This window comes from Heterocephalus glaber, unplaced genomic scaffold, assembly GCF_053883595.1.
Source record: "Heterocephalus glaber isolate CG9 unplaced genomic scaffold, H.glaber_assembly_v1.0 deba00000122, whole genome shotgun sequence".
In the NCBI taxonomy this organism is placed as follows: domain Eukaryota; kingdom Metazoa; phylum Chordata; class Mammalia; order Rodentia; family Bathyergidae; genus Heterocephalus; species Heterocephalus glaber.
The window spans coordinates 78,892,164-79,172,818 of NW_028258138.1; the positions used below are offsets into that span (position 1 = coordinate 78,892,164).

At 43.4% G+C, this 280,655-nt stretch overlaps 8 protein-coding genes, 1 non-coding gene and 3 pseudogenes across 30 annotated transcripts; 6 read left to right on the top strand and 6 right to left on the bottom strand.

The window, feature by feature from the left end:
* Positions 1 to 481: 481 nt before the first annotated feature.
* Il17re (interleukin 17 receptor E) lies at positions 482 to 11,891 on the top strand. 2 transcript variants are annotated; one of them, XM_004835306.3, is made up of 15 exons: positions 482 to 613; positions 923 to 938; positions 2,489 to 2,586; positions 2,827 to 2,962; positions 3,095 to 3,234; positions 4,055 to 4,123; positions 5,510 to 5,576; positions 6,525 to 6,700; positions 6,781 to 6,828; positions 6,911 to 6,956; positions 7,091 to 7,245; positions 9,221 to 9,289; positions 10,110 to 10,161; positions 10,239 to 10,337; positions 10,778 to 11,891. In XM_004835306.3, exons 1-15 carry the CDS (start codon positions 482 to 484, stop codon positions 11,413 to 11,415), a joined length of 1,941 nt encoding a protein of 646 aa, XP_004835363.2. In that variant the 3' UTR covers positions 11,416 to 11,891. The 2 variants fall into 2 exon arrangements, with proteins under 2 accessions (XP_004835363.2, XP_021116117.2); XM_021260458.2 differs by lacking the exons at positions 482 to 613; positions 923 to 938 and having other exon boundaries at positions 2,664 to 2,962.
* An 815-nt stretch (positions 11,892 to 12,706) lies between these two features.
* Positions 12,707 to 24,837, top strand: Il17rc (interleukin 17 receptor C). Of its 7 annotated transcripts, none has more exons than XM_004835310.4 (18): positions 12,721 to 13,018; positions 13,298 to 13,319; positions 13,516 to 13,668; positions 13,863 to 13,937; positions 14,020 to 14,129; positions 15,715 to 15,826; positions 16,148 to 16,192; positions 17,980 to 18,119; positions 18,325 to 18,384; positions 20,193 to 20,247; positions 20,327 to 20,508; positions 20,599 to 20,649; positions 21,487 to 21,532; positions 21,686 to 21,807; positions 22,074 to 22,133; positions 22,798 to 22,846; positions 23,971 to 24,066; positions 24,202 to 24,837. In XM_004835310.4, the coding sequence occupies exons 1-18, from the start codon at positions 12,914 to 12,916 to the stop codon at positions 24,816 to 24,818; spliced, it is 2,100 nt and encodes a 699-aa protein (XP_004835367.1). In that variant the 5' UTR covers positions 12,721 to 12,913; the 3' UTR covers positions 24,819 to 24,837. The 7 variants fall into 7 exon arrangements, with proteins under 7 accessions (XP_012929561.1, XP_004835367.1, XP_012929560.1 ...); XM_013074106.3 differs by having other exon boundaries at positions 12,731 to 13,018; positions 20,599 to 20,658; XM_013074107.3 differs by lacking the exon at positions 16,148 to 16,192 and having other exon boundaries at positions 12,707 to 13,018.
* A 199-nt stretch (positions 24,838 to 25,036) lies between these two features.
* Creld1 (CRELD disulfide isomerase 1) lies at positions 25,037 to 32,219 on the top strand. 5 transcript variants are annotated; one of them, XM_087217011.1, is made up of 11 exons: positions 25,065 to 25,428; positions 25,602 to 25,794; positions 25,984 to 26,066; positions 27,817 to 27,927; positions 28,238 to 28,329; positions 29,310 to 29,486; positions 29,568 to 29,663; positions 30,228 to 30,311; positions 30,433 to 30,528; positions 30,651 to 30,785; positions 31,557 to 32,219. In XM_087217011.1, the coding sequence occupies exons 2-11, from the start codon at positions 25,621 to 25,623 to the stop codon at positions 31,769 to 31,771; spliced, it is 1,263 nt and encodes a 420-aa protein (XP_087073137.1). In that variant the 5' UTR covers positions 25,065 to 25,428; positions 25,602 to 25,620; the 3' UTR covers positions 31,772 to 32,219. The 5 variants fall into 5 exon arrangements, with proteins under 5 accessions (XP_087073140.1, XP_087073137.1, XP_004835370.1 ...); XM_004835314.3 differs by having other exon boundaries at positions 25,248 to 25,428; positions 25,602 to 25,845; XM_004835313.3 differs by having other exon boundaries at positions 25,067 to 25,845.
* A 404-nt stretch (positions 32,220 to 32,623) lies between these two features.
* Prrt3 (proline rich transmembrane protein 3) lies at positions 32,624 to 39,276 on the bottom strand. Of its 6 annotated transcripts, none has more exons than XM_004835320.4 (5): positions 38,921 to 39,012; positions 35,560 to 36,642; positions 35,274 to 35,429; positions 32,896 to 34,654; positions 32,624 to 32,779 (listed from the first exon to the last, which is right to left on the bottom strand). In XM_004835320.4, the coding sequence occupies exons 2-4, from the start codon at positions 36,539 to 36,541 to the stop codon at positions 32,907 to 32,909; spliced, it is 2,886 nt and encodes a 961-aa protein (XP_004835377.2). In that variant the 5' UTR covers positions 36,542 to 36,642; positions 38,921 to 39,012; the 3' UTR covers positions 32,624 to 32,779; positions 32,896 to 32,906. The 6 variants fall into 6 exon arrangements, with proteins under 6 accessions (XP_004835377.2, XP_004835378.2, XP_004835374.2 ...); XM_004835321.4 differs by having other exon boundaries at positions 32,624 to 32,782; XM_004835317.4 differs by lacking the exon at positions 38,921 to 39,012 and adding an exon at positions 39,197 to 39,276 and having other exon boundaries at positions 32,624 to 34,654.
* Positions 39,277 to 45,362: 6,086 nt separating this feature from the next.
* Positions 45,363 to 65,494, bottom strand: Emc3 (ER membrane protein complex subunit 3). Of its 2 annotated transcripts, XM_004835322.4 has the most exons (8): positions 65,195 to 65,494; positions 57,567 to 57,624; positions 57,136 to 57,229; positions 54,663 to 54,767; positions 53,272 to 53,353; positions 50,680 to 50,759; positions 49,877 to 49,959; positions 45,363 to 46,725 (listed from the first exon to the last, which is right to left on the bottom strand). In XM_004835322.4, exons 1-8 carry the CDS (start codon positions 65,347 to 65,349, stop codon positions 46,597 to 46,599), a joined length of 786 nt encoding a protein of 261 aa, XP_004835379.1. In that variant the 5' UTR covers positions 65,350 to 65,494; the 3' UTR covers positions 45,363 to 46,596. The 2 variants fall into 2 exon arrangements, with proteins under 2 accessions (XP_004835379.1, XP_004835380.1); XM_004835323.4 differs by lacking the exon at positions 54,663 to 54,767 and having other exon boundaries at positions 65,195 to 65,489.
* On the bottom strand, positions 58,346 to 58,452 carry LOC147830511 (U6 spliceosomal RNA). Its single transcript, XR_015439434.1, has one exon. It is a non-coding gene; the product is annotated as a U6 spliceosomal RNA (small nuclear RNA).
* Positions 65,495 to 65,512: 18 nt separating the features above from the next.
* Positions 65,513 to 159,126, top strand: Fancd2 (FA complementation group D2). Of its 5 annotated transcripts, none has more exons than XM_087216970.1 (45): positions 65,645 to 65,733; positions 69,163 to 69,259; positions 86,157 to 86,287; positions 86,369 to 86,506; positions 89,000 to 89,067; positions 89,224 to 89,327; positions 90,248 to 90,308; positions 91,346 to 91,398; positions 94,131 to 94,209; positions 96,144 to 96,268; positions 98,629 to 98,716; positions 99,845 to 99,949; positions 101,044 to 101,144; positions 101,517 to 101,625; positions 101,978 to 102,013; positions 103,746 to 103,889; positions 107,189 to 107,323; positions 108,754 to 108,885; positions 112,798 to 112,908; positions 116,239 to 116,348; positions 120,545 to 120,605; positions 121,808 to 121,927; positions 122,431 to 122,504; positions 122,781 to 122,927; positions 123,616 to 123,716; positions 124,670 to 124,785; positions 125,623 to 125,731; positions 126,791 to 126,898; positions 127,155 to 127,267; positions 130,161 to 130,304; positions 133,234 to 133,350; positions 135,237 to 135,365; positions 135,503 to 135,621; positions 139,246 to 139,356; positions 140,213 to 140,343; positions 142,177 to 142,270; positions 142,755 to 142,877; positions 144,508 to 144,601; positions 145,164 to 145,235; positions 145,962 to 146,000; positions 147,545 to 147,619; positions 148,521 to 148,595; positions 150,100 to 150,246; positions 151,222 to 151,317; positions 158,614 to 159,126. In XM_087216970.1, the coding sequence occupies exons 3-45, from the start codon at positions 86,182 to 86,184 to the stop codon at positions 158,686 to 158,688; spliced, it is 4,395 nt and encodes a 1,464-aa protein (XP_087073096.1). In that variant the 5' UTR covers positions 65,645 to 65,733; positions 69,163 to 69,259; positions 86,157 to 86,181; the 3' UTR covers positions 158,689 to 159,126. The 5 variants fall into 5 exon arrangements, with proteins under 5 accessions (XP_004835381.2, XP_087073096.1, XP_087073098.1 ...); XM_087216972.1 differs by having other exon boundaries at positions 127,158 to 127,267; XM_087216974.1 differs by having other exon boundaries at positions 120,548 to 120,605.
* On the bottom strand, positions 83,586 to 86,102 carry LOC147830512 (uncharacterized; annotated as a pseudogene).
* On the top strand, positions 152,189 to 152,939 carry LOC106009538 (U3 small nucleolar RNA-associated protein NOL7 pseudogene; annotated as a pseudogene).
* A 1,247-nt stretch (positions 159,127 to 160,373) lies between the features above and the next one.
* Fancd2os (FANCD2 opposite strand) lies at positions 160,374 to 163,132 on the bottom strand. The gene is made up of 2 exons (XM_021264740.2): positions 162,979 to 163,132; positions 160,374 to 160,995 (listed from the first exon to the last, which is right to left on the bottom strand). Exons 1-2 carry the CDS (start codon positions 163,130 to 163,132, stop codon positions 160,451 to 160,453), a joined length of 699 nt encoding a protein of 232 aa, XP_021120399.1. The 3' UTR covers positions 160,374 to 160,450.
* A 10,667-nt stretch (positions 163,133 to 173,799) lies between these two features.
* On the top strand, positions 173,800 to 180,633 carry Brk1 (BRICK1 subunit of SCAR/WAVE actin nucleating complex). The gene is made up of 3 exons (XM_004835327.2): positions 173,800 to 174,000; positions 179,776 to 179,858; positions 180,043 to 180,633. The coding sequence occupies exons 1-3, from the start codon at positions 173,883 to 173,885 to the stop codon at positions 180,067 to 180,069; spliced, it is 228 nt and encodes a 75-aa protein (XP_004835384.1). The 5' UTR covers positions 173,800 to 173,882; the 3' UTR covers positions 180,070 to 180,633.
* Positions 180,634 to 263,607: 82,974 nt separating this feature from the next.
* Positions 263,608 to 264,984, bottom strand: LOC147830513 (melanoma-associated antigen 10-like; annotated as a pseudogene).
* Positions 264,985 to 280,655: the final 15,671 nt, after the last annotated feature.

Below are 280,655 nucleotides of genomic sequence, written 5' to 3' on the forward strand. Positions count from 1 at the left end.
AGCACCCAGGGAAGTGCAGTGCCTAGTAGGTCTGTTAACTCTAAGTGAGGGAATGAAGCAGTGTCTTTAGGGGACACTCAGGTTTAAGAGCATGTTAATGGGCAGGTCATATCTGCAGGGTGTTTCAGTTAAGAAATGGGTACACCACCCCCCAACCCAGTGCTGGGCCCTTTCTTGTTATTTCTCTGCCATAGCAAGAACCCTTTATCTTTCAGGTGGGAATAGTAGGGTTTTCTAGCGAACAAGGTACATCTGTCCATCTTTCCATTGGTCCCTGGGTTCCTTAGTTTTTCTCCTTGGAGAAGGAATGTGGCCAGGCCTGCTGGTTGGGGTTGAGGAGGAGCTTGGGGTAGGGCGGGGCCGGGGCGGGATAAAGCCAGGGCTTCGGGTGGTACTGTGCTTCCAGCAGCTGCACTGAGGCGTGTTGCCTACCTTCAGGCCACAAAGCCATGCTTTTGGTGCCCTGATTCCACAGAAGTCCATGGGAAGCCCTAGACTGGCAGCCTCACTCCTGGATATCCTCCTGCTGCTCTCAGGCCTCTCTGCCTCTGCTGATATTGGCTGTGGCTACCTGCCGCGCAGGATCACCCGCTGTCTACTGGCTTCTTACGTGGTAAGGTCCCGCTGCTGCTGGATGGGACGCCTGTCTGGCACAGGCCAAAAGCTTCCCACTCCCTTGCCAGGCCTTTCTGGCCTCCCCTTTCCCTGTGCTCTGATGGCAGCCTCAGTGTGTTGCCTACAAAGTTGTGGATGGATTGCCAAGGTCGTGGTGTGCTGAGGGCCTGGGCAGGGTAGAACTGGGAGGAAAAGGGCAGGAGTACATGGCTACTAGTTGGGCCTCAGAGTTGGATGCTTTGAAGCAAATGGGAGTCCTAATAATAACTCTCTCCTTTCTTTTCCCTACTGGACCCCTTGCCTTCAGGATAAGAGTTTTGCTGGTGAGTCATTTCCTGCCCCACTCTCCCCTCACTCCCTTTTGTTCCAGATCCCCAGTAAGCTCTCATTTGTAACTCTTGGTTCCCAATACGGGAGTAGAATAGTATCATTTTTAAAAAGTACAGGGGCTGGGGATTTAGCTCAGTGGTTCCACTGCCTGCCCCGCAAGTGGAAGGACCCGAGTTCGATCCCCAGTACCAAAAAAATAAATAAAAATAAAAATAAAAAGTGCAGAACAAGTCTGGATTTTTACTGCAGTCCTGCTCCAGACTCCATGAGCAGCCTCAGAGAATATACTTCTCCACCTGACCCTCACTTCTGAGGAGTTTAATAGTGGAGGACTGATTGTACCATAAAGCCAATGTCTCTTCTGACCTAGAGGAGGACCAGCTGAGGGACGTGGGGACTCTATACATAAGTTTGTTTCTCCCCTTAACTGGCCCCTCACTCCTATCAGTAATACAACAATGATTCTTCATATTTTGCAGTCTACTGGTAAAATTGTACCTTACCAGGCATGTCCCCATACATTATCTTACTTGACCCTTACAAGAGCCCATCTTTGTTAGTGAAGAACTTGATACTTAGAGATGTTCCATAATTTGTCCAAGGTCATACCTCCAGGATGTGTTAAACCTCAGCCTTAAATTCTATTGGTCTGAGGTAGGAGGGACCTCCTTAGACTCTTGTCACTCTATTTCCTTTCCATCTTACACAAGAAGTTGTCCCCATATCCCTTGTCATACCCAGTTGATCCTCCTCATCTTCACAAAGCACTGGCATGCTCAGGTCTGGCACTGGCCCTGATCTTTGTGGCTGCATATGGTATCAGGTCCTTCTGATGTGAAAAACAGCCTTTAGGGCCATTCTCCGTGGAGGTGTGAATTAAGGGCTATTTGGGGACCAAGGCTATTTGTTTCACCAAGGCTGAGACAAGTGGGACTTGTTATAGGACAGATTTTTGTCCTATTGTCAACCTCAACAGGGACTTAAAACATCCTAAAAGAGCACTCTATGACTGATACGGGAACAACTGTATGGCACTGTGAAGGTGTTAATCTTTTCAGTGGTACCAATTCTGAAATATTTGATTTTTATGAACTTATTTTTATTACTTTTTTTTTTGGTACCAGGGATCAAAGATCAAATTCAGGACTATGAGCTTGCCAGGCAGGCATGGCACCACTGAGCTACATCCCTGGTCCTATTACTTCTATTTGTAAAGCAGGATCTTCTTTCTTATTCAAGTCTTATTTTCATTGCCTTGCCTGCCATATTAAATATCCATATACTGCTTAAGAATTAGCAGTTTCTAAATCTTCACTGTTAGAAATAATGAATACCCTTGTATATGCACAAATATATATAGCTTTTTCTCTGTTTAAGATATTTATTAATTCTTTTTTATTGCATCATAATTTTCAGGACTCAGTTCACTTGATGTCATTACTGTCTTTGACTTAAAATGGCTTTCTATCCAACATTAAGCCACATCCCCAGGCAAGGGAGGGGCCACAAAGGGCAGAATGCTAAGTGTGTCCTCCCTGCACAGGCCTTCAGTGGGGCTGGTTCCACCTCCTGGTGCAGAAATCCGAAAAATCTTACAAGTTCAAGTTCTGTCAGAGCCACAAGATGCCAGCATCTTCTCAGGTACTTTCCCTGCCAGTTCCAGCCCTACCCTATGTTTCTTAGTCCTTTTCTTTCTAGCCTGTCATTTTATTCTCCAGACACATGAAGGAGGTTGAACATGTGACCACTACACAGTAAAGGAAACTGAGGCCAAAAGAGGTTGAACAACTTGTCTGTGGTTCCTCAGGTTCTAGAGGTAGAAATAGAAGCCAGATTAATTCCTGGCCTAAAGCCAGTCTTGTTCTCTGATTATACATGAAGCTGCTAGGTAGCCATTCCCTGTCTGAGAAGGGCCATCACATTTCCATGCCCGGCCCAGACATCGCACACAAGGGTCTACGCTACAGAAGGACCCAACCTCCAGATCCAGGAGCAGTGAGCTCACAAAGGCTTGCAGGTAGGCATGGGATGGGACAAGAGATGGTTTCAGCTGAGTGGTGCTATGTATGAGTAGTACTAAGCATGAGTAGTAAGTATTAGTAGTACTAAAGCCAGGAGGTAAAGCTACTGAGTGTCCATACCTCTGCAGGACCTGAGTTCACCTTTGAGTTGCTGCCTGAGGCCCAGGTTATTCGGGTGACCATTCCTCCAGGTCCAGAGGTCAGTGTGCGTCTTTGTCATCAGTGGGCACTCGAGTGTGAAGAGCTGAGGAGTCCCTTTGACACCCAGGTATGGAGTGTCGCCCCTGTATGAAGCCAGCACACACTGCTGAAGCACATGGAGACACCCATGTTTAGGACCTCTTACCAGATGAGATGTCTGGCATGAAGGCTTCTTCACACTAGACAGGAAAGAAAAGGGTCTTGTTGCTTGGGAGGAGAGGAAGGGGAAGGGCAGGCAGAATTCCCGAGGAACAATGAGCGACAAGTAAAGAAACAAGTATGGCAGATACACCAAAGGAGAGGCCCCTCAGTGTGAGTCAGTTTGCGTTAAAGCCTTTTCAGCTTGCCCAAAGATTGTTCCCCTGAGAACATAACAAAGTAGTCAAATATATGTTTTGGTACCCTTCCCTCACTCATACTTTGTTCTGCCCCTCAGAGAGTAAAATAGCCCCCGATCTCTTGCTCAGACCCCAACAGCCCTCCTCAGCTTCCAGTCGTCATAGATGCCACTGTATACAATTGGTTTGAGACGATACTGTGCCCCAGAGGCCCTCAGCTCCCTTCATTTTTAGCCTTGTGATTACTCACAACTTCACCATGATGAGTTAATGCTTCTAACACCCTGTGGACGTAGAGTTGCAGCTGAATAAATACAAATTCCTTTTGGTGTCTCCTTCACCACCAGTCCATTTAGAGCACCTAAACCAAATGGCCAGCATGCAGAGCAGAGACACTGTGAGAGGAGATTTTTCAGTGGAAGAAAAAAGTTCCATATAAGGAAAAACAGACTGAGTGGGCCAAGGTCCTGGTGTCTTCCTCTCCTTGTCCATAGTGCCCATTTTCTTTCTCACATGTCTTCTTCTCTCCCTTTGTTGCTTCTTTAACAGAAAACTGTGGCTGGGGGCCACACTTCAGACCTGCCTTATGAATTCTTTCTGCCCTGTCTGTGCATAGAGGTGAGCAGAGGATAATGTGTAGGTTGTCCCTGGGTCTTTGGTCAACCCTATTTCCAATGTCAGGTTTGTTGTTTGGGTTTTTTTGGTACCAGGGATCGAACTCAGGTCCTGTGCTTGCGAGGCAGGCAGCAGAACCACTGAGCTAAATCTCTGGCCCATTACAATGTCAGGTTTTAAAGAGATGAGGTGGATCTGGGGGTATAGCTCAGGGGTAGAGCACTTTCCTAACACACATGAAGTCTGGGTTTGATCCCCAGCCCCACAAAATAAAAACAAAAAAAGACTAGTTGGTTGTGGTGGCACATGCTTGTAATGCCAGCACCATGGGAGGCTGAGACAGGAAGATCACAAGCTCAAGCCCAGCCAACTTAGCGAGACCCTGTCTGAAAACAAAAAGTTTTAAAAAAAAACAAAGGCTAGGAATGAAAAAAAGAATAGAAAAGAAAGCTGTCCAAAAAAAACAAAGAAAGCTGGGGATGTGGTGCATGTCTGAAATCCCAGCACTCTTGGGAGACTGAAGCAGGAGGATCACCATGAATACAAGGCCAGCCTGGAGTATATATCGAGACTCTGTCTCAGAAAGGGTGAGTGAAACTGGGGATGTAGCTGAGTGCAAGAGCCCTGGGTTTAATCTCCGGTACAAAAAGAAAAAAGAAAAAAGGCTGAGTGTCACTGAGATGCTTAGAAAGACTGGTATCAGCTTGGCTACAGCCACACATGGTCAGAGGCAGAAAGGTCCTGCTGAATAGACCTGTTAGTGAGACCTCAGCCTCAGCCTCACTCAGCCCCAGCTCTCGGTGGTCCAGACTTGGCCTCAGTCCACAAAAGCAGAATGGACACACATCACTGTGTGTTCCATATGACTCCAAAAGTCCTGGCCCCACTAGCCCTCTATTGCAGTCCTCCTTGTTTTACAAGTCTGATGTGTCTAGCAGAAAAACTGCTTTGGACTAGTTAGAAAACAACAGGGCCAAGGAGAGGATACAGCAGAGACCTGGTGCATCAAGCAACTGACGGTGGACAATAGCCGGCTTTTGGGCAGTCCAGAGTGGGAGCCAATACAGGCCCTGGGTGCTTGAGAATGGCCAAAGTAGAGGCCAGGGAAGGCTGAATTGAGGAGTATGGACCTCATGATCTCCTTCCTGCTGAGATTGTCTCCAGGGAGCAGAGGAGTCAGCCCCTCACTTGGCCACCTCTCTCCTTGCTCTGAAGGTCCTCCCTACCCTTCTCCACATTCCACCTTGCTTCCCTCCTCAGTCCCTTCTAGCTCAGTCTGCATCTCAGTAAAAGATGAGCCAGGATGAATGCTAGGTCTGAGTGCTATAGGAAAGGCCCTTCCTTCTGACTCTCCTTGCCTGCTCTCCTACCCCCATGCCCCCACCCCAGGCATCCTACCTGCAAGAGGACGCTGTGAGACGCAAAAATTGTCCCTTCCAGAGCTGGCCTAAAGCCTGTGAGTATGGCTTGTATGCACTCCTGTGCACACACAACCTCTCTGTTTATGTCTCTCTGTCTCTGTTTCTGTCACACACACACACACACACACACACACACACACACACACACACACACCACACTTCATACCCGTGTTGGAAGAACCCCCCGGTAGGCACCTTCCCTGGAATCACTGGGGTGAAAGCGATAGTATGTCTACCAACCGCCTGCCAATAAGCTGAGAGTACTGAGCATTGTAGTTGAGAGGGTCACAAAGATAAGACCCAGGAAGTGATGTCCCAAGAGGATGGGCCAGAGAACTGGGTTCACCTCACAGCTCTCCCATTTATTCTCTTCAGAGCCCCTCTTTCTTCATCTGTAAAATCATGAGTTTTCCCCTGCCTGGTTTTCAAACTGTGTGGGGGCTTGAATTAAATATTCCAAGTGCAAGTGATAGGTAAGTCTAAAGTGCTGTATATATGTTGTTGTCTTCAGGGAGAGACAGGCTGTTCAGACACACGTGAGCAGCATCAAGCAGACTCCAGGGCACATGGGGCAGGGTGATAGTTAAGCACTAGGCTGCAAGGCATGAGCTCAAAAAGGGGAAAACCCCATGAAGGCTGTTGTGAGCAGAGAAGGCCTCTCCTGGGAGCTAGAACAAGAGTGGGGCTCAGAAAATGGGCAGGATTTAGAAGAGGGAGACAGGAGGGGAAGGTATTCCAGGTTTTGAAAAGAGCCTAAGTAGATTTGGAATAGGGACATAGCAAGGGCCTGGCCAGAATGGAAAGGAGACTGCTGGGTATAGAGATAATAAAGGATACCAAAGTGGGGATGCTTACTGACTGTACCTATTTGAGCCAGGAACTGTGAACTTTCAACATCATCCCCTGGTGCCCTGGGGATGGGAGAAGCAAAATGAGGCTGGAGCAGGGCTGAGGCCTCACCCTCTGACCTTGCTGCTTTCCAGATGCTTCAGACCTCTGGAAGTCAGCGCACTTCACCGACTACAGCCAGCACAGTCAGATGGTCATGGCCCTGACACTCCGCTGCCCACTGAAGCTGGAGGCCTCCCTCTGCCAGAGGCAAGACCAGCACAGCCCCTGTGAAGACCTCCCCAATGCCATGGCCCAAGAGTCAGAAGGAGTAAGGACATTCCCCCATCCCCTGAAACCGAGGTGGGCAGAGCTGGAACCCAGACTCCCTGACTGCCCTCTCCTTCACAGTGGTATGTTTTAGAGAAGGTGGACTTGCACCCCCAGCTTTGCTTCAAGGTACAACCATGAACAAGAGGGGCGGGCAGAGGGAATGGCCAGTGCCTGGGTCATGCTAACTTGCTATTCCTATATTACCCAGTTCTATTCAGAAAACAGCAGTCATGTTGAATGTCCCCACCAGAGTGGTAAGCCAGTAAGCAACCTCAGCTCAAACCCCTCCCCACATTTCACCCTCACCCTGCTGTAATGAACCAAACCCTAGCCCAGCCCTGACATCTCTGTCTGCTATAGCCCAGTTCTGATCCACTTCTACAAACAGGGTCTCTCATGTCCTGGAATGTGAGCATGGCCACTCATGCTCAGCAGCTGATCCTTCACTTTTCCTCGAGGATGCATGCCACCTTCAGTGCTGCGTGGAGCCACCCAGGCTTGGGGCTAGACACATCCGTGTCACCGGTGTATAGCATCAGCCAGGTATGGCCTAGCCAGGACCCCTATGAGGTCCTTTTGCTCAGAGCACAGTCCCAGTATCTTCATTACCTAAGTGAGACAGACCTTGGGTGGGTGGAGGGAGCAAAGCCCTGACTTGTATCATCTGGTTAATTTATCTACTTGATCGGCTTTGTCCTGCTGGTTTGCTGTCAGTCAGTGGCGATCCCTTATGGGACAGTTGCTAGGGCTTCCACTTCCTGAACTTGCAGGGATGACAGAGGCAAGGGAGTGGCCCTCCCACACCCAGCTGTCCTCTAGCCTCCCTGAACCACTGCCTGATTTGATACTTATTCCTCCTTGGACCCAGCTGTCCTCTACCCACTCTCCTGCCTCCACAGAGCACCCATACAGAAGTTCTTTGATGCTCTCAAAAGGGAGCACCTAAGGTTGGTGATGTAGAGTACTTGTCTAGCATGCCTGAAGTCCTGGGTTCAATTCTCAACATTGAGAAAAGAAATAGAGAGTCCTTAGAAGCAGAAATGCTCTCAGTACAATACTGTAAAGATGTTTAACTGGATTATGTGGACTAAGAACAGCTGACTAGCAGACTGTCTTCTGTGCATCTGAGATTAAAAAAAACAAACTCATAATCAAAGCCTGGTATGGTGGCACACATTTATAATCTTAGCACTCAGGAGGCTGAGGCAAGAGGATGGCTGGGAGTTTGTGGCCAGCCTGGGCTACATAGTAAAACCCTATCTCAAAAGAAGAAGAAAAAAAGGCTGGGGATTTAGCTCAGTGGTTCCGCCGCCTACCTCGAAAGCTCAAGGTCCCGAGTTTGATCCCCGGTACCAAAAAAAAAGAAGAAAAAAACCCCAAAATAATCAAATACACCCACAAAACTATAGCACCACGTTTAGAAGAAACATCAGTATTTTCAAAAACAACAACAACAACTGTAGCACCAAGTTAAGGATGACTAGCTTTTTCCAGTTCTTTCTTAAATGCTCACATGCAGCTTGGTTGTTTTGTATCCTAAAGGGCTGCCAAGCAGACTGGTGGTAGCCAATACTTAAGATTTAAGACGTAGTCATGTGCAGTACTCTAAAACTGAGGCCCACATCTATTGACTCATCTGCTTCTATGATCTGGGAAAAGACTAGCTCCATCGAGCTCAGTCATGATTTGTGAGCCACTATACCAGTGTCTGGTCATGGCTGGCTGGAGAGCGAGGTCTGAGACAGGCATCGAGTGTGGGGTAGGTGTGGAGGGTGGTCCTGAAGGGTGGAGACCGGTCCACGCCCCCCTTGAGCATCCAGAACACAGGGTGGAGCCACATTCTGCCTATGGACAGAGAACAATCCTGTCCCATTTGGGATACTTTTACTGAGTCCCTACTCTGAGCCTACCCTGTGTTGGCCCTGGGAGAGAAAAGAATAGTATGTGATACAGTCCCTGCCCCGAGTGGTCCACAGTCTAATGATAGCTACTACTAACAAATGCACATACACTGCAGTTTACTCCCAGTTGCTGTTCCTACTAGCCCTCCAAAATACAGATTATTGTCCCCAACATATGAATGAAGAAGAAGTGAGCCTCAGAGAGAGGTAACCCATCCCTGCACAAAGACCATGCAGCTAGGAACTTTGAGGCAGTAGTCAAGCCTGGACTATGTCACCCCTCTCCACAGCTCCCCTACTTCCCAGTGGACAGGATGTCCCCCTGGTTTGTGAGCTGCTGAAGACAGTGTCTTTGCTCACCTTCCACAGGTCCTGGCACAGCAGGCATTCAGCATGTGTGTTGTGTGTTGTCTCAGTTGTAGTGCAAGCTGAGATCTGTGAAAGATCAATGGAGGCTGAAGTGCTGGGGAACTCTTGTCTTGGTGGGGTGTAGCTCTCAGCCTCGGTGGCTTGGGGGTGGGCAGAGGGCAGGATGGTGAGGAGCAGCATGACAGACTCAGGCTGGACACAGCCAGATTTGCCTCTGTGAGGAATCATTCAGCTCTTCGTTTCCACAGACCCAGGGCTCAGGCCCAGTGACGGTGGACCTCATCATTCCCTTCCCGAGGACAGGGAGCTGTGTCTTGGTAAGGAACCCCACCCTCCCTCTGTACCCTCTCCTGGTGTCTATGCTATAGACAGCACATATAGAAAATGGACTCTGTAGAAAGTCTGGTTGGCCAGTATAGTGTTGTATTTATTTAGTTTTGTAGTACTGGAGATTTCACTAATCCTCGGCCCTTATTTTATTTTATTTATTTATTTTTTGGTACCGGGGATCAAACTTGGGTCCTTGCACTTGTGAGGCAGGCGGCAGAACCACTGAGCTAAATCCCCAGCCCTTTATTTTATTTTTTAAAATTTTGAGACAAGGTCTTGCTGAGTCACTAAGTTGCTCGGGCTGGGCTCAAACATTTTTTGTTTTGTTTTTTGGGGGTTTTTTGCTATATAATCCAGGCTGGCCTCAAATTTGTGGTGATCCTCCTGCCTCTACTTCCCAAGTGCTGGTATTATAGGTGTGCTCCATGACCAGCATATTTTTTTAAAACTACATTTCTGGCTACTCCTGAGAAATCAGAAAACCTAGTGCTCTGTGTCCACATGGGGGCATGGAGACAGTGGCCTCGAGCCCAGTGGTATCTGACTTTTTCAGTTGGCCTGTTCTCTCCAGGTCCTCCCGGCCACCTTGGTCAACTTTGTGAGTTTACTTTTTGTGTTTGGCCCCATCATGCTTCCATTTGCCGCCCTTGACATGTTCTGTGCCAACCCTGGAAGTGGACCAGAGACAGCCTGAGCTAGAGAAATTCCCTAACCTGTGGGGACCCTCTCCTCACCCCAAGCCTCCTTCAAGGGACCCTGGAAGGAAGGGATGCTATGCTCACTGGGGTAGGGGCTCTGTGCCCTCAGGTGTGGAGGTCTGACGTCCAGTTTGCCAGGAAGCGCCTCTTGTGTCCGGATGGTGAGTTCCTGGGCAAGGGGTTAAGAGGGATGTTGGCCACTGAAGAGTGGGGTTTGGATTCATGTTGCTTGTTTCAGCCTCTCACAGGCACCTAGGGCTCTTGACCCTGGTGCTGCTGGGCCTCTCCATACTCCTGGGTGTTGTTGTGGTCCTCACCTGCCGGCGCCTGCTGTCAAGTAAGCTCACCTGGGGGTAGCCAGGGACTCAGACTTGTCCAGTCCTAGTCTAAATGCCCTCCCTCCTCCCCCCACTCCCCATGCGGCTGCCCCCAGTCTCTGCCATGCGAGGGGGTGGGCCTCAGCCCCCCAGTGGGCAGGGATGGTTATGGCAGTCCCAAGGACCCTCTGCAGGTAGTCTGCACCTTGACGTCGGTCAAGTACACAGGTCAGTAGTGCAGAAGTCCGGCCTGCGCTGCACTGGCAAGCCTGGAGCCCTGACTCTTGCTCGCTGGGGAAGAGGCGCCTTTATCTAATTAGCTTCCAAACACCGAATAGGCTCAGGCTGCTTTGATACTGACTCCTCAGCGCCGACAGGAACGGGGAGAGGCTGAGAGGACAGGGCTGGGTCCTTCCTGCTCCCCCAGCCAACCCTGTTCAGGTGTTGCTCCCGCCCCTAGGCCCAGACAGAGCGAGGCCCGTGCTGCTCCTGCACGCCGCAGACTCAGAAGCACAGCGGCGCCTGGTAGGAGCGCTGGCTGAACTGCTGCGGACCGCGCTGGGTGGCGGTCGGGACGTGATTGTGGACCTTTGGGAGGGGACGCATGTGGCGCGCATGGGCCCACTGCCCTGGCTCTGGGCAGCGCGGGCGCGCATGGCCCGGGAGCGCGGCACCGTGCTGCTGCTGTGGAGCGGCGTGGACCACAGCCAGGTCAGCGACCCAGACCCCCGCTCCACGCCACTAAGCGCCTTCCTCTGCGCCGCCCCGCGCCCGCTGCTGCTGCTGGCTTACTTTAGTCGCCTCTGTACCAAGGGCGACATCCCCCGGCCTCTGCGCGCCCTGCCGCGCTACCGTCTGCTTCGTGACTGGCCGCGCCTGCTGCGGGCGCTGGGCGCGCGACCTTCCCCCCAGGCCGCCCTCTGGGGCCACCTCTGGGCTCCGCGGCATTTGCGGAGCCGCCTGGAACTGTGCCGCCGGCTGGAACTCGAGGCCGCCCAACTCGCCCACCGACGCCAGGCAGAGCTCCACTGCGGTCCCAGATGTCTGCGACCACCGCCAGGCGCTGGCTGGAGCCCCGCCATGGGCCCTCTAGCCTGAATTCCCAGACGCGCCTCTGAGAACTGCTGGCTGAAAAGCCTTCTTGTCTGCTTCCCGGTCCTGGAGGCCCAGCCCAAGCCTTGGTGTACAGTTTCCTCATACTTGCCTGCCTGCAAGAATCCCAGTTCTCAGAGAGACAGAGAGACAGACACAGAGAGCTGTCTCCCTACTTCCTCTCTTCACAGCTCCTGAAGGAGAGCAGCTTGCATCGCTCTAGTCTAGAGGCAGGGCAGGGTTGGGAAGGCAGCAGCTAGGTCAGTCCCGAAAGAGGCTGGGTACGGGTGCGGGGTTGGGGGGAAAACCTCTTTGGAGGCCAGGGTTCTGCCTTTCCAGACCCAGGTCCTGCCCATAAAGAGAAAGAGGAAGGTTGACTCGAGATTGGCCCCTGGTGGCCCAGACAAAGGGGGCCACACGGGGTGGGTGGGGGTATACAGATCCAGAAAGACCAATAAAGGCAAGCATGGTGGATAAATGAAGGAACACAGTGTGCTTCTCTGGTGTGGCCCTGATGCTGCAGTAGTCTGGGGAGAGTGCATAGGCCTGCCTGGGCGCTGTTTGTGTCAGCTTGTGAGCCCAAATCCTCCACATGGGCACCTGCCTGGTGTCCCTTGCTCACCCACGAAATGCCTGGGAAATGCAAAGGAGGCCTCCTGAATCCTCATCGTGATTCTTCCAAAAGGAGAGAGGAAAAACAGGCTCACAGGCCAGGGATTTAGCTCAGTGATTCTGCCACCTGCTTCGAAAGTGCAAGGACTGGAGTTCCATCCCTGGTACCAAAAAAGAAAAGAAAAAGAAAAACAGGCTCACTAGGCGGGGTGTCCATTGTCATTCACCTAGCTGTGGCAGCTGCAGAAGGGAACCTCTGGGTCCTGGGTTCTTCCCCCATACCACACTTGAGTCTAGGCCAGGCAGTGGTGAAAAGCTCACTCACGTGCCGGTGCCCTTTGGCCCTGCTTTTAGAATTCCTGTGCCACAAAAGGTCATTGAGGCCAGGAAAGTGTGTCATGGGACTCTGGGTGTACACTGAGAGGGCACTGGGTGGGCTCCTGGGTAAGGGTCACATGAGAAGTGGAAATGTCGCTGGATGGCCCAGGCCCTGGAGTACACTCAGCACTCTCTTCCGCAGCCATGATGCTGTGCGGCCTTCCCCAGGGCCCCTCCCAGCCAGGTGTCAGCAGTAGGGAGAAGACACCACCCCAGTCCTTGGCTGCTGGCTTCCAGGCCTGGATTGGTGGGAGGGACAGGGTGGGGCGGGAACAGCCAGCTGCCTGCTGGGAGCCAAACCGAAAGCACTCTGCTGGAACTGGACGGGCAGTCAGGGCTCTGGGAGTGAGAGTGCTGAGCTGTCCATCGCAGGGACCCTGAAGGCTGGGGAGGAATTCCAGCCCCCGCCACCCACAGACCCTGGGCTAAGTGAGGGAAGGCAAGAGGTGTCTGCCCCCCCCCATTGGGGGGGCAGGACAGGGCCTCAGGCTTGGTGTTGCCTGGCATCTGGAAGATGCCTGTGCCCTGGTTCCTGCTGTCCTTGGCACTGGGCCGAAACCCCGCGGTCATCTCTCTGGAGAGGATTGTGGGGCCTCAGGATGCTGCCCGCTGCTCTCCAGTGAGTCTGGGGCCTTGGGAGGGCTGGGGAGGGCTCAAGGCTCCGAATGGGCCCGTCAGAGCCCCAGCCTGGTTTCTTCACTCCTGTCACCACCAGAACTGCCCTGGCTGGTCTGTCTGGTGTTGGGCAAAGGTAAAATAGGGGAAGGGGCAAGAGCTGATCCTGTCTGCTGTGGGAGGAGCTTGCAATAGCCAATCCCAGCAAGAGATAGGCAGAGGTCTTGGGCAGAGGAAGGTGCTTAAACTTGGCATAAACTGATTATCCTTTCCTTCTTCCCAGGGCCTCTCCTGCCACCTCTGGGGTAGGTATCACTACTTTCACAGAAAAGAGAACTTCCCAGCTTGGGGAAGGGAGAGGAGCCATCCCAGCCCCATCCCCACCTGCCCACCTCTGCAGCTGAGGAAAACCCAGGCTCCTTGGCTGTCTGGGGTATCAGCTGCAATCAAACTGGGTTCTGAACAGCTTCAGTTCCCACCCCACCCTTCATCCATCCACAGATGGTGACATGCTCTGCCTGCTTGGGAGCATCGAGGCCGCGCCAGGCCCTGTGCTGGTGCCCACACACCTGCAGGCGGAGCTGGTGCTGCGGTGCCACCAGGAGACCAGCTGTGATCTCTGTGTGCGTGTGACTGTCCAGCTGGCTGTGCATGGTGAGCGAGTCATCCTGTGACTGTGCATGTGCACATGGCAGTGTGTCAGGAGCACAGGCCGAAATACCCGCACTCCAGTGGGTATCTGCAGGTTGGGCCCTGCTTCCCAACATTGGGCTTTCTGGAAGAAAGCCAAGCTCTAAGCCAGGCCAGAGCAAGGGCGTGACCTGGGTCTCACTCTCCGGTCCTTTCAGGGCACTGGGAAGAGCCTGAAGATGAGGAAAAGTCTGGGGAAGCAGCTGAGCCGGAGCTCAAGGAGCTGAGGAACGGTGAGAGGAGCCAGCGGGCCCAACTGCTCTGCACCAGGGCTGCCCCACAGCCATTGGTTCTAACTCCTGCCTATGCTCCCAGCCTCTCTCCAGGCCCAAGTCGTGCTCTCCTTCCAGGCCTATTCCACTGCCCGCTGTGTCCTGCTGGAGGTACAAGTGCCTGCTGCCCGGGTGCAGTCTGGTCAGGCTGTGGTATGTGAAAAAAAACACCACCTTCTAGACATGAGATTTATACATCACTTTAACATGTGTTATCTCTAAGTTCTGGTTCGAATCACAGTAGCAGGAAAGACCTTTCAGCCCTTTGTTCCTCAGTTCTTCTGTCTGTAAAATGGAACTAAGAATTAGTTCTCCTTCATATGTTTGACTTTGTGAGAAACTATCAAACAATTTTTTTTCAGGGACATTTCTACTATTTTACACTCCCACTAGCACTGGAGTTCTAGTTGCTTCCCATCTTTGCCAAAACTTTGTATTATAATTTTAAAGTTTAGCCATTCTGTTTTATATGGAGTGGTATGTCACTATGTGGGTTTATTTGTTTGTTTGTTTTTTATGGTGCTGGGGATGGAATCAAGGGTCTCCTGCCTGCTGAACAAGTGCTCTACCCCTGAGCTAAACCCCCATCCAGTATCGTGATCCTGATTTGTACATTCCTTATGACTGAGGAAGTCAAGCACCTTTTCACATGCTTATTACTGTGGAGGTCATCTATCCCATGTGAAGCTATTATTTTTCCGAATCTTATTGTTTCTGTATTTGAGTTCTCTACCACTCATTTCTCAGCTGATACAGATATGCTTGCCAGATTGTCATTGGGGGTTATACTTTAATAAAAGGTGCTAAGGGGAAGAAAGAGGCAGGGTTGCTGGCACATACCTGTAATCCCATTTACCACATGCCTGTAACCCCATCTACTCTGGAGGCTAAAGCAAGAGAATTGAAATTCTAGGCCAGCCTGGGCAATTTTAGCTAGTAAGACCTGGTCTCAAAAACTAAGAAGCTCAGTGGTAGAGCACCCCTGGGTTGAATTCCCAGTACCACAAAAGAAACAAGGAGTCCTACTACCCTATCTGTAACACACTTGGTGAAATGCCTATCACTGAAGAGTCTCAATAAATTTAGTTTCTTCTTTCTTTTGTAACCCTGAAAATGACCCCCATAAACTATGCATTATTATTGCCCTCCCTTTCCAGATAAAGAAACTGAGGCTTGAAAGGTGGTTTGTGGGGCTCTCTGACTAAGAAGACAAATCCCATCATACCATGGTGCAGACCTCGGTATAGGGAGGCCTGTGTAGTCAGAAGTTCTGACTCCATTGGAGCCAGATGACTCAGAGCCTTGATGTCCCCTCCCGCCCCACCTCTGCTCCAAGTTAGCAAACTGACCTGTGGAAGAACTGCTTGGCCACCTCCCAAAGCAGTCCTGAGGACCACTGAGGCACTGAGCTAGGGACTTCTATCGGGAGGGGCTCCTACATTTGTGTTGGGGTGTCTTATCAGCTCGGTCTTGGCCAGGGCATCCCAAACAGCAGGGCTGAGGCAAGGACCCAAACAGCTAAGGACTGACTGTGCCTGCTTTGCAGGGACTCTTTACAGAGGATGTGTGCTGCGGACCTGGGGTGCTCCAGGGGGAGGGAGTCTAATGGTGTAGATGGGAGGCTCTCCAGTATACACAGTCGTTGGTTGGAGGAGGGGCAGTGAGCAGAATGGTCCATGCAGGGAGCCCAAGCCCTGGCTGGATTCTGAGGCTGACACCACCCTCTCTCTCCTTATAGGGCTCTCTGGTGTTTGATTGCTTCGAGGCTGCTCTGGGGGCCGAGGTTCGAATCTGGTCCTACACTCAGCCTAGGTACCAAAAGGAACTCAACCTCATGCAGCAGCTGCCTGGTAAGTGCCCCAGAGCCTCAGAGGTCCCAGGCATGGCCTCCACAGGCTCTGTCCCCGTGCCCACTCCCCTCCTGCTTTCAACTTATTTCTATCCTGTCCACTTAGGCAGGGGCCTGAGCTGGCCTCCTCCTGAGTCAGTCCCTTGGGCCTCTCTCTCCAGGTGACATGGCCTCCCCAGCCCTTGGTGTTTTGTGCACTGAATAGATGTGGGTGGCCTCTAGGGGACAAGGAGCCCTTCCCAGCACCCCCATGTGTTGGATTGCCCCCCTTCTTTCTCTGGGGCCCAGACCCACTGGATACATTTCTGTGATCTCTCCCCAGACTGCAGGGGGCTCGAAGTCCGGGACAGCATCCAGAGCTGCTGGGGTAGGGGCTAGGGCCAGTGGGCTGGGGGGAGGGAGGGCATGTCTAAAGTTAGGGTTAGGGTTAGGACAGAATTAGATTCAGATCTGGGCTGCCACACCCTGGAAACTCACAGAGCACATTCATTCATTCATTCGTTTGTCCATGCATTCATAATATATGAAGTGCTGTAGCTGCTATTCTGTGCCTGGCACTGGAAATAAAAAGATGAATCTCTCACTTATAACAAATATTTATTTATACCAGGGACATATAGAGGGCCAAAGCATTCTCAACATTGTGGTGCCCCCTTCCATATGTCAAAATAAAATTAAACCTGAAATAAGGGCTAGGCTAAGAAAGTCAAGGTTCTGGTTTTTCTTCTATTTTACTTTGGACTTTACTTTTGTTTTTTATTTATTCTATGTGTATAACGTACATGCAGAAAGTACATGAGTGCATTGATCTTAATGTCTGGTTCAGTTAGTTTTCACATACATGAATACACATGCATCACTAATATCAAGATATAAACACTGATTATTAAATTCTTTCAACTCCATTTTCTTTTTGATCTCTTTAACTTAGATTTAGGCTGCTTCTTTGTTAACCCACTAAATACTACTCAGAGCCAGGTGTGGTACAAGCCTGTAATCCTAGTACTGGGAGGCTGAGACGGATCACAAATTTGAGCTCAGCTTGGGCAACTTAGCAAGACCCTATCTCAAAAAAAAATTAAAAAGGATTGGGAATATAGCTCAGTACGAAGGCCCTGGGTTCCATCTTCACTGCCAGGGGTAGGATGGGGTGGGGTGGGGACTGCTCAGCACCAGAGCTTTGAAAACATAGATACACTATGTATTTCATTTCTTCCTTCATTCAGGGGACACTGCTTTACTTATTCAATAGATATGTACTGAGCAGTTATGCTGCACCAGGCATTGCCCTAGCACTGAAGTAAATCAATAAAGAACACTGACAAGACTCCTTGTCCTTATGGAGCTAGGAGTCAGGGTCAAATTTAGGCTGAGGGAGGACAGGATAAATGCACGGAGATTGATGCACACAATAAATTGGATGGTGATTAGAGATATGGAGAAAATTTAAGGAAGAGGGATGGCAAGGTTGGGCACTGCAGCAGTGGGATGACCTCACTTTACTAGAGGAGGTGAGGGAGGGCCTGTGCCAGTATTGAGAAGGATTCTCTGTGGAGAAAAGAGCCATCACAAAGGTCCTGGGGCAGGACTGTGACATGGTGGTCAAGGACCAGCAAGAAACCCAGTGTGTCTGCAGCAGAGTAATGAAGGCCACTAATTACTAAGAGTAATTAAGGGTGCTAAGAGATGAGGTTAGAGAGATCACAGTGTTAGATTGGTTGAGGCCTTGCAAGGTGCTGTAAGGACTATACCTTTTTTTTCATACTGGGGATCGAACTCGGATCTTTGTGCTTTCGAGGCAGGTGGCGGAACCACTGAGCTAAATCCCTGGCCCAGGACTAGACCTTTTACTGGGACAACTGGGGGGCTGGATGAGAGGGTTCTAGAACTAGAGAGTGATTTGTTTACTAAGCACTGCCTGCTGAGGGAGACCAGGGAGAAGAGCTATCCCAACACCAAATACCTCCATGGGCCTGGTTCCGGGCCAGTGGCTAGGACAGGCTTGTCTGAGATAGGGACACCGCCTCTGCCCCCAAGGGCTCCTAGTCTAAGGGTATGAATGAGACTCCAGAGGACCAGTTTATGAGTACAGCCCAGGTGTGGGTGTGCAGAAAGGTGGGGTGTAAGCTGTCCCCTTTGTGCCTCCCCCATCAGTCCTGCCCTGGCTCAACGTGTCTACAGATGGTGACAGTGTGCACCTGGTACTCAACGTCTCTGAGGAGCAGCATTTTGGCCTCTTGCTATACTGGAATCAAGTCCAGGGTTCCCTAAAACCCTGGTGGCACAGAAATCTGGTGAGGCTTCTCCCGTCTATCCCCAGATCCATTTCCATTCTAGGGTGATGCCCTTCTAAGGGTGTGAATACATGATTGAAGGGGACCCTTGAAATGTTCACACCCAGAACAAGGGAACCTTGGTGGGGACTTCTGCTTGCCTGTTCCTCAGCCTCCCCCCTTCCTCTTCCTTACCTTCAACTTCCCTCCTCTGCTTGTCCCCCAGACTGGGCCACAGACCATTACCTTGAACCAAACAGACCTGGTTCCCTGCCTCTGTATTCAGGTAGGAGCAGAGTACAGCTGGGAGCCAGGGGGAGAGGACTGGGAGGTGGTGAGGGGCGGCCTCACTTCTCAGCGGGCGGCTCCCTGGGGTGGCTGGTGTCCCTCCCTCTCCTTTTGCCTTCCACCTGTCCTGAGCCCTTCCACCTGAGTGCCCTTGCTAACCCTCCACCCACAGTGTCCCACTTCCACTTCATGCCCCCTCCTGTGCTGCTGTGGAGGTCAGAGCTAAAGCCGTGGGCCAGGCTCTTTGGTATCATTTTCGCTTTTGCCATTTGCTGGGTGGGTCACTACCTCTCTGAGCTTATTTCCTATCTGTAAACTAGGAATAGGGTACCCTGCCTCACAGCACTGCTGTAAGGAAGTGTGCCACCTCCAGGGTTAAAAATGTTGCTCTTTCCTCTCCCTCTGCACATCTAATTGGTCATCAGATCCCAGTCACTGAACTCTGAGTGGCTTTCATTCTCTCTCGTTCCATCTGGGGCCAGCTTGGGCCTCTGTCATCTCTCCTTTATTCTTTTCAATAACCTCTGGCTCCACGTCCCTTCCCACGGCTTCTCTGGCATGTCAGGCCCCATACTCTGTCCCCAGCTGAACCTTTCCCACTATCTTTCCCCCAAGATGCCCCTTTACTGGGACTCTGTCATATCTGAGGGAGGTGCCTATCAGGATACACCCACCGCTGTGCCTCAGGCAGTTTTGGTCAGGCAATTCTCACTACCTGAAACATCCTCACCCCTTTTCCAGACAACCAGATCCTCCCAGATCATAGGCTGCCTCTTCCCCAAGGCTTTCCCCCAGTCAGCTGTCTCCTAGCTGCCCCTTGTACGTCTCCATGTACTCTTCTTTCATCCTTCCTTGTCTATGTATACTTCCTTTCACATCTGACCATCTAATTATTTCTTCTTTCCCCATCCCCCTCCTCTTCCTCCTCCTCCTCTGCATTGATTGAACCTGGAGCCTTCACACTGAGGTATATCTTCCAGGCCCTCTTGTTGTTTTTTTTTAAATTTGACATAGGGTCTCACTAAGTGACTAAGTTGCTGAGTCTGGACTTGAACCTGTGATTCTCCTGTCTCGGCTTCCCACATGCTAGGATTACAGGTGAAAAGATAGCCTTAAAAAGTCTGTTGAGGGCCGGGGATTTAGCTCAGTGGTGCTGCTGCCTGCCTCGAAAACGCAAGGTCCTGAGTATGATCCCTGGTACCAAAAAAAAAAAATGTCTGTTGAGCTAGGTGTGGTGGTACAGGAGCCCAGCTTGGGTAATTTAATAACTAAAGGAAAAAAAATTTTTGAAGGGACTCTCGATGTAGCTCAGTGTGAAGGCCCTGGGTTCAATCCCTTGCACCACACATACATATACATGGACATACAAAGTTTGTTGAAAGAATAAATGAGTGGGTCCTTAGCACCTACACAAACAACATGCTCATAAAGCGATCATGGATGAAGTGTCACCCATCACTGAACACCCCGGTGCCCAGTGCTGCCAAGCACAGTAAACACTCATTAAAAGTCCACTGAAGGGCTGGGGATTTAGCTCAGTGGCACCGCACCTGCCTCCCAAGTGCAAGGTCCTGAGTTCAATTCCAAAAAAAAAAAAAAAGTCCACTGAAGATGTTGCTTGCACTGGGCATTGTGTTTGCTGAAAGAATACATTTTTGCAGCCAAGCTTTGTAAAGAGCCAGAAGACTGCAAGCACCCGTGCACTGAGCTGAACATGTGTGTCCTGGGTGCCTATTGGAGGCCTGGCGCTTGCTCATGGAGGGAGGGCTGGCTGTGTTGAAGTGACCTGAGCCTTCTTCTTTCCAGATGTGGCCCTTGGAGCCCGACCCGGTCAGGACCAGCATCTGCCCCTTCAAGGAAGGTGAGAAGATTGCCAAGAGCGGCTGGGGATTGTGTGGGTGGGGGACGGGCAGCTGCTCGTGACCCTGTGTCTGCCACAGATCCTCAAGCGCACAGGAACGTGTGGCGCGCAGCCCGGGTGCAGCTGCTGTCCACAAAGAGCTGGCGGCTGGACATGCCCTGCTCACTGCCCGCAGAAGTGATGCTGTGCTGGCAGTCACCGGGCGGGGACCCCTGCCAGCCGCTAATGCCACCGCTGTCCCCGGAGAATGTCACTGTGAATGTAAGCGAGGCGGAGGGTGGCGCCCAGAGCAAGAGAGGGAGGGGCCCAGGGTGTCTCTGTCTGCCCTCACTCACTCCCTGGTTTCCACAGAAGGCGAGCGAGTTTCCTGTGGTGGAAGGCCACCCCAACCTCTGTGTGCAGGTCAGAAAGGTGCTTCGGGGTGCTGGACCGGGGTGGAGACCCCCACACAAGCTGCAGCTTTGCACCCCTTTATTCTTGGGCTCTAGGGCATAGTGCTTAGCAGCAGCCTCTTGAGAGTTTCACTGATTTTAGCAGTTTGCAGGACCAGAGCAAGTCACATCAGGCTCCTCAGGTGTCTCAAGCAGATGGTAATAGGTGCTCCTGGGAGAGGCTATGAAGAGGAAGGAGAGAAGTGCCTGCCTTCAGGACTGCAGACTAAACTGCAAATGTTAGCTGCTCCAATCATTGCTATCACGATCCTATTTTCCCACCTGTAGAACAGCTTGCTAACATCCAAGGATTATTATAAAATAATGCTCAAGATTTACTGAGCACCTACTCTGCCAGGCACTATCTTAGGCACTGTGATCTGTAGGTGAACAAATGTCTCTGTCTTCAGAGAACCAATGTTCTAATGGAGAGTGGGAAACAATATTCCATAGCAAAATAGAGTCAGCTTCCATCGTGTACAAACACCACGGTAAAGGTGGGGGGCAAGGGAGGACCGAGGTTGTGACTTTAAGTGGGGTCTCTTTGGGAAGGTGGCTGATAAGAAGGAAATGCTGTACTTTGTTAAGGCCTCAGAACACCTGTGAGCACAGAGGCACTCACGGCTAGGATGGAGGATGATGGAGTGGCTCATCATCATGCAGCCCTGGGCCAGGTTTGCCTAAACCCAGGTCCAGAGTGCAAATTCCTACCCGACAGTCTTCCCCTTGGCCTGCCCCTTCTTTTCTGGCCTTTCAAGTATAGCTCTTGCTTTTCCTCATGGCCCTAACTCTGCCCCCTTCCGGACAGGTGCGCAGCTGGGAGAAGGTACAGCTGCAGGAGTGCTTGTGGTCTGGTGAGTGGGGCCCCTGCATGGCTGGGGCAGGGCTGCTGTAGTCAGGGTGCACCTGGAGGGCCGGCTTGGGGGATGAGTTAGGGGACGGGAAGGGGCTGTGGCAGCTCCCAGCAAGGCTGGGTCATGCTCAGAGTGCCCTCTCACTCCTCCCAGACTCCCTGGGGCCCCTCAAGGATGATGTGCTGCTGGTGGAGACCCAGGGCTCCCAGCACAACCGATCACTCTGTGCCTTGGAACCCACGGGTTGTACACCACTGCCCAGCAGGGCCACCACGGTGAGGGCCAGGGGACTTTCTCCCACAGACCTCACCAGGTCCATCTCAAACCTGGCCTCTCATTTTCACTCCATCCACAGTTCCCCTACTCTGTGCTAGACCTTGTGCTGATCTCTGGGGATGGGGTGTGTGTGTAACTCAGACCTGGGCTCTGTTCAGTAGCCACTCAAGTCTTCCAGCTCTTCTCCCAGTTTTCCCAGCTGCAGTCTGGCAGTCTCCTCAGGGTGCTCCCCCAGGTGACAGCCTCTAATCCCTTGGCTTGGCAGAGGGCAGCTCACCTTGGAGAGCAGTTGCTGGAAGACCTACAGTCAGGGCAGTGTCTGAAGGTGAGTAGCTAGGAGGAGGGCCCCGCCCCACTGCCAAGAACAATACCCCTAAAACTAGCACTCACCTACTTACTATCTATGCTTTTTTATGTCCAGCCCTGAGGAAATTAAAGGAAGCACAGTTCTTGTGCCCACGGAACTCATGCTGGCTAGACCAGTACACAGATAACCACACTCATAGGTGCTAAGTAGTTCCAGAGAGAGCTTCAAGGCAGCATGCAATTCCAGCAGTTGAGATGCTGAGGCAGGCGGTCACTGCCAGTGCAAGTCCAGTCTGGGCTACATAGTGAGTTCAAGCCAGCCTGAATCACATAGAGAGACCGTCTCAAAATACAAAACCAAACTTAAAACAAAACAACAACAAAAAAAGGAAAGATCTCTTCTTGTGAGCCAGATTTGCTTCTGGGGTCAGGGTTTGAACCCAGGACCTGGAACATGCTAAGCCTGTGCTCTTCCACTGAATTAAATCCCTGCTCGTTGTGGGCACAGAAGTTGGCCTGTAGGCAGTAGACATGACTTAATCAAAGGCAGAGCAGCTTCCAGTAACGCGCTGTGGTGTGGGAGCTATTCATAACTGGGGCTAAGAATCTGGAGTCAGCTGCCTCAGAAATTGGTGGGTGTTGAACACCAGGCTGGGAACTTGGGGCATGTTTGTGTCTTACAGTTGTGGAATGGTGACCTGGGAGCACTGTGGGCCTGCCCTGTGGACAAGTGTGAGTATTATGAAAACTCCCCTTCCCATGCAATAGCTTTGTTCTTCCTTGGGCTCCAATGACTCAGAGGGTTGGTCATTCCTTTATTCATTCAAAACACATGAGAGCTTGCTGGGACCCCAGGAACACAGAAAAGACAGAATCCTGCTCCACCAATAGAAGGCTAAAAGCACATAAGCCAGATTAACCAGTTACTCTTAGGGGGACCTGACAGGTGGGATGTGCACTCAGGGCAAAGTTTCTAGCTGCACTCTGAAGGCTGAGATAGGTGAAAGGAGCAGAGATGCCTTTTTTATTTTGATGCTTCTGGGGATTGAATGCAGGGCCTCTTGCACACTAAGAGGTTCTCTATCACTGAGTTACGTCCCCAGCTCTTTTTGAAAAAGATAGGGTCTTAAGTTGTCTAAACTGACCTTGAGCTTTTGACCACCCTCCTCGGGCTCCTGAATAGCTGAAATTAGGGGCATGTGCCACCATACCCTGTCATAGTTGCATTTTGGTGAAGGTACTATTTTGTGGGTTGTTTTTTTTTTTTGATACCGGGGATCGAACTCGGGACCTTGTGCTTTTGAGGCAGGTGGTGGAAATCACTGAACTAAATCGCTGGCTGTGGGTTTTTGAGAAATTCAAAGGCTTCAATATCTACTGACTCCCCTGAGGGTCTTGGGCAGGCAGGGCTCTGTTAGGAAGATACGCCACAGGAGGGAATTTGGGCTTAATGTTTAGACCAGCAGAACAGAAGCTTGCTGAAAGGTTATAATAAAACTTTTAAGATCTTTCCAGCTGCCAGAATTGTGAATAGACTGGAGGAAAAAAAGAAAAAAAAGAAAAATAGCCATCAGTTCGGAGGCTACTGCAGTCATCTGAGGCAGCAACGTCAAGGCCCCAGCAGCCTGGGGCTTAGGGAACAATAATACTAGCTGGCAATTGAACCCCCTGGCAGTACTGCGTTCAGGGCTTTGTTAGTAGTAGTGGTACTCCACTTTTACAGATGTGAAAACCAAGGCAGAAGTCACTTATCTGGCCAAATCACTCGTGTCCCAGAGCCTTAGCGTTTCTCCTCTGCGAAACGGGGTGAAGTTCGAGGGTTCTAACAGCCTGTCTTCCTCCTCCGGGTTTCGCAGACGTCCACCGGCGCTGGGCACTGGTGTGGCTGGCCTGCCTGCTCCTTGCTGCTGTGCTTCTCTTCCTGCTCCTCCTCCGTAAGGACCGCGGGAAAGGTGAGCACCCACCTGTCCCGTGTAGGCCTGGAGACGTCGGCTCACAGCTGTCCGCCCTCTCCCGACAGTGTGGCTGAGGCCCCTGGAGCAGGGGATCCGCCCCACTCCCACCCTCTGCTCTGCTCTCTCCTACAGCTGCCGCCGGGGTCCGTGCGGCCCTGCTGCTCTACTCGGCGGACAACACGGCCTTTGAGAGCCTGGTGGGCTCGCTGGCGACGGCGCTGAGTCGGCTGCCGCTGCGCGTGGCCGTGGACCTGTGGAGCCGGCGCGAGCTGAGCGCGCAGGGCCCGCTGGCTTGGCTGCACGCGCAGCGGCGGCAGACCCTGCAGGAGCGCGGCGTGGTGGTGCTGCTTTTCTCGCCTGGCGCCGTGGCGCTGTGCCGAGAGTGGCTGCAGGATGGACCGCCGGCGCCGAGAGCGCACGGCCCGCACGACGCTTTTGCTGCTTCGCTCAGCTGCGTGCTGCCCGACTTCCTGCAAGGCCGGGCGTCTGGCCGCTACGTGGGCGCCTGCTTCGACGGCCTGCTGGCCCTGGACGCCGTGCCCTCGCTCTTCCGCGCCGCGCCGCTCTTCTCCCTGCCCTCCCAGCTGCGCGGCTTTTTGAGCGCCCTGCAGGGGCCCTGCGCGGCACGCTTCGGGCGCCTAGAAGACAGCGCCGAGCAGGTGGCCCGCGCCCTTCAGCCAGTCCTGGACAGCTGCTTCCGGCCCCCGCCACGCGGGTTGGGCCCGGAGTTGGAGGCAGGACTTGAATAAAAGCACAACTGGTTTTCTACACCCGTCTCCGCCTCTGACCTCTCTGACCTCTGCGGCGCGGCGGCTACCCAGGCAGCCGTTTCCCTGCCTGCCCACGGCCCTTTAAAGTCTGGACAGGTGCAACTCGGCGCTGCCTCTGATTGGGTGGTGTGGGGTGACGCCCTGGCACATGGCCCTCTTTCATTGGCTGGGAGGCAGCCCCGCCCCCAGAACGCGGCGCTGTGGGAGGTTGTACGTTTTGCGCAAGAGGTGGTGGCAGCGGCGTTGAGGAGACGGCAGACTGCGCCCGGGGCTTGGGGCGGGCCTGTTTTCCTCCCCCTTGGTCTGAGTGGGTCTGGACACTCCCCTCCCGGCTCCTGGGCCTTGCCTTTGTTGTCTGTGAGGCTCGGAATTTGACCCCTTCTCTTCACATCCGGATCCGCGCTTCTCCTACACCGTGTTTCCGGACTCCTCCCCCGAGAACGCCCATCCGGTCTCTACGCTCCTAATTTTTGGAATCTGATCCCCTCTCCCAAATTCTGCTGATCTAGCTCCTGATAACTTACTGAGACTCTAAAACAATGGGCTGACTCTTGCCCCATTGCCAAGGATCCAGGCCACCTCCCCCACGGTAACGGGGATAACTTCTTTTCTTGTAGAAAAGGATTGTAGATCCTTTTCCCACCTGATGCCGCCCTTCCAGTGACCCCGTTTTCCTCCTTTACTGGTACAAACGCGGGTCTGGGCTCCCCTTTCTTATCTAGAGCCTGGCTCCAGTGAGCCCTGCCCACACACTATCTGCAGGTCCCCAGCCTGGGAAAAGATGGCCCCACAACCCCCGAGGGTCCTGGTTTCAGCCTTGCTCTGGGCCTTGAACCTCTTCCTCAGCCTCCCAGGCCCTGTGTGTCTCCAGGCCTTTCCACCGCCCCATTCTCCTCCTCCACCCGAGCCCCATCCTTGCCATACGTGCCGGGCGCTGGTGGACAGCTTCTACAAGGTGGGTGCATCGGCGCCTCGAGGGAGGGGCCCGGCTGAGCGTCTGCTTGAGGTCCGTCTTGGCTGCTCACAGGCTGTGTAGATGTGGGCTGGTTGCCTGTCTACCCCAGTTTCCTGGTCAGTAGCATAGTGAAGTGCTACAGTGTGTCAGGCTCTGTACTCAGCTATTGCTAATTTACTCCATGCACAGGGCCTGGAGAGAACCATCCGGGACAACTTTGGAGGTGGAAATACTGCTTGGGAGGAAGAGAAATTATCCAAATATAAAGACAGGTAAGGTAAAGGTAGAGAGGAAACCCATTTTCGGGTTTCTGCCCAAGTGGTGGGGGGCTGGGACTCTTGGGGAGCACTTATTCAGCAGCTGTCCCTGGACATCTGTAGTACATCAGCGAACAAATCGAGATCTATGTGGCACTCAGTCGTAGTGTAGAGATAACAGTGAATGCATAAATAATGCTATGTCAGGTGAAGAACAGTAAAGTAAGGAAGAATCCAGAAGGGCAGGAAACAAGGTGTGCTGGGTGTGACATTTGAACAGAGACCTGAGGTGAAGACACAAGTGGTGTGGTGATGGGAAAGGATTTGGGAGAGGGATGGCTGGAGCTTGGTAGATCTCAGAAGTGGCTGGAGTCGTGAGTAAAGTGTGTTTGGTGGTGTGAGGGATCCAACAAGGAGTTTTGAATTTGTTCTGTGTGATGGAAAGCCCTTGGGAGGTGTTTTGTTTTTTGAGACAGAGTCTCCCTGTATAGTTTTATTTTGTTTTTGCAGTACTGGGGATTGTGCCCAGGCCTTGGCACACAATAGGCGAGCATTCTGCTACTGAGCCACATCTCTAGCCCCCTTTTTTTTTTTATTTTGAGATAGGGTCTCAGTAAGTTGCTCAGGTCGGTTTTGAACTTGCAGTCCTTCTGCCTCAGATTCCTCAATAGCTGGGATTACCAGCATGCACTACTGTGCCCAACTACTTCTTTCCTTTTTATGGGTAAATAATATCCTGTTGAATGGATCTATCACATTTTATTTAAATATTCACCAATTGATGGACATTGGGGTTGTTTCTCCCTTTTGGCTTTATGAATATGGTTGCTTTGCACATCTGTGTGCAAGTTTCTGTTGGGGAACTTCTTTCCCATTCTTTTGGGCATATGCCTGGGGGTGGAGGTGCTGAGTCATAGTTCCTTGGTCCACGTACTGAGAAGCTGTTTTTCCACAGTGCTTGCCCCATTTTGCATTCCACCTGCAGTGTAGATGTAAGGCTTCATAAGGTTCCAGTTTTTCTGCCTCCTTGCCAGCACTTGTTTTATGATATATGTGCATGCATGCATGTGCGTGCGTGTGTGTGTGTGTGTGTGTGTGTGCGCGCGCGTGTGTGATGGTGCTGGGGATTGAACCCAGGGCCTCATACATGTCAGGAAAACAATACAGCCAAGCTGTGCCCTGAGCTCTTTGAGATATTTGTAATCGTACTTACCCAGTGAGGGTGAATTCTTATTCAGATCCAGGGATGACAGTATCTTTTTTTTTTTTGTATGGGACTCAAACTCAGGACATTGCACTTTTGAGGCAGGTGCTGGAACCACTGAGCTAAATCCCCAGCCCATCTTTTTTTTTTTTCTTTTCCTTTGAGACAGGGTTTTGCTACGTAGTTAAGGCTGGCCTTGAACTCACTATGTAGCCTAGGGTGGGTTTGAACTCAGTGATCCTCTTGCTTCAGCCTCCCAGTGCTGAGATTATAGGCTTGCACCACCACGCCCAGCTGAAACTGCAGTAGCTTTCAACAAATTTGCACAGGATGTCTTGTCCCCATTTTACAGATGAGAAAATGGGTTTCAGAGAGGTGTAGTGGCTTGCCCAAGGTTGTACAGCTAGATTTGAACACAGATATGAGTCCCAGAACCAGTACCTCTTTCCTCTTGTGTCATGGCTTCTCCATGCTATTGTCACAGGCCTGAGGAAGGGTGGAGAGAGATCTGGGGAGAAAGGGTGGGTGGGGTGCATTCCCACCAGCCCTGCCGTTTGTCAGTGAGACTCGCCTGGTAGAGGTGCTGGAAGGCGTGTGCAGCAAGTCGGACTTCGAGTGCCACCGCCTGCTGGAGCTGAGTGAGGAACTGGTGGAGAGCTGGTGGTTTCACAAGTGAGTGGCAAGGGGCCTCCCCGGGAGCAGACCTCAGCCTCAGCTTGGCAAGAAGCAGGGGTTGCACATGGGGCCAGGGCCTTGTTGGGTGCTTTCCAAACCCAGATCTTCTGAGGACTTTCTAAGGCACCTAAGCTCCCACTCTGAGCCTGTTTACCTGTCCGCCAGATGGGCAGAGGGCCTTGGTGAAGTGGCCCAGTGGGACTTACGCTCAAGATGGGCCACGTGGCAGATTCTGTGGGAGGTATAGGGCAGCCTCGCTGATCTGGCTCAGTGCCTCTCTGTTTGACCTGGCCTCCCCCTGCCTCAGGCAGCAGGAAGCACCAGACCTTTTCCAGTGGCTCTGCTCAGACTCTCTGAAGCTCTGCTGCCCTGCTGGCACCTTCGGACCCTCCTGCCTTCGTGAGTTTTTCCAGTGCCTCTTGGGGGAAGGGAGGGATGCTGAGACCAGGGTTCTGCCTGGCTGGCTGATAAGCTTGGACCGTTCAGATACCTTCTCCGGCCCTCAGCTCTTAACTGCCTCCTGGGGCCAGTAAGGGGCAAAAGGCTTTGAAAATGGTACAGGGTGGGACAGGACTGAGTCCAAAGCAGGTGTGATTATTATCATCTATCAGGGAGGTGCCGGCCTCCCAGGGTACCTCATTCCCAGGCCATTAACTTCCTGCAGAGGGGCAGGTACTGCCTGAAGCCCTCATGGTTGCAACCCCCTACTCTTGCAATCCTGACACAGGAGCTGGACTTGCTCCTTTTAGGAAAGTCTCTCCTGTTAGCTGCTTAGTATTCAATTCAGTCTATGAAAGAAAGACTTGGGGCTGGGGTTATAACTCAGTAATGAAGTGCTTGCTAAGGCCCTGGGTTCAATCCCCAGCAACACACACACAATTGCTAAACAACAATTGGATCCACAATAGGATATTGATTAAGTGACAAAATATGCTTTGTTTGTGTGTTTCTGTTGTTTTTGGTGATGTTGGGAGTAGAACACAATGCCTTGAGCTATGTCCCCAGACTTTATGAGATATTGATTGATGGTCGATTGGTTTCTGTATTGGGGATTGAACCCAGGGCCTTCACATTGAGCTACATCTCCAGGCCTTTATTTTATTTATTTATTATTTTTTTTAATTTTTAAAAGAGTGTTTTGCTAAGTTGCCTAGGCTAGGTGAGAACTCATGATCCTCCTGCCTTAGCCTCCCAGAATGCTAGAATTATAGCATGCCCAGCACCACCATCCCCAGATTTATGTGATCTTTAAAATTAATTTTTCTAAAACAAAAAAATTAATTTTCCTCTGCAGATATAATTTAACAATACGTAGAACATGTTCTGTTGTTTGTCAGCGTTGAATACATGAACTCACCTAGTTTGGTGTCTGCCTGCAGCCTGTCCGGGGGGCATGGAGAGACCCTGCGGTGGCTACGGGCAGTGCCAAGGGGAAGGTACTCGAGGGGGCAGTGGGCACTGTGACTGCCAAGACGGCTACGGGGGCGAGGCCTGTGGCCAGTGTGGCCTTGGTTACTTTGAGGCGGAGCGCAACACCAGCCATCTGGTATGTTCGGGTAGGTAGCGGCAGATATGGTGCTGGGTGACGTGGAAAGGGCACCTACTGCCCATCCTTATACTGTCCTCATCCCACACAGCCTGTTTTGGCCCCTGTGCCCGCTGCTCAGGACCTGAGGAGTCACAGTGTTTGCAGTGCAAGAAGGGCTGGGCCCTCCATCACCTCAAGTGTGTGGGTGAGTAGGGCCTCATTGCTGGAGCACACACACCTGTGTGGAGACCCAGCCTGCTGGAAAGCAGGCACAGGACAGATGCTATCTGCAGCTCACAGACAGAGAGAGGAACAGGGGTCTGGAGTTGGGGGTCCCTGTCTCCACTTCTGTAGACTAGGGTGAAGGATAGGCTGCTGTGACAGAGACATCCCTAAAGACTGTGGTTTAAAGAGCAGAAGTTTATTTTTTCCTCAGATCACAGTCTAGTGGGGGCTCTGCTTGTCACAGCTGTTCAGGGACCAGGATCCTTCTGTCTTCCTGCACAGTCATCCCCTTAGGCACTATCTACATGATTGGTCCTGAGTCACGGGCACCTTTGGTCAGGACTCAAGGAGGGGAAGATTGGGTCAAGGCCAAGCTACAAGCAGACCAGCTACTTCTGTTCATGCTGTGGGCCAAGCTCAGCCAGACCACACTCAGCTGCAAGGCAGCTGGAGAATGTGGTCCTTGGCTGCCTGCAGTCTCCTGGACTCAGCTTCCTTGCTAGTTCAGTAGGGACTGAAATTCCCGCCCTGCCCTCCTCTGCAGACATCGATGAGTGTGGGACAGAGCGAGCCAACTGCAGAGCCAACCAGTTCTGTGTGAACATGGAAGGCGCCTATGAGTGCCGAGGTCAGTGTCTGTTTCTGCAGAGGGGATGCGGCTGCCCTCAGCTCTGGAGTCCTGGGCCTGCTCTCTGGAGCATGGCTTCCCTGGCCTGTGGGCAGCTCCAGCTCATCTCTCCATTCCCTAGACTGCGCCAGGGCCTGTCTGGGCTGTATGGGGGCAGGGCCAGGCCGCTGCAAGAAGTGCAGCCCTGGCTACCAGCAGGTGGGCTCCAAGTGTCTTGGTGAGTCTCTGCTTGTGGGCTGAGGGCAGGGGCAGGGCAGGGCATGAAGAGTAAAAGGTGGAGCTGGGCAGGATGCACTGAGAGTTGGGGTGCTGACCTTGACCAGTCCCACCCTCCCTCAGATGTGGATGAGTGTGAGACGGTGGTGTGTCCAGGAGAGAACGAGAAGTGTGAGAACACCGAGGGTGGCTACCGCTGCATCTGCACCCAGGGCTACAAGCAGGTAGAGGGCATCTGTGTGAAGGAGCAGATCCCAGGTGAGGGGGTTGAGAGGGGTGTGTCCTCATGGGGCGGGGGGAGTGTGGTCCAGCCCCTTCTCTAGGTGGCAGCATCAGTGACAGACCCCCAGCCCCCAGGAGGTTGTCGAGGCCCATACCCTGTGTCTGCTCTCCAGCTCAGCTGTCAGCAGCCTCACTCTAAGAAAGAGACCACTCTGGGCTGGGGATTTAGCTCAGTGGTTCCAGCGCCTGCCTCGCAAGCGCAAGGTCCCAAGTTCGATCCCCGGTACCAAAAAAAAAAAAAAAAACAAAAACCACTGTGCCTCCTAGGCCTGTTGTTGCCTCTTCTCTCTAGTGGGCACCATCCTTGCTCTGGTCCCTGAGAGCCTTTTGTAGGCCCTGGCTGGTGAGATGAAGGGAATCACAGTGATGAGCAGAGACCAAATCCACGACTCTTACTGTGTCACATTCTGTTCCAAGCACATTCCACCTGTAACCTGTTTAGCACCCTGAAGCCACCCAGCCCCATAGTGTCTCTCATCCCTGTTTTTCATATGTGGAAACTTAAGACGCAGAGAGACGAAGGCACTTCCCAGGGTCACATGGCAGCAGGGTGCAGAGCTGGCATTCATAGTGGGGCTTTCTGGCTTTGGAGCTGGCCCACAGGTCACACGGACTCACCCGACCTGCCCACCACACGGTCTTGGGCCTGGTTCACCTCTCATAGGCTGAGTGCCTGGTGTATCAGGCTGGCAGGCGTCAGGTGTATGGGAACAGCTGGGAGTGACAGGCCTGGCCTTCTCTTCACAGAGTCAGCAGGTTTCTTCTCGGAGATGACGGAGGATGAGCTGGTGGTACTGCAGCAGATGTTCTTCGGTGTCATCATCTGTGCTTTGGCCACACTTGCTGCAAAGGGCGACCTGGTGTTCACTGCCATCTTCATTGGAGCGGTGGCAGCCATGACTGGCTACTGGTTGTCAGAGCGCAGTGACCGTGTGCTAGAGGGATTCATCAAGGGCAAATAATCCCTGCTGCCATGCGTGGGATCTCCCACTCAGGCCACCCTGAGGTTGGTGTCTCTCCTACTGGATGGTCAGAGCCATTTGGTTTGCTTTTGAGAGTGGGGCAACATGTCCTGCCCACCTTACAGAGCAGCCCAGCACCCAGGCCTGGGCGTGTGTTGCCCCTGGGGGTGAAAAAGTATTCTCGAAGCTGGATGCCACCAGGTCTTTGCCTGGGGCGACTGGATGGGCCACATGGTGTGTGAATTTTGAGAGCAATGTTTCTCCTTTTGGTGGCTTCGAGTGATCCTTGGCCCCTGCCCAGGATGAGAGGGGTCCCTGTGGGGCAGGGCTACCACAGCCCTCTCCTGCCAGCTGCATGCTGTCACCTCCTGTTCTGTATTCACCCCTTTCCCTCAGCCATTCATTTATTTATTCATCTCAGGAAATAAAGACCTTGGAAAATGGAGAAGCTTCTGTCTTACTACCCCTCACCCCCACTCCATCACTACCACTTTGGGGAAGTTTTCTAAAACCCTGGGAAAATGATGGCTGCCTGAGAAGGAGGAAGGATGGTCCCTGAAGCAGTGTTCAAAGGGGCACAGAGGGACAGTTCAGGAGTGGAAGTTCCTGCAGTCAGCCCCACTTGTCATTTGTAGGCGGACCATGGGCAGATGACCTCCACCATGACTCCTGACATGGGTGAGGGGATACTGCACTCCAGTCTGTGAGAATTAAAGGAGAGGTGGTCCGGGAAACACTGGTAGGGGTAATCACCAAAGCCTGGAGCACTTTCCTCTGCCAGGCCTCCCTCCCCACACACAGGCTTTGAATCCCGAGGGCTGGGTCTCCCAGCCACGGGAGGGAGGCGAGAGCCAAACGTTATGGGTTTATTTCTTTGGCACAAAGAGGACAGTCTGGACGAGCTGGCACCTCTCCATACCCGGTAGTCTCGTGGTCCCTGTTCCCCATGCCCAAATCCATGCCCTTCACCCTGTGTTCCGTGTAAATCACGGCCTCTGAGTACAATACCTGCTGAAAAAAATAGAGATATTTAAAAAAGAAAAGCTGGATTGTGGGTTCCCGCCTGGCTGTTTCGGGGCTGTAGTGGGCCAGTGTGTAAAGCTCGGCTGTCCTGCGGGCCTTACCCCAAGCCGGCTCAGAGCTCTATGGTGTCGCTGGAGGCGCTGCGGGAGTCCCCGGCTTTGCTGCGTGGTGGGACCTCGGACCGGGGATCCCCGTGCCGGGCCAGGGCCAGGGTGAGCAGGAGCTGCACCGTGCTGGGCAGCTCCTCCAGGGGCAGACTGTCCACGGACGATAGCCCGTGCCGCCACGGGTTCCAGCTGATCTTGAGCGAGCCCCGGGAGAAGCTGTCCAGGGAGCTCCCGGAAGGCCCCGCCTGGTCAGTCTTGCCCGCAGCGCGCTGTGGCCCCGGGCCGCGAAGGTCGCTGAGCGAGCGGCAGCGTGTGTGGTGCAGCACCGACCCCGCTTCCGTCTGGGCATCCGGCTGGCTGCCCCGGCGGGCCCGCAGCGCGCCCCCGGGCGGTGGGGAGGCCAGGCCGCGCAGCCCGCAGCGCCGGAACACGCTGTCCCGTACCAGGTGCTCTCGGAAGAGCGCGGCGTCGATGCTCCGACTCAGGTTGATGGGCGACGGCGGCTGAAGGTCCAGCTCGCTCAGGGACAGCGACGGCACCGGCCCCACGCTGCTGCGGGACCGTCCCGGGCCACCTGGTGGGCCGCGTCCGAGCGACACAGCTGAGCCCCAAGCTCCCGAGCTACGAGTGGCCGGCGGCCCCCCTTCTGCCGAGTTGCGGATGAGGCTCTTGCTGATGTTCAGGCCGCCCTGGCCGAGGCCACTGGGGCCAGCATAGCAGTTGTTGGGGCGGTCTGGCACCTCGGTCTTGCCCGGCGGCGCAGGGCACGCCAGGCGCAGCAGCTTCGCCCAGCAGGCGTGCTCGGTGGGCGGCCGGGGGCGCGCGGCGGCTACAGCGGACAGCGCCAGCGCCAGCGCCCAGGTCAGCTCCAGCAGGCGCAGCCAGAAGTGCACGCCCCACCAGGCCCACGAGAAGCGGCCCACCCGGCTGGGGCCGGGGTACAGCCAGAGCGCAGCCGCCAGCTGCAGGCCGCTGGCCAACAGCCCCAGCGAGCCTGCCACCGCCAGTAGGCGCGGGCCTGGGCTGGTGTCCCAGACGCGTGGCGGATCCAGCAGGCGACGCCGGCACAGGCAGAGCGTGCCCAAGGCCAGGGACGCGCCCCAGGCGCATGACAGGCCCTGCACCAGGAGGTTGAGCACAGGCCGCGAAGACAACAGGTCTGCAGCGAGCAGCCCCGCGACGTGCACCAGCGCCAAGGCCCCTAGCAGCGGGGGCTTCTGAAGCGGGAGCGGCAGCCCCGAGCCCAGACCAAGTAGGGTCAGGGCTCCCAGGGCCGTGAGCAGCAAGGGGAAGGGCAGGTTGTAGAGCACCAGGCCAGCGCGCACGCCCAGCCGCGCTTTCGAGCCGTAAGGGTCGGTGAGCATGTACGTCGAGCGCAGCCCCGAGGCCAGGAGCACCAGCGCAGCGGCCACTAGCGCCAGCCGGGGCCCGGCCATGGCTGCGGCCAGCGTGACGAGGGCTAATAACGCGGGCAGCAAGAAGAGCACCCCCACTCCGTAGACGTGCAGCTCCCAGGAAAAGCTCAGCACCCGCCGCAGGGCCCCCCAGCGCAGGGGGGGTGCGGTGGCGTTGGCTGGGGGGCTGGAAGCTGGGGCAGAGGCGGTGGAGCTGGCCGAAGGCTCCGGAGCTAGTGGCTGGCCCAGGGCTCGCTGGGTAGTGACGCGAATGAGGCCTCGGCGAGATGTTGAGGGGGCCTGGACTGGGGGTGCTGGGGGATGGCTTTGGGGCCGCCGGGGCCACTCCTCGGCTTCATCTGCAATAAGAACAGTATTAAAATAGCCTCTGCTAAGTGCTGTTGATTCTTCAGCTTTCTCTAGTGTGGACTGTGTGTTCTTTAACGTTTCCAGGCACACCTGTCAAATGGAGATAGCACCTACCTCATGGAGTCACTTTAGCACAGTGCCTACTGTCAGCATCCTGTTAGGGCTCAGCTTTTTTTTTTTTTTTTTTTTTTTTTTTGAGACAGGGTCTCACTATGTAGAGGCTGGCCTTGAACTTACTATGTGGTCCAAGTTGGCCTCAAACTCACAGTGATCCACCTGGCTCAGCCTCCCAAGTGCTGGGATTACAGGTGTGTGCCACCTGAAATTTTTAAAAGTGATTTGCCAGAGGTAGAGAATCTCTGCACCAGGCATAGCTGTGTTACATACAACACTCTGGCCCCCAAAGGATATATACCTGCTTCCAGAGCACCAGGTGACTCTGTTGGTTCTTCTCGGTGACCTAGAGGTCCTGGCCAGTTCCTTTAAGCAGGTGCTTGTCTTCATTTACTCCCGGGGCCTGTTCCCCTCACAGACTTCACACAGGTTCCTGGGCATTGGACACAGGCCTCCCTCCCCTGAAAGAGGCTCCCCGAGGAGCCGTGCCCTCACCTGGCTGCAGGACCCTCACAGGGCTCTCTGTTCCGTTTGTGTCTGGGCCAGGGTCTGAGAGGCCAGGGACGAGGGACTTGGGGGTTCCTGGGGCTCCCACCGCTCCTCTCACCCGCTGCGGGGAGATGGGTTCTGCTCCATTCATCACTGCTGTCTCTGAAATGACAAAAGCTGTCGCTACTTTGCCTGACCCCAAATTCACTCCCTCAGGAGGGAGGCGGAATCACCCTCATTTGTCAGAATGAGGGCACCCAGCTGCCCAGCTCAGTACCCCACTGATGCCCACCTGGCTTCACCTGCCCATCCAGAGTATCTGAGGCTGTAGCATTTGTGGAATGGGGTCCTTGGGAACCCTTGATATCAGGAGGGTCCATCTGCTTGGGCTGGGGGGCTGGGGAGCTGATGTCCCAGGTGTCTCCAGCACCGGCCTTAGGGGGTTCAGGTGGCAGCTCCTCTGTGAGAGGAAGGCTTCCAGCCAGTGCCAGGTCTGGCTGGGCCCTGGGGTCAGCGGGCCCAGGGCTAGCATCAGGGACCTCTGGGTCCTCCTGGGTGGAAGGGCGGCCTTTGGCAGCCTCCTGGGAGTCACCCTTATGCCTGCCCTGTCTTCCCATCACTGGCTCTCTGACTGTGCTTGCCTGGGGCAGGAGAGTGTGGTGAGGGTCCTGCAGTGTGGTGAGTGTGTGGTGAGGGTCTGAGGGAGAAGCCTGAGGGGTCCCAGTCTTAGGTTTGGCCTTGGGATCCCCATCTCTAGGTGGGTGCTGCCCCACTGGGGCTTGGGGCTCCCAGGGGGCAGGAGGGACTGTGGGTGGCCTAACTTGGAGGCTGGGAGGTGTGGGGGTAACCTTAAGGTGGGGGGCACCCACTGGGAGGGGGATAGGTGTGTCTTGCTCCCAAGGCTCCTGAGTGTTGGGGGATCCCATCCAGCCCGGAGAATTAGGCTCTCGAGCCAGCTGGAGGTTGTCAGTCATGGGGAGCTGCACTCCCTGAGCCCCAGGGGCTGCATGGGGTCCAGGCAGGGCTGGGCCCAGGGGAGAGTCTGCAGGCCTCTGGGGACCTGCAGCATGGACCTGGGGGCTACCAGAGTGTCTAGAGTTCTGCCACAGGAAGTCAGAGGTTTGGGGCTCAGAGTCCTTGGTGTGGGCTTCTGGGATGAGTTGGGGTTCTGTGTCTTTGAGGGGCCTGGAAAGACCCCTGCCCAGGGTGGAGCTGGTCCCGAGGAATGGCAGCAGCAACAGCAGCAGGAGGTGGCCCCATGGATGGGGTGCCATGGTTTATTTCAGTGTCTGGTGCAGGGCCTGCAAATGCCAGTCCTCACTGGATGAACCTAAAGACAGGTGAGGGCTGGGGTTCCTGTGAGCTCCCTCAGGGGCTGGGGGAAAGAAAGGAGAAAACACAATCAGCATCTTCTCTGTTTTTAAAGCCTCAAAACCTGCATCACTGGTCATGCCACTTGCCCTGCTTCAGAACCTTCCACTGCTCCCCTCTGCCCCCGAGAGAGCTTCTTGCTTGATGGCCCAGTTCTAGCAGGAGAGGTAGAGAGAAAGCAGGGTGGGCACCTGTCTCAGAAAAGAGGCCTGCACAGGAATCCCAGAGGGGCCATTTCTTGGGTGAGTCACTTCACTTCTCTGTGTCATGGCTTTGTCATTTCGCAAAATGAGCCCCTACCAACAAGGGGCTTCTGGTGGGGCTTAACCAACAAAACACAAAAGGCCCCGGCCTAACTGGAGCTTAGGAAGCACGACAGCCCCTCACTCTGCACTCCGTCCAGAGAGCTTTCCATCTCTGTGGTCACTGCTGCAACAAGGAAGTTGCACATATACCATGTGAAAGGGCAGGGGTTAGCAGTGGACAGGAGGGGCAGGATTGTCTTCGGGGAGCTGGCGTTCTAGTAATTTTAGATAAGGTAAACTATAAAGAAAATAAAACAAGGTGAAGAGATGGAAGGCCTGAGAGCCTGTTTACACAGGACATACCAGGAAGCCCTCACAGGGGGACATTTCAGCTAAATGCCCAATGAGAACGAGCCAGGAGTATGAAGAGCTGGGGGAAAAGCATTTGGCAGCAGGACAAGCAATTGCAAAACCCCTAAAGCGAGAATGAGCTAAGAGGATTTAAGAAATAGGAACAGAAGCTGCAAGTAGTGCTGCACACTTGTACTTCCAGCACTCTGGGGGGCTGAGGCAGGGGGGTCCTAAGTTTGAGCTCAGCTGGGCAATTGAGCAACTTAGTGAGACCTTGTCTCAAAAACTAAAAGGCTGGGATGTAGCTCAGTGAGAAGGCCTTGCATTTAATCACCAGTACTGTAAAAAACAAAAAAAAGCAAAAGAAGAACACTTTGGGGACAGTGGCAAACACCTGTAATCCCAGTCCTCAAGAGGCTGGCACAGGAGGATCACAAGTTCAAGGCCAGCTTGGAGAACCTAGTGAGACCTTGTCTCAAAAAATAAAAAAGGGTTGGAGGTGTAGCTCACCATGCCCTGGGCTCAATCCCCATTACTGCTGGAGGGAGGCCAGCAAGCAAAGGACAAAATAGCAGAAGCTAAAATCAAGAATGCAGGGCTTGACCGAAAAGGGGTTTGTCAGGCAACATAAGGCACCTGGATTTCATTGCAAGTGCCCCTAGAAGTCACTGGAGATAGACACACAGGTGCGACCTGGTCTGACTAGTGTTTTGGAGGGGAGGGAGGCCAGTGCACCTGGTTCAGGTAAGTCAAGGCGCCTCTTCCTCCAGGAAGGTTCCCTCTCCTGACCCTCCTGGGCACTGCTCATCTCCTGTCCTGCCCCCGCCCCACCTGGGACTCCTGTCTCTCTCAGACTCCAGTCTCTTGGTATCTGAGGCCCCAGGCAGATGTGCCCTAAAGGTTCCTGTCCCTAAGAGGGCAGGGAGAAGGCCCCACCCAGGCCAGGGCACAGGCTGTGTGGAGGCTGCTGTGGTCCCCAGAGCTCCTGCTTCCCGACCCTTGCTGGGTCACAGACACCTTGGGAAACTGCAGGAACCTGCAGACTCCACTCCCAGGAAAGCACCAGGATCGCCAAAGCTTGTGGACAATTTCGTGGAGTTTAAAGACCTCTTAAGGCTCCAAACCTGGATTCAGGCTCTGCCTTTGAGCCCAATTTATTTCTCAAGCATTCCCCAAGCCCATGCTTTGCTCCACCCCTGGAGAGGCCTAGGCTCCAATGTTGGGCCTGGGGGTGAGTGGCAGGGAGAGGGCTGAGAGATCTAACACGGACTGCACCCATTTCGAGGGCAGGAAACTGAGGTTCAGAGGGGTTGATCCATTCGCCCAAGGTCACCAAGCGGGCTGGGTGACCACACTCCGGCCCTGGAGCCCACAGCGGCTCCTCCTGCACAGGGGAACCAGGGAGCTTTGCGGAGAGGCGATGCTGCGCTGGGCCTTCGGTGATAAGCATGCCATTCCCCACACCCGTTTCCGACCATCTGGGCACTGCGGGTCAGCCGGGGTCCCCAGGCCGGGCTGGGCCGCTGCTGAAGCCCGAGTGCGGTGGTTGTGAGGGGGCGCGGCGGTCTCGGGTTACCTCTGCTACCTCCCTGGCCCGGGCCGGCCCGCAATGTCCCGGGCGGTGGGCGCCGTGCAGGACCAGCCGCCCACGCGATGTGCCCGGCGCCCCCCGCGCCGCCGTCTCACCTGGGCGCGCGCAGCCCGGCTTCACCTTGCGGTCCCTGCGCCGCCCGCATCCTCCGAGATGCTCAGGCGCGGCCAGCAGAGCCCGGCGCTGCCGATCGCGAGCCCGCCCACCACCGGCCGCTTAACCCTTTCCCAGGGCGGACGCTGCTCCCAGCCTGGGCTCCTCTCTGCCCGACCCGCGGGGTTCAGAGCAAGACCAACCTCATCACAGAGGGCTTCGGGGAAACCTTCTGCTGTGTCCCTGAAAATGGGGCAACCTAACCTCTGCTTGCATACCTCATGTGACGAGGAGCTCACTCCTATGTATATGCATCCTCACAGGGGGACACGCGCGCGCGCGCGCGCGCACCCGTGGGCACATCCCGCCTACAGCTTCACGTGTGTCCTTCGGATGTCTTTCAGTGCAGTTATATGGAAAATTATGTTTCCATGTGTTATATGGAAATTAGAGTATGCTGTATTTGCAGTTTTTATAGCTTGCCTTTTCTCTCCGCACTTCACAATATATCCTGGCCCATTTCCTCTGCAAATACCCACAGATGTACTTTCTTTCCTGCATATGTTGTTGAGAATTCCAGAGTAGGGTCAGCTAGTAGTTTTCACTATCCCTTCTTCTTGGCTGAGACTTAGGTTGTCTCCAGCTTTTTGCAGAGAGGAACTATCTCGCAGGCCCCTCTGGCGTCTGTGCTGATGCACAGGCCGCCCAGCGGATCAAGCCTTGGCTGAGCTGTGGCTGGAGCTATGGTTCTCATCCTCAGGTCAGACGCCGGGTCCCTGTTCAGGCAGTTTCTAACCTGCGGAATCCATCACTAAGCTCAGCCTACTCAGGGGCATGAGCAGGAGCAATGGATGTGCCACCAAAGCCTTCACTCAGTGGCCTGGAGAAAGGTAGATTGTTCCAGGGTAGATTGTTATTCAAGCTTTAGTTGTTAGCTGGTGTGTTGGTGCACACCTGCAATCCCAGCATTTGGGAGGCTGAGGTAGGAGGATTGCTATGAGTTCAAGGCCAGCCTAAACTACATAATGAGACACTGTCTCAAAAAACAGAAAACAAAGAGCTTTAGTCATATGAATTGTAAAAATGACATATGCTGATTGTCTTAATTCATGTAGCACACACAAAAAAATTCACGCAGCACAGAAATGTTCAGGAAGAAAGCTGTCTTACTGGTGGCCTCTCCAACTCTGCCCTCCCAGATGTACCAACTGTGATCACTGCCTTATTCCCTTTGCTTGCAAAAACACACGTGAATATGTTCTTTCACACAAGTGTGATCACACTATGTGTGCTATTCTGGATCAATGCTTTGCTTTATAGGATACATGATGGGAACAGTGGAAGGCAAAACCTACTAGCTCCATCCTCTTTAAACCAGCACATGGTATCTCTTCCTGACAGCGTCCTCCTCCCCTGTGTGGGCAGTTGCTGTGGGTGGGAGAGTCCCAGCCACCTCTCTCCTGTCCCAGGACACTGGTGAGCCCTCTTTGGGATGTAAGTCCCCTGGAGCTCAGAGTTGACCTGGTCCCTTCCCAGTTGCTCAAGGAGGGCGGGTGCCAGGTTGTCTCAGCACTGTTCACTGCTGGTCTCATTGTGTTATTGTGTTTCCCAGCTGCCCACTGGCAGCATTCTGAGATCCTAGACAAAAGCCAGAGCAATTAGGATCCCAGCCAGAGGGTAGGGTGAAAGCCGATCTATGGAAAGAGGAGGATGGCAGTGGAGGTGAACATCAGCAGGAGGCACAGGCACAAGAGTGGGTCAGGAGTCTCTACTCCATCCTGGAGACCCCATGGTGGGGGGAGGATCCAGCTATAGGGAGGGTGGTGGTCCATGCTGAGTGCACTGAGTATCACCCTGCTGGCAGCCTTGCCACACACCCAACACGCATTATTGGTTTTTTTTGGTACCGGGGATTGAACTTGGGTCCTTGCGCTTGCGCAGTGGGCGACGAAACCACTGAGCTAAATCCCTGGCCTGCATTATTGTTTTTGTACTGAGGATTGAAACCAGGGCCTTTGCACTGAGCCACATTCCCAGCCCTTCTTTACTATTATTATATTTTGGTACCGGGGATCGAACTCGGGTCCTTGAGCTTGTGCAGTAGGCGGTGAAACCACTGAGCTAAATCCTCAGCCCCCTTCTTTATTATTTTTGAGACAGGGTCTCACTAAGTTTCTAAATTGCCCAGGCTGGGCTCCAGTTTGCAATCCTCCTACCTTGGCCTCCTGGTGTGGTAGGATTACAGCCGTGCCAGTCTGTGTTATTCTTTTAAAATTCTTACAACCCTATGTGTTATAATATTCTCTATTTTATAGCAGGCAAGCTGAAGACTCCAGGTCTGATGATAATTATGACACCATCCTGTCCCCTCGAAGAGCCTGAGACTGTGGACCCCGGGCCTTCCAGCCCTGTACTCAGGATCTGTAGAAACAGGCTTTCCAGCAGGGGTCCCTGTGAAGGACTTCAGCTGTGGGGGCTCTCACCCCAAAGAACCCCAAGGCCCCCATGGATAGAGAAGGGAAAAGGAGGTATGCTGGTAATGGCGAACTACCCCTCACAGATGTGGCCAGAACAGCTGGCTGGCCTCTTCACTCTGCCCGGCTGCAGCAAATAAACAAAGGGCAGAGCAGGTGTGGACGGTGCAGTGCTCCATTCTGTGCTCTGCAGCTGTCCCTGGCCCTGAGAGCACCAGAAGCAACAGGGTCACCAAACAGGCCAAAGAAAACCTTAGGTTCCAGGTGTCTCACCTTGTCCTTTCTCAGAGTTTAGTCTCTACCAAGACCAACTAAATAAAACTGAACTTTTTTTGGGGGGGGTACTGGGGATCGAACTCAGTACCTTGTACTTTCGAGCCAGGCGACAGAACCACTGAGGTAAATCCCCAGCCCCATCTCTCTCTCCTTTTTTTTTTTTTGGTACTGGGGATCGAACTTGGGTCCTTGTGCTTGCGCAGCAGGCAGCGAAACCACTGAGCTAAATCCCTGGCCCGCTGGCTCCATCTCTTTTTAAAAATTTGTTTTTGATTTTTTTTTGGAGATACGGTCTCACTATGTAGTTCAGGCTGGGCTGGAACTCATTATGTAGCCCATGCTCTTCTTGAATTTGGAGGGGTCCACCTGCCTCAGTTTCCCAAGTGCTGAGATTATAGGTGTGCACCACCATGCCTGGCTCAAAAGACCCGATCTTTTTAAAAAGTATTTTTTGTACTAAACCTCATACTTTAAAATCAGTGATTCCTTACTCCACACCCTCTCCCAATTTCAGAAGCAATCATTTTCAGTTCTTTCTGGTATTTTTGGTTATTTCTGGTATTTATATTTATCTTCTAGGCATCAGACTTATACAGCTAATGTAAGATTTTTTCCAGTTTTACATTTAATCTGTTGACTACTATAAGGGCATATGATTCCCCTCCCCCTACAGAGTCTCATTAAGTTACCCAGGCTAGGTTCTAACTTGTCATCCTCTTGTCTCAGCCTCCCAGTATGCTGGGATTACAGCTGTGCACCACCACTTCTAGCATGACTTAGCTCTTACATTTCTTGTCACGTTTTCCTGCATTGTTTTTCTGTTACTATTCTATATTTAAAACACTAGAAGTGTGAAGTTGGTTATTCAACCTGACTCAAGAAATGTACTATGATGGGTGTGGTGACACACACCTGTGATCCCAGCTCTCACGGGCTGAGGCAGGGGGATTGCTATGAGTTTGAGGCCAGTCTGGGCTACATAGTGAGTTCAAGGCCATCCTGTATTACACATCTGTACCGTCTCAAAAAAAAGTACTGGGACTATAATTCCTTTCCTAGATTTTTTGTTTTTCTTGCTATAAGTATTGCTTGATCTTTCATTTGTCTAATCTTCTGTGCATCTAAAACAAATGCATTCCTCTTCATCTTTTGTTGAAGGAAAAGACAATCAAAGGCTGATTTCCCACCCAGACAAGATGTCCTCACAGATGCCCCGAGTTCTACAGAAAGTACAAATATCAGTTTCTTCAGTAGATGATTAACTTAAAAAAAAAAAGGGAGGGGAAATATTAGTGATTTAAGAAACGTAGCAACCAAATGCCACATGTGGGTCTCGTTGGGGTCCACTCAAACAAACCCACTCTGATAAAGATATTTTAAGACCCCCAAGGGTCATAGGAACATGGACTGTTTCTTAGAATAGAGAATCCCGTGTGCGTCAGGTGGGTAACGGGCTTGTAGGTTATGTTACAGAATTCCCGTTTGAAACTGAAATGCCCATGGGAATAACAGGATCTCTCGGATTTCCTTTTGAAATATTACAGTCTCCTCTCCCCTCCAGCATGGGCTTGGGAGAGACATATGATGGGGAAAAATACAGTAAATAACGAAGTGGGCTGATGGGCACACAGGAGTTCATTTTATTATTCCCCACTCTTCCATTAAAAATGTAAAGATTCACTACGAGGAAGGAGAAAACCACACAGGGATGGAGCCACCATCTTTGGAGCAGGGTGCAGGATAAGCTGTCTGGATGGGGTGTTCAGGGGAGGATGTGTTAGTGTGGCAGGCAAGAGACAGTGGGGAAGGGGAGGGGGAGGAGTGAGGGGGGGCATGCGTCAGGTTCCTGTCCTGTCTCGGCACCATACAGACCAGGGTTTCTGCACCCTGCTATCCCAGGCTGACTCACCTGTGAGGCAGAGATGGCAACACCTGGGAGCGGGCTGGGAGGGTGCCAGGGTTACAGCACCCCGAGGCTCAGGACTGTACTGGCTGAGCCAGCAGTCACTGGCGTCTCCCTGCAGCCTTCCACTCCAGGGGTGGAGCAAAGCATGGGCTTGGGGAATGCTTGAGAAATAAATTGGGCTCAAAGGCAGAGCTTGAATCCAGGTTTGGAGCCTTAAGAGGTCTTTAAACTCCACGAAATTGTCCACAAGCTTTGGTGAGCCTGGTGCTTTCCTGGGAGTGGAGTCTGCAGGTTCCTGCAGTTTCCCAAGGTGTCTGTGACCCAGCAAGGGTCGGGAAGCAGGAGCTCTGGGGACCACAGCAGCCTCCACACAGCCTGTGCCCTGGCCTGGGTGGGGCCTTCTCCCTGCCCACTTAGGGACAGGAACCTTTAGGGCACATCTGCCTGGGGCCTCAGATACCAAGAGACTGGAGTCTGAGAGATAGGAGTCCTGGCAGGGACACCCAAGAGCCTCTGGAACAGGGTCGTGGAGAGCTCTGTGCCTGCTGCTCAGGGTTATGGTCCTTCCCCATGCCTAATCTTTTTGGCTGGTTTGAGATTAATTCATACAGATTACTTGTATAAAGTGTACTATTGAACTCTGGGCATGGCGGCACACATGTGTAATGTAGCATTCCGGGAGGCTGAGGCAGGAGGGTAACCAGTTTGAGCCCAGCCAAGGCAACTTAGTGAGATACTATCTATAAACAAATAGATAAAATAAGAAAGAAAAGGGCTGGGGACGAAGCTCAGTGTAAAGGTCCAGGGTTCAATCCCCAGTACAGGGTAACAGGAAAGGCTGGCTTTTACTCAAGATGATTTTATCGTATGGATATTCAGCACCAAACTTTATTTATCCACTTGTCAGATGATGGATAGCTGCTCCCCATGTGGGATTTTACAAACAATGCTGCTATGGAAATGAGCGCAGTTTTCTCGAAGACATGTATTTTCATTTCTCGGTATTCTTTCCTATCATAGGCATTTCCATTGCGTCTCCTTCTCCCCAACTTTCTACTTTTCACTGTGTTTCTGTAATCACTTGCAAATGGCAATGAATACCCTAGTATACAACCTCTTGGAATTCATCTGTGTGGCAGCATTTATGCACTTAATTAAGGGTAATGAGTCCGTTTCAGTTTCTGTATTTAAAACTCACAGAAAGAAATGTTTTCCTTAAATGAGGTCAACTTGAGGGCTTCACTATTTAGCCACGGAAAGCACCTGCCCTCCAGTTCTAGATGAGCCACTGCCCTGACGCTTCCCCTCTTTGACAGTGGATCTGCAGGGTCACATGGAAACCTCTTGCTCACCTTTCTGACTGCTGGTCCTGCCCCCACTGGCTGCACCATATGACCATTGGCAGATGGGGAGTCAGGGATGCAGAGAGCAGGTGCCAGTCACCCATGTGGATGCCAGGACCACCTCCTCACAATGCTCTGTCCACAGCGGCAACCCTTCCCGCCCAGCAGCACCACTCCACCTCAGCCTCTCCGACTGCCCAGACCACCACTGGGCTAAGCCTGCCTCAGGGAGATGACTCGGGCTCATCTGCCTCTGGCTCTCAGATTCCCAGAGGTTCTGATCTCCAAAACCAGTCTCTCTTTGGCGCTGTCTTTGGTGCTGGGGACTGGACCCAGGGCCTCATGCACACTGGATGAGTTGAGGGCAAGGCTGTACTCTCCAGCACTGGTCAGGATGTTGGCAGAGGCTGCCAGGGACACACAGAGGCAGTATCTCACAGCCAAGGAGAGAAAACAGGACGGTTTAATTCAGTCAAGAGCCATTTGTTCCTGATTAGTGCTCAACATGCAAATTACATCCACCTCTCGGTACAGAAATGAGACCCTGCTGCTTCCCTGGGACCAAGAGTCTAGACAGAGGCCTTGCTTGGCATCTGGGTCTGTGTGTTGGCCAGGAATGCCCTCACTCCCTTCTGCCAGTGGTAGATAAATCCTCTCCTGTCCAAAGTAACCTGCATAGGCATTTACAGTACAGCACCACTGATTTGCGAATGGATTTGATATTTTACAGTCCAGATCAAGAACATTATTTTTTTTTTGGTACCAGGGATCAAACTCTGGTCCTTGCACTTGCAGGGCAGGCAGTGGAATCACTGAGCTAAATCCCTGGCCCCAAGAACATTTTTTTTGTTTGTTTTTTGAGACAGGGTCTTGCTTTGTAGTATAGGCTGGCCTCAAACTCATTGTGACCCTGCTGCCTCAGCCTTGCAAGTGCTGGGACTACAGGCCCGAGTAACCACGCCTGGATAAGCACTCATGTTACTTAACTGTCTCTGATGATCCCGAAGGCACTTGGGCATCTGGCAGTGCCTCAGGGTCACTGATGTTCTCTGGACAGTACTGAGATGTGAAGGGTCTGTCAAGTCTGTCTTGGCCCTGGGTATTCACGCTGAGGTTTATGTGGGTGAGGTTTTGAAACATTGCTTTCTGTGTCATTCTGTAGGCTCAAAATGAACAATACAGGGAGATTCATTTTGCTTACTTGTAATTTCTAAATTTTTAGAAGTGAAATGCATTACTTTTATAAAGAAAGTTAAAAATACTAACAAAAAATTAAAGATAAATGCAGAGGTGTTTGGATCCCAAGAAAAAAGGAGTTACTGTGGTTAGAAGTCAGGCTGACTGAACATAACCAGCTACAAACGACAGGGCTTCTTCCAGAGAGTGAATTTTAACTAAGTTTTCATATGGTATTAGCAGCTTGAGTTTCCTTGTTCTCTGACTTTCATTACTAGACTCAAAAGGAAAATCAAGAACACTCTGTAGATAGTCAGCCCCCAGCACACTCCTCCTTGTCCTCTAGTTCCCAACGGAAAGGGAGCCCAGCCCAGACAAGAGCGAGCCTTGCCGCATGCCCACCAGCCCCTGCGTCCTCTTTATCTCAGAGGCTCTGACTCCAATCAAAGTACAAGGTTAAGCACTACTTCAGTTTCCTGACACAGCTACTCCCAGCTCCAGCTTCAGAAGATGGATGTCTGCAGTTCCTTCTTGAACATGCCCTCGAAGTGGAGATCCTTGGTCATAAGCTCCTCTTCGACATCATCCAGGGCCCACTGGTGGTCTGTCAGCTCCAGTGCTTCCCACTCTGTCTGCAGAGGCAGATGAGGTGGGTGGGGATCGAGTGTTACTGTTACACCAGCTGCCCCACATGCCCATAGTATGTATGTGGATGAGTTTGGTAACTGCTCTGGGCAGTGCTGCTGCCCCTCACTTCAAGGCTGACCGAGAAGGAGACTACAGCACAGATGCCACAGCATGTGTTCAAGGTCCCTGGCATCAGAAACTAACTTGGCTGAGACTTAAATTTGGTGCACATGACTCCCAGACCCCAGGGCTTGCTCTGGCCATGAACTCACACTTACTAAGCCCCTGCTTTGGGCTGCAGAAGACTAGTGTGAGATTCTGGGCCCTTGTCACCTGGGAGGGAATAGGTAGCTCTCAAGGGCCTAAGAACACTTCCTCCAACCTTAGGCATGGTTCAACACACAATGGCATTTGGTAGTTTGTGGGAGTCCAGTAATTAGTACTGATGAGTTCATCACTGGAAAAACATGATAATGTAAAGTATAAAACTGCTTTTGCATATAATTATTTGTATGTAAGCAATTAATATGTTGAGCTAAACATTTCTAGAATTTTCTGAGAAATTACATTTCTCAAATACTCTATTAGTCTAACTACTTTTGCCTTAGTTTTTAAAAAATGCTTTACAAAGTTTGTCATTAGAAATTTTTTTTTTTTTTTGGTACTGGGGATCGAACTCGGGTCCTTGTGCTTGCGAGGCAGGCGATGGAACCACTGGGCCAAATCCCCGGCCCTGTCATTAGAAATGTACTATGCTGGGTATGGTAACACACACGTGTATGGTATCTTTTTTTTTTTTTTTTTTTGGTACCGGGGATCGAATGTGACACACACATGTAATCCCAGCACTCTCAAGGCTGAGGCAGGAGGATCACCATGACTTTGAGGCCATACCAGGCTACACTGTGAGTTCAGGACCAGCCCGAACTACATAGAGAGATCCTCTCTCTCAAACAAACAAACAAACAAAAAAGCAGGCATCCTTTTTTTTTTTTTTTGGGTACCGGGGATCAAACTCAGGACCTTGTGCTTTTTTGTTTTTGATCGTGTGTGTGTGTGTGGGAGACTTTTGGTCTTTTATCATTTAGCATGATATTAACTGTGGGTTTTTCATCATTTATTTTTCTTTGGTACCACAGATTGAACTCAGGACCTTGTGCTTGCAAGGCAGGCAGCAGCACCACTGAGCTAAATCCCCGGCCCATTTATCAGGATTTTTTAGTTTGTACCATAAAGAATCAATGAGATTCTGCTGCAGAAAAATGATTTTACAAAGTTTAGAATCCTTTTGTGAGAAGACTCTAAGTATTGACTTTTAACTTATTTATGTATTAATTGACAGTGCTGGGATTGAACCCAGAGCCTCTTGAATCTGAAGCACATGTTCTACCACTGAGTCAGACCTCTAGTCCCTATGCCAGTGGGGGTGAACCTATGGCACACGTGTTATTGTGTTAATATAGCGTTGTATTTTCAGCATTCAGGTTTAATTGTAGTGTTGGGACTTTGTGACAAATAAGTGGGTTTTGGGTTGCAGTTTGGCACTTGGGTCTCTAAAAGGTTCATTATCACTGCAGCAACGCTTTTAAAAAAATGCAATTTAGGGCCAGGGATTTAGCTCAGTGGTTTCGCCGCCAGCTGCGCAAGTGCAAGGTCCCAAGTTCGATCCCCGGTTCCAAAAAAAAATATGCAATTTAGGGCTGGGGATTTAGCTCAGTGGTTCTGTTGCCTGCCCCACAAGTGCAAGGTCTTGAGTTTGATCTCTGGTCCCCCCCCCTCCAAAAAAAGCAATTTACATCTAATGTCTACTGGGTCTAAAAAGGTTCAAAATGTCTCAGATGTTTACCTGGGGCCTCTGGACTGTTTCACAGCTTCATTTATGATGTAGATTAAATTTGGGTAAGCATTTAAAAACCAGTAAAACATGCCAAGAATTATTTTATAGATGACTCCGTCTTAGGAATGTAAACTATATATATATATTTATTTATTTATTTATTGGTACCAGGGATTGAACTTGGGTCCTCGCGCTTGCGCAGCAGGCGGCGAAACCACTGAGCTAAATCTCCAGCTGTAAACTATATTTTTGCTAAATTTAAATCCAAATGAAAAAAAAATAAAATAAAAAAGCCAGGCATGGTGGTGCATGCCTGTAATCCCAGCACTTGGGAGGTTGGGGCAGGATAGCTGCAAGGTTGAGGCTAGACTGGGATACACAGTGAGTTCAAGGCCAGCCTGAATTGCATAGCGAGACCCTGTCTCAAAAAAACAAAACAACAAAAAATTCAAATGATAAAACCACTATACATTTACAGAATAGATCAATCTCTCTCTGAGATGGGGTCTTGCTATGTTGCCTAGGCTAGCCTTGTTTTCCTGGGCTCAGGTGAGTTTCCTGCCTCAGCCTCCCTAGTCACTAGGCCTATAGGCATGTAGGGTGCTAGGACACCACATCTGGCTTCACAATTCTTTTTCTTTCTTCTGTTCCCTGGTACTCGCAATTGGATCCAGGGACTCCCACAGGTTAGGCCTGTGCTCTGCCACTGAGCTACATCCTGTCATTTTAAAATTTTGAGAACGGGTTTTACTAAGTTGCCCAGAGTAGCCTCAAACTTGTGATCTTCCTGCCTTAGTATCCTGAGTGGCTCAATACACCATCATGCCCTGCACAGAAATCATCTTTAAAGCACTGCAGTATCCCTTTACCCTTCACCAGTAGGTGTATGGCTGCAACTGCAGAATAGTACTGAACCCTATATATACTGTTCTCCCTATATGTACATACCTATGACAAGGTTTAATGCACAGTAAGAGATTAGCAACAAAGACTAGTAATGTATGAGAACAATTACACAATAGTATTGTCATAATTGTTAACAAATATGGTCTCTCTTCTTTCGCCTGCCACGAGGCAGGTGACATACAGAGTGGGTACCCTGGACAAAAGGATGATTCACATCATGGATGGGATGGAGTAGGATGACACATTTCATGACACCATTTAGAACAGTGTACAACTTAAAACACACCATTAGGACTGCAGTTGCCTGTGGGTAAATGAACCTACAGTGAATGAAAGCATAGGGCAAGAGGTCACCCTAACAGCCTGTCACACTCTCGGCCTCACTGTGGCCCTGTAGGGTGGGTGGGGCATACCTTGAAAGCTTTGTTGGTGTCCGCAGGCATGGCCACAGCAGCTCCAGTCATCTGCTCCTGCATCATTCGGGACTGGTCAGCAGCTGCAGATGAAACATGGCTTTGTGAGTGCCAGGCCAGCAAACGGCAGTGCCTGCACCCAACAGCACGCACAGCTGCCTGGAGGCCCACTGACTGGGCCTGTCCGTCCCCTGGTTATGTGACTCTGGGTAAGTCGCTTCACCTATCTTGAAAAATGGGGGTGATCACAGCTGGATGAGAGGCAACTAAAGGAAGCTCTGAACTTTATTTCAAATTTCAACAACAGTAACAACAGCCACCAGGTATTGAGGAACTACTATATGCAGGTGCTGCAGGAAGTCTATGTACAGTCTATCTCACCTGCTCTAAACAGTCCCATAGAAGAGCAAACACAGGAACAAAGTGGTCAGTGGGACCGAGGTCCCTGCCATTAAGGCGTAGTACTGGCCAGACTCTCTCAGTAAACTAACTGACTTGACTGGGCCTTCTTCAGACTTCAGGCTTAGGGGCTGGGCTGACACTGCTGGTGCAGAGCTCTCGATGAAGGTGGCCCACTTTGGGCAGTCAAATATTGTACTGTCCCAGTGACTGCTGGAGAAAATTCAAATCCTAAGTTTGAGTCTTGGAATTTTTATGACACTTTCCATAAACTTCAGAAACTTAAGGAAGAAAATAGTGTGTTTGACTATTCTAACAGACAGCATGAACTACATGATTTTTCTTGCTCTAGTATGGATGATTCAACTATTTTAGTATTTGGTTATTATAGCAGATATTCTTACCATTATCCTGGCCCAGAATCAGAGAGTAAATGCTCCGGAGCCCAAATACATTGAGAAAGTACCAGGATGCAGAACTCACCCTAGCAAACCAAAAGTCAAAGTGTTGGTAGTTAGTTCGTGTATTAATGTAATTTGCACTTTTGAATCACTCAAAGTTGTTTGGCATTGGGTATGTTCAGCCAATATCCAGCCAAAGAGATAGCAGCTGTTAAGAGCCTAGGGTCATGGATTTAGCTCATTGGTTCTACCACCTGCCTCGCAAGTGCAAGGTCCCGAGTTTGATTCCCGGGAGCAACAAAACAAAACAAAACAAAAAAAAAAGTCTTACCACTACAAAAATATATTACATAGGGCTGGGGATTTAGCTCAGTGGTTCTGCCGCCTGCCTCGGAAGCACAAGGTCCCAAGTTCGATTCCCGGTACCCCCCCCCATATATATATATATATATATATATATATATATATATATATATATAAAATAAATAAAAAAAGAAATATATTAAATAAAAATTGAAAGAAACTTCCTGCTTGGCTGCAGTGCTGGGACAGAAGCCAGGATCTTGTACTGCCAGGGAAGCACCCTGTCACTAAGCCACACCCCAGCTATGACATCCCATTCTCTAGAGGAAATCACAAGTGCTGGTGTGCTCATGTGTTCCATGCTTAGAAGAAAGGATCAGAAGTAGATTTAAGCAATTATTTGCATTGCTAAGGATGATAATTACTGGGAAAGTGTTCCAAGTTTTGAACTTTATCACCTAGCCTTCCTTTATCTGAAGTTTCCTACCCAGCCCCCTAAATTATGCTTGTATATAATAAAAACTACAGGGAATATGAATTGATACATAAATGGAAAGATTCCATAAAGTCAGGTCACACAATAGTAGGAGTTTATTCTGGCTGGTCCATCAGGCTGCAGGTAAGCCAGTGATCTATGTATGTACAACACTGCAGATCTGTATGCAACAGAAAGTGCACACTCAGGTTCCAGGGCTCTTTGTGCATGTAAGTGTGGTAGTCACATACCTGCTCTCATGCTGAGAAAAGATAAAAGCTTTAGCTTAGCCCAAATGGAACTTGGGAAGTTAAGTTTGAACAGAATCGGGCCGGGGATTTAGCTCAATGGTGCCGGCGCCTGCCTTGCAAGTGCAAGGTTCCAAGTTTGATCTCATACCCAAAAAAAAAAAAAAAAAAAGAACACAATCATTCTCCTCCTATGAAATGCAATTTTCTCAGCCAACGTTCTCCCAGCATCTGCCCTGTTCCTACCACAGAATGAGAGATGGCTCTGCTTAAACCGGGTGAGTCAAAATCACCACTGGTGACCCTACTGCCCACACTCCTCTTGTGAGGCTGCTTTTCTAGGCCAATCTTTGAGAAGTCATGGACAGCGTGGAGACCATGTGAGGCAGCATTACTGTGTTGTAGGTGCTGTAACAGTGTTTCCCAAGACTGTTTTGAATTTTAAGCTTTATTATTCTGCTATTAAAAAGAGAAAGAGAGTGGAAGTAAGTCTGGAGTGCTGGCTGCATATAGTCTTGTATGTGGTCAAATGCCAATTCTTCCACAAGGTCACAGCGTTGCTATGAGGACAAAGTAATATGTGGAAAGCCCTAGAATGGTGACTAGAACCAGTGGAAAGTAATGTATAGATAATAATAATATAGACATTTCTATAATTTGGATCTGGATGTACCCTAAAGGTCCATGTGTTAAAGCTTGGTTCCCAGACTATGGTGCTAAAGGGAGGTGGCAGAGCCTTCAGGAGGTAGAGCCTAGTAAGAGGTTTGGGTTGCAGAGCCTGGTGAGGGACTGTGGGGCCCTGCTGTGTCTCCTTTCTCTTTCATGCCCCAACCATGAAGTGAATGATTGCTCCATCACATGCTGCGTCATGGTGTGCCTCACCACAGTCCACAGCAATGTGGCTCACAGCCATGGACCAAAACTTCCAAAACTGTGAGCAAAAAAACCTTTTGCTTTCTCTTTTCAGTACTGAGGATTGAACCTAGGGTTTCTGTACTAAGCTATATCCCAAGCCCTTTTGACAGGGCCTTGCTAAGTCATTCAGGCTGGGCCTGAATTTGCCATTCCAATTTTAGTATATGTGGTGCCGAAGCATGCACTGAATTTGCCATTCCTCTTGCCTCAGCCTTCTACAGTGTTAGGAATACAGGTGTATGTTACTGTGCCAGCAACTCGGCCAGAGCTTTTGGCTTAACTTTTCTGCTTTTTTTTTGAGATAGGGTCTCACCCTGTAGTTCAGATTAGCCTATGCAGCTCAGGGTGGCCTTCAACTTGCAGTGATCCTCCTGCCTCTGCCTCGAGTGCTGAGATTGCAGGGGCGTGCCACCACACCCGGAGACCTTTCTACTTTTGAGAGGGTTAATACATCCATCCTTGTACCCTATGGTGTAAGGAAAGAGGCTGGCACAGTCTCTCCTTTTGCAAGACTCACGGAAAAACTGCCAAAAGCCAGTGATGTTATTTTAAGTAGAGTTTGGATGAAAATAAACCTTTAAAGAACTATGCCAGTAAAATACGCAGGTTGGAAATCTTGATCTTTAGGAGACATTGGTTTTAGAAACTTCTTACCAGGATGCGTCTAATGTGAGGAGTTCGATTCCCTGCTGCAGCATGGGCTTGAAACGGAGAGTCAGTGGAAACGGGACCTTGGCTGTGGGGAGAAAACAAAGGATCACAAGCACTCTGAGTTGTCCTATTCTTAGCACAGTGCAAGTGTGAATACACAGATTCTTTTCCTGAGAAGGTGGGAATTCCATGCCATATGAGCCTTGGAAAATGATTTCCACAAGGAAATCTGATGCAATTTTTGAAGAAAAAAAAAGTCAAGTATTGCTCTGCTCTAGTTTCCTTGAATAATACCAGCTTCTACATTGGTGAGGAAGCAGGGGCTCAAATTGAGCTGTAACCTAAAATTTGGAAAACACTTGCACTTATCTAGTTATTAAATCCTATGTAGACTATGTATATCCAGAGAAATCTATTACTAAGAAATGAAACTGGTTAAAATCAAATCAACTTACAAATACACAAAGAATTCATCCCAAAATCCAACAAATGAAATAAAAATAGAAGCAGGCTCCCCTCTATTCTTCTTTTCTATTCTAAATATCTTATCAGTTGTACAGGCAAATTGGGAAGTCTTTTGAGTCTCTATTAGTAAAAAAATACCAGATAAAAGCTTAAATATCACATGGATTCTCTTATATAAGAAACCCAATACATAATTAAAGTGCAAAATAAAACGCAGGCAGTAAGAAAAAAAAGAGAAGAGTTATTGTAATCTGGCATGGCCAATGTATCTAAGTGGACTTTGATTTAGTATAACTGCCTTAGGTATTTTATAAATTATCGGCCTGTTAGCCTGGCCATTAATCTGTGTTCATGATAACTGATAAGAATTTATAAAATAAATTAATGAATCTGATGTTGGCAAAAAAATTTTTTTTTCTTTTTGGTACAGGGGATCAAACTTGGGACCTTGCGTTTGCGAGGCAGGAAAAAAGATTTGTATTTATTTATTATTTTGGTACCGGGGATTGAACTCTGGTCCTTGTGCTTGCAAGGCAAGCAGCAGAACCACTGAGCTAAATCTCCGGTGGAAAAAAGATTTTTTAAAAAGGGGGATAGAAAAAAAAAGGGGGGGGATAGAGGGAAAGGGAAAAAAATGGAGATGTGTTATATACATGTACCAATTTCCCACAATGAATGTAATCATCATCTACTGCAAACATGCACTAGTAAAAGTTTTAAAAAGTACCCACATTTTGAACTTGAGAGTCGGTTTGAAATAGGAACCATAACATCACAACATAATAAATTCCATTTAGAGAATGTTGTCAGTTTTCATAAGAAAACCTAAGGCTGTGACACCGAGGTCTCTGCAGCATGGGGATGTCTGAGTGGGAACACAGGGAGGGGAACAGATGAAAATGGCCCCAGCCCACTGGTCTGCAACTTACTTGTGACAAAGCCTGAGAATGTCATGTTGATCCACCCACCAATGAGAATCATAGGGAGAACATTAGTCACATTCCCTTTCATCATGTCTGTGAGCATCGTGGGATCTGAGATGAAAGCACAGAGACCACAGGTTTACCTCTCTCTCATTTTCTGTAAACTTAATATATTGGACAATTTATGTAACACACTTTCCTTATAAAAAAACAATTCAAATGACACAGAAATTAAGAAACAGTTCCTGGGCCGGGAATTTAGCTCAGTGGTTTCGCCGCCTGCCGCCCAAGTGCAAGGACCCGAGTTCAACCCCTGGTACCAAAACCAAAAAACAAACAAACAAAAAAAAAATAAAGAAAAGAAACAGTTCCTCTCAGCTCATTCACTATACACACAAATTGTTTGCTGTATATTTTCCTATCTTTTAATTTACATATATACAATATAAAGGGATTCTATGTTTAATATATTCTTTTTTTGGGGGGAGGGGGTTCAGGAAGGGTAGTTCGAGCTGGCCTTGAACTCACTATGTAGCCCAGGCTGCCTTTAACTTGCAGTGATCTTCCTACCTCAGCCTCCCAAGTGCTAGGATTACACATGTGTGCCACCATGCTAGGCTTATAGTCTACTTTTGAATGTTTTATTTATTTATTACTTTTGGATATTTTTGAACAGGGTCTCACTATGTAATCCAGGCTGGGCTCAAACTGGCAGCCATCTTCCTGCCTCAGCCTCTCAAGTGCTAGGATTACAAGTATGTGCCACTACGCCTCTCTTTCTTAATGTTTTAAAATTAATAATTTTGTGTATATTTCCATGTTGGTATAATATCTATCTCTTAATGTTTCAAAGTCTATGTAGAATTACTTTTAGGTAGGTGTTTCCAACTTTTTTTTTTTTTGGCGTTTTTGAGACAATGTCTTGCTATGTAGTTTAGGCTGGGCTTGAATTCACTATGGAGCTGAGGCTGGTGTCAAACTCATGGTAATCCTCCTGCCTCAGCTTCCTGAGTGCTAGGATTATAGGTATGTGCCACCACACTTCTGGTAATAAACAATATAGCCAACAACTATCTTGTACACAAATCTGCATGGTTATCTAAGTGCTGTTGTAAGAGAAATTTTTTTTTTTGTAGACCTGAAGATTAAATCCAGGGTCTTGCATTGACCAATATCCCTAGCCCTTCCTTTTGAGATGGCCTCACTATGTAACCCAGGCAGCCTCAAACTTGTAGTCTTCCTGCCTCAGCCTCTTGAGTATCTGGGATTATAGGTGTGCACCACAGCATCCAGTTGTGAGAGAAATTCTTAGAAGAACTTCTGGGTTAAGGAGTATAAAGACTTAAAATTAACAGTTATGAGGAGCTGTGGTGTCATTCAGAAGAGGAGTGCTTACATGGTATGTGCAAGGCCCTGGGCTCATGCCTAGCACTAATGAAAACACCCAGATATTTCTTTTTTTTTCTTGGTGCCGGGGATCGAACTCAGGACCTTGTGCTTGTGAGACCAGCGTGGCATCACTGAGCTAAATCCCTGGCCCCCAACACCCAGATATTATCAGACTGTCCCTCAGTGAGGCTTGACTGTGTGGCTCTCTCACCTTACTCCCCTGACCTTGAAAATAGTGGCTCTGGTCAATCTTCTAATCTTTGTCAATTTAATGGGCTAAAAAAGACATCTTGCTTTTATTTGTATTCCATGGATTATTAATAAGGTCAAATATCTTTTCATATGATTATTGGCTCTCCTCCCCAACTTTTCTTAACTCTAGTACATTCTGTATGGGTTTAAAAGAACTAAAGAAATGAGTATTAAGTGAGAGAAAATCAACACAGAACAACAGATTATCTTGTTTTAAAAAAACATGTTGTAAGAGCTGGGGATTTAGCTTAGTGGTTTCGCCACCTGCTGCCCAAGCGCAAGGACCCGAGATTGAACCCTGGTACCAAAAACAACAACAACAACAACAACAACAAACCCACAAAAAAACACAATATGTTGTATTTTTTACAAGATAGGGATCAGTGGAAGTCACAAATCTGTCAGAGCAGAAACTGTAGGGGACCAAGCAATCATGTCTGCAATGACCTTCCTCACTCAGGCAGAAGTTGGGGGGCCATCTGTCAGCCACAGGGTCCCAGCAACAGTACTGCAGGCAAACTTCCAGCACTGCTCCTTGGAGCCATGGCTCATGAACAGCAAGGAGACAGCAGGGACAAGGGCCCTGGCCTTTCCCCTCTCCATTAGCTAATGCCTTTCAAAATCCACTTTTTACACTGGAGTTCCCCAAAAAGTTATTTGAAAAAGAGAACTGTACTTTCATAGATGCCTATATTAGATATTTTCTAAGACCTTTTACATTTTATCCTCTATAATTTAATATTTAAGAATCTACACTCTCTCTGCCTCTCCCCCTCACTGCACTCAACAACCCAAGTTAAAAGTCTTTTTCAAAGGTGAAAGATGGGAACCAACATACCAGTCATAGGAGAAGGTGGCACTACTTTCCTTTTAGTTTTTTTGAAAAATCCATCCTCTGGGTTGTTGAAGTAATATTTTCGTGTCAAGAAAGACTAGTAGGAAAAAAAAGCTTTTAAGTCCAAGATCTGTGACATAGCAAATCATCAAACAATTCCCAGAGGTCGGGTCAGAAAGCACTTGGAATATGAGGTTACACTCAGAACTGTCGGCCTACTTGGCAGCTGATGTGACACTTTAGCTGAGTCAGATTTAAAAACAATTTCCTAAGAAGGATAAGGTCACAGTGACAGCAACCATGAGGCCACAGCTTAATAACCATGTTGCCAACCTCCAGCTCTCCCCAAAGAGTACTCTTATAAAACATTCAGCTATCTACCACTCAACAGTGAAAGGCAGAGCTTTTTAATAAAAGATACTGTAAATGAGTACCTGTTTGGGAATGTATTTTCCATTTTCCCGGAGGACTCTGCTTCGAATTAAGACTTGACTGAAAGACACAACCAAAACAATGAGATTTTTAAAAAAGTGAAACACTAGAAGAAAATGAGAGAATAAAGTAGAAGACCTATTTAAATGCAAGAGAGGACCTATTTGGCAACAACTATGTGTGGAAACTTTCCAACATTCAAGTATCTTAAAAAACAACATATTTGAACTGGGTAACTCAGTGGTGCTGCCACCTGCCTCCCAAGCACAAGGTCCCGAGTTCGATGCCTGGTACCAAAACAAAAAACCAAAAAACCCCCAACATATTTAACCTAACAGTGAGCTTTTAAAAAAAAGTAGCTTTCAGAAGTAACAGGTTCTAAATAAAGATTTCTGAGGAAGGCACAACTTTTCCTACTTCATAATGTGGTAAGAAGAAACTTTCTGAGTGAAAAAAGTAGCAGTTTGATATTGCTCAAAAGACTTGGGGGCAGGAGGGGGAAGGGAATAAAAAGATAAAAGAAGAAACTTTTTAATAAACCCAGAGAAATGAGAACAGGCCTTGAGAAGGGTGTTGTCTGATAGACAAAAATAGAAATCTTACTAGGATTCAGAATGTTAGTCAGTTCTTGATACACTTCTAATGAATAAATGAAATTAACATATATATTTTTTTGTACTGGGGATTAAACTCAGGATCTTGTGCTTTTGAGGCAGGCATGGTGCCACTGACCTAAATCCCTGGCCCAAATAAATGAAATTATTTGGTGATCTTAGAGCAAACTGATAAGAAACACTTTACGAATTTGCGTGTCATCCTTGCACAGTGGCCATGGTAATCCTCTCTGTATCATTCCAGTGTTAGCATATGTGCTGCCAAAGCAAGCACAAGCTGATTATTAAAGATAACAGATTGCTATATAACAAGTAGATTTCACTGAGATACAAATACCAAAGAGAACAGAGATCAAAATACTAATTTTCTGTATTCAAAAGTTGTTTAAAGGAAGAAGCCCTTAAATTAATGGAAATTCTTGCAAAGTGAAAAAAAAAAGTAAAGAAAACCAAACACAAGAGAACTGTATGTGTGCTTTCTCTCTCTACTTCCAGTACTGACCATTGCACCGCACAATCAATACTCTTGGGGTCTCTCTGCCACCCTACACTGCTCCAGCTTCTCTGTAGCTTGGGTGGGGTCCAGGTCCCCTCTCTGCCAACTCTACCCATCACGTTGTAACACCTTCTTCAAACTCCATCTTCTCCACAGAAGTCTTCCCAATGCCTGGGGGCCCTGTGGACTTCGCCCCAGTTTCCTCTTGGTTTATAGAGGTGATCTGTGATGTGTTCTGTTCCCTGGAAGCTGATCTAAAGCCACGTGAAGTGGCTTTAGACATTGAGAATACAATACAGACACTGAGAACAATGTTTAGAGCCTTCCAGAATAATATGACCTTGTCACAGCATTACAAATTTGTGATCAAAGTATTTTTTACAAAAGCATTAGCCTGCAATAGACTGAAAATCAAAAAACAACCCTGGGCCGGGAATTTAGCTCAGTGGTTGTGCTGCCTGCCTCGCAAGCCCAAGGTCCCGAGTTTGATCCCTGGTACCAAACCCGCCCCCAAAAAAACAACTCCCCAAACTAGCCTTTACCACTAAAAGTTTAAGAAGCCCTGGGTGTAGGATGAGTAAAAATTTAAGCTGGATAGATGGGTTCAAATTCTGTCTCTGCCACTTATTAGCTATGTGATCTTAGGTAGGTCCCTTAGATTCTTTAAGCTGTCATGCACATTCTGTGCAATAACAAGCTGATACTTTCACTGAACAAGTAGTTCTCAAACTTCTAAGTGCCAGGTACTACATTTGGGGCTGTGAACAATGATAAATAGGCAAATATATCATGACAGCTAAAGCCTGGTGGGAGAGAAAGAAATTAAACAAGCACAGGAGTTAATGTGAAATTCAGTAGTTATGTCTTAGAAAGAGAGATGGATGTTATTAATATGTCTAACACAGGGAGTAGATCAATTCTGGGAAGTGGAGGACAGAGAGAAAACTGCTGAGGAGGTAGCATTAAGTTGGAATCTAAAGGATGACTGAGAATTACCTTGGATTAAGTGCTGGGAGTAAAGTCATGAACATAAGCTCTGCAGTAGGAATAAATGCTATGTTTCTTAGGACCCAAGAAAAGGTCATATGGTGAGAAGAAAGAGAACTACAGAAAATGAGGCTGAAGAGGTTCGAGAGCCAGACTATGCAAGTCCATAAGAATCCCACTGTACTGATTTTTTTTGGGGGGGTACCGGGGATCAAACTTGGGACCCTGTGCTTGGGAGGCAGGTGGTGGAACCACTGAGCTAAATCCCCAGCTGTACTCTGATTTTTTTTTTTTTGTTGTTGTTGTTTTGAGATAGCCTATGTAGTTAAGGCTGGTCTTGAACTCACTATGTAGCCCAGGTTGGGCTGGAACTTGCTGCAATCCTCTTGCCTCAGCCTCTTGAGTGTTCAGATCACCGGTATGTGTCATCACATCTATTTCTGGACTCTGGGATTTGGCACTGAACTACATCCTCAGCCCTTTTTTCAGTTCTTATTTCGAGGCAGGGTCTTGCTAACTCTCTAAATTGCCCAGGCTGAGCTTGAACTTGTGATCCTTCAGTCTCAGCCTGGGATAACAGACATGTGTTATCATCTCTGGCTTTCATCATTATCTTACGAGCAAAGGCAAACAAGTGAACGGTTTTATTTATTTATTTATTGTTTTGGTTATTTATTTTTTTTGGCACCAGGGATTGAACTCAGGACCTCATGCTTGCCAGGCCTGCAGGCATGACACCACTGAGCTACATCTCCCGGCCCCTAGTGAAGGGTTTAAAAAACCCTACAATAATACATGTGAAAAACATGTTATTATTTCTTACTCTTTTTTTTCCTCTCTCTCTCTCTCTCTCTCTCTCTCTCTCTCTCTCTCTCTCTCTGTGGTACCAGGGGTTGAACTCAGGACCTTGTGCTTGAGAGGCGGTGGAACCACTAAGCTAAATCCCCGGTCCATGGATTATTTCATTTAAAGTCTTTACTACTGTATCTAAAATATCCTAAACACTAGGTCAGTGGGTTCTATTATTTTCTCTTCCTGTGTTTCATCACCTGGAGTGAAACTTTGTGACTAGGCTCTTAGATCTCTTTTCTTCTTTTTGTGGTGCTGGGGATTGAACCCAGGGTCTCACAAATGCTGGCAAATACTCTACCACTGAGCTCCACCCTTAACCCTTTTCGTTTTTTGAGACAGGGTCTTGCTAATTTGCCCAAACTGAACTTGACCTTGAAATCCTCCTGCCTTAGCCTCCCGAGAAGCTGGGATTCTAGGCATGTGCCAGTGTACCTCACTTTGCCTCAGGCAAAATGAAGGGCACACGGTAGGTCATCCATAAAACCTGTTAACTGTATGTATAATTCAGAACTTTTTCAGGGACCGTGATCAACAGATACTAAGCTGCATCTCCTATATTTCATACTATTGAGCAGTTTTGTAGAAATGGAGTTGAGAATTGTGACCTGAGGCATCAAGGCAAGTGTAAATTATGCTGTACATTCTAAATGAGCAATTTATTTGTTTGTTTTTGGTACTGGAGATGGAACTTAGGACCTTGCGCTTGTGAGGAAGGCATAGTGTAACAGCTAAATTCCTGGCCCAATGAGCAATTTATTAAGCTGATATATTTATATTCTCCAAAGTCTACAAATTTTACAAAATTTTGTTTTCATTTGCATGGATAACTTAAAAAAAAGTCCTTGTGCTGGTTATAGAGATAAAGCTTTAGTAATTTGCAACCAAAAGATATTTTAAAACTTTAGTTTTTAAAGTCAGGACTTCTCAAACTGGAGTTCCCTGAGCTTAAGAATCTGTAGAACCGGGGAACCACTAGTACCTTTTATGGCAGAGGCCCTGGTTTCAACCCCCATTACTGATCCCCCCCAAAAAAGTGTGCCTTTTTTTTTGGTACTGGGGATCAAACTTGGGACCTTGTGCTTGAGAGGCAGGTGACGGAACCACTGAGCTAAATCTCTGATCTGTGACTTTTTAATAGTCTAATACATTTTACTCCAGTATAATTGTCTGTTTAATACATTTTAGAACAATTTTAATTAAGTTTTAAGGCAGTGAAAGCTTAATAATTTAAGGAACCAAATGTCCCATTTTGTGTTCATTCAGTCTCATGCCCATCTATACTGTGTTTAGAGAAATGTTTTACAACTCAAAAGCACCTTTTCTGCCTTGGACTGAGGCTGCTTCAGCATGCATTGCATCCTATACAAGTTCACTGATGAGGCAGGCGTGACCTCACCTCTTCATAGGTAAGAGAAGGAGCAGTTCTGACCACGGGTGTTGGCATAGCAGTGATTCTCCATGGAGGGCACTGTCCTATGTGGGGCCTTGTGGGAATCTGGGAATTTTCTGATTATCAAAATGATGGGATGGAGGGGAAAAAGCATGTACAGTCAAAAGATGTTAAGTATCCCTCAATGCTGGTGACAGTTTCATACACTGCATTATGAAGAATTGTCCCATGTCACAAATGTTGTTTTTTTGGTACTGTCGATCAAATTTCAGACCTTGGCCTTGTGAGGCAGGCCATGGAACCACTGAGCTAAATCCTTGGCTCTCAATTTTTGAATATCTCATCAAACTTTTAAATTATCTGAGCCTCAAACCTAATTCCATTTGTTCTGGAAGTGGTAGGGGCACAGTTTTTATATTCAGTAGATTTCTTGGTCGTTCAAGTACAAAGTAAATACAGGGAAAAACTTGTTCTTTGTTTTGTTGAATTTTATGAAGAGTAGTATACCACTTAACAAAATCACTGCCAGGTGTGGTGGTGCATGCTTATAATCCCAGCACTCAGGAGGCTGAGGCAGAAGGATTGCTGGAAATGCAAGGCCAGCCTGGACTACAGTGAGTTTAAGGCCAGCGTGAACTACACAGTGAGACCCTGTCTCACAAACAAAACAAAACAACAAAAAACCCCAAAGCAAACAAACAGAAAAAACAAAGAAAAACACAGAGACAGTACAGTACTGGCTTCTGTGATATCTATTTTAGCCCACAATTGACCAATCCCAATTATGGTGATTTTACAGCCAGGTAAATGCACAGAACTTCTACACCATGTCTTGTAGGACAGTTGTACACAATCACTTACAAAATACATATAATTCATCCTATTATAAATTACTTTATTTCACAACTGTTCCTTTGAAAAAGTTCTTAGCCATGTATAGTGGCACATGCCTATAATCCCAAAACTTGAAAGGCTGAGGCAGGAGGATCACTGCAAGTTCAAGACCAGCCTGGACTACATGGTTCAATGCCAGCCTGATCTACATAATGAGACCTTGTTTCAACAACAAAAAAAATGTCTTATATGTAGATTGCACCAACTACATTTTAGGGTTAGAAAAGAAAGCTGCGGGTCCAATATTACTCAGAACCATTACTCTAAAACACATAGTGAAGCAGCACAGAAAATTGTGGCAGAGAATGTATAATAGCAGGAATCATGATAAGAATCATAAAACTGGTGAAGTGGTACATGCCTATAATCCCAACTCCTCAGGAAGCAGAGGCAGTAAGATCACAAGTTTTGAGGCCAGTCTGGGGAACTCAGCAAGATCCTGCCTCAAAATGAAAAGGGCTGGGGATATAGCTCAACATTAGTGTTTGCCTAGCACATGTAAGGCCCTAGGTTCAATCCTGGGTACAGGGAAAAAAGGAGGAAAAGAAAAGAATCACGATAACAAGATCAGTAAAGTCACTCGGGGTTAAAGTACATGTACATTTTACTACTTTGGTTACTTTGGGATGACAACGTCTCCAAGCTTCCTTTTCTTTGACAGTAAAAATGGGTGTAAGATTACCTATCTCAGCACTAATGTATGAATAAAATGAGAGTAATTTATAGGCATCAATTAATACCGAGTGTCTGAGCACTCTACTTCACATCTGCCTATAGGATTCATTTTTGGGGTAAACTGACTTGTTAAGGTTAGCTCCAGGGGGCTGGTTCTGGTCAGTTCTGAAACTTTTATCACACACACTAATCAGAGAGGCCACTATGGTATAGTGGAATGAGCCCTATGCTTGGGAAATCTTGGCTTGATGTCCTAAATGTTACCATGTGTAAACCTCTTTAAGCTTCGGTTTCTTAAAATAGGACAAGAGTACATACCTTATACAGTTGCTTTGAGTTCTACATGAATTAATAAATACAAGTGCTTAGCATAGTGCCTGGTGTAGACGTATAGAATAAGTGTTTAGTAAAATGTTGGCCTATGATTATACTCTTCTCAGCATAATTGGGAATGACAAATGAAAATGATAACAAAGTTTTCCCCAAACTAAAATTATTTTCATTTACTTAGTACTTGTATTATTATATACTTTTTTTTAGGGTGGTGGTGGTACTAGGAATTGAATCCAAGGTGGGGGTTCAATACCAGTTACAGGAAAAAAAAAAAAAGAGATCATGACAGCAAGATCAGTCAGGTAAGCTACATCCCCAGTCCTTTTAAAAAATTTTGAGGCAGGATCTCATTAAGTTGCTAAATTGCTCGGTCTGGCTCAAAATTGTTATCCTTCTGCTTCAGCCCTTCAGAGTGCTGATTACAGGGATGTACCACCATGCTTGACTTATGCTTAACATTTTTCTTTATCAACTTTTCTTCTACCTATGTAAGTTTTAAATTTAAAGGAATCTTTAAATCACCAGCAAGTGGAAATGTAGTGTTATCTGCCACAAAATAAAGTAATTTAAAAAATAAATACAGTAAAATTAAAATATTAAAAATATTAAAAATTATTTAATTTTTATTAAATTTTCACAAGATACTGTCACTTGTGGAAACTTCTGAACTTGATGCTTGCTCTCTTTGTTAAACTGAGAGATGCATAAGTTAACAGTAGGTGTTAAAAGATATAGTAATACTTTCTTGAGATGGTCTCTGACTATAAACGAACAATTAACTGAAAATTGTTACTTATTTTACTATAAAGGAGTACGAATCAAGATACTACCTAAATTCATCTGAAATGCCTGTCTCCGCAGATAAATACTGAAAGGAAGCACATGAAGAAGTTCCTTCCACCTTAGGAGGGGAAATACAGTAACTACAACTTCTCGAATTTCTAAAGGCAGTTTTAGTTTGCAAAGCACTTTATTTCTTAGCATCTCAGCGTACCATTTCAGTAGTTTGACTGGATGTGGCAAAGATAAAAGCCTTTAATTGGCATTCTGCCTAACGACAGGGTGGGACGGGATGGTTCACAGATAACCTTACCGAGGGTTGGCGACTAGCCTAGTATTAGCAAGCCCCCCCCCCCGCCTTTAAGCACTTCAACGGTCCCAGGCCCCGTGCTAAGGTTTCACAGACATTGTTTACTTTAACCCCAAGCCTGTTCTGTGGGGTGGGCACTGTTACTATCTCCATTTTACAGGTAACAAAAGTGAAACAGAGGCAGCGCACAAGGTCACTCTGCCAGCAGGGGTGCAAGGGGACTCCGGCTGACAAAACCCCTGCACTTTGCTGCCCAAGGCCAAGGGGGAGAGGTCGGCCAGGTAGGGAAGGGTGCTGACCTGTCAGACACTTGTTCCTGGGTGAGCTTCTTGTCGCTCTGCAACAGTATGGACACGTAGTGGCGGATCATGCCTACGAAGAAAGTGATGATAACAATGGGAAGAACCACCCAGAGGCGGATGTTGGAGTCCAGCAATAACTCTGGCCCCGCCATCTTCGCTGAGAGCGTCCACAGGGAGTGGAATTCCCCGCCAAGTCCGCTCCGGGGCCTTCTCCCGCCGCTCAGGCTGGCCAGCCGGGATTCTACAGCAACTGGGATCCTGAGGGACGCGCTTCTAGCTGGGCCGACTTCCGGCGCGCGGGTGTGACGTCACAGCTCGCTCGGCGACCCTACGGCGTCCCAACGGCGTCCCAACGGCTTCTGGCGGGCGGGAAAGTGTAAACCGCTGGGCGGGGACTGCTTCTAGGGTTAAGCTGAACCGCTGTATCCGTCTTGAATCTTCGCATCCCTGCGGTCTCCGGACTCAGGCTCATCGCAGCCTTACCCTCTGGGGCTCTGAGCCTCGAATCTCGGCTTCCTCATCTGTCCATCCCTCAGGTACCAGCTTGTGTTGTTAAAATGACGAACCGACGCGGTGTTTAGCCAGTTGTGGTGACACGCGCCTGTGGTCACAGCACTGTGGGAGGCTGAAGCGTGAGGATCAAGTTCGAAGCCAGCTTGGGTAATTTAGCGACCTGGCTAGACAGTCTCCACGTAAAAAATAAAATGGCGCGCGAGGGTGCTGGGGAAGTAACTGCGAAGGCCCTGAGTTCAGTGACCAGTACAAAGAAGAGATAGAGAATGAGAGAGACCTCGAAACCTCTGGGTAGCCTGGTCCAGGTAACGGGTCTCATTTTGTAGGGTCTTCTAAAAGCAAGATTAAAAAGCCGAAGGCCGGGAATTTAGCTCATTAGTTCCGCAGCCTGCCTCGCAAGCTCAAGGTCCCGAGTTCGATCCCCGCTAAAAAAAAAAAAAAAAAGAAAAGAATTACAAGATTAAAAAGCCGGGCGTGATGGTGCACGCCTGTGATCCCCGCACTAGGAAGACCGAGTCAGAAATGCCACGGAGTTCGAGACCGGCCTGAACTACACAGCCAGACCCGTCTCCAAAAAAAAAAAGCAAGAGTAGTTGGGTATGGTGGGGCACGCCTGTAATCCCTACATTTGGGAGCCTGAGACCGAAGAATCGCTGAGGGTTCAAGGCCAGTCTGAACTACACAGTGAGACCTCCTCAAAAATAGTTTTTCTGTTTAAAAAAACGCAGGATGGAGTCACACGTGTTGGGTGTGCCCAAGGTAGACGATTCTGAGTTGCAGTAGTTTTTCCGTTTGCAAAATGGCTGACTGTGGTTATACATATTAAACAAGGCATAGTGCTGGATACATTGTAGACGTTAACCATTATTGGGTGCCGTTATTACAAGTGTTGAACCAAGTTTGGCGGCGTGTGCCTGTAATCCCAGGACTGTGGAGGTAGAGGCAAGAGGATGGCAATTTCCAGCCCATCGTGGGGATCTTAGCTTAGGGAGATCCTGTCTTCAAATAAAAAGGGCTGAGGATGTTGCTCAGTGTGAAGGCCCTAGGTCAGTGATGGGGATACTTTTAGAGCTGTCAATGATACAAACAGCCCGCTGAGGTAGCATGTCATAGGTTCGCATTACTGAAAAAAAAGAAAAAGTAAAGTCAGTATTGGTGGTGGTTAAGAGTGCAAGTTCTGGAGCAAACCACTGGTCTTAGGATCCCCTCACTGCTGTTGATGACAAGACTAACAATGGTATCTACCTAAAAATGTTCTGTGAGAACTAAATGAATTGTTAAATATAAAGCTCTTAAGACAGGTACTGGGGATTGAACTCAAGTTCTTGTGCATCCTGGAAAGGGGGCAGAACCACTGAGCTAAATCCCTGGCCCTTTATTTACATTTAAGGCCGGGTCTTGCTATGTGGTTCAGACTGGGCTTGAACTCACTATGTAGGCCACGCTGGCCTCAATCTTGCTGGCAGAGGATCCTCCTGAGTCACCTCTTGGCGATCCTCCTGTTTCAGCCTCCCAAGTGCTGGGATTACAGGTATGTGCCACCATGCATGGCTGCCAGCCATGCTTAGTGAATATTCTCATAAATTTTCTTTTCTTTTCTTTCTTTTTTTTTTTTTTCTGATAAATTTTCTTTAGGCGTGGTGCTGCTCACCTGTGATCTCAGGTACCTGGAGGAAGATAGCAAATTCAATCCAATCTGGGCAATTTAGTGAGACCCTGTCTCAAAATTTAAAAAATAAATACAAAGGCTGCCCAGTACTGCAAACAAAAATTTTTTCTTTATGCCAGGTATTGTTCTGGGCACTGAGGAATAGTGAGATAAATAAGACTAGCTTCTTGGTGCCAAGGAGCTCCGCAGTATGTGATGTGTTGAGTTCCTACGTACACTGGAATGGGGAAGCTGGAGTAGCAGACTTCCCTTGTTGGGGATATTGGAGGAACATTTTTCAAGGAAGATATTTGCTAAATCTTTAAGGATGAGTAGGAATTTCCAGGCAGCTGAGAGCATTTCAGATGAAAAGAATGCTTGTGCAAAGAAAGTGAAACCAGAAACATTCTGGTGAACCAGGTAAACTAGAAAGCTGTATAGTTCAGTCCCTTCCATGTTTGTACAGTCATTTCTAACTCTGCAGACTCTCTCCTATTTCAGCGAGTTTCTTCTTATACATCTACTCGTAGACTCCTGTTTTAGCCCTCAGATCTCTGCTTAAAAATGGCTTTTTGAAGCTGGGCATGGTGCATGCCTATAATCCCAGCCCTCTGGAGGCTGAGGGAGGAAGATGGCCCTGAGTTCGAGGCCGGTCTGAACTACATAGTGAGGGCCGGGGATTTAGCTCACTGGTTCAGCTGCCTGTCTCGCAAGCGGAAGGTCCCGAGTTCAATCTCTGGTACCCCCCCCCCCCAAACTGAACTACACAGTGAGTTCAAGGCCAGCCTGAACTACATAGTGAGATCTCTCAAAAAAAAAAAAAAGACTTTCTGGGATTATAGGAAACTAGATGGTAGAGTCTTGGAGATAGGAAAGGGAATCTGAGGGAAGGGAGGAGAAAAGGGAGAGGAAGGTAAAGGGATTGAAAATGATCAAGATGTTATATATATGTATCAGTTCCCCAAAACATTCTAAAAAACAAGAGAAAACAAAACAAATTCTATATTACAAACATGCACTAATAAAAGTGACTTTTTTGGGGTTGAGGGTATAGTTCTGTGATAGAGTATTCGCTTAGCATGTACAAGATCCTAGGTTCAATCCCTAATGACACCAGAATAAAATAAAATAAAACTTTCTTAGAAAAACTCTACCTGCAAGTTTGTCTCCTCTTTTCTTCACCAGTTCTATCTCCAACTAAATTCAATTTCATTGTACCCCTGTACTTTTCTACAGTTGTAGTTAGATATATTGAGTTTGTCATAATACTGTCCCTGAGAGCAAGAATCATGTCTTTCTTGTTTGCTTCAGAACCTAGCACATACCTTAGCATAGTTTTGAATTAGTTAAAGAAAAGTAGATTGGAACTGTATGATAATGGGTCTTGAATCTCAGGTGATGAGCTGTAGGTTTTTTCCTTTAGCAACCATGGTCTGTTAAGAGGCAACTAGGTAAAGATGCCTTCAGAGGAAGGGGATATTGGCTAAATATAGGCATGGTCATTTGCTCAGCCCCTGGATTTAGATAGCAGTAATATAAAGGCCAAAATACCTCTATTACTTGGGAGGCTGAGGCAGAAGGATTGCCAAGAGTTCCAGGCCATCCTGGGCTACATAGTGAGTTTAAGGCCAGCCTGAACTACATTGCCAGATAATGTCTCAAAAAAAAAACAAGGAAAGAAAGAAAGAAAACCACCAAAAACCCAAACTCTATTTTAGATAGAGCAGTTTTCCCTGTGCCATAGTTTTAATTCTTCAGAATTTAGCTTCTAAAAGGTAACTTCAATTTTCTCATTTTTCTCTAGGAAGTAATTAAAGTACAGAAGACTGTGGTCAAAATGGTTTCCAAAAGAAGACTGTCAAAATCTGAGGATAAAGAGGCATCCACTGAAGAGGCCTCCAGTAAGTATCTGGTCACTCAGTGCTTTATTTTCTGTAGCAAATGTGTGAGACTCTTAAAAGAGATGTTAAGTTCCCACTCTTCAAACTGGAAGTCATCATGCATTAATGAATAGAGCACAACAACGTAGAGCCAGGAGGTTTGAGACTGTGTGTTTGCCTCTAATTCCATATCCAACCCTGGGTATGCTCAAGCTTCTAAATCTTGGTGACCATATTCATAAGAAGAACTTGTACTAGACTTGGTTGTGCTAGGATATGAAGATATGACAATCTCTATCCTTTAAAGGAAACTTCTGTTCTCCCTGTCTACCTTACAAAAAAGTTAGGATCCACATAAATGAATGCTGTGAATGTGATATATGAAGGAAGGATGTATCAGAGCAAGTACACTACAGGCACAGTGTAGACTTTGTTTGAGAAAGTGGTTCACAAGAACTCTCGTAGTTCTGAAAAGTAGGGGTTGACAGTCTTTTTATTTATCATATACATTTACTCTATTAGTGTAATTTTATCTTATTGTTTGAAGAATTATTTTTTATAAGGTATAGGAATTTAGGTCCCAGTACAACTGATGTTGATGAATGATTAAAATTACTGAGAATGATTAAAATGTCAAGGCCAAAACTTGTAGGAAAGGCTTGATTTTTTTTTTTTTCTGCCTAATTTTTATATGAAAATCCAGAGTAGACAAATCCATAGAGACAGAAAGCAGTTTGGTGCCTGCCAGGGAAGAGAAAAGGTGGTGACTGCTTAATGAGTGCTTTTTTTGTTACTGTTTTTGGAGTGATAAAAATATCTTGAAACTAGATAGCAAATGTGAATGCCGTGGAATTGTTCAGTTTAAAATGATGAACTTTTACATGAATTGAATTTCACCTCAGAAACACGCATACCCATGAAAATCCCTAACCTATTTACAGAGAGTGTACCTGAGGGTGCAGACCAGTACCTGAGGCACTATGTTAATCAGTACAGTGTTGTGTCACTGTAACAAAGTACCAGAGATAAGCAACTTAACAAGAGAAAAGATTGATTTTGGGTCTTGGTCCATGGTTTTTTGGCCTGTTGCTTTAGGCCTGTGGCAGTGGAGTCCATCAAGTTGGCAGCGTGCACCTCATGGCAGCTAGGGAGCAAAGTGAAAAGGATTGATTTAGAAAAGGAAATTCTGATTCTCTTAACAATCTGTTAGAAAAGGGATTATAGAATATAGAGAAATTGATAGAGAATTTGAAGAGGAATAATTTAGGAAGTTGCTGTACATAAATGTGATACTTTGAAAATACTGTACTCCAAAGGGGAAGAGATATTTGAATTTAGAGTTATTTGAATATTTGAATTTAGGAAGAGATATTTGAATTTGAAGGAACTTGGGTTCTCCTGGTAGGTGGTGAACAATCTTTTGGTTATGCCTTAGTTGCTTTAAGAAAGTTAGTGAGTTCCAAAACTGCTATATAGATTTAATGCAATGCCGATTGAAATCCCAACAATATATTTCACAGAACTAGAGAAAACAATCCAAAAATTCATTTGGAACCAGAAGAGACCTAGAATAGCAAAAGCAACTCTAGGCAACAGGCATGGCAGGGCATATCACAATCCCCAGCTTGAATCTATACTACAAAGCTACTGTGATAAAAACAGCATGATACTGCAAAGAAACAGACCCGATGATCAGTGGAATCGATTAGAAGATGCAGAAACAACTCCAGACATACTCAACCACCTCATCTTTGACAAAGGAGCCAACCACCCTCACTGGAGGAAAGATAGCCTATTTAGTAAATGGTGTTGGAAAAACTGGATTTCAACCTGCCAAAGATTAAAACTAGACCCATATCTGTCACCATGGACTAAAATAAGATCGAAGTGGATTAAAGATCTAAATATTAAAACAGAAACACTAAACTTGTTGGAAGACAAGTTAGGTAAAACTCTTGAAGATATTGGCATAGGAAAAGACTTTATGAACAAAACCTCAGCAGCACGAGAACTAGCACAAAGAATCAACAACTGGGATCTCACCTTATTAAAAAGCTTCTTTCTGTACTGCAAGAGAAACCACCAACAGAGCTAAGAGACAACCTACACTGTGGGAAAAAATTTTTAGCAGCTGTACCACAAACAAAAGACTACTATCTAGAATATATAAAGAACCGAAAAAAATCAGACCCCCCAAATTCAAAGACCCAGTTCAAAAATGGGCATCTGAAATGAACAGACATTTCTCAGAACAAGAAGTAAAAGCAGCAAATAAACATGAAAAAATGTTCAACATCACAGGTCATTCGAGAGATGCAGAGGAAAACCCTGAGATTCCATCTCTTCCCAGAAAGAATGGCTGCTATCAAGAAATCAACCAATAACAAATGCTGGCGGGGGTGTGGTGAGAAAGGAACCCTTCTCCATTGCTGGTGGGAGTGTAGACTGGTGCAACCACTGTGGAAATCAGTATGGCGATACCTCAGAACAAGGATTAGAGATCCCATTTGACACAGCTATTCCCCTGCTGGGTATCTTCCCAAAAGAATGAAAAGAATCATTCCACAGAGATATATGTGCACCCATGTTTATAGCGGCACAGTTTGTAATAGCTAAAACTTGGAAACAGCCCAATTGCCCATCAACTGGAAACTGGATAAAGAAAATGCGTTTTTTTAATAAAATGGAGTACTACTCAGCCATAAAAAACGAGAAACTAGAGACATAGCTAAATGAATGCATATTGAGGCCATACTCTTAAGTGAAATAAATAGGACACACATGTGTAAATGCTGAATAGTTTGTCTGGTGTGAGAAACTGAAAGTGTAAATAAGGATTAAAATGATTAAAATGAATAATGGATAATTTGAAATAGGAAGAAAAGGTCCAAAAGGGTAGGGGAAGTGGGAAGGGTAGGGGAAAGGAAAGAAGGGAAAGGAAAAATTATGAGAAAAGGAAAAAATGGAAGCAAAGTCTTTGTAAGTAGGGAAGAGAGCACAGGGAATGGGGACAAAATAACCAAGATACATCATGTACAGGTACAAGGACCCAGTGATAAATGTAAACGTACTGTATACCTAAAATGTACCAATAAAAGAGTTTAAGGAAAAAAAAAAAAAGAAAAGAAAGGTAGCGAGTGGTTTCTGTTTCATTTTGCTTAAGGCTTTGTTAGAAAAACAAGAGTTGGAAAAGGAAAAAGCAAGCTGGGTGTGGTGGCGCACATGTGTAATCTGGTCACTCAGGAGGCCAAGGCAGGAGAATCACTGCAAGCTCAAGGCCAGGCTGGGCATTATAGTGAGTTCAGAGTCAGCCTGAACTATGTAGCAAGACCATGTCTTTTTTTTTTTTTTGTACCAGGGATCAAACTTGGGTCCTTGTGCTTAGGAGGCAAGCATTGGAACCACTGAGCTAAATCCCTGGCCCTGTGAGACCCTGTCTTTTAAAAAAGAAAGGAAAAAGCAGAATCCCATCATTTAGGGAAAAAAGCAGATTTCCTTTTTGGCTTCAGTTGCCTTTATTGTTAGTATTTGGTACTGGGGGTTGAATCCAGGGCCTTCACACTATGCTACATCCCCAACCCCCTTTGAAAAATATTTTTTCTTATTAAGGTACTCAGATGTCCAGGTGAGGCTTGAATTTGCTGTCCTCCTCCCTTAGCCTCCCAAGTACTGGGATTGCTGGAGTGAGCCACCATGCCCACCTCTTTTCTTCTTTTGGTGCTTTTCTTCTTGGGATGAACCTAGAACCTTGTATGTGGTAGGCAAGTACTCTCCACTGAACCACACCCCTGACCCCTTATTCTGTTTGTTTGATTCTCAAGTTTGGTATGCTTCAGGCTTATTACCTTAAGGTTAAAATTTATATTAAAATTTAGGCTCCCAGGTGGTATTGTTCTAAATTTGTATATGTGTGTGTACATGTGCGCGTGAGAGAGAGACAGACAGATACTGGGGTTTGAGCCTAGGGCCTCCTTCCTTGCTATATCCCAGACCTTGTAATTTTTTTTTCTTTTGAGATATGGTCTTCCTAAGTCACTAAATTGGCCAGGCTTGGCTCAAACTTGAGGTCCTCTGCCTCAGCTTTCCAGAGATGAGAATAAAAGTGTGTACCACCATGCCTGATTTATTCTCAAGATTTTGATTTAGTAGTTCTAGAATACAACCTGGAATATGTGTTTTTGTTTGTTTGCTTTTGGAGTTTTAGAGTCAGGATCTTGCTGTGTATTCTAGGCTGGCCTTGAACTCACTACTATTATTGTCATTTAGGCTGGCTTCCAACTTGAAGTGATCCTCCTGCCTGAGCTTCCTGAGTGCTGGGTTGACAGGCATGTGCCACTGGGCCTGGGTGGATTATGCATTTGTTTTTGTTTTTCTTTGGTGTTTCCGAGACAGGGTCTGGTATGTAGTTGAGGCTGCCCTTGAACTCATTATGTAGCACAGGCTGGCCTTCAGCTTTCAGAGATTCTCCTGCCTCAGCCTTCCAAGGGCTAGGATCATAGGTATGTACCACTACACCCAGTTTTTGGATTATGCATTTTTAGTGATTGCAATGCAGTGGTTTGCAGACAGCAGCCTGAGAGATACTGTTTTAGATTTGGGAAGGAAACTGTTTCCATGGATATTCTTTTTTTTTTTTTTTTTTTGGTACCGGGGATCAAATTTGGGACCTTCTGCTTTCGAGGCAGGTGGCGGAACCACTGAGCTAAATCCCCGGCCCTGTTTTACCTTTTATTTGTAAGCCACTATTGCTGACCATTTTGAGATAGTTTCACTCTAGCCTCAAATCTAGTAAAGATTCTTCAGGAACACATTCATTTTCCTCTCAGAGTTATTCCCGGGGTTTTACGTTTTATTTTACTTATTTATTTTTTTAACCTTTGAAAGTTTATTACATGAACTAGGCACAGTGGGCTGGTTGTGTTTTAATGAAAATAGATCACAAATACAACTCAGCATGTGATAGCCAACCTGGCTCCATTTTGTGCCTCATCACTGTCCCTCTTCATTTTGTATAAAGTGAAATTATTCTGGGTGGTCGGCTCCTCCTCTCTTCTTGGAAGTCCCCTTGGTTGATATATGATAGACTACATCCTGTTTGGCAAAGCAGCCTGAAGCTGTATGTTATCTTTATGATCCTGTGGGTAGAACATCCTGCACTTGTGTGATATTTTCGCCTCAAATGGTTTGTGTGAAACTTCCCCTAACCACCACTAACTTGGCAAAGTTCTGCTTCTATAAAATTCTGCTTGAGCTCCCCCTGAGCCCCATCTAGAAGAACTGCTTAAAGGAAACCCACAAGCCGCTTTTCAGGGTCGAGATTTTGAGTACTAGCTGCTCTTGACTGCTGGCAATAAAGGACTCACATTTGGCTCAAAGTGTTGGTGATTCTCTATTATCTCTCGAGGTTGGGTATAACATTTGGAGGCCCCAGGAGATGAATACTTTGGGTGGACTGGCCTCGATGTGGTCCCTCCTGTCTTTGGGAGCAGATTATAGAGGACGTGCCCCCTGAGATGTTCTAGGGCCCCATTGTCTTGCTTTGACACTGTGGGGATCACAGTGATGTCCTGATCAAAGACGTTTCCTCATCAAAGACAACTGCAGGTCCACCCTGTCTGTTTCTGAGGTAAGGATCCTTTCTGTCTGAGTGGAAAGCATTGGTCCTTGATGAAGGCACTTCTGGGGGCCCCTCTTAAGGTCAGGATGCTGACTGAGCTGGTCCACTGGTCTGTCTAGGTTTACCCTTTTTGTTCTGTTATCAAATGTAGGGATGGTCATTCTGCCCACTACAACTTGGGCCTTTTTCCTCTGACTTTCCCACTCATATCTGACCTCTGAGGCTAGAGATCTCATCTGCCCCCTGTCTTATTCCCCCTCTGAATGCCCATACTGTGCCTCAGAGTTCTGTTCCACGACTGATTTTTTGTGGTGCCTCAAGGCCAACTTGTTTTCTGGGCCACTTGCAATTGCCACCTCCAGCCGATCAGCCCCTCTAACAGGAATTTAGGAAGTTCTTTTTCCCTCTGGGTCCACCTGAACTTTGGGTCCTGGCTCATTTGTCCACTTATTCCGTCATCCTTCGACCTTCCTGGGTCCCCAACTCCTCGGCCTGTCCAGAGATGAATACACTTCAGGGGTCCTTAGACACCTCCAATTCTTGGATTATTTCTATCAGTGGATGGTTCTAGACTATGTTTTCCATCTCTTCCCTTCTTACTACCTGTCTTCTTTAGCTTGATTCCTTGATTCTGTCTGGGGAAGGACGTGGTCCTGCTGTTCTCAGAATCCCTTTCTTCACCTGTACCAGCCCCTTTCCCTCCTCAGCCTCGCTGTTGAGGCTTTCCTGGCTCCTCCTAAATACTTGGCCTTCTGGTATTTGTATGACTATCGAGAGTGTCTTTACCAGCACTGCCTTGGACAGTGGCATGGCTACCAAGGCCCCGGACCTCATCCCCTTAACCGGAACTGGCCCCAGAGGTCCTGATGAAGGAGAAACAAACCTGTGGCACCCCCTATTGACTAGGTGCTTTTTCCCTGTCAGATTTCTTTTTCTGCTAGGTCTTGTCTCTGTCTCCCTTCTCCTTCTCCTATTAAGAACTCCCGCCCTTCTAGCCCCCTTTTTGCATGCTCAAGAATTTGTCCTCAGGATTCCCTGATGATTATCGAGTCAAGTTGTCAAAGAACAAACTTTCTACCTTTTTATGAGACTGGGTCTCCTTTGGTGTGGCCTGGCCTCCGTCAGGCTCCCTGGATCCCATGCTGGTTCAGGCTGTTTGGAGAGTTGTCACAGGACAACTGGGGCATCCTGATTAGTTTACATACATTGATTCCTGGCTCAGTTTGGTTCAACACCCACCTCCATGGTTGAAGGGATGTGCTGTGGGAACCTATTCCCAGGTGCTCATATCCAAAACATGTTGCCTCCGTTTCACACAGGCCTCAGAAAACAAGATCCCCCACTGGTCCTGCTGCCATCCGATACCGAGGAAGTCCTCCTTCCTCCACCCCCATATAACCCTAATCCATCTTCTCCTCCTGTTGATCCTGATTCACCTGCTTCCAGCCCTCCCGTCTCTTCCTCTACCTCTCCCACTTCTCCCCCAATGTAGGAATGACTCCGATCTCACCAGGAGGTCTCTGCCTCGGGGAGATGCAATCCAGAAGCTCTCTTGCCCCTCAGAGAGGCTCCTCCTCCTGATGGGGGAGGACTGGGGATCCACCCATTCCTGGTATATGTCCCTTTCTCCACCTCTGACCTATATAACTAAAAAACTCAGAGTCCATCATTTTCAGAGAAACCCCAGATTCTAATATCTTTGATAGAATCTGTTTTCAGGACCCATCAGCCAACCTGGGATGATTGCCAGCAAGTGCTGCTAACCCTTTATAGCAGAGGAGAGGGACTGAATTAGGGCTAAGGCTAAAAGGGCCCTACTGGGAGGGTGATCTGAGGATGAGGCACAAGAAGGGTTAAGACAGGGCTTCCACTCTGAGCGTCAAAAATTGGATGCAGATACCTTGGGTGGGTACCAGTCACTAACCACCTTTCACCCAATCTCTTAAATGATATCTGGGCTGCTGCCCAGAAACCCATTTAATTTGTCTAAAACTACAGAAGTGATTCAAGGCCTGAAGGAATCTCCTGCTGCCTTCTTAGAGCAACTTTGGGAGGCCTTTTGGGTTTACACCCCTTTTGACCCCTTCGCTCCTGAGAACACTCGAGATATTAATTTGGCTTTTTGTGACACAGTCTGCCCCGACATTAGAAATAAGCTACAAAAGTTAGAAGGGTTCTGGTGGATGAATGCGTCACAGCTGTTAGAAGTGGCCCGGAAAGTCTTTGACAACTAACAGACTCAAAAAGAGATTAGCGATGGCTATGGCAGAGGGATCAGCCAAAAAACAGGCAAGGATCTTTTCGGCAGCTATCAGAGGGGACCCTGTGGGACCCAACCCTGGGAAGCCCAAAGGGCAGATGCCTAGGAAATCAGGAGGATGCCCGCCATTGGGCAGGAATCAATGTGCCTACTGCAAGGAGGAAGGGCACTGGAAAAATGAATGCCCCCACAGACCCTCAGCTAAGGTACTGTCCTTCCTCATGTCTGTGGGATAAGAAGACTCAGACTGAGGTGGCTGGGGCTGCTTCTGTCTTGGTTCTCAGGAGGCCATGGTAAGTGCTAAAATAGGGGGCCAACTGGTTTGCTTCCTGGTGGACACTGGCACTGAGAGGTCAGTGTTAAAAACACCCCTGGGAGAACTTTCATCACAAACTGTTCCCATCCAGGGGGGCACAGGAGCAGTCCAGAACTGGCTGCTCATAAGTGAAGGAAGGAATGGTAAGCCTGGGACCAAAACAAGTTACCCAGTCTTTCTTGGTGATACCAGATTGCTCATTCCCTTGCTAGGACAGGACCTCCTTCATAAGCTGAGAGCCCCTATCTCTTTTGCTCTGACCTAGGCTCAGATGTCACTTCCTTCATACCAACTATCCTTGACCACTGCCCTATCTGAGGAGTATCTCCTCTCGGAGGAAAGGAACCCAGAGGGAACAAGCCCCCAGGGCCTAATGGACAGGCTTCAGATGGAGTTCCCTAAGGTGTGGGCTGAAACTAACCTGCTAGATTTGGCCTCTCATCACCCTTTAGTAGTAGTTTCAATCTGTGATGCCTGTGGGAGTTAGACAGTACCTCATCTCTCAGAAGGCCAGGCAAGGGATAACCCCTCACATCAAAAGGCTGTTGGACTTTGGGATATTAACTCCTTGTCAGTCCCCATGGAATACCCTGTTCCTGCTGGTGCAGAAACCAGGGAAGTCAGATTACAGACTGGTCCAGGACTTAAGTTAACTAGCGAGTGGTAACTCTGTACCCTACCATTCCCAATCTGTATACCTTCCTGAGTTTGCTGTCTCCTGAGCACCAGGTATATACTGTGCTAGATTTGAAGGATACCTTTTTCAGTCTGTCTCTTGCCCCAGCTAGCCAGCCCATATTTGCCTTCAAATGGACTGACCCAGCTTCCATTGATTCCTGTTAACTTAACCTGGACCTGGGTGCCCCAGGGATTTAAGAATGCTCCCACTCTATTCGGTGAGGCCCTCCAGAAGGACTTGGTGAGTTTTTGATCCCACCACCCTAACCTTGCTGTACTCCAGTGTGTGGATAATTTTGTGCTAGCTGCTGCCAGTTACTCAGAGTGCCTGCAAGGAACTCAGGAGCTTCTCCAGTTACTAGAGGAGTTGGGCTACTGCATCTCGGCCAAAAAGGCACAGGTCTGTGTCTCCTGAGTATTGTACCTGTGGTATGAGATCTCAAGAGGGAGAACGCGTTTGATCTCAAGAGGGCCAGAAAATGGGCCATTCTCCAGGTACCCATCTCAACTACCAAAAAACAGATACAAGAGTTTCTAGGCACAGCTGGATACTGTTGCCTGTGGATACCCAGGTTTGCCAAGATAGCGTGGCTCCTCCATTCTGCCATGGGAGGAAATCAACCCCTGGAATGGGGAACAGAAGAAGAGGTGTTCCAGGATCTAAAAAGAGCACTGGCATCAACCTGACTCTGGTGTTGCCCAGTGTTACCAAACCATTCCATCTGTTTATCTGTGAGTTAAGAGGGATTGCCAAAGGTGTCATGCCAGTCCATGGCACCCTGAAAGCTCCCCGTGACCTACCTCTAAATGATTAGAACCTGTGCCTTGGGATGGCCTTCATGTCTTTGGGGAGTAGCTGCTACTGCCTTTTTGGTCAAGGAGGCTGATAAGTTGACTCTAGGGCAGGACCTGGTCCTAACTGCACCCCATTCACTAGTGACTGCTCAGGGGGGCTACTAATGGATGTCCAGTGCTCGCCTAGCTCAATATCAAAGCCTCTTGCTCGACCAGTCTTGCATCGTCTTCTCTGCAAGTCAGGTTCTCAATCTAGTCACACTGATGCCAGATGATGACCTCAATACCCCAATTCATGACTGTGATTAAGTGTTGGACCAGACTTGGGAAGGCTGCTCGGACACAGTAGACACCCCCCTGGGCTGAGGTTGATGGTACTTGCTTTGTGGATGGAGGTATCATGGTAGTAAGTGGGGTGCAGAAGGAGGGGGCCGCGGTGAATACGCTTGACCAAATTATATGGGCCCAGCTGCTGCCCGAAGAGACTTCAGCACAGAAGGCAGAGCTGATCGCTTTAGCCCAAGCCTTAAGGTAGGGAAAAAACAGAAGGGTAAATGTTTATACTGACAGCAGGTATGCTTTTGCTACGCTACATGTCCATGCTAGCATATACAAAGAAAGGGGACTCTTAATGGCCGCAGGGAAGACCATCAAAAACAAAGAGGAGGTATTGTCTCTCCTGGAAGTGGTATGGTTTCCCAAGGAGGTGATCATCATATATATTCGGGGACACCAGAGACATGATGCTCCAGAAGCAAGCAAAAGCAAAAGCTTGCAGACTGGGCCACCAGGGAGGTGGCCCTGAGACCAGCTGAGCCCTTAATCATCCTGCCTGCTGGAGGCCCACCTCTCCCTCTGCTCCCGGCTAGCCCCACTTAAAATAAAGAGGCAAAGAAGGACTCCCAAGGCTGTTGGAAATGTCCCAACGGCCAAATCTATCTTTCCCAGGCACTAGGGTGACAACTCATCCAGCAGCTACATTCAGTCACACACCTAGGGGGCTCCAAGATGGCTGACCTTCTAACTCTGAGATACTGTTTACCAAAATTACAAGAACTGGCTTGCCAGGCCTCCCTTAGGTGTCCGGCCTGTGTGCAAGTAAATTTTTTCCAGGGCCCGTCTGCACCCCTTGGGATTAGATTCAAAGGAATGAGCCCTGGGAAACACTGGGAAGTTGACTTCACAGAGATTAAGCTGCTGGTGGGTAGCTATCGATACTTTCTGGTTTTCATAGATACCTTCTCAGGTGGAAGTCTATGCAACTTGGCAGGAAACTGCCACTGTGGTGGCAGAGAAGCTGCTCCAGAAATTGATGCACAGGTTTGGATTACTGGTGTCTCTTGGATCTGACAGTGGCCCTGCCTTTATAGCCTCCGTAACTTAGTCACTAGGGCACTGGGTATAAATTGGAAACTCCACTGTGCCTACCAACCCAAAGCTCAGGGCAAATGGAATGAATGAATGAATCGGACCCTAAAATCTGCCTTGACCAAATTGACTTTAGAAAATGGTGAAGGGTAGGTCAGTTTGTTGCCCTTGGCCATCCTTAAAGTGACATGTACCTCTTATAAAGGAGGGTTTATTCCTTATGAAATTATGTTTGGAAGGCTCCCTCTCCTGCTCCCCAAAGTCAAAAGTAGGATGCTAGAGGAATTTTCTAACCAGTGTCTTAAAATACCTTCAGTCTCTTCAAAAGGTGTAGGCTTCTTCTGTCCATGCCAGCATATGAGCTACTCTACCCTTACCCAGCTCTGCGCCTTCCCACCCATTCAAGCGGGGATGGGGGAGCACCATGCTTGTCAAAGCCTTCCAGAAGGAAGGGCTCACCCCAGCATGGAAGGGCCCATACACCGTCATCCTCTGCACTCTCCACTCTCAAGGTTGACAGAATCTCAGCATAAGTTCATCACTGATGTATCAAACAGGCAAAACTATGGACTGCTGAACCAGGGCCAGACCCTTTGAAGCTAAGACTGGTCCGATCATGATGCTTGTCTTTTCAGTCCTTAAAGTGGCAGGAATGGGCTCTGAGGGGAGGTTTTCCTGAGGAGAGAAGTACTCTTTTCTCCTTACCTCCTTTTCTACTGAAGAGTAATCCTTAATGAAATGGGATTTCCAAGCAGGGTCAGACACCATCCTCTTCAAGTTAGATCTTTGCCAACTGTTTCATGTATTCCTGTATTCACAGGCAGGGTTATGTGATAGATTTGGTACTTGTGGGAAATCAAAGCAGATAGGTTGTGGAGAGTCCTCAAAGGAAATAGGACTGGAGGGCTTAGCTTTCTATATGTGTCTAGGCCAGGACCCTCTCCAGTCCTCCTGCCTCCAGTCTTCAGAGTGCTACTGACCCTACTGGCCCTGTGTAACTAGCTTCATATTCCCAGGGACCCAACCTCACTTTTGACTTAATTATCTGGAGAGGTCAAAATCCTCTTATGTGTGCCACTGGGGGATACAACCCTTTCTTCCTCAAAGTGACTAACCCAAGGCCCTATATGGTCAAGGGGTCACACCTGGGGCCTGTGAATCTACATGACTGGCCCAGATTAGGGGACCATCTACAATCCAGTACTGGCTGCTGACCCAACCAGTAAGGCAACCCATAGGACCCCTGATGGATGTGAAGGACCCCATATTTGAACCCCACCCTTCTGTCCTGACTTCCTTCTCTGATAAGGCTGAATATACCCGCCCACTGCTTCTTCTGTTTTCCATGCTGGGATCTATCCACACCTTGCTAAACTTGACCCAACCTGCTCTAGCCTGGGATTGTTGGTTATGCTTAAAGGCTAAGCCCCCTTATTATGTAGGTATGGGAACTCTACAACAGATCCAAACCTCAAATAATGCACTGGCATGTATCTCAACTCCTCCCCCTCTGACAGTAGGTGGAGTTTATGGAAATGCTACCTGCCTGGCAAACCCTTATGACATGAGTAAGTCCCCTTTTTTTGCTGTATGCCAGACTTTGACCCCAGAGACCTCAAAGGCATTTTTCACTCCTAACAGTATCTGACTAGCTTGTGTGTCCAGGCTTACCAGATGTGTCTATGCTTCTAAACTATAGGCCGGACCCTAAAGCTTTATGTGTCCTAGTTCAAGTTCTCCCTCAAGTTTATGTGTATGGAGGACCACAGGGATGGGTCCTTATAGTGCCTCCAGGTTTGCAGTACAGACAAAGATGAGCGGCCCCCCTAGTGGTTCCAGTTTTGATGGGACCATGGGTAGCCAGCTTGATGGCACTGGGGACTGCCCCTTTGACTAGGGGAGAACTCCGACTCTATCGGAATAAATAGATTCTGACTTGGGGAGCCTACAGTATGCTGTTGACACTCTCCACTCCAGATAGGATCACTAGCTGAAATGGTTGTCCTTGTGTCCTAAGGACTAGACCTTGTGCTTCTGTCACAAGGGGGGCTATGTGCTGCCTTGGGAGAAGCCTGTTTCTATGCTAATAAGCCTGGTATGATCCAAAATACTCTTCAGAAAGTAAAAAAAAAAAAAAAAAAAAATGTCAGAAAGAGAAACCCAAAATTCTTGGTGCCATAGCATGTTTAATTGGAGCCTCTGGCTGACCACTCTCATCACTAGACTAGTCAGTTCCCTCATCCTGCTTTTTCTCGGGCCACTGATTTGGCCCCGTGTTCTTAATTTGATAAACTTTGTGGAACAACGTATAGCCTCTGTTAAACTGTTATACATGAGAACCTAGTATAATCCCCCACCCATTCAGGAGGCTCAAGATGAGTCAAGACTTTGACACTGAGCTTAGAGGAGTTGGAAATATAGCCAACCTGCCTCCATTTTGTGCCCCATCACTGTCCTTCTCCATTTTGTATAAAGTGAAGTGATTCTGGGTGGTCGCCTCCCCCTCCCTTCTTGGAAGTCCCCTTGACTGATGCATGCTGGACCACATCCTGTTTGGCAGAGCAGCCTGCAGCAGTACGTTACCTTTATGCCTTTGTGGGCAGAACATCCTGCGCTTGGGTGATATTTCCACCTTAACTGGATTGTGTGAAACTTTCCCTAACCGCCACTAACTTGGCAAAGTTCTGCCTCTGTAAGATTCTGCTTGAGCTCCCCCTGAGCCCTCCCCAACTAGAAGAATGGCTTAAAAGAAATCCACAAGCCTGTTTTTGGGGTGGAGATTTTGAGCGCTAGCTGCTCTTGACTGCCGGCAATAAAGAACTCATATTTGGCTCAGAGTGTTGATGATTCTCTATAATCTCTTGTGATTGGGTATAACAAACACAGGAAGTACTTCTTACATGAAATAAAAGTGGAGGACTTGGGAAAGAGATGGGAAGATGTGTTTCCTCCAACCAGTTTCTTCTGTATTAAAGCTTGGTGGCATTCTACCACATATGGCTCACACAGCCATCAAAGGTGTCAGCTACACTTCAGTCCAAGTGGGTCTAAGAAATCAGAGGACGGTATGGACAGTTCTCACTGTTGTTGTTTCCAGACCAGAAATAACGTCCATGGCATCTGTTCACAGTTTCTAAACATAGCTCAGTTAGGGCCCAGTTACATAAAAAGGAGGCTGACAAGTACAAGCTTTGTTCAAGAGAAAAAATAAAAAAATCTAGTGGGGATTTAGCTCAGTGGTTTCGCCACTTGCTGCACAAGTGCAAGGACGCGAGTTCGATCCTCGGTACCAAAAAAAAAAAAAAAAAGAAATCTAGACAGTATATAGCCAGTCTCTGCTATGTTGGATTACTCTCTTGTGAGTTTTCAGGTGCTTGCTAAGATATGATTTTGCTGAAGGTTTTCTCACATTTACTACATTCATAGGGTTTCTCTCCGGTGAGGGTTCTTTGATGCCAAATGAGCTGTGACTTATATAAAATGGTTTTAGTACATTTGTTACATTGGTAAGGGTTTTCCACTGTGTGAGTTCTCTGATGCATTGTAAGGAGTGACTCATAGTAGAAAGATTTTCTACATCCTTTACATTCATAGCGTTTCTCACCTTTATGACTACGCTGATGTAAAATGAGGCTTAACTTCTTTGTAAGTTACATTCCTTGCGTTCATAGGGTTTCTCACCTGTGGGTTTCTAGATGGACAGTTAAGTTGTGACTTCTCACAGAAAGACTTCCCACATGGTTCACATTCATATGATTTCACACCTGTGTGAACCCAGTGATGTGTGCAGAGATATGATTTCTGGTAAAAGCTTTTTCCACATTCTATACATTCATATAGTCTGTCCCCTGTGTGAGTTTTTAGGTGTTCAACGAGGCCTGACTTCTGGTTGAAAGTTTTCCTACGTTCTTTACATTCATACTGTTTCTCATCTTTGTGAGTTTATGTGTATTTAGGCTTAACTTTGTGGTGAAAATTTTCTGACATTTGTCACATTCATAGGGTTTCTCTCCAGTGTGTGTTCTCCTATGCACACTGAGATGTGACTTCTGGACAAAGGATTTTGTGCCTTCTTCACATCTATAAGGTTTTTCCCCTGTGTGACTTCTCTGATGGATTATAAGGGTTGATTTATGGTGGAAGAATTTATGTTCTTTACAGTCACAGAGCTTCTCACCTTTGTGACTCCTCTGATGTAAAACGAGACTTGCCTTTTGTGTATAACTTATCTTACATTCTTTACATTTACAGGAATTCTTGACTTCATGAGTCCTCTGATGTAAAATGAAGTTTAACTTCTTTGTAAGTTTTCTTACATTCCTTGCATTCATAGGGTTTCTCACCTGTGTGGATTTCCAGAAGGACAGTAAGTTGTGACTCCTCACGGAAAGATTTCCCACATAGTTCATTTTCATAGGTTTCATACCTGTGTGAATCCAGTAATGTGTGCTAAGATTTGATTTCAGTAAAAGCTTTTTGTTTTGTTTTGTTTTTTGAGGCAGGGTCTCCCTTTGTAGTTCAGGCTGTCCCTGAACTCACTATGTACTCCAGGCTGGCCTTGAACTCTTTGCAATCCTTCCACAGCCTCCCGAGTGCTGGGATTACAGGCATGTGCCACCATGCCCCTCTTGAGGTAAAAGCTTTTTCCATATTCTTTACATTCATGGGTCTGTCCCCTATGTGAGTTCCCAGGTGTTCAACAAGGCCTGACTTATGATTGAAAGTTTTTCTACATTGTTTACATTCATAGAATTTCTCCATTTGGTGAATTCTTTGATGTACATCGAGGATTGACCTTTTGTAGAAAGTTTCTCCACATTCAATACATTCATGGGGTTTCTCTCTGGTGCTCACTGAGCTGTGACTTCTGGATATAAGTTCTTGTACATTCATCTATAAGGCTTTTTGCCATGTGGGTTCTTTGATAATAAGGTGTGATTTACACCGGAAAGATTTCTCACACTGGTTATACACATAGGGTTTTCTCACTCTATCTTCTGATGTATTATAAGATCTCATTTGGTTATAAAAGTTTTTTTACATTTACTACACTCATACAGTTTCTTCTCTGGCTCTACTTGCTAGCTCCTGGGATTGAACCCCCCCCCCCGTACTGGGATTGAATTCATGACCTTGGGCTTGCCAGGCAGATTCAGTGCCACTGAGCTAAATCCCCAGCCTGCTGGGATTGAACTTTTTATGCAAAGTTTTCTTCTGTACCTGAGTTATGTCTTAATGAAGGACAGCTGATTTGCAGGCTTTTTGGTGTTTATTATATTTACAGGTCTCTCCATTGTGAACATTATGTTTCAACATTGTCTCCCTACTAAAGGTTTTCCCTTGTGTACTAGCTTCAAAATCCTGCTGCCCAACCTGAATTCCAGGATGTCGACTGTGATTTTCTGTACATCTCAGGGATCTCCCAGTTGCATTATCAGCTGTAGGTTTCTCTGTACCACACATCTCACCAGGCTTATTAGGAGAATGCATGTTCGGATGTACATTCACTTCCTCAGGTGTTGTTACCGAACAGTTTCTACTCTTTATAATCATTTTTGAAATATGATTTGAGTTTAAATTATGTATTTTCTCTTAATTCACCAATCTTCATAGCTGATGTGTTACTGTTGGTTACAAAGTGCTACAAATGTCTGTTTTGACTTTGCAGATTTCTTTCATTTTGGTCATCTGTTTTTTTGAAATCTGGGAAGATCTGGTTTGGGAGTTTGTCTATCATCCATTGCTCTGTTCCCTGAACCAGCTTGAAGATCACCTCATGTTTAGTAACACAGTTTCCTAATGACATCAGGTTGCTGTAGTTCTCCAGCATTTTGTCCCTGGACAGGGTTCTCTGAGCATCACCTAAGCTCTACCACTCTCCCAGGTGAAGTCCACCACCGTATCTTCAAATGACACCATCCTACGAAACCTGGTCTTTTTTTGCTGCTTATAGGAAGGCACAGAGTGCTCTGGAAGTGACACAAAGACCAACTCCAGAGAGAATGGAGGGTGCTGGTGAGTTTCTGGGAACAGGCAGAATGTCTATATTTAATCTTTACTTTTGTTGATATTCTTGAAAATTTTATCTATTTTCAGGGGCCAAGAAGCAACAGCTTTCCAAAAAGATAAAGAAATCTGCTTCTAATGAAGCTGAAGAAAATGACAATGTCTTTGTAAAGCTTCTTAAGACATCAGGACTTATTCTTAAAACTGGAGAGAATCAGAATCAGCTAGGTAAATATTAATGTATCTTTAGGGTATAGTGAAAATATTTAGGACTCAGTTGTGGGTTTCCTAACTAAATAGGCAGTGAAGATTTAAAATGAGAGGATCTCCAAGTTCGATCCCCAGTCCCCCCCCACCCCCAAAAAAAGAGAGGATCAGGGCTCAGAGCCAGGTGTGGTGGCACATGCCTGCAATCCCAGTGCTCTAGAAAGCTAAGGCAGGAGGATTACAAATTTGAGCCCTGTTGGGCAACCGGGAGACCCTGCTTCAAAACTTCAAAAGGTAGGAGACTGGAGACAGCTTAGTGCAGAGGTCTTGGGTTTGATCCCCACTGCTGCCTCCCCACCCCCGCCTCCCCAGAAAAGGTTTGAGCTGTGGTTGCTGCTTGGCGGTAGAGCACTTGCCTGGCATACATGAAGCCTTGGGTTTGATCCCAAGCACTGCCAAAAAGAGAGAGAGAAAAAAAGCCAGTCCAAGCTTAGCTCTATATTTGGGTCCTGCGGCATACACCTGTGATCCCAGGTGCTCAAAAAGCTGAGGCATGGGCCGGGGATTTAGCTCAGTGGTTTCGCCACTTGCTGTGCAAGTGCAAGGACCCGAGTTCGATCCCCAGTACAAAAAAAAAAAAGCTGAGGCAGGATTGCAAGTTTGAGATGAACCTGAGCAAAGTGAAACCCTGTTTCAAAATAAAAAGTAGAGGGCCGGGGATTTAGCTCAGTGGTTTTGCCGCCTGCTGTGCAAACGCAAGGACCCGAGTTTGATCCCCGGTACCAAAAAAAAAAAAGTAGAAAGTCCTGGAGATGTATCTTCATGGTAGAGGGCCCTAGATTCAGTTTCTAGTACTGAAAAGATAAAAAGAATCCTGTGTTTTGATTCATTAATAAAAGTACTTTTAGACCTGAACTATAAACCTAGACTCTGCCTCAAAAAAAAAAAAAAAAAATTACTTTCAGAGAATATTGTTGTAGCCTTTGATCCTGGTTAATGGATGTTAAGTAAAATACATTCTAATCCATTTTTTTTTAGTGTGTGTGTGGTACCAGGGATTGAACTTGGGACCTTGCACTTGCGAGGCAGGTGATGGAACCACTGAGCTAAATCCCCGGCCCTGTTTTTTTTTTTTTTTTAGGAAGAAAGGTACATACTTGTAATCCTTTATGTTGTCTTGTGAAAAAATTAATACTCAGGAAGTAATTAGATCTATGTCAAAATAATTTCAAAAGAAAATGTGGAAAGCCTTATGGGCCAGAGATTATTCTGTCCTGCTAAGGTTATGGTAGGTCTTTTTTTCCTCTTTTCATGCAGTACTGAGGATTAAACCCAGAACCTAACACATGCTAGGCAAGTACTCTGCCACTGAACTATATCCCCAGGCTTTTATTTTATTTTATTTTATTTTTGGTGCCAGGGATTGAACTTGGGTCCTTGTGCTTGCGCAGCAGGCAGTGAAACCACTGAGCTAAATCTCTGGCCCCGACTTTTATTTTTTTATTTATTCATTTCTTTCTTTTTTTTTTCTGTCTGGTACCAGGGATCGAACTCAGTACCTTGAGCTTTCAAAGCAGGTGCAGTGCCACTGAGCTAAATCTCTGGCCCTTTGTTTTTGTTTTTTTCAGACAGCGTCTTGCTATGTAGTGCAGACTGGCCTTGAACTCACAGTGATCCTTCTGCCTTAGCTTTTCCAGTGCTGGGATCACATGTGGGTGCCACCATGTCTGGAGATTTTTTTTATTTTTAATTTTGAGGCAGTGTTGCTAAGTTGCCCAGCTGGTCTGAAAGTTGTGATCCTCCTGCCTCAGCCACCTCAGTAGCTGGGATTGCAAGCATATATCCCCACATCTGACTGTCAGATATTTTTTAGAAAACTTAGTTGCTATCCTTCATCAAAATTATGTCTTGGGCTGGGGATTTACTCAGTGGTGCTGCCACCTGCCTCGAAAGTGCAAGATCCTGAGTTCGATCCCCAGTACCAAAAAAAAAGAAAAAATCTTTGCAGCTACTCAGGAGACTGAAGTAGGAATATTGTAAATTTGAGCCCAGCCTAGGTGACTTAGTGAGATTTTGTCTCAAAATAGAAAAATAAAAAGACTGGTGATGACCTGAAGTAGGGATTGGCAAACTCTCACAGACCAAATCCTATGTACCACTTATTTTTGTAAATAAAGTTTTATTTACATTAAAAAAAAAAGGCTGGTTGGGGCTGGAGATTTAGCTCAGTGCTTTTGCTGCCTGCTGCGCAAGCGCAAAGACTGAGTTCAATCCCCGGTACCACCAAAAAAAAAAAAGGCTGGTGATTTAGCTCACTGCATAAGTCTTGAGTTTAATCGCCAGTGCTGGGGGAAAAAAAAGGTAAGCATGTGTGTTTACAAGTTTTGCCTCTAAAATTAAGTTGAAAATCTTTTTAGTGCTTTCATCAGACAAGAAAGTTAGGTCTTTAGGGAAGACAATGGTGGTAGGAAGATTTATAGACTCTGGTGACCATCTGTCCTTCTTTCCTCGTAGCTGTGGATCAAATAGTTTTCCAAAAGAAGCTCTTTCAGTCCCTGAGGAAACATCCTTCTTATCCTAAAGTATGTATTTTTCTTGTGGTGTTCTTGCTTGGAACATTTTGGATCTAGGCATTTAAAGACATTGGTATATAGTTGATTGGGCTAAAATGATTTTTAGCTGACAGGAAATGTAAAACCAAAACTCTTACTGTTCTATTTTCAAATTTCCTTACTAAGGTAATAGAAGAATTTGTCAGTGGCCTGGAGTCTCACATTGAAGACCATGACACTTTCAGGAACTGCCTCTTGTCTTGTGAACGCCTGCAGGATGAGGAATCTAGGTATGAGGGGGGAGGCATGACATCCCCTCGAATTTTAGTCTATTACAGGAACTGTACTGGGGTGGGAGGATCCAACTGTTTACTTTTTAATTATAATTCTCCAGAGTTTAAGTCTAACCTTGACATTATTATAAAGATTATTTTTATTATTGCATATTAATTATATACAATATTTTATCATGACATTTTCATACATGTATGTAACATACTTTGATTATATTCATCTCCCTAATCAATCTCCCTTACACTCCCTTCCTTCTAACCCATGGCCTCCTTCTTCCTCTTATAACTCTTCTACTTTCATGACTTTTTTTCCTAAATTCCACATATAGCAGAAAAGTATGATATTTTTATTTCTAAGTTGGACTTATTTCACTTAATATGATGATCTCCAGTTCCATTCATCTTTCTGCAAATGACATGATTTCATTGTTTTCATGACTATTACTGCATTGCATATTATTGTACATTTTCTTTATTCATCCATTGCTAATTCTTGAAATTATTAAATTTGTCACTTTACAGCTAAGAACTAGAATTTTTTTTCCTTGGTACAGGGATTGAACTTGGGACCTTGCGCTTGCAAGGCAGGTGTTGGAACCACTGAGCTAAATCCCCAGCCCTAGAATGTTTTATAGAATGTGTCTTACCTGTGTTGATACAATTTCAAATCTTTAGTAAGAGTGATCTTCTCATCTGCTTTTTTTTTTTGGTACCTGGGATCAAACTTGGGTCCTTGTGCTTGTGAGGCAGGCAGCGGAACCACTGAACTAAATCTCCGACCCCTCATCTGCTTTTTTGTCTAACAAGATTATATTATAATGCTTAAAGATTTTGTATTTAACCGGTTTTATAGAAAATTGATGATACAAGCATTAAACATGAAAAACAAAATGGAAACAAATACCTCTTCTTTACAGCATGGGCACATCTTACTCTAAAAGCCTCATCAAACTGCTACTGGGGATTGACATATTACAGGTGAGACTATGCCATTTTTTCTGAACATTTGATGTTGTATAGTATGTCCAGTTTTAAGTGGCTGGAGCTCAAGGTAGAATGAGGATAATTGGAAGTTTGGGCTTGCAAGAGCTTTATAGTAGTAGTCCTGTTGCTCAGATAAGTCTGGTAGGGTAATACCTGTGCTGCCAATCCCAGGTCATCCAGAAGTTCTGTTTGTTACTTCAGCATAGGTTCCTTTGATAAAACAGAGTTGTTTGGGCTCTAAGAACTTGTCATCTGGATCATTTCCCATTTAACTTTACAGGTGCTTATGTAATTTGATTTTGTCCTTTATCTCCCCCCCTCTTTTTTTTTTTTTTTTTGGTACTGGGGATTGAACTCGGGTCCTTGCCCCCCCCCTTTTTTTAGTTCATTGAGTAGATGATCCATTTGCATAGTTTTATTTTTATTTTATTTTTTATTTTTTTGATACCAGGGATCGAACTTGGATCCTTGCGTTTGCAAGGCAGGCGGCAGAACCACTGAGCTAAATCCCCGGCCCCATTTGCATAGTTTTAAACATTTCAATCTGTACAAACATGTGTACAGTGAAAAATCTACCTCTCATGCCATACTCCATTTTTCCTTCTCCTTTTCTTCCTGCATTCTTTATTTTTTCCTTTTCATTGGAAATCTTGAATGTAAGGTTAGTAGTCTTAAGTCTAAGGGTTCTTTGTTCATGCTGGAAAGAAATTCTTTTTGAAAACTGATAATCTTTTCAAGTCTGCATTTCATAGATTGACAGTTACCATATTTAATAGTATTTTTATTATCTGCTTATTTTCATCTGTCTTGAAAATCATTTTTTAATATTTCAAAAGATAAATCATTTATATTCCAGTAGCTTGCATGAAAAATATAGACAGTGTTTGTGTGGATATTCTTATAATAAGAGAATATCAATTATAGTAAGGTCTTTCCTCAAGAACTCAAGCTGCAGAAAATTCTGGCTAATTATACATTTCTGTTGTGTCTTTTGAAATATTCTCTTAACTCTTTATATCTTCTTTTTTTAGCCTGCCATTGTTAAAACCTTATTTGAAAAGCTGCCAGAATTTCTTTTTGTAAAGTAAGTAGATTTATTATGAAATGTTCACAATAACCTGATGTAGTGAAGTTTCTCTGGAAAGCTTATTCTAAAAGACCAGTGGTTTCTCTGAAGATCATATTTATTGTGATGCCAGATGCTTAAGTTACTACTAAAATTGTATTGGAGTATCTTTGATACTTTATCCCTCTCTCTTTTTTTTTTTTTTGGTACTGGGGATCGAACTCAGGACCTTGCATTTGGGAGGCAGGAGATGGCACCACTGAGCTAAATCCCCCGGCCCTGATGTTTCATCTCTTAATAACTTTATGAACATTAATAGAATTTAATCGGGCCCAGTGGCAAACATTCATTATCCTTGCATACTGGGAGGCCAAGACAGGGAGGAGGATTGCAAGTTCAAGCCCAGTGTGGACAGTTTAGAGAATTAGCAAGATGCTGTCTCAAAAAAAAAGCTGGGTATATACATAGCTCAACAGTGACAACCCTGGATTCAATCCCCACTACTACAATAAGTAAACTAAATTAAATGAATGAATGAATGTAAATATTATGTACCCTGGTGCATGCATGGGTTAATCCTAGAAGAATATATTGATTGATTGGCGATAGTGGCCGTTTCCAAGGAGAAGAGTCACTTGGCTGGATCAAGCGTTATCTGAGTATTGCTCTTTATCTTTTTCTTTATGATGTGTATGTATCCTCTCTTTGTTTTGTATTTTTGAGATGGGACTCACCATGTTGTCCAGGCTGGCCTCAAACTTGGGGCAGTGCTCCTGCCTCAGCCTCCTGAGTGCTGGTATCTCACATGTATACCACCATACCCAGCACAATCCATTTTTTAAATTGCTATGTTAAAAAAAATAAGGTCTATTGAAAACTAAACAGGTCATGAATAGATTTCATTAGCAATCAGATGTATTTAAAACAATAAATGCACTTTTTTTCTACTTTCAGAGGTCTCTGAGTATAATGAACAGGCATGCTCAGGCATTGTTAATGAGCATATGAATCATTCCATTCATTCTGGAAAACAATCAGGTGTATATATCAAAATGTAAGGTTTTAGGGCCGGAGATTTAGCTCAGTGGTTCTGCCATCTGCCTCGCAATTGCAAAGTCCCGAGTTCGATCCCTGGTACCAAGAAAAAAAACAACCTAAGGTTTTAGACTTGGGATGTAACACAGTGGTAGAGCATAGTTGTTTTTTTTTTAAATACTGGAGATTAAATCCCTAGGTCTTTGCCCCTAGCTACATCCCTAGCCTTTTTATTTATTAACATTTAAAAAATTTTGAGACAGGATCACACTAAGTCACGAGTTGCCCAGGCTAGGCTTGAATTTGTGATCTTCCCACCTCAGCCTCTCAGAGTGCTGGGAGCAGGGTGCCACCATGCCCACTAGCATGTACTTTTTATATGGATCAGGCTCTGGTTTCAATCCCCAGCAGTATAAAAAACAACAAAAAACAAAACAAAACCATGTTAGATTTTGCAGACCTTTAAATCCTCAATATTATGTCTCCTTATCCTAAGGTATTAGCTAAATGGAAGACAAAGATAAAGATTAGTGTTTAAAATAACAAAACGTAAATAACTGAGATGTTCAAAATAGGATATTAAAAATTTTAGACTAATATGACATTGGAGAAATTCTTAATATTATGAATTAGTATTTACAGTTCAGTCAAAAGAAGATGTAAACATACATAGGCATATCAATAGTGGATATGTTAGAATAATACTCAGTTATTTATTTTTTATTATTTTTTTAATATGTTTGAAACTTTGAAGATCTATTCTTTAAAATCTATGTTTTAGCTGAATGGCTCATGCTAGGTGAATTCTGTCCTGGCCAAAATGAAAAAAATTTTTTTTATTGGTACATTTTAGATACACATATTGGTAATATTTACCATAGGAAATTTGTACCTGTACATGATGTATCTTGCTCCTTTTTTTTTTTTTCCCATTTCCCCTCCCCTCCTTTCAACCTCTCTTTCCCTTCTAATTTATAAAAGCTTTGTTTCCATTTTTTTCCTTCTATTCTGTCTCTTTTTTTTTTGGTATGGGGGATCAAACTTGGGACCTTGCGCTTGTGAGGCAGGCAGCAGAACCACTGAGTTAAACCCCCGGCCCTAGTTTTTTCCTTTTTAAACAATGTTTCATTCAATTTTTCATAGTTCATTGATATTTTATCTTTAAAAAACATTTGCCTTATTATTATTATTATTATTATTAATTGGTATTGGTACCAGGGATCAAACTCGGGACCTTGCACTTGCGAGGCAGGCGGCGAGACCACTGAGCTAAATCCCAGGCCCACTATTTGCCTTATTATTGAGATCTGTCTGGTCCTGACTTCTCTTTCCTCTAAACCCTCTCTGGCTGTAGCCACTGTTAATTCACTGCATCTTTTTCCAGACATCTTTTTCAACATGTATAAGCTTATATCTACTGTTTTTGATATCAGTTATGTGTCTAACACAGTGTCAGACACATAGATGTTGCCCAGTGAATGTTAGTTGAATGGCTGAAATAGTTTGTACAGTATTACTGCTTGCTGGTATATCAGTTATAATGGGTAAGTTCTAGGACTGAGGTGTAGCTCAGTGGTGAGTGCCTGCTTAGTGTATATGAGGACTTGAGTTCAAGTCCCAATGCTAAAACAAAACAAATGAAAAGCAAGGGAAAAAAAAACAAGGAAGAAAAAAGAAAAAGACTTAACTCCTTATCTTCTCATTCTTCATGTCAGTGTGAACAGTGATGGCATCAACATGCCACGGCTCATTATCAGTCAACTCAAATGGCTTGACAGAGTTGTGGACTGCAAGGTAGGTTTGGGGCTTTATCTATTACTTGGATTTAAAGAGTTTTCTATACTTGATCCAACCTTTAGAATTTGGAGGTTTTTTTCTTTTTTTGGTACCAGGGATCAAACTTGGGACCTTTCGCTTTCGAGGCAGGCACCGGAAGGAACCACTGAGCTAAATCTCCAGCCCTGGTTTTTTTCTTTCTAAACAGAGAAGTCACATTTTTCCATCTAGCCATTAACTTTTCCCAGCTTTCATAATTTTGAGAATCATGTGTATGTCATTTAAATTTCTTCAGAAAAGAAGCTTGTCAAATTACAAAGATTAAATATAATTTATTATATAAATTGAATAGTTGGAAAGAAATTCATTAGTTTTTCAAAATGCAGTGATTGCTATGTATATTTCACTTTTGTTTTTTGAGACAAGATCTCACTACATATTCCAGGCTGGCCTTGATCTCACTATGTATGTAGCCCACACTGGCTTCAAACTTGCAGTGATCCTCCTACGTCAGCTTCCCTAGTAGCGGGATTACGGGCTGTGTTTATTTCCTAAAAGTGATATTCTACACTGTCTTACTTCACTGCAAATGTTTTAATTTGATTACATATTGAGGAAAATTATACAAAGTTTCCATTATTAATATAATTTGCTTCTTAAGCAATTTGGTAAAGTTGAATCTTTTTTGAGCCAAGTGAGGTGTGTTTATTTTTAGGAGTTCTTAAAATCATTCTAATTTTGGCAGGCATTTTAAGGCTAAATCTTTTTTTATTTTGGTACTGGGGATCAAACTCTCGTCCTTCCTCTTGTGAGGCAGGAGGTGGAACCACTGAGCTAAATCCCCGGCCCAAGGCTAAATATTTATTTGAAAGAATTTGAGGATTTGGAATCTGTTCTTGTCTGGAATTTGGTGTCTCCTGCTAAACTGTGTATCCCTGAGTAGCTCATCCCTATATTTTAAAAATGAGAATGGTCACACAAAGTCCATAGCTCTGTAGAGTATATGAATAATACAGGTAACAGACCTATTAGATAATATACTGTCCACCCTACTTTTTCCCTATTTTTAAAATTTTTTTTGGTACTGGGGATCTAATTTGGGTCCTTGCACTTGTACTGCAAGTGGCGAAACCACTGAGCTAAATCCCCAGCCCTCCCTATTTTTGATAGTGTGAAATTTTTGAGTCCATTTGCTTTTTTTTTTTTTTTTCCTTTGGTACCAGGGATTGAACTCGGGTCCTTGCGCTTGCGCAGCAGGCAGTGAAACCACTGAGCTAAATCCCTGGCCCCCATTTGCTTCTTAATGTAGGTTTTGAGCTTAACTCTGTGTTTGTCTCATTGCATGCAAAGCAAGTTGAGCTCTGCTCAATGAGGAGATAATGTTCTCTGAACAGGGGAAGGGGATGTCACCAGAACCTCTGCAGTAAGTCCTAGTCTCCTGTGAGCCAGGGCAGCACACGTCAAATTACAGGAAAGGTAGAAAAATGAGACTGAGAAGAAGCTGAGCTTTGGGTCTGATCAGTGCTGCTCTGGGCAGCAAAGGCAAGACCCCCTAGTTTGCAGCACCTTTTATTCAGTACATCAGGAGAAACAAAAGTGACAAATGAATATGTAGATTTCAGTACTTCACATTGGGATAAACAAGGTGTAACAGAAGACTGGGGGGCAGTGGAAATCTAAGAACAATGAGGAACTATGCAGATGAAGATTTGGTTCCTCCCAGGGTGTCTCCCACAGGTGTGGTCTTGTCCTGGAGCTTTACAGCATCAGGGGATCCTTGAGATCTCAGTTGTGACCCGAGGTCAAAATGGAATTATGTCTTGGAATGCCATAGCTGGCCTGTAGGTGGAAGAACTAGGCCTAATCAAATGATTTTTCCCTAGAATTATGTAGCATTGCTCCCAGCAGTTCTGGGTAATGTGCTGCCATCGTAATAGTGTCCTCTACTACAGGATCTCACCACCAAGATTATGCAGCTGATCCATGTTTCTCCAGAGTGCTTGCAGCATGACTTCATCACCAGCCTGCCTGAGATCCTTGGGGATTCCCAGCATGCCGCTGTGGGGAAAGATCTCAGGTGGATATGTGTTCTGGTACTCTTCCAGGAAGGCTAGTGTGGGAGCAGTGTGAAAACAGTAATGAGGTTCTTTGTGTCTAAAAAGAGTGTATATACTTGCCTTCCGTAAGTAGGGCCTGGAATTAGAGTGCATTTTTTTTTTGGTACTGGGGATTGAATTCAGGTCCTTGCGCCCCAAGCGGTGGAACCACTGAGCTAAATCCCGGGCCCTAGAGTGCGTTTCTGACAACAGGTAGATATTTGAATAGACCCATCTGCTTTCTTTAAATGTTATACCTTTTAGGAAGATAATGTCTAATTTAAGATTACGCGTGTAAATTTTGTCTGGAGAACTTGAACACAATCTTTTCTTTGCATTAACATTTCCTCCAAGGGCTGCTGAGTCCTGACTGTACATCAGGATCATTTGTGGAGCCTCTTAAACATCTGCATTCTTTGAATTCCTAGATGATTCATTGTGATGCACATCCCTGCATCACATCCATTGCTAAGAACAATTTCTTCCTCCCCTTCACGTGAAAAACAGAGCTGTGGAGAGTAATTAAGAAGAAGAAACAATATCCACAGGATATAATTCCTGGTTTTTTTTGGCACTGGGGATCAAACTCGGGTCCTTGCGCTTGTGCAGCAGGTGGCAAAACCACTGAGCTAAATCCCCGGCCCATAATTCCTGTTTTAATGTAACCTTTTATGTGTCCTAGAAGTGGTTAAAAAATTCATTTACTTCCTTTTTTGCATTTCTCTGAAAAGCTACCTCCAAATATGTTGTCTGGGTTACTTTTCTCATTGCTGAGACAAAATACCCGGCACCCAAAGTTAAAGGAGGAAAGGCTTATTGTAGCTCACAGTTTGTAGAGGTTTCAGTTCATAGTTGCTCGCTCCAAGGCAGGGTGGCATGGCAGAGGGGCATTGCAGAAGAGAAACAGTTCATGGCAGAGCAGGGCAGGCCGAAGGGAGCGAGCAGCAAGTGACCAGTGACCACAGCAGCCCTTTCTGTCCCTTATATTCTCACACCCAGGGAGGACCTTCCCATTATCCACTCAGCACTATGCTAAACCAATCATTACTAATTTAGTAATCACACACCTGTGATTCTAGCATCACGCACTAGTTCCAGCCACCTCTGAAAAGCCCCACCTGTGACCGCATGAGGTTTTAGGGGGCATCTGGACACAAGTTATAACATATGTCTAGTGATTTCTTGCTTTTGTGCTCTGGGTCTGAATGCTCCCTCTGGATAGGGCATTATGCTAGCACTCATTTGCCCTGCCTGGTGACTGCTTGTCTCTTTTTATGCCATTTAGAATCCATCACGGTAGATCTCACCATTGTGTGCTTCATTCACATGCATCTGTCATATTTAGGCTGCATATAACTATTTTGGGTTTTCTTTTTTCCTTTTCTCAAGAAGACTGTGTACCAAACTCAACTGTAGTGACTTCTGTGTAGTGAGAATGGTGAAGAGGGGGTTTTCATTTCTACCTTATTTGAAATTTTCTAATTAGCATTTATGGGCTGTCGAGTGAGGATGTAGCTCAGCACTAGAGTGCTTTCCAAGCATGCAGAAGGCCATGAATTCAATTTCAGTACCACCAAAAAATGTAGATATAATGAGCATGTATTACTTTTTGTCATGAAGACAATTCTTAGTGAAGCATACTATAAATGGTAGCTTAATAGGAATTAAGTATAGTTGGCTTGTGTATCCACGGGTTCCATTCCTTGGATTCAACCAACTACAGATCAAAAATATTCAGAAAAAACATTGCATCCATACTAATGTATACAGACTTTTTTCTTGTCATTATTTCCATAACAATGCAGTATAACAACAATCTCTGTAACATGTACATTGTATATATTAAGTGTTATAAATAATCCAGAGATGATTTAAACCATACATGAGGAAATATATTCTATGCTATTTTGTATAAGGGACATGAGCTTCCATGGATTTTGTTTTTATTTTTTGGGGGATGGGGTCTGTGTTGACCAGGCTGGTCTGGAACTTGTGAACTCAAGCAGTCTTCAAGCTTCACCCTCTTGAGTAACTGAGGTTGTAGGTGTGCACCACCATGACCTGTTTCATCTGCAAATCTCGATATCCACAGGGGATCCCAGAACTAGGTTCCTATAGACACTGAGGAGCAACTGTAGCCTCTCTTGTCATACTCTTTACTTTTTTTTTTTGGTACCGGGGATCGAACTCGGGTCCTTGTGCTTGCGCAGCAGGCGGTGAAACCACTGAGCTAAATCCCTGGCCCTCTTGTCATACTCTTAACGAGTGATTTTTCTTAACTGTTTATCTACCCACCTCTGTTCAAATCATTAAACAACTCTTCTTTTTCCAATATTCCCAGTAACCTATTGGTGGAGAGTACTGGACTCACTGTCCCAATTCTGGATGTCCTTTCCAGCCTCCAGCTTGACCCGGACTTCCTGTCTGAGGTAGGAAAGGCTCTGTTCTCCAGGAACAGGGCCAGCTTTCTGACTTGGAAATGATGTCAGTCACTACCTGGGTAGAAGTCATGTGTGTTGAAAATTGTACTTTGAAAATATACTGAATGGCTGGGCATGGTGGCACACACCTGTAATCCTAGCACTTGGGAGGCTGAGGCAGGAGGATTGACATGAATTTGAAACCGGCTTGGGCTACCTAGTGAGTTCAAGGCCAGCCTGAACTATGTAGTGAAACGCTGTCTCACAAAGGAAGAAAGGGAGAAAGGAAGGAAGGAAGGAAAGAAGGAAGAAAGAAAGAAGAGAATGAAAGAAAAAATATACTGATTGACATTTGATTTCTCTTTCTCAGTAGACTTTCAGATGCTATACTGTTATAGATTCACTGGTCTCTCTCTTTTGGCTGGTTTGGGGATTGGAAACCAGGGGCACTTTACCACCAAGCTACATCCCCATTCCTTTTTCTTTTTTTTTTTTTGGTATAGGGAATCAAACTCAGGACCTTGCTCTTGCCAGGCAGGCGTGACACCACTGAGCTAAATCCCTGGCCCTGCACCAGTCTGTTTTTAAGTAAAACATTTTAGGGAAATACTCTATATTGCCGAAATATTTATTGTTTTTTATAGGAATAATACTTTTTTCTTTCTCTGGTACCAGAGATCAAACTCAGGACCTTGATCTTGCCAGGCAGGTGCGGCACCACTGAGCTATGTCCCTGGCCCCACGAATAACACTTTTTTATGCTTTCATTTAGCCAGTTGAAAATCAAGGCTCCAAAATCTATGACAGTAGCACTGATTCACTTTTTTTTTCCCATTAAGTTTATTGGTATATTTTAGGTATAAAATACAGTTACATTCATCATTGGGATCTTGTACCATTATGTGAGTATCTTGGTTCTTATTTTTTTCTCCTTCCCCTGACACTGTTTCACTTTTTATTACCTGTGTGTAAAGAAGCTTTAGCATTAACAATTGAAAGTTTGTAATTTGGGGAAAAACAAAAGATGTTTTTCTTCCTAGGTTATAGGTGGGAAAACTGGTTTTTCTCATTTTGTCTAGCAGTACTGGGTTGAGTAGTGACAATAGAAATTTAAAGTTTTGGTGTTTTTTTTTTTAGGTCCGCCAGTTAGCAATGGGTAAGCTGGAATCAATCAGACTGGATGATTTGCCTGTGATAATCAAGTTCATTCTTCATTCCATAACATCCACTAATGCATTTGAGGTATGCGTCTATTTAAACTACCAGACCAGCCAGTGTAATCTCAGCAGTCTGGGAGCCTGAGGCAGGAGGATCACAGGTTGAAGCCCAGCCTGGACAATTTAGCAACTTAGTGAAACCCTGTCTCAGAATTTAAAAAGGGGTTGGTGATTTCTCTTTTTTGGTACCAGGGATTGAACTTGGACCTTGTGCTTGCCAGGCAGGTGCGGTGCTGCTGAGTTAAATACCCAGCCCTAAAAAAGGATTGGTGATGTAGTTCACTGTGAAGATCCTGGGTTCAAGCTCCAGGACCACAAAAAAAACCCAAAACAAACAAAAACCCTAGACTTAGGTAAAGATACATAAGGACAAATTATTTAAACTAATAGGTTGAAATTGTTTTGCTTGCTGGGTATGGTGGGACACACCTATAAGCCCAGCACTTGGGAGGCTGAGGCCAGTGGATCACCACAAGTTCAAGGCCAGGCTGGGCTATAGTGAGTTCAAGGCCAGCCTGAACTACATAGTGAGACCCTGTCTCAAAAAACCAAAAAAAGGGGTGGGGGATTTAGCTCAGTGGTTCCGCTGCCTGCCTTGCAGGCAAGGACCTGAGTTTGATCCCTGGTACCAAAAAAAAAAAAAAGAAAAATCCAAAAAAAGAAAGAAAGAAAAGTAAAGAAATTGTTCCTTTCTTGCCACTGACAAATTAGTAATGTTGATTACTGCACGTAGTGTTCAGGGAAGGCAGTGGTACAGCTAGTCAGATTGCTTATTCTGAATAAGCTGCTATAGGGTTATATTTGCTAATCCTGTATAGTAGGCCTTCTAGGCATTCTGGAATTGGGGGTATGACATACTGTACTTGCATTAATTGTTCTCATTGATGCCCTTTCCGAATGCTTTGTCCATTTAAGTTTTTTGTTCCTCAGTCTTTCAAGGGTCGTTAGGTTCTGTTGAGTACATTGAACTCTGCCTATCCACTAAGAATGGTAGAACAGGCCTGAGGATTTAGTTCAGTGGCACTGTGCCTGCCTTGCAAGTGCAAGGTCCCGAGTTTGATCCCCAGTACCAGAAAAAAAAGAATGGTAGGACACAGTGCTAATACTTACTTTCTGTAGGTAATTTCTGAGCTTCGAGGAAAGTTGGATCTGCAGCATTTTATTTTGCCGTCAGTGTTACATGCTTCGCAAGTTAAGTTGAAAAGAAAAGGAGGAACAAGGTATGAAGCACTTTGGCAACTGCCATCCTTTTTCTTGCATTGATGGGAAAAGTTTTCTGAGATTTATTCTAGAATCGACACTTAGAACAATTTGCAACTACAAATAATGGTAGTAATATTTCTTTTACTTCCAGTGTAGTTTTTTAATTACAGTAAATCAGCAGTAGGTGAGTGTGTGCCTGTGTGTGTGTGTGTGTGTGTGTTAGCCATTCAAATTAACCCCAGATAGATGTAGTGTAAGCTTTTCAGCCATTTTATGTAAGAGGCTGTGACTTGCTCCAGGATGCTTGGCTTATAAGCAGGAACCCAGATATTGTAAGTTCTTTTCTGATAAGTAGAAGAAATAATTTTTCCCTTTCTTGCTATTTGTAGTTCTTCAGGAAATCAAGAAAGTAGCCATCCAGACTATGTTACTCTCATCTTTGATGTAATAAAGTCAGCTGTTAGATATGAGAAAAACATTTCAGAAGCCTGGATTAAGGTGAGTTAGAGCTGGGAATAATGGTGCATGCTAGTAACCCCAGCATTCCAGAGGCTGAGGCAGGGGAAATGAGAGTTCAAGGCCAATGTGGGCTACAGAGTGAAGCCCTTTCTCCAAAAAAAAAATAAAAATTGGGTCCTTGAAACTTGGAGTGTCAAGGAGAAAAGAGATGTCTGTTGGGAACAGACAGCGAGTGACGGAGGTTGAGTTGAGTCTGGAAGCCATTCCAGTAGAAATGGGCCTAGGTTAAGGGCAGATAGGCTCTCCACTAGCAGAACAGGGTATCCAGGGGCATAGGTGGACTGTGTTGTACCAATGTGTCCTAATATTGCCATGACTTTTGTTTTTCCAGGCAATTGAAAGCACTGTCTCGGGGTCTGATCATACGGTACTGTTCTTGTGTTGTGAATTTTAAGCATTACAGCCAAGGTAGTGACAGTAGTTAGCTTGCTGTCCTGCTTCATCTCCTGCTCTGCTTCCAGTCTTTCTTTTGTGCTTTTGCCGCTGCTGTAATAAAGATCAGCTGCAGAGCAAGTTGATATGAGGATGACTTGCCAAATTAATTCTGCCAGTAAAGTAATCCTGCAGCATATGGAAGGGGACATGCACATTCTGGACAAATACATCAAATTGCAGTAAAACATCTCCACTGGCCATGAGTTGGGTGCCTGTGTCACCTGATTTCTTTTCTCCCAGAGTTGTCAATATAGCTGTGTTCTGTGCTGCACTTGCTTCACCTGTGTGGACCTGGCCAGAGTGGATCAGCCTTGCCATTGTTAAACAGCTCTGTTTCTTTTTTGGTTCTACAAATACCTTCTGTTGAGAGGCCACATGGCCAAGTTGCTCGTGTACTGATTATTTCCTCTAGATTTTTCTTTAGTTGGAGTCTATTTTCTGGGATTTTCATTAGTTGGGGTATCCAGTTGTTGGATGACTATCATCTTAAAAGCTTTTATGTTATGGAATAAAAAAATGAATATTTTTATGGAGGAAAAAAATCAATATCCCGCTTTTTTTTTTTTTTTTTTAGCACCAGTTCAAACTCAGGATCTTGCGCTTTTGAGGCAGGTGGTGGCACCACTGAGCTAAATTGCTGGCTACCCTGCTTTTCTTTTTGCATGAAAATAAATTGGCTGCCTTACTACCTTCATTCCCAATTTTACAGATTTGTAATCAATCTATACATATAATTTTGTATTCTGATCTTTTCTCTTTACATTTTTTTCTCCTGTCATAAAATTTCACATGCGTCTTCATTGTCTTCCCCTACCCCCCACTTTTTGGGATGGAACCCAGAGGCTTGCATGTGATCAGCAAGCACTCTGCTACTGAGCTGCACCCCTCTGTCAGCCCCACCATCATCTTTAGTGGCTTAAGTAGACCCTGTCTCAATATAAATAAATAAAGACCCGGGGATGTAGTTCAGTACAAAGGCCCTGAGGTTTGATGTCTAGTACCACCAAAAATATAGATTATCTGTTCTTTTTTGTGGCTTTATAATATTCCAAAATGATTTAATCAACATCGTTTCTCGGTCTTTTGGCTAAGATCAAATGCAAAATGATTTAATCATAATTTGACTATTCCTGTACTAATGAACATTTACAGTCTTTTCAACTTTTGCAATTTTCCTAATAGGAGAAATATATTACTGGAGTTGGTATGTGATTTAATCTTTTGATAAATGTGGAGATGCTTAAAATAACTTTTATAATAATATCACTTTTGCTTATATTCGGATGTCTTCTCGAATACCAGTAATGAAGAATTGTAGCACTATTTCTCTAGAAAATATGTCTAGATTTTGTGGGAAAAATGTAGATAATCTCATGGGAATATGTTGCGCAAATGAGTCAGTTCTGTGTTTTTGAATTTTTTCTTTTTTGGTACTGGGGATCGAATGGCCCTAAGGGAATTCCGGGGAATTTAGCTCAGTAGTTTCGCTGCCTGCTGTGCAAGCACAAGGACTGGAGTTTGATCCCCAGTACCAAAAAAAAAATTAGATAAATAAATTCCCGGCCCTAGTTCTCTGTTTTAATGGGAATAAATTGAGAGCTACTGTTTTGTTGCTAAAAATGTACTGATATATTAAACTATTCTTCTTTTCATCCTTACAACAGACTTTTGATGTGGTGATGCTTTTCATCATCTATAGCACCAACACTCATACAAAGAAATACATCGAGAAGGTGCTGAGAAGTAAGATTCGCTCGGGCTGCTTTGATCAGCAGCTGCTGGAGGGGACCTTCTGTGTCCACTTCATGGTAATTGTTGGTGGTGTTGCTGTAAAAGATAGAGCAGTGATGTTAAACTTTCCTACCCAGTGTGGACATTCTGACAGTACTTTGGCTGACTGTTAATCTCTGATAGGGACCTTAGCATGTTTCAAAACTTAATGGAATCATTATTTAGCTTGATTGATGTTAGTAAACCAAACTAAGATTGATTTTCACATTTTTTGCAAAAAGTTCATGGAATTGGCTTATGGGGATTGAACCCATGTCCTTCACCTTGACAACATCCCCAGCCTTTTTTGTTTTTTATTTTGAGATTGGGTCTCCCACTGTGTTGCTAAATTGCCCAGACCAGGCTCAAATTTGCCATCTCTTGCCTCAGCCTCCCAGAGTGGCATGTGTCACCACGCTAGATCCTTAATTTTTTTTTTATAGAAACGTTTAATTCAAAGCTGCTGATTCTAGACTGTAGAGCTTGATTTTTCAGATGGAAGACTTACAGCTCCTGTTTCATCCACATTACTTTAGCTCATTGTTTAAACCCAGTGAGACTTTTACTTTGATTTTTCTTTTTTTGACTTTGTGTGGCTTCTTTATTTTTTTTTTTGTTAGTACATGTTTGCAGTACATAATGTTTACTTTCCTTTTGTACATATGCATAACACTTTTTGGGGGTGGTTTTGTGACAGGATCTCACTATATAGTTCTTACTGTCCTTGAACTTGCTGTGTAGCCCAGGCTGACCTGGAACTCACATTGATCCTCCTATGGCTTCCCGAGCCCTGGGATTACAGGTGTGTGCCACCACACCTGGCTCCATAACCCTTCATAATTTCTTTTTTTAATCCCCTTTCCTTTCCCCCTCACTCCATGATTTGATTCCTTTCCCATTTGAGAAAGGTGTATCTCCTTACTTTCTATTATCTTTTTTTTTTTGGTACCGGGGATCGAACTTGGGTCCTTGCGCTTGCACAGCAGGTAGCAAAACCACTGAGCTAAATCCCCAGCTGAGTATCTTTTATTTTGCTCTTTATTTATAATTTGGGTTTCTTGTATAAGAGAAAGCATATGATATTTAAGCTTGTGTCTCATTTATTTATTTAACATGGTCTCAAGATGCATCCATTTGCCTACAAATGACTCAAGTTTATCTTTCTTCTTTTTTTCCAGTACTGGGGATCGAACTCAGGACCTTGCACTTGCCAGGCAGGCGCAGTGCCACTGAGCCACATTCCCCGCCCAAGTTTATCTTTCTTTAGGCAGAGTAGTGCTCCATTGTGTATAACTAAATACCATGTTTTCTTCTTTTCATGTTTTGATGGGCATATAGGCAGCTTCCAAGATTTACCTATTTTTAATTGTGCTGCTATAAACATGGATGTTTACATATCACTGTAATATGATGTCTTTTAAACTCTTTCAGAGAAATCCTAGAAGAGGAATAGCTGGGTCAAATGAAATTTCTAGTTTTAGTTTTTGAGGAATCTCCATTCTGATTTCCATAGTGGTGCACTAGTTTACAATCCCTCCAACATTGTAGAAGTGTTCTTTTTCTCCTACAGCTTCTTCAGTGTTTTTTATTGCTTGATTTCTTTTTTTGGGGGGATACTGGGGATCGAACTCAGGACCTTGCTTGCAAGGCAGGTGCGGTGCAACTGAGCTAAATTCTTGGCCATATTACTTGATTTCTTGATGATGGCCATTCTTAGAATAATATGGAATCTCAGTGTTGTTTTGATTGGCATTTTTCTAATGGCCAGTGAAGTTGACCATTTCTTCATGTATTTATTGGTCAATTGTACTTCTGAGAAGTGTCTGTTCATCTCACTTGCCCATTTTTTTTCAATTCTCTCTAACAACTTTATTGATTAGCTGCAGGAACATTTTTCATTTATTAATTATATAGAAGATGTTTCAGAGATTTCTTTAAGTTTATTGGTACATTAAGTTTATTGGTACATTTTAGGTATACAATACAGTTACATTCGTCATTGGGATCTTGTACCTTTAGATGATGTATCTTGGTTCTTATTTTTTCCCCATTCCCCTGTTTTCCCTTCACCCCCTCTACCCTTCCGTATTTACAAAGACTTTGTTTCCATTTTTTTCCTTTTCTCATATTTTTTCTTTTCACTTCTTTCCTTTCCCCTACCCCTTCCACTTCCCCTAACTTGCCCATTTTTTGATTGGGCCTTTTTATTTTGGAGGGTCTATTTTTTTTTAGTTTTTCATATATTCTAGGTATTAATCCTCTAGATTCTCTGAGGAATAGCTGGCAAAAATTTTTCCTGTTGTATAGGTTGTTGCATCGCTATGTTGATTGCTTGCTTTGCTATGCAGAAGCTTTTTGATTTGATATGATCCCATTTATTGATTTTGGTACTATTATGAAAGTGGAGTTCTGTTCAGCCTATGGCTATGTCTTCAAGAGTTTTGCCTATCTACATGTCAAAGATTAAACCTAGACCCACATCTCTCACCGTCCACTAAACTAAAATCAAAATGGATCAAAGAACTAAATGTTAAAACAAACAATTAACCTGTTGGAAGATAAAATAGGTAAAACTCTTGAAGTAGAGTACTACTAAAGTACCTGAGTACCTAAAGGTACTCTACCACTAGGCTATGTCCCTAGTCTTTTTATTTATTTTACAAGCGTATTCTTTTTTTCTGTCTTTCTTTTGTTTTGGTACCAGGGATTGAACTCGGGACCTTGCGCTTTTGAGACAGGCGGCTTTTGAGACAGGCAGTGGAACCACTGAGCTAAATCCCCGGCCCTTTATTTTTTATTTTGAGACAGTCTTGTTAAGTTGTTTTGGTTGGGTTGGTTTTTTTTTTTGAGACAGTCTCACTATGCAGTTCAGGCTGGCATTGAACTTACTATGTATCCCAGGCTGGCCTGGAACTCACAGTAATCCTCCTGCCTCAGCCTCAGCTGAGATTACAGGCCTGAATACCAGGCCCAGCCAAGGTCAGTTTTTATCCATCTGTGTAATCCTATTAATCCTGAGAGAAAATTCAGAATGATGAAGGTTATTCTGAGTAAGATGAAGGTTAGGATTCCATAAGAGTTGTGGATTATGGTATGCTCTTGGAATCCCAGCTCTGAAGAGGCTCAAACTCAACCTGTGCATCTTAGCAACTTAGTGAGACTTTGTCTCCAAAAAAAAGGGCTATGGGTGTAGATCTGTGAGAAGGCCCTTGTTTTAATCTCCAGTACCACAAGTAAATAAACAAATATTTAAAATGTTAAAGCTAAAACACATCTCTAAGGTATATAATAACAAAGCTTTTCCCACAGCTTTTCTTCTTTATCCTCCCCCTTCTAGGTGCTTGAGGATATTTGTCCATCTATTCTGTTGTTGGCTCAGAGTTTGTTTCACTCCCAAGATGAGAGTATAACTTCATTTGGCAGTCTGCTCTACAAATACTCATTTAGGATTTTTGACACTTATTGCCAGCAGGTATGTTGAAAGAATTTATTTTGTCTTTTTTATTTTTTTGCTACCTGGAATTGAACTCAGGGAAATGCCTTGTGGGGCAGGAGGTGGCACCACTGAGCTAAATCCCAGCCCAAAATAATTTATTTTGATAAGGAGGAATGGAGAAGTAGAAATACAGCTCCAAGTGAACTGCATGTGATCCAGTGTTTATTTCTTGTTGATTGGAAGATACTGAGGAGGAGAGAACTCTGAACTGGAGCTCAGTTCTGGTCTCAGCCTTAAAGTGAGTAGAGTGGCCAGGAGAATCTGACTCTGTGTTCCGAGTGAGTCTAAAAGTAAGGTCCAGACCCAGTTTACTTCCATTAAACCTTGGATCATTGGGCTGGAATGTGAGGTGGTTTTCATAATACTGGAATGGCATTTAAATTAGTTAAAAGCAATCAACTTTTAGTTGATTCTGGAGTTGTTCCCTTAAAAAAAAATATGTGTGTGTGTGTATGTATGTTTGTAGCCTAACCCTATTCCCATGAATTTGGGACACAAAATTTAATGCTACATATCTAGAGAGGGAAGGCTGATTTGCAGAAAGTTCATATAAAAGCAAATAAAGAATTATTATTAACAATGTTCAAAGGGAACATTTACAGATGAAGATTGATTGTTTTTTACAGTGTGGGGATTGATCCCAGAGTTTGAGCATAGGCAAGCATTCTACCACTGAGCTCACCCCCAGGCCCTAGCCTGGGATGGGAAATTTGTTAGTTTGGTGAGAACTTATCTCAAAGTGGGAGGGGGTGTAGCTCATTGCAAAAGCTCTCCATTCAATTCCCAGAACTGCTCCCCTGCCAAATTTAAATGTAAGACATAGCTGTTACTGGAGTGTGGTGATGCTACACTTGATCTTAGCCAAAAGGCTGGGAAGTGATAGAGTGTGGTGATGTGCACCTGTATTTCTAGCACTCTGGTAAGTTGAGGCAGGAGGATGGCAAGTTTGAGTGGAGCCTGGGCAACTTAAGTGAAAAGACTGTGGGTTCAATCCCCAGTACTGCAAGAGAAAAGATAAGAAACAGCAGTAGATACAGTTGACATGAGATGTAGGGTTCTGTTATTGAGCAGCAGTTTAAAGGAAAAGGGGAATAGCATCTAAGACCTTTTTGACTCTGAATGTCTTGGAGGTACCATCATGACCCATGTTTTAACTTATATAGGAAAAAGAAAGAGGAAGATAAGTAGCAGAATCACGAGGGCTTAGATAGTGCTCGCACATACATTTTGGAAAATAGGTCAAGACTGGATGGTACTGTGGTTACACTGGCATAACCCTAGGCTTCCTGAATCCAATATTAATGGCAGTTAGATGGTAGATAGCAGGATTAGGACCCTTTTAGGGTGGCATTGCCATGTTCTTGGCTTCATTCTATGCTGGTGACCCTTTCTCTTCCCTTGTGCAGGAAGTAGTTGGTGCTCTCGTGACTCATGTCTGCAGTGGGAATGAAGCAGAAGTTGATGCTGCATTGGATGTCTTCCTGGAGTTGACGATACTAGACCCGCCTGCAATGAGGCTGAATGCCGTCTTTGTGAAGGTATATGCTGATTATACTGTCACACTGAATCATTTTCTTTGTTGCATATAGTAGAGAGTTATCTGTTGGCAGTCATTTAATTTGTACTCATTAGATACTGAACTCTATAACTGGTGGATAGATAGTGAGATATATAATAGGCAAATACTGTTTTAAGAATGACTTATTGCAGGGCTGGGGATTTAGCTTAGTTGTTCTGCTGCCTGCCTCCCAAGTGCAAAGCCCTGAGTTCAATCCCCAGTACCAAAAAAAAAAAAAAAAAAAAGAATGACTCATTGTGGGGCTGGGGATTTACCTCAATGGCACCATGCCTGCCTTGTAAGCACAAGGTCCTGAGTTCGATCCCCGGTACCTAAAAAAAAGAATGACTCATTGTTTATGTACTAATTCATTCAGCAGACACTTCTCTATTCCTAACTATTGCCAAGCTCTGTCCTGGATGAAGTGGATATAAAAGTCAGTCTTTGCCTTTGATGATAGAAAGATAAAGAAACACAAGCAAGTTACTAAGATACAAACTGTTGAATTCTGTAATGAAGTATTATAGATATAAGAGATCAGGAATAATTCAATTTGGCCTGGAGAGCTGGAGAAGTGTTCAAAGAGGAGATCACAGCTGAGTATTTCTTGAAGAGTGGGAATACCTTCTGGAAGCTAAGTGATGCCGAAGGGCATGTGTGCCTGTGGATGACAGGCAGACTGGAGAGAAGGATATGTGGTTGGGAGTGGTGGGAAGTCAAGCAGGTAAGACTTGAGTGGAATCAAATTGAAACCATGCTAAGGAGTTTCACTTTGATTTTGTAGACTATAGGGAACTAGTACAGGTTTCTATAGGGTGTTGATCTGTTCACAGCTATGAGGCTGTGTGGTGAGAGGATTGGAGACCACTAGAATGACCATTCTAGAGAGAGAGGGTAAAGGCTGAAATTAGAGTTGTAGGGAAAGAGGAAATGATAGCTTTAGAGACAATTTGGTCTTAGAGTCAATATGGCTATCAAGAATACATTGCAGTGAGAAAGAGAAGTGAGGTCCAAGTTTCCCGTCTTAGGAAACTAGTTGAATGGCTGTGCTGTATTGTGAGCTCAGGTTAGTAAGTATGAGGTGCATCTTTTGGAGGAAGCACAGTGAGTTCAGTTTGGTACCTCCATGTCTGGATGGTGAGTGGATAGTTGGGAATCTCAGTTTGGAGCCCATTAGTCACATCTGGTGGAAGGTTTAGTTTGGATATCCATAAGCATAACAGTGTGAGCTCAAGTGGGGCAGAAGAGCATAGGAGCCTGGGGGAGTGCAGAGCCTCTTGAGAACGTTAAATGCAAGTGGCATACCGAAGCAAATGTCTATGGAAAGAGAATGAGATGAGAAGATAGATGTAGAGTAACATAAACCAGAAGGGTGTCCAGTAGCAAAGCCCAGGAAGAAGAGTGCTTGCAGAGGAGGAATTGTCAACAGTGTTGGATAGTAGAGATGGTAAAGATGGGGTAGAGGCTATTAGCTTGGGCAGCTGAAAGCCCACAAAGCTCTTACTACTTAATCCTCAGACAAACTTTTTTTTTTTTCATCACTTCAGAATATATTTTTAGCATATGTGTTATTGTTTTTCTGGTTACAAAGGTAAAAAATAATTGCCACAAACAAATATAAAACAAAGCAAAGAAAGTAAATTCACACATTAATTTCACTTGTTCTTGAAATAATCACCGTTAATAGTTTGATATGTAACAACCTATAGTTAAAAACCAGTTAAGAATGAGGTACTGAATAATCCCTTCACGTTCACGTCTGGACTTTATTGAAGGAGTAGAAAATAAAAGGATGGAGACAGTGCCTCTCTGTGGTATAGTATGGTATTGCACTCAGTCTCCTAAACACAAACTAGTTGTAGAAAACCACTTCTGAAAGGAAGGGGCACGCGCTATTCTTTTGGTTGGACAAAATTTTCTCCCCTTCCTACAAAATAATTAGAAAAATTTTAAACCAGTTCACAAAGACATTTAATATTTTCATTTTTAGTAGAGGAAACTACAAAGGTCAAGGCTGTCAATAATAGCTACAGATCCCTTGTTCTTTAGGCAATCAGAAAAGGGTATTGCCTAAAGGAACTTTAAATATGAAGTTGAAACACTGCATGCTAGCAAATATCTAACAAGCACCTCTACTTGAGGAGGGGCCTCATATGTAACATCTGTCAATTCTAGTGCTAAAAATCCTTTCATCATGGCTGATTTCAATCTTTTATGATGATACCATGGCAATACAGGCCACACCATTAGAGCGTATTTCTGCCATACAGATACAATACACACAAATAAACTTGGGAACACAGATAATAATAAAATGTAGTAAAACAATTAGGAGGGGTGAAGGGTGAAAACTACCTTTTAAAAGTAAACTTTTAATATTGGAATAATGACCTATTTTGTTATTCTTAGTAGATTTACAGGTAAGATGCAAAAGTAGTACAGAGAGTTCTATGCACTTTGCCCTGCTTCTTTTAATGTTAACATCTTGTATCATATGGTACATTTGTCAAAACTGAAATGTTAACATTGGTAGATTACAGTGAACTCAATTACAGATTTTACTTGGATATTACAACTTTTTCTATTAATGTCCTATTTTTGTTCTAGGGTTATAATCCAGGATACCATATTTCACTGATTACCTTTACTTTTTTTTTTTTTTTTGGTACCGGGGATGGAACTCGGGACCTTGTGCTTTCGAGGCAGGCAGCCTCAGACAAACTTTGAAAAGTAGTGTAGCTCTCATTATCCCTGTATTAGAGATGAGACAGCTGAGGGGCTGCTCAAGATCAAAAAGGAAAAGGCCAGGGATTTAGCTCAGTGGTTCCACCGCCTGCCTTGCAAGTGCAAGGTCCTAAGTTTGATCCTCGGTACCAAAAAAAAAGATAAAAAAGGAAATACAGTGGTGCCTCAGTTCATGAATGGTTTTGTTTGTGAACATTTTGATTCACAAATCAGCGTTTGGTAAAATTTTGTTTTTGTTTTTGAACTCTGCACTGAGTGGTGAACATGACTGTGGCCATCTTTCCCACACAAACACAAACGTGGCCATCTTTTCCAGAATCAGGGAATCACTTGACTACCACTGTAGTTTCCTTTTGACTCCCTCCAGATCTTCAGGGAAAGGATAGTTCATGGAGTAGAAGCTGGAAAGGAAAGTTAGGGTAAAGAGTGGGGGTTGTAGATGACTTCTGGTGGAATATTGTTTTCACTGAGAAAAAAGGCAGGATAGAGTTAAAGACTACCAGGATGGCTAAGCAAGAGATGATTACAGCCTCCGATTATGGTCCAGGAAAGAGGACAAGTGCTAATGATTTTATCTTTCCTAGTAAGATAGACTTAGGAAGCTGCAAGGGCCCTCTCAGCTTGTGTCCAGAATATCAAACCTTTGAAGTCTGAGCATAGCTTTTACATCTTAAGCTTTTGGGCAAGATAGATATCTGGCTAGCTAAATGTATATCTGATAAGGATTTTGCCAAGGTGGTGGCGCACACCTATAATCCCAGCACTGGGAGGCTGAGGCAGGAGGATCGCTGTGAGTTTGAGGTCAGGCTGGGCTGCATAGTGAGTCCAAGATCAACTAGAACTACATAGCAAGACCCTGTCTCGGGGTTGGGGTGGGGGAGGATTTTAATTTTTGTTTTGTTTTTAGGTATTGGCAATTTAACTCAGGCAGGGCCTGCCACATGCTAGGGAAGTGCTCTACCACTAAGCTACATCCCCAGCTCGGGATTTCAATTTTTTTTTTTTTGGTACCAGGGATCAAACTTGGGCCCTTGCACTTGTGAAGCAGGCAGAGGAACCACTGAGCTAAATCCCTGGCCATTTAATTTTTTGACCTAAAGAGAAAAACTTAGCTAGTAACCTCATTGTTGGCATTCTTTTCTCATAGGGCCTTTTAGATTACCTGGATAATATGTCTCCTCAGCAAATCCGAAAACTCTTCCATATTCTCAGCACACTGGCATTTAGTGAACAGCACGAAGCCAGCAGCCACATCAAGGTAAGAGGCCCTGTGTTGGGAAAGAATCTTTTAAACCTTGTTACTTGGAATTTGCGAGACAAAAATCACACTAGCCTGTGAAGCCGTAGTGGAAATAGAGTGCATAGCCATAGTCCCAACCTTTGTCCATTCTTTCCTTACCACAAACATCACGTGACTGTGTGCCAGGTGGAGATGCTGGGTGTGTTAGGTCTTCTGCCCTCACCAGTGTGGTAGGGTGTTTAGTTAATAATCAGCTAACTATGAAATTGAGTAGGAAAAGCTGTTCAGGTTCTGTACTGAGTGCTGTAGACACAGAATTCCCCTGCGCTTACTTTCATTTGTAGGCACCAATTACTGAAACCCAAGCAAAGGATGTGTAAGAGGAGTAGAGATTAGGTTGGAGTCATGACTCAGCTCTTTGGTGTCTGTAGTGTTGCTTTGTAGCAGTAAAGCCAAAACTACTGGTCTGTGATTTTGAACAACCAGCACCGTGTTTAATAAAAGAAAAAAACCCTCTCTTTCAAGCTAGGTATTATATGTAAATGGTACAAAATTCAAAATGTGTAGAAGGGTATACAGTGAAAAATAGTTCTTCCTCCCTCTTAGTCTTCTAGGCACCTGGTTTGTTTTCCTACAGATAATTATTATTGCTGGTTTATTATAGCTTTTCGAGATATTTTGAGCTTTTACAAAAATTTGTATTTGCATGTAATCTCCTTTCCTCTCTTATTTGACATCTTGCATTCTGTGTTTAGCAGACTATTTTGGAGGTTACTTTATATCAGTAATACAAAACTTCATTATTTCATTTTTAAATTATGGTAAAATATACATAACATAAAATTTACCATTTTAGTGATTTTTTTTTTTTTTTTTTTTTTTTTTTTTTGGTGCTGGGGATCAAACTTGGGTCCTTGCACTTGCGCAGCAGGTGGCAAAATCACTGAGCTAAATACCCAGCCCCATTTTAATGACTTTTATTATCCGTAGCATTAAAGACATTCACAATGGACAAGCTTTATTTCTATCCATTTTCAGAATTTTCTTTTTAGCCTCTCAAACAGAAAACTTTACCCAAGCTGGGTATGGTGCCCTACACCTGTAATCTCAGCACTCTGGGAGGGTGGGTAGGAGGAAGGGAAGGGATGAAGAAAGGCAAGGAAAGAAGGAAGGAAAATAAATAAATAAATAAAGCTTATGCCCATTAGGCAATAGTAATTCCACATTGCCCTCCCCGAAGCCCTTGTAATCTATAATCTACTTTGCATCTGAATTTATCTAGTCTAGATACCTCATGTAAGTGGAATGGCACAATGTCTGTCCTTTTCTGTCTGGCTTATTTCACTTAGCTTAATGTGTATTTTTGAGATGGGGTCTCGCTAAGTAAGTAGCCCAGGCTGGCCACAAACTGATGTTCCTCCTGCCTCAGCCTCCTGAGTGATGGGATTATAAGGGTGTGCCACCATGCCCGTCTTAGCATACGTTTTCAAAATTAACTGTTGTATCGTGTAGGAGGTCTGATTAAAAAATACATTGAATGTTTAAATTTTTAAAGTTATTGCAGTAAAAGACACATTGCCATTAATCCTCCTCAAAATACTCCCCCTCACTTTGAACATACTTAGCCCATTGTTCTTGCCAATGTGTCTTTTACTATCTTAAGTCGGTTTTTTTAGTTTTAACATTGAATGTAGTTTTCAATCACCTCTTGCATATGAACTTTGTTCCTTATTATAGCTGAATAATCTTTGTTATGTATAGACTGCATTTTGTTTATTTGTTGATCCATTGATGGACACCTGAGGTGCTTCTGGGCATTTGAATAGTGCTCTTATGAACAGTAGTGAACACATTTATTTGAATCTACGTTTTTAGTTCTTCTGGGTATATACCTAGGAATGGAATTGCTGGGTCTTATGGTGATTCTGTGTTTAACTTTTTGAGGAACTACCAAACTTTCCCATAGAAGCTCCACCATGTTACATTCTCACCAACAAATATGAGGGTTTGATTTCTCCACGCCCTCACAGACACTGTCATTAATAGCCACCTTAGTGGGTGAGTGGTATTGTAGTTTTGATTTGCCCTGCCCTAATGACTAATGATATTTAACATTTTTTCATGTGTTTATTGGCCATTTTTCATGTGTTTCTTGGGGTGAACTATCATCCTAACACTTGGAGACTGAGGCAGGAGCATCACCTCCTGAGAAAGGATGATCACCAAGAGTTCAAGACCAGCCTGAACTACATAGGAGGCCCTGTAGAGGCAAGAAGATCCCAAGTGCTTGGATTGCAGGTGTGCGCCACCACACCCAGCTCTAGTTTCCTTTCTTTTTTTTTTGGTACCAGAGATCAAACTCGGGACCTTGTGCTTGCGAGGCAGGCGGCGGAACCACTGAGCTAAATTCTCAGCCCTCTAGTTTCTTTTTCTTTTATTTTTATTTTTAAAATTTTTAAATTTTTTTTTGGTACCAGGGATCGAACTCAGGACCTTGCGCTTGTGAGGCAGGCAGCAGAACCACTGAGCTAAACCCCCAGCTTAGTTTCTTTTTCTTGATAGTGTACTTTGATGAGCAAAAGTATTTAGTTTTGATGACATCCAGTTTTTTTTTCCTTTATTATTTGTACTTTTGGTGTCATAGTTAAGAAATTATCTCCAACTACAAGGACAATGAAAATTTTGGATCTTAAATTTAGGTCTGTGATCCACTACGAGTTAATTTTTGGTGTTATCGTACAGGTATAAATTTGGGTTCAGCATCATCTTTCTGCGTGTGAATGCACAGTTTGTTGAAATGCTGTGCTTTTCCATTGAATGTCCTTGGTGGCCTTGTTGAGGAGCAGCTGACCAAATATGTGAAGATTTATGTCTGGACTCTATTCCATTGGCCTGTGTATCTGTCCAAGTTGTTTAATCCTGGAACACAGGAAGTCTTTGCTTAATTTAGGTCTTTAATTTCTTTCACAGTGTTTTGTAGAGTTTGACATATAAGTCTTTTAACTCCTAAATTCATTCCCAGGTATTCTATTTTATTATTCTAGCTGAACAGCCACTAACATTACGTTACAGTAGTTCTCATATCTTTACAGAGTAGCCACTATGAAAATAATAGCTACCATGAGCCAGGCGCTATTCTAGGGATTTTTCGCAATAAGCCTCTAAACCTTAAAACAATGTTTCCCATCTTGTGTATGAGAAAATTGAGACTCAGAGAAATAAAATGACGTATTAAAGGCCATGGAGTTAGTAATTGAAAAAACCCTTTCTTCTGGCTCTAGTATCCTTAGATTTTTGTGCTGTACCATCCTAGCCTCTCCATTTTTGCCCATCATATTCTCATTGCAGGATGATATGCACTTGGTGATTCGAAAGCAGCTCTCGAGCACCGTAGTCAAGTACCAACTCATTGGGATAATTGGTGCCGTTGCTATGGCAGGCCACATGGCAGCAGACAGGTATGCGTGTAGACTGACTTCTGTGACTCAGGATCAATTAATCAAAATAAAATGTCACATTGTGAAAGCATCCTTTTAACAGTAGATTTTAAACCTGTACGAGGAGTAATATGAGAAAAAAACATAGGCCAGATATATTGACTTCAAGACTTAGGGATTTAGGAGCTAGGAAAAAACAGGCCTGGGGGCGAAAAAGGCATTGTAACCCTATGTAACTTTGATTGTGTCTGAAGTCTGCAGTTTTATTACAGTTACCATTTTATTTCTTCCATGCTACCTCAGTCTCAGCTATTTTGGAAGCTGAGGCAGGAGAGTCACTCCCCGCTTCTTAAAAAAAGAAAGCTAGGCCTGGTGCATATGCCTGTAATCCTAGCATTTGGGAAGCTAAGGCAAGGGAATTGCTGCAAGTTCAAGGCTAGCCCAAACAACATAGCAGAACCCTGTCTACAAAAAAAAGAAAAGAAAAGAAAGAAAGTGCTTGCCTTTATTATTATTACTAATTTAATGTTCCCTTAGAGGTACATATGAGCTGGGCACAGTGGCACCCACCTAGAGTCTCAGCACTCTGCAAACTGACATGGGAGGATCACTTCAGCCTAGACCTTTGAGACTAGCCTAGGCAATGTAGCAAACCCCATCTTTAAAAACAAAAAACACCTGCCGCCATCCCAAGCTCCTAGGGCAGAGAAGGTGAGCCGGTCCCAGAACCCGGAAGGAAGCTTCCCTGCCGCCATCCCAAGCTCCTAGGGCAGAGAAGCTGAGCCACATGGGTGCCAGAAGCACCCCCCACCCCGTGAAAATGAGAAGACATGTAAACAAGCCTCAAAAACAGACTTCTGGATCACCTACAGCAACTCCAAAGGGAAACGAGATGGAACAATCTGATACACAACCACCTGGACTGTCTGAACTGGCAACAAAAGAGGATCTGGGAAAAATAAAATCAGAAATAATTACTCAGATAACAGCAAAGATTTTGCTCATGGTGCAAGACATAATTAATCTAGAGAGAACACAAATAAAAAAATAGAGGATCTGAGGAACATAATGGAATCCATAAAACAGATGCAAACAGATTTCCAGGAGATTAAAAACTCCATTGAAAGTCTGTGCAGCAGAATGAACCAATGTGAGGATAGAATTTCAGATATAGAAGAAAAGATTACAGCCGGGGATTTAGCTCAGTGGTTTCGCTGCCTGCTGCGCAAGTGCAAGGACCCGAGTTCGATCCCTAGTACAAAAAACCCCAACAAAACACCAGAAGAAAAGATTGCAATTAGTGACCAGGAAAATAAAAATTGCTTTAAAATTATAAAGGAACATGAGAAATCAATCCAGCAGCTGCTAGACAATGCAAAAAAGAATAACATAAGACTGACTGGAGTCAATGAAACAGGAGAGAGTGCAGATGACATAAAAAAACTCTTCACAGAAGTGATGGCAGAACTTCCCAAGCAGGGGAAAAGAAGTTGACATACAGATAAGTGAGGTGTATAGGACTCCAACTAGCCTTGATAAAAAAAAATCTACACATAGGCATATAATAGTTAGGATTCCAGAAACCCAACAGAAGAACAAAATTCTACAAGAAGTTACAGAAACAAATCACATACAAAGGAAAGCCCATCAGAATCACAGCCGACTTCTCAATGCAAACCCTCAGGGCAAGAAGAGCTTGGAGTGATGTATTTCAAGCCCTAAAAGAAAACAGCCTCCAACCCAGATTGATGTACCCTGCAAAACTAGCTTTCAAAATTGATGGAGAAATAAGATACTTTCATGATAAAGAGCACCTCAGGAACTTCATGAATATCAAACTGGCACTCCAAAAAAGTTTAGACAATATCCTAGGAAAAGACAATGAGGATCACAACCCCAGGAAAGCCAGCAGAATGAATCCATTGAGCGTGACAAATTAAACTCAAAGGGGGAGAATCCAACAAAAAGAAAAAGTCATGACAAGGCTTTTAAAACTTTTAACTTCATCTCCCTAATGAGTGTATAATGCAATCTTGTTATTGTACTGATTAGTATTTTTCTGATTCTAGAGTTGCACACCTTTCCTTGTGTTGTACTGGCTATTTATCATCTTCTTGTGTCTACTTTTTAATTGGGTTGTCTATTAATGAGCTCTAAGAATTCTTTATATATTCTGGTCATAGGTTATATGTATTGCAAATATGGTCTGTTTAAGGACTACTTTTCATTTTAATGATGTCATTTAAAGTTCTAAATTTTGATGGAATCTTATTTATCAATTTTTTTCTTTTATACATCATGTCTTTTGTATACTAGGTGGTTCTTGCCTACCCTGAATTCATAAACATTTTCCATTATAATTTCTTCTTAAAGTTTTATACTTTTAGGCTTTCATATTTAGGTTCATAGATCCCTTCAAGTTATTTTCATGTATGCAATAAAGGGTTGAGGTTAATTTTTTTATATACGGATACCAGGTGTTCTAGTGCTGTTTGCTGAAAACACTATCTCTTCCTCAGCTCTTGAATTGAGTTTATATTCTATAAAATGTTAATGTTAAATAATCTTTCAAAATTCAGTGGACCATATATGTGTGGTTCTATTTGTAGATTCTCTGTTTTATTCCAATGATCTATATGTCTTTCCTTACACCAACACTGCCTTGATTACTGTAGCTTTAGAAGAAGTCTTAAAATTAGGTACTAAACGTCTTCCAACAGTTTTTTTTTTTTAACTTTTCTAGGTCCTTTGTACTCCTCCATAACTTTTAAATTTCAATATCCAATTCTTCATTTATAGCAAGTATACACAGACCTGAATTTTTATATATACCTTGTGTTTTCTAATCCTGCTAAATTCAAATACAAGTTCTACGGGCTCCTAGAGATTTCTTAGTATTTTCTCTGTAGATGATCATTTCATCTACATATAAAGATTTTGCTTCTACCTTGCCAATCCTATCCTAATTGTGTCATTTTATTGCCGGACTATTTTGGTGGGGCCTAGGTTTCAAAGTTTAATGGACAGATAAAGAGTAAGCATATCTGCCCTTGTTCCCCACCTTAAGGAGAAGTCATTATATCTTCTCCATTCATATAAGGCATTCTCTCTGGAAGTATGGAGTACATGTCTTTAATCTGTTGAGAAGGTTCTGTTCTAGTCTCCTGATAGCTTTTACCATGAACAGCTGTAGAATTTAGTCCAATACTTTTGCTCCAACTAGTGACAGGATCATGTGGCCTTTTCCTTCCCTCTGTTAAAATGATGACTTTTGGGGGTGTATCTTCCAATGCTGAACCAACACTGCCATCCCTATAACAAAACCACTTTCTACATACTGCCAGATCTGACTTCCAATAGCTTGTTTTGCTAAACAAATTTCTATCTATGTTCATACTTTTTTCTTCTATTATCTTTCTCCAGTTTTAGGATTAGCACAATGTTGAGTTCCTAAAATGAGGGGAGAAGTGTTCCTTCATTTTTCTGCTTTAATTGTTTGATATAATTTACCAGTTAAAATGTATATGAGCCTGCTGTTGTCATATGGGTAGGTTTTCAAGCTAGGAATATACTTTCTTTAATTGGTGCTATTCAAATTTTATATTTCCTCCAGAGTTAGTTTCATGAATTTGTCTTCCAAGGTACTTCTTAGAAGTTGTCCAATTTATTTCAAAACAGATTTTTTGTAATATGCTTTCTATATCCTTTTAAATTCTGTAAAATCTGTGATAATGTCTCCTACATCTTGATATTGTAATTTAAAAAATGTATAATTGATATTGTGTAAGAGGAAGTAAAGGTCTAAAGGAGCAGGGGAAGTGGGAGGGGTAGGGGAAAGGAAAAAAGGGAAAAGAAAAAATATGAGAAAAGGAAAAAAATGGAAACAAAGTCTTTGCAAATAGGGAAGGGTGGAGGGGGTGAAGGGAGGGCAGCGGAAGGGGAAAATAATAAGAACTAAGATGCTCATGTAATGGTACAAGATCCCAATGATGAATGTAACTGTGTTTTATACCTAAAATGTACCAATAAAGTTAATGGGGAAAAAAACAAACAAACCCTGAACCATTTTTTATCTGTATCCACAGTTTGTGTAGACAATATAATGTCCCTCCACGCCTTCATTATCTCTACTCTTGCCTCAGGGAAGCTAGGATTCTTAAACTTACTGCCAGTTGTTACAAAATATTGAAAAATAAAACTAAAATTCCTTCTTCTAGAAGTGAGTCTTCTAATTTGACCCGAGGGAGAGCCAATCCGAGAAATGAGCAGGGCACACAGGTGAGCTTGTGTTAAGTGCTCAAGTATGCTTCTGAGAAACTGAGGAGGTGCTTATTGTTATTGTCAGTTCATCAGGAAGAGTGCTTTTTAAAAATATTATCATGGCTGGGGATTTGGCTCAGTGGTTCCTGTGCCTGCCTCACAAGTTCAAGGTCCCAAGTTTGGTCACTGGTACCGAAAAAAATATTATCTTCTATCTCATAGCTTTCATGGTTTTTGACATTTTTGTGGGACTTAGAATCTCTTGGCTTGGGATGCCTTTACTTACTGTATCTTTCTAAACTCTAATTAAATTGAAATTCTAACTGGGTATAGTGCCACACACTTATGAGTACTTGAAAGGCTGAGGCAGGAGGGTCTTTGTGAGTTCAAGGGCAGCCTGAACTACATAGCAAGACCCTGTCTCAAAACAACAAAAAGAAATGCAAATTCTGTTTTTTTTTTTTAAGAGATTGTAAATTCTTAGCAAGAGAGATGACTCTGGTTAGCTGGGCATACATGGTTATTAATCGATTTTCTTGGGACATTGAAGCAAGAGGATCGTTAGTTTGAGCCCAACCTAGGTATCTTAGCTAGACCCTAGTCAAAATTAAAAAGTAAATAAATAAAAAGGGCTTTGAATGTAGAAGGCTTGCCTAGCATGCACCAGGCCCTGTGTTCAGTCTCTACTATGGGGACGGGGATGGTGATCCAGAGGTAGAGCACTGGCCTACCATGTATAAGGGGCAGGATCTGATCCCTAGCGTGTTCACCTCCCAGAAGGAAAAAAAATGGCAGATTGGTTGGATCATATGGGAAGAGAAGTGTATGCTTGGATATAAAGCTAGTTCAGAGATGGAAACCTGAGGGTCTTGAATGTCACCCAAGATATTTTTATCCCCCCCCCCCCTTTTTGTACCAGAGATCCAACTCAGGACCTTGTTATTTCCCTTTTTAAGCAGAGATAATCCTGAAAGCTTTCTTAGTGTAGAAATGGTATAATCAAAGTTTTACTTGAGAAAAATTAATCTGGCTGCATGAGTGATGTATTAGAAAAAGTGAATGGAAAGAGACAACAGTGGTCAGGAGGCTCAGGAAAATCTCAGGTGGGGGAGAGCTTGGTAGTATGGCTGGAAAGGGAACTTACTGTAGAATGGGGCCGTGGGAGCTCAGGAAGGCCCACTGTTCACAGGGCAAGCGTTGTTTCTTTTCTGCTGCCCCAGGTGACATCCTTGCTGCAGCTGGTTCACTCTTCCAGTCAGCAGTCTCCTCAGGCCTCTGCACTGTATTATGATGAATTCGCCAACCTGATCCAAGAAGGAAAGATGGCTCCAAAAACATTGGTAAGGTCCAGTGTCTCTTAAAGCAATAAAGCACAAGAGCTGCAAGTAGATCATCCTGTGAGTGCTACCAAGTTGTAGTTGAAAGGGCTGTTCTACCCCATCCTGCTTTGGGCTCTCCTTCCCGGCCTCCTCCACATAACAGTAATTGCAGTAATGAGGAAGAAGTGGAGAATGTGCTTGGTGTTGATGATAGACACTGTGTGTTTGGCAGCCCTGTTACTGTGCTAAGCACTTTCTTTATTTTTGTTTTAGTTTTGGTACTGGGGATTGAACTCAGGACCTTGAGCTTGTGAGGCAGGCATGGTGCCATTGAGCTAAATACCCGGCCCTGCTAAGCACTTTCTGTATATTATCTCTCTTCTGCTTCACAGTAAGGAGGTATACATTGTTCTTTCCTTTTTAGAAATGAGAAAACTGAGGTTTGGGAAAGTTAACAATAATTTTTCTAGGGCTTTAGAGCAAGTCCACCCTGGACTACACTGTCTTTTGTTTGTTTCCTGAAGGAATGGGTTGGAAAGACCATCTGTAATGACTTCCAAGATGCCTTCGTGGTAGACCTCTGTGATGTCTCAAAAGGGTGAGTGCTGCTTACCTGCTGCTGTGGTTGTACTAATGAGGGAGTTACGCCAGCTGTCAGTAGCTGAGGCAAAGTTCATAACGTCCTTCACTGCAGCCAAGTCTGACCTTCCCACAGCTGCTTCCCTACCTGCACAGCCCTGCCCTGAACTCCAGAACTGCTCAAAGTCCCCACTTGTTCTTTTTCCTGTTTCTAACTTCTCCAGTTGGTTTGCTCTCCATAGCTTTGCTTGCCCCTGAGCTAGGACATGAGATTCTGGCTTCTCTGTCTTCACAGTGAATTTCCGTTTCCTGTGAAAGCTCTCTACGGACTGGAAGAATATAATACTCATGATGGGATTGCCATCAATCTCCTGCCTCTATTCTTCTCTGAGGAATCTGTGAAAGATGGGTATCAAATGACTTCACAGGAATCAGGCAAAAAGTCAGTATGATCCCCCTTCTTCCCCAAATCTTTGTTGATGTTTTGAATGTTCACAGGGAATTTTACAGTTCTTTCAGTGTGTAGGGAACTTGAGTTAAAAGGGATTCTCCTGAAACCAGGTGTGGTGCTGCACACTTGTAATCTCAGTACTTATGAGGCTGAGGCAGGAGGATTGCCACAAGTTTGAGCCAGCCTGAACTACATAGTGAGTTCAAGGTTATCCTGAACCCTGTCTCAAAAAAATAAAAGGGTGGGGGTTCTCCCAAGATAAGTGTTATTTGGCGATTTAGAGGGAATGGGACAAATTCCTTATTTTTTTTCTTGGATCCAGACGTTGAAGTTTATGTTGCTTCATGAGAACCAACAGGTGTTCTGTGAGGCTATTTTCTGTTCTACTCTTCTCTGTTCCTTACCTATTGCTTTCTTTCCTGTGAACATTGTTGCCCATCTCTACCTCTCACTCCCTCCTTCCATCTTACATGTGCTTCTCAGTCATTCTATATAACTTCTTCCTTCTTGCAATTCAGGTCATTGTTTACTGAACATTCCTTAAGTTTGTTGCCATTTATTCTTGAAAGTAGGCATTCACTTTGGGGAAAAGTTTTAAGTTATAAATCAAACTCCCTATAGACGTGGACTAAAATGACAATGACTTTGTGTGGTCTAGAAATGGATTTTTCCTTCCCAGATTGGTGTCTCCATTGTGCCTGGCTCCTTCTTTCCGGTTATTGAGATTTTGTATGACGAGACAACATAATGGAAACCTGGAGGAGATTGATGGTTTATTAGGTATAGAATGAAGTCTTGGATCTTTTCTTTTTTCTGACATTTTTGCCAAACATAGATAAGGTACATGGTACATAGGTACATAGTACATGGTGTATGTGGGAAGGAATTTCTAATTTCATAGAATAGGATAGCAACAATAATGGAATTCGAGAGATAAAATAGTATGTGTAGGATTGCATGATGTTATCAAATCAGTTGTTATCATAGTTCCATGTTACTTTCCAGTGGTTGTCTCTCATAGCTGTTGCACAACTTTCTCATTATAAGATAGGCATGGTGGTGCTCAGCTCTAATCCCAGCTGCTCCAGAAGCTAAGGCAGAATGATTGTGAGTTTGAGCCCAGCCTGGGCAACTTAGTGAGTCTTTACCTGAAAATAAAATTTTATTATTATTATTATTATTATTATTATTATTATTATTTGGTACTGGGGATCCAATTTGGGACCTTGCACCTGTGAGGCAGGTGGTGGCACCACTGAGCTAAATCCTGGCCCTGGTTTATTTTTTTGGTACTGGGGATCGAACTTGGGTCCTTGCGCTTGTGCAGCAGGTGGGCGAAACCACTGAGCTAAATCCCTGGCCCCTGTTTTGGTTTTTTGAGATAAGGTCTCACTATGTAGTTCAGGCTGGCCTCGAACTCAGAGCAGTCCTCCTGCCTTAGCCCCTTGAGTGCTGGGATCACAGGTGTGTGCCACCACACCTGGCTGAAAATAAAATTTTAAAAAGGGCTGTGGATGTAGTGCAGTGTTGAGGTCTTAGCATTTGTGAGGTCCTGGGGTCAATTCTCAGTACTATGAAAAAAAGAAAAGAAAATACTTCCTAATTATATTTGTTGGTTGCTGTATAATATGGAAGTATTTTTTGAGATTAATCAGAGCTTGACCCCCAAATACAAGTTAAAGCGGAAAGTAAATAGCTCCAGGGTGTTGGAAAGGTTTATTCTTCTCTCTTAGATTGCCCTTTATTCCTTACTGACCTGGAGCCTGGAGAGAGGCTGGAGTCCATGCCTGCTAAAGAGCGTTCATTCATGTGTTCACTCATATTTCTTACTCTCAACTGGTTCCGAGAGGTAAGTGGAGTTACAGGGACATTTCATCTACTGTCAATAGTTCTCTCAAAACAAAGGTATTCTCTCAACTCCCGGCAAGAACCCCCAAGCACTAATGCCTGTGTGCCTCTCTAGCTGTTACACCCCACTACTTCCAGCTAGTACATGTACTTGGCATCGCCAGGTCAAAGCACTTAGAATGAACTCGTGTAACCCATGCTTTATCTACTCTGAGCCTTCTTGATCCTTACTTCTGCCTAGAATGACCTCTTCACCTTCTCCGCTGGCACTCACGCAGGTGCAGGCGCAGGCGCACGCTCAGTGTTTGGCTGCAGTGAGATGAGTGGTTGTTAGTTTCCCTGCCTTTAGCACATGTTACATTTAATAATAATAGGGATGGTGATGGCAGCATCTTTCTGCTGTCTCAGTGCCTTTCTCTTGCATTTTATTTCAGAGATGTGTGTTTGAATGAGTTCATTTAGTCATCACAGTTTTATTATAATATAGATTGGACAGGCATTGTCTTTGTTTTACATAGAATTTCAAAGTCACTAAATTTTATTCAGTACCAAATACTGAGTTAATTTCTTTATTTGTGACATTTAATTCATACAACAACTACTCTATATTCTCATTTTATAGTTGAAGGCTAGGGAAGTAACTTAGTGGTAGAGCATTTACCTTGTACACATGAGGCCTTAGGTTCAGTCCTTAGTACAGAAAACACCAAATCCAAACTACCATAGAAACCACAGATATACTTCCTAGAGACAGCTTTGATTTCTAAGTGAATAATGCAAATAATGCAGATTTTAAGGTTAAAACCTGAACACGTCAACGTGAGAATACAATGTGCAGGTCATGAATGCCTTCTGCCAACAACCATCACCTGAGATGAAGGGGAAAGTGCTCACTCGGTTGAAGAACATTGTGGAGCTGCAGGACATCCTGGAGAAGTACTTGGCGGGTAGGGATCTGATACTCATAGCCCTGTTAGGTCAGTGGTGAGATAGAGAAGCCTGGCTCAGTGATGACCCCTGCACCTCTGCATTGAGGAAATGTGTGCCAAACAGAAATTTTTTTTTTTTGGTACTGGGGACTGAACTGGGGACCTTGCTCTTGTGAGGCAGGCAGTGGCACCACTGAGCTAAACCCCCAGCCCTCAAACAAAATTTTTAATCATTACATCCATGTCATCCTGTTGTGTCAGGAAATTTTACTAGTTAAGAAAAAAAAAAAACTATTAAGAAATTATATAAAATATGAGTTGGGCTGTCATCAAGTTACTTTGTTTATTTGGATGTTACATTTCTGGTGACCTTTACCTATCTGAATATAGTTAGGAACCAGCAGTAAAGATAGAGGCCTCTTCATACCTTCTGATCATTAAGTACACCATCTGTTTTGAGGAGTTAGCTTAATTCTCTGGAGAAAATATCGAGCCTCCCCAAGGCCCTCATCTAAAGTAATTGTGTGTAAAATGAAGCTCTGTAGGACACTAGTAGAGCACAACTGCACCTGTAATCTGAGCCACTCAGGAGGCTGAGACAGGAGGAACACAGTTCACTGCCAGCCTGGGAAATTTAGTGAGACTGTACCTCAAAATAAAGTCTGGGGTGTAGTATCGTGGTAGAACACTTGCTGGCATGCACGAAGCCCTGGGTTTAATTCCTGATCTGAGAAAAAAAATTTTTTAAATCCCAAAAAAATGCTTTTGGACCAAATGTTATTAATATCCTTAGATTTTTGAATCTAAGTTTGTTTTAGTCCTTTTCTGTGTGGTTTTATATCATTATTTGGAATGGTTGTTAGTTGATCATGATCAGTTACTGTAGTATGACATTGCTGTAAGTTCACTGGCCATTTTGCTGTGTGAAAGCAGTGTCAGAGGGTGGGAATGTAAAACATTAACTGCTATGCTTGGTAATTTTGGAAACTAGTTTTTAGCCAGTTGGATAATCGTATTCCAAACCTAGTGGTGGTGCATGGTTGGTATGCATTGAACTTCTGCCTGCTCTCTTTCCAGTCACTCCAGACTATGTTCCTCCTCTTGCAAACTTTGACTTGGAGACTTTAGATGTAATACCTCATAGCAGCTCTGCATCAACAAAAAGCAGAAACAAAGGAAAGATAAGTATGTTCTTATCCTGTGTCTCTCAGCCACATTGAGTTAAGCTATGACATTTTATATCTTATATTTTTTCAATCAGTGTATATCAGCATCAGTAGTTGGAGAGATTATATAATTGAACTCTTTCTTTAGCTGGCATATAAATGCACTATAATTCAGGTTATAGAATTACCTTTACTGGGTAGTCTCCACAAGGTTATTTCCTGAGGACAGTGATTTATTGAGAACTTGAGTCACTTTTCTCTTTCTGAAATATAAGGAGGAAGAAAAAGAAAAGCAGATGACAGCAAAGCATCCTCCCCTGACAAACTTTCAAAGGAGGATAATTCAGAATGTGAGCCTGTGCCGTCTGGGAGAAGCCAGCTAGACAAGGTACTGGAGTTATGATTGTGATGAAAGTGTACAACAGCCCAGTGAGATCTGCAGAGGGCCGACTTTACTCTCTGTGTCTTACAAAGGAAAATCTGGGGAATAAAGAGGCAAATAAAATCTTTTAGGCCTTGGGGTTACCCATGTACAAGCAAAGTTCAAATTACACTCTTTTTTTTTTTGAGACAAGGTTTCACTGTATAATTCAGGTTGGCCTTGAACTCACTATGTAGCCCAGGCTGGCCTCGAACTCATGCTTCAGCCTCCCATAGTGCTGGGATTACAGGTATATGCCACCATACCTAGCTTCAAGTTACACTCTTAAATCCTTACAGCTGCCACACATTTCTAGTTGTCTTTTTCTAATTACTTTCCTGCATATTTTATTCCCCTTGTTTTGGACCCCAGTAGTATTTTGAATTTTTCTTATAACAGTTATCAAATTCTGGCTTAGAACATACCTTTATATGTTTCTTCTACTATTCTCTTTCCCCTTCTAATCCTAAATTATCACCTTCTCAATGAATTGAGATAACTTTGAAATGCTTAGTATAGTTTCTGATACTTGATTAGTAGTAGTAATTTTGTACTATTCACAGAATAGGTTTCATGTATTTGTGAAATTGCCCAGTCCCCTCAGGGATCCTAATCACTCTTTCAGCTACCTTTTTTTTTTTTTATTCTTAAGTTCTTTTGTTTTGGTACACTTTAGGTATACAATATGTTTACATTTATCATTGGGTGTTTGTACCTGTACATAATGTATCTTGATTCCTATTTTTTCCCCATTACCTGTGTGCCCTTCCCTATTTACATAGACATCATTTCTATTTTTTTTCTTTTCTCATAATTTTTCCTTTCCCTTCTCTCTTTTCCCTCTTCCCTTCCTACTTCCCCTACCCCTTTGCCCCTTTTCTTCCTATTTCAAATTATCAGTTATTCATTTTAATCATTTTAACCCTTATTTACACTTTTAATTTCTCACACTAGAGAAACTACTTGGTATTTACACGTGTGTCCTATTTATTTCACTTAAGAGTATAACCTCGATATGTATCCATTTAGCTATAAATGACTCTAGTTTCTCTTTCTTTATGGCTGAGTAGTACTCCATTTTATAAAAAAACCACATCTTCTTTATCCAGTTTCCAGTTGATGGGCACTTGGTCTGCTTCTAAGCTTTAGCTATTACAAACTGTGCCGCTATAAACATGGGTGCATATATATCGCTGTGATATGATTCTTTCGATTCTTTGGGGAAGATACCCAGCAGGGGAATAGCTGGGTCAAATGAGACCTCTAGTCCTAGTTCTTTTTTTTTTTTTTTTGGTACCAGGGATCGAACTTGGGATCTTGGGGTTGCAAGGCAGGCGACGGAACCACTGAGCTAAATCCCCGGCCCTCATCCTAGTTCTTTGAGCTGTCTCTATACTGATTTGCACAGTGGTTGCACCAGTCTGCACTCCCACCAGCAATGGAGAAGGGCTCCTTTCTCCCCACAACCCTGCCAGCATTTGTTATTGGTTGATTTCTTGATAGCAGCCATTCTTTCTGGGGTGAGGTGGAATCTCAGTGTTGTTTTCATCTGCATCTCTCAAATGACCAGTGATGTTGAATATTTTTTCATGTATTTATTTGTTGCTTTTACTTGTTGTTCTGAGAAATGTCTGTTCATTTCAGATGCCCATTTTTGAATTGGGTCTTTGAATTTGGGGGGTCTGATTTTTTTTCAATTCTTTATATATTCTAGATAGTAGTCCTTTGTCTGAGGTACAGCTACTAAAAATTTTTTCCCACATTGTAGGTTGTCTGTTAGCTCTTTTGGTGGTTTCTTTTGCAGTGCAGAAGCTTTTCAATAAGGTGAGATCCCAGTTGTTGATTCTTTGTGCTAGTTCCCGTGCTGCTGAGGTTTTGTTCATAAAGTCTTTTCCTATGCTAATGTCTTCAAGAGTTCTACTTAACTTATCTTCCAACAAGTTTAGTGTTTCTGTTTTAATATTTAGATCTTTAATCCAATTTGATATTAGTTTAGTGCATGGTGATAAGTATGGGTCTAGTTTTAATCTTTGGCAAGCTGAAATCCAGTTTCGCCAACACCATTTATTAAAGAGGCTATCTTTTCTCCAGTGAGGGTGGTTGTCTCCTTTGTGAAAGATGAGGTGGCTGAGTATGTCTGGAGTTGCTTCTGCATCTTCTAATCTATTCCACTGATCCTCAGTTCTGTTCTTTTGCCAGTACCATGGTGTTTTTTTATCACAGTAGCTTTGTAGTATAGTTTCAAGTTGGGCATTGTGATAACCCCAGCCATGTCTCTGTTGCCTAGAAGTGCTTTTGCCATTCTAGGTCTCTTCTGGTCCCAAATGAATTTTTGGATTGTTTTCTCTAGTTCTGTGAAGTACATTGTTGGAATTTCAATTGTCAGCTACTTTTTTTTCTTTTTTTTTTTGAGACAGTCTCACTATATACATACGTATACATACATACATGCATGCATGTATATACAAGGCTGGCCTTGTAATCACTATGTATAGCCCAGTCTGGCCTTGAACTCATGGCAGTCCTCCTGCCTCAGCCTCCCAAGTGCTGGGATTACAGGCATGCCCCATCATGCCCAGCTGGGGCAGCTGCCGTTGTTTATATAATTCATTGTAAATAACTTTTATAATTGTCCTAAGTTAAGATTAGTATTAATAGCTACATGTTGACATGTATCCCTGTATTAAATCAAAGTGCTCTACCTTGGGAATATTTTAGGGATGTAGGTGAAAGGAAGGTAATTATACAATGAAAATAACTTTTTACCTAAGGTTAATGCTTATTTGCAGTTTGGATCTTCATTAAAAATTAGGTGAATATAGAAGTTTTATTCTTTTGGTTGTGGCATCTTTTCCTCCAGGAGTTCACAGGGAAGGAAGGAAGGGCATCAGTATCACTTCAGAATTACCATGCTTTCTTCCGGGAGCTGGACATTGAGGTCTTCTCTATTCTGCGCTGTGGACTTGTGACCAAGGTCATCTTAGATACTGAAATGCACACAGAAGTAAGTAACCTACTGGGATTTCAGAACTCTTCTTCTTTCTTTTTCTTCCTCCTCCTCTTCCTCCTCCTCCTCCTCCCCTTCCTCCTCTTCCCCTTCCTCTTCTTCCCCTTCTTCCTTCCTTCCTTTTTTTTTTTTCCTCCCCGGTACCAGGGATTGAACCCTGGATCTTGAGCTTTCAATGTACACGGCAGCACCACTGAGCTAAATCCCCAGCCCTGGGATCTCAGAACTCAATGTTCTTTCAGGAAGTTCCTCAGCTCTTCTTATTTAAAAAACAACACTGTGGGGCCAGGGATTTATCTCAGTGGTTTCGCTGTCTGCCTTGTAAGCACGAGGACCTGAGTTTGATCCCCGGTACCAAAAAATAAAATTAAATAAAATTAAAATAAAATAAAAAACAACACTGTAATACTGAGAAAAGTTAAAGTGCTGTTTGTAGCTCTGAGGCAGAGCACTTGCATAGTATTCATGAAAGCTTAGGTTCCATCTGCAGTACCATAAGAACAAAGAAGGAAGTAGTGATTTAGACCTGACTTGAAAGCCTTTTAGAGAAGAGAGTAATGAGAGTAGTCATCCTCATCACCTGGACGGTTATAAGCCAGAAGTTTTTAATGATGTGTTAGAAATGATAGATTACCGGGCCGTGGATTTAGTTCAGTGGTGCCACCAATGGCCTCGCAAGCGCAAGGTCCCAAGTTCGATCCCCAATACCGAAAAGAAATGGTAAGTTACTGATAATACTTAGTTTCCTTTTGTAGAGGAGTGCTCTTCTGGTTTATAGAGGTTAGTGGTGTTTCATGACATTTGTTCAGCATCCTACAAATGCTTCCAGAAGCCTTTTTGTGGGGAGGCATTTACTACTAATTTAGACACTGGCCATGCAGTAGTATATTCAGCAGGGTGTTTTGCTTTCAAGTAGGTTAAAACCTAATAGAGGAAATGATCTAAGTAGAATTACCTGCTCTGCTGATTGACTGTACCACATTAACAGACCAGCAAATCCTCAGTGACAGAATTGTATTTCTAATGAAATTGAGAGTGAGGACATTTTCACAGAAAGTAACTTGATAAGGGATTTCACTAGACAGTAGAATGTCTCTATAATTTAAAAAAATGGAAATACTGGTGCATTTTAAAAAATTTTTTTATTTTTTTGTGGTACTGGGGATTGAACTCAGGACCTTGTGTTTGTGAGGCAGGGGGCAGAACCACTGAGCTAAATCCCCGGCCCTACCTTGGATTTTTATTTGATAGTTATAAGAATATAGGCACCTTCACAAGAGTGAATATCTTTGTTAGAGGGAACACTGGAGATTGAACACTTCAGATTGAACACTGAATTACATCTCCAGCCCTTTTTTATTTTTATCTTTTTTTTTTTTTTGAGATAAAATATTACTATGTTGCCCAGGTTGGGTTTGAATTTGTAATTGGTATTTGTCACCACAGCCAACTTGTTTGTTTGTTTATTTATTTATTTTTATTTTTTGGTACCAGGGATTGAACCTGGGTCCTTGTGCTTGCACAGCAGGCAATGAAACCATTGAGGTAAATCCCTGGCCCTGTTTATTTGTTTTTAATAAGGTTTTTTGAGATGGGGTCTCACTATGTAGTTCAGGCTGGGCTTGAACTCACTATGTAGCCCAGGCTGGCCTCAAACTGTATAATCCTCCTGCCTTTGCCTCCCAAGTGCTGAGATAAAAGGCATCTGCCAGATGACCAGCTCTTTTCTTTTTTTTAAACCTTCACATCAGCTTCTCCGTAGAAGATTCTCCATAATTGTGTGTGGTATGAACAGTTTGAAGTGGATTACTTCATCCTTTGTGCTTCTGGCAGTGTAATATACTTGTAGAGATTCTACCTGAAGTTAATAGTAAAACATTAGGGAAAAGAAAATATGAAAGATGAAGTTGCTTTTTAGTTTGTTTTGTTTTGTTTTGTTTTGAACAAGTTCTCACTGTGTACTTCAGGCTGGCCTTGAACTCACTGTGTAGCTCAGACTGGCCTTGAACTTGTGGAGATCCTCCTGTCTCAGCCTCCCGAGTGCTGGGATTACAGGCATGTGCCATCACACCTGGCAAAATTGCTTTGAATTAGTCTTTTTTTCCCCAACAGTACTTCGGATTGTACCCAGGGGCTTGCATGTGTTAGAAAAGTTCTCTACCACTAGGCTGTATCCCCAACCCTTCTTTTTTTTTTTTTTTCCCCCAGCCCTTCTGTTTTGAGTTAGGGTCTTGCTAAATTGACCAGCTGGCCTCAAGCTCATTATCTTCTTGCCTTAGCCTCTTGAGTAGCTGGCATTATAAGCATGCATGACTGTGCCTAGCAAATCAGTCATTTTTATTAGAGCATATTTAAGAAATACATCTTGGTTTTATAGGAAGAAAGATATAGAATATATTTCTAGAGAAAAAGTATGTCTTCTAAACTATACTATGTCAGTTTCCTAGCTTATTTATTAATTTGTTTGTTTGTTTTCTGAGACAGGGTCTCACTGTAGTTCAGGTTGGCCTAGAACTTGCAGTGATCATCCTGCCTCAGCCTCCTGAGTGCTGGGATTATAGGTGTGGGCCATCATGTCCGGCTCAGATTCCTAGTTTAATAATTTGAAAGTTTGCTTTATTTTGGAAATGCTTGACTTTTTGATAAGTTGACAGAGCAGAACCAGCTACTTTTTATATGAGGTGGTGGAAATTTTTCCTTTTTTTTTTTTGTTTTGTTTTTTTTTGGTACCGGGGATTGAATTCGGGTCCTTGCGCTTGCGCAGCAGGCAGTGAAACCACTGAGCTAAATCCCCGGCCCAGAAATTTTTCCCTTTTTTAGTAGAAGTCAGATTTTTTCCTCATTGGAATGCATGAACTTGAAATGTGCTAAAAATAAAATGACTAGGACATACCTGGAATTAGTCTCTCTTTCTTCCATTTTGCAGGCTACAGAAGTTCTGCAACTTGGGCCATCGGAGCTGCTTTTCTTGCTGGAGGATCTCTCCCAGAAGTTAGAGAACATGCTGTTACCGTCTTGTACCAAAAGGATGCCCTTCCTTAAGGTCAGAGTAGGCAGAAGTGCAGTGCTTGAGCTTAGTGGCTTTGGAAACTAGCAGGTCTGAGTGTGAACAAGTCACCTCTTTTTGACCTTGTGCTTGGGTCTGTGGATAACATGTTGGTAGCCTTATTGCCAGACCATATTCATCTTGCCTTAAAAAGGAATTCTGGGCTTTGTTTCTTTCCATTTTTTCCTTTTCTCATATTTATTCCTTTCCCTTCTTTCCTTTCCCCCAACCCTCCTACTTTCCCTTCCCCTCTGGAACTTTTCTTCCTATTTCAAATTATTATACATTTTGATCCTTATTTACACTTTCAGTTTCTCACAGTGGAGAAACTATTTGGCATTTACACATGTGTGTCCTATTTATTTCACTTAAGAGTATGACCTCAATGTGCATCCATTTAGCTATAAATGTCTCTAGTTTCTCATTCTTTATGGGTGAGAAGTACTCCATTTGTAAATAGGAAGGGGTGGAGGGATTGAAAGGAGGGGAGGGGAATGGGGAAAAAATAAGAACCAAGATATATCATGTAAAGGTACAAATTCCCTAAAATGTACCAATAAACTTAGTGAATTTAAAAAAAAAAAAAAAAGGAATACCGGGGCTAGGACTAGCTCAGTGGTGTGGCCCTTGGCAATGTCCCCAGGTTTGATCTTCAGCACTGAAGGAAAAAACAAAAACAGTACTCTGATAGAGCAAACAGAAAAGGTACTCAAAACAATTCCTCAGTCTTGATCTTTACTTGGGTTTTGATTTTATGATGCTGATAATCAAATCCAGGGCCTGTGAATGCTAGACAAATTTCTACCACTGAACTACACCCCTCAGTCTTCGGGTTTTTGTTTTTGTTTTTTTCTGAACTCAGGGCCTTTGCACTGAGCATATCCTCTGCCCTTTTTATTTTGAGACAGAATCTCACTAAATTTTGAAGTAGCCTAGGCAGTGTTCAAATATGTGATCCTCTTGCTTCAGCCTCTCAGAGTGCTAGGATTACAGGCAAGCATCATCATATCCAGCTAGGGTTTTGACTTTAACAATCTCTCAGACTAAGCCTGCTCCTAAGCTTCAGTATAATAGTTGGCTGCCTAGAGATGCCAGAGCCTAGGTGTTTATGTAAGGTACAAATGCATATTTAGCATGTGGGGGAACAGCTGGAGGATGGAAACAATAATACCTGGAAGACTTGGGTGTGGACATCTAAACATTTGGTCTCCATTCCATCAACCTAAGTGATTTCTGCTTTCAAGTGACTTCGTTACTTGTAACTGACCTATTCTTTGGGTTTTTTTTTTGGTATAGGGGATCGAACTCTGGTCCTTCTGCTTGCGAGGCAGGCGGCGGAACCACTGAGCTAAATCCCTGGCCAGACCTAGTCTTCTTAAACATTGCTGTTCTAAAAAAAGCCAATCTGAGATTACAGAGGGGTACCACCACGCCCAGCTAGGAACAAATTTTTGGGGTTTTTTTTTGTTTGAAACAGGGTCTCATTTTGTAGTTCAGGCTGGCCTCGAACTTGTGGCAATCCTCCTGCCTTAGCTTCCTGAGTGCTGGGATTATAGGTGAGCACCACTACGTCCAGCAAGATTTTCTTTAATTTCTTGTCAAAATGTAGTCCTTCCAAGCACTTCATTTCTTCCACCCACTCCTGTTCAGGGGTGTAAGTTTGATCCAAGTCAAGCTCGGTATAGTGGTACACACTTGTAATCCCAGCACTCGGGAGGCTGAGGCAGGAGGATCACCATTGAGTTCAAGGCCAACCTGAGCTACATAGCAAGGCTGTCTCAAAATAAAATCAGCCAAAACTTTGACTGAATTCTATAATGAACTCTTAGTTTCAGAGAAGCTGTCCAGCAGTTTCTTTCTCTATAATGCTGAATTTATTACAGAATAAAGGAAGCCGGAATGTTGGATTTTCACATCTCCAGCAGAGCTGTGCATCAGAAGTTGTTTATTGTGTTGTGAAGCTGATGACCCCACTGTGTAACCATCTGGAGAATATTCACAACTATTTTCAGGTTAGAAGACTGTCTTGTCCTTATGGAGACTTAGTAGTCCCTAAATGAAATGAAATTTCATTGTTGGCTGAGAAAAATTGAAGAAAAGCAAGAGCAGTTGCTGGAGCAGCTGCTATAAAAATCATTTTCCTTTTTAGTCCTTAGTTCCTGAGGATCGTGGCATGGTTGATGCACCTGGAGAGAATGCTCAGGAATACCAAATAATGTCTTCCTGTTATCTGAGGCTCCTGCAGATTTTTCATTGGCTTTTTGCTTGGTGAGTATATGGGACGTGTTAGTAGAGCAAAATGAGTATCTGCTTGATGATTAGGCACTGGAATATAAAAAGAGAAGGAAAAAGTCCAAAATGACATAACTATGGTGCTTTGTTCTTTTTCACGTGATCTTGTTTTATAGAGCCACTATTGTTAACCCATTTCATAAATTAGGTGACTTGCTGATTAGCTAGCCAATAACAAATATGGGCATTTTGCTCCTTTTCACTTTTCTGTAGAAAACACTCTGTAGTAACTACTTAAATTGGTATTTAAATTGTTTCAGCACAGTACAGTGGCACACAACTCTAATCTTAGCTACTTTAGAGCATGAACCAAAGGATCACAGGTTCAAGGCCATTCTGCTCAATTTAGCAAGACTGCATAAAAAGGGCTGGGGATGTAGCTCAGTAGTAGACCCCCAGTACTTAAAAAAAAAATGTTTCTAGAGCCAGAAGTAGTACAACTCTGTAATTTTAGCACTCAGGAGCCCAAGGAAGGAAGATTACAAGATTGTATGCCACCCTAAGCACCTCAGTGAGTTCTTGGATAGCCTGGACTACTTAGTGTGAGACCCTGTCTCCCGAAAAACAAACAGAAAAAATGGGGTTGTTTTTAAAGATGTTATGAATAAATCCTGGCTTATGTGGTAAAGAGCTAAGTATAGTATGGGCTAGCATGTTTCAGGGTCCCCTGGAAACAGTGGGACTTGACCAGGCCTTTAAAGGGTAGGTAACCTGTAGGGAGGTAAAGAAGAGACTTGGAAGGTACAGAATGGATGAACGTTGAAATAAGGGAGGTATATCCCATAAATACTAGCTCTGTCTACTGTCTTCTTAGGTTTTCTGGATAATCTAACCCAAAGTTAAATTTATGCTAAATTTTATACACTGAGCTAGAAGTATTGAAATGCAGCTGCCTACTCAGCACCCCCTATAGTGTGTTAACACCTCAGACTCCTCACATCCCAGCGGGACCTGTCGTCACTGTCACCTGGCATTGCCTGGGCCTGGTAAAGGGCACCACAAGTTTTCTGAACCACATGTTCCTCCCTCTGCTTTCCACTCTTTCTTTGCCATGTGCAATCCCCAGATCTTGTGGGGTTTTTTCTAGGTAACATCTCATAGCCATCTGTCCTCTCTACACTGCTTCCAGACTTTGACCATCTTTTACCTGAACTAGATTAATTTCATAGTTGGTCTTGTCCTCCAGTTACTATGATCTTCCAAAGACAGATCCAATCTGGTCTTGTCCTAATCTTGGTCTTTGATTGCTTTTAGGTTTTCCTTGAGTTCAGACTCTTAAAATAAGAATCAAAGTATATCATGTACAGGTACAAATTCCCTATGATGAATGTAATCATTATGTATATCTAAAATATACCAGTAAACTTAATTTAAAAGAAAAAAAACACCTCTTGAAGAGCTTCTCTCAGGCCTCCTGTCTGACTCCTGTTCATCTTACTATCTTGCTCTCCCCTTCTCTGCTTCTATCCATATTGAGTTCATTTCAGCACCCTACCTAGTTTCCACCTGAAAAGCTTTCCACAGACTCATCCTTCTACCAGCATCCCTTACTCCTTGAGCTTTAGGCTTTTCTGATTCACCTAATCCTATGAGATCAGGATTTAAACTCACTTATTTTTTTTTTTGGAACTGGGGATCCAACTCAGGACCTTACGCTTGTGAGACTGATATGGTGCCATTGAGCTAAGTCACCGGCCCTAAACTCACTTCTTCATAGATACCTTCTCTGACCCCTAGGCTAGGTAAACCTCTTTCCTGCCTCTCTGATCCCCGGTTTTCTCTTAACACTGATAGTGTCTTACGATGAAACTTGCCATATTTTATTATAATTATTTGTTCATCTGTCTTTTCTGCTGGACTAAGCTCAGTCATTTTTGTATCATTGCCTAAAATACTACCTAACAAGTTTTGAATAGACAGTCATCAAGGAGAACTATAGATGGCAAATAAATACATGAAAGGATGATTATTATGAGATGTTAAGGAAATGCAAATTGGCATGACTAAATGAAAGACTCACTACGCTAGGGGTTAATGAGATGGAACTCCACATGCTGTTGGTGGGATGTAAAATGGTGCAGCCACGTTGGAAAACACCTTGGAAGTTTCTTAAAACCGTCACACTAGAAGTGGAGATTTAGCTCAGTGCTGTGTCCTGCCTTGCAAGCACAAGGTCCTGAGTTTGAACCCTAGTATCAAAAAAATAAATAAATAAAAGACACACCTATGATTCAACTCGGTCATTCCACTCTAGGTATTTATCCAAAATCTTTGGATTTTTTGAGACAGGGTCTCACTATGTACCACAGGCTGGCCTTGAACTCTGGTGATCCTCCTGGCTCAGCTTCCCAAGTGGTGGATTACAGATGTGTGCCATCATACCTGGCTCCACACAAAGTCTTACATATTCATGTTTATAGTATCTTTATTTGTAGTATCTCCAGAATGGGAACAACCCAGATGTCCATCAGCTAGTGAATATATAGACAGACTATGATATATCCTTATGTGGAATACTGCATACAGCAACATGGATAAAGAAAGGATTATGCGAAAGGACTCTTAGTATTTTAACCTATTTATATAAAATTCTAGAAGAATATTACCTTGATGGAAAACAGATCAGTGGTTGCCTAGCATTGAGCAACAGAGTGGAAGAGGGAATGAATTATGAAGGAGAATAAAGGAAACTTTGGGGAGGGTAATGGATATGTTCATTATCTTTCGGTGATGATTTCATGAGTTTTAAGTCAAAATTCAACAAACCCAACACTTTAAATATGTGTACTTTATAAGCTAGGCATGGTGGTGAATGCCTTTGATTCCAGCACTCAGGAGGCTGAGGCAGGAGAAATCGCCTTGAGTTTGAGGCCAGCCTGGGCTACGGAGTGAGTTCAAGGCCAGCCTGAATTACATAGTGAGACCCTGTCTCAAAACATATATATAATATATAGTATATATTATATATATTTTAAAAATTTTAAGACAAACAATATATATGTATTTAAAATTTAAAAAAGAGAAATATATGCAATTTATTGTACATCAGTTATACCTCAGTAAAGCTGTAGGGGCCTGATGTGGTGGTGCACACCTGTGATCCTAGCAGTCAGGAGGCTGAGGTAGGAAGATTGTTGTGAGTTTGAGGCCAGCCTGGGCTACATATTGCGACCCTGTCTCAAACAAAGCAAAATAAGGGAGAGCACGAGAGAAGTAGAATTGTTGAGACTTGATATGTGAAGTAGAGAAAGGAATAAGTTCTTCATCCAACCCCAACTATGGACTGGACTCTGACTTGGCAATTTGACAAAATCAGTCCTATATTATTTGAGAGACTCATCTCTAAGACTTAGGCAATGAGATTTCTTTTTCCTCAAAGATGAACCAATGAGAACTCTTAAATCCTTAAAGACTGTTTTGAATGCACTTTAGCTTCTAGTCTCGCACTCAGGAGCTGTGACTGTATTTTATGCTTATGGACTTGCAGTCCTTTTTGCACTCTTGACTTGTCAATGGCACAGTCTAGGGCCAGGATCCTCAAATGCCATCTGAGCTGTTGCCTGGAAACAACTAAGTGACCTCACTTTGACTTTCTTTTAGGAGTGGCTTTCTTCACATTGTGAATCACAGGTTACTGTACTCAGCCCTCCAGGCCCTCAGTAGACGAATGAAGCAGCTACAGCGTGATGAGGCCTTGGAGGAGCTTATCAGGTGGGTAATAATGCATATCTTCCAGTGTTTCCCAAGAAACTCCCAGAAAGTGGATTGGCAGGCTTGCTTTGAAAATTGAAATTTGGTCTCTAGTTGTGAAGGAAATTGATGTGTTCAGCTATTTTCCCTCAGCATATGAGCTTTCTCATCTATGTATTCTGATAAATTCCTTTTTTTTTTTTTTGTATTCTGTTAAATTCTGAAGTATTGGAAGCCCTGGGCAGAATTATTCTAAATCTTTATGCATAATTGTGATTCCCATCTCCTATTATATCCTTGAATTGAAAGTGGATTGTGTATGACACAGTCATTAAAAGCTATGCTTTCTCTGTCTTATAAGTGGAAAGGAGAGCCAGGTGTTTATGGCACACGCCTGTATTCTAGCACCTGGGAGGCTGAGGCAGGAGGATTGCCAGGAGTTTCAGGCCAGCCTGAGCTACATAATGAGTTCAAGGCCAGTGTGAAGTACATAGTGAGACCCTGTCTCAAAAAAACATAAAAAGAAAACCACAAAGATAAAACGAGGAAAGAGCTAGGTGTGGTGGCACGCTAGAGGATTGTTGTGAGTTTGAGGCCATAGTGAGTTCAAGGCCAGCGTGAAATGCGTAGTGAGACCTTGTCTCAAAAAAAACGGGGGACGGGGGGAAGCACTGGAGAAAGGATGGTTCTAGGGGTCGGGGATTTGGCTCAGTGGTTTCGCTGCCTGCTGCGTAAGCGCAAGGACCCGAGTTCAATCCCCAGTACCAAAAAAACAAAAAGGGATGGTTCTAATTAGGCTGTTGACCAGTAACAGGGAACTCAAACAGCTCATATGGATTTAAACCTGTCTGTGTGTTTGTTTCTTGTCTCCTTACAGCCAGAGCTTCAATTACTTGCAGAACTTCCATCACAGCATCCCCAGTTTCCAGTGTGGTCTTTACCTCCTCAGAATTTTGATGGCCCTTTTGAAGAGATCAGTAGCTCCTACTCAGAAGAGAGAAAAAATTGGTGATGGCCCAGATCTTTCTTTTTTTTTTCTTTTTCTTTTTTTTTTTTGTATGGGGGATCGAACTCGGGACCTTGCACTTGTGAGGCAGGTGCCGGAACCACTGAGCTAAATCCCCAGCCCATTTCTTTTTTTTTCTTCCCATGAATAGGATTAATTTCTCACGCTTGTGAATTTCCTGCTTCCCAGAACTTAGACATTTATGCATGTAAATCCTCATATAACCTTGGGCATGTGTCTTGCTACAGCAAGAATGCCAATTTCCCAGAAGGGCTATGACTAATTTCCACTGACATTGCTAGGCATGACATTGGTTAGATCAGCTGGCTAACTAATTTTCTTCTCTTTCTTTTCTCTCTTTTTTTCTTTTCTTTTTCTTCTTTTGAGGTGATGAGGATTGAATCCAGATCCTTGTGCATGCTAGAGCTATACACTCAGTCATCAATAATTTTCCTTTGGGCTTTAAAAAATTTTTTTTGTTTTTGTGAGACAAGGCCTTGGTTTGTAGTTTTGGCTCTGAACTCACTTTGTAGCCCAAGCTGGTCTCAAACTCACTGCTATCCTCCTACCTCAGCCTCCTGAGTGCTGGGATTACAGGGGTGCACCACTACACCCAGCTTTTTGGCTTATATTTTAATCATATGCTGCTACTTTTTAAAAAAAATTTTCTGAGGCATTTGGCAGAAAAAGACATAAACCATGAGGTTAATAGAGTGGGAGATAAAAATGAGGATCAAGTATAAAGGATGTATTGGCCCCATCCCTGACTTTGGTTTTTTTGAGACAGAATCTCGCTGTGTAGTTTAGGCTAACCTTGAATTCACTATGTTGTCAATCTGTCTAGGCTCACCTCAGACTTATTATGTAGTCTATTTAGGTTGGCTTCAAACTTGTGGTGGTCCTCCTGCCTCAGCCTCCCGAGTGCTAGGTTTTTTGTTTTTTTGTTTTTTTTTAAGTCTTTTGTGTTCTGAGACAGGAGGGTCTCACTATTCCATTTTGGCCTACAACTTATGATCTTCCTGCCTCTGCCTCCCAAGTGCTGAGATTACAGGTCCCTAACCTTTTACTTTTTTTTCATTTGATTTTCCATTGTAATGGGGACTGAACCCAGGACCTTTGCATTGAGCTACATCCTCAGTTCTTTTTTATTTTGAGACAGGATCTTGCTAAGTCACTAAATTATCTAGGGTATGCTTGAATTTGTAGTCCTTCTGCCCCAGCTTCCAGAGTGCTGGGATTATAGACATGCACCACCACTCCTGGCTCTGACTGTTTTCTTTTATCATAAATCTTGAAATCCTGCTTGCTGATTATATGTCCTTCTTGGCAAACACAAACAGAAAGCAAGAAGAATATGTGAAACAAACCGTTTTATTCCCTGCTGATGAGAAGAGAGGGTGTAGTCTGAAACTGGTCTAGCCATTGCTTTTGTTTGCCTGAGAGGAGCAGGCCTGGCTTTCCGCTGCCAGCAGCAGTCTTCTCTGTGTGTCTGTGTGTTGAGGAGCAGGGCAAGGGGTACCATGTGTTGTGTCTTAGATAGGTTTATTTCTGGCAGAAGGGTCATTGGAACAGAAATAAGCAGAATTTTTGAAAGACCTCAGGGACTTCTTAGTTAATAAAAATTCTTTTGATCAGTAATTATCTTCAAAAGCCTAAAAGACATGAGCGAATTTGTCTGATATTGCACATTATGTTTTATGTCGAAATGTCATACTGTACCGTTAATATATGCAATAGTTAATGTCAATTAAAAATATATATATAATTTTTTTTTTTTTTAAAAGAATGAGGTCAGTTTCTCACATGTGAGATGCCTTGGCCTTGTTTTCTGACAGCTTCCTTAGCCAGACAGTTCCTCTGCCGGGAGTGGCCACAGGGTGAGAAAGAAAAGAGCACCCTCTTCAAGGATCAGCTTCAGGATTTGCTCTGGTGAGGTGTTCAGTTTCTTTCAATGAGCCAAATAGCCTTTTCTCAGTTACCACTGTTGGGATCCCTCACTTGGTTAGAGACTGAGAAATTACCTTTTTTAGGGGGAACTTGAAAGCAATGAAGTATGTTTGAAGTGAACATAGTTTGAGTTCTATGAATCTTAAGTACCTCTAGTTCTGCTTTGTACTGTTAGCTAATTCCTTGTTGCTAAATCAAATGAGAAGGAAATGGAAGTGTCTGCAGTTATAACCTGCCTTGTTAATAATTGAGTCAAGGGCCGGGGCTTTAGCTCAGTGGTTCTGGTACCTGCCTCAAAACCGCAAGGACCCGAGTTTGATCCCCAGTACCAGAAAAATAAATAAATAAATAAATAAATTAAATAATTGAGTCAAATAAAACTTAATAGCTGGCAACATCTCAGGAGAGAAATGTGGACATAGGGATTCTGTAGCTGGCATTCATACCCCTCTGACTGTCCTTGCAGCATCTACCTGGAGCACACTGACAGTGTGCTGAAGGCCATAGAGGAGATTGCTGGCGTTGGCGTCCCAGAGTTAATCCACTCTCCAAGACAGGCATCTTCTTGTACATTCCCCACACTGACCAGGTACAGGGCTTCTTGCCTGCAGTCATCTTCCTAAGATAGAGTCACACTGCCCAATGGACGTATTTTTCAAGTTCTGATAGAGATGATGGTACCATCATTCAGAATGGAGTGTCTGCTATGCCTTCCCCCCTCCCTCTCCCCTCCCCTCCCCTCCATGTCCGTTGTGCCCCCTTTATCACCCCTTGGCTTTTGGTGGTACCAGGGATCAAATCCAGCACCTCATGTATGTTAGGCAAGTGCCTTAGTGCTGAACTATACTACTAGCCCCATGATTTTCACTTTTACTTGTGCATATTCCTCAGAAGGAAGAACCTCGCTGGAAAGCAGGTGCGGGGTTCAAGGATAGTGAACTTCTACTATTTGTGCTTTTATCTTTAAACTTGAGACTGGAGCTGAGAGTGTAGTTCAGGGTAGTGCGCATGCTTAGCATTCATGAGGCATGTGTTCAATCCCTAGCATCACAAAACAAACAAAAAAATAGCTGGGCATGGTAGGTAGCCTGCCTGTAGTATCAGCTACTTGAGAGGCTGAGGTAGGAGGATTGCAAGTTCAAGTCCAGCCTGGGTAACTTGGTGAGACCCTTTATCAAAATAAACATAAAAAAAGGGCTGGGGATGTAGTTCAATGTGAAGGCCCTGAGTACAATCTCATGCCACAAAATTTTTTAAAAGAACTAACTTGAGGGCTGGGGATTTATCTCAGTGGTGCTATGCCTGCCTTGCAAGCACAAGGTCCTGAGTTCAATCTCCGGTACCAAAGAAAAAAATTAAACTTGAGACTTTTCCAATCTTTTGACCACTTTGAGAAGGACAGAGTGGCCATTGTATCTAATCATTTGTGTCTAAATGGGTTTGTGTCTCTTAATAGCAGTACTTATCTTGTATGGTTCATAAAGCATCTTCATGTTCTAAATCTTGGTCCTTTTTATAATTCTGTAAGGGTAAGCGTCATTGTCCTACTTTATGACTGAGGAAAATGAGGGTTAGAAAGGGAACTTCTCAAGCTTACATGGGCCATGAAATGACCTCGGATGAGACTGAACCCAGATCTTCTCCCCACTGCTTCACTGCTTTTCACACACTACCTACTGCCCTCCTTTCATTAAAGTTAACTCCTTTGTTTCACAGGCCATCTGGGGCTCATTTCTGACTCCTTTCTACTCTTCTATCCTCTTTCAAGGGACCCTATTGAAAAAATAGAGAGAGAGGTGGGGAAGGAAGTTGCTTTTGCTCTCCTGGCTTCTTCCCAGGAAGTCTCAGTGTGTGCCTATCTCTCCCTTTTTCCGTTGCTTTTTTCTTTTCTTTTTGCAGTACTGGGAACTAAACCCAGGGCCTTCACAGTAAGTTACATCCCTAGCCCTTTCTTATTTTTTTTTTGTACTGGGGATCGAACTCGGGACCTTGAGCTTGCGAGGCAGGCAGCAGAACCACTGAGCTAAATCCCCAGCTAACCCTTTCTTATTTTGAGAAAATGTCTCACCAAGTTGCCAAGGCTGAGCTTGAGTTTGTGATCATCCTGCCTCAGCCTCCCAATTGCTGGAATTACTAGCATGCCCACTGTGCCTGGCCCCTGGAACTTCTTTCTGAGCAGGGCATCATTAGGTGAGTGTGCTTGCTTTCCCCTCTTCTAGGCACACTTTTGTCATTTTTTTCCGTGTGATGATGGCTAAACTGGAGAAGACAGTGAAAGGTCTTCAGGCTGGCACAGCAGCACAGCCACAGCAGGTGGGTCAGACACTCCTGTCACTGAGAAATGGACCCTGGATTGCTTGGAAATTGTTGATTCTTTTATTTCTTAGGTCTAGGATTTCTCTTAAGCTATTGCCTTTGATTTGGCAAGATTCAGATTTTTTTTTCAAAGGCCTTCTCTTAATTTCCTTTCCCTCTAGTTAGAGGTGAAATCAGGCCCAGTTTTCCCTGGCTACTACCTAGTTTGCCATTTACCACCTGGTATAAGGTAAGCTAGCCTGTTGGAGATGTGTAGGCCTTGCACCCTGTGAACCAGAAATAAGACTGCTGAGCAAGGGCAGGCACATGGAATCAGGAGCCACTGCAGAGGCTTTTACTGATGTGGAAATTACTGCGCAGACTCTTTAAAGTACTGTGATGTCACCACAGTGTGGCAGTGTTCAGATCATCTTGTGGGGTGTATTGGGTGCTACATCTCTGGGGGGTAGTTGGCTTCAGTTTCAGAATAGCTGTGCAAATGAAGACCTGTGTAATAGTGGGAGTCCAGTAGAAGGGTTTGGCTGTGATTCAGGGGCACTGGTTTGTTTGGCATCCCCAGATTCATGAAGAGAAGCTCCTCTATTGGAACATGGCTGTTCGAGACTTCAGTATCCTCATCAACCTGATAAAAGTGAGTATGGAGCTCCCTCACCTGTCTCAGCAGTCACTGCAGACACTGCGGGAGCTGGCTTTCACAATTGCCCCTCCTTGCTCCTCTCCTACCTTCCTTGGGGAGCCACTCCAGTCGTCTTCTTCCCTGTCTCTCTCTCTCCTGAGGCACTGTCTTTCCTTTCTTTCCTGCCTCCCACCTGTGCCGCATTACTTAGCCACCTGTTATTCTCGGTCCTCTGCCATCTGAGCACACTCCCTCTACCAACCTCGAGTGCTTTCATTACCCTTCCAGTACTCTGCTGTCTTCCACCCCAGCTTTTGCTCAGGCTGGTGCTTCAGCCTATGACATCATCCTCTTGCCTTTCCACCTCTCTCATGACATCTTTCCTAAGGCTGCATCCTCTGACAAAGCCATCTTCTCATTGTGTCCAGTGGGAATCAATTTCTTTGTCCTCTTTGCTCCTCTCTTCCTTTTCTTTTTCTTTTTTTTTTTTTGGTACCAGGGATCCAACTCGGGTCCTTGCGCTTGTGTAGCAGGCAGCGAAACCACTGAGCTAAATCCCTGGCCTCTTCCTTTTCTTATAGTTCATTTATGAGGGTTACTTTACTCTGTGAATTAAGTGACATGCCTTCTTCAATTTAGAAGTTTCTGTAGCTCCCGAAACTGCTGTGCACAGTAGGAAGGAGGCCGGGGTATTCAGAGGAGCAGGCTTCAGCTTTGGTTTCTTGTCTTTTATGTCTCCAGGTATTCGATAGTCATCCTGTGCTGCATGCATGTTTGAAGGTAAGAGATTTACTAGACCTTGTTTATTGTTTGTTTCGTTGTACTAGGGATTGAACCCAGATTCTTTACCACCAGACATACCTGGTCTTTTTTTTTTTTTTTCCTGAGACAGGGTCTGGTTAAGTTGTCCAGACTGACCTTGAACTTGTGATGCTCCTGCCTCAGCCTCCTTACTGCTGGGCATATGCTCCTGCACCTGGCTGTGATTCTTCATTGCAAAGCCCTAGGGGCAGGTCTGAGGCTATAGCTTACTGGTAGAGCCCTAGCTTATCATGCACAAGGCCCTAGGTTCCATCTGTAGCACTGCAGAGAAAAAAGAAAAAGGCCTTGGGGCGGCCTCATGAGCTGTTGCTGTGATAATTGCCAAACTTCTTTTCCATGAGGAGTTCTCAGAATAATAGCCACTCCTGTTTCAAGTGGATGATATACTCTTCTACCTTGGTTCCCACCCCCCGCCCCCCGCCCCGCCATGGTGTTGGCGCTGGAGATTGAATCTAGGGAGTGTTGAGCTACATCCATAGCCCTTTCTTATTTTAAGACAGGCTCTCATAAAGTTGTCCAGACTGGCCTTTTACTTGTGATCCTCCTGCTTCAGCCTCCCAAGGTGTTGGGAATCACAAGTATGTCCCACCACACCTGGCCTGGTGTCCTATTCTTGTTATTTCCTGACCTTTTCTCCTTCTTCACTCATATCATTTGGTACAGTGTGGGAGATGGGCCAGTTGGGTACAGTGTGGGAGATGGGCCAGTTGGGAAGTATGATTTCTTTCTTTCTTTTTTTTTTTTTTTTGGTACCGGGAATTGAACTCAGGTCCTTGCACTTGCGCAGCAGGTGGCAAAATCACTGAGCTAAATCCCTGGCCCTCGGGAAGTGTGATTTCTGTGATTGGCAAGTGTGGAATTGGCCCCACGCAGCTTTTTCCTCTTGGGAATAAGTTATCCATGGAGCTGGAGCTCCTCCTGCTTATTCTTAAGCTGCACAAGGCTTCTGGCCATTGACTTTATCTGAGGCAGTTAAATCTGCCTGCATTTTCCAAATCAATCTTTTGAACTGTTCCAAATTGTTTGTTTTGTGGTACTGGGGAGTGAGCCCAGGTCCTCACACTTGCTGCTGAGCTACATCCCCGGCCCTTTTTGACATAAGGTTGCACTAAGTTGCCCAGGCTGGTCTTGAACTTGCAGTCCTGCCTTGTCCTCCCTAGCAGCTGAGATTACAGTGTCTATCACCATACTTGGCTCAAATTTTTTGTTTGTTCATTTACTTGTTTCTTTGTTTTTGAGACAGAGTCTCACTGTGTAGTTTAGTCTGGCCTTGAACTCACTGTGTAGCCCAGGTTGGCCTTGAACTCACAGCACTCCTTCTGTCTCAGCCTTCTGAGTGCTAGAATCACAGGTGTGTGCCACCATGCCCAGCTCAAATTTGTTTTTTATGTATAAAAATAAAAACATAAGCCTCTTGAGCTAGTTGATGCTGTGCTGTCGCTGGCCGGGGCTTTTCAAGTGAAGCTTCCAGCTGGAGTCACTGGTGTGTCTTTTTTCTTCAGTATGGACGTCTCTTTGTGGAAGTGTTTCTGAAGCAATGTATGCCACTCCTGGACTTCAGTTTTAGAAAACACCGGGTAAGAGCTGAGAGTATGCTCTGAAGAGTTGCTCAGGACTCGGGGTGGGGCTGAGGGTGGGAACAGCCCCTCTGCCCATGTTCTGAGCCACAGTTCTGTTTGACACCACTTGAGGTATAGCCTGACATGTCTAATAGGACTGACTGTTCCACAGTAGGCTGCATGCCTCAGGTCCACTCTGTTCAAACCCAGCCCTCTACTTGTACTCCTGGTCTAAGGAGTCCCCTTTAGCTTGATTCATTGTGCTGCTGTACTCCCAGGACTTTGCATGTCAGCATATCATGTGCTTGTTCTGGGCTACCCTATGTCTACTCTTAGGAACCAATAATGAAAATAGACCTCATTTGTGTCATAAAACTTGGTTGTTTTACTGAATAGTCTTAGGATTTTTTTTTAAGCCAGGTGACACCTAGGGCTATAGTTGTGAAGTAAGGATAGAAATGAAGATGATTTCTTATACATATTTTGCAAGTTGACTTTGAAAAATACCCATAATATTTGGTCAGTCCCTTATAACCCTGAAAGAGAGAGAAGTGGTATTTTATCCTAATTTGCAGATGGGAAAGCTGAGACATGATAATCTACTTCAAACTATAATGTACGTCTTGCAACTCGCAGATTGACACAGGGATAGAAGCTGGAGGCTGGAGAGTGAGAGCCAGTGCTCCTGTTGAGGGTCAGATTAAGATGATTATGTAGGGCTGGGGACTTAGCTCAGTGGTTTCGCCACCTGCTGCGCAAGTGCAAGGACCCGAGTTCGATTCCTGGTACAAAAAAAAAAAGATGATTATCCACACAGACTGGAACCCACACCTTTGCCTTTTTTGATTGCAAAGATGTTTTGCATCTAAAATGTAATTAAAACATATCATTCTCCACTTATGAATTTTGTTGGTTTTAGGAAGATGTTCTGAGCCTGCTGGAGACCTTCCAGTTGAACACGAGGCTGCTTCATCATCTCTGTGGGCATTCTAAGGTGAGAGGGGCCTACGGCCATACCACCCCAAACTCACCCAGTCTCGTCTAAGGTAAGAGGAAGTAGACCTTAGTTTGCACCTGCTGGGGAGGGGGGGTGTCCACCCCACTTCCAAGCCTTTGTGCAGGGGACTGTGTGCAGGGGCAGTTTATTCAGTGCAGTCAAAGCCTTGGCAAGGTATGGTGACACACCTGAAATTCAAGCTACTCAAGAGGCTGAGGTAGGAGGATTATGAGGTGGAGTGGTAGTGCTTTTCCCTACCAAGTGCAAGGCCCTGAGTTTAGTCCTCATTACCACCAAAGAAAAAAGAAAGAAAAGAGAAGAAAAGCCTAAGTTGCTAGTTGAGACTGAGTAGTTACTAGAATGAGAAATTCTGTATCTGAAATTGGACTCAAATGTCATAGTTCTATTTCCTGGCTTCTTCTTTTTTTTTTGTTTGGTACTAGGGATTGAACTCGGGTCCTTGTGCTTGTGCAGCAGGCGGCAAAACCACTGAGCTAAATCCCCGGCCCTCCTGGCTGCTTCTTGAATGATGAATATACAATGATGCTAAATGTATTACTGCTACAGAGTACTCTAGTTGGGAGAAATAGTAATGTAGCTGGTGACTGCAGAGACAAGAAGTGTTTCTAAAGCAGCTCTCTTAGAGTTTTTCATCTGCACCACTTGTTGTCAAGTAATATATCTGTCTCCTGTGGGAATGGTTCAGTGTTAAAGGGCTTCCACTTGAATGCCCTCTCACTAGTTGGTGAATCAGTCCTTACATCTGAAGGAACACAGAACCCCTAGAGTTCTGTAGCCACCAGCAAACCAAATAATTCTTTCACCAGTTCCTGTTACTCACTTCCTCTCCAGGTTTTAAATTTCAAAAGTGCCAAACAGCCAAGCTAGGTGGTGCACGCCTGTAATTCCAGAGCTTGGGAGGCTTAGGTGAGAGGATCGCTGTGAGTTCAAGGCCAGCCTTGGCTACATAGTGAGTTCAAGGTGAGCCTAAACCACACAAAGAGACCCTGTCTCAAAAAAGAAAAGAAAGGAAGAAAATGCCAAACAGTGGCGTTTTTTGTTGTTGTTGTTGTTGTTGTTGTTTTTGGTACTGGGGATTGAACTCGGGACCTTGGGCTTGCGAGGCAGGTGCCAGAACCACTGAGCTAAATCCCTGGCCCCAAACAGTGGAGTTTTAAGGGCTCAGCTAAACAACTTTCTGTTGTTTAATATCAGTATAATATAGGCTCAAGTGTATTTTAGGTAAATGCATTGATGATATGTCAGTAAGAAGTTGAAAAGAAGAACCTAAAAGTGTTGGTGTTATGTCTTCCTTACTTTTAATGTTTTAGCTGCCACTGTGTTTGGAGTACTCTGCCAAACTGCTGCTTTTTGATGGACCTTGTCTCTGGGCCCATTGACAGGGTGGAAGCTCTTACTCAGTGTTGAAGGTGTAAGGAATAGAAAAGGTGAGAGCATGCTGATAAACCCAGATACAGTGGATATATTAATTTCCATGTAGATTCACCAGGACACAAGACTCACCAAACATGTGCCGTTGCTCAAAAAGACACTGGAGCTGCTGGTTTGCAGAGTCAAGGCAATGCTTGTCCTCAACAATTGCAGAGAGGCTTTCTGGCTAGGCAACCTCAAAAACCGGGACTTGCAGGTAAACCTTGAGACTGCCAGTGGCAATCTCCTTCATCCTGAGAGTATCAAAAGACAATTAAGAAACTTAGGTAGCCTAAGCCCTGCTCGCTCATTAAGACTATTTTGATGGACCTTCACAAGCTACATTCCTCATCCCAGGCAGCAGAGGAGCCTAAACCTGCCATTGATGTAAATAAGGGCTGAGGAGGCAACCCTACTGAGGGCAGATTCATAACACTTTAGTATGTGGACACATTTTCTTTTGGTTATTTTGGATTTTTTTCCTACAGCACTCTTATTTCTGAAATTACTTTCTGGTTGATTTTAACACATGAACATTGGTAGGGTCTTTCATTTATCTAATTGACTGAAACCTTGTGTTGCTTTTCTACTGCTTTCCAGTTCCAGAATTTTTCACTTGTCATTCATATTTACAGTGTCTGAGTTTTAGAATTGGTTATATGTGAAAATAACAGAACTCAGAGAAGTAGCTTCCTTTCTTCACATCAACTTTAGGAAGTAGATTCTGTTGTTTCCTTGAAAAAACTGAAGTTCAGAGGACACCCTCCATAAGACCGTTCAGTGTGGAAGAGGAGCCGGGTTTGAGTCCAGCCAGACATTGAGCAGAGCTGGTGTTCTTGAGCCACTCTGCTGACCCAGTTTTCAGCCTCTGCCTCCTTTGTGTAGTTTGTGGGGCTTACTTGCCTCAAGGTTGGGGGTCAATTTTAGATCCATATTCACCTTTAACTGACTCATCAGTATATTCTGGCCTTGTAAAATCTAGTGTGATACTAAAAAACAAAGTTGTACCTTTTGTGGAACTTACTACTGTATCAGAGACAGGGATCTGAGGCCAGAGGTTGAACATCCCTTCTTTGATGCTGGGTCACATGTTGGTGTCCATATTTATATTGCCTATAAACTCATGCTTTGTGCCCTGAGACCCAGAGTGTAAGCATTATGACCCACCTTTGTCTGGTTCTTTGGCGTTTAGGGTGAAGAGATTGTGTCCCAGGATTCCCAGGGGAGCACAGCAGAAGAGAGTGAGGACGGCATGACATCCCATGTTTCCCAGAGCAACGCTACCAAGGTATCTGGCGAGGATACCAGAGTTTGACCCCAAGGGCTGCACTAGGGATGGAACCCAGGGCCTTTGCACTGACCTACATCCCCAGCCCTTTTTGATACTTATTTTGAGACATGGTCTTGCTGAGTCTCTAAGTTGCCCAGATTGGCCTCAAACTTGTGACCCTCCTATTTCAGACTCCCAAGTAGTTGGGATTACTGGCATGTGCCACCATACTCAGCTCCCTGCTTATATTTATCATCAAATACTTCTATTTCTGCCTCCATTCCCTTTAGTTACCATATTGTCTTATTCTTGGTTGGTCGTTTGAGACCAGGTCTCACTATGTAGTTGAGGCCAGCCTTAAACTCATTATATAGCTCAGTCTGGCCTTGAACTTATATCCTTATGCCTCGGCCTCCCAAGTGCTAGGATTACCACGCTTCCAACTATGGCAGAAGCCCACCACACCCAGCTTCCATTCCCATCAGAAAAGCTTCTTGGATTTTATTAATCTTTGAGAGCTCCCCCAAAACAATTATATAATCTTAGAATTGTCTATCTTGAGTTCAAAGCCAGCCTGAACTATGTAGTAAGACTTTGTCTCAAAAACCAAAATGAAAAAAAGGTCACTGTGTTTTCTTTTGCTTGTTGACCCACCCTCACACTGTAGGGTGTACTTCTTTCCTACTTTTACTTGGCCCAAATTCATTCCACAGAGCCTATTTCTCTTCTTTAATAAAACTTTGCTGCAGTTAAAAAAAAAAAAAAAGAATCGAGTATCTGAAGCTGGGGCATGTTATGCCATTGAAGGGGGGATAGGGCTATAAGCTCAGTGGTAGAGGATATGCTTAGCAGGCTTAACCTGGATTCAGGAGGAAGGAGAGGAGGATGAGTTGAGGAAGAGCCTCCGGAGGAGCTGACTTTCGCCAGTGCCCAGGTGGAAGCCAGAGAAGAGTGGCGAGTGCTCGAGACTTCCTGAAGGAGAAGAGGAAGAGACTAGAGGAGCTGTTCGTCAAACCGGAAGAAAAGAAAACTCTTTCCAGACACTATTCTAGAACAGTTAACTATAGCTTCATAGACTGACATAAAGAAATCACCAGGAAAGTTGAAAGAAGTGAATTTACAAAAGAAAAGTGAAGAATGTGAAGAAGGAAATGACTCCCAAGAAAGTTAAAGTACAAAAAGGTCCTTGCTCTAAGGGTGAAGGACCAGGATCTGAGGGATTCAAGGCAGCAAGCAGCTAAAGCCTTCATCTGTGATTCTTTGTGCGGTCTAGGAACCAACAGAACTGCTGTAATTAGTTCCTGTCTCTTGACAACAAGAGGTCAACAGTGAAAAAGGCTGCAGCCCAGTTTTTAAATAATGCTTGGGGAATCCAGAGAAAACAAAATCCCAAGCAGTTTAAAAGGCGATGGATGGTCAGAAGGATGAAAACCTCTGAACAGTAAATTCAAGTACATGGAAAAATAAAAGAATGAGATGATAGCAATGGTAATAAATACTAAGGATAAAAAATACTAAAAGTTAAATCACTGATTATCTCTTATGTATAAAAACTCCCAGACCCTTACTTTCCTATTTTGAGAAATAAAGACAAAGTCACTTGATTTGGAAGGTGACTTGTGCAAAGAAAATTAAATAATTTCAGCTGTTCCTACTGCCCAGAATTGGTGTTCAATTGAAAAATAATTGGTTTTGACTTTTGCTGTACTGAAACTTCATTAAAAATCACTATCAAGTTACTCTTCAGAAGAATTTTAGTGACTTGGACAGCAATAAAATGATGGCGTGGGCAGCTCCAAACTCTTGCCTCCCCATTGAAGCTTTAAAAAACAAATAAGGGCCAGGGATTTAGCTCAGTGGTTCTGGCACCTGCCTCACAAGCGCAAGGTCCCGAGTTCAATCCCTGGTACCAAAAACAAAACAAAACAAAAAACAAATAAAACCTGCCAAAGTCAATTTGTCAGAATCTTGAGAAAATGGACAAAGAATAACAGCAACCAAGTGATTGCAGAATCAAAAAAAAAAGGCATCTTCAGCATACTCCTAGCATCAGTGGAAATATCTGCCAAAATATAGGCTAGGGAACAGAAATACTGGTGACCACACATAACGAAGAAGGCAGTCTGCAAAATATTGCCTGGAAAATCCACTAAACATATTTCTGTATTCACAATCAAGAAAAAAATCCTACAAAAATCTGAGGGAGAGAATGAATTTCCAGTTATAATATTACAGTATTTGAATACTCGGTTTTCATGAAAATAAGTTCAAGGCTTACAAAGAAACCCTAAAGTAGCGCTTTTTAAAGGGGTACAGTAAATTGAAAGAAGCCATTGTGAGGAAGAGCAAATGTTTTGATTTACTACACAAGTACTTTAAACAACATTCTTAGCTAGACTTAAAGAACAAGAGAAATGGGCCGGGGATTTAGCTCAGTAGTTTCGCCGCCTGCTCCTAAGCGCAAGGACCCAAGTTTGATCTCTGGTACCAAAAAAAAAGACAAAAAAATGGGCCAGGGATTTAGCTCAGTGGTTCTGGGGCCTGCCTCGCAAGCGCAAGGTCCTGAGTTTGATCCCTGGTACCGAAAAAAAAAAAAAGAACAAGAGAAATATATGAACAAAGAACTAAAGGAAATCAAGCAATGAAGAATGAAAAATGAGAATATCAGTAAAGAGAAGTTATTAAAAGAGTCAACTAGAAATTCTGGAGACAAAAAGTACAATGGGTGAAATGTAAAATAAGCTAGAAATGTTCAAAACTAAGATTACCAGTCAGGAGAAAGAAAAAGGAGTAAAGAAAGGTGAACAGATCCTAAGAGATACGTAAGACACAATCAGGTAGATCAATGTATGCATTACAGGAGTCTCAGAATAAAACAATGAGAAATATTCTATCTGCTGATAGAATATTTGCAGCAATATTGGTCAAAGCTTCCAAACTTTGATGAAATACATGAATTCACAGATTCAAGAAGCATAACAAACTTCAGGTAGAAAAATACCAGAGACCATCACGAAGACACATTATAATCAGTTGGAAGACACAGAAAAGAAAGTCTTGAAAGCACGAGAAAGAAATGACTCATGGTACACAAGAATCCTCAACAGGATCATTAATTAACATTCAATTTCTCATAAGAAACTATAGAAGCCAAAGAAAGTGGGATGTCGTATTTAAAGTGCTGAACAACACCAACAAAAAAACTGTCAATTGAGAATTCTATACCCAGAAAAACTTAAAGTGAGCGAGAAATTAAGACAGTCTCACAATTTAGAAAAGCTCGAGTTTATTAAGAGTAGATGTTTGGTGCAAGCAAAGACAGTGAGAATACATCAAGTTGAAATGGAAGGACACCCAACAGTCACTGGGAAATCTGTATGATGAATGCAGACCTCCCGTAGAGGTAAACACTGAAGCAAATTTAAAAGCCAGTAATTATGTTATCAGTTTAATAATCCACTTTTCGATTCCTACTTGATTTAAAAAGTAAATGCATAAAAATATTACAGTCCGTGTTATTTGACCCATAATCTTTGTCAACAACATAAAAGGGGGTCTGGGGCTGTATTGGAGCAGAAATTTTATACATTATATCAAACTTAAATACATATCACTTAAACTACATTGTTATAAATTCAGATTGTTAAATGTAATCTTAACTGAAATCATAAAATATCTTAAAAATACGCAGAGGTAACAAGGGATTCAAAATAATTCACAATTAAAAATCAAACACAATAGAAGACTAAATAGAGAAAATGAGGGGCAAAAAAGATACAAGAAAACAAATAGAAAATGCCACAAATAAATTCTTATCAGAAATTAAAAAAAAAAAAAGAACCTGGATTCAATCCCCAGCACCAAAAACAAAGAAAAAGAAAAAAATGAATATTCTCTTCCAGTTTTCCATGAACTCATATCTGCAGTCCTCCAGAAGGGAGAAGAGGTCAGAGTATTCTGGGTGTTCAGAAGATGAATTCAATCATCTAAACATACGAAAATACAAATATGAGAACAGTTGGTCAAAGTCAAAGCCTAGACTCAGAAGCTGCCACAGAAAAATAAGAATAGTAGAGGTCCTTATTCCTTACTGTGGTGAGGAGATGTGTTTGGAGATTTAAAGAAAGCTAAATAAAAATGTGCATGTTTATACGATATCTCTACTATTTGGGTGGTTTGGGATACCCAGAGGTCCACATAAAAAAGTCCCTGGTGTGGAGCCTGTTTCTGATGCAGTTTGATGCTGATGCAGAAGACCGTTTAGTGTGAAAACTTTTATTTGTATGGCTCCTTTTTTTTTTTTTTTTTTTTTGCATAATGTACTTCTATCTCATTCTCCTAAGGAATTTTTGGGTTTTGGTTTTTTGGCAGTGTTGAGTATTGAACCCAGGGCCATGCACATGGTAGGCAAGCACTCTACCACTGACTCTATCGGTAGCCCCTTTTGTTTTTTTGAGATGAGGTCTTGCCAAGTTCCCCAGGCACACCTGGAACTTTTGATCCTCCTGGCTTAGCCTCCTGAGTAGCTTGGGTTATAAGCATGCACCACTACTCTCATGAAGAATTTGAGGCAAACCATATTCTTTCAACTTGGTTCTTTCTGCTAAGCAAACCTCCCATGCCTGAGTTGGAAACCAACAATTTATGATGGATTTCTTTTCATATATACCACTACTTTCAATAACTATTTCATTTTATACTGAATGATACTGTGGCTTTCTTACTATGTCACATTTATGCAGAAGAACTGGAGGGCCATGGTTTATTTAAAAATCACACAGATTTGGTTTACTTGTAGTATGGTATGAGTCAGTATCAAGGTGACCTCTGTTCATGGTGTTGGCTTAGAATTAATGATGTCAAGAAGAATTGGGAGAGTCCATTGCAGACCAATCTGCCTCTTGATATGGACTTGCATGGGACATTGCAGTGAGCTCCAGACTTTCAGCTAGATTCTTTAGATCTCCAGTGTGCAGGCAGACCCTCGGCACTCTTCCATATCCGACTTTGTGGATGGCCATTCTGCCCTTCTAACACTGTCTGAAAATTATTATTATTATTATTATTATTATTTTTAATGTATAACTTTATTATCATTCGCTAAACACACACATATACAAAAATTAAAATTATTCAAAGAAAAACAATGCAAGGGAAAAAAAACTATAATAATAGTCAAATATGATAGAACCCAACCAAAGCAAAACTGAAAAGTACTTAAACATTTTTCCATATAATTTAAAAAAAACATCTCAAGCATTAACAAGACATCAGAAGATGTGATTTGTTTTAGAAAGATTTTCAAAACTAATATTGGAGAAATAGTGGTCCGGAGGAAAATATTCTAATTAGTAGACTCCACATAGGCCAAAATATTTTTTTTTGATTTAAATTTCAATATAGTCATGTGACACGTGATGGAAATATAATCTGAGAAATAAGTTATTAGGCACTTTCATCCATGAGTATTGCAAAGTACCACACAGAGTGCCAACTTCTAAGTGCAAACTGAGAAGGAAAAAGTCAATCATCTGTGATAGCCCCTTGATATTATTCAAATACGCAGTTAAACATGAGATACATAAGGCTACCATTGGCATAGCAGCACACTGTTTTACATTAAACTCTTTTATATAAGTGGGATTATGCTCTAAAGGATGAAAAACACAGCATGTTATGATGAGTACCTAAAACAGTAACAGTCATTTGTCATACTATTGAGTACTGTGTACGGTACATAGTTGTATGTGCTTCTTCTGGAAACACACCCTTCTCTCCTTTGATCTCAGTGACTCTTCCTTCCCAACCCACTGATGAGCTCCAGCCTAGTCTATCTACATCTCTTTCTATAGTTTTAAACACAATCCATATATGGATTCTTTCCAGATTCCAGCCGGTAACCTGGTCTCTCCCCTTCCCCTCCTGCCGCCCCTACCCCTTTGAACCTTTTCTTCGTATTTCAAATTATCCATTATTTGTTTTAATCATTTTAATCCTTAATTACACTTTCAGTTTCTCACAGAGAAACTATTCAGTATTTACACGTGTGTGTTCTATTTCACTTAAGAGGATGGCCTCAATATGCATCCATTTAGCTATTAATGTCTCTAGTTTTTCATTCTTTATGGCTGAGTAGTACTCCATTTTATAAAAATACACATCTTTATCCAGTCTCCAGTTGATTGGCACTTGGGTTGTTTCCAAGCTTTAGCTATAAACCATCTGAAAATTATCAACAGCACTCCCCAGACCTTCAGCATCAGACTTCCAGGAAGATGTTATAGTGATGAACAGCAGAGAAACAGACTTTCTGAGATTTGGTGTCCATACACTGGAGTATAGCAACGTGAGGAAGAGAAGAAGAAAGGAAGTGGGTCCCCAGGACCCAGCAAGGATCTGAAGCAAGAATTGAAGCCCATGGGGGACCGAAGAGGGAGATCTCAGTGCAGAAGAAGGAGATGGCAAGCGGCGCTTTCTCCCTGAACATGCAGATGCATGAGAACTACTGATGATCACAGAGGGCTCCATGGAGAAATGCACCAGTGGAACATAACAGTGGACACAGCAGACAGCAGTGGCTGGTCAGTTATTTGTGTTCAGACATCCCTCAGGAGAAAGTGATTGGCCAGTAGCCATCTTGGAGAGAGACCAACTGAGCTTGGAACTCAGCAGCTCCATCTAGCGGTTCTCAGTGTCAGGGTGAGGTGGAACTGAGTTCACGTCAGCAGGAGGTCAAGGAGCAGAGTTCAAGCTGGCAGGAGGCCCATTTCAGGATGAACAAATGGGGTTCCAGCCTCACAGCCTGAAATCAGCCTGAACTTCATTGGATCTAAAGGTGCAGGCTTGCTGGGATTATCCTCTACCCCACTGTAAATCTAAAGCTGGCTTGCTGGGATTAATCAACATAGATCTGGGCTCTGTCTGGCCACTCTTAACAGGGCAGTAACATGCCCTGAAGTGGACATTTCTTTTTGTTTTTGTTTTGTTTTCTTTTTTGTTGTTTATTCTTGTTTTTATTTTAATTTTTTTTTTCAGTACCAGGGATCAAACTCTGGACCTTGCGCTTCCAAGGCAGGCATGGCACCACTGAGCTAAATCCCTGGCCCACTGTTCTTGTTTTTATATGAGTGGGAGCATTGTTTCAGTTAAGGCCAGCATGGGTTACATAGTGAGATCCTGTCTCCAAAAACAAATGAAACATAGATCCTTGGTTTTAATAATAAAATTGCTTCTACGTTTGTGGGAGCTAAATTACTGTCCATGGGGGACCCTAGAGAAGTGGCCTAACTAATTTGTCTGTCTTTTGCCCCTTAGGATGATGAAGAAGATGAAGCAAGTGACACAGAACAGGATCAACAAAGTGATGAAAGTGATGACAGCTTAGATTAGATCCCAGAGAAGCTGTCATGCCCTGTGCATATTCACCACCCTCCACCTCATTTATGTTCAGGATTTGATAAGTGCTGTTTCCCTTTCTGCTAGAGGCAGCCTGTTTATGCTTTAAGAGGGATTATTAATTAACTTCTGGATTTCACAGATTTGTGTAACACTACCAGAATCCCTGGCTCGGGATTCCAGGGTAGCAGTATTTGTTGTTTGGCTGAACATAGCAGTGCTATGCTGAGTAAGCTCTTCTGTTATGATTTTGCACTTTGCAAGTTAGTTTTGGAACTTATTTTTTTTTTTTGGTACCGGGGATCAAACTCATGCATGACCTGCACTTGCAAGGCAGGTGGCGGAACCACTGAGCTAAATCCCCAGCCCTGGAACTTATTTTTTCTAAAATTTAGGCTTATACCAGTTTTACAAATAAAGTTTTTTTCTGTGCTTTGCCTCAGCTACCTTATTCCAGTTTTAAGATTTCCCTCATTATTTGAGGTTTCAGTGGAATTGAACTGAAGTTTATGCAAAGAAACAATGGGGATTGGTGCCAGGATAGCTCTACTGCTCAAAATCATGATCTCTATTATAAGGACCCATCTTACTTTTCTTGTTGCTAAGACAAAATACTTAACACTCAAAAGGAGGAAGGATTTATCTGACTCACGGTAGCGGTTTCAGTCCATAGCCTGCTGGCTCCAAGGCAGGGTGGCATGGCAGGCAGAAGGTGTTGAGGAGCAGCAGCAGCAGCAGCCTGCCTTCCCTCTCTCCCTTTGTGTTCCATCCAGGCTACAAGCCTATTGTTTGGTGCCATCCACACCCAGAATGGGGCTTTCGGTATCCACCCCTTAATCCACATTCACACCCTAATCCAGCTACCTTGGAAACTCCCTGTTTATGAGTGTATGATGCTTTGGGGGACCTCTAGAGACAAGCTGTCAGAGGACCATTTTCACTTACGATGAGAACATCTTTGTGATGTTTTTTGGAGGAATGACTTGAACTTTTTTTAGTGCCCAAAGAGGAATATTTTGCCTTTTAAATTTTTTGGTCATTAATATATGACAAATGAAGAAAAGAGATCATCCAGCCTATATGTTTATTTCCACACTTCTGAGTTGTGCTTATAATCTTCTCACAAGAGTGCTACAAAATTAATCATTCATTTCAGCATTATGAGTATACTGCAGCTAAAATAGACTGTTCTCCTGTCTTCTGCCAGGCCATTTTTAGTTGCTGCTACCAAGTTTTTTCTTGCCAGGGTGTAATGTTTCAGTATTTGTTAATATAAGGCCTCATATTCTTGGTGGTGCACACCTGCATTCCCAGAACTTGGGAGGCTGAGGCAGGAGGATTGCCATGAGTTTGAGGCCAGCCTGAACCACAAAGTGACGCCTTGTCTAAAAAAAAAAAAAGAGACCAAAGAAATATACATCTCTTTTTTTGACAACCTCTTTGATTCCCAATTCAATGTCTTTGGTGTCTAAATAAGTTCATACTAGACTCATTGATTTATATGGTTTAATGGTTTTCATCACATGTACAAGTCAGTACTAGTTTGACTCTGTCAGTAGTTGTTCAGCTGTGCAGTGGAAGTGTTCTCCCTCACTCTTATCACAGCCCTCTTCTTGGAGAGAATAGGAAGGAGGCTCCTCTGTTGTCACTCCTGGACAGAAAAGTAAAATAGCGAGGGCAGCGTCACCTTGGTTTATGTGGACAGGTTCATGTTATGTCTCAGAGCAGGGGTGAGGAGTTGGGGTGCAGTAGGACTCTACCTGGAGTGCTGCAAGGCAAAGGTGCACTTCTTGTAGGTTGCATACAGCAAGAGCATGGAGCGCAGCATCTGTTTGCACATCGTCACTGTCATCTGAATCTGAGGCTCCTTGAGTCCAGTGGGCCACTGATGTTCCCTGCTAATGATTTTGCAGAAGGCTGACTTCTCAGAAACCCTGAAGGTCCCAGTCCACTTCGGTGGCTGAGCTGTGATGACCCTGCTGAAGACAGAATCCACTCCACTGAGGCGAATGGGCTGAGGCTTTCTGACCAGTCCTTTCTTGTGGAGCATGGTTTGGAGCCCCAATGTGTGACAGGGTAGCTTGGGACTCACTCCAGTTTCCAGGAGTGGGCTCTCGAGGACTAGGGTGACCTCTTGAAAACACAGCTGAACTTCCAGGTCAGAGGGGGTGTGTGGGAAGCACGGGGAGGCCCTGAAGGGGTGCTTAGAGGAAGGGGTGGGTGTTGTGTGCCGCAGCCATTGGAAGCTCTCATCCAGTGGAGTCCACGGTGACCAGAGCTGGTATCCCGCCATTGAGAGTCCTAAAGAGAGGAATCAGACATGGCGTTTCCCTGGCATGCTTTTGTTGAGGACCTACATGTCTGTGCACATTTACAGCTCTGTCTCAGTATTGACTTAAATTTTGCTGTTCCCATGAGTAGATTCCAGTAGGTGATAGGGTATTAGTAATTTGATAAAGAACAATAGGGGATGGTAACATATTGAATGTGGCAATTGCAGTGTGTGCAAAAAGTTTTTTAAACCTTTCCACAGGCCTCTCAAGGGAGGTTTTAACCTATTACAAAGATGAGTAGGAGTATCCCAGTATTGTGCATGTGCTGGGTTGATGACTGCTAATGACAGTCCATGCTTGTGAGGTGGTGGAGGTTGCTGGGACTTCTTAATGAGACATTATTTGAGATGAGAAGCTCCGAAATGCACCTCTTCCAAATATGTGACTCTAGCGCCATGCGCCTTACATCACTAGTTCTCAAAGTATGATCCCTAGGCTAGCAGCTTCAGTGCCACTCGGGAACTTGGTAGAAATGCAGATTCTTGGACCTTACACCTACAAATAAGAAATTCTGAGGGCCCAGAATCTGCATAAACCAACCTTCCAGGGGATTTGCTGCATCCTACAGCTTGAGAACTACTGTTTCTTCTAAGTACCTTGCATTCCTTTTCTTCATTGTGGAGGCAATCTCCTTGGTCCTAAAAGCCCCTGTGCCTGCTTTTGTGTTTTGTTTTGTCTTACAAGAGAGTAGTACTAGCTGAGCCCTGAAGGACTTAGGTACACCTCAGAGGAGTTGCCACCAGGTGGGGAGGGGAGGCTTTTCCACAGGCCAGTATTTAGAACTGCTGGCATAGGAGTGCAGCTCAGAGACAACGCTTGTGTAGCATTCCCAAGGCCCTAGGTTTGATCCCCACCATCACACACAACTTTTGTTTTTATCCTAGGTGTGGGTCTTTGTCTGTCTTTCTATCGTCTTTCTTTCTTTCAGTACTGGAGATTGAACTCGGGACCTTGAGTTTGCAAGGCAGGCGCCGGAACCACTGAGCTAAATCGAGAGCCTTTCCTTTTCTTCCTCTTTCCTTCCTCTCCCCCCCCGCCCCGCCCCTCTGGCTGCCTAGCCAGCCATATCAGCTGAATCAACCCTGGTGATCAATGGGGTGACAGATATCACAGTCAGATCTCCCTAATATCCCTTTTTTTGTTGTTTTTTGAGATAGGGTCTCACTATGTAGTTCAGGCTGGCCTTGAACTTGCTATGTATTGCAGGCTGGCCTTGAACCTGGAGGCATCTTCCTGCCTCAGTCACCCAGGTACTGGGATTACAGGTGTATGCCACCGCACCCGGCCTGCCTATTTGTTAAAGCAGTTCCCTTTATTTCCTGGCCAAGTCTATTTCTCTGTCCTTCTCACTGCTATAAACTACTGTGTACCATGGATCTGATCTCATCCAGCATCACTTCTCGGCCTTTTGCCTAAGATCAAATGATCTCATCCACTAACTGCCATCATAGTTTGTTAGTTTTTGTTTAATCTTTCTGGTGTGTGGTATTGGGGCCTCATGCATGCTAGGCAAGCTATCACTGAGATACACCCCCAGCTCTTAAAATTTTGAGACAGGTTCTCATTAAATTGCTCCAGCCAAACTGGGTGTGGTGGTGCATACTTGTAATCTCAGCTACTCAGGTGGGAGGCTGAGGCAGGAGGATCAGTTTGAGCCCAGCCTGGGCAACTTTGTGATACCCTGAGTTCAATCCTCGGTACTGTCAAATAAGTAAGTCTAGCCTATTTAGTTTCTTGAACCAACATAGAATGAGTGGCTTTTGACCCAGATCTTCCCATCCCTTCATGCCGGGGTTAGTGGTACTGTGCCATCCCCAGCACCTCATCCATTCCAGGAGGTTGAACTCTGGCACTCTGTTCCTGGAGCGCTAATAGCTTCCAGACAGGGGACACCTGGTTCTGACTAAAAAGACTTCCCCGTCAGACTTCCTCCCGTCCCTTGATTTCCCACCTGGGAGAGGGGACAGCAGCGCCAGAATCCAGCTAAGGTCCTTGTGAACCGTAAGCAGACCCGAGGGGCTGGCGCACATGGACAGCGGCCTGGTCCAGGTCTCTCGCTCTGGCCTAGCGGAGGAGCTGGCGGGAGCCCGGGCCGGGCCCAGCATCCAGGTGGGGCTCACCTGGTGAACTCCCCGCAATCCAGAGCTGCTTCCGCAACTTTTCTATCTGGGTGCCTGGCAACCGCCTTTGCGACCTGGCCACACGGGGGCGAGAGCGAGGCCCCACTGGGGCGATGGGACTGTGGCCTCCCCCCACCCGTCCTGAAGACCCCCAGGATGAAGCTTCAAGATGGCTGCTTTGGATCCCACCACTCAGTTCTCTCCCCATCCACCATACCTTTGTGCCGTGATCGTATCGCAAGGACAGACACACCCCCACCCCCACCCCTGGGTTCCAGTACTGGAACTAGTATTAAAATTAGCCTTCAGTCTAAACCTTGCTTGTACTTGGGCTGAGGGACCCAGAGACCTGAAGGCGTTTATTGCTATATTCCATGGTTCTAGGGAAGGAAGCAGTTATTAATGCTTGCCGGTCAAGAGAACAAGATAGATACACACGTCCTTCACTTTCTGACTGAGCACCTTTCCAGCTTCCATTCACCTGTCAAGACAATAGGAAAGATATGCATATCTTTCTTTCACTTCTTCACTGAAAGCCTTTCTGCCTTCTAGTAAATCTCATAAAGAACAATTCTATCCCATTTTACAGTGCTGAAAAACATTCACCATAGTGAGAACGTGATGTAGCAGCTTTTTAAGCTCACTTCAGTTGTTCTGAAAAGCTGAGGGCGGAGGACAAATCTACCCAGATACCTGCTCTGTCCACAGGTCCTGGCTGTGGGGAGGCCTGTCAGAGAGCAGTGTGGATGACAGAAACTAGAGTGGTCCATCCGCTCTTTCCTTACACCCAGAATTGGCCTTCATTTTGAAAACTGTGACACAGCACTAATGAGAGAGATCATCTTCTGTCTGGCTCTTTGGGTGAAAATGACAGCCCTCATGTCTGAGAATGAGGTTGGGTGGAGATCTTGGATTGGAAGACAGAGGCTTGAGGACCTGTCCGGGGCACCCTGTGTGTCCTACAGAAGTGAACTGGGACGAGTTTGGAAAGGAGTTAGAAAATAGAGCAAGCAAAAGATCAAGAGGCTTGAAGAGGTGCAAATGCTTTTGTGGTTTTTGTTTGTTTTGTTTTTTGAGACAGAGTCTTGCTATGTAATCCAGGCTGGCCTTGAACTCACTGTGTAGTCCAGGTTGGCCTCCAACTCACAGTGATGCTCCTGCCCCAGCCTCCCGAGTGCTGGGATTACAGGCATACATCACCACGCCTGGCTGAGGTGTTGTGTCCAGATTGTGAAGTCCCAGAGACCACCAGGAGACCGTTTCCGATGTAAGCACACAAGGGTCGTTTATTCAAGCTTAAGCAGGGACTCTCAATTGTCACCGACGCAGCGGATCGAGATTGAGAGCCCCGAGCCTCAAAACTAGCAGGGTTTTTATTGAGTATACAACAAGCTTTGGTTGTTAGTAGCCAGGTGATTGGTTAATACTAAATACATATGAAGTGTAGGGTTTTGATTGGTTAGGCTTAGGGGGGGTTAAGGGGGTTACGTATAGATTTTTGTGAGGGAGAAAAGGGGCAAAGATTAACGGCCGGTTGTTACATACTGATCGTTAGCAGACCCACTAATGGCCGCATCTATCTTGTGTGGACAGTCAGCTCATTAACTGCTTATCCTACAGATAGTGTGCCTGGAACGCTCTCTCCCCGGGTACACAGGTGGTTGGGTAATAAACTCAGGAATTTCAAGTGGTGAATTTCTAGTTTAAGCACAAATTTGAGAGAACAAAGGAGACGGCTCCAAAATGGAGTCATTTTGGTCCCACATTCCCCCCTTCTCATGATGTTATAGAGGGCCAATCATGGGCCTCTGGGGGTTAATTTTATCAAGTCGGTAGGAATTGGCTGGTATTGGGACCTGAGCACCATTAACTGAACAGCGCTAATTTGTTTTTTGATGAACGAAACTAGTCTATTGAGTATACAAGGTCTAAAGGTCAACAGTAGTAACACGATAAGCAAGGGGCCTAGCAGGGTAGAGATTAGGGTAGTTAGCCAAGGGGAAGAATTAAACCAAGATTTGAACCAGTTTTGAGATAGTTTTTTTTTTCGCTTACGTTTGGCGATGCCCTCCCTAACTTTAGCCATGGACTCTTTGACCACTCTTGAATGATCTACATAGAAGCAACATTTTTTACCTAAGGCAACGCAGAGTCCTCCCTGTAGAAGGGGGTGTCTCGTAATATTGCCCTGCGAATTACATGGTTGTAACCCAGTGTTTGTGAATTGACCGGGGGGAGGGTACACCCCTTTTTTGTTTCCCCACATTCAGGCCTTCCCCGTGACTCTAGGCTCCAGTGTCCGATATCCCAGCTGCCAGTGGCTAGCCGACAGAGATCAAACTCTAGAGCAGGCCACCAGGTTAATGGTGGGCTCACTTTGGACGAGCTGTTAATAATGTCACCTGTGGCGGTATTGATGATCATCCAGGTCAAATTTAGGGGAGCATGTGGGTTCTGTCCTCCTAAAATCGGTGTCAAAAGTACAGTTACCACAATCATGACCGTCGACGATGCAGCTTGAGTTTGAGGGGATTGTCTTGGTCTTTGGACACCTGCCATGATGGAACGAAGTCTTTTAGGACAGTGTGAGGATCTGCAAGGCGAACGTGGGTGTAGTGCACCCACAAGGCAATCCCGTCGACCTTGAGAGTGGTGGGCGTGGTCAGGACTGTGACGTAGGGTCTTTTTCAACGGGGCTCAAGGTCCTTTTGTTGGTGTCTCCGGACGAAGACCCAGTCTCTTGGTCGATAGCGATGGGGCTTGGGAGGCGGTCCAGTTTGATATAAGGCTTCTAATTTAGGCCAGATATCCTCGTGCACACTTTGGAGGCTTTTTAAAGAAAGTAACAACTTTTGGTCATCAAATTTAACAAGCACATTTGATTGAAGGTTGGGAATAATGGGAGGGGGAATTCTAAACATGATTTCAAAGGGAGTTAATCTCATCTTATAGGGTGAATTGTGTACCCTATAGAGGGTGAAGGGAAGGAGAGTCACCCAGTCACCGCCAGTCTCTAAGGTTAATTTAGTTAAGGTCTCTTTTAATGTTTTATTTATCTTCTCTACCTGTCCTGAACTTTGGGGTCTGTATGCACAATGTAATTTCCAATCCGTCCCCAATATCTGTGCTAGGGTTTGACTCACCTTGGAAATAAAGGCGGGTCCATTATCTGATCTTAGCATTACTGGAAAACCATACCTTGGCAGGATGTCTTTTAGCAGTTTCTTAGTCACACTTCGCGCTGTTTCATGTTTGGTAGGAAACGCTTCTGTCTATCCTGAAAAAGTGTCTACAAAAACTAACAAGTATTTATAACCATACCTTTTAGGTTTTACCTCGGTGAAGTCCAATTTTCAATAGGCTCCAGGTCGGCTTTTTCTCAGCCTATTTCCTGGGTTGGCCCTATTGTGGGTGGCATTTGTCAATTGACAGGCTTTGCAGGTAGCAACAATATGTTCAATTTTAGAATTAGCATCACGGATCTTAATTTCAGCATGTCTCAGGAGATCTTGCATTTTTTGAGTGTCCATGTGGGTGGTCCGGTGCACCTTGGAGAGAACTTGTTCTCCCAGCGCTTTAGGCAAGATGACTTTATAATCAGAAGATTTTCACCACCCGTTGAGGCACTGAGGCATAGGTAATTGTTTTATCTAATTTAAATCTTTTTCAGTGTACTGGGGTTTTTTTGGTAGGGCTGCACTTCCCGGATCGGGCAGCTGAGTGGCCAGTGTCAGATTAATCTTTAAGGCTATTTTTCGGGCTGTCTGGTCAGCTAAATTATTTTCTCTGGCAATTGGAGTGTCGCCTTTTTGGTGTCCTGGGCAATGGATAATGGCTAATTTTTTAGGTAGCCAGAGGGCTGTTAAGAGGGCAAGGATCTCCTCTTTGTTTTTAATAGTCTTTCCTTCAGCTGTCAGGAGTCCCCTTTCTTTGTAGATGGCCCCATGGACGTGTGCAGTGGCAAAGGCATACCGGCTATCTGTGTATATATTTAACTTTTGGCCCCGTCCTAGAGTCAATGTCTTGGTCAGAGCTATGAGCTCCGCCCGTTGTGCTGAGGTCCCGGTGGGCAATGGTTCTGCCCAAATGACCTCAGTCTCTGTCACCACTGCTGTTCCTGCATACCTGCGGCCATCACGAACAAAACTGTTTCCATCAGTGTACCAGGTATCATCTGTATCTGGCCATGGTTGGTCACTCAGATCTGCTCGAATTTTATGTACCTGGGCTAGGATGTCTGTGCAGTCGTGAAGCGGAGCCTCCAAGTTCGGGTCTGGCAACAGTGTGGCTGGGTTCAAAGCAGCCGGGGCCTGAAAGACAACTTGGGTTGGATTTAGGAGTAAGCTCTGGTAGTGGGTCAGGCGAGCATTACTGAGCCATCGATCCGGAGGCTGTTTTAGGACTCCCTCAATAGCGTGAGGGGTGGTCACACACAGTTCTTGGCCTAATGTCTAACTTGTCAGCATCTTTGACCATTAGCGCCACTGCTGCAATCATTTTTAGACACGGGGGCCATCCTGATGCAACTGGATCAAGTCTTTTTGATAGGTACGCCACTGGGCGGCGCCATGGCCCTAGATGTTGGACCAGGACGCCCTTAGCGACTCCTTTGTTTTTATCAATGTAAAGGTGGAATGGCTTAGTAATATCGGGCAAGCCCAAGGCTGGTGCCGTCAGCAAGGCTGTTTTAATTTGATCGAAAGATTTTTGTAGCTTTTCTGTCCATTGAAAAGCCTGATTGTCTTTGGTTGTCTCGTAAAGGGGCCTTGCGAGCTCTGCGAACCCCGGTATCCATAGGCGGCAGAAGCCCGCCGATCCCAAGAACTCTCTGACTTTTCGAGGAGAATCTGGTGTGGGTATCTTAAGAACTGTCTCTTTTCTAGCATCCGACAGCCATCTCTGTCCTTTTCTAAGCATGTACCCCAAGTAGCTTACCTCGGGTTTGCAGATCTGGGCCTTTTTGGCGGACGCCCGGTATCCCAGTTTTCCTATGACTATCAAGAGTCTCTTGATTCCACTTAGGCAGTCTTTCCGCGTTTTAGCTGTTATGAGGAGGTCATCTACATATTGTAACAGAGTTAGTTGGGGGTTCTGGAGGCGAAACTCACCCAGGTCTTCATGTAGGGCCTCGTTGAAGACGGTGGGAGAGTTTTTGAATCCTTGGGGTAATCGGGTCCATGTCAGCTGTCCGTTGAGGCCTTGTTCTGGGTCACTCCATTTAAATGTAAAGATGTGTTGGCTTTTGGGTGCTAGCGGAAGGCTAAAAAAAGCATCTTTGAGATCCAAGACTGTGTACCATCGGTGGCTCGGGGTAAGTGAACTCAAAAGGGTGTATGGATTAGGCACTGTGGGGTGGATGTCCATAACCCTCTTGTTTACTTCCCGGAGATCCTGCACTGGCCGATAGTCATTAGAATGAGGTTTTTGAACTGGCAACAAGGGGGTGTTCCAGGCTGATTGACAAGGCCTAAGGATCCCCTGAGCAAGCAACCTCCTGATGTGTGGAGTTATTCCCTTCTGGGCCTCTAGGGACATAGGATATTGGCGAACTTGTACAGGATCTGCCCCAGGTTTTATTTTCACGAACATTGGTGCTCTGTGTGCAGCTAACCCCATGCCTCCAGTCTCTGCCCATGTTTGTGGGAACATGGTGAGCCATTGTTTCATGTCAGGATCAGGAGGGGCCCTTTTCTGATGTAGCAGATATTTATCTTTTAGGTTTATGGTTAGTACCTGAATGGGCCTTCCCTCCTGATTAAGGACTTTTGTGTCCCCGGGTTGGAAATGAATTTGAGCCCCTAATTTAGTCAGTAAGTCTCTTCCCAATAAGGGGTAGGGGCAGTCTGGTATAATCATAAATGAGTGGGTTACTTGGCCCACTCCCAAGTCTACTGTTTTTTGGGTTGTCCATGAATACTTTTTTATGCCTGTAGCTCCTTGAACCCAGGAGGTCTTATCAGAAACATGGCCACATGGTTTAAGTAGGACCAAATGTTGAGCCCCTGTATCCACTAGGAACTCGATAGGTCTCCCCTCCACTTTTAGGGTTACCCTGGGCTCGGGGAGGGGTGCCGAACCCCGTCCCCCCTAATCATTTAATTCATCCATAGCCAGGATAGGGGCCTTGGGGCGTCCTTCCTGTTGTTTCTTTTTGGGACAGTCTCTGGCCCAGTGTCCATATTCTTTGCAATGAGCACATTGATTTTTTCCCAACTGGGGGCGCTCTCTGCGTCTCTCTTTGTTTTTTCCTTCCACCACAATCTTTCTTAGTCTACGTTCACGTTCCTTCTGTTCTCCCGCAGTGGCAGCCAGAAAGATCCGAGCTAAGTTTCGGGTCTGGCGGTCATCAGCTTTTTCTCGTTTCTCCTCTGTGGTTTCTCTATTGTTATACACTTTCTCTGCCACTGCCACTAAGTCCTGAATACTCTTTTTTCCTAACCTATCTACTTTCTGTAACTTTTTCTTAATGTCTGGCACCGCCTGGTTGACAAAATGTATTATTATAGCTGCCTTTGTCTCAATTGCTTCTGGGTCCATAGGAGTGTACCTACGAAAAGCTTCCTGAATTCTTTCTAGGAAAGCAGCAGGGCTTTCATCTAACTTTTGTTGTATATCCCCTACCTTAGCCAAATTTGTAGGCTTCCTCGCTGCTGCTTTCAGACCTTTTAATAGAGCCTGGCGATAGACCCAAAGCCTCTCTTTACCTTCTGCCGTGTTGAAGTCCCAGTTGGGTTGGGACAGAGGAAAAGAAGTGTTGATAGTGTCAGCATTGGTGGTGGGTTGACCATTGTCACCAGGAACCAATTTTTTGGCCTCATTCTGGATCTTTTCTCGTTCCTCAGTGGTGAACAAGACCTGCAGAAGCTATTGACAGTCATCCCAAGTGGGCTGATGGGTAAACAAAACAGTTTCTAACAGGTTAATCAAATCTCTAGGGTTATCAGAAAAATTGGCGTGTTGTCGGCGCCAATTATAAAGATCACTGGTAGCAAAGGGCCAGTAATGATGAGGCTGGTTTCTATGTTCATCAGGGGGCCCTATTGCTCGCAGCGGGCAGACAGTTGAGTCTGCCGGTCCTGCCGGCGAGGCGGCGCGCCGGTGACGAGTATTTTGGGCGGGACCATCATGGTTGTCGGCGGCGCCCGGGGCGGGCTCCCTAGTCCCGGCTGGGACTGGGTCACCTCCTCCAGCCTGCTGTGGCGGAAGAAAGGGGAGGGAATAGGGGGGAGGAAATATAAGATCTTCTTCGGTCCCTCCCTGGAGGACAGGGTAAAGTGGCGCGGTTGGCTTGGTTTCGGTTTGTTTTTCATCCGCGCGCTTTTTAGGAGCCTTTTCATTGGCCGTCAGGATTAACTCCGGTTGCTGCTGCTGTGAAGGCAAAAAAGGCTTAACCCATGGGGGTGGGTTAGAGATCAGAAATTTTCAAATGGCAATGTAGGGTACCTGGTCGGGATGAAGGATGGCTTTACGAACTCTGCGTATAATTTGTAAATCAAAAGTTTTCTCGGGGGGCCATCCTGACCCAAGGGTGGGCCACTCTGAGCTACAGAGGGTGATGAACTTAGCCTTTTTAATTTTTAAACTTAGGTTACGAGCGCTCTCCCTAACTTCCTTGAAATGATCTTTCAGGAGGGAAAGAGGGGTAGTCACAGTCTGTCCCATCGTCTCAGTCCAAGTCAGTACAACACACAGACAAACACAACAGAAAGAAACACGAGAGACAAAACCGTCCTCCGCCTGATCGGAGGCAATGCAAATGGGACGACGGCCTCGTGCCGTGTCGCGGGAGCGACCCGCACCGTCCCTCCAGGAGTCTCACTGACTCGTACTCTTGGGGCACTCCGTCCCCACCAGCGGAATCTGGAACGTCTTCCAGGATCCCGGGTCGGCGGCCCTTGCAGCGCGTCCGCCTAGACCGTCTGCCGACCTTTCCAGAAAATAGGCCCAGACTTTACAAACACAAAAAACACTCACCAGCCGGCATTGACCCTCCGGTACGGGAGTCCTGAAGGTCTTGGGATCCCGGACGAGCCCCCAAATGTTGTGCCCAGATTGTGAAGTCCCAGAGACCACCAGGAGACCGTTTCCGATGTAAGCACACAAGGGTCGTTTATTCAAGCTTAAGCAGGGACTCTCAATTGTCACCGACGCAGCGGATCGAGATTGAGAGCCCCGAGCCTCAAAACTAGCAGGGTTTTTATTGAGTATACAACAAGCTTTGGTTGTTAGTAGCCAGGTGATTGGTTAATACTAAATACATATGAAGTGTAGGGTTTTGATTGGTTAGGCTTAGGGGGGGTTAAGGGGGTTACGTATAGATTTTTGTGAGGGAGAAAAGGGGCAAAGATTAACGGCCGGTTGTTACATACTGATCGTTAGCAGACCCACTAATGGCCGCATCTATCTTGTGTGGACAGTCAGCTCATTAACTGCTTATCCTACAGATAGTGTGCCTGGAACGCTCTCTCCCCGGGTACACAGGTGGTTGGGTAATAAACTCAGGAATTTCAAGTGGTGAATTTCTAGTTTAAGCACAAATTTGAGAGAACAAAGGAGACGGCTCCAAAATGGAGTCATTTTGGTCCCACAGAGGTACAGATGATTTTTGAATACAAGACTTTTCCCCCAGTGTAGTTTTAAAGAAACTCCTGTTGAAAAGCAAATACAACAGTAGTTTGTATTGGACAATAGTGTTTTGTTTTTTAAGTGAAAGTCCCCAAAGCAAAATTGTACGATTAAAATTGGATCAAAGTGGTTGTACTGTTGTGACAATCTGTATACTGTCCTTTGCACAGTCTGTGCAACTCTGAGGTACATGGTCCCAGAAAGACCATTCCCATCATGTCCAAGCCTTTTGTCCAGCACTGTGTGGAAACCACATCTTGTATTAGTTGGCTTTTCATGCTTATAGTGAATACCTGGAGCAGGATACTTAAGAAGAAAAGAGGTTTATTCACTTTGAAGCTTTGGAGGCTGTCAGTCCAAATGGCATGGCACAGGCCCTACAAGGGCCTGCAGCACCCGCAGGAGCACAGTGGGAAGAAGAATCACTCAGAATCCTCAGTGTGGCCAGCCCAGCTTTTTTAGCACACTCACTGGGGCCAGGGATTTGGCTCAGTGGTTTTGCTGCCTGCTGCGCAAGCACAAGGACTTGAGTTCGATCCCTGGTACCAAAAAAAAAAAATAGCACACTCACGAACTTACTCCCTGAGGCCTGGTTCTCATCCCATGGCAGAGCCCCAGTGATTTAATGCATGATTGCAATTAAAAATTTGTATTTTGTTTTTCTTTTCAGTTCATCATATCTTTTTGTTATCAGACTGGCAGGGGGATCCTTGGTCCCTGTGTTCTAGAGGCAAAAATTCAGTCAAGATACAGAAGAGCACTGTGAAAGTAGAAGCAGGATTTATTGCAAAATGAAACAATGCAAGATGAAAGCATACTCCTTATGTTGCAGTTGCAACGAATACAAGTTTAAGGTTTATATGATTTTTGTTAGGTTTTTCTGTCTTTTTGGGCCCATCCAGTCCTCTTTTGCCAGCTCTCAAATGTCAGTGAGATAAAAGCCCCTGATGGAAGTTATTTGTGCCAGGTCAGGTGAACCCTTCTCAGGTCTGTGGCCAGGGCTGCCAGTTGGGTACTGTGGAGCATGTTGTGTTCCTTAGGTTAGGTCTGTCTCCTGCAGATCCATCCTGCAAGGTTAATCTTCTGGAGCTTATTTTGTTAGGAATTTTATGTAAGTTCCCTCCACTGCCTCTAAGCCTGCTAGTGTTTTTCTACCTGACATTGTCATGTGACCAAAGTGTTCATAGTTAAATGCATAATATTTATACTATTGCCTTAGGTGGCTATATCATTGTTTAGCCATTCCTCAACTATTATAATGATAGTACAAAGAACACTGTTGTGGTAAAAGTTGAGTGTGCCTTTTACTCCTCAATGATTTTAATGAAATGATTAGGTCTAAAGGTTTGAAATTTTTTGTAGTTCTTGGTACCAAGTTACACATATCCTTCCTTTTTTTTTTTTTTTTTGTTATCGGGGATTGAACTTGGACCTCACACTTGTGAGACAGGAGGCCTCACTGAGCTAATTCCTCAACCCCTTTTCTTCTGGAAGGATTGTACTAATTTATGTTGTGACCAACGCTTTACGACCCTGCCAATTTCCTCTCAGCTTCTCCATCACTGGGTATTATCGTTAAAATATTAAATTTTAGCTGAGCGTGGTGGCACGCACTTGTAATCCCAGGCTGAGGGAGGAGGATGGTAAATTTGAGCCCAGCCTGGGCAATTTAGCGTGACCGTTTTTAAAAAAGAAAGAAAGATGTTTTGTTCACTTGGTAAATGTGAGATAGGACATCATACCTCGTCGGTAAAAGGCATTATTAAATGACTTGTATTTAATGGGGTTTAACTGTGCCCGTATTGCTGACAGACTGTGCAAACTGAGCTTGGAGCAGATGAAGACTAGAAGAGCACGGACGCCCCCTACCGACCGCAGCGGCCGGTGACGGGTGTGGGTGTGCAGCTTGCTGCGGGAGTCATCTGTTTTCCTGGGTGTGGGAACCGAGCAAAACGCAGGCAAGGACATGACATCGCGCAGGCGCATTACAGTCCCGGGGGGCCTGCGCGGGCGACGCGGGGGGGGGGGGCCGGTGTGGGCTGGACGCAGGCGCACTGGTGACCTGAACGGTGGGCGCGCCTGCGCAGTCACTCCTCTTCAGGCGGCGGCCATGGCTGGGCAAGAGGATCCAGTGCAGCGGGAGATTCACCAGGACTGGGCGAACCGGGAATACATTGAGCTCATCACCAGCAGCATCAAGAAAATCGCAGACTTTCTCAACTCGTTCGGTCAGCGGGCGAGCAGGGAGGCGGGGACGCGAAGGCCCCGGGGGCGACCGGTGGGAGAAGCCGGGGGGACTCCGGGAGCTCGGCGCCCTCTGGGTTTTGCTTCTACTTCGGCCCCACCTTCCCGCTGCCCGATGCTCTGGCCCGCGAGGCCGGCGAGGCTTTGGCTTCGGCTTCGTCGCCGTCCCCACCCCGGGCCCGCGGGCAGGCAGTTTTCCCACGTACCTCGGGCGGCCCTGTCCACCCGTTGCGTGCTGCTTCCCTTGGGTGGTCTTCCTGCCTCCTTTATGCCGCCTCATTCCAGTCACCTCTCCCGCAGGGTGCCCCCGTGGCTGTGTCGCTTCCCTGACAGTTCCTCATCTCTTTCAGGACGAGATCGGAACCTTTTAACGCCATTCCCTTTCGTCGCTCCCTCGGTCGCTTCTCTGTCCATTCCTTTTCCCCGGTGTGTGGCAGGAGCTGAGGTCAGAGATTAGGTCCAGGTCTTGTAGGGCCTTAGAGAAACTGCTTGCATCTGATTTGTGTTAGGTGTCTGTCTACTGCTAGCCCGGTCCTCAGAGCTATCACAGGATAGGTGCTTTCAGCAGAGAAACAGCTTTACCAAAATCTTTTCTAGGTGTAGTAGCCTCGCGACAGTCTTAAATTCTTTCTGCACTGTTCAGATCTGCTTGGACCGCAAGCCTGTAACAGACTTCTACCCACCCCATGTTCCCCAAGTGTTTCATTCAGAGAACTTGGTGCTGGATGAACTTGGCAAGATGTAGGGATGACACCTAGTGATTTTGTTCCACTAATCCAGCAACAGTAAACAGTTGAAATTAAATAGAAGAAACTGATGTATTAAAAAAAATTTTTTTTAAGGAACTACTTTGTAGCTAGAGGAACTGATAGTCCTAAGTAGTATAAAGTGATAGAGCAAGAGTTTTGGCAGTGGGCTGGAGATGTAGCTCAAAGTAGGGCCTGAGTTGGATCCGCTACACAGCCCCCAAAAAGTTTGTCAAAAAGAAAACAAAAAAGTTGTCAGAAAGCATCAGCAGGAGAAACTACAACTCAGTACAGATCTCTGTTGAGGCACTGTGCGGGACATAAGAACCCTTCCTGCATTCAAACAAGTTCTTTCTTGAAATAATGACAGATTCAGGACAAAACAGAGCATGGTTTTTAATATATTTACATGTAAGTGTATAGGACTATAATCTTGATGTGTTGTGCTATGTAGACTCATCTGAGAATGAAAAGAGAACAGTATAAATTACATCAGTGATACATATCCACACACATAGATAGCTGTAAAGGTTGTAGTAGGGAATGATGGTGATATAGAGCTCATGTATCTTGAAAATATTTTTTCTTTCGAATAATAGAAATAAAGGAGCGTGGTTTAGTGGAAAAGAGTTTGGAATTAGGAGAAGCTAGATTGATTTTAAGTAACTGATCTAGTTTCCTTGGAGAGGTTTTTTGTTTGTTTGAGACAGAGTCCTCCTATGTTGTCCAAGCTGGCCTTCAGTTCTTGGGTTGAAGCAGTCCTCTTGCTTCAGCCTCCCAAATGTTGGGACTACAGGGGGATGTGTTACCACGCCCAGTAACATTTGTTACTCATAACATTCTCTCAGAGGATAATAGATTTGATGTTTGCTTAGTCTGGAGAGGCAGTGGGAAGTACAGTACTTAGAAAACAGTTGGATAAATCACTCTCATAGAGTAATTTTGTTTTAACAAAGTTCCTTGCTGTGTAGCCTAGGCCAGCTTTGAACTTTGTAGCCCAGCCTGCCCTCAAACTGGAAATCCTCCTGCCTCAGCCTTCTCAGTGCTGGATTGAAGTCATGGGCCACCATATCCAGTTTTAATTTTGTTTTGAAAGCAAAACTAAGACATTTTATTTTCTGGTAGGTATTAATATCTGACGTACTACAGAATTTCCATCCAAAGTGTTGTTAGTTCAATAGGTAAAATATTGAAAATTAAACTGGGGTTGCTTAGGGCCAGGGATTTAGCTCAGTGGTGCCGCTGACAGCCTTGCAAGTGCAAGGTTCCGAGTTAGATCCCTGATACCAAAAAAAACCAAATCCAAAAACCACTAAAAACTGGGGTTGTTTTTCAAATTTAAAAGTGATCTAGCATCTCAGTTTTCCAAGTTGGGATCTTAGTAATATAATAACTTTATTTCCAAGCACTGAATTATATCAGTGAACATTTTTTTTTTTTTTTGTCATGGTACCAGGGATTGAACCTGGGGCCTTGGAGTTGAGCTACATCCCCAACCCTTTTTAATTTTCTATTTTGAGACAGGGTCTTGCTGAGTCCTAAGTTGCTCAGGCTGGGCTTGCACTTGTGATTCTCTAGCCTTCAGCCTCCCAGAGTGTTGGGATTACAGCAATGGGCCACCATGCTGATTTTTTTAAAAAATTCTTTTATTGGTACATTTAGGCATACAATACGTTTACATTTATCATTGGGTGCTTGTACCTGTACATGACGTATCTTGGTTCATATTTTTTTCCCCATTACCTGTGAGCCCTTTTTTTTTTTGGTACTGGGGATTGAACTCAGGCCTTTGAGCTTGTGAGGCAGGCTTGGAACCACTGAGCTAAATCCCCAGCCCTATGTGATGTATCTTGGTTCTTATTTTTTCCCCATTCCCTGTGCTCCCTTCACCCCCTCCACCCTTCCCTATTTACATAGATTTCGTTTCCATTTTTTTTTCTTTTCTCATAATTTTTCCTTTCCCTTCTTTCCTTTCCCCTTCCCCTACCACCACCCCTACACCTTTGGACCTTTTAATATTTCAAATTATCAATTATCCGTTTTAATCATTTTAATCCTTATCACATTAGAGAAACTATTCAGTATTTACACATGTGTCCTATTTCACTTAAGAGTATGGCCTCAATATGCATCCATCTAGCTATAAATGTCTCTAGTTTCTCATTCTTTATGGCTGAGTAGTACTTCATGCCCTTCCCATTTATAGAAGCTCCATTTCCATTTTTCTTTTCAGAAGAATAAACTTGAGGGATTTGTAGGTAAATGGATGCACTTCAAGACCATACTGTTAAGTGAAACAAATCAGATACAAAGTTTAAATAACACATGGTTTCTCTTATATGAGAAACCCAAAATATAAATAAAGAACAAATTAAAAGGTCGATAATAGGAAGTAAGAGATCTTTTCCAAATGGGGAGGGGAACAAGAGATGAAGTGAGTCTTGCTGGAGAGTGTTTAGACAGGCAGGATGGCCTAAAGTTGAGGCGAGATGGCAGTGTAGGAAGAGGTGTCAAAATGAAAGGTGTTGTGAAGTGTTGAGTCACTGTGTAGGAGACTGTCCTGGAGACTGGGTATTTTAGACATGAAGGTGAAGGCTGTAGAGAGATGACTGAACACGTTTTGGGAGAGATACTGGGAAATAATTATGCTTACATGCCTTTTTGTCTTGTATGTTGGGAATAGTTGGGAAATGTGGCTGAGTAGTTTCAGTCAGAGATGTGTGTACAGGAAGATACTCTGAGGTTGCATTTTGGGAGAGGTGGTGAAGGGGACCGAAGATGTAGAGGAAGAAGAGCAGTGTGGGTTCCATGGGACACTGGGAGTCTTTGTTTCTTCCTTCCGGTTCTGACAGGCCTGTGCAGACAGTGATGAGATTCTCTCCTCCTCAGCACCAGTAACTTGTGGCTCCCAGGAGTTAGAAGCCTCTGACACCTTCCTCTTTCCCTCAATTTCTGCTGCTTCTTTGGCCTTCCCTTTTCTCCTTTGACACTGCAGACAGTCTCTGGTTATGCTGGGATATCCTAAGATGTGCTGGCTTTGTGCTGTGGAAAAGCAGTCTGCATTCAGTAAACATCATGCTTCACTTTTTCTTCTTTTTCTTAAGGCTGGGATTCAACCCAGCACCTTGTATGTGCTAGGCAAGTGCTCTGCCACTGAGCTGTGCCCAGACTGAAGCCATCTTTCAGGTTTTGCGTCTTGTCTCTTCTCGGGCCAGCAGTGTGTGGCACGGTACTTTGGTGCTGCCAGGCCATGGCAGGGATGTATGGCTCCAGTCAGCACGCGATCATGGTGGTAAACAACTAATGCTCTTCAAGCTACTGAGTGGCTGAGCCATGATGTTGGATAAGTTAGGGAGATTCAGTGCATTTTCACTAAAATAGTTTCAGCAATTTGTATTTGTTTATTTTGAGATAGAGACTCACTATGTAGTTCAGGCTGGCCTTGAACTTCACATCCCCCTGCCTCAGCTTCCTGCATACAAGCATTACAGGCACGTGCCACCATACATGGCACTTTTTTTTGTTTTTTGACAAGATCTTTCTAAGTTATCTAGGCTGAGCTTGAACTTGTAATACTCCTGCATGCAACACCATGTCCCCTGTCTTGAAACTCTTAGTTTGCTGGTTAACAAATGGCCATCTGTGGCTGGGCGTGGTGGCGCAAGCCTGTAATCAATCCCAGCACGCAAGAGGCTGAGGCAGGAGGATCACCACAAGTTCAAGGCCAGTCTCACCTACATACTGAGTTCAAGCCCAGCCTGAACTACATAGACCCTGTCTCAAAAACACTAAAAGCAAAAACAAAACAAATGGCCATCTGTATAGCCTTGGTGTGTTGTTTTCTATTGCTGCCATAACAAATTAGCTTACATGTCATTTATCATTTTGCTGTTGTGTGGGTCAGAAATTGAACACTTATGCCACTTATGTGGTGGCACATACCTATAATCCCAGCACTTGGGAGGCTGAGGCAGGAGGATCACAGCAAATTGGAGGCCAGCCTGGACTACAAAATGAGTTCAAGGTCAGCCTGAACTACATAGCGAAACCCTGCCTCAAAAAACAAAAACAAAACAAAAAATCCAACACTTAGCTGGATGTGGTAGCAAATGTTGTGATTAGCTGTTCAGGAGGCTGAGTCAGGAGGATTGCACAGTCAATGCCAGCCTGGACACCTTAGCAAGACTTTGTCTCTAATAAAATTTAAGGAGGAGTGTAGCTCTGTGGTAGAGCACTTTTCTAGTGTGTGTGAGGCCTTGGTTCAATCCCCAGAACCCAGGACCCGGAGGAGCAATCTACAGCATTGATCACTGGGCTAACATCAGGCTGAAGCTTCCTTTCTGGAGGTCCTCCTGTAAGAAGACCAGTCTTTGCCCACTGAGCTGTTGGCAGAATTCACTTTCTTGTGGTTGCAGGACTGAGGCCCTGGTTTCTTTGCTGGTTGTCAGCTGAGGCTGTTCTCAGCTTTAAATGACATTCACATCCCTGGTTCATGGCACCTGTGAAAGCCAGCATGTCGTTTGCGTTTCCCCTCACATTTCCAGGCTTTTCTTCACCCTTACCTTTGATCCTCTTCTGTGCTTTCCTCACCCTCTTCCCAAATCGGACTCACATGGAAAATCCAGGTTAGACCCTAGCATGTCCACGTGGTTAGCCTCAGTGATTCCTGCAAAGCCCTTCTGCCCTGCATATTATTGGGCTCCAGAAGGAGGCCCAGGACCACTGTTCTCTGCCTCACGGGTGTCCAGTAGCAGTAGGCAGCTGTGCCCCTGAGATGCAACCCATCGACCCCTCAGTTCCCATGTGTGCTCTTCACGGTACAGTGACCCCCCTCCTCAGCGCAGGGTGTGTATGTGTTGCATGTGTGTGTGTTTTTTTTTTTTTTTCCGTACCGGGGATCGAACTCAGGACCTTGTGCTTGCAAGCAGGCAAGCGGCAGAACCACTGAGCTAGATCCCCGGCCCTGCACGTGTGTTTTGACACTAGTCCTAAACATCAGTCTCCATTTACCAGATATGTCTTGCCGTTCAAGACTCGCAACCCTAAATGAGAAGCTGACAGCCCTGGAGCGGAGGATAGAGTACATTGAAGCGCGGGTGAGTAGCATGGGAGGGCATCATAGAGAACCTGAACATGAGCCCCACCTGGCCTGGATGTGGGTTTCTGTGACTTACAGCTGTTTTCCTATGAGTTCTTGCTGCCTCAGATCTAAAGTACGTGTGCCGTTTAGATTATTTTAATTGTTTTGAATTTGTCTAAATGTGACTTTTCCTTTGACAGGTGACAAAAGGTGAGACTCTCACATAGGCCTGTGCCGCACTGCTGCTGGGAAGTGCTTTACAGAACACAGGCCATGCGGAAAAGGCCCCAGCAGCCTCCAGCTCCTTCTTTTCACCTTCAAGAGCAACAGGGCTTTTTCTTGTTTTTCTTTTTCCAAAGGTCCAGCCTTTGGGCTCTGCCATGTACATCTGAGAGTGTGGTGTGGCATGGGGAGAAGTCCGGGGTCTCCTGGACACAGCTTCTGCTTTACCTTTCCAGTAATGCACGGAATTACTGTCAGTGTGTCTGAGGTGTTCAGAGTCAAAAGCCTGGGCCTCTGAAGGTCCCCCACCTCTCTCTGACTCTCCTTCCAGCTCTCATTGCCTCTGCCTCTGTCTGCTCTCTGCCTTCGGGGGAGGTTTGGAGTGGGGCGTCCTGGCTGACATGCCAGACATGCACAGTGGCTGCCAGAGAATGTTGCTGACCTAACATTTTGTTCTCGGGAGGTCCAAGTCACCCTCACTTGGCTTGAAGAGACGTTTTCAGAGTTTCCTTTCTGTCACTTGGGCTGTCTGTGCCTCTTGTATTGCCCTAATAAATTCCTCAACTTGATCTGACTGCTGTGATTGTGGAGGGAAGAGGAGTTAGAGCTGAGCTTAGCTGTCCAGCATAAAACCTCCAAATGTAGCTCTCTGATTCAAAACTGAGGGAGCTTACCAGCCTGTGCTTGGACATCAGCTGACTCACGCATCCTGTGAACCGTGTGGTCTTCAGCCGAACTGGGCAAGTCCTTATTGTGCAATAGAACATGCATCGAGTCAAATGCATGCGGTCTGCCGACATCCCCGTGTCCACACAGTCTAGCCACAATCCAGGGCAGACTCCAGGTTCCTAAGACCCAAACGGCTAAATTCCGACTTCCCTTGCAAAGCAAACCCGCTCCTGTAGTTGATGCAAGAACCTAAAATTTGCCATTCTACTGTCCAAAGCTTTCTGTAAACTTGTGGCACCCTTTTAAAGCCTTTTCCCCTGTAGACTCTTCATTAGAGTCACCTTAAATCCCCTAGGCTCTGCACACACGAATTCCCCCACTCAGTCAGTTTTGGTGTTCAGGATCTAGGTCAGGTCAGATTTCCCCTGTAAAGTTCTGTGCATGACTTCTTTCCTTCTGTCCTCCCATGATCACTCAGGGCTGGGTCTTGTCTTGCTTGAGTCAGTCATTCTGTGACTCAGGCACATGCTGAATACACCGAAGCCCCTTTCCTGTGCTGCCCCAGTATTGAGGTGCCTCAGGATACCAATTAAACTGACCCACAGAGGGCAAGCTGCTTTGGGCTTATGTCTTGTAGAACTTCACTTGGACCTCTGAAAGACCATGCTGAGCATCCCTACTCTGAAAGTAGGAAATTCTTCCACATCTGGAAGTGCCAATATAATGCCACAGTGGAACATTGTACACCTAACCAGGTCACAGTAGAAATAGGCACCCTGGAAACACTGCATGAAATTAATTTTAGGTGATGTGTACAGGTGTATATGAAACATGAATTTCACATTTAGACCTAGGCCCTGTCTCCCAGATCTCAGCACACACACCTGTGATCCCAGCACTCAGGAGGCTGAAGCAGGAATATCACTGCAAGTTTGAGGCCAGCTTGGACTACATACCAAGATTCTGTCTCAAAACCTGAAAAAAAAGAAAAAAAACATGTGAAATACTTGTGACCCCAGGCATTTTGCATATAAGATATTAGACATCTTTAAAAATAGAATTATAATGGAGACACCTGTGTCCTTTCCTGTGGTAGGTGCTCCTTTCAGCATTGTTGGGCTCACCTATAGAATGGAATTCTTTTAACTGTCACTGAGGTTCATTATTATTATTTCCCCCGAGGACAAGGAGGTCGGACTTCTCATGTTCAGGGGTTACGTTATCTAGGTTATCTGGTGGTGCTCTGCAATCAGCTTAACTACTTTGGTTCCTGCCACGTGTAAGGGCTGTGACATGAGAGAGTAATGAGGCAAAAGTGATGTCATCTCTGTAGGCAGGAAAGCCCTTTCCATGTTACATGTGAAAATGCTTAATAAAAGTTTTATTGTCCTGTGGATATTAATCTTTTTTTTTTTTTTTTTTTTTTTTGCTACCGGGGATTGAACTTGGGTCCTTGCGCTTGCGAAGCAGGCAGCGAAACCACTGAGCTAAATCCCTGGCCCCTTGTGGATATTAATCTTAATTTATTGCTATTAAAAGTAATAAATGCACTGCTGGGGATATAGTTCAGTGGTAGAGTGCTTACATAGCATGTGTGAAACTAGGTTTCATCCTTGGCACAGCCAAATGAATGAATGAATGAATGAAATGAAACAGGCGTGGTGGTTCATGCCTGTAATCCTAGCACTCAGAAGGCTGAAGTAGGAAGATCTCCGTGAGTTCAAGGCCAGTCTGAACTGCATAGTGAGACCCTGTCTCCAAAAAAAAAAAGGGGGAAAAAATGAATAAGTTGGGCATGGTGGTACATACCTGTAATCCCAGGCTTCCGGAGGCTGAGTCAGGATTTTAAATTAGAGCCCAGCCTGGGCAGTTTAGAGATTTAGGGGAATTGTGTCTTAAAGTAAAAGTGGCTGGGGATGTAGCTCAGCCGTGGGCTGAAACCCCAGTCCAACAAATAGTGTGTTTCTAAGTGTGTCCTAAAACCATGTTGCTAACTAACCTGATTGGAAAGAGCAACAGGTAACATTCAGTGCAGGAAGCCAGTGAATGGAGCCTCAACTGGCTGTAATAACTCCTTAATCTTAGAATGTGCTTAAAGGTTTCAGTGTTTTCCTGTGTTGTCACCCTTTGTTTTTCGAGACAGGGTCTTGGCTATATAGCCCAGGCTGGCCTTGAACTTGTGATCCTTTGGCTTCAGTCTCCTGCCACCCCCAGTTGTCAACCCCTTTCCTTTTTTTTTTTTTTGAAGCAGTTCTCACTTTGTAATTCAGGCTGGTCTCAAACTTGTGACAATCCTCTTGCCTCAGCCTCCCAAGTGCTGGAATTTACTAGTTCTCCCAAGTATATATGTATTGTAATTTATTGTTACTATATGCTAAGTGTCTTTCGCAGTTTTTCTTTCTTTGGGGTGGGGGAGGAAAGGGGAGGAAGTAGGGCAGGGAAGAAAAGGAATGGGGTGGTGAGCAGAGAACTGCAGTTTAATTTAATCCTCAAAGGGGCTGTATGAGATAGACAACTGGCTCCATGTCATACAGACCAGGGAAAGAGCTGGGATTTGAGCCCAGACCCAACTCACTCATAGACTGCTCTATCCATCTTTTACTTTTTTTTTTTTTGGTACTGGGGATTGAACTCGGGACCTTGTGCTTGTAAGGCAGGCATGGGCGCCACTGAGCCAAACCCCTGGCCTACCATCTTTTACTTTTGAAGGCGGTGTAACCAGATCTGAAACTGATTTTCTCATTCACAGTCCACTGCCTCTTTATGTGTGAGTGTGTGTGTGTGGTGAGGAACTGGGGATTGAACCACTGAGCTACATCCCCAGCCCTTTTTTAAAAACGTTATTTTTTATTAGTACATGTTTGCAGTATATAATGATTACATTCATTGTGGGGAGTAGGTACATGTACATAACATTTTCTTTTTCTCAGCTCTATTATTTTTTTTAGTTCTTTTTATTTTTTGAGACAGGGTCTTGTAAAGTTGCTCAGGATGGCCTTGAACTTGTGATCTTCCTGCCTCAGCCACCAATCACAAGCATGTGCCACCATGCTTCCTGGCTGGCTCACTTTTGTTCTTTTTTTGGTGCTGAGGATTGAACCCGAGGCCTCTGAGTTGCTAAGCAGAAGCTTCACCACTGAGCTGTATCCCATCTACCATTGTTCATTTGATAAAGATGGCTTTTCTGGGCTTTCCTTGCTATGGCTGGAAAATACTGTTTGCATTAATTCTCTAGGTTCATTTCTGCCAGCTTACTGAAAATGTGCATGTTGTATTTTCTTTTCCAACACTGGGGATTAAACCCAGGGCTTGGTGCATGGCAGGCAAATGCTTTACTGCTGAGCTATACTCCCAGCACCAAGATGAAGTATTTTCTGAAAGTCTTGCTAAAAAATTTAATCCACTCTAGCACTTAACATCCTCTACTGGTCTATGAATTAGAAGCAACTACATCTTCCTGCAGAAAGATCTTTTTTGGTTGTGCTGTAGGAACTGGTATTTTATTTATTATTTTTAATTTTTTAAGTTTTTTGAGATGGTCTTGCTATGTAGTTCAGGCTGGCCTTGTACTCAAAGTGATCTTCATGCCTCAGCCTTCTGAGTGCCGGGGTTAGAGGTGTGTACCACCATGCCTGGCTCAAAAAATTTTTTTTTAATAGCTGGAGATGTAGCTTGGTGTGAAGGCCCTGGGTGCCATTTTCAGTACCACCAAAATAAATAATAAAACATTGGCTTGGACTATCAGACTATCAGAAGTCAACAATAAGAATGCCCAATCAAGAAATGGACAAAGTGGGTCTGGCAGGATACACCTGTAATCTCAGCTACTCTGAGGCAGGATGATCACAAGTTCAAGGCCAGCCTGGGGACATCAGTAAGACCTTGTCAAAAGACAGACGGGCTGGGGATGTAGCTCCGTGGATGGATTCAGTCTCATTCAGGAAAAGAGGGGAACAAAAGATCTGCAGTGATGTTTTGCAGTCAGTGAAACAATGGCGATCAAGAAGCCATCACCAGAGTGTACACGACCAACAGAAGGGGAGGAGATATCTGAAAACCATGCATCTGATAAGGGTTAGGATTCAGGATCCATGAGGATCCTTTTATTTGCAACATTGTTGAGCCTGGAAGACGTTAGGCCCAGTGAATTAGGCCGAGCTCACAGAGACAACCAAAAAGTTGAGCTCAGAAGCAGTAAGTAAATCAGGGTGTTGTGGCGCACATCTGTAATCTCAGCACATGGGGAGGCTGAGACAGGAGGATTGCCACAAGTTCAAGGCCAGGGTGGTCTACATAATGAGTTCAAGGCCAGCCTGAACTATAATGTGGGGCTATGTGTGTGGGGGTGCCTGACCAACCTGGTGGAGGGTACAGTGAAGGATGAAAGATTAAGCCAGACAAAATAATACAAGAGATGATAGGTTTGCATAAATGGGGTCCAGAGTCTGATCTTAGCTAGACTTGTCAATATTTATTGATTATACAACATAGCAGGGGTTGTAAAGGCAGATTGTAAGGAATAGCAGGAGGAATAAGGGAGGAATGATGCATTCTTGGGAAGGACAGGTCATAGTTAACAAGCCTCCCGTGTTATCTTTAGCTAATGTTTGATCTTGGAGAATGGCTGCACACGGTCAAATCCCCAGCTGCAGTATCATCTTGCTATGAGGGATGACACAGTATCATCAGTCATTGAGATCTCAACTGTGACCGTAGGCATAGGGAGTTCCGTTTCTGCATCACAAAGTGTAACCCTTCTGGGGGGTGATGGCCAATTCCTATACCAATGGGAATTTGGGGCCCACCCTCAGAAGGAATGACTGGGCTGGTTATGGGAAAGGCTGATTTAAATTTAAAAGGTACAACTATGATTCCAAGTGTTATTGACCCTGACTGTGAAAGTGAAATTGCATTTTTGTATGTTCAAATGATACTTGGTTTTTTGAACAAGGAGATTACGTGCCTCAAATGATTTTGCTTCCCTTGATTAAGCCTACTTTTGTGAAATATAGATAACAAATCGGAGAGTGAGATCCTCAAAAGCAGGTTACAAAAAGGGAAATATATTTTACACAGGAAGTTTCAAGACAGAGACCGATGTGCTTTATAAAAATTAATGGAAAATATTTTGAGGGCTTCATGTACACAGCTATGGATGTTTGGATCATTACATCAGAACAATGCTCAGCCATGTGGGAGCCAAGCCAGCCCCCACATTTTCAGTGAGACTGGGGTCACCGCAGCGAGTTATGCAAAGCGCCTTGCATCTGTCCTATGAGGGACCAGACCAACAAAAAGAATTTTTTTTGACCATATGTGGCACCTATTCCTGTTAACTTATGGGGCAGAGATTTATTACAGATGTGGAAATTAGTGTTAACTGATGCCCCAGATTCTAAGGCTGAACATATGAATCAGATGGGATATCAAGCAGGGAAAAGACTAGGAAAGGATTTACAAGGAACAATTGAGCCACTGGCTTTTATGCCTAAAAACAATCATCATGGCATTAGTTATCAATGACCTTTTTGATGGGAACCATTGCAACTTCTCCCCTCAAACGGCATTGCCTTTGGTATGGAAATCTCATTTGCCCATCTGGGTTGATCTATGGCCTCTTAAGCAGGAGAAGCTAAATCAATTGGCTATATTGGTAGAAGAACGATGACAATTAGGACATAAAAAACCTTCAGTAAGCCCATGGAATACTCCTATTTTTGTTATTCCAAAGAAATCTGGAAAATGGAGATTTTGCAAGACCTTAGAGCAGTAAATGCTTGCTTACAATCTATGGGAGCCCTTCAGCAGGGACTGCCCAATCCAACTGCTGTCCTTAGAGATTGTCTCTTAATGGTGATAGATTTAAAAGATTGCTTTTTTAGCATACATTTATTTCCTTCTAACCAGCTGCACTTTGCATTTTCTGTGCCTAGTTTGAATTTCAGAGAGTCTATGAAATGTACCAATGGATGGTACTCCCTTAGGGTATGATGAATAGCTCCACCTTGTGTTAATTTTTTGTAGCACAGGCCTTATCAACTGCTAGACAAGTTTTTTCTTCCACATACATAACTTCCTACATGGATGATATTTTATTGGCTGCCCTTACTAAGCATCAATTATATAATTTGTTTGCCAAAGTAAAACAAGGTTTAACCTTGTTTGGTCTTTGTATTGCTCCCAACAAGGTACAAATATCTAGCCCATATCAATATTTAGGGAAACTTCTCATGGGAAGAACAGTGAGACACCTGAAGATTCAAATTAGACGAGATAATCTAAAAATCTTAAATGAATTTCAAAAATTATTAGAAAATATTAATTGGATCTGTCCTAAGTTAGGGATTGCTACATATCAGCTAAAACATTTATATGATACATTACAAGGGAATCCCACCATAGATTCCCCACAAGTTTTAAGGAGCACAAAAAGAATTGCAACTAGTTGAATATAATCTACAAAAACATGAAGTTTTTAGAATCAGTAATTTTCCATTTTGCCATTCTGTGTTAGATGCTCCTCATTCACCTACAGGATTGTTAGGACAATTCTATGAGGATCAGGTGTTCCTCATAGAATGGTTATATTTATCTAATCAACTGACAGAGACTTTGCAATTATATACAGAAAAAAATCACTAAAATTATACTTTCAGGAAGGCAAAGAATGAGACACCTTTTTGGAAAAGATCCAGATATAATTGTTATTGCCCCTCGATATGTCTTCATATTCAAATTTATTATAGCAAGCCATATATTGGCAAATTACTCTGGCAGAATTTGTTGGTCAAATTGATAATCACTATCCTAATGACTCTTTGTTTCAACTTTTTCTTAAGCACCTTTGTCTTATTCCCCAAGATTACCAATTAGAACCCATTTCCAACGCTTCAGTCTGTTTTATGGATGGTTCCTCTAAAGGTAAGGCCGCTATTTGGAATATACACTTTAAACATGTTATTAAGACTCCTGGTTTGTTGGCTCAAATATCAGAGATTACTGCTATTTTGTTATTAAAAAAATTTCACAAGAATCAATATTATTAGTGATTCAGCTTATGCTATCTTACTCAGTGACTCAAGAATGCCATCTTTCATGCCACCCTTGATCCTCTACTTTTAAACTTGTTCCTTAGGTTACAAAGAGCCATACAATTTCATACAGCTTCTTTCTATATTGCACAAATTAGGTCACATTCTTATTTACTGGGATTCTTAGCCTATGGTAACCATCAGGTTGATATTTTGACAGCTTTTGTTACCTCATTTGATGCTGCCATGCACATAACTATTTTCATCAAAATACTAAGGCCTTAACCAAAGAATTTCAATTATCTAGATCTCAGGCTAAAAAAATACTTATGGACTGTCCCATCATGTCAAAAGGTAAGTAGGGAGGGAAGCCCCATCCCAGGTATGGGTAGTACCAACCAATAGGCTTGCGTGGAATAGCCTGCATGGAATGAAAGGGAAAGAAGCCTGGGGATTTAGCTCAGTGACACTGTGTGGGCCTGGCAAGTGCAAGGTCCTGAGTTTGGTTCCCGGTACTCCCCCCCCCCAAAAAAAAATTTGGCTAAAGCGAGTCATAAAGCCAAATAAGGGAAAGTGAAAGGGAAAGAAGGAAGGCAGCTGCTTTCTGCCTACCCTGCTGTGGACTGTTTCTCTGCCATGCTGCCCTGCCTTGGAGCCAGCTGAGTATGGACTGAAAACACAACAAACTATGTTAACTATATCCTGACCTCACCCAGACTACAGGCAGTGCCACCATGGCTGGTGGAAGCTGCCATTCTGTTTCTTCCTCCAGATGTCATGTGCAACCTGGCTGTGGTCCTATGACATCTGTGACTGTTGCATCACACAACTGGCTGCAACTGTCTCATGCCATGCTTCTTTCCTGGGAACCATGTTTGTCTGGATTTATTACAGGACCTAATAATAAAGGGATTTACAAAGGAGACCGTGAGTCTAGTGGGAAGTACACATCTGCTTCTCACATGGGTGGAACATACAAGTTTTGTTTTAGTAACAGGATGTCTACCATGACTCCAAAGATAGTGATGTTCAAATAACAAACTCACAGACAGAGAAATTAGTGAAACAATACCTTTCACAATAGCATCAACAAAATGAAAATACTTAGGAATGAATCTCACAAAGGAAGTAAAATATCTTTAGATTGAAAATTACAGTACTCTGAAAAAGGAGATCAAAGAGTATATCAGAAAATGGAAAGCTATCCCTTGCTCATGGGTAGGAAGAATCAACATAGTGAAAGTGACCATACTCCCAAAATTGTTATACTGATTGAATGTAATCCCAATCAAAATGCCACTGGCATACCTCAGAGAACTAGAGAAATCAGTCCTAAAATTCATTTGGAGTAAGAAAAGACCTAGAAAAGCAAAAACAAAAAAACCCCCAAAAACCAACAATAAAAATCAATTCTGGGAAACAAAGGCAAGGCAGGAGGCATCACAATCTCTGACTTGAAATTATACTACAGGGGGCCAGGGATTTAGCTCAGTCACTTCACCACCTGCTGCACAAGCACAAGGACCTGAGTTTGATCCCCGGTACCAAAGAAAAATTATACTACAGGGCTGGGGATTTAGCTCAGTGGTGCTGCCACCTGCCTCACAAACATAAGGTCCCGAGTTCGATCCTTGGTACCAAAAAAAGAAAAAGAAATTGTACTACAGAGCTTCTGTAATGAAAAGAGGATGGTACTGGCCAAAAACAGACCCGAATATCAATGGAACAGACTAGAAGATGCAGAAACAACTCCAAACACACTCAGCCACCTTATCTTTGACAAAGGCCCAAACACATTCACTGGAAGAAAGCCTCTTCAATAAATAGTGTTGGAAAAACTGGCTTTCTACATGCTGAAGACTAAATCTAGACCCATGTCTCTCACCATACACTAAACTAAGATCAAAGTAGATCAAAGATCTAAATATTAAAACAGAAACACTAAATCTGCTGGAAGAGAGAATAGATAGAATGCTTGAGGATATAGGAGTAGGCAAAGACTTCATGAACAAAACCCAGAAATACTGGGAAATACTACAAAGAATCAACAACTGGGACCTTATTAAAAAGCTTTAGCATAGCAAAAGAAATCACCAACAGAGTGGGAAAAATTTTTACTAGCTGTTTTTTGACAAAAGACTGATGCCTGGAATATATAAAGCACTGAAACCTTCCCCCAGAAATTTTAAGGCCCAATCCAATACTGTACATCTAAGATGAATACATACTTCTCAGATGAAGAAGTAGAAACAGCAAATAAATATATGAAAAGATTTCCATCTAACCCCAGAAAGAATGGCTGCTATCAAGAAATCAACCAACAACAAATGCTGGCAGGGTTGTGGGGAGAAAGGAACCCTTCTCCATTGCTGGTGGGAGTGCAGACCGGTGCAACCACTGTGAAAATCAGTATGGAGATACCTCAAAGAACTAGGACTAGAGGTCCCATTTGACCCAGCTATTCCCCTGCTGGGTATCTTCCCAAAAGAATTAAAAGAATCATACCACAGCGGTATATGTGCATCCATGTTTATAGCAGCACAGTTTGCAGCCCAAGTGCCCATCAACTGGAAACTGGATAAAGAAGATGTGTTTTTTTTTTATAAAATGGAATACTACTCAGCTATAAAGAACGAGAAACTAGAGACATTTATAGTTAAATGGATGCATATTGAGGCCATACTCTTAAGTGAAAGAAATAGGACACACAAATGTAAATACTGAATAGTTTCTCTGATGTGAGAAACTGAAAGTGTAAATAAGGATTAAAATGATTAAGATGAATAAATGATAATTTGAAATAGAAAGAAAAGGTCCAGGCAGGGGAAGTGGGAGGGGAAGGGGAAAGGAAAGAAGGGAAAGGAAAAATTATAAGAAAAGGAAAAAATGGAAACAAAGTCTTTGTAAATAGGGAAGGGTGGAGAAAGGGGAAGGGAGCATAGGGAATGGGGAAAAAATAAGAACCAAGATACATCGTGTAGGGGTGGGGATTTAGCTCAGTGGTTCCGTGCCTGCCTCACAAGCTCAAAGGCCTGAGTTCGATCCCCAGTACCAAAAAAATAAAAAAATAAAAAAGATACATCACATACAGGTACAAGTACCCAATGATAAAAGGAAACATATTGTATACCTAAAATGTACCAATAAAAGAATTTAAGCAAAAAAAAATATGAGAAAATGTTCAACATCACTAGTTGTTCTAGAGATGCAAATGAAAACAATGTTGAGATTCCACCTCACTCCAGAAAGAATGGCTTCTGTCAAGAAATCAACCAAAAACAAATGCTGGTGGGGCTGTGGGGAAAAAGGAACTCTTCTCCATTGTTGGTGGGAGTGCAGACTGGTGCAACCACTGTGGAAATCAGTGTGGAGATTCCTCAAAAAATTAGGAGTAGAGGTCCTATTTAACTCAGCTATTTCCCTTCTGGGTATCTTCCCAAAAGAATTAAAAGCATCATACCACAGCATATATGTGCATCTGTGTTTATAGTGGCACAGTTTGTAATAGCTAAAGCTTGGAAACAGCCCAAATGCCCATCAATGAATGAATGAATAAAAAAGATTTTTTTTTATATATAGTGGAATACTATTCAGCCATAAAAAGAATAACTTGAGATATTTCTAGGTAAATGGATGCACCTTGAGAACATACTCTTAAGTGAAATAAATTGAACACACGTGTAAATGCTGCATTGCCTCTCTGGTGTGAGAAACTGAAAGTGAAAATAAGGACCAAAAAGAATAACGAATAATGTGAAATAGGAAGAAATTGTGCAAAATTATACAGAATGTGAGATACTCTGTCAATACTTAAAATGTTTTATGCACAACAAAAGGTATACTATTATTAGGAAATGAGCTGAGAAATACATTAGCAAATGAAAATATATTCTTTTAAGAGCATGATACACAGTGTATTTACCATGGTTATTCTCTAATAATTTTTGTTATGAAAAATTTTTTCATAGAACAGCTTTTATATTTTCTTTATTAATATCTACTTGTAATACATTAAAATAAAAAAACAAAAATAGTGATGTTCACCAATGACATTGGGGAGATGTTGATAGGAGAAGACATGGAGACAGAAGCTCACAGAACAAACTAGAAGAGATGATGAATGAGCTGGCAGTGGCAATGACAGCTGTGAAGCGTGAGCAGGAGTCCACGGAGGTCCGGGAGAGGATACACAGAGCCATCAACGACAACACAAACAGCAGTGTGGTCCTTTGGTTCTTTTTTTTTTTTTTTTCTTGGTACCAGGACTCAAACTCAGGACCTTGAGCTTGCCAGGCAGACGTGGTGTCACTGAGTCAAATCCCTGGTCCCTTTGGTCCTTCTTTGAAGCTCTTGTTTAGCTGTCATGACATTGGGACAGATTTACTACCTGAAGAGATTTTTTTTTTTTTGCACTGGGGATCAAACTCAGGACCTTGTGCTTGCAAGGCAGGCACTGGAGCCACTGAGCTAAATCCCCGGCCCCTGAAGAGATTTTTTTGAAGTCCAGAGAGTTGTTTAAAAGGCCTTTCCCTCATGATCCCAAACTCATAATTCACTTGTTTACCAAACATCTTGGTCATAATAGTGTCATTAGTTTCTATATATTTTTTGGAACTGTACATTCACAGCTTATGTTTCTTTGTGATTGATAGGTACTTGGGGGAAAACCTTTTTGGGAAAGTTATAGTGAACATCTCACATTTGATCAGCATAAAATTTCTTATTTGAATGCTGCCTTCATTATACAGCTCCTTCCAGAATTCAAACACTGTAAGCAGAATACAGGAGTATAGTTTTTTATTATGCCTTTTTCTCATTTTCATTTAAAAAATGCAGTTTGTTCAGGAAATCGACACAAAGCTTGATAGACCCTTACTAAAAGGACTGTAGTCTCTGGACTCCCTCCTTCTGTGGCTCAAGGCATGATGTATGGCACCAAGTAATCCAAAAATGATATGGGGAAGCAAATAATTTACATAAGCAAAAATAACCCAAAGAAGGGTGTTATGGTTTGGGTCTGGATGTCTCCTCAAAGCCTTATTTGGTCAGAGGTAGCTGAATCTAGAATGTGTGATGCTGAGATTAAGGGTGTGTGATTACTAAACCACTACAGTGAGTGAGTGGTTTAGCACCACCCTAATCCCCATAGTCTGGATGGGATAAAAGAGGCAGAAAGACTTGGTGAATATCCCTTGTTTCCTTTGCTACCTTGTGTGCACCATGTTGTTTCTCCTCTGTGATGCTTGTTTGCCATCTCAGCTTTGGAGCCAGATGATTATGGACTGAAACCTCTATGAACTGTAAGCCAAATAAACCCTTTCCCTTTTATTTATTTATCTATTTATTTTTGGTACCGGGGATCGAACTCGGGTCCTTGTGCTTGCACAGTAGGCAGCAAAACCACTGAGCTAAATCCCTGGCCCTTTTTTTTTTTTCTTTTCTTTTTTTTTTTTCCCTTTCCCTTTTAACTTTGGGTGTCGGGTATTTTGTCTCAGCACCAAGAGAAAAATAACTAACACAAAGGGAAATATAACTCCCAACCTGCTAGATATTTGAAATGTGAGTTTGTGTTCTCTAAAATTGAAGAATGAATTCTAGGAACAACGGAGGTTAAGAGTAGGAAAAATTTATTGAGAGAAAGATAGCTTTTGTCTAAGGGAGACAGAAGGGGGACCAGAAAGTGAGTTGTCATCCATTTTGTTTCTCAAAGGTGCTTTATGGGGTAAAGCCATGAGGTGAGGCAGGTACAAAGTGGGACAAAACTGTAAGACCCAATGGAAAGTTTACACGGTGGGCATGAGGTGGGACAAAATCATGATCAACCAGTAAGAGAATGCCTTATCCCCCTTTAACAAGCCTTGCCTGTGTCAGCTGATGTCACTGGATGCCACACAAATCTCCTGATCCCATTTTACTCATGCTTGTATAATCAATAAATACTGGTGGTCCTCGTTGCCTGGGATCCTTGTCACATGCTCAGCATGGCCCATCCCAGTTCCTCTCTAAGTCTTGTTTCTATGTCTTTCCTTTGCTATGCGTCATATTGCCTTGAAGGAGGTTGAGACTCTTCTTTGGGGTCTTCAATATCCTGCTATGATACTGAATTTGATTATTAATTCTAGGAGTCTTTTGTGGAATTTTTGTTCTTCTGTGTAAAAGATCATGTCATCTGGAAATAATGATAATTTGATTTCTTCTTTTCCTTTACATACCGCCCCCCACCCCTTTTTCTTCTCTTGGCTCATGCTCTGGCTAAAGTTGCAAGAACTGTACTGAACAAGACAGCTGATACAGAGGAAGCTTTCAGTGTCTCTCTATTTAATATTACATTGGTTGTTGGTTTGTCATAGGTGCTTTTTATCAGATCGATATAAAGACCTTCAGTATTTTCTTCAGGATTTTTATTGTGAACAGATGGTGGATTTTGTCAAATACTTATTCTGAGTCAGTGCAAATGATCATGTAGTTTTGTCCTTGCTTCTGTTTATGTGATGTATTACATTTATTTACTTATGTTGAGCTATCTTTGCATCCCTTAAATGAAGCCTACATAGTCATGATATATGATTTTTTGATGATTTCTTGCATTCTTTTCACCAGGATCTTGTTGAAGATTTTTGTGTCTATATTCATTAAAGAGATTGGTCTGTAGTTCCCTTGTTTGGTTGGGTCCTTTTCCGGTTTGGAATCATGTTAATGCTGGCTTCCAGGAATGACTTTTGTAGTACTCCTTCCCTTTCGATTTCATAAAGAATTTAAGGAGTGTTGGCATTAGATTAAAGTTACTGCACAATTTGGTAGTGAACCCATTAGGACATGGGCATTTTTTTAGTTGGCAGTATTTTTATTACTTCTTCAATTGCATTGCCTGATATTGGATTATTCTGGTTTTTTACATCGTTTTGGTTTAGCTTTGGTAGTTCATATGTATCTAGGAATCTGTCTCTTCTGAATTCTCCATTTTATTAGAATACAAGCTCTAAGTAATTGATGACTAATGATCTGGATTTCAACAGAGTCCATTGTGATCTCACTCTTTTCATTTCTAATTCCATTTTGAAGCAGGAAACAGTGAGGACCCTGGACAGACCACTCTTTAACACAAGGATAGGAGCAAAAAGTGGCTTTTTAATGACACCTGTCAGTCTCAAGAGCCCCGAATAGAAGTTTGTGCCTCCTTTAAACATGTCTTTCTTTCTTTCTTTTTTTGGTACCGGGTATCGAACTCAGGACCTTGTGCTTCCAAGGCATGCGCTTCCTTATATACCTCTTTTTACATCTACAAAGCTTAATTCCATTGGAGTTTCCCTGGGAATAGAGCAAGCAGCATTTACACAAAGCAGAGCAGCGGAGAGGGGGAGAGAAAAGAGTTCTGGCAGAACTTTCTGAGTCTGTTGCACTCCTTTGGTGACAGATTACAGAAGTTGTCATGGCTACTCAGGTACATTCTACAAAGAGCATAGTTACCTAGTTAACCCATAGTTGCCTAATAACACAGTTAACTCATAGTTGCCCAATTCTATATGGAGGGGTGGTCTCCTCTCTCAATTTAGGTCTTTTCTTTCCTTTTGTAAATTGGCTAGGGGGTGTCTGTTTTGTTTATTCTTTCAAAGAATCAGCTCTTCAATTCATTAATTTTTTTAGTCTCTATTTCTTTTATTGTTCTTTTATTGTTCTCTATTCTTTTTATTGTTCTTTCAGTTTGTATTTCTTTTTTTTTTTCTGGAGGACTGATTTAATCAGTATAAAATTGAAAGAGCATTAGATCTGTACTGGTCTATTTCATCAATCTGATCTTTATAATTATGATTTTTCTGCATTGTACTAACTTTGGATTTGGATTGTTTTTGTTTTCTAGGACATTGAAGTAGATCGTCAGGTTATTTATCAGGGCTTATTCAGTTCTTCTGATGTGGGTGTTCATAGCTATAATCTCTCTTAGGACTGCTTTCATTGTGTCTCATAGGTTCTGCGCTGGGATTATTATTTGATTCTATGAACTGTCTAATTTCTTCCTTGATTTCTTCTGTGATCCATTGATTATTTAAGAGTATTGTATAATTTCCATGAATTTGTATAATTTCTGTGGTTTCTTTTGCTATTGATTAATAGTTTTATTGCATTGTGATTTGATGATATGGATAGTATAATTTCATTTCTTTTGCCTTTCTTAATCTTACTTTATGGGGCTAACATGGGGGTCTATTTTGAAGAAAGTCCTGTGTGCTGCTGAGAAGAATGAGTATTCTGTGGTTGTTGCATGGAACACTCTGTAAATATTTCTTCAAAGGTTTGGTTCAAGAATCTATTTCTTTGTTGATTTTTTTGTTTAGTTGATCTATTTGTGACAGTGGGCTATTGAGGCCCCCCATTATAATTATTTTGGTGTTTATTTGATTTTTTAAAAATATTCTGTATGTTTGCTTTATGAAGTTAGGTATGCCAGTGTTTGGTTGATACATGTTTATAGTTATTATCTCTTCCTGTTGAATTGCTCCCTTACCCAATATATAATGACCTCATTTGCCTCTTCTGATAAGTTTTTGGCTGGAAATCACTTTGAAATTATGATATCTACACCTGCTTTTTGGGGCGTTCCTATTGTGTGGAATATTGCCTTCCATCCTATGATTTTTAATTTGTAAATTTATTTTTGAATTAGTTTCTTGTATACTGAATATTGTTGGATTTTGTTTCTTGGTCCATTCTGCTATTCTGAGTCTTTTGATTGGGGAATTGAGACCATTCATATTGAGAATTATAACTGAAAGGTATTGATTTATTCCTATCATTGCTTTATTTTCCTGTTGCTTATATATTTTTTCCCCCTCCTTTCACTTAACTGCCCATCCTGCCTTGTGTATTTATCCTACTAAATTTTGTGACATTGTTGGTTTTATTGTCTCTTTCCAATTTATCCTTGAGAATTTTCTGGAGTGCTGATTTGGTGGTCATGAATTTCTTGAGTAGCCTTTGTCATGGAAATATCTTATTTGTTTATCAAATTTGAAGGAAAGTTTTGCAGGATGTATAAGTCTGGGTTGGAAATTGTTGTATTTAGGGTTCACTCCAAGATTTCCTGGCTTTTAAGGTTTGTGTTGAGAAGTCTGCTGTAATTCTAATAGATTTACCTTTATAAGTGATTTGTTGCCTTTCTCTAATAGCTTCTAAGATTCGGTCTTTTCAATGGACTTCTGGTATTTTGATTGTAATGTGACATGGAGAAGTTCTCTTTTGGTAGCTATTTAGGGTTCTATATGCCTCACTTATCTACATGTTTAATTCCTTCTCTATATTTGGAAAGTTTTCTGCTAAGATTTCTGTAAAGGGGTTTATTAATGCTCTTTGTGCTGTCTTCTGATTTTTCATTTTTTCCAATTAATCTTAGATTAACCTTCTTTGAATCATTTGGCAGCTGTTGGATCCATTTTTATGTTTTCTTATTGTTATATTTATTTTTTGGTATAGGGATCGAACTCGGGACCTTGCACTTGCGAGGCAGGTGGCGGAACCACTGAGCTAAATCCCTGGCCCTCTTCTCTTATTGTTTTTAAGGTATCTTTGAATAATTGGTCTTTGAAAGCATCTTTATCTTCTAATTCTGGTATGCTGTTCTCACACTGGTCACTTCTGCTGCCCATATTTTTAATATAGTTTTTAACCCTCCTAGATTTCTGTTTGGAACCTTCTCAAGGACTCTAATGTTTTGCTAAGCTGATCATTCATATTTTGTATTATTGGACTGGGGATTTAGCTCAGTGGTTCTGCTACCTACCTCACAAGCATAAGGACCAGAGTTCGATCCCTGGTACAAAAGAACAAAAACAAAACATATTTTGTATCATTTTGTTCAGCTCAGCTAGCATTTTGTTAGTGTCTTCTGTAAGCTCCCTGAAAGTTTTGATTCATATTTCCATGAACTCTTTCATTATATCTTCTATGACCCTGCTGAGCACATCATTGATCTTCTCTGTTTTTAATCTCTATTATCTTTTTCCAGATATTTTTTTTTTGGTTCTGGGGATCGAACTCGGGACTTGCACTTGCGAGGCAGGTGATGGAACCACTGAGCTAAATCCCCAGCCCTCTCTATTATCTTTTTGAAACTTCCAATATGTGACTTCTTTTGTTTCCCTTGATACCCCCCAGGATGAGGTCTGAAGGAGTTAGGAGGGTTGGGAGGCAGTTTGTTACCTTATCTTCTCATGTATCCATTTTTAGTTTATTTGTTTGTTTTGCTTTGTTTTGTGCTTAGGTTTGTAGGCATATATAGTAGGAAAACGTTGTTACTAGTATGGAGTCCTCTTTAGTTAGTCTGCTATTCAGAGATGCACTCCGTATGGCTAACTATAGTCCTTTGCCTATGTCCCAAGATCCAATTACTTCTGTTAATTTGGGAGGGCAGGATGCAATGCACTTGGCCCAACACTGAGTTCTGCTGGATGGACCACAGTACTGTTACTGTCACAAAGGTAATCTGGGTATTTTCATACAGAGAAATTCATTAATAGCAACAGTTATGCTACCCTGTCAAATATCATGCAAATCAGTAACAGTAATTGTTATTAAGACAAATCAATTTAGACATACCACAAGATCCAATAATGCACCCCTAGCCATAGGAAAAAACACCATAATTATAAACAATAAATCAAGTCAAATATTGACATACAACAGGTATATACTAAATGCAACAACTATACCTCCACTAATGATAGAAAGCAATTCAACAGTAATAATATAGAGTTAACTAACCATCTAAAGATTAATAAAGCTTTATGGTTATGCTATTAAAGATATAGGGAGTGGGGAATGAGGAAAATTTTGAAAAACTAAACAATGGGAGATAAGAAGGAGAGAGAAAGGATCCAAGGAGCGTAAGGATATTTATAAAATTAAATAATGGTAACAGAAAAAGACAAATGAGAATTAGAAGATAAAAGAAAAAGGGGGGAAAGAAGAAGAAAATGAAAGAAAAAACTATGGAGAATTAAGATAAAGAAAAATGGGACCCAACGTGGCTGATTAGATGGAGTGGCTCAGAGAAGATTAACTGAGAGAGAAAATATTCTGAAGGGGAAGAGTGACTTTCACCCTGAAATGGAAAATTAATAGGAAAGATGATATAAGTAGATCAAACCATACAAATGGACATCCGAAAAGGGAAAGCAGTCTGAGGGACTGAACTTGTGCTGCAGAGACTAGATCCCTGGGATAGCTGTCAGATACACTGGCTCCTGCCCACATCACCCCAAACACTGAGGAAAGCTGCATTCCTGCATTCTCTCTAGTGTGTGTACTGTGGGCAGGGGAGGCCAGCTCTCCAGACTCTGGCCAGAGAGAGGATAAACAGGCAAATGGCACCCTAGGCAACTCCCCCTGGAATCAGCTTGGCTCACTCACCCACCAAGTCACAGGGGCATGCACACAGCCCCTGATTCCCACCTTGTGAGGCCATATGCTCTGCTTGCTCACTGAGTCACAGGCAAGTGTGACTGTACTGCCCAGCACCAGCCCTGTGAACCCATTTGCCTGCTGTGTCACAGGCACCTGTGCCCAACTGTAGACTAAGTCCACTCTGCACCCACTTTGCATGCCAGCAAACCACCTGAGTCACCAGAGTGCACACCCTTCAGTAAAGACCACAGGTAGCTGCCTGCAACCATACTGCAGCTAAGACAAGAGAGGAATTGTGCAAGCATTTTGGCTTTATGGTATAGTAGCCATGAAGGATACTCTGTCTTGTTTGTACACTCTTGTTTGGAGTGCTGGAACAGGTCTCTGAAGTAATTATTTTTCTGGGTGTTTTTTATTATTTTTTACTAATTGTACTGGTACAATTTAAATATACATAATGATCACATTCATCAAAGGGAATTTGTACCTGTACACGATATATTTTGATTCCTCTTTCATTCCTAATTGGATAAATTTGAATTTTTTCTTTTTTTTTGATAAGGTGGCTAAAGGTTTATCACTTTGGTTTAATCTTTCAAAGAACCAATTTATTGGTTCTTTGTATCATTTTCTTAGTCTCAATTGCATTAATTTCTGCTCACATCTTTATAATTTCCTTTCTTGTGTGAGCTTTGGGGTTAACTTGTTCTTCTTTTTCTAGAGGCTTGAGGTTCAGCATTAGGTTGTTTATTTTGGCCTGCTCTGTTTTCCTAATGTCAGTTCACTGCTATAAATTTCTTTCATAGGACTGCTTTCATTGCATCCCATAAGTTGCAGTATGTTGTATCAGCATTGTCATTTAATTGTGGATACCGTTTAATTTCTTCTTTAATTTCATCTGTGATACATTGATTGTTCAGGAGGGTGTTATTTAATTTCCATGTGTTTATGGAGTGTTCGTGGTTTCTTTTGCTGTTGATTTCCATTTTCATTGCACTATGGTCAGATAATATGCATGGGATAATTTCACTTCCTTTGCATCTGCTTAAGTATGTTCTCTGGGCTAGTGTGTGGTCTATTTTGGAGAATCTCCCCTATGTAGCTAAGATGAATGTGTATTCTGATGTTTTGGGATGGAACACTATAGACATCTACTAAGTCCATTTATTTAAAACTTTGGGTCAGTTTTCATATTTCTTTGTTGATATTTTGTCTAGATGATCTGTCAGTTTGTGATAGTGGGTTATTAAAGTCCCCCATTACAGTTGTGTTTGTGCTTAATAGATTTCTCATGTCTATTAATATTTGCTTTATATAATTGAGTGCACTGACATTTAGTGCATATATATTTATAATTGGTATCTCTTCTTGTATTTTTCCTTTAACAAGTATGTTCCTTCATTGTCTCTTTTGTTCAATCTTGGCTTGAAGTTCATGTTGTCTGCACATAGAATAGCTAACCTTGTTTATTTCCTAGGTTCCTGTTACATGGAATATTGTTTTCTATCCTTTGACTTTCAGTCTATGAATTTCTTTTTCAGTTAAATGTGTTTCTTTTCTTTTTTTGGTACCAGGAATCGAACTCTGGACTTTGCACTTGTGAGGCAGGCAGTGGCACCACTAATCTAAATATCCAACCCAAATGTGTTTTTTTGTATGCAGCATATTGTTGGATCTTGTTTCTTGATCCATTCTGTCAGTCTGTTTCTTTTGATTGGTGAACTGAGACCATTTACATTGATGGTTATAACTGATAAGTTTTGGTTTATCCCTGCCATATTATTTTCCTGATGCTGTTCCTTGTCTTTCTCCTTTGTTTAATTGCTTGCCCAGCCTGGTGGCTTCTATTAGTCTTCTCAGAATTGTGGTTTTCATTATCTCTTTCTAAAAATGCTCTTCAGAACATTTTGTAGAGCTGGATTGTTGGTCATGAATTTCTTCAGTTGTTCTTTGTCATGGAAGTATTTTATTTCTCCATTGATTTTTTAAAATTTATTTATTTATTTATTTATTTATTTATTGCTGCCAGGGATCGAACTCAGGTCCTTGTGCTTGCACAGCAGGCGGCGAAACCACTGAGCTAAATCCCTGGCCCCACTCTCCATTGATTTTAAAAGATAGTCTTGTGGGGTACATCAATCTGGGTTGGAGGCTGTTTTCTTTTAGGGCTTGGAATATTTCAGTCCATGCTGTCCTTGCCTTAGTGGTTTGTGCTGAGAAGTCTGCTGTGATTCTGATGGTCTTTTCTTTATTGGTAATTTGTTTCTTTTCTCAAACAGCTTTTAATATTCTGTTCTTGTGCTTAATTTCTGGGATTTTGATTATTATATGCCTTGGTGTAGACATATTTTGGCTATGGGTATTTGGAGTTCTGTATTCACTTATTTGTATGTCCATTTCTTTTTTTCATATTTGGGAAGTTTTCTGCCATTATATTTGTAAACATGTTTTTTATGGCAATTGCACTTTCTCCTGCTCTTTTATTGATGCTAATCAGTCTTACATTGTTTTTCTTTGCATCACCTTGCAATTGTTGGATTGATTTTTCATGACTTCTTGTTGCTTTTAAGATATGTTTTTTTTTTTTTTTGGTACCGGGGATCGAACTTGGGTCCTTGCGCTTGCGAGGCAGGTGGCGGAACCACTTAGCTAAATCCCCGGCCCCTAAGATATCTTTCTTTTCATGGTCAGTAACTGCACTTGTGTCTTCTAGATCTGAAATTCTGTCTTCACCCTGGTTTAAACAATTGCCTATACTTTCAGTGGAGTTTGTAATCTCCGGGATATCTGTTGGAGTCTGTTTCATGTATTGCATTTCTTTCCTGAGTTGGGTGTTCATGGTTTCTATCATTTTCCTAAGTTCCTTTATTTTTTTTAATCTGTTTCTATTCTAGTTTCATTGAGCATGTCCTTCATTTTGATTGACATTTTTTTAACCTGGAGGGTTATTTTCTCTGTAGCCTCTTCTATTTGTTTATTTACTTCTGCAGCTATCATTTCAGAAAGTTCAGGTAGGTTGCTTCTAATTTCTTCTATCTCATTGTCCCCTGTACTTGTCCTGGGTGGGCTGGATGTCTGGAGTGGCATTCTGCTTCTATGTCTTGTCATTTTCTATTTTTAAATCTTATTTTATTTTCTGAGTTGTTGCTTGTATCTTTCTTATGGCAGAGAGCTTTATCACTGTTATTAAGGCTTCTCTAGGAAATGCCTGTTCCTCAGAGATGTATTCTAGGTATAGGTGGTTCTTGGTCTTTGTGTTTATCACAAGATCCTACCTTCCCAATCTATTGAGGATGAGAGGTTGCTATGTATTTAGCTCAGCACCCAGTTCTTTGGTACTGGACTATGGTGCTGGTTATGATCCCAGATATTGCAATTTTGTCATAGACTAGAGAACAACTAGTTACAACAGGTATGATATCCTGCCTAAAGTAGTACAGTTAGTAGTATCAATAGCAACTGACAAACTGTTGTCTCTATTAGTTTGGTACCTTTAACCATATGAGCAAGCTCTGCCATTGTATAACAAAATCCAACTTATTAAAGGAGCCTGTATGCAGTGAGTTTCCCTTTAGCAGAGTGACTTTATCCTGTGGGAGGGAAATTTAAGAGAGGGGACAAATCAGAGAGATAAGTGAAGAGAAATATAGTAGAAGCAAGGCTGGAGGGCAAAGGATGAACACCTAAGCTTTGGGATATTTGAGGAGAGGACAAAAGAGGAAGCATGCCGGGGGATACAAAAGAATATTGAAGTGAACCAGAAAGGCAAGAGATACTGTTCCCTCATATGAAAGTTTCATACAATCAAGAGAGATAGTTGAGAGAAAGAAGACAAACAGAACAGAACAAGTATATTATAAAATTTAAACAACAACAGTAGCAGGGAAGCAAGCAAGCAAGCAAGCAAGCCAGCCAGCCAACTGGACTGAAGCAAGGAAACAAGCAAACAAGGAAAAAGAAGGATATTAAAAATACTATAATTCTTCTGGTGTCTGTAGTTCTGTGTTAGTGTCTGAGATAGAGGCCGTAAATGTGCTGTGCAGCCCCATCAGGTCTGTAGTAAGATCAGTGCTGGACACGGGGCTGTTTCTGACCCTGGGGTTGAGAGCTGGGGCCCTTCCCAGTCAACAGCCTACCCAATGTTGCTTGCCCAAGACTCTCTGTGATCTTGTCCGCTCAGCTCTCTCAGCCACTGTGGAGCCTCTCTGCTCAAAATGGCCCCGTGCGCTGGCTGCCAATCACTCAAACTTCACTTACCAACTTTTTTTCCCCCTCCAGAGTGGGCATTCAGGGACTATTGTCTTCCGCTTGAGCATTGCCTGTTTCTCAGTATCTGTCTCTGTTTCTCAGTGAGCAGGTTCACCACCTGCCTACTGGGGCAGGTTCACCACCATCTGCTGGGTTAAGTGTTCTTCCTCAGCATCAGTGATCTACTTTTCCTGTAGTAATGGATCCTGTTTTCTTCTCTTCTGGGACTCCCTTGACGCTCTCCTGTGTCCTTTACAGGCCTTTTTTTTTTTGTCTTCAGACTGTTTCCAGGATCTGAGAACCTTGTCCTGGGGAGGCTGTGCCCCTGACACTCACCACTCCACTTTCCCACCCTCTCCAGTTTTTTATTTTGTTTTGTTTTGATTTAGTTGCTGTCTATTTTCACTGTCTCTTCTCTCTCCCTACTCCTTTTCTTAAACTCTAATATCCATAACAACACTATTTTCTGACTATTTACTTATTTCTCCCATTTTCATTTTTTAATTAATTAAGTTTATTGGTATATTTTAGGCATACATAATGATCACATCATCATAGGGAATTTGTACCTGTAAATGATATATCTTGATTCTTATTTTTTCCCATCCCTTCAACCCTTCATCTCCTTATTTACAAAAGCTTTGTTTCCATTTTATCTTTCTTTTCTCGGTACTGGGGATCAGACTTGGGACCTTGCGCTTGTGAGGCAGGTGTTGGGCCAGTGAGCTAAATCCCTGGCCTGCTTTTGATTTTTGAGTGTTGACTTTGTATCCAGCTACATTACTTGGTTATTAAATCTAGAAGTCTTCTGGTGGAGTTTTGGGGTCTTCTATGTAGAGAATCATGTCATCTGCAAATAATGATAATTTAACTTCTTCCTTTCCTATCTTTATTCCTTTTATCTCTTTCTCTTGTCGAATTGCTCTGGCTAGTGTTTCCAGAACTATGTTGAATAGGAGTGGTGATAATGGACATCCTTTTCCTGTTCCTGTTTTTAGTGTGAAAGCTTTCGGTTTCGGTTTCTGATCGTTTAGTATTATGTTCGCTGTTTGTTTGTCATACATAGCTTTTATCAGATTGAGATAAAGACAGTCTATTCCAATTTTCTGTAGTTTTTTAAAATTAAAATTAAAATTTAATTTTCTTTTGGTACCAGGGATCGAACTTGGGTCCTTGCACTTGCACAGCAGGTGGCGAAACCACTGAGCTAAATCCCCGGCCCTGCAGTTTTTTAAAAAAATCATGAATGGGTGTTGGACTTTGTCAGATGCTTTTTCTGCAGCTACTGTGGTGATCCTGTGATTTTTGTTGTTGGCTCTGTTGACATGGTGTATTACATTTATTATTGCATATGTTGAACCACCCCCTGCATCCTTGGGATGAATCTTGTTTAGTCATGGTGTATAACTGTCTTGATGATTTGCTGCATTCTGTTTCCCAGTATCTTATTGAGGATTTTTGCACCTATGTTCATTAGGGAGATTGGGCTGTAGGTTTCTTTCCTGATTGGATCCTTCTCTGGTTTTTGTATCAAGGTAATATTTGCCTCCAGAAATGACTTTGGGAGCCCTTTCAGTTTCATTAAAGAGTCTGAAGAGTAATGGCATTACTTCTTTTCAAGTTTTTTTCCTAAAGTTTACTCTCATTTAGATATTCCCATATTATCTCATATTAACCTTCTGTCCTATTTTATTCCTTTTGCTCCTTTTTTATTTTACCTAGTCCCTTTGTCCCCCCTTCCTTCTTATAGCTACACAAATAAAACAATATGTCCTGACAACCTTGCAGCATTCCTTGATCCCTAATTACACCTATCTCCCCCTACATACCACCCCTGATCCCACAAATATCTTCTCAAAACCCTCAACACTAAAGCTTCACTCCAATTATAAAAGACCTCTAACAGAATTGACCCCAGATCTATTTTTTAATCTATTGTTACTTCTCCTATCTACCACTCATCCTACTGACTTACAGTCCTCTTTCACCCATCCTCCCCCTTGCTTTCCTTCCCTTCTTTTTCCATATCACAGATGAACCACCAAGAACAAAAGAGTAGAGGCTGGAAAGGTTATAGATAAAGGTAGAAACTGTAAATGCAACATTTAACTTATATAAATGATGTTTGATCAGCTCTGTTGATGCTGTTATAATCAATAGTAATTCTTCACTACACAGTGAAAGGGTCCAGACCATTTTAATTAAATAGCAGAAAGTGTGAATAATATCTCTGGACAAATAAAATTAAAAACATTAATATAGAAGAAAGAATAGAATTAAAAAGATCTTCATGATTACTACAATCCCTCAAAACTCTATTTGATCTCAACCTTCAGTGTGTAAATGCATGAGCGTGCACACACACATGCACACAGGAACAGGAACATGGGGAAAGAAGGCAACAAAAGAGTCTCAAGGTCTCCAAACTCTCCCAAGAGAGAACTAGGGGACCCTGATGGAAAGGAGATCAAACATCATATAGCAAAGCTTTATAAATTGATGAAAGAGAAAATTTAAAAAACTTGGTAAGTTCAAAGGGGACATGACCCAAAAGTTCATGGAATTATCATATGAAATGACTAATGTGGACATGAGAGAAGCAAAACATTGCAAGAGCTGACCAAAACTATTCAAAACACAAAGTACAATTTCCCCCAAGATACAGAAACCACAAAAAGGTACCAGGTAGAAATTGTGGATATAAAAAAATTGTATAGATTTTATAAATTGCAGAAATGACCCATGTGAAGACAGGGTTTCTGAAATCAAGGACAAAATTGTAAACTATGATGAGTAACTAAGAGTAGCCTTAAATAGTAAGAAAACAAGAGAAATTCATCCAATATCTAATAGACAACACTAAGAAGACCAACCTTAGACTAACTGGAGCTAGAGAGAAACTAGAAGATAGCAAACAAAGAATATAGATTTGTTTATGGAAATCATTACAGAACTTCCCAAGCATGAGAAAAGAATTCAACATACAAGCAAGCGAGACTTACAGAACACCAGCCATGATGAAACAAGAAGCTTCCCATGACACATTTTAATTAAAATGCCAGATGTCCAACAAAAACCCCCCAAATTTTGAAAGCTATCAGAGAAAAGCAAATCACATATAAAGTAAGGTCATTAGAATTACCACAGATTTCTCAACACAAACTTTAAAGACCAGAAGAGCTTCGAGTAAAGTATTTAAAGCCCTAGAAGCAAACAAGTTCCAACCCAGATTAACATAACCAAAAAAACTTTCTTTCAAAATAGATGGAGAAATAAGAACATCCCATGAAAGAGAACAACTCAAAATATTTATAAATATCAAACCAGCACTCCAGAAAACACTCAAGAATATCCATGTCAGATATAACAAAGCAAAAAATCCTGATGGAATAAATAGATAAAGCAAAGCAAATATATAAACAAATTTTTTTAAAAGAAGGAAAAAAAAATAGTCATCAACAGAGAGAGAGCACAAAGAATTAATTAACAACTCTCAGTAATAACTCTTAATGTTAATGTCTTAAAATCTCTAATTAAGATACAAATTTGCAGACTAAATAAAAAAATCAGAATCCAAAAGTATTTTGCATTCAAGAAACTCATCTAATCAGAAAAGATATTCATAGACTAAAAATATTGTGTGGAAAACAATATTTTATGCATCAGATCCCTGAAAACAAGCAAGGGTAGCAACTTTACTCTCACACAATGTAAACTTCAAGCTAAAACTGATCAGAAAAACCAAAGAAGGTCACTGTTATGGCTTGTGTCTAGATGTTCCCCAAAGTCTCATGTGGTCATAGGTGGGGCTTTTTCAGTAGTGGCTGGATCTAGAGTGTGTGACACTGAAATTGATTCATGGCACAATGCTCAAGAGCACTAGGATTAAGGGTGTGAGTGCTACCTACCCTATGGGAAGGTAGCCTGGATAAGATATAAGGACCAGAAAGAGATGTGGTCACCTCTTGTTGCTTTTGTTACCTTCTGTCTGCCATGAACTGTTTCTCCTCCACCATACCACCCTGCCTTAGAGTCAGCTGATTGTGGATTGTGGATGGAAATCGCTAGGGGGTAATATAAGCCTTTCTCCATTTAACTTTGGGTGTCAAGTATTTTGTCTCAGCAATGAGAGAAAAGTAACTAAGATAGTCACTATGTACTAGTTAAGGCAATAATCCAAAAAGAAGAGATAACACTTCTAAACATATATGGACCAAATATTGGAGCACCTATCCATAAAATGAATACTGGTGGACACAACTGACCAAATAAACATTGACACAATTATAATGGGTGACTTCATTACCCACTTTCTCAAAGAAATAGAAAAAATAAAAAGTCAATAGAGAAATCAGAGCTGAACCATACCCTTGAACATATGGACTTGATAGATATCTACAGAGTATTTCACCCTACTGTAACAGAGTACACCTTCTTCTCTGAAGCACATGAAATTTTTTCCAAAATAGATCACAAACTAGTCCACAAAGCCTGTTTAAATAAATATAAAAGAATCAAAATACCCCATGTTTACTATCAGACCATTGTGCAAGAAACTAGACCAGTCACAGAAGAAACCACAGAAAAATTTAAAACTCCTGGAAACTTAATAACACATTCCCAAACACCTAATGAATCACAGAAGAAATCAAGGAAGAAATTAAACAATTTTGGAAGCAAATGAAAATGTCTGTACAACATACCAATGGTACATTGTGAAAGCAGACCTAAAGGGAAAGCTTACTGCAATCAATGCTCACATTAGAAAAAGAGTGAGTTCAAATACACTTGCTCTTAGCCAAAAGGCCAAGAAGCAATAAGAGTGAGTTCAAATAAATAACCTAATGTCACAGCTGAAGATATTAGAAAAACAACAGATATTTGTAAGAGATGTTGTGAAATAGGAAGAAAATGTTCAAATGGGAAGGGGAACTAGGGCGGGGAGAGGGATAAAGGAAGGAAGGGAAAAGAAAAAAGAAAAAAATGGAAACAAAGGTTTTATAAATAAGGAGGGAAAGAAGGGTTGAGAAAGGGGAGGTGAATGGGAAAAAATAAAAATCAAGATATATCATATACAGGTACAAATTCCCTACAATGGATGTGATCCTTATGTATATCTAAAATGTACCAATAAATTTAATTAATTTTTAAAAACTCATTTCTGGAAGCCATCATCCCTCTGATCCCAAAACCAGATAAAGACCCAACTAAAAAGAAAACCTCAGGCCAACCTCCTCAATGAACATAGATACAAAAGTCCTGAGTAAGATACAGTGGACCCTGGACTTGTGAACTTGATCAGTTCCTGAGTGCTGGTTGTAACTCAAGTTGGTTGTAAGTTAATATATCTGAGGTCTGGATATTTACTGGGTACATGCTATAGATAACCAGAGGCAGATGAATCTTCCATTAATCTAATTAACCCAAGTTGTTCATATGTCAGGCTGGTCATAACTTGAGGCTCCAATGCATTGGCAAATGGAAAGCAACACACCCATCAAAACATCATGACCAATTAGGTTTCATCTCAGGGTTGCAAAGATGTTTTAATATATACAAATAATAAATGTAATACTCCACATGAACAGAAGCAAGGACAAAACTCATATGATCATATCAATGGATGCAGCAAAAACTTTTGAAAAATCCAGTGCCCACCCGTGACTTTTTAAAACTCTGAAGAAAACAAGTATAGAAGGACCTTACCTGAATCTGATAAACCCAGTTATGATAAACCAATGGTGAACATCATATTAAATGAGAAAAAACTGAAAAATTTCCCTCTAAAATCAAGAATAAGGTAAGAAGCCAACTATCATCATTTCTGTTCAGCATAGCACTCAAAACATTAGAGCAATCAGGGAAAAGAAAGAAATAAAAGGGATACATATAGAAAAGGAAGAAGTCAAATTATCACTATTTGCAGAAGACATGATACTCCACATAGGAGACCCAAGGAATTCAACCAAAAAAAGGCTTAGAGGGCCAGGGATTTAGCTCAGTGGTTCCAGCGGTTGCCTCACAAAGTGCAAGGTCCCAAGTTCGATCCCCGGTACCAAAAAAAAAAAAAAAAAGGCTTACAATTAAGGACCATTTTCAGCAATGTAATTGGGTACAAAATCAACAGACAAAAATCAAGAGCATTTGGCCACACCCTACCGAGGTCCCCAGTCCCATGGAACACACACCGAATCAGCCTGCTGCAGATAGGCAGGTCTGTGCACGCCCTACCAAGGTCCTGAGTCACGCGGAAGATGCCTAATCACCCCGCTGCAGACAGGCAGGTCTGCCCATGCCCTACCGAGGTCCTGAGTCACACAGAACACGCCGAAAGAGCCCATTGCAGACAGGCAGGTCTGTGCACGCCCTACTAAGGTGCTGAGTTGCATGAAAGACACCGAATCACCCCGCTGCAGACAGGCAGCCACCTGATTCCACACTACAAAGATGCAGAGGACACCAGACCACCAGACCAAGGTACTGAGTCCCACTGTTCCCAGCCCAGAGGTAGGGGCTTCTGAGCCGTCATCCCACTGCTCCTGGTCCAGAGGAAGGGGCTTGCCAGTCACCATCCCTCCTGCTGCTCCCAGCCCAGAGGAAAGGGCTTTTGGGTCACCTTCTGTCCCACTGCTCTTGGCCCAGAGGAAGGGGCTTCTGAGCCACCATCCCACTGCTCCTGGTCCAGAGGAAGGGGCTTCCCAGCCACCATCCCTCCAGCTGCTCCTAGCCCACAGGAAAGGGCTTTTGGGTCACCATCCCTGCCGCTGCTCGCTGCCCCTGTCCCACCTCACCCAGCTCAGAGGAGATGATCCGTGCAGGCGCTAACAGCCCCCCGGCCCAGTCAAAATGAGAAAACATGTAAATAAGTCTCAAAACCAGACTTCCAGATCACCTACAGCAACCCCAAAGGGAAATGAGATGGAACCCTCTGATACTCAATCACCTGGAACCACTGAACTAGCAACAAAAGGGGATCTGGAAAAAATGAAATCAGAAATAATTTCTCAGACAACAGGAGAAATTGTGCCCCTAGTGCAAGACATGATTAATAAATCTAGAGAGGAGCTGAGGAACATGATGGAATCCCAACATAAGAAACAAATGGAATCCATAAAACAGATGCAAATAGATTTCCAGGACATGAAAAACTCCACTGAAAGTCTACACAGCAGAATGAGCCAATGTGAGGACAGAATTTCAGATATAGAAGATAAGATTGCAATTAGTGACCAGGAAAAGAAAAATTGCTTCAAAATTATAAGGGAACATGAGAAATCAATCCAGCAGCTGCTAGATGATGCAAAAAAGAATAACATAAGACTGATTGGGCTCAATGAAGAAACAGGAGAGAGTGGAGATGACATAAAAAAATCTCTTCACAGAAATAATGGCAGAAAACTTCCCAAGCAGGGGAAAGGAGCTTGATATACAGATAAGTGAGGCATATAGGACTCCAAATAGCCTTGATCAAAAAAAATCTACACATAGGCATATAATTGTTAAGATTCCAGAAACACAACAGAAGAACAAAGTTCTCCAAGCAGTCAGAGAAAAGAAACAAATCACATACAAAGGAAAGCCCATCAGAATCACAGCAGACTTCTCAACACAAACCATCAAGGCAAGAAGAGCTTGGAGTGACATATTCCAAGCCCTAAAAGAAAACAGCCTCCAACCCAGATTGATGTACCCTGCAAAACTAGCTTTCAAAATGGATGGAGAAATAAGATACTTTCATGACAAAGAGCACCTTAGGAACTTCGTGAATACCAAACCAGCACTCCAAAGAATTTTACACAATATCCTAGGAACAGACATTGAGGATCACAACCCCAGGAAGCAAAGTACAATGAACCCATCTGGCATGAGGAGAAATTAAATGTAAAGGGGGAGAACCCAACAAAAAGAAAAAGTCATGGCAATGAGAAGTCAATATGTTTCAGTTATAACCATCAACGTGAATGGTCTCAATTCACCAATAAAAGAAATAGACTGGCAGAATGGGTCAAGAAGCAAAATCCAACAATATGCTGCATACAAGAAACACACTTAATTCAAAAGGAAACTCATAGACTGAAAGTTAAAGGGTGGAAAACAATACTGCATGTGACAGGAACCCCAAGAAAAGCAGGAGTAGCTATCCTCTTTGCAGATCAAGTAGATTTCAAACCAACAATGATTAAGAGAGACAAAGAAGGACATTACATCCTTGTAAAGGAAAGAATCCAAGAGGAAGAGATGACAATCATAAATATCTGTGCACCAAACACTAGTGCACCCAACTATATAAAACAAATACTAACAGACATGAAAAGTCATATATGCACTAATACAATTGTAGTGGGGGACCTCAACACCCCACTGTCACAAACAGATAGATCAACTAGACTAAAAATAAGTAATGAAATACTGGAACTCAATCAAACTCTTGAACAAATGAACTTAACAGATGTTTACAGAGTCTTCCACCCTACAAAATCAGAATACACATTCTTCTCAGCTGCACATGGGTCATTCTCCAAAATAGACCACATACTCACACATAGAACATGTTTAAGTAAGTGCAAAGGAATTGAAGTTGTCCCCTGTACATTATCAGACCATAGTGTGATGAAATTGGAGATCCATAGCAAAAGAAACTCAAAAAATTTCAGAAACATGTGGAAATGTGGAAACAACACACTTCGGAATAACCAATGGGTCACAGAGGAAATTAAAGAAGAAATCAGACAGTTCCTTCAATAAAATGACAATGACAATACAACATATCAGAAACTATGGGACACAATGAAAGCAGTCTTACGAAGGAAATTCATAGCAGTGAATATGCATATTAGGAAAACAGAATGAGCCCAATAAAACAACCTGATGCTGAACCTCAAGCTGCTAGAAAAAGAAGAGCAGGACAACCCCAAAGCTCATACAAGGGAGGAAATTATAAAGATCAGAGGAGAAATCAATGCAATGGAGACTAAGAGAATGATACAAAAAAATCAATGAAGCCAAGTCGAAAGAATCAACAAAATTGACAAACCTTTAGCCAACCTTGTCAGAAAAAGGAAAGAAAAGGCCCAAATCCATGCAATTAAGAATGAAAAGGGTGAAATTACAACAGACCCAGCAGAAATCCAGAAGATCATCAATACCTACTTCCAGAACCTATACGCCAATAAGATGGACAACACAGAAGAAATGGACAGATTCCTAGATACATATGAATTACCAAAGTTGAATGAAGAAGACCTAAAAATTCTGAACAACCCAATATCAACCAATGAAATTGAAAATGTAATTAAAAACTTATCAACTAAGAAAAGCCCGGGCCCTGATGGCTTCACTGCTGAATTCTACAAGACATTTAGAGAGGAACTGCTGCCACTACTGTTTAAACTCTTCAATGAAATTGAAAGGGAAGCAATTCTCCCAAATTCATTCCTGGAAGCAAGCATCACCTTGATCCCCAAAGCAGAGAAAGACCCAACTGAAAAAGAGAACTATAGGCCAATCTCACTGATGAACATAGATGCAAAAATCCTTAATAAGATACTGGCAAACAAAATGCAGAAGATCATCAAGAAGATCATACACCCTGATCAAGTGGGATTCATCCCAGGGATGCAGGGATGGTTCAATATATGAAAATCAATCAATGTAATACACCATATCAATGGAGCCAAAGACAAAAACCATATGATTCTCTCCACAGATGCAGAAAAAGCATTTGACAAAATCCAACATGCATTTATGATAAAAAAAAAACCCTACAAAAAATTGGAATAGATGGTCTCTACCTCAAACTGATAGAAGCCATCTATGAAAAACCAACAGCCAATATCATACTAAATGGTCAAAAACTGAAATCCTTCACACTAAAATCAGGAACAAGACAAGGATGTCCACTATCACCACTCTTGTTCAATATAGTTCTGGAAACATTAGCCATGGAAATTAGACAAGAGAAAGAAATAAAAAGAATAAAGATAGGAAATGAAGAAGTCAAATTGTCATTATTTGCAGATGACATGATACTCTATATAGAAGACCCTAAGAACTCCACCAAAAGTCTTCTAGACTTAATAACCAAATTCAGTCAAGTAGCTGGTTACAAGGTCAACACACAAAAATCAATAGCTTTCCTCTACACCAATGACAGACTCACTGAGAGAGAAATAGGGCAAATAATTCCTTTCACAATAGCATCCAAAAAACTGAAGTACCTAGGAATCATCCTAATGAAAGAAATCAAAGACCTCTTCTCTGAAAACTATGGCACTCTGAAAAGAGAGATTGAAGATGATATCAGAAAATGGACAGACATCCCCTGCTCCTGGGTAGGAAGGATTAATATAGTGAAAATGGCCATACTTCCAAAACTGCTATATAGATTTAATGCAATTCCAATTGAGATCCCAGCAGCATACTTCATAGACCTTGAGAAAACAATCCAAAAATTCATTTGGAGCAAGAAGAGACCCAGAATAGCAAAAGCAATTCTAGGTAACAGAGACATGGCAGGGGTATCACAATCCCCAACCTGCAACTATACTACAAAGCTACTGTGATAAAAACAGCATGGTACTGGCAAAGAAACAGACTTGAGGACCAGTGGAACAGATTAGAAGATGCAGAGACAATGCCAGACACACTCAGCCATCTCATCTTTGACTAAGGAGCCAAACACCCTCACTGGAGGAAAGATAGCCTCTTTAATAAATGGTGCTGGAAAAATTGGGCTTCAACTTGCCAAAGATTAAAACTAGACCTGTATCTCTCACCATCCACTAAACTAAAATCAAAATGGATTAAAGATCTAAATATTAAAATAGAAACGCTGAACCAGTTGGAAGAGAGGTTAGGCAGAACCCTTGAAGACATCGGTGTAGGAAAAGATTTTATGAACAAAACCTCAGTTGCCCATGAACTAGCACAATCAACAAATGAGATCTCTTCTTATTAAAAAGCTTCCGCACAGCAAGAGAAACCACCAGCAGTGTGAAGAGACAACCCACAATGTGGGAACAAATCTTCACCTGCTCTTCCTCAGACAAAGGTCTACTATCTGGAATCTATAAAGAACTTAAAAAGATCAGACCTCCCAAATTTAAAGACCCAATCCAAAAATGGGCATCTGAAATGAACAGACATTTCTCAGACAAAGAAGTAGAAATAGCAAATAAATACATGAAAAAATGTTCAACATCACTGGTCATTCGAGAGATGCAAATGAAAACAACGCTGAGATTCCACTTCACTCCAGAAAGAATGGCTGCTATCATGAAATCAACCAATAACCAATGCTGGTGGGGCTGTGGGGAAAGAGGAACCCTGCTCCACTGCTGGTGGGAGTGTAGACTGGTGCAAGCAGTGTGGAGATCAGTATGGAGATACTTCAAAGAATTAGGACTGGAAGTCCCATTTGACCCCGCTATTCCACTGCTGGGGATCTTCCCCAAAGAATTAAAAGAATCATACGACAGTGATATATGTGCATCTATGTTCATAGCAGCGCAGTTTGTAATAGCTAAAACTTGGAAACAGCCCAAATGCCCATCAACTGGAGACTGGATAAAGAAAATGTGGGTTTTTTTTTTTTATAAAATGGAGTACTACTCAGCCATAAAAAATGAGAAATTAGAGACATTTATAGCTAAGTGGATGCACATTGAGGCAATACTCTTAAGTGAAATAAATAGGACACACATGTGTGAATACCGAATAGTTTCTCTGGTGTGAGAAACTGAAAGTGTAAATAAGGACTAAATGTATAATAGGTAATGTGGAATAGGAAGAATAGGGGCAAAGGGGAAGGAAGTGGGAGGGCTAGGGGAAAGGATAGAAGGGAATGGGATTAATATGAGAAAATGGAAAAATAGGAACAAAATCTTTGTAAATAGGGAGGACTGGAGAGTTTGAAGGGAGGGCTGGGCAAGGGTGAAAAATAAGAACCAAGAGAGACTATGTAAAGGTGCAGATTTCCAATGATGAATGTCATTATGTTGTATACCTAAAATGTACCAATTATTAGAATGAATAATCAATAATGTAAAATAGGAAGAAAAGGTCCAAAGGGGTAGGGGTAGTGGGAGGGGCAGGGGAAAGGAAAGAAGGGAAAGGAAAAAATGATGAAAAATGGAAAAAATGGAAATAAAGTCTTTGTAAATAGGGAAGGGTGGAGGGGGTGAAGAGAGGGCTAGGAATGGGGAAAAAATAAGAACCAAGATGCATTATGTAAAGGTACAATTCCCAATGAGAAATGTAATTGTGTTGTATACCTACAATGTACCAATAAAAGAATTTAATACAAAAAAAAGAGCATTTGTTTGTACCAATAATGAACACAATGAGAAAAAAATTAGAAAAATAATGCACTCAAAATAGCATGGAAACAATTAAATACTCAGGAATTTACCTAAATAAGAAAGTGAAAGACCTCTACAATGAAGACTATAGTATTCTGAAAAAGGAGATTGAAGAAGACATCAGAAAATGGAAAGATGTTCCTTGTTCTTGGATAGAAAGAACCAATATTCTCAAAATGGCCATTCTCCCAAAACTTATATACAGATTTAATGTAATCCCAATCAAAATACCAACAGTGCTTCTCATAGAACTACAGCAAACGATCCTAAAACTCATATGGAAGGGGCCGGGGATTTAGCTCAGTGGTTTCGCCTCCTGCTGCGCAAGCGCAAGGACCTGAGTTTGATCCCCGGTACCCCCCCCAAAAAACCAAAAAAACAAAAAAAAACTCATATGGAACCAGATGAGACCCAGAATAGCAAAAGTAATCCTGGGCAATAACAGCAAAGCAGCAAGCACACAATACAGGACTTCAAGTTATACTACAAAGCAACAGTAATTTTTAAAAAATGGCATGATATTGGCACCAAAACAGATATGTGGATCAATGGAACCGAATAGAGGGTACAGAAACATCCCCAGACACATTCAGCTGTTTGATCATCAACAAAGGGGTAACAAATTACACTGGATGAAAGATAGCCCATTTAACAAATAGTGCTGGACAAACTGGCTATCTTTAAGCAGAAGACTGAAGCCATGTACTAAACTAAAATAAAAATAGATCAAACATCTAAACATTAAAGCAGAAACCTTGAACCTACTGGAAGATGAAAATACTTGAAGTCATAGGTATAGGCAAGGACTTTCTGAACAGAACTCCAATTGCATAAGAAATACCAGCAAGAATAAAAAACTGGGATCATAGCAAATTAAAAAGCTTCTGCACATAGCTCAGTGGTTATGCTGCCTGTCTCGAAAGCGCAAGGACCCGAGTTCAATCCCTGGTACCAAAAAAAAAAGCTTCTGCACAGCAAAAGAAACAATAAGAGTGAAAAAACAACCTACAGAATGGAAAAATTTGGCAGCTATTCCTCAGACAGAGGACTAATATCTAGGATACATAAAAATGTCAAAAAATTAGACCACCAAAATAAAAGACCCAATCAAAAAATGGGCATGTGAAATGAATAGACACTTCTCAGAAGAAGTACAAATGGCCAACATACATATGAAAACATGTTCAAAATCTCTGGTTATTAGAAGAAATGCAAATTAAAACAACATCCTGATTTTATCATACACCAGAAAGAATGGCAGTCATCAAGGAATCAAAGTAACAAATGCTAGTGTGGCTGTGGTGGAAGAGGAACATTTCTACATTGTTGGTGAGAATGTAAACTAGTACAACCATTATGGAAATCAGTATGGAGATTTCTCAAAGAACTAAAATTAGAAATTTCAGTTGACCCAGGTTTTCCCCTTGTAGATATCTTCCCAAAAGAAGTAAAGACATCGCATTACAGTAATACATGCATACCTATATTTATAGAAACACGATTCATAATAGCCAAATATTGGAAGTAGCCGGTAAATCCATAACAGATGAATGAATAAAGGAAATGTGGCATTTACACACAATGTATATTACTTGGCTATAAAGAAGGATAAATTCAAGACATTTGTAGGAAAATGGATTCACCTGGAAAGCGTAATGTTAAGTGAAATAAATCAGAACCACATCCTTAAATACTGTATGATATCCTTCATTTGGGTAAGGCAAAATGTAAATAATGAGCAAAGTAAAGGTTTGATGGAAAGAAACAGGGAGATAGATCTTTTGCAAAGGGGTCCAAGAGACTGAGGGTGAGGTGAAAGTGGGAATTAATGAGATTTGGGGTGTGTCATGTACATGTACCAAATACCCACAATGAATGTAAGCATTTTATGTGATAAATACAAACTAAAAATACCAATATTAACAATAAAATGAAAATGGGAAAAGGGTATCTAGAGACAGAGGGCAGAGGTAGGTGAGGATAGGAAGGGGAATAAAAAAGAATCCAGGATTGTTCCCTTCACAAGGATGTAATGACCATCTTTGTCTCTCTTAATTAGTTTTGGTTTGAAATCTACTTTGTCTGCAAATAAGATTGCTACCCCTGCTTTTTTCTGGGTTCCTGTATGTGGAGAGCTGTTTTCTATCCTTTTACTTTCAGTCTATGAATTTCTTTTTGAGTTAGGTGTGTTTCTTGTATACAGCATATTGCTGGATTTTGCTTCTTAATCCATTCTGTCAGTCTACTTCTTTTGATTGGTGAATTGAGCCCATTAACATTGATAGTTATAATTGAGAGATATTGACTCATCCTTGTCATGATGCTTTACTGTTGTTGGCTCTTATTTCTTTTACCCCTTTCCCTTTAGTTTCTTACCTTGTCTGGTGGCTTCCCTCTGTTGAGGCTCATGGAGTTGTGACCTTCATTGCCTTCTTCTAGGATATTGCTTAGAATTGTTTGGAGTGCTGGTTTGGTGTTCATGAAATTTCTCAGGTGTTCTTTGTCATGGAAGTATCTAATTTCCCTATCAATTTTGAAAGATAATTTTGCAGGATACAACAGTCTAGGTTGGAAGTTATTTTCTTTTAGGGCTTGAAATACTTCCCTCCAGGCTCTCCTTGATTTGAGGGTTTGTGTTGAGAAGTCTGCCGTGATTCTGATGAGCTTTCCTTTATAGGTGATTTGTTTCTTTTCTCTAACTGCCTGTAGGATTTTGTTTTTCTGTTGGGTTTCTGGGATCTTGACTATTATATGTCTACGTGTAGATTTTTTTGATCATGGCTGGGTGGAGTTCTATATGCCTCTCTTATCTGTATGTCCAATTCTTCTCTGTCTGGGAAGTTTTCTACTATTATTTCTGTGAACAGTTTTTTTAATGTCAATTGTACTTTCTCCTGTTTTTTCATGGACTCCTATCAGTCTTATGTTATTCTTCTTTGCATCATCTAGCAGCTGTTGAATTGATTTCTCATGGTCCCTTACCATTTTTAAGAAATCTCTGTTTTCATGGTCCTTCACTGCAATCCTGTCTTCTATATCTGATAGTCTATCTTCAGATTCTCTTAATCTGCTCTGCATGCTTTCAATGGAGTTTTTGATCTCCTGAATATCTGTTTGAATCTGTTTCATGGATTCCATTTCTTTCTGATGTTGGGTGATCATGGTTTCCATTTCTTTCTTATGCTGGGTATTCCTGGCTTCCAGCTTGTTTCTGAGCTCATCTAACTGCTATATAGATTTAATGCAATGCTGATTGAAATTCCAACAATATACTTCACAGAGCTAGAGAAAACAATCCAAAAATTCATTGGAACCAGAAGAGATCTAGAATAGCAAAAGCAATTCTGGGCCACAGAGATATGGCTGGGAGTATCACAATACCCAACTTGAAGCTATACTACAAAGCTACTGTGATAAAAACAGCATGGTACTGGCAAAGAAACAGACCTGAGGATCAGTGGAATAGATTAGAAGATGCAAAAACAACTTCAGACATACTCAGCCACCTCATCTTTGACAAAGGAGCCAACCACCCTCATTGGAGGAAAGATAGCATATTTAATAAATGGTGTTGGAAAAACTGGATTACAACCTGTCAGAGATTAAAACTAGACCCATATCTATCACCATGCACTAAACTGAGATCTAAGTGGATTAAAGATCTAAATATTAAGACAGAAACACTAAACTTGCTGGAAGATAAGTTAGGTAGAACTCTTGAAGATATTGGCATAGGAAAAGACTTTATGTACAAAACCTCAGTAGCATGGGAACTAGCAGAAAGAATCAACAACTGGGATTTCATCTTATTGAAAAGCTTTTGCACTGCAAGAGAAACCACCAACAGAGCTAACAGACAACCTACAATATGGGAAAAAATTTTTAGCAGCTGTAACTCAAAGGGTTACTATCTAGAATATATAAAGAATTGAAAAAAATCAGACCACCCTCCCAATTCAAAGACCCAATTCAAAAATGGGCATCTGAAATGAACAGACATTTCTCAGACAAAGAAGTAAAAGCAACAAATAAACATATGAAAAAATGTTCAACATCAGTGGTCATTCGAGAGATGCAGATGAAAACCACACTGAGATTCCATCTCACCCCAGAAAGAATGGCTGCTATCAAGAAATCAACCAATAACAAATGCTGGCAGGGGTGTGGAGAGAAAGGAACCCTTCTCCATTGTTGGTGGGAGTGCAGACTGGTGCAACCACTATGGAAATCAGTGTGGAGATAGCTCAAAGAACTAGGGCTGGAGGTCCCATTTGACCCAGCTATTTTCCTGCTGGGTATTTTCCCAAAAGAATTAAAAAAATCATACCACAGAGATATATGTGCACCCATGTTTATTGCGGCACAGTTTGTAATAGCTAAAGCTTGGAAATAGCCCAAGTGCCCATCAACTGGAAACTGGTTAAAGAAGATGTGGTTTTTTTTTAATAAAATAGAGTACTACTCAGCCATAAAGAACCAGAAACTAGAGTCATTTATAGCTAAATGGATGCATATTGAGGCCATACTCTTCAGTGAAATAAATAAGACACATATGTGTAAATATCAAATAGCTTCTCTAGTGTGAGAAACTGAGAGTGTAAATAAGGACTAAAAGGATTACTAACTAATAATTGATACTTTGAAATAGGAAAAGGTCCAAGGGGGAGGTGGGAGGGGAAGGGGAAAGGAAAGAATGGAAAGGAAAAATTATGAGAAAAGAAAAAATAATGGAAACGAAGTATGTAAATAGGGACGGGTTTAGGGGTGAAGGGCTCACAGGTAATGGGGAAAAAATGAGAACCAAGATACATCATGTACAGGTACAAGCACCCAAAGATAAATGTAAATGCATTGTATACCTAAAATGTACCAATAAAAGAATTTAAGAAAAAAAAAAAAGAATCAAGGTATGTTACTGTCCTTTACTTACTCCTTAAGATGAATGTAAACTTCATGTATTGCAAACAGGTACTAATAAAATAATTTAAAAAAATTTTAACCAAGAAAAAATAAAAGGAAAAAGAAGGGGAAAAAGAATGAAGTCAGAAAAAACCAAGGAAATAGGACAAAGGAAAATTCCCCAGACCCCCAAAACTAGAGAAGAAGAAAGAGGAAAGGGAAAAAGAAAAGAGAGAGTCCAAAAATAGGAAAAAAATTCTCTCTACTGGTTTTCTTTCTGGGTCCATAATTTTATAGCCCAGAAATACAGTTACTTTTTTTTGCTTAGACTTAGCCTTGTGGTCTGTGCATTTGCAAGGTGCTTCCCCATTCCAAAAGCCATTCTATTTAATTCAGGTTGTGGAAATGTTCACACTGAGACGTGTTCCCTCTCCTGCCAGAGGGTAAGGAAAGCAATTAGCCCCAGATCTGTTCTGGATTCAGGCACTAGAGTGAGGACTTAAGTACTCAATGCTGGCATTTTCAGACCCAGTGCAACTCAAGCTGGGCCTAGTCTCCCACTGTAAATGACAAGTCTTGTGTTTTGCCTGGCTAGAGCTCAAAGCCCTCATGGGATCTCTTTCTAGCACTCTCTCTGTGGCTGTCTCCCATAGCTGTCTCTCATCCAGTCACTATGGGAGAGTAACACTGAGGACCCTGAAGTGAACCCATCCCCAAGCTGTTCTGGGTTCTATATTCAAACAATCAACCCTTTTCCAGAATGGTACCACCAAGTATTCTCCAATAATGTTGCAGGTGCCTTGCTGGGATCCCTATCCAGCTCTTGCCTGGCCAAGTCCCCCTTGGAGTAATACCTCATGCTGTCCCTGCAGATCATAACAACCATGGAGTCCCCTGGAGCCCATGTCTCTGGTCCAGTCCTCCATTGATATTTCTCCCTGGAGCCCTCAGCACTCATCTTGCTTCTGCAGAGCCAGGCTCCCCTCTGCACAAGCCAGGAAAAGTCCATATTCTTTTGTTTCTTTCTCTGTGTGTGGCCTGTCTCTCAAACTTATCTGTAGCTTCTAATTTTCCTGTCAGTTAGTTCCCTTTTCTTTTCTTCCCCAACTTGCTATTTTCCAGTGTCTAGATTTTGGATCTTTGAGATGCTAAATTTTACTGTCCCTTACCACTCCACCATCTTAATTCCTCCTTAAATGATTTATTACACAAATGATTTCAAACCAGGTTTGGAACATTTTTATTTTTTAGTCTGACATTGCTTTTGTCCTTCAACTCACATATTTTTCTCTTGTGTCATCTCTCTTTCTGTTCTACCTCTCACCTTTCTCTCTTTTTCCTCTCTCATTTCTCTTTTGCTTTCCTTTTTCATATATTCTAAATTGAGTGTCCCTTTCCTCCAGGGGAAAAAAAGAACACATTCTATTATCTTCTGAAAAAAAATTTACACTGACTTCATTTTATGTACATTCTGAATTTGTATATGTGCTGCTGAAGCAAGCACCACATTCTGAATTTGAATGTAAGTCATCTTGAAATTTTCTGGTCTAAAAAAATACCTATTTTTCCATAATCTGACATACTGTAAGAAAATGTTCTTCCTCTGTTGAGACTGAGGAACCTAGATCTAGGCCACATCGTAGGCCACACCCTAAAGTGGAGGAAACTGTTGTAGCATCACTCATTCAACACATTTGTACTAAATCCCCATCGTGTGATGTACAATATTCTTGAGAGAAGAAATGTAGCCACGAACAAGACAGATACAAGTCCCTTCCCCAGGGATCTAACATGCTCATGCAGGAGTTGATACTATAACACTATTATAGAGAAGCCTTGCTCTTGCTAGATGATATTGAGAAATTTTGTCTGAGAAAGGAATGAGAAGAACTTCTAGAAAAAGCTCATGTCCTCCTTCAGAATCAAGAACGCAGTATTCCCCAAAATCCAAACCAATCACTTAAGGTCTTGGGTGCAGTTTTGAATTCCCATCTCTGGTGTTAGGGATACAGGGCTGAAGGCTACGTCCTAGGCAGAAAGCTGGTGACAGGACAGGTAGAAGGAGGAAGCAAGGGAGAAAGTTGTTCTCTCTGAAGTCCTTTGCTTGTTCTGGGTGTCAGAGAATTAGGGAAAGAAGGACAGAGACTGGGGTAGATAGGGAGAATGTTTGCAGCCACCAGACCTTCCCAGGGATGAGCTCTGAGCCAAATCAAAGCTTTGCCTCAAGAGGTACCAGGTCTTCCCTTTTAATTCATGCATCTGCTTAAAGCCCAGGAGTGCTTACTTTGCCTAAAAAAAGGTCCTTAATATTCCTTAAGGTCCATTTACAGTGTGCCTTCCTAGACATTGTGTCTGCAGCTGTGTACAACCCTTTGTGAGGCCACTGGCCCATGGAGATTCAAGACCTGCATGTGTGAAAAAAAGGAATCTCAGTTCAGCCCATTTATCCTATAAAATAATTTAAGAATAGAAAATTCTTGTGGGAGTGAAATAAATGTATTAGAACTCTGAAAGACCAGGAACCATATAAATGTCCTATAGTAAAATTAAGTGGGCTGTGTTGTATTAACTTTGTGGAATATCAAATTTATTGTAGGGATAGATAGGACCCCCTTGGTAGGGTCAGATAAGGGAAATGGGTCCTCTGGAACTTAGGAGAAAAACAACCTGCATGTTTTGAGAATGTGAACAATAGGCACTCTGAAGTCTTGCTTCTGTAGCATTGCCCACTCTAATTGTTGCTATGTGTACCCAAATTCCTCTACTGGCCCATGAGACCCAAACTACTAGCAACAAACCAACCAACCAGGTAGGGCCACCCCCAGAAAAAGGGACAATCACTTTAACCCTATAAAAACAGAACTGCTGCCCCATACTCAGTGGTTACCCAGCTCTGGGGCCCCGACTCCTCGAGGTGACCTTGTACCTCTTTCTTCTGCAAATAAGCTTTACTCTCACTTTTCACTGTCTTCTGACTTCTCTTCCTCTTTCTATATCAGAGAGACAAGCCTGGGAAATTCAAGTGTGGGCTGGTGACCCCAGACCCACCCAGGGACATGACATATCTTGGGGGCTTGTCCAGGATTGTAAGAAGATCACAAAGACCACAAGATACTGTCTGTGTAACCCAGCCTAAATGGAAGTGAATTCAGGAGGACATTCTGTTCTCTTCTTGTCTCACTTTCTGGAGATCCTCCTGACCACAATCTAAGAAAGTTGAAATGTCTTGGCTGAGACCACTTGGGTGATAGGGCAGGCACCACATTCTGGGAAGGGAGTCCAACCTCATAGTCTAAACAGCAATGTGCAGGGTCTTGGCAACTTATATCGATTTCCAGCTGTCGACAGGAAGTAGATGAGAGTCAATAACTCATCTGGCTGAGTGGAAACTTGTCTGAAGGATCTTGCTATATCAAAGTCTGGCTTGCTACTACTTATGTAACCAGGTCAGGGGATTATACTGATACACTTATGTCAAGAGAACTGGCCTCTTGTCCTGCAACCTGGTATGCATTTGGTCTGGGCTTTATACAGACCTGCCTACTTCTAAAAGCCTGGGATTTTGGTCTGCACCCTGTGAAGGATTTAAATTGACCTGCCTTTTACAAAGGCAGGTTCAGCTAGAATGTCAGACCCCACGGGTGAAGGAAGGGGGAGGTACATACATCATGACCCCCCTACCTGTGCTCATGGGCTCAAGAGCACAGTTTTTTCCAAGCCTTCTCCATACTATATTTTTCAGGGGAAGATTTGCACCTCCTTATGAAATTAGGCTTCCCCACCCCAGAATTGTCTCTTCTGTCATGCCTCTACTGGGGAAAATTGGACATTTGAGGTTAGGCCCTAGCTAGATCCAGCTCACTTCCTCCTCTTCACCTTTCAGTTGTTTTGTCATTTCTTGACCCTTCTTGATGGGTTACCTAGGGATGTTAGATGAGAAATGAGATTTATGAGGGACATTGTGCTATAGAGCCTCTCTTCCTGCTTTATGTGTTGGCTCTCCTTAATATGAATTTTGTGGTTAAGTTTCAAAAGAGACCTGATCAACCTTGTGCAGAACTACATGGGTCCTTTTGGCCTTGTTCCACATACTGACGCTGAATTATACCTAGGCCACTCTCGGATTTGACCTTAATGGCCATGCTTGACCAGCACAAGAAAGGGACTTTTGGGAACTCCATGTATTTAAGGAGTGGTAAAAGTAGAGGTATTGGAGATGTAAGAAGAAATACTGAGGTCTAGGACTCAGGATAGGCATCAGGCCAGGCTGTGGCTCCAATCCACAAATGAGGAGAGCTCAAATGAATCCTGAAGGTGGTGGGATGAGTCAGTGCAGGAGGAACCTAGGCTGAGATAGGACTCCTGGGGATGGGGAACATCCTACCCATATTTAATAGAGAGATGCCCCCTTCAGGGATGCCCATCACTAGGGTTATTCTCTCAGTTTCCTTTCTTCCCATTTCTCACAGATGGGAACTGGATCCTCAGCTATTCTACCATGTTCACCCCTGGAACGTCTACTCAAACTTTGGAAAGAATTAGATTCCCAAATCTTAAAAAAGGCCTTAGTTTTCTATTGCACTGACACCCGGCCTCAATACCCTCTAGGAGATCAGGAAAAATGGCAAGTGGAGGGAAGGGCTCCCTTAGCTTTAACATCATACATCAATTAGGCTTGTTTTATAAAAAAGAAGGAAAATGAATGAGGTGCCCTATGTCCAACTCTTAACCCTCTGGGACTATCCCAAGTAGGTTTGTCAGTGTTCCCTTGACCCTCACTGTTGGGAGCACTGACATCTGCCCCCTCCCAGGGATCAAATGATAAAGGAAGGTTGGGCCTGTAAGGTCTCAGATGACAAGGGTCCTGCTCCACCCTACTCTGAGTCTGGTCTTAATCCCTGCCAGAAATGTTACCACCTCTCCATTCCAATTTAAAGGAGGAACCAGAACAGCTTCCATTTACTTACTCAGAATTGGGAGAAACAATGAGACCTGGGAAGTTTCACAGACGACCCAGATGAATATAAAAAGCTTTTAAAAGACTAACTTCTCTATTTAGGTTAACCTGGGATGATGTGATTTTTCTCCTTAGTGAGACTTAATCAGGGAGAAAAGCAAAGTTTCAGGTTCAGCTGTTAGAGCTGGCCATGCATACCATGCGGCTCACAGAGAGGCCTGAACAGCAGGGGAGGTGAAGCCTTAGTTTACACCTTGTTTACATACACCAAGGTTTAAATAGGGACCAAGGGTTACCCCTCATCCAAACCTTAATGGGCCTATGAAACACCTCTGGGAGGGCCTGTTTGCACTTCCTCTATTTTTTTTCTTTGTACTGGAGATCGAACTCAGGACCTTGCACCTGCGGGTGGCACCACTGAGCTAAATCCCCACCATTTGCACTTCCTGTATTGCATCAAAGAAGGACTAAAAGGAGGAAGGGTTAAGCCTATTCACTACGCAAAATTAGGACAGATTTATCAAAAGAAAAGAAACCTCTCTCAGTGTTTTTGCAACATCTAAAGGATGCCATGACCAAATATGCCTTAATAAATCTAGACAGTGTCATTGGGGAGGTCCTCATCAAGGATACATTCCTGTTATCTGCCATAAGCTTTTAAAAACTAGTGGCAGACCCAGAAAAAGATTGTCTGAAATTAGATGACTATCTCAAAGAGACCACCAATATCTTCTACAGCAAGGACAGGGAGACCCAACTATTGGAGGCTGATATCCTCTGACTGCCTAGAAAGGGATGTGGCTAGGGCTAAAGATAAAAAGCCAATAGAGACTTGTGCAGTTTCAAAGTATATGGGGGGCAGGGAGGTCAGTGCCTCAGAGTGGGCAAAGACAAGGGCTCTCCAAGCTAGCCATGATTTATTGGGTACACACAATAATTGGAGGGAGCATCAGGTGACTTAGGGGGTGGTGGTGATCCTGTGTTGATGCAAATCTCATGCTGATGAGGGAGGAAAGGAGAGCATTCCCACCTCTGTAGGTGGGATGAGTTGAGCTGATAAGGAATTTGTCCATCCCCAGGTGAAAACTTTCTCTTGTGTATTCTCAAGGAACCAGGGTTCTCAAGGAACCAGGATATCTTCAGCTGATGCTATCTTGCCATTGAGCACTACAGCCTTATGGATCATTGAGGCCTCAGCTGTGACTGGAGGCAAAATGGAGTTACGTTTCAGCATGCCATAGTCAGCTCATGGGCAAGGTGACATTGGGCCTTAGCTATAGTCGTACTTTAATTATGAAATGATTTTTACCCAAAATTTATGTAGAAATGCTCTGACACCCAACAGGAAAAAGAGGGGAGACACAAGGTGTTGGAGGCTGCCCTCTAAGGATTTTTAGGCATTGGGCACTGGACCCAAACTAGACCTTGAGAGACCCCTTTGCTTTTACTGCCTGAGACCTGGACATTTTAAGAAGGAGTGTCCACAACCCAAAAAGGGGAGCACCCCATGGGCAGTGACTCAACAGAGACCTTCTGGGCCTTGTTCTACTTGTCAAAGCAATCACTGGGATAACAAATGTCAAGGATATTCCCAATGAAAGTCCCCCAGGGTTCACTGTTTAGGGCCCTCTTCCTACAGTCCAACCTATGGATTGATTCCAGGGCTGATTTGATAGTGGGTGAGCAGCCCATCAATTTTCTCTTTGATATGGACTCCAGCTTTTCAGTCCTTGCCTTCTCCCCTGGGTTGTAATCCACATGCATCGCTATAGTTCAAGCAATCTCAGGATATCCTATGGAAAGATTCTTTTCCCAGTCTGTGGCTTGTATTTTGGGTGAACTTCACTTTACTCACACTTTCCTAACAATATCTGAATTAAGTGAATAAGTGAATATCCATCCCCACTATTGGGAGATTTGTTATCCAAAGCCCAGGTCCAACTCCTACTCCCCTTGGGATCCAATATTGTGGGCATTTTCTCCCTTCAGGTGATCCAGCTGTGTGGACAGATGGACACATAGTGGGGAGGGCCTTAAAAGCTACACCTGTCCTCATTCACCTTAGGGACCCCATATACTTCCCTTACCAAAAGCAATATCCCCCTTTTCAGGAGGTTAGAAATGGGCTAAAACTCATTATTCAGGGATTACTATAACAGGGACTCCTCAGGGAAACTGTTAGTCCCTATAATAGTCCCATAATTGGGGCAAGGAAAGGACTGAGCCAATGGAAGTTAGTACAAGATCTACATTTTATTAGAAGCCATGGTGCCACTGCCTCCAATGGTCCCTAATCCCTACACTTTTTTTTTTTTTTCAGCCCAAATTCCAGTCTTAGACAGCTGGCTTTTGGTCCTGGACCTCAAGGATGCCTTCTTCTGTATCCCCCTGGTATATGACAGCCAAAATCTTTTTGCATTTAGAAATCTCCTCACAGGAGTAGAACAACTGACCTGGACAATTTTTCTTCGGGCCTTCCATGACAGCCACCACCTCTCTGGTTTAGGTTTAGCCCAAGATCTTTTTGAATGGAAAGAGGAAGGAATTACCCTCCTACAATATGTGGATGGTCTGATGCTTTTGGGGAAAACACAGGCTACAATGCATAGGGGCACGAAATCTCTCCTCAATTTCCTGGCCACCCAGGGCTATAAGTGTCCTGTGAAAAGGCTCAGACCTTCCAGACCCAAGTTATTTATCTGGAAATCCTCATCTCACATGGCAAGAGGGCTTTAAATCCTGAGAAGATACAGCTTGTAGTGGACTTCCCACAGCCTAAAGGTATTAAGCAGCTGAGAGCCTTCTTGGGAGTCACCAGGTTTTGTAGAATCTGGATTCCAGGATATGCTGAAAGGGACAGGCCTCTCTACCAACTCCTCAAAGAAACCCAGGAGGCACAAACCCACCCTCTCACCAGGAATCCTGAGGCCGATCAAGGCTTTCAGAACTGAAAACAAGCCCTACAGAGTCTCCCACATTAAGGCTCCCCAGTCAAGATAGATATGTCCTTTTCCTGAGAGACAGGAGTTGCACTGGGAGTCCTAACCCAATCCCTGAGGCCTAGCCACCAGCTCATAGCTTATCTGAGCTAGGAATCAGAACCAGTGTCAAAACGATGGGCAGGCTGCTTGTGGGCATTCTGGTCCCTAGGGCCCATAAACTCTCCCAAGGCAGGGCACTTAAGATAAAATCTCCCCATAACAGGGCCAGGGATTTAGCTCAGTGGTTCTACTGCCTGCCTCGAAAGTGCAAGGTCCCGAGTTTGATTTCTGGTACCAAAAAAAAAAAAATCTCCCCATAACATAACATTGGGAGACAGCTCAATGGATCATTTCATCACTGGGATATCAAATGCCCAGATTCTTAAATACCAGGTTCTCTTATTAGAAGGTCCTAGGACTTGTCAGGGGCTCATCCCAGGTATCTTTCTTACCTAATCCCAAGCATCAACATGATTGAGCTGAGCTCCTAATTCAGATTCATTTTCCCCTTGACATTGTGAAGTTGATTTTAATTTTTATTTTCTGTATCATGTAACTATTTATCATGGTCTTTTTGGGGGGGGGTACTGGGGATCGAACTTGGGTCCTTGCGCTTGTGAGGAAGGCGCTGGAACCACTGAGCTAAATCCCTGGCATAATTCTAGTTTGTTTTTTTCTTTTTTTTGGTACTGGGGATTGAACTCAGGACCTTGCGCTTTCAAGGCAGGTGGTGGCACCACTGAGCTAAATCCCTGACACCTCATGGTCTTTTAAAAAATATGCTTTTGACCCAGGATTTAGCTCAGTGGTTTCACCGCCTGCTGTGCAAGTGCAAGGACTCAAGTTTGATCACTGGTACCAAAAAAACCAAGAAACAAACAAACAAAAATATGTTTTTATATTTACTTGGCAGAAAGTATATATTTTGAGGATGCAGGGTGTCATTTCAATATATGTATACAATGTGTCATAATCAGATCCATCACCTTAGAAATATATTCTTTGTGTTAGAAACATTGAAAATCCCTCTTTACTAGCCATTTTGAAAATATTCAATCAACTATTGTCAACCACAGTTACTCTATTGTGCAATAGAGAACATGAGAAGTTAGTCTTCCCACCCAAATGCGTGCCTGTACCTATTAACTATCCTCTTCCCATCTTCCTGTTTCCACACCCTTTCCTTACTCTGGTAACTGCTGTTCTATGCTCTAGTCTTTTTTAGCTTCCTTATGAATGAGGACATATGGTATTTGTCTTTCTGTATCTTACTTATTTCACCTAACATAATATCCACCAGGTCAATTTATGTTGCTTCAGATGACAGAATTGTATCCTTTCTTTTACAGTTTTTATTAGTATATGTTTGGGGTACATAATGCCCACAAGCCTCATGTGGCGTTTGTACATGTAACATAACATAACATAATTCCTTTTTATCCCCTTGCCCTCCCCTACCTTCTCCATTTGAGAAGATCTGTCTCCCTAACTCCTATTACTGATCCTTTATTTTGTTTCTCATATAAGAGAAACCATGTGATATTTAAGCTTGTGTTTATGATTTATTTCACTTAACATTATGGTCTCAAGGTGTATACCTTTTCCTACAAAGGATTCAAGTTTATCTTTATGACAGAGTACTACTGTGTATAAATATCACATTTTCTTTATCCATGCATCTGTTGATAGGCATATAGGCTGCTTCTGAGATTTAGCTAGTATAAATTGTGCTACTATAAACATGGATATTCATGTATCACACTGTGATATGATGTCCTTAAATTTTTTCAGGAAGATATCTAGAAGGAAAATAGCTGAATCAAATGGAATTTCTCTTGGTCCATGCATACTTCCTTCTTTTATAAAAATATAAAAACAGATTTGTAAAAGACCATCCAACATCCCATCTGTTTCTCTATTCATCTTTCCATCCATCCATCCATCCATCCATCCATTCAAAAAGTGCCTATATGCCACTTTTGGCCAAGCCCTCTGCTGTGATTTGACAGACAGAGGTGGACCTAGAAGCCAGGAATGAGACTTAGAAAAAAATGAGGCTGGAAAAGGGAAATGAGGCTAGACAGGTGAGTCTTGGATAGCTTTGTATGCTGAATAAAGGAATTTAGACTTAATCCTATAGGCTATGGGGGGGTCTTTAAAGAATTTGGAGCCAGTCTTATTTGAGGGAGTAAAGTGCAAGAAAAAAAGCATAAGAAAAAGGACCATTTAATTATGAGCAAGGACTCTGGAACCCAAACTGTCTCAATTGTTCAAATCCTGTCTGTGACTCTCACTGGCTGTGTGACCTTGGGTAAGTTACTTCAGCTCTCTGGGCCTTTCTTCACCATCTGTAAACTTGTACTGTCCTCATAAATGTTGTAAAGATAGCAGATATTAAATAAGTGCTAGGAAACCATTCCTCACACATACTACATACTCTGTTTCTATGCTAGCAGCTGTCATGTCATGATTATTGTCATCATCATCACCATTATCACTAGCATTGATTAGGTTTTTTACAGATTCTTCCAATAGCCAATATTTTTGAGTTTATATGAGTAGGGTCAGGTTGCAGTAGGAAGCCCAGATGGCTAGGGTTAGGGTTAGCTTACTGAAGTAATTCAGGTGGATGGAGTAAACAATGGCCCACATGCCAAGCCCAGCCTACTACTTGTTTCTATAATATATATTTTTTTGGTATCAGGGCTCGAACTCGGGTCCTTGCGCTTGTGAGGCAGGCAGTGGAACCACTGGACTAAATCCCTGGTCCTGTTTCTATAAAATTTTATTGGAACATAGCCACATCCATTCACTCCTGTACTGGTTGCTATTGTTTTCTACAGCAATAAAAAAGAATAGTTGCAACAGAGATTGTCTGCCTCTCACAGGGGAAAGATTTCCTATTTAGCCCTTTGCAAAAAGGGTTTAAGATATACCTGCCTCTGGATTTCCCTGTAGAATCATCTAGAATGAATGGATGGGTAAAATGTTTTACTCTGCCCCCCTCAATTTCCTCTCCAATTAGTTTGTGTAATATTTATTGTTCTTTTGCAAATTAGTTCTTGAGCCTTCAAATCCATAAAGGAAAAAATTATATTGAGAGCAGCCTGTGACCTTTCTGGAGGTTTTCAATTTCTCTTTTCTACATTTTTAGTTTTCATTACCCCCCAGGACAGCATCTAATTAGTTCTTGAATAATCACATCTCCTAGGCTCTGAGGAAATCTGAGAAATTGCACTCTATTATGTCTTCCAAATTAGCCTCTCTTCAATTTTGGTGCACTTTTGTCTTTTCATCTTGGTTCATCCAAAAATAGTTTCTTAAATGGGGTGCGAAATTCTTCGGGATTTCATTTCACTTCAATTAACTTTTCTAAGTACTCTCTTTGGTTTTAAAAATGAGGTCTTTGCTCCTCATAATCTTGGTCCTAGGTGGCTGGGTCACCTTTCTATGCCAAGCCTGGTCCCCTGTTTTCATCCTGTGTGTTGGGGTAGGGAGCAGGCGAGTGAGGTGGAGAAAGGAGCAGAGGGTCTGGGGTATTTCGACTCTTAACTTACCAGCTGAGGGAGGCTGGACAAGTTGAACTTCCATTTCCCCACCTGTAAAATGAGGGGATGCCTGGTGCGCATCTATAAGAGCTAGTATTTTAATGATGGGGTAGTGTGTCAGTCTTGGGGGTACACTGTTCTGGGCATCTGGAAGAGTCATTCATTATCAAAATTGCTTTCAAATTCTCCAATTCTAGTGACTTATCACTTAGAACCAGCTTAATTGACAGGAATTATTAAAAAAAATCAGCTGACAGTACTTGATAATGATAATATTGTCTGGTTATTGAAACACTTCATTTTACAGATTAGTTTGCATACCAATTACCTAATTTCAAGTCACATGGAACCCTGGGATAAGCAGAGCCATGACACTGATCTGTTTTACAAATGAGGAAACTGAAGCCCAGAAAGATTAAATGGCCTGCCTGTCACAAAACAACCAGGGACAGAGTCTCTTAAAACACCACATCTCACCTTTTTTCTTGGCATATGCTTGCTCCTTCATTTGTCAGCTTTTCTACCATGTCTGAGTGGAGACCACTGTCCCTTCATGATCCTTTTAGTGTGTTGTGTAATATTCCAACAGTCCAAAAGCCAGGGCTAGCCCAGTCTGAACTAGAGGTCTGGTCGCAGGAGGCCCACTGGCTATGAGGATCCATCCCTCCAAGCTGGTGGAGGCCAGAAGCTGGACACCTTCAGCAACTTAAGGAACACACAGTAAAGTCTGCATGTGAAGTCCAGGGGATTAAATACAAATATTAGTTCTGCTACTTTCTAGCTTATTGATCTTGGACAAGTCTCTGAAACATCTCAGAAGCTCAGTCTATATGGGGGAAAGAATGTTCATTCCATGGATGGCATTATGGTTCAAATAAGAGAACATACTTACAACATTGTGGGCTTCATGACGTGCATGATAAATGCCAGCTCTCTCCTCTTTCCCTTGGTCTCTTCTTTCCACCCTCCCTCTTTTTCTCTTGCCTTCCCTCCTACTGCATAAATTCCCACCATTAAAACTTTATTGCTTCTCTTTTTTGATTAATTAATTAGGATTTTTCATAAGACCAAGTTTTTAAAAACTAAGAGAAGTGATTAAAATTGAGTATGTTAGCCCATATTCCATCACTGTAACAAAAAACTGAGACATCGACTCAGGAAGACTTACTTTGACTCATAGTTTCAGAGGTTCCAGTTGATGGTCTGGTGGACCCATAGCTTTGGGCTTTTGGTAGGGATGACAGGAAACAATGGTGGGAATGCACCACAAAACAAAACTACACATTTCATGGGCAGGAAGCAAGAAAGAGAGAGAGAGTTGAAGGCACTAGAGCACCACCATCCCCTTTGCGGGACTGGGCCCAGTGACCTACAGACTCCCAGTTAGGCTTTATCTCTTAAAGGACCTATACCTCCCAGTAGTGCCAAGCTGGAGACCAAGCTTTAACACATGAGCCTTTGGGGGACATTCCAGATCCAAACCATAACAACAGTAATAACACCTTATGAGAGGAAAGAAGTGGCGGAAGGAGAGGTCTTGAAAGTGAGATTTGCTCCCTGTGTTCACTATGAACTAGCCTTGTTATGGGTGGTATTTTTTCCTCTTTTTTCTTCTTCTAAAATAAGAAACCATTTATAAGCTAGTATATGGTCTATTTTGGAGAAAGACCCATGTGCAGCTGAGAAGAATGTGTATTCTGATTTTGTGGGGTGGAACACTGTAAACATCTACTAAGTCCATTTGTTCAAAAGTTTGGTTGAGTTCTGATATTTCATTGTTGAATTTTTGTCTAGTTGATCTGTCTATTTGTGACAGTGGGGTATTGAAGTCCCCCACTACTATTGTATCAGTGCTTATTTAATTTTTCATGTCCATTAATATTTGTTTTATCATTAGTTGGGTGCACTAGTATTTGCTGCATATATATTTATGATTGTCATCTCTTCCTCTTGGATTGTTCTCTTTACAAGGATGTAGTCTTCTTTGTCTCTCTTAATTAGTCTTGGTTTGAAATCCACTTTGTTGGCAAATAGGATAGTTACCCCTGCTTTTTTCCAGGTTCCTGTGTCTCATGGAGTATTGTTTTCCACCCTTTGACTTTCAGTCTATGAATTTGTTTTTGAATTAAGTGTGTTTCTTGTATGCAGCATATTGTTGAATCTTGCTTCTTGATCCATTCTGCCAGTCTATTTCTTTTGATTGGTGAATTGAAACTATTAACAGTGATGGTTATAACTGATATGTATTGACTAATCCTTGTCATGATCTTTTCCTGTTGTTGGACAACACCCCTTGCATTTAATTTCTTGTTTTGCTTGATGGATTCATTTTGTTGGGCTTCATGGAGTTGTGACCCTCATTGTCTTTTCCTAGGATAGTGTTTAGAATTTTTTTGAGTGCTGGTTTGGTATTCATGAAGTTCCTCAGGTGTTCCTTGTCATGAAAATATCTTCTCTATCAATTTTGAAAGACAGTTTTGGAGGATACATCAATCTGGATTGAAGGTTGTTTTCTTTTAGGGCTTGAAATTGAAGTTATTCCTTGTATATTATCAGATCATAGTGCAATGAAGTGGGAGATCAATAGCAAAAGAAACCACAAGAACTTCATAAACACATGGAAATTGAATTGTTACACCCTCCTGAACAACCAATGGGTCACAGAGGAATTTAAAGAAGGAATCAGACAATTTCTACAATTAAATGACAATGCCAATAAAACATAATGGAATTTACAGGACACAATGAAAGCAGTCTTATGAGGAAAATTCATAGCAGTGAATACTCATATTACAAAAACAGAGTGAGTTCACATAAGCAACCTGATGCTGAACCTCAAGCTTCTACAAAAAGAAGAGCAGGACAAACCCAAAGCTCATACTCGAGAGGAAATTATAAAGATCAGAGCAGAAATCAATGGAATGGAGACTAAGAGAACGATCCAAAAAAATCAATGAAGCAAAGAGCTGGTTCTTCAAAAGAATAAACAAAATTGACAAACTCTTAGCCAACCTTATCAAAAAAAAAAAGAAAAGACCAAAATCCATGCAATTAGGAACAAAAAGGGTGAAATTACAACAGACCCAACAGAAATACAGAGGATCATCAATACCTACTTCCAGAACCTATACACCAAAAAGATGGAAAACACAGAAGAAATAGGCAGATTTCTATGTACATATGAATTACTGAAGTTGAACAAAGAAGATAAAAAATTCTAAACAACCCAATATCAATCAATAAAATTGAAAATGTAATTAAAAACTTACCAACAAAGAAAAGCCTGGGTACTAATGGCTTCACTGCTGAATTCTGTAAGGGATTTAGAGAAGAACTATTGGCACTACTATTTAAACTCTTCAATGAAACTGAAAGGGAAGCAATACTTCCAAATTCATTCCTGGAAGTAAGCATCACCTTGGTCCCAAAAGCAAAGAAAGACCCAACCAAAAAAGAGAACTATAGGCCAATCTTCCTAATGAATATAGATGCAAAAATCCTCAATAAGATATTGGGAAACAGAATGCAGATCATCAAGAAGATCATACACCCTGACCAAGTAGGATTCATCCCAGGGATGCAGGGATGTTTCAACATATTCAAATTAATAAATGTAACATACTATATTAATAGAGCCAAGGACAAAAACCATATGATCATCTCAATAGATGCAGTAAAAGAGTTTGACAAGACCCAACATGCATTCATGATAAAAAAACCCTACAAAAAATTGGAATAGATGGTCTCTACCTCAACCCGATAAAAGCCATCCATGAAAAACCAATAGCCAGTATCATACTAAGTGGTCAAAAACTGAAATCTTTCACACTAAAATCAGGAACAAGGGCCAGGGATTTAGCTCAGTGGTTTCACAGCCTGTTGCACAAGTGCAAGGAGCTGAGTTCAATCCCTGGTACCAAAAAAAAAAAAAAAAAAAAAAATCAGGAACAAGACAAGGATGTCCACTATCACCACTCCTGTTCAATATAGTTCTGGAAACATTAGCCACAGCAATTAGACAAGAGAAATAAATAAAAACAATAAATACCTAGGAGTCAACCTAACAAAAGAAATTGAAGACCTCCACTCTGAAAACTATAGCACTCTGAAAAAATAGATCAAAAAAGGTATCAGAAAATGGAAAGACATCCCTTACTCCTGGATATGAAGAGCCAATATAGTGAAAATGGCCATACTTCCAAAACTGCTACATAGATTCGATGCAATCCTGATTGAAATTGCAGCAGCATACTTCACAGACCTTGAGAAAATAATCCAAAAATTCATTTGGAATAAAAAGGGATTTAGAATAGCAAAAGCAATTCTAGGTAACAAAGACATGGCAGGGGATATCACAATCCCCAACTTGAAGCTATACTACAAAGCTACTATAATAAAAACAGCATGGTACTGGCAAAGAAACAGACATGAGGATCAGTGGAACTGATTAGAAGATACGGAAAAAACTCCAGACATACTCAGCCACCTCATCTTTGACAAAGGAGCCAAACACCCTCACTGGAGGAAAGATAGCCTCTTTAATAAATGGTGCTGGAAAAATTGGGTTTCAACTTGCCAAAGATTAAAACTAGACCTATATCTTTCACCATGCACTAAACTAAAATAAAAATGGATTAAATCTCTAAATATTAAAACAGAAAAGCTAAACCAGCTGGAAGAGAGGTTAGGTAGAACTCTTGAAGATATTGGCATAGGAAAAGATTTCATGAACAAAACCTCAATTGCACGTGAACTAGCACAAAGAATCAACAAGTGGGATCTCTTCTTACTGAAAGCTTCTGCACTGCAAGAGAAACTACCAACAGCATGAAGAGACAACTCAACTGTTTTTATCAGCTGTTCCTCAGGCAAAGGTCTACTATCTAGAATCTATAAAGAACTGAAAAAAATCAGACCTCCCAAATTTAAAGACCCAATCCAAAAATGGGCATCTGAAATGAACAGACATTTCTCAGACAAAGAAGTAGAAATAGCAAATAAACATATGAAAAAATGTTCAACATCACTGGTCATTCAGGAGATGCAATGAATGCATTTCAGTGACCCACAAAACCCAGAGTCCATTTTGCTGTCCAGAGGTGTCCCTTCCACATGCTTAAACTTTAGCACATGTGTCAGGTTTCACTGGTCTTCCTGTGCATGTAAATGAAAATGTTATATACTTGGCTTCGTGGAAATATAAGCTAGAGCTCAGATTTCACCTTGAAACTGACATGTCTCGTGCTATTCGAATTCTTTCCCCAAAATCCTATGTGGAAAATTAATCCCAATGCAAAGGTATTGGGCAGTGGAGCCTCCTGGGAGGTGTGTGTCATGTGTGCTGTGTCCTTAGGCGTTGATTAATGCTGCTCTTCCTATCTGCATTCTGCCCTGTGAAGATACAGCTTTCATCAGGTGCTGGTGCCATGATGTTGGACTTCATAGCGTCCAAAACTATAGGGACATTCTGTTTTTTATGAATTACCCAAGTGAGGTATTCTTTCTTTCTTTCTTTCTTTCTTTCTTTCTTTCTTATATATTAATTGGTACATTTTAGGTATACAATACATTTACATTTATCATTGGGTGTTTGTGCCTGAACATGATGTATCTTAGTTCTTATTTTTTTCCCCATTACCTGTGCACCCTTCACCCCCACCACCCTTCCCTATTTACATAGACTTTGTTTCCATTTTTTTTTTCTTTCTCATAATTTTTCCTTTTCTTTCTTCCCTTTCCCCTTCCCCTCCCACCACCCCTACACCTTTGGACCTTTTCCTATTGCAAATTATCAATTATTCATTTTAATCATTTTCATCCTTATTTACACTTTCAGTTTCTCACACTAGAGATACTATTTGGTATTTACACGTGTGTCCTATTTATTTCACTTAGGAGTATGGCCTCAATATACATCCATTTAGCTATAAATGACTCTAGTTTCTCATTCTTTATGGCTGAGTAGTACTCCATTTTATAAAAAAACTACATCTTCTTTATCCAGTTTCCAGTTGATGGGCACTTGGGCTGTTTCCAATTCTTAGCTATTACAAATTGTGCTGCTATAAACATAGGTGCACATATATCGCTGTGGTATGATTCTTTTAATTCTTTGAGGAAGACCCAGGAGGGGAAGAGCTGGGTCAAATGGGACCTGTAGTCCTAGTTCTTTGAGGTATCTCCATTTGGATTTCCACAGTAGTTGCACCAGTCTGCACTCCCACAAGCAATGGAGAAGGGTTCCTTTCTCCCCACACCCCTGCCAGCATTTGTTATTGGTTAATTTCTTGATAGCAGCCATTCTTTGTGGGGTGAGGTGAAATCTCAGTGTTGTTTTCCTCTGCATCTCTCGAATGACCAGTGATGTTGAACATTTTTTCATATATTTATTTGCTGTTTTTACTTCTTTGAGAAATGTCTGTTCATTTTGGATGCCCATTTTTGAATTGCATCTTTGAATTTGGGAGGTCTGATTTTTTTCATTTCTTTATATATTCTAGATAGTAGCCCTTTGTCTGAGTTACAGCTGCTAAAAATTTCTTCCCATATTGTAGGTTGTCTTTTAGCTCTGTTGGTGGTGTCTCTTGCAGTGCAGAAGCTTTTTAATAAGATGATGTCCCAGTTGTTGATTCTTTGTGATAGTTCCCGTGCTACTGAAGTTTTGTTCATAAAGTTTTTTCCTATGCCAATGTCACTGAGAATTCTACCTAACTTATCTTCCAGCAAGTTTACTGTTTCTGTCTTGATATTTAGCTCTTTAATCCCAAGTGAGGTATTCCTTTATGGCAGTCAAACTAGGACAAATTGAGTGCAGAAAGTGCAAGGGGTGCTGCTGCAGCAAATACCTGAAAATATGGAAGTGGCCTTGGAAATCAGTGGGTAGAAGCTGGAACAGTTTTGGTATGAATACAGCTGTAAGACCGCTGTCTTTACCAAAAGCTCTGAGGAGCTGACTATAGTGAAGCACACCCAGGGATCCCAGCGGTGCCTCCAGAATGTAAGACCAAAGGCCTTACCAAATGCTCCAAGGAGCTGACTGCAGCGAAGAACACCCGGGAAGGAACACACTGGACAAGTTGGAAAGTGAAACAGACCTTAGTCTGGCCAGACGGCACTCCCAAAGCAAAGTAGCTTAGAGAGGCGATCAGCCCAGAGTCCGAGGCTCTTTTTATAGGGGGTTGCAGGGAAGTTAACAGGCGAAATTTACAGAAGAAGGAACAAAGGTTAGTGGTCTTACATTTGTATGTTAATTAGCCTGACATGTACTGATAGTCAGCAGATGCTTTGTAGATTGTTCTATAGATAGTGGTCCGGAACAAAGAGTTGGATAATTATGGCTGATCTTATCTAGTGTCCTAGAACTAAGAAGCATCTTTATCTATTTACTCACATTCAATCACAGTTGGGGCTAGGGGAGTTTTATAATTACAGAGTTATGCAGTCCTACACAGGGGTGGGGGGGAAACTCGTATTGCTGTCAGGTAAAGTCTTGGGGAAGAGAAGAGTGGTTGAAAATCCTGAATCCACTTAGACATTAAGTGGCTTTAAATCGAATGCATGTGTAAATACAGCATTTTCTCTGGTGTGAGAAACAAAGTGAAAATAAGAACCAAAATGTATAATAGATATTGGGAAATAGGAAGAAATTGTTCAAAATTATACTGAGTGTGAGGTAGTTTGTCAATAACTAAAATGTTTTATGCGAAAAGGTATAGTATTAGAAAATGAGAGATAGATTAGCAATTGAAAATATATTCCTTTAAGATCACGATACAGTGTATTTACCATTGTTACTTTCTATTTTGTTATGAAAAAATATTTTTTCATTGAACTGTTTATATTTTCTTTATTAATATCTACTTGTATTATTAAAATAAAAATTTTAAAAATTGAAAAAAGAAGAGATGCAATGAGAACAATGCTGAGATTCCACCTCACCCCAGAAAGAATGGCTGCTATCATGAAATCAACCAATAACAAATGCTGGCGGAGGTGTGGGGAAAAAGGAACCCTTCTCCATTGCTGGTGGGAGTGCAGACTGGTGCAACCACTGTGGAAATCAGTATGGAGATTCCTCAAAAAATTAGGATTAGAGGTCCCATTTGACCCAGCTATTCTCCTGCTGGGTATCTTCCCAAAAGAATTAAAAGAATCATACCATAGTGATATATGTGCACCCATGTTCATAGCGGCACAGTCTGTAATAGCTAAAACTGGGAAACAACCCAGTTGCCCATCAGCTGGAGACTGGATGAATAAAATGTGTTTTTTAAAAAAAAAAAATAAAGGGAGTACTACTCAGCCATAAAGAAGTATCGGGAGCAATACTACATAATTTTAGGGAAAAATCGTTTGATTAGGCCTAATTCTCCTGCCTACAGACCAGCTATGGCATTCTGACACATAATTCCATTTTGGCCTTGGGTCACAACTGAGACCTCAACATCCCATGATGCTGTGATGCTCCAGGGCAAGACCACACCTGAGGGAGACACCCTGGGAGGAACCAAATCTTCATCTGCCTATTTCCTCATTGTTCTTGGATTTCCGCTGCCAACCCCCCCCCCCCAGTCTTTTGTTACACCTTGTTTATCCCAATGTGAAGTACTGAACTCTTCTGCATTTCATTTGTTACATTTGTTTTCCCAAGGTACTGAATAAAAGGTGCTGCAAGCTAGGGGTCTTTGTCTTTGCTTCCCAGAGCAGCACTGATCAGGTCCAAAGCTCAGCTTCTCCTCCAGGTCTCATTTTTCCTACCTTTCCTGTATAATAAGTTAATTCGCCTTGTGCTGCCATGGCTCGCAGTAGACTAGGACTTACTGCAGAGGTTCTAGTAACATCCCCTTTCCCTGTTCCCTACAAAGAAGGAGAAACTAGAGTCATTTATAGCTAAATGGATGCACATTGAGGTGATACTCTTAAGTGAAATAAATAGAACACACATTTGTAAATACTGAAGAATTTCTCTGGTGTGAGAAACTGAAAGTGTAAATAAGGATTAAAATATATAATAGATATTGTGAAATAAGAAGAAAATATACAAAGGGGAAGGGGAAGTGGGAGGGATTGGGGAAAGGAAAGAAGGGAATGGAATTAATATGAGAAAATGAGAAAATGGAAACAAAATTTTTGTAAATAGGGGTGGAGGGGTTGAAGCCAGGGCAGGGGAATGGGGAAAAAATAAGGACCAAGAGAGATTATGTAAAGGTGCAAATTTCCAATGATGAATGTAATTGTATTGTATACCTAAAATGTACCAATAAAATTAATAATAATTTCAAAAAGAAAATGGAAAGACATCCCTAGGAAGAACCAATATAGTGAAAATGGCCATACTTCCAAAACTGCTACACAGATTCAATGCAATCTTGATTGAAATTCCAACAACATATTTCACAAAACTAGAGAAAATAATCCAAAAATTCATTTGGAACCAGAAGAGACCTAAAATAGCAAAAGCAATTCTAGGCAACAGAGACATGGCAGGGGGTATCACAATCCCCAACTTGAAACTATACTACAAAGCTACTGTTATAAAAATGGCCTGATACTGGCAAAGAAACAGACTCGAGGATCAATGGAACAGATTAGAAGATGTAGAAACAACTCTGAGCCAACCTCACTGGAGAAAAGACAGCCTCTTTAATAAATGATGCTGGAAAAACTGGGTTTCAACTTGCCAAAGATCAAAACTAGACCCATACCTATCACCATGCACTAAACTAAAATCAAAATGGACTAAAGATCTAAATATTAAAACAGAAACACTAAACCTGTTAGAAGATAGGTTAGGTAGAGCTCTTAAAGACACTGGCATAGGAAAAGACTTTATGAACAAAACCTGTCACATGTGAATTAGCACAAAGAATCAACAACTGGGATCTCATCTTATTAAAAAGCTTCTGCACATCAAGAGAAACCACTAATAGAGTGAAGAGACAACCCACAATGTGGGAAAAAAATTTTACCAGCTGTTTCTCAGACAAAGGTCTACTATCTAGAATATATAAAGAACTTAAAAAAATCAGACCCCTCAAATTTAAAGACCCAATAGAAAAATGAACATCTGAAATGAACAGACATTTCTCAGATGAAGAAGTAGAAACAGCAAAAAAACATGAAAAAAATGTTCAACATCACTGGTCATTCAAGAGATGCAAATGAAAACAATGCTGAGACTCCCTTTCACCCCAGAAAGAATGGCTGCTATCAAGAAATCAACCAAAGGGCTGGGGATTTACCTCAGTGGTTCTGGCTCCTGCCTCCCAAGTGAAAGGTCCTGAGTTCGATCCCTCATACAAAAAACAAAAAACAAAAAACAAATCAACGAATAACAAATGCTGGTGAGGCTGTCAGGAAAAAGGAATACTTCTCCACTATTGGAGGGAGTGTAGACTGGTGCAACCACTGTGGAAATCAGTATGGAGATTCCTCGAAACACTAGGATTAGAGGTTCCATTTGAGCCCGCTATTCACCTGCTGAGTATCTTCCCAAAAGAATTGAAAGCATTATATCACTTTTAATATGTAAGCAATGTGGGAAAGCCTTTAGTACACACAGTAATTGTCAAAAACATGAAAGAAGGCATACTGGGGAGAAACCTTATGTATGTAAGTAATGTGGGAAAGCATTCAGTACACATAGTCATTGTCAGAAACATGAGGAAAATCAGACTCGTGAGAAAACCTATAGATGTAAGCAATGTGAGAAAACCTTCTGTTCTAAGTGTTTACTGTGTGAACATAAAAAATTTCACACTGCAGAGAAACCGTATGTATGTAAACAATGTGGGAAAGCCTTTAGCAGACATTATGATTGTCAAATACATGAAAGAAGTCACACTGGAGAAAAACCCTATGTATGTAAGCAGTGTGGGAAAGCTTTTACCACACAAGGTCATTGTCAAAGGCATGAAAGAACTCACACTGGGGAGAAACCTTATATATGTAAGCAATGTGGAAAAGCCTTCAGCAGACAAGGTACTTGTCAAATACATGAAAGGATTCACACTGGGGAGAAACCTTATGTATGTAAGCAGTGTGGAAAAGCTTTCAGCAGGCATAGTGATTGTCAAATACATAAAAGAACTCACACTGGGGAGAAACCCTATGTATGTAAGCAATGTGGGAAAGCATTTGCTGATAACAGTTCATTTTATAGACATAAAAGAACTCACACTGGGGAGAAACCTTATGCATGTAAGCAGTGTGAGAAAGCATTCAGTACACACAGTGATTGTCAAATTCATGAAAGAAGTCACAAGGGAAAAACCCTATGTATGTAAGCAACGTGGGAAAGCATTCAGTACAAACAAGTATTGTCAAATACGTAAAAGAAGTCACACTGGGGAGAAATTGTATGTATCCAAGCCTATTTTGAAAATTCTGTAAAATTTTCTCGTAGTAGAGACTTGTAGAAATAAGTAATATAAAATGTTTGATGTCAGTTAAAAAAAAAAGCATTATATCACAGTGATATATGCACACCCATGTTTATAGCCACACAGTTTGTAATATCTAAAACTTGGAAACAGCCCAAATACCCATCAACTGGTGATTGGATAAAGAAGATGTGGTTTTGCCAGGGATTTAGCTCAGTGGTTTCACCGCCTGTTGTGCAAGCGCAAAGACCCGAGTTCGATCCCGGTACCAAAAAAAAAAAAAAAAAGTGAGAAACTAAAAGATGTGTTTTTAAAAAAACAACAAAATTGAGTATTACTTAGCCATAAAGAATGATAAACTAGAGACATTTAGAGTTAAATGGATGCACATTGAGGCGATACTCTTAAGTGAAATAAATAGGACACACGTGTGTAAATACTGAATAGTTTCTCTGGTGTGAGAAACTTCAAGTGTAAATGAGCACCAAAGTGTATAATAGATAATGTGAAATAGGAAGAAAAGGTCCAAAGGGGGAAGGGAAGTAGGGAGGAGGGCGGGGGAAAGGAAAGAAGGAAAAGAAAGAAAAACATGAGAAAAGAAGGAAAAGGTGGAAACAAAGTCTTTGTAAATAGGGAGGGGTAGAGAGGTGGAAGGGAGGGAAGGGGAATGGGGAGAAAACAAGAACCAAGATACAACATGTACAGGTACAAATTCCCAATGATGAATGTGATCATAATGTATACCTAAAGTGTACTAATAAATTTAATGGGAAAAAAGTTAAATATAAATAAAACATTCACATAAAAATCCAAACTATAGCAAATGGTTATGGGGCTTCTTTCTGAAGTGTTAGAAATGTTCTAGAATTGAATTGTTATGGGAGACTAGATGGGAAACATGAGTCCTAATTGGCCACCTCAGTGAGTTCTGAGAAGAAAAAGGGTATTCAAGCGTGCTAACGCTGCAGGGAAGATTAAAAACACCCGAGGTTAAGTTGTTCACCCGGAGAAGTACCATGGAAGGTGGGGGACAGATGAGTCCTGTGGAACTCTGATTGCTTGCCCGTGTCTGAATAAATAAAGTTAAGGTGTGCCAGTCCTTTGGGGCTCTATGTTGAAGGGAGACATGAGCCCTCTGGTTCCTCAGATTAAAAAGAAAAAAAAAGAAACCATTTATAAAGCACAACTAAAGAGGCAAGCATACATAAAACTATTTTATGATAGAAATTTTAGAAACTATTTCTCTCAAGGCAGTTCCTTTTTCTCCAGGATTTGTGCAGATGACCAGAAAGCCTCTATGACACAGTGGCTTGGGAGCTCTGCCCTGGGGGCAGGAGGCCTGACTTCAAATACCAACTCTGGATGGTCCCAACTCTGACCCTGGACCCGTCACCTTGTCTGGCTGTGCCTCAGAGAGGCGTCATCTACAGTGTGTATAGAATGAGGGGTTCCAGTCACAGGGTGATGTGAAGATCATCACTAATCTTAATTACAGTTGAGCATCACTTCACAACAGAGATACGTACTCAGAAATACATTGTGGGCACATTCTAGAGCATATTGCACAAACTAAGACAGGTATGAGGTCACTAGGTGGTATTCTCTCCTGGGACCACTGACATATATGTGATCCATCATTGACTGAAATGATGGTGAATGATTGTCTTTATTTTATTTTAACCATATTTGTATCATACATCCCTATTGAGTATAAATAAGTAATCTATGATTATATGTAACATGGAAATATTATAAAATATATGCTACATTACATGAAATACAATAATATTAAAAACCAACCATGTACTATCCTTTCGTCTAATCCAAAGGCTGTCTTCCCCAACTGGGAAAGGAGGGACCAGGCAGAATGCCATTGTCAGGCTGTTTTCTGTGGATAATAGAGCACCCTCACCAATCCCATGGCCACCCCCTCCTTACAGTTACCCACAGGAGTTCCTGCTCCTCCATTCCACCCACTGTCTAGCTGCTTAGTCATTTGCTGTTAATCACTCCATCTGTGACCTCTGCACCTGCAAGTTCTCCCTGCTAGGGTCTCCAGTCCCTCTTTTGGACTTTCAAGTTGAGGAAAATGGAGGGATCTGCTGGGAAAACATGTTCTCAAGTGAGGAGGGAGCGAGGCAACCCTGGGAACCACACAGCACTGAAGACCAGAGCTCTTTCTCAGTGCCAGGCCCAACATGAGAGGTCACCAGGTGGGGTCAGCAGTGACATCCATACTGCCTGCCTGCTGTGGTGATGCCAGGCAGCACTGGGTGGCAGGCTTGTCCTCCTGTGTTTGAGGACTCCAGTGTTTCACACTGTATCCTGATGTCAGCATGGAGGAGGCTCTGCTGGCTGGAGCACCATCCCCCTCTTCCCCTCCCCTCCACTGTCTCCCTGGGGTGCACCCCGCTCAACTTGGAGTGGAGAACTCCTATCCACACTCTCCTGCCTTTGGAGCACCTGCACCAGACTCAGTCAAAATGGTCAAGACTTTTCAGGGCCTGCCTGTTGCTCCAGGACTCCTCAAGAAGTGAGCAAGTGCCTTTACTCCTGGTGACTCTGCCACTTCTGCTGTTGCCCTGGTCAGAAGCTGACAACCTACCAGCAGGGTCTGCAGCCCCCAGCCCAGCCTCTGTCTCCACTCACCTCTTACATCAGCTTTTCAGTCCCATCATATGCCAGCAGGGCAAGACCCAGCTCCCTAAATCATGTGTGAGGGTTGAAAGGATTTGGAGATGAGACCACTGTGACCCTCTGGCCCCTGAACAGGGCCCCTCCCCCTCTGAGGAGCTAAGCATTTGCCCAAGTCTTATCTTGTGGTCTGCCTGGCTCCCTGTCTTGGCAATCAATTTCCCTTTTCCTGGGGAGCACCCCCAGTCTCGTGCTGCCTGACCCCCAAGTTCTGTCTTTTTTCTACCCATTCTCCATCACCAGGGGGGTTCCTTCCCAGGAGTCTCCTCATCTGCAGCAAGTTGGATTGAGCTGCCCACAGGTGTCCCCACCCATGGGGCTACTAGAGTCACACAGATGAGTTCCTGACCCAGGCCTCCTTTCCACTGTGTGATCTTGGACAAGTCAGTCTCCTCTCTAGCTGAGAGAGCCAATGATCCTCACATTGCAAGGTAAGTGGAGAGATAATGCAAAAAAAATTCAACTAGTTCATACTTCTCCTGTATCAGTGGGAGCATTGGTTCATTCACTCAATATTTACGGAGCATTTCCTATTAGCCCAGCACTGGGGATACCATGGTAAGCAAAGAGCAAGAGAGATGTATAATAACACACACACAGAAAACACAGATTATGAGGGTAATAACTGGCACCATGAATAATGAAGCCTGCCTGCTGTGGAGTATTTTAGTGGGGGTGGAGGTTAACATTTGATCAGAGGGTGAATCAGATGAGAAGACAGCCATGCAGCTCTCTGGGGAAGAGGGAACTGGAGTGCAAAGGCCCTGGAACAGAACAGGCAGCAAGGAGCTAGCATGGCTGACAAGTGGAGCAAAGGGTAACCAGAAAAGTTAGTCAGCAAAGTTGTCCGGGCTGGACTCTGAGGTTTTGGCTTCATCCAGGTGTCATGGGGAGACAATGGCTGGGGGAGAATGGATCATAACATGGACTGATTAACATTTTCCAAGGTTGTGTTGGTGATCAAGTCCCTGTTACTGACCTGTGCTGCAGTCTGTGACAGCACCATCTGGCCACCACAGCCACCATGGTCTGGTTTAACAGGACATAGGCCTCTGTCAGGCCTGAACCTGGAGTGGAAAATCTCCAGTAGGGAAGGGGAAGCCAAAGCCAGCCATGCTCCCTTAGGGCCCCAGCCTCTGAGACTGCCCCTGAGGCCTATGGCACTCCTTCTCAGCCCAAGAGCTTGCCCTTTTCTTGGCCCACAACTCCCAGTGCCCCTGCAGCCAAGCTGGAATAGTACAAATTCTCCAATCGCGGACACACAAGGAGAGTAAGAAAGATGTTAAAGACTCTCAATGCCCAAGGCCTACAGCTGACATGGTTCAAATCCTAGGGTGACTCAGGGTGAGTGAGGAGACTAATCAAAGGGGAAGAGCAAGACATGAGGAAGAGGAGAAAGCACCATGGCCTCTGCTTTACTGCGGCAAAATTTCAGATTCAGTTCATGACTAATGCTTGGGGGAAACTATGTCAAAAACCTTCTGACCCATCAGTATTAGACATCCACTAGTTTTTAAAGTTGGAAACCAAGTAGTTTTAGAAAAAAAAAAACTGTCCTAGTTTTGTAATTGGCTCCCAAGGCTCTGCTCAACGATTACTAAAATACTGACACAAAATCTCCAAGAGCAATTGCTCTGGGCCCTATATTTATCGTTTGCATCAGAAAGACAAGCTGAGCCTTTCTGCAGACATCAGCTGTAGTACATTTCAAGATCACTCATTACCTTTATAAAGGAAGAGTCAGATTCGCAAAGGGAGTAGGTACTGACACTCTGGGACTCCAGCTTGACAGAAGCTTGTTGAAGAGAACAGTGGGTCAGGGAGCTCCTGGGTCTCACACTGTTTTTTCAAAGGGTGAACCTTTAGGTGAGGTTCGTAGACTCACTGCTGAATAGGTATGAAGGTCCAATAACCTCCTAAAGCTGTGGACAAAGGGGCCAGGGATTTAGCTCAGTGGTTTTGTCTCCTGCCTTGCAAGCGCAGGACCTGAGTTTGATCCCCGGTACCAAAAAAAAAAAAAAAAAAAGCTGTGGACAAAGTTCTGTTTGTTCGGGCTGCTGGGCATTTTCCTAAGCCACTGGTTTTCACAGTGTAAACCAGCAGCAGCAGCACCAGCAGCTTGCCCTGGGAACATGCTAGACATACAAACTCTCAGCCCCATTTCAGACCACTTGAGTCAGAAACCAGTGGTGCAGTTCTGTGGGCTGTAGTTTAATGAGCATTCCAGGTGATTCTAATGTACAGTCAAGTTTGTGCTCTACGGAAGACAGCAGCAAATGGAGGGGATTTGGAAGTCACACCAACCCAAATTCAAATCCCAGCCCTGTCATTTACTAACTATGTGAGCTTAGGCCAGTCCTGTACCTCCCTAGCCTTCTATTCCCTCATCTCTAAATCAAAATGATACAAACCTGGGGAACTTTTAATACAGTGCCAGTGAGAGGCTCACTGCATCTGTGACCACATTGCTGAGGCAGGGAGGACTATGACAGGCAGCTCCACAGGGTGACTGGAACATGAAGCCAGGACCCTCATCATTCTGGTCACAGCGGGAGTGACAGCAGTGAGAAGGGTGAGAAAGAGAGGCCACCAGGGATCAAGTGGACAGGACTGGATGATGAATCAGTTCATTCAAAAAATATTTACTTGATGGGCATTTGGGGTGTTTCCCAGATTTAGCTATTACGAACTACGCCGCTATAAACATGGGTGCACATATATCGCTGTGGCATGATGATTTAACTTTTTTGGAAGATAACTAGCAGGGGCATTTATATTTTCTTTATTAATATCTGCTTGTGTTATATTAAAATATATTAAAATAAAATAAAATTCACTAAACACCTGAGGTGTGGTTTGAGTCTCCCCAAAATTCATGTATTGGAAACTTAAACCCTGAAGTCATATATTAATGGGATTTTTAGGAAGTAATTAGATCAAAATCCATCATGGATTAATAAATAGCCTGTGGGTCATTGAGGGAGTGGCTCTGCTGTGACACTAAATTCTCTCTGGTACACTTGCTTTGTCTTACCATGTGATGCCATATGTCACCTCTGGACTCTGCAGAGTGTCCTCTTCAGCAAGAAGGCTCTCACCACCTGCAACACCTCACCCTCAGCCTTCCCAGCTTTTAGCACCATTAGATATTAGTGCCTTTTCAGCACATATTACCCAGGCTCAGAGATTCTGTCCTAGAACAGAAAATGGATTGAGACAATGTACAGTGGGCCATGCTCTACTTTGGACAGTGGGAACAGATGAGTGTCCCTGCTTTCAGAAAGCTTATGGGCTTGCAGGATGTAAAATCAGTGAGCAAGCACACATGTGAATGATGGGAGGTTTCAGAGCATAACTTGGTAACTTGAAGAAGGCTGGACAAGGTGGTGGGGCAGAAGGTGAAATGGGGTAAGGAAGGTTCTCAGAGGTCATCTACAGATGAGAAGGAGCAGCACACAGGCAGAGAACAAGCCAATGCAGGAGAGAGAAGGAATGGGGCTGCTGTGATGGGGAAATAAAAAGGACGAGCTGGGCCTGGACAATGGGCCAGAGGGCATCCTGAGCACTGGAGTGTCTCAGCTGTCTGGGTCCTCTTCTCCATCTGCCACAAGGACTCCACTGTGGAGCAATAGTGAGGAATCAATAGTACAATAAGTATAGCTGTGCCTGGCACATAATAGGCACCAGGAAAGTTTCACCATTGTCCTCAATGGCAGCTCAACAGCCCTCATGACAAGTGAAGATTCTAACCATATATCAAAAAAAGAGTCTGCATAAACATTGGAAATAACAGTTCTGATGACATTAAATCACTGTCAGGTGTTGACACAGGGGGCCATTTCCTTCAAGCAACAGATACTGACTGAATATCCACTAAGGATGAGGCACTTGGAGGATTAAGAGCAAAGCAAATGCCCCAGTACTCAGTGTGGGTCAGCTTTGCATTGCTGTAACAAAATATCTGAATTCAAAGGAGGAAAGGTGGATTTTGACTTAGTCTTTTAGAGGCTTCTGTTCATGGTCAGCTGGCTCCACTCCTGGGCCCATGGAGAAGCAGAACATGATGGCAGGGAGAACACGGCAGAGCAAAGGTGCCCAACTCATGGCAGCCAGGAAAAGAGGGAAAGGCAGGTAGTCAGAGAGACAGACAGACAGAATAGGGGGACAGGGTCCCTATGTTCCCTCAAGGGCATATGCCCCAGTGCCCTAACTCCTCCATCTAGGCTCCACCTCTTAATGTTATCACCACCTCCCAAGAGCGCCACCAACTGGGGACCCAGCCTTTGAGGAGACCTGAACTGGGACCCTGGTGAGGTCTGATTCTTGCCATTTACTGGTGTGGTGGTTTGGGGGAAGTGGAAGATGGACACAGACACCATCTCTGAAGCAAGGGAAGATGTCTGCTGTGGCTGGAATGTCCCTCTCAGACCCATGGTGAAATTTAGTCACCACTGTGACAGTATTACAAGTGAGGATTTAGGGGGTGGTTAATTCAGAGGCTCTACCTCATAGCTAGATGAACGGTTAATGCAGGAGTGGATCCTGATATAAATCGGGCCCCTTCCTCTGTCTCATGCACTTGCTTGGCCTCCTGTCTTCTTCCATGGGTGATGGAGCCTGAGACCTTTACTAGATCCTGGCAGCATGCTCATTTGTTTCCTTCCTCCATAACTAAGAGTCAGAGAAACATCTGTTCTGTATAAATTATCCAGTCTTGGGTACTGTGTTATGACAACATAGAATGGACTAGGACAATATCTGGCAGTATTGAGCATTAGAAAGCATTAGGCACAGTGGCACAGGCCTGTAACCTTAGCAACCTGGGAGGCTGAGACAGGAGGATCACAAGTTTGAGCCCAGCCTTGGAAATTTATGCTGTCTCAAAATAAAAAATAAAGAAATTAAAAAATCTAGTATGTAGTTCAGTGTGAAGGCTCTGAGTTCAAACTCCAGTATGGCACACATAGAAAAAAATATCTGCATGCTAAATCACTCCAGAACATGCAAGGGGGGAGCAGAGCTGACCCTGGTGGGGGGAGGGGGTGAGGACCTTCACTGAGTAAGCAGCAGAAAAGATGGAAAATATGGGTATGAATCATGAGAAGCTGTAGACCCAGTGACTGGAAGATGTCTGGTGAGACTGCTTCTCTCTTAACTTCAAGGAACCTTCGTTTCCTCCACTTGTTGTGCCCAGATCACGAAGTCCCCAAAGACCATCAAGGAGCTGATTCCGATGTAAACACACAAGGGTTGTTTATTCAAGCTCGAGCAGGGGCACTCAATCGTCACCAACACAGCGGATCAGGATTGAGAGCCCCGAATTCCAAATCAGCAGGGTTTTTATTGTGGCTACCACAAGGTTTGGGGATGTTCCATTTAGCAGTTACATGATTGGTTGATATTTAGCAAGCATGGGGGGTTGAGGGGTGGCTGCATGTAGAGTTTATGGGAAAAAGGAACAATCAGCACATTGACAGAATGTTTTATAGATAATGGGCCCGGGAGCATCTGTTTTCTGGGCAGACAGAGGATTGAGTTAGGAGCTGTGTCTTTTTATCTGTTGTCCCACAACAAGGACATTTTATCATTATTTTATGGGCACAAAGGAGACTAGGGGAATAGTTGACTTCAGTGAAGTGGAATTTATGTCAAGGCCACCTCACTGTCTTATTTTAAGATTGAGTCAAACTTTAAAATGGAGTTAGTTAGGTCTCACATTCCCCCCTTCTCATGAAGTTATAGAGGACCAATCATGGGCCTCTGGGGGCCAATTTTATTAGGTCTTCAGAAACTGGTTGGTACTGGGACCTAAGTACCATCAGCTGTACTGTGCTAATGTGTTTTCTGATGAAGGATACCAGCCTGTTAAGTAGGTAAGGTCCAAATGTTAACAGGAGTAACAAAATGAGTAATGGTCCCAGCAGGGTAGAGATCAGAGTGGTCAACCATGGGGAGGAATTGAACCAAGATTTGAACCAACCTTGATTTTGTTTTCCAGTCTCTAATATCTCATGTTCCTGCTGCTAGCAGGCACAGGTCAAAGTCTATAGCAGGCCACCAGGTCAGCAGCGGTGCCATTTTAAATGAACTGTTAACAATGTCACCTGTGGAGGTACTAATGCTAACCCAGGTTAGGTTTAGAGGAGCATGTGGGTTTTGTCTTTTCATTACTGATGTTAAGAGTACAGTTACCATAATTATGACTGACGATGGTGCAGTTTGAGTTTGAGTGGGTTGTCTCGGTCTTTGGACACCTGTCATGATGGGATGAAGTCTTCTAGAACAGCGTGTGGATCTGCGGGACGGGCGTGAGTGTAATGTATCCACGAGGCGATCCCATCGACTTTGAGAGCAGTGGGCGTGGTCAAAACAATAACATAGGGTCCCTTCCAGTGAGGCTCAAGGTTTTCCTGTTGATATCTTTGGACAAAAACCCAGTCCCCTGGTCGATAGCGATGGGGCTCAGGTGGTGGTCCGGACTCGTACAGGGCTTTTAATTTAGGTCAGACGTCTTTATGAACAAGCTGGAGGCTCTTTAAGGAAAATAACTGTTTTTGATCATCAAATTCAGCAAGTACCACAGATTGAAGGTTAGGGATAATGGGAGGAGGTATCCCAAAGATGATCTCAAAAGGAGTTAGTCCCATTTTATAGGGTGAATTGCATACCCTATAGAGAGCATAGGGTAGGAGAGTCACCCAGCCACCGCCAGTCTCTAAGGTTAATTTAGTCAAGGTCTCTTTTAGGGTTCTATTTATTTTTTCTACCTGTCTTGAACTCTGGGGTCTGTATGTACAATGTAATTTTCAATTTGCCCCCAGTATCTGTGCTAAACTTTGACTCACCTTGGAAATGAAGGCGGGTCCATTGTCTGACTCTAACATTGCTGGGAAACCATACCTTGGCAAGATGTCTTCTAGCAGCTTTTTGGCCACAACCTGTGCCGTCTCATGTTTGGTGGGGAAGACCTCTGTCTATCCTGAAAATGTATCTACAAACACTAGCAGATATTTATAGCCAGACCTTTCAGGCTTTACCTCGGTAAAGTCCACTTCCCAATATGTTTCATGTCAGTTTCTCCTCAGCCTATCGCCTGGGTTGGCTTTGTTGTGGGTAGCATTTGTCAATTGACAGGCTTTACAGGTGGTAACAATACATTTAATTTTGGAGTTGGCATCTCAAATCTTTATCTCTGCATGTCTCAGGAGGTCCTGCATCTTTCAGGTGCCCATGTGGGTGGCTTGGTGTATTTTGGAGAGAACTTCTTCTCCCAGTGCTTCAGGCAGGATGATTTTACAATCAGAGGATTTCCACCATCTGTTGAGGCATTGGGGCATGGGTAATTGTTTTATCTATTTTAAGTCTGCCTCAGTGTACTGAGGTTTTTCTGGTAAAGCAGTGTCCCCTGGATCAGGCAGCTGAATGGTCAGTGTCAGATCAGCCTCTAAGGCTGTTTTTCGAGCTGTCTGGTCAGCTAAATTATTTTTTCGGGCAATCGGAGTATCATTTTTTTGGTGCCCAGGACAGTGGATAATAGCCAATTTTTTTGGTAGCCATAGGGCCGCCAGTAGGGCAAGAATTTTTTCTTTGTTTTTAATAGTCTTTCCTTCAGCTGTCAACAGTCTTCTTTTTCTGTAGATGGCCCCATGTACGTGAGCGGTGGCAAAAGCATACCTGCTGTCTGTGTATATGTTTAGCTTTCGGCCCTTTCCCAGAGTCAGCGCCTTGGTCAATGCTATGAGCTCTGTTTGCTGTGTTGACATTTCAGTGGGCAAGGGTTCAGCCCAAACGACCTCAGTCTCAGTGACCACAGCTGCCCTGGCATACCTTTGGCCATCTTGAACAAAACTGCTCCCATTGGTGTACCAGGTATCTTCAGCATCTGGCCATGGTTGATCTTTCAGATCTTCTTGGGTCCCGTGTACTTGAGCCAAGATGTCAGCACAGTCATGCAGTGGGGCCTCTAGGTCTGGGTCAGGCAATAAAGTAGCTGGGTTTAGGGCAGCCGGGGTCTGGAAGACAACTCGGGTTGGGTTTAAGAGCAGGCCCTGATAGTGGGTTAGGCGGGCATTGTTGAGCCATCTATCTGGAGGCTGTTTTAGAACCCCTTCAATGGCATGGGGGGTGGTCACATGTAGTTCCCGGCCCAAGGTCAACTTATCAGCATCTTTGACCATCAAGGCTACAGCAGCGATCATCCTCAAGCATGGGGGCCATCCAGCTGCAACAGGATCAAGTTTCTTGGACAGGTATATTACTGGTCTGCGCCATGGGCCCAGATATTGGACCAGGATGCCCTTGGCGACTCCTTTGTTTTCATCTATGTAAAGGTAGAAGGGCTTAGTGACATCAGGCAAGCCTAAGGCTGGTGTTGACAACAAAGCAGCCTTAACTTGATCAAAGGACTTCTGTAGTTTCTGTGTCTATTGAAAGGCCTGATTGTTTTTAGTTATCTCATAAAGGGGCCTCACAAGTTCCTCGAACCCGGGTATCCCTAAGCGGCAGAAGCCAGCCGATCCTAGGAATTTTTTAACTTTTTGAGGAGAGTCTGGTGTAGGTATTTTAAGAACTGTCTCTTTTCTAGCACCGGATAGCCATCTTTGTCTCTTTTTAAGTATGTACCCCAGGTAGCTTATCTCGGGTTTGCAGATTTGGGCCTTTTTGGCAGACGCCCAGTATCCCAGTTTCCCTATAACCGTTAAGAGTTTCTTGGTTCCATCTAGGCAGTCCTCCTGTGTCTCAGCTGTTATGAGGAGATCATCTACATATTGTAATAGAGTTAATTGGGGGCTTTGGAGGCGGAACTCACCCAGGTCTTCATGCAGGGCCTCGGCGAAGATGGTGGGAGAATTTTTGAACCCCTGAGGTAATCGGGTCCAGGTCAGTTGTCCATTGAGGCCTTGATCTGGGTCACTCCATTCAAATGCAAAGATATGCTGGCTTTTGGGTGCCAGTGGAAGACTAAAGAAGGCATCTTTGAGGTCTAAGACCATGTACCACTGATGGCTCGGGGGAAGTGCGCTCAGAAGGGTGTATGGATTAGGCACCATGGGGTGGATATCTATGACCCTCCTGTATACCTCACAGAGATCCTGCACTGGTCGATAGTCATTTGAGTGGGGTTTCCACACTGGCAGCAAAGGAGTGTTCCAGGCCGATTGACAGGGCCTTAGAATACCCTGAGCAAGTAATCTCCTGATGTGCGGAGTTATTCTCTGTCGGGCTTCTAAGGACATAGGGTACTGGCTGACACAGACAGGGTCCGCTCCTGGCTTTAGTTCTATATATATGGGTGATCTGCGTACAGCCAGCCCCGTGCCCCCAGTTTCAGCCCAGGCTTGTGGGAACATTGTAAGCCATTTGTCCATCTCAGAGTTTGGTGGAGATGGCCCTTGGTGTAACCGGTATTTATCTTCTATGTTTACAGTCAGCACTTGGATCAGTTTGTCTTTTTGATTAAGAACCTCTGTACCCCCTGGTTGGAAGTGAATTTCGGCTCCCAACTTAGTGAGCAAATCTCTCCCGAGTAATGGATACGGACAATCGGGAATGATCATGAACGAGTGGGTTACCCGGCCCATTTTCAAGTCTACCGTTCTTCAGGTAGTCCATGAATATTTTTTTATACCTGTGGCTCCTTGTACCCAGGAAGTTTTGTCAGAGACATGGCCATGAGGTTCAAGTAGAACCGAATGTTGAGCTCCTGTATCCACTAGGAACTCGACAGGTTTTCCCTCCACTTTTAGGGTTACCCTGGGCTTGGGGAGGGGTGCCGAACCCCTCCCCTCTAGTGACTCAGTTTGTCCATAGCCAGGATGGGGGCCTTGGGGTGGCTTTTTGGCCTTTTGGGGCATTCTCTGGACCAGTGGCCTTTCTCTTTACAATAAGCACACTGATTTTTTTCCAACTGGGGGCGATTCCTGTGTTTTTCCTTACCTTGTCCTTCTGTCGCAATCTTTTTCAGACAACGTTCACATTTCTTTGGCTCTCCCACAGTGGTGGCAAGAAGGATCCAAGCTAGGTTTCTAGTTTGTTGGTCACTAGCTTTTGCCTGTCTTTCTTCCGCAGTCTCTCTATTGTTATATACTCTTTCTGCCACTGCCACTAAGTCCTGAATAGTCTTTTCTCCTAACCTGTCTACTTTCTGTAACTTTTTCCTAATATCTGGCACCGCCTGGTTGACAAAATGAATAATAACAGCTGCCTTAGTCTCGGCGGCCTCTGGATCCATGGGAGTATATCTACGGAAGGCCTCTAGGATTTTTTCCAAAAAAGCCACCGGACTTTCATCTTTACCCTGTTGAACATCTCCTACTTTGGCCAAATTAGTGGGCTTAGAGCCGCTGCTTTTAGACTTCCCAACAGAGTCTGGCGATAGACCCGGAGTCTCTCCTTACCTTCTGCCATGTTGAAGTCCCAGTCGGGCTGGGACAAAGGAAAAGAAGTGTTGATAGTGTCAACATTGAGGGTGGGTTGACCACTGTCTCCAGGAACCAATTTCCTGGCCTCGTTCTGAATCCTTTTACATTCCTCCACCGTGAACAGGATCTGGAGGAGCTGTTGACAGTCATCCCAGGTGGGCTGGTGGGTGAACAAAACAGTCTCTAACAGTTGAATTAGATACCTGAGATTGTCAGAAAACTTGGCATGTTGTGTGCGCCAATTATAAAGGTCACTAGTGGCAAAGGGCCAATACTGGAGAGGCTGATTGCCATACTCACCAGGGGGTCCAGTCGCCCTCAACAGGAGGACAGTGGAATCTGTCAGCCCCACCACCAGCAAGGCTGCTCGGTGGCTGCGGGTGTTTTGGGTGGGGCCATCCCCTCTAGCAATGCCTGCCGGGGTATTTTCTCCCCAGCTATCGTCAGGGCTCTTCTTTCTGCAGCCCCCGCCATGGCCGCCACCAGTGCCGCTGCAGCCGAGGCCACCGGCGCCGCGGGGGCTGTTCCCTGCGCCCCCTCCAGGGGCGGAGGGAGTGGAGGAGCGGGGTGCGGGTGGTAGGGAGGGGGAAAAAGGAGATCTTCCTCAGTTCCTCCTTGGAGAACTGGATATAGCGGCACCGTGGCTTTGGTGTCGATTTCTCTTCTTTGGCAGTCTCCTCTGGTGGTTTTCTCATGCACCGCTAGGACTGCCGCAGGAGGCTGTTTCTGTAGAGGCAAAAAGGGCTTGATCCAAGAGGGAGGGTTCTGCACCAGGTCTTCCCAGGTAACGATGTATGGCTCCTGGTCAGAGTGTCCCGTTCGGGGACAAAAAACAATTTCTCTAACTCTTTTGACTGTTTCTAGGTCAAATGTAACCTCTGGTGGCCAGTTTACCTTAAAAGTTGGCCATTCTGATCTGCAAAGGGTGATTAACTTTCTCTTTTTAATTTCTAAATTCAAATTATGCGCTCGCTTTCTAATTTCCCCGAAACGACCTGTTAACAAGGAAAGGGGGGGTAGTCACAGTCTGTCCCATCGTCTCAGTCCAAGTCAACACAGTAGACAAACAGACACAACAGAAAAGCTAAAAAGCATGGGATGGCGGCCTCACGCCGTAGCGCGGGAGCGACCCGCACCGTCCCCCTAGGAGTCCCACAGACTCATACTCACAGGGCACTTTGCCCCCTCCTGAAGGATCCCGGAACGTCTTCCAGGATCCCGGGTGGGCGGCCCTCGCGGCGCGTCGGCCTAGACCGTTTGCCGACCTTCCCAGAAAATGGGCCCCAGACTTTACAAACACAGAAACACCAGCCAGTGTCAACCCTCCGGTACGGGAATCCTGAGGGTCTTGGGGATCCCGGACGAGCCCCCAAATGTTGTGCCCAGATCGCGAAGTCCCCAAAGACCATCAAGGAGCCGATTCCGATGTAAACACATGAGAGTTGTTTATTCAAGCTCGAGCAGGGGCACTCAATCGTCACCGACGCAGCGGATCAGGATTGAGAGCCCCGAATTCCAAATCAGCAGGGTTTTTATTGTGGCTACTGCAAGGTTTGGGGATGTTCCATTTAGCAGTTACATGATTGGTTGATATTTAGCAAGCAATGGGGGGTTGAGGGGTGGCTGCATGTAGAGTTTATGGGAAAAAGGAACAATCAGCACATTGACAGAGTGTTCTATAGATAATGGGCCCGGGAGCATCTGTTTTCTGGGCAGACAGAGGATTGAGTTAGGAGCTGTGTCTTTTTATCTGTTGTCCCACAACAAGGACATTTTATCATTATTTTATGGGCACAAAGGAGACTAGGGGAATAGTTGACTTCAGTGAAGTGGAATTTATGTCAAGGCCACCTCACTGTCTTATTTTAAGATTGAGTCAAACTTTAAAATGGAGTTAGTTAGGTCTCACACACTGTATAATCTCAGAACCTGCATCTACAGGCAAGTGTGAGGATGAGAGAGTGAGATATGCTGCATGGTTCTTAACAGAGTTTGTGTGTTTCTTACAACAGTGACACTCTCTACAGAAGCACAAGCATCTAAATCAGGATTCACACCTGCCTTACCTACTTTTCTCTTGTTGCTGAGACAAAATACCTGACACCCAAAGTTAAAGGGAGGAAAGGTTGATTTAGTTTACAGTTTGTAGAGGTTTCAATCCATAACTGGCTGGCTCCAAGGCAAGGTGGATGGCAGACAGGCATCGTAGAAGAGAGACAACATGGCACACACAAGGTAGCAAAGGCAACAAGGGGCCTTGGCAGCTTTTTTCTGCACCTTTTATACTCTATCTAGGCTACTGGGACTAGGGTGGTGCCAAATTGATCAGTGGGCTGATGTAGTAATCACACACCCTTAATCCAGCATTGTACATCAATCACACACTCTAGATCCAGTCACCTCTGAAAAAGACTGCGTGAGGCTTTGGGGGCACGTCTAGACACAGCCACAGCAACACCAGTGTGTTGTAGTGCTCTAATCCTCCAGGCCTGTCCACATGTCACTCTCTGTCCTAGTGATGCCCTCAGGGCCTGGAACTCAGTCCTGGACCACACTGCATTTAGCTGCCATGTCTGTTTAGAATCCTTGATTCTGGAACAGCTCCTCAGTCTTCCATAGACTTTTATAACATTGACACTCTTGAAGATTACAGACTAGGTACATTGTAGAATGACCCTCAACTGTAGTTAGGCTATTTCTTCATTATTAAATTCAGGTTGCTCATCTTTGTTGGAATACCCAAGAAATGATGCCATATTCTTTTCATTACATCTTTAGGTAGAATACAATTTTTCTTTGTTCTCTACTATTCACATTAACTTTAATGTCTGAGTTAGGGTGGTATCTGCTCACAGTATAATTACTCTGTCCCCCTTTGTCACCAATATGTATTTTTTGGGAGAAGTACTTTAGAATGATGTGGATATTCCATTTCCAAGCAAACTTTCATCTACAAATTTTAGCATTCATTGATTGTTGGGAGCAATGCTACATAATTTTAGGGAAAAATCATTTGGTTAGCCTAGTTCTCCTGACTACAACCCAGCTATGGAATTCTGAGACATAATTGCATTTTGGCCTCGGGTCACAACTGAGATCTCAATGATCCGGTGATGCTGTCTGTGATTCTCCAGGACAAGAAACATCCTGGGACCTGAAAACATCCTGGGAGCAACAAACATCTACTCAGTTCCTCCTTGTTCTTGGATTGTTACATCTTATTTACGCAGGATGTACTGAACTCTCTGCAAGTCATTTGTTACACTTTGTTTCTCCTGATGTACTGAGTACTGAATAAAAGGTGCAGTAAGCTGGGGGCTTTGGTCTTTGCCGCCCAGAGCAGCACTGATCAGACCCAAAGCTCAGCTTGTTCGCAGTCTGATTTGTCCACCTTTCCTGTAATTTGCCGTGTGCTGCTGTGGCTCGCAGGAGACTAGGACTTGCTGCAGAGGTTCTGGTAACGTCCCCTTTCCCTGTTCCCTACAATTGATGACTTTTCCTAAATCAAGTTCAGATGGTCCTGTGAGACCTAACTAACTCCATTTTAAAGTTTGACTCCATCTTAAATATAAGACAGTAAAGTGGCCTTGACATAAATTCCACTTCACTGAAGTCAACTATTCCCCTAGTCTCCTTTGTGCCCATAAAATAATGATAAAATGTCCTTGCTGTGGGACAACAGATAAAAAAAGAGACACAGCTCCTAACTCAATCCTCTGTCTGCCCAGAAAACAGATGCTCCCGGGCCCATTATCTATAGAACATTCTGTCAATGTGCTGATTGTTCCTTTTTCCCATAAACTCTACATGCAGCCACCCCTCAACCCCCCATGCTTGCTAAATATCAACCAATCATGTAACTGCTAAATGGAACATCCCCAAACCTTGTGGTAGCCACAATAAAAACCCTGCTGATTTGGAATTTGGGGCTCTCAATCCTGATCCGTTGCATCGGTGATGGTTGAGTGCCCCTGCTTGAGCTTGAATAAACGACCCTCGTGTGTTTACATCGGAAACGGCTCCTTGGTGGTCTTTGGGGACTTCGCGATCTGGGCACAACCGTCCTTCATTTACACCTAGATGAGCCCATAAGTTGAAAATATAATTAAATGCATTTAATATACCTAGCCTACAGAACATCATAGCTTAGTCTGGCCTACTTTAAATGTGGTCAGAACACTTAACATTAGCCTGCAGTTGACCAAAATCATCTGACACAAAACCTACTTTATAACAAACTGGTAAATATCTAGTATAATTTATTGAATACCACAAGCAAAAAGAATGTTTTTATGTATGATACTTATTTACCATCATAAAGTAGAAACATCAAAGTTGAACCATCATTAAATCAAGGATAGTCTGTTTTTCCAAGGTAGTTACCAAATAGTGATCATTTTGGTTCTCTTATTCTGTCTAAATTGACTAGTTAGGACTCCTACAGGAAGGAATAGGTTTCTCTTATCCCCATTTATTCATTTATGTATGCATGTACTCTGTATGTACTCATGGATTCAAATATTATTTAATGGGTTCTATTCCAATATTATGACTATTTTGATGTTTATATTGACCAAGATTTGGCCAGTGGGAGACCTTCAAGCTGGCTCTTATTCAATTCTGACATGGTGGGCCATTCTTTGCACTTCTTTGTTTTGTGCCACAACATATTCCAGGTTCATCTTGCATTCCTTCCTTGGTATTATGTATTTTATTTATTTATTTGGTACCGGGGGTGGAACTCAGGTCCTTGCGCTTGCGAGGCAGGCGGCAGAACCACTAAGCTAAATCCCTGGCCTGGGGTTACCTATTTTAAAAGAGCAGGGGCTTATTATCCAGCAGAGGGTCACTCCACAATCTCTGTTCCTCTGACTCCCCAAACCTAGAAAGTCACTTCACAGGAATTAAGAGGCTGCACTCTGAGGTCTGACTATTGAGAGTTCAAATCTCACCACTTACTGTCAGTGCTGCTTTCAGCAAGTCTATAAGCTTTCCTATAAAATGGGCATAAATGGACATGATGGTGCATATCTATAATGCCATCGCTCTGGAAGGCTGAGGTAAAAGGATTGTGAGTGGAACCAAGCCTGGGCGACTTAGTGACTCACTGAGAACTTGTCTCAAAATAAAAAATAAAAAAGGGCTGTAGACGTAGCTTAATACAAAGGCCCAGGGTTCAGTCCCCAGTACTGCAAAAAATAAAATATAAGAAAATAAAATGGGCATAGCAGTGCTACAGCCTCATAAGGGACAAAATGAAGGAAACCTTTCTTAATGGTGAGTAGAACTCATGGAACACAGTTGGCTACATTCTTCTCAGATTCCCCCAGCACCAGCATATGGTCAATGGTCTACAAAATTGACACGGGATTCCTAGATCTTCCAGAGGATAAAGAGCTGAGCTAGGGACCCAATTTGATGGAACTCACTTATGGTGCAAATTTACCTGAGTTCCCACCTCATTCCTTCCAACAGGACTCAGCATTGATTCCCTGTCATTGAACAGCTCATCTATTGGTAGGGAATGAAGGACATTTGTAAGAATGAGACATGTGTGCAGTTGAGGTTTCTTTTTGGTACTGGGGATTGAACTCAGGACCTTGCACTTGCAAGGCAGGTGCAGTGCCGCTGAGCTAAATCCCTGGCCTGTGCAGTTGAGGTTTTATTTCCCCTTGGGGGTATTGATTTTAGAGATGCAGTCCGCAAGGAGTAAGTGCTGCAGATTAAGTGCCCATCTTGCAGTATGGTTCAATAATTGCTAAGCACTGCCATGGTCCACTCTTCAAGTGGAAGAATGGGTTTCGGAAGTGCTGTACTCCAGAGTATTCTTGGGGATTTGTGGTGCAGGTGAGGATGATATAGACCTGGTCATGCAGACTCATATGTTGCTTCAGAGAACTAGGATCTGACTTTCTTATCTGAACTCTTGTTGCATAATAGATGCACAGTAAATGCTAAATGCATCCATATTCTTCATTCAACCTTGCTCTCCCCTCCTTTGCCTCATTTTCTTATTTTTAGGCATGATCTGATCTCCTAGTCATTCTGGTTCAAACCACCTTCTTCATCTACTCTGTCCTTTTCACTCTTACGTCTGTGGTCCCTCACACCCATGGCTACATCGTAACTTCTACTGCAGTCATCTAGGGTCTCCATTACCTTGGGCCTAGACTTCTCGCTGGATCGATGCTGGTCTGCAGCATGACCCAACCCTTTCCCATACTGCATTCCAGACCCTTCTGTGAGTCCACTGCCTGCTGATATCCATGCCAGCTCCTCAACCTAGCATTCAAAGCCCATGTCTCCTAGCCCTGCAGGTAGTGCCATCCCTAGGTAGAACTCAGACCCACACTTTTAACTTGCTTGCTCCAAGGAATCCTGCTTCTCTGCAGGATATTAATAGACCATCCCCATTGTCTTTTGATATCCCATCCAGCCTTTTCCTTGACACTTATTGGTAACTTTATATTCAAAGTTGGACAACATATGTAGCTGACACCCCTGCCCAGTTTACTACCAGGCTATAAGTGGCACAGGCTTCTTGCTTCCCCATAATTTGGCTGTATTATATTAGGAGACTGACCAAAGCCTACATGACTCATATGGGCATGTCAGATGGCAGGGCGGGGCAAGAAAAGCTCCTCTGCCCATGGCTGCCTCGGAGACCTAAATCCTGGTCTGTGAGGCAGCAGCAGACTGAGATAAAATCCAGCTGAGGTCAGTGTGACTCTAACAAAATTTCTTTCCCTGAATTATGGCCTCCTTCATTGACCTGATGGGTTCCTGGTTAACTATGACCCAGTCTTGGTCTCCTCTTGTCTCTTCTGTAACAAAGCATTGCCTTCCTTTTTAAAAAATAAATATAATTTTAATAGTATAGGTCAACAGAGGAAAAGAAATAAGAAGCCAAGATTTGATTTTCATCTTTATCACTATTTCTAGGGTCCCTCTAAGTTGATGTAAACTTCTTACAATTTCCAAGGAAATTCCTATTCCACTCCTATTTTATCATAAATAAATTGAATGGTTTCCCTGTTTGTATGATAAAACAGGAAAGACATTTGGAATGGAAAAGGTACTCCATTTGTGATCAATGCCACACAAAATCACATTCCCATCAGAAAACACAAACATCAACATCACAAAACTAAAAATACATGGGAGGTCAATACCATTCAATAAATATGCAAGCTACTTCAGTCTCCCCCAAAAGGAACAATACTTCAAAAAGCCATAAAGAAAACCCCTGTCCATTTCCAAATAACCCAAATAGAAGAGACAGCAAGATGCTATGTGTGGTATTTTACCCCCTCCCCTGGCCCTTCACTACTTAGAAAACTGCCTGCTCTCCACAGAGACTGAAAATGGGCCTCATTTCTTCTGGGGTGGGAGCAGTCAGTGACCCAGTTGTGCAATATCTCGTTTCTCAAGGACCCTGACTCTACACCTAGTTCTGCTTCCAAAGCCTCTTCATATAGTTCTGGGTAAGACTTGGGATCTGTTCCATTAAGATGGGACATATGAACCTAGGAGTTTCATCTTGCTGGTTTCAGCGTGGGCCCTTGAACCCCACAGGAACTCATAGTGAGCAGGATCACTGTTAGGAATCTGCTGGTACATCAGGTACTCTTCCTGTACTAAATCCTCAGAAATGAATTTCCAGGTTTCCTCAAAATGAATATGCTCAGACTGAGCTAACATGTCCCATCTTTCCACTTTTTGGGTTAGATCCTCTTCAATGATACAGTTGCCCTCTATGAAGATTAGAGACAGGATGAATATAATGATGTCAATTTTGAGAATGATTCTTTCATCATCGCCATCTAGTATCCCATTATATGTAAGACCCAAAATGGGGACTAGCTCATATGTGTTGCCAGAGTGGTCCACTTCACTGATATCAATGCCAAAGCCCAGATGCACAGACTCACAGAGTTCCTGAAGGTTCAGGTGGAAGTCCTTACAGTAATCATGGGGTAGAACATGCAGCATTTCTTTCATGGTGACCTGCTCCTTCTTTTGATACTTATGGAGCAGAAATGGCACCAACTTACATAACTTGGCATTTAGGAGCACATCTTGCAGGATGTGAGAGAAGCTCGTGTCCTGTGAAGAGCTTGAACCCTCACAGGATTGACTCTTTTGACTAGAAGCCATGAGGTCTGCACGAACCTATTGTTGAGGACTCAGAAGCCTTCAAATTTCCACTGCTGGAAAATAGAGTGTTGAGCAATAGCAGTTCAGCTGCTCCAAGAATCCAAATCCAGATTTTGAAAAATCACAACTGAGAATTTTCACTGCACAGTGCAAGGCTGGCAACAGAGGCAGGAATGGGTTATTTTCAGAGTCTCAACCTGGAATGTGGCCTTCTCTCTCACCCTCAGCCTGCCTCTCTTTTAGAGCCTTGCCTTCTATAACCACTATTGCCAGATGTCTCACATATACCCTGCCCTATTTCTTCCCATGCTTATAATCACTAAATACTGGTGGTCTTGGGTTCCTTTTCTTTGTTCAGAGCAGCTCAGAAGATCCCAGATCCCAGTTTTTTCTTTGAGTCTCATTTCTGTGTCTTTTGTTCTTTCTCGTTTTGCATTGTATTGTCTTGCAGGAGGTTGAGACTCATGGGTGGGTCCCCAATAAACATATTGGTTAGTCTCACTTTTTTTTTTTTGGTACCAGGGATCGAACTCGGGGCCTTGGGCTTGTGAGGCAGGTGGTGGAACCCCACTGAGCTAAATCCCCGGCCCTTGGTCTTACTTTCTATTCAGTCTGATAACACATGACCTTTAACTAGGGTCTTTATACCATTTATAGTGATTATTTGTATGATTTAATTTAAATCTCTCATCTTGTTATTTGCTATTTGTCCTATATATTCTGCTTTCTATTTGTCCTATATATTCTGTGTTCATTTTTCCCTCTTTTTCTGACTTTTAGTCCAACTTAGTATTTTTTTTATTCTATCTCCCTTGTTATCTCTTTAGATATCCCATTTTTTAGTATTGTGGGGTTTACATCGTACAGAGTCTATATTTAACTAAGTTTATGGAAATACTATGATCAGTATTATGGGATATAGGAACCTTCAACAGAATGTTGTACAGAAATTTGTTTTCAATTTCTTGGTAATTTTTTTCCTCATGGGAGTGTTGTTTCTATTGCTATTTAAAAAGTTCACTAGTATTTTCTTCTGCCAGCACTAACTTCCTATTAATCTCACCTGTTTCCTTGTCATTCCACTTTTATCTCTAAAAGCTTGATTTGGGGTTTTATATCTCTCCATTACATGCCTATGCTTTTCTTTACCTTCTTGAACATAGAGTATTTGCCGAATAACTGCTTTTAATGTTATTCTACTAATTTTTTCACCTGATTAGTTATTCTACTAATTTTATCTGGACCTTTTTCAGCCGAATGAGTTTTCTGCTTGTTGTGGGTCTGTATTAATGAGCTCTTAGTTACTGTGATGAAATACCTGAGGCAGGCTACTTTATACAGTGAATTAGTTTATTTTGGCTCATGATTTTGGAGACTGGAAGTCTAAATATCCTGATGCCGGCTCAGGCAAAGCCTCCTTAGTGGCTGCATATTGTCTAGGGAGCCATGTATGTCCCTGTTAGTGTGTGGTCTTTCATATAGGCTGCTCAAATTCAATCACAAGACCCACCCTAGCCCTTATCTGGTCACTTCCCAAAGGCCTCATCTCTAAGCACTACAATCAAATTGAATTATCACTCCCTTATTACCATTATCACTGACTGTGTGGGATTAAACACTGCATGAATTTTGAGGGACAACCCTATTCAAACTAGGCAGGGTCACATTTCCAGTTTCTATACATGCTTGGTGATTTTTCAATTTCATTGTACATTTTATGTTAAATAAACTGACAATATGTTTCTTTATATTTTCATTAAATATTTTTAAACTTTCTTCTGAGATGCAGCTAAGTTACTAGAACACAGTTTTATACTTTTGAGGCTTGCTTTTAAACTTCTCTATGTGAGAACAGAATATCCTTTGGTCTGAGTCTAATTTGGCCTCACTAATGAGGAAATGACCTCTCAGGTAGTCTACTTAATGCCCCATGCAGAAGAGCCTTCTGCTCTGCCTAGTTATGAGTATAAACCACAGTGAGACCTGAGTTTGGAGAATTGTTCTATCCTTTTCCCCTGGCTCCTTCCCATACCTTGAGTAGCTTCCTCTCATGCATGTGCTGATCAGTACCCACTAAGATTTGAGGGAAGCCTTTAGTAGCTCTCCAGCACTCGCTCCGTAGAGTTCTACTCTCTAGTACTCTGACCTGCAAATGCCAGCTCTTCCTCAAGCTCTATAAATTCTCATGGAGACCACCAGACTCTGTTTTGCCTGGAAACTCCTACCAGAAAGTTAACTGGGCACTTCAGGGCTCCCTCACCTGTCTAAGGGATCATTGTACCATGTCTTTATTTCCCAAGAAATGAAAACTGTTATTTTATGTAACTTTGGCCCCTTTTTTCATTTGTGTAAGGTGGTGTGTGTGTGCACGTGTGTAAATCCTGTCTATGTTACTCCACCGTGGTGCAACACTCATGGGAAGTGGTGTCAGAGATAGCTCCCCTGGAGTTTTGATTTTGGAACTCTCAAAGCAGCATTAGCCAGGCCATGCCTGTGCATGTGGAAGGGAGACAGAAGGGTGGAAGAGTGTTCCTGGAAGAGGGAATAGCATTGAAAAGGCCTGGAGACAAGATGGAAAAGGGAACTGAGGGAAGTTCATGGCTAAGGGAAGTTAATGGGATGTAGAAAGTGGTGAAGACAGGGAACTGGCTAGATAGAGTACATGAAGCACATGCCATAGGAAGTAGTGACTGTTCTGTTCCTAACATTCAGTGGGCCGGCCTGAGCACCTGACATCATTATCCCATTGAGTTCTCACTAAAACCTTGAAGAATATACACAGAATATTGTACTGTTATTTTGTCAGAGAATTGACAAGTTGAAGGTCATGATGCTTTCTCTGACACAGAGCCTGGAATATGGAAGGTCCTACACACATTAGTCCAAGCACCAAGGAGTGGCTGAGGTCAGGTTTGTTGGCTGAGTGAGCAAGTGAATGGTTAACCAAACACAAGTCTTGGAGTCCTAAAGCAAAGTGGGGACAAACAGAAATAGTCATCTGATGGCACCTGCAGAATTGAAGCAGACCACTTATGCCACTTAGACAAGGCAAGGAAGCATTACAGGTTCCCAGGTGTCACTGGGCCATTTGGATCCAAGCCCCCAACCCCTGTTTCTCCTTGCCCTCATCACAGAACATCCATGCCTATGATATGTGTCACAGATACTGCTCCCTATCCTATCATCTTGTCATTGGCCATGTTGTTACCATGATACCTCCCGAAGAGGTACCCAGTGACCCATATTGCAACTTCTCTTAGTGCTGGCTTTGGGATCCACACCTATCCCAGAAGAGACTAAAAGTTCAAGTTCCCAAGCTGTCTGAATCACTCTGAGGGGTGGAGCCTGGGAAGATTTAGAAATCCATAGATTGCAGATTTGAATGATCTTCTCGGATGACTTTCAAAGTAGAGAAAGTATGAGAACTGGCAAAGCACATGAAATCTCAACATATAGCCTGCATCTCTCAGACATCTGAGCAAGTTGTAATGATGACTACATTTTTTTTTGTATTAAATTCTTTTACTGGTACATTGTAGGTATACAACACAATTACATTTCTCATTGGGAATTGTACCTTTACATAATACATCTTGGTTCTTATTTTTTCCCCATTCCTAGCCCTCCCTTCACCCCCTCCACCCTTCCCTATTTACAAAGACTTTATTTCCATTTTTTCCATTTCTCATCATTTTTCCTTTCCCTTCTTTCCTTTCCCCTGCCCCTCCCACTACCCCTACCCCTTTGGACCTTTTCTTCCTATTTTACATTTTTGATTATTCATTCTAATAATTGGTACATTTTAGGTATACAATATAATGACATTCATCATTGGAAATTTGCACCTTGACATAGTCTCTCTTGGTTCTTATTTTTCACCCTTGCACAGCCCTCCCTTCAACCCCTCCAGTCCTCCCTATTTACAAAGATTTTGTTCCTATTTTTCGATTTTCTCATATTAATCCCATTTCCTTCTATCCTTTCCCCTAGCCCTCCCACTTCCTTCCCCTTTGCCCCTTTTCTTCCTATTTCACATTACCTATTATACATTTAGTCCTTATTTACACTTTCAGTTTCTCACACTAGAGAAATTATTCAGTATTTACACATGTGTGTCCTATTTATTTCACTTAAGAGTATTGCCTCAATGTGCATCCACTTAGCTATAAATGTCTCTAATTTCTCATTTTTTATGGCTGAGTAGTACTCCATTTTATAAAAGAACCACATTTTCTTTATCCAGTCTCCAGTTGATGGGCATTTGGGCTGTTTCCAAGTATTAGCTATCACAAACTGTCCTGCTATGAACACGGGCACACATATATCACTGTGGTATGATTCTTTTAATTCTTTGGGGAAGATTCCAAGCAGTGGAATAGTGGGGTCAAATGGGACTTCCAGTCCTGGTTTTTTGAGGTATCTCCATACTGATTTCCACAGTACTTGCACCAGTCTACACTCCCACCAGCAGTGGAGCAGGGTTTCTCTTTCCCCACAGCCCTGCCAGCATTTTTTATTGGTTAATTTCATGATAGCAACCATTCTTTCTGGAGTGAGGTGGAATCTCAGCATTGTTTTCATTTGCATCTCTAGAATGACAAGTGATGTTGAACATTTTTTCATGTATTTATTTGCTATTTCTACTTCTTTGTCTGAGAAATGTCTGTTCATTTCAGATGCCCATTTTCAGATTGGGTCTTTAAATTTGAGAGGTCTGATCTTTTAAAGTTCTTTATAGATTCGAGATAGTAGACCTTTGTCTGAGGAAGAGCAGGTGAAGATTTGTTCCCACATTGTGGGTTGTCTCTTCACACTGCCGGTGGTTTCTCTTGCTGTGCAGAAGCCTTTTAATAAGAAGAGATCCCACTTGTTGATTGTTTGTGCTAGTTCATGGGCAACTGAGGTTTTGTTCATAAAATCTTTTCCTACACTGATGTCTTCAAGGGTTCTACCTAACCTCTGTTCCAACTGGTTCAGAGTTTCTATTTTAATATTTAGATCTTTAATTCATTTTGATTTTAGTTTAGTGGATGGTGAGAGATACAGGTCTAGTTTCAATCTTTGGCAAGTTGAAACCCAATTTTTCCAGCACCATTTATTAAAGAGGCTATCTTTCCTCCAGTGAGGGTGTTTGGCTCCTTAGTCAAAGATGAGATGGCTGAGTGTGTCTGGCGTTGTTTCTGCATCTTCTAATCTGTTCCACTGGTCCTCAAGTCTGTTTCTTTGCCAGTACCATGCTGTTTTTATCACAGTAGCTTTGTAGTATAGTTGCAGGTTGGGGATTGTGATACCCCTGCCATGTCTCTGTTACCTAGAATTGCTTTTGCTATTCTGGGTCTCTTCTTGTTCCAAATGAATTTTTGGATTGTTTTCTCGAAGTCTATAAAGTATGTTGCTGGGATCTCAATTGGAATTGCATGAAATCTATATAGCAGTTTTGGAAGTATGGCCATTTTCACTCTATTAATCCTTCCTACCCAGGAGCAGGGGATGTCTGTCCATTTTCTGATATCATCTTCAATCTCTCTTTTCAGAGTGCCATAGTTTTCAGAGAAGAGGTCTTTGATGTCTTTTGTTAGGATGATTCCTAGGTATTTCAGTTTTTTGGATGCTATTGTGAAAGGAATTATTTGCCCTATTTCTCTCTCAGTGAGTCTGTCATTGGTGTAGAGGAAAGCTATTGATTTTTGTGTGTTGACCTTGTAACCAGCTACTTGACTGAATTTGGTTATTAAGTCTAGAAGACTTTTGGTGGAGTTCTTGGGGTCTTCTATATAGAGTATCATGTCACCTGCAAATAATGACAATTTGACTTCTTCATTTCCTATCTTTATTCCTTTTATATCTTTCTCTTGTCTAATTTCCATGGCTAATGTTTCCAGAACTATATTGAACAAGAGTGGTGATAGTGGACATCCTTGTCTTGTTCCTGATTTTAATGTGAAGGATTTCAGTTTTTGACCATTTAGTATGATATTGGCTGTTGGTTTTTCATAGATGGCTTCTATCAGTTTGAGGTAGAGGCCATCTATTCCAATTTTTTGTAGGGTTTTTTTTTTTTATCATAAATGCATGTTGGATTTTGTCAAATGCTTTTTCTGCATCTGTGGAGAGAATCATATGGTTTTTGTCTTTGGCTCCATTGATATGGTGTATTACATTGATTGATTTTCATATATTGAACCATCCCTGCATCCCTGGGATGAATCCCACTTGATCAGGGTGTATGATCTTCTTGATGATCTTCTGCATTTTGTTTGCCAGTATCTTATTAAGGATTTTTGCATCTATGTTCATCAGTGAGATTGGCCTATAGTTCTCTTTTTCAGTTGGGTCTTTCTCTGCTTTGGGGATCAAGGTGATGCTTGCTTCCAGGAATGAATTTGGGAGAATTGCTTCCCTTTCAATTTCATTGAAGAGTTTAAACAGTAGTGGCAGCAGTTTCTCTCTAAATGTCTTGTAGAATTCAGCAGTGAAGCCATCAGGGCCCGGGCTTTTCTTAGTTGATAAGTTTTTAATTACATTTTCAATTTCATTGGTTGATATTGGGTTGTTCAGAATTTTTAGGTCTTCTTCATTCAACTTTGGTAATTCATATGTATCTAGGAATCTGTCCATTTCTTCTGTGTTGTCCATCTTATTGGCGTATAGGTTCTGGAAGTAGGTATTGATGATCCTCTGGATTTCTGCTGGGTCTGTTGTAATTTCACCCTTTTCATTCTTAATTGCATGGATTTGGGCCTTTTCTTTCCTTTTTCTGACAAGGTTGGCTAAAGGTTTGTCAATTTTGTTGATTCTTTCGACTTGGCTTCATTGATTTTTTGTATCATTCTCTTAGTCTCCATTGCATTGATTTCTCCTCTGATCTTTATAATTTCCTCCCTTGTATGAGCTTTGGGGTTGTTCTGCTCTTCTTTTTCTAGAAGCTTGAGGTTCAGCATCAGGTTGTTTTATTGGGCTCATTCTGTTTTCCTAATATGTGTATTCACGGCTATGAATTTCCCTCGTAAGAGTGCTTTCATTGTGTCCCATAGATTCCAATATGTTGTATTGTCACTGTCATTTTATTGAAGGAACTGTCTGATTTCTTCTTTAATTTCCTCTGTGACCCATTGGTTATTCCGAAGTGTGTTGTTCAATTTCCACATGTTTATGAAATTTTTTGAGTTTCTTTTGCTATAGATCTCCAATTTCATCTCACTATGGTCTGATAATATACAGGGGATAACTTCAATTCCTTTGCACTTACTTAAACATGTTCTATGTGTGAGTATGTGGTCTATTTTGGAGAATGACCCATGTGCAGCTGAGAAGAATGTGTATTCTGATTTTGTAGGGTGGAAGACTCTGTAAACATCTGTTAAGTTCATTTGTTCAGGAGTTCGATTGAGTTCTAGTATTTCCTTACTTATTTTTAGTCTAGTTGATCTATCTATTTGTGACAGTGGGGTGTTGAGGTCCCCCACTACAATTGTATTAGTGCATATATGACTTTTCATGTCTGTTAGTATTTGTTTTATATAGTTGGGTGCACTAGTGTTTGGTGCATAGATATTTATGATTGTCATCTCTTCCTCTTGGATTCTTCCCTTTACAAGGATGTAATGTCCTTCTTTGTCTCTCTTAATCATTGTTGGTTTGAAATCTACTTGATCTGCAAAGAGGATAGCTACTCCTGCTTTTCTTGGGGTTCCTGTCACATGCAGTATTGTTTTCCACCCTTTAACTTTCAGTCTATGAGTTTCCTTTTGAATTAAGTGTGTTTCTTGTATGCAGCATATTGTTGGATTTTGCTTCTTGACCCATTCTGCCAGTCTATTTCTTTTATTGGTGAATTGAGACCATTCACGTTGATGGTTATAACTGAAACATATTGACTTCTCATCGCCATGACTTTTTCTTTTTGTTGGGTTCTCCCCCTTTACATTTAATTTCTCCTCATGCCAGATGGGTTCATTGTGCTTTGCTTCCTGGGGTTGTGATCCTCAATGTCTGTTCCTAGGATATTGTGTAAAATTCTTTGGAGTGCTGGTTTGGTATTCACGAAGTTCCTAAGGTGCTCTTTGTCATGAAAGTATCTTATTTCTCCATCCATTTTGAAAGCTAGTTTTGCAGGGTACATCAATCTGTGTTGGAGGCTGTTTTCTTTTAGGGCTTGGAATATGTCACTCCAAGCTCTTCTTGCCTTGATGGTTTGTGTTGAGAAGTCTGCTGTGATTCTGATGGGCTTTCCTTTGTATGTGATTTGTTTCTTTTCTCTGACTGCTTGAAGAACTTTGTTCTTCTGTTGTGTTTCTGGAATCTTAACAATTATAGGCCTATGTGTAGATTTTTTTTTGATCAAGGCTATTTGGAGTCCTATATGCCTCACTTATCTGTATGTCAAGCTCTTTTCCCCTGCTTGGGAAGTTTTCTGCTATTATTTCTGTGAAGAGATTTTTTTATGTCATCTGCACTCTCTCCTGTTTCTTCATTGAGCCCAATCAGTCTTATGTTATTCTTCTTTGCATCATCCAGCAGCTGCTCGAATGATTTCTCATATTCTTTTATAATTTTGTAGCAATTTTTCTTTTCCTGGTCCCTAATTGCAATCTTATCTTCTATATCTGAAATTCTGTCCTCACACTGGCTCATTCTGCTGTGTAGACTTTCAGTGGAGTTTTTCATGTCCTGGAAATCTATTTGGATCTGTTTTATGGATTCCATTTGTTTCTTATGTTGGGATTCCATCATGTTCCTCAGCTCCTCTCTAGATTTATTAATCATGTCTTGCACTAGGGGCACAATTTCTCCTGTTGTCTGAGAAATTATTTCTGATTTCACTTTTTCCAGATCCCCTTTTGTTGCCAGTTCAGTGGGTCCAGGTGGTTGAGTATCAGAGGGTTCCATCTCATTTCCCTTTGGGGTTGCTGTAGGTGCTCTGGAAGTCTGGTTTTGAAAGTTATTTACATGTTTTCTCACTTCAACTGGGGTGGGGGGCTGTTAGGACCTGCAGGGATTACCTCCTCTGAGCTGGGTGAGGTGGGACAGGGGCCGGGAGCAGCAGTAGGAATGGTGACCCAAAAGCCCTTTCCTGTGGGCTAGGAGCAGCTGGAGGGATGGTGGCTGGGAAGCCCCTCCCTCTGGACCAGGAGCAGTGGGATGGCAGCTCAGAAGCCCCTACCTCTGGGCTGGGAGTGGTGGGAGGGATGGTGGCCCAAAAGCCCTTTCCTCTGGGCTGGGAGCAGCAGGAGGGATGGTGACCAGGAAGCCCCTTCCTCTATACCAGGAGCAGTGGGATGGCGGCTCAGAAGTCTCTACCTCTGGGCCAGGAGCAGCGGGACTCAGTACCTTGGTCTGGTGGTCTGGTGTCCTCTGCGTCTTTGTAGTGTGGAACCAGGTGGCTGCCTGTCTGCAGCGGGGTGATTTGGTGTCTTCCACGTGACTTGGGACCTCGGTAGGGCATGCACAGACCTGCCTGTCTGCAACGGGCTGATTCAGTGTGTTCTGTGTGACTGGGGACCTCGGTAGGGTGTGGGCAGACCTGCCTGTCTGCAGCGGGGTGATTCAGCATCTTCTGTGATACTCGGGACCTTGGTAGGGCATCAGGATTTTTCTTTATACAAGGTTTCCCTCCTCCTTTGCTGGAACTAAGGTTAATATGGTATTTGGCTTCATCATCCTACTCAGTCCCCATCAGCAGACACCAGCTCTAGTCAGTACTTTTTGTAGTTCTCTGCATCCTGTTTGACCCTCAACCTTCGGCGTACATTGTGTGGTTGATGGCCCCACCTCTCACTGAACCTCTGTCTCTATTGTCACTTTCATTCTGGTCTCTTCCAATCTGCCCCTGCAGTGTGGCCTGCAGGGAGCTTCCCAGAGCTCTAGAACTGTGACCCTCTTCCTAAACCTCAGTTGCCCGTCCCCTGCCTGGAGCACACACCTCAGTACCTCTCCTCTGTGGTCCTACTTTGGCCCAAACCCCCTATGAAGTCCCTTCCCACCATTCTCTGCAGAGGAGAATGAGGCCAACTCAAGGGTGGGAGAAAGGAGTAGGAATAGTCTCCAGACACATGGTGTGCATCCTGGCAGCCCACTCTGGATGCAGGAAACATCATGGTGCCATAACTGACTTGTGGGGTTGGAGCAAGGGGTCACAGGCTCCAGGATGGCCTCTGTCTGACTTTCTGTGGCTGACCTGAAGGCAACAATAGCATCAATCAGTGGGAAGAGGAGCTACTGGGAGATCAATGCCTGTTTGCTGCAGCTGCTCCACTAACCAGCTATGTGGCTGAGTCTTCCATCTCCCTGAACCTCAGTATCCTCATCTGCCAATGGGGTTGGTGCAATCCATCCCTCATGAGGTTGCCCAGAAATAATGGACATGAAAGAGCATCATAGCCTTGGGAGTGCTTTGCTCAAGCTGGGCACTGTTCTCAGGCATTACTGTCCAGAGTGCTGGCCCGTCCACATCTGCAGTCCCTGCATCCCTCCATTTTCAGCTCCTCCTGGCAATGGCTGCCCAGTGAGGCTGGCTGAACTTCTAACTTCAGCTCTGAGGTGAATTTCCATCTGAGTGGACTCTGTGAGGATGGATGAGTGGACACCTAGCCACTCTCCAGACTGGTTCTCTGGCTCTAAATGATTCATGTGTTGGGCTGCAAATAGTGCCTTAGACTCTGCTGCCTCTAGGGTGCCTGAAAAGAAATTGGCCTCTTCAGCACTTTGGAACATGAGGTGTGGTCCTGTTTGCTAAATTTAAGTTTGGCTATTTGTTTGTTTGTTTGTTCATTTGTTTTTCCCATTAAGTTTATTGGTACATTTTTGGTATAAAATACAGTTACATTCATCATTGGGATCTTGTACCATTACATGAGCATCTTGGTTCTTATTTTTTTCCCCTTCCCTTGCCCTCCCTTCACCCTCTCCACCCTTCCCTATTTGCAAAGACCTTGTTTCCATTTTTTTTCCTCTTCTCATATTTTTTCTTTTCCCTTTTTTCCCTTCCCCTACCCCTCACAATTCCCCTGGTCTTTTAGAACTTTTCTTCCTGTTACACAATATCAGTTATACATTTTTAAAATTACAATATTAAGATCTAGGAGACATTACCATAGATTTTTACAGAATTTAAAAGGATATAGAAAGCATATTACAAAAATCTTTTTTGAGATAAATTTGACAACTTCTAAGAAGTACCTTGGAAGACAAATTAATGAAACTAACTCTGGAGGAAATATAAAATTTGAATAGCACCTATTAAAGAAAGTATATTCCTAGCTTGAAAACCTACCTATATGACAACAGCAGGCTCATATACATTTTAACTGATAAATTATATCAAATAATTAAAGCAGAAAAAAGAAGGAACACTTCTCCCCTCATTTTAGGAACTCAACATTGTGCTAATCCTAAAACTGGAGAAAGATAATAGAAGAAAAAAGTATGAATATAGATAGAAATTTGTTTAACAAAACAAACTATTAGAAGTCAGATCTGGCAGGATGTAGAAAGTGGTTTTATTATAGGGATGGCAGTGTTGGTTCAGCATTGGAAGATCCACTCCCAGAAGTCATCATTTAAACAGAGGAAAGGAAAAAGCCATATGATCCTGTCACTAGTTGGAGCAAAAGTATTGGACTAAATTCTACAGCTGTTCATGGTAAAAGCTATCAGGAGACTAGAAGTAGAACAGAATCTTCTCAACAGATTAAAGACATGTATTCCATACTTCCAGAGAGAATGCCTTATATAAATGGAGAAGATACAATGCTTTCTCCTTAAGGTGGGGAACAAGGGCAGATATGCTTACTCTTTATCTGTCCATTAAACTTTGAAACCTAGTCCCCACCAAAATAGTCTGGCAATAAAACGACACAAGGATAGGATTGGCATGGCAGAAGCAAAATCTTTATGTGTAGATGAAATGATCATCCTACGGACGAAATACTAAGAAATCTCTAGGAACCCCTAGAACTTGTACTTGAATTTAGCAGGATTAGAAAACACAGGGTATATATAAAAATCCAGTTCTGTGTATAATTGGATATTGAAATTTAAAAGTTATGTAGGAGTACAAAGGACCTAGAAAAGTTAAAAACAAAAACAAAAACAAAAACAGTGTTGGCAGACGTTTAGTACCTAATTTTAAGACTTCTTCTAAAGCTACAGTAATCAAGGCAGTGTTGGTGTAAGGAAGGACATATAGATCATTGGAATAAAACAGAGAATCTAGAAATAGAACCACACATATATGGTCCACTGAGTTTTGAAAGATTATTTAACATTAGCATTTTATAGAATATAAACTTAATTCAAGAGCCGAGGAAGAGATAATGTTTTCAGCAAACGGCACTAGAACACCTGGTATCTGTATATAAAAAATTAACCTCAACCCTTTTTTTCCATACATGAAAATAACTTGAAGGGATCTATGAACCTAAATAAGAAAGCCTAAAAGTATAAAACTTTAAAAAGAAATTATAAGGGAAAATATTTATGAATTCAGGGTAGGCAAGAACTACCTAGGACACAAAAAACATGATGTATAAAAGAAAAAAATTGATAAATGAGATTCCGTCAAAATTTAGAACTTTAAATGACATCATTAAAATGAAAAGTAGTCCTTAAACAGACCATATTTACAATACATATAACCTATGACCAGAATATATAAAGAATGCTTAGAGCTCATTAATAGACAACCCAATTAAAATGTAGACATAAGAAGATGATAAATAGCCAGTATAGCAGGAGGAATGGTGTGCAACTCTAGAATCAGAAAAATACTAATCAGTATAATAATAAGATTGAATTATACACTCATTAGGGAGATGAAGTTAAAAGTTTTAAAAGCCTTGTCATGACTTTTTCTTTTCGTTGGATTCACCCCCTTTGCGTTTAATTTGTCATGCCCAGTGGATTCATTCTGCTGGCTTTCCTGGGGTTGTGATCCTCATTGTCTTTTCCTAGGGTATTGTCTAAAATTTTTTGGAGTGCTGGTTTGGTATTCATGAAGTTTCTGAGGTGCTCTTTGTCATGAAAGTATCTTATTTCTCCATCAATTTTGAAAGCTAGTTTTTCAGGGTACGTCAATCTGGGTTGGAGGCTGTTTTCCTTTAGGGCTTGAAATCCCTCACTCCAAGCTCTTCTTGCCTTGAGTGTTTGCATTGAGAAGTCTGCTGTGATTCTGATGGGCTTTCCTTTGTATGTGATTTGTTTCTTTTCTCCCACTGCTTGTAGAATTTTATTCTTCTGTTGGATTTCTGGAATCCTAATGATTATATGCCTATGTGTAGATTTTTTTTGATTAAGGCTAGCTGGAGTCCTATATGCCTCACTTATCTGTATGTCAAGTTCTTTTCCCCTCCTTGGGAAGTTTTCTGCCATCACTTCTGTGAAGAGTTTTTTTATGTCATCTGCACTCTCTCCTGTTTCTTCATTGACTCCAATCAGTCTTATGTTATTCTTCTTTGCATCTGTCTAGCAGCTGCTGGATTGATTTCTTGTGTTCCCTTACAATTTTAAAGCAATTTTTCTTTTCCTCCTCACTAATTGCAATCTTATCTTCTATATGTGAAATTCCATCCTCACACTGGTTCATTCTGCTGTGCATACTTTCGATGGAGTTTTTAATTTCTTGGAAATCTGTTTGTATCTGTTTTATGGATTCCATTTGTTTCCTATGTTGGGATTCCATCATGTTCCTCAGATCCTCTATTGTTTTTATCTGTGTCCTCTCTAGACTTATTAATCATGTCTTGCACTATGAGCAAAATCTTTGCTGTTATCTGAGTAATTATTTCTGATTTCATTTTTCCCAGATCCTCCTTTGTTGCCAGTTCAGAGAGTCCAGGTGGTTGAGTATCAGGTTGTTCCATCTCATTTCTCTTTGGGGTTACTGTAGGTGATCCAGAAGTGTGTTTTTGAGACTTGTTTACGTGTCTTCTCATTTTCACGGGAGGAGGTGCTTCTGGCACCCATGTGGCTCACCTTCTCTGCCCTAGGAGCTTGTGATGGAGGTGGGGGGAGCTTCCTTCTGGGTGCTGGGACAGGCTCACCTTCTCTGCCCTGGGAGCCTGGGATGGAAGCAGGGGAGTTCCTTCCAGGTGCTGGGACCAGCTGAGCTTCTCTGCCTGGCTATTTGTTTTTTAACACAAGGTGCTACTCTGTTGGGGGCAGGGCTGGACAGGGCTTGTTCTCATCTCTGATCAGGTGGGTCTGAGGCATTGTGGTCCTTTTGGTTAACCAGAGAGAAGCTTGGATTAGGAATTAAAAGATGTGCCATTTGGATCTTCACACTTCCTTCAACTGGTTGTGTGATTTCTCCAAGTTTCTGCTTCCCACTTGGAAGACAGAGACATCAATCTCAGAAGCAAGCCCCAGGCAGGCCTGAGCTTTGGGGTTTGTTGTTGTGCTCGGTGCATCAAGTAAAAACTGCATGGGGCCATCTGTTTTTTGTTGTTGTTGTTGTTGTTTGTTTTTATAGGCTCACAGCTGGGGCAGAAGGGAGTTCATTACTTCCAAGCATCTCACTCTTGGTATCTGTGTCTCAAACATCTCAAACATTTGCCTGTCCTCGCTGTTTTTAGCATCCAGGATAGGATATATATCTATATATATAGATATATATATCTATATATATCTATATATATCTATATATATATATATATATATCTATATATATATATATCTATATCTATATATATATATATCTATAGACAGACTCTTAGCAAAGCAGTCATTGGGTATATGCAGGCACCATTACCATGGTAAAGATCAGACCATCCAGCTGATTCCCCAAGGCAAACCACTGGAGGGAAGCATTCTAAATCATCATCTTGCCTGTAGGTGAGCACCATGCTGTGATCCCCATGAGCAGGGACAATGGTCTGCAATTACATTTCCTCTATTTAATTTAGATGCAACTTTTGAACACATCTCACTCAGTTTCATCTACACAGACTTCTGTTGGAGGAGCCCAGTCTGCAATGTCTTCATGTCAGAACATGGGGACAGGCAAGCTTTCTCCACCATTAGGGATGAAACTGTCAACTCAAAGACAGAACAACTAGGCCCTGTATACAGACTTTCTTTTACTTTCTTCCTCTAGCCTGCCTTACTGGTCCCTAGACTTGACTGGACCCAAAAGTAACATACATGGAACTCTGCTCCCCAAACCTCTGCAACAGAAAGGACCTTCAAGGAGTCTGATTGCATCATTTTTACCTCTCACTCCCATCTGAGACCCTGTCTCCCCTACTGCCATACACAAACCCTTCTGCTGCACATGTGCCATGCTCACTGTCACTTCCGTGGCACCTCATGCAGTATGGGGCAAATACAAGTCATGCCCCATACACTGATGCTCATAGAAGGTGGTCCCAGAAGATGATGATGAAACTGAAAAATTCCCTATTGCTTGGTGACCTTATAGCCACCATAGCGTTGTATTGCAAGACATTCCTCACAAGTTTGTGGTGATGCTGGATACAGAAACCTACCGTACAGCTTGTTGTATAAGAGTAGATTATATATAGTCTATGGTAATAAGTCATGATAAAACCATCCTGTTACTGATTTATATATTTACTAAGCATGCTTTCTATTATTATTTTAGAAAACACTCTTTCTATTTATAAAACCACCCATGATGGTAAACAGCAAGCAGCACTGTGCTGGCAACAGCCTCACCATCTTGTGTTCACCATATCTCTTGGCTACATCATTTTCTCTGTGCTTGATTTAATCACGTTTTGCTTATGGCCCTAGGAGCAATGGCAGGCACTGTGTGTATAGTAGTAGTAGCAGTAGTAGCAGTGCTAATAGGCTTGACCACCTAGGTTGGTACAAATACATTATGATGTCCAC

Bases quoted from the DNA above. Each gene is read 5' to 3' on its own strand.
- Prrt3 (XM_004835317.4), bottom strand. From the start codon at position 36,541: ATGGCACCCCATCCATGGGGCCACCTCCTGCTGCTGTTGCTGCTGCCA. The intron at 35,430-35,559 runs GTGGGCATCAGT...TTGTCATTTCAG, and splicing joins GGATGGGCAGGTGAAGCCAG to AGACAGCAGTGATGAATGGA. The intron at 34,655-35,273 runs GTGAGGGCACGG...TTCTTATTGCAG, and splicing joins TGTGAGGGTCCTGCAGCCAG to ATGAAGCCGAGGAGTGGCCC.
- Fancd2os (XM_021264740.2), bottom strand. From the start codon at position 163,132: ATGCTGGGCCCGGCCCGGGCTCCCGCCAGCTCCTCCGCTAGGCCAGAG. The intron at 160,996-162,978 runs GTGGGAAATCAA...TCCTCTCTTTAG, and splicing joins GCTGCTGTCCCCTCTCCCAG to GACTCTCAATGGCGGGATAC.
- Brk1 (XM_004835327.2), top strand. From the start codon at position 173,883: ATGGCTGGGCAAGAGGATCCAGTGCAGCGGGAGATTCACCAGGACTGG. The intron at 174,001-179,775 runs GTCAGCGGGCGA...TCCATTTACCAG, and splicing joins AGACTTTCTCAACTCGTTCG to ATATGTCTTGCCGTTCAAGA. The intron at 179,859-180,042 runs GTGAGTAGCATG...TTCCTTTGACAG, and splicing joins TAGAGTACATTGAAGCGCGG to GTGACAAAAGGTGAGACTCT.
- Emc3 (XM_004835322.4), bottom strand. From the start codon at position 65,349: ATGGCGGGGCCAGAGTTATTGCTGGACTCCAACATCCGCCTCTGGGTG. The intron at 57,230-57,566 runs GTACTCATTTAC...TTTTCCTACTAG, and splicing joins GAAAATACATTCCCAAACAG to TCTTTCTTGACACGAAAATA. The intron at 54,768-57,135 runs GTATGTTGGTTC...CTTTCATCTCAG, and splicing joins GCCACCTTCTCCTATGACTG to ATCCCACGATGCTCACAGAC.
- Creld1 (XM_004835313.3), top strand. From the start codon at position 25,621: ATGGCCCCACAACCCCCGAGGGTCCTGGTTTCAGCCTTGCTCTGGGCC. The intron at 25,846-25,983 runs GTCCGTCTTGGC...CTCCATGCACAG, and splicing joins CGGCTGAGCGTCTGCTTGAG to GGCCTGGAGAGAACCATCCG. The intron at 29,487-29,567 runs GTAGGTAGCGGC...CATCCCACACAG, and splicing joins CAGCCATCTGGTATGTTCGG to CCTGTTTTGGCCCCTGTGCC.
- Fancd2 (XM_087216970.1), top strand. From the start codon at position 86,182: ATGACACCATCCTACGAAACCTGGTCTTTTTTTGCTGCTTATAGGAAG. The intron at 89,068-89,223 runs GTATGTATTTTT...TTCCTTACTAAG, and splicing joins AACATCCTTCTTATCCTAAA to GTAATAGAAGAATTTGTCAG. The intron at 151,318-158,613 runs GTATCTGGCGAG...TTTGCCCCTTAG, and splicing joins CCCAGAGCAACGCTACCAAG to GATGATGAAGAAGATGAAGC.
- Il17re (XM_004835306.3), top strand. From the start codon at position 482: ATGGGAAGCCCTAGACTGGCAGCCTCACTCCTGGATATCCTCCTGCTG. The intron at 2,587-2,826 runs GTACTTTCCCTG...TTATACATGAAG, and splicing joins AGATGCCAGCATCTTCTCAG to CTGCTAGGTAGCCATTCCCT. The intron at 7,246-9,220 runs GTATGGCCTAGC...TCGTTTCCACAG, and splicing joins CGGTGTATAGCATCAGCCAG to ACCCAGGGCTCAGGCCCAGT.
- Il17rc (XM_087216988.1), top strand. From the start codon at position 12,914: ATGCCTGTGCCCTGGTTCCTGCTGTCCTTGGCACTGGGCCGAAACCCC. The intron at 18,385-20,192 runs GTAGGAGCAGAG...TCTTCTTTCCAG, and splicing joins TTCCCTGCCTCTGTATTCAG to ATGTGGCCCTTGGAGCCCGA. The intron at 20,659-21,486 runs GTGCTTCGGGGT...CCTTCCGGACAG, and splicing joins TCTGTGTGCAGGTCAGAAAG to GTGCGCAGCTGGGAGAAGGT.